We start from the raw sequence: 288,358 nt of genomic DNA, 5'->3' as shown, positions 1-288,358 counted from the left end.
TTCGCGCTCCGGCGGCTGCTTTCCGTGCGTTCTAGCGGGAGCTACTCCAACCACATCCTCTCTTCACATCACCTAGTTGCCGTATGGTTCATGTACAGGCGTGAGCGTAAGTGTGCAGACCACGAGATCGCGTGGCCAAAGCCATCGACGTGCTATCTAGGGACGAGACGCCAGCTGCGGTGCGCATCCCGTTGCATCAGTTGGTCCCTCATATCACTCTCTCCAGCGTGCTCGTATAGCCAAAACGACAACTGTCGCTGTCTTTGCTCCATCAAGTTTGTGCCATTTTTTTCTCTTTTTTTCACGTAGGGGTTGCGACGACTCCGGCTTCAGCGCCGGGCTCGCATCGTTATTTATATCGGTTTGTTATCTGATGCATTTAAACTGATTGAAGGCGATTACGTAAGAGACTGGCCCATACGTGAGCTACATACCGCGAGCTTGTGGTTCACTAATGGCAAGCTTGTCTATCGAGTTTTGTGTTGACATATGTAGGGAGCACTCACGTCTCCGGTGGGAGGGCATATGATATATATATATATATATATATATATATATATATATATATATATATATATATATATATATATATATATATATATATATATATATATTGTCGCAGTGCAACGCGAACAAAAGATGACAGCAGCTTACGGCAGCGAAAAGAGCGTATTCAGGATCAGCTGTACAGCAAGATGCCTGCTTCGTTGTCGTCCCCGAACAACCACCTGACCCACTAGCTGGAATCTATGAAACATTCCTATCACCGTTCTTTTTCATATACACACGTGTCACTTGCCCCTCCTTATAAGAGCATCGCCCCGATGCTGATTCAGACGCACAGTATCTTTTTGAACGTGCAGTCAGTCACTCACATACGGCTTCATACGCACTACATGAACAAGTTCAGGCTGGTGCTGGCGACGCCTCGGGCATTGGGGACTGTCGGAGACAACCTCGTAGGCGACGTCACTTAGCTGGCGCGATACTCGGTATGGCCCGAAATATCGCCTTAGCAGCTTCTCGGACAGTCCACGTTTTCGTACGGGTGTCCAAACCCACACTCTGTCACCGATTTTGTACGTTACAATTCTATGGCGAGCATTGTAGCGGCCTGCATCGTAGTCTTGTCGCTGGTGGATCCGTAAGCGGGCGAGCTGTCTAGCTTCTTCCGCGCGTTCAGTGAACACGTCAGCGCCTGTGTCGGTAGCGTCCCATTGATGTGGCAACATCGCATCCAGCATAGTCCGTACCTCCCGTCCGTGAACCAAGCTTAATGGAGTCAGGCGAGTCGTCTCTTGTTTAGCCGTATTGTATGCGAACGTGATATAGGGTAAAATCTCGTCCCAATTCTTATGTTGGACATCCACGTACATCGACAGCATGTCTTCAATCGTCTTGTTGAGGCGCTCCGTTAGTCCATTTGTTTGCGGGTGGTACGCAGTGGTCTTACGGTGAGTCGTTCCACTAAGCATGAGGACGTGGTCTAAAATAGCTGCCGTAAATGCTGTTCCGCGGTCCGTGATCACGATAGTCGGAGCACCGTGGCGTAGCACAATATTTTCTATGAAAAATCTCGCCACTTCCACGGCGGTGCTCTTTTGGATAGCTTTTGTTTCGGCATACCTGGTTAGGTAGTCTGTTGCGACTATAACCCAGCGATTCCCTGCAGTAGAAGTAGGAAGGGGTCCTAAAATATCCATTCCTACCTGTTCAAACGGTGTACATGGAACCTGAACTGGATGCAGCTGACCGGCGGGTATCTTTGGAGGTGACTTGCGTCGCTGGCAATCGATGCAAGTGTGAACGTGGTGCTTGACGGCTGTTGTGAGTCGTGGCCAGTAGTATCCCTGCTGTACTCTTGCCAATGTGCGAGTGTAGCCTAAATGGCCAGACGTCGGCTCATTGTGACATGCTTGGAGCACTTCAGTTCGAAGGGGTGCAGGAATAACGAGCAAATAGGGAGCTCCGATGGACGAAAAGTTTCTCTTGTAGAGGACGCCATTGCGTAAGCAAAACGACGATAATGTCCTTGCAAAGACTTTCGGTGCCCTCGAAGAACGTCCGTCCACGTAATTAATCAAACCAAGCAATTCAGGGTCACTTCGTTGTTGTTGAGCAATCGTGGACGCGTCGAGAACACCAAGGAAGGCCATATCGTCGTCGTCAGAAAGAGAAGCTGACTGTACTGGTGATCGAGACAGGCAGTCGGCGTCCGTATGGCGCTTCCCAGACTTGTGTATGACCGTCATATCAAACTCTTGTAACTTCAGACTCCACCGTGCTAATCGGCCGGTTGGATCTCTTAAATTAGTCAACCAACACAGGGAATGATGGTCACTTATAACTTTGAAAGGGCGGCCATACAAGTACGGGCGAAATTTCATAACTGCCCAGACCACGGCGAGGCATTCTTTCTCAGTTGTTGAATAATTGGCCTCAGCGCGTGTTAGCGTCCTGCTTGCGTAGGCGATCACTCGTTCCGTGTCTTCTTGCCACTGCACAAGCACAGCTCCGAGGCCTACATTGCTTGCGTCAGTGTGAAGCATTGTTGGCGCTTGTTCGTCGAAGTGAGCAAGCACTGGAGGTGTTTGAAGACGTTGGCGGAGGTCATTAAACGCTGCTTGCTGTTCGTGATTCCACTCAAAGGTGGCGTCGTCTCTAGTAAGGCGAGTTAACGGCGACGCAATCCGTGCGAAGTTGGCGATGAACCGGCGATAGTAGGCGCATAGGCCCAGAAAGCGCCTGACAGCTTTCTTATCGGACGGTACTGGGAACTGTGTCACGGCCGCAAGTTTTTCGGGATCAGGTCGAACGCCGGTACAGCTGACGACATGACCAAGAAACAGCAGTTCTTCAAAACAAAAGTGGCATTTCTCTGGTTTCAATGTGAGGCCTGCGGAGCGTATGGCTCGTAAAACAAGTTCTAGCCTCTTGAGATGCTCGTCAAATGTTGGGGAAAACACTATGACGTCGTCTAGATAAACTAAACAGGTCTTCCATTTTAACCCTGAAAGTACAGTGTCCATGAGCCTTTGAAAAGTAGCGGGCGCTGAGCACAGACCGAACGGTAGGACTTTAAATTCATATAAACCATCCGGCGTCACAAAAGCGGTTTTTTCCCGATCTCTTGGGTCTACCTCGATCTGCCAATATCCACTTCTGAGGTCCATTGAAGAAAAGTAGCGAGCGTTTCGAAGCCTATCGAGGGAGTCATCAATACGTGGAAGCGCATACACATCTTTCTTAGTCACTTGATTCAGCTTCCTGTAATCCACGCAAAAACGCAGGGTACCGTCCTTTTTCTTAACTAATACTACAGGCGATGCCCACGGGCTCTGTGATGGCTGAATCACATCATCTTCAAGCATTTTAGCGACTTGTTGCTGTATCACTTCCCGTTCCTTTGGAGCCACACGATAAGGATTCTGGTGTATAGGCCTTGCTGCGTCGTGGGTAATTATGCGATGTTTTGTTAGCGGCGTTTGACCGACCCGTGATGTCGATGAAAAGCAGTCCTTGAATTCGGCTAGCAGCTCAAGAAGTCTCGTTCGTTCGTCCCTTGACAACGTAGTACCAACGTCAAGATTAGGTAGTGATTCTTCTTGAGGTGCTTCGTCTAGGCCCGATAAACTGCCTTGGATTTCTGCAGTAGTGTCAAAGTAAGCGACGGCTGTACCCTTCGGGAGATGTCGGCGCTCAGTGCTGAAGTTAGTGAGCAGCAAGTTTGTGCGTCCAGCAGTGACAGTGACAAGACCTCGAGCAACTGAAATACCATGGCTAAATATCAGTGAGCTTATTTGGTCAGCAATGCCGTCGCCGTCAAACGGCTCATCCCCTGCCACCGAAACAAGCGTACACGATCGTGGCGGGACGACCACATCGTCATCCGTCAGACGCAAAGGCCCTGAACAAGACGTATGTCTCGGCTCTGAACAATCCACTAAAGTAGGGCTGTTGTTGTGAAATGTAATGACACTGTCAGGGATGTTGATCACGGCGCCATGTTCTCTCAAGAAATCCATTCCGATAATCATGTCTTTACAGCATGAAGCGAGAACGACGAACGTCGCCACGAAAGTAGAGCCACCGATGTCGAGCCTTGCTGTGCACATTCCGACAGGCATCAGTAATTGGCCGCCTGCCGTCCTTAAGTGAGGTCCCGTCCACGCTGTCTTTACTTTCTTGAGGCGTACGGCAAGGTCATCACTGATAACAGAGAAGTCAGCCCCGGTGTCGACTAAAGCTTTGACTTGCTGTCCATCCACAAGAATGGTAAGGCCTGGGGTCACAGTTTCGTCGGTATTACGTCTTGTCGGCTTTACAGCGTCCTGAGGTGGGAGTAATGGGGGCTTTTTTTCTTCGTCTTGACAGCCTGCAACCTTACCCCCTGAGGTCGCCGCCTTCAGTTTCCCCGGTGTGGGCTGGGTGACCTCGCTCCTCTGGTGTCGGCAAAAGTGCGGCGCTGCAACGAAGGTGACTGGGCAGGAGAAGGAGAGCGTGGTCGATGTCGGAAGACCGGCTCGTAATCAGGTATAGCCTCGTCATCATTGTTACGGCGGCCGTCGAATGGGTGTCGAGGTACCGGAGGTCCTTGAGAACCGACATCTCCACGGCGGGATACGTACTCGTTGGCATGTCGAATGTCATACCGTGGCCTGAGAGGGCGAGACGGATCGGCGCTGTGCCAGCAATAGCGGGCTATGTGGCCTACACCTCCGCAGTTGAAACAAAGTGGACGCCTGTCGGCAGTGCGCCAGGTGTCTGTTCGGCGAAGCTGTGGTTGCCGTGATGACTCCTCACGCGACGAAGACCATGGCAAGCCAGAAGACGACTGGTCGTATGGGGGCTGGATGGATGGGCGCCACGATGTCTCCCCCTGTGGTGGTGACCAAGGAACAGTTGCAGGTGGGGGGTAGTATGAAGGCGGAGCGGGTGGGGAGCTTCGAAGGGCGGCGGCGTACGTCATGGGACGTTGTTCGGGGGCAGGATCAGCTGTCGAGAATGCTTGGCGGATTTCGTCACGGACGACTTGAGCGACAGATGCCATGGGTGTGTCCCCTACCGGAGTCCCCAGCCTTTGCAATTCTTCACGAACAATCTCCCTAATCATGTCACGTAAGGAGCTATGACTGTCAAACGTCAAAGCGGCGGCCTGAGTTTGGGGACTGCTGCACAAGCGGTCATATTGTCGGCAGCGTTGGTGAAGGGCCCGCTCGATAGCCGACGCTTCTTTGATGAAGTTCTCTACAGTGGTTGGCGGGTTGCGCAGAAGTCCGGCGAACAGCTGCTCTTTCACGCCACGCATGAGGTAGCGCAACTTCCTATCTTCAGTCATCTGCGGGTCAGCCCTCCGAAATAAACGTGTCATGTCTTCGGCGAACATGGCGACCGTTTCATTGGGTTTTTGGACCCTTAGCTCTAGTAGTTGGTGGGCGCGGTCACGTCTGTCGACATTGGCAAAAGTTTCAACCATCTTCTGGTGAAAGTCGGTCCATGTGGACAGGTTGCCTTCTCTGTTCTCGTACCAAGTACGAGCGCTGTCATCGAGATAGAAGTAGGCCCGGCCGAGCTTTTCCTGAGCAGACCAGTGGTTGATCTTCGCAACACGGTCATAGTGGTCTAACCAGTCTTCTACATCTTCGTGTGCGCCACCACCAAAGCGTTTAGGCTCCAGTGATTGAAAAAACGTTACCTGGGATGGAGCGGGAGGACTGGTGCCGAGAAGTACAGGCTGGGGGCTGGTGTTAGCCATTTCTAGATGTCCGGTAGAGGTTTTCTGCGAGAGGTTGCAGTCTGGAGGAATACCTCGTAGCCGACGACTGAATCGATGGACAGGGGTTTCAGTAGGCACGTCCGGGCTGGATGAACGGCTCCCACTAGGAGTGTGAAGCATCGGGTAGTGTCACAGCCCAGCACCTCCACCAGTGTCGCAGTGCAACGCGAACAAAAGATGACAGCAGCTTACGGCAGCGAAAAGAGCGTATTCAGGATCAGCTGTACAGCAAGATGCCTGCTTCGTTGTCCCCGAACAACCACCTGACCCACTAGCTGGAATCTATGAAACATTCCTATCACCGTTCTTTTTCATATACACACGTGTCAATATATATATATATATATATATATATATATATATTCTAGGCATTTAGAATAAATATCTATAAAAGTGGATTATCTGCACCATTGAACTATGCGTCAGTTGCTACGTGTGGATTTCAAATCATGACCGAGGGTGAAATGACGCGCCTTGAGTGTCAAGGGTGGAGCTAAGATAATTAAAAATTTCCTCACCTATAGCTTTTGGAGATGTAGGTGCAGTGCGCCGTCTGCCAGGATCGCGCCGTCAGCGAAGCAATTAGAAGGGACCAAAAGGTTCGGCAATTCGACGAATGATGCCCCAGGTGAGCTCGGGAACCGATAGCTTCGGAAAAAGTCCGCAGGAGCTAGTTCCATGTGCTTATCACGGGTAGGAATGAAATTCAGAGGCACAAAAACTGCAATAACAAATGGCAGAAATTTTAGGCATATGTAAACACCGTCGCATTGAGAGTCGTATGAATTTGGCACTTACCAATAGAATTTCAAAGGTAGCAGCAATATGCCGTCTGCCAGTTTCGCCGTCAGAGAAAAAGTTCGGAGGCACCAAAAGGTTCGCCCATATGACGACTGATGCCTCAGGTGATCTCAGGAACGAATGGCTTTGAAAGAAGTCCACAGAAGCCAACTCTATGTCCTTATCTCGGGAGGCAATGAAAGCCAGAGGCAAGAAAGCTGCAATGACAAACGGCGGATAGACAAGCACACGTAATCACAACCGCTCTAGAGTTCTGCGTACATGATATTTAGCAAGAAATGGGCAAAGAGCTTATCGAAGCCTCTCGTGCTGACAGACTTTCCATCGATTGATTGAATACGCTGCCGACAGGGCAATACGGAGTAATACCCAATCGATTTTCTCGTGGTCTGTGGCTGGACAGTCTTCGATGCACAGCTCGTTCGGAAATGGGACATCTGCAGGCCTTGGTGTATCTGAATGGATTCGAAAGCCCCTTGTTCAGAAACGAAAATGAAAAGAAAAACTTCGCAACTCACCCTCTCTGGAGTAGTGTACTGCGATCCTTACATGGATGCGTGGACTATCAATGAGACTTGAAGAAAAGAGGCCTGCAGTGAAGTAGATCTCGAAAGAACACAGTAAGCGTGACACCGTGAAGGAAAGATATCATGAACACAGCAACCAGGAATAGCAACAATGAAAGCAATGAAATCACGCTGTACATGGATAACAAGTTTCCTTGTACGAATACATCAAACGCTGACTATAGGCAATGCCGTTTGGCGTTTGTTTCGCGCAACCATATTTCGCTCGAGTACACTATCACACGTGGGCTACTCGATACAAAATTGTGGTCGCGTCACAAGGTCATTCCGAACATGTTCAATCTCCGTGATGAAATCGCAAGAAGACACCTGTCATACACCGAAGATGCATGCGGCGCGCCTCCCACCACGTCCTCTTCGATTCTGTCACAGACAAGGCCCGGTGTAGCCGCAACAGTCAGCCACCAAAACTGGGGGCCATGATTAGACACAACTGCAACCCCGATCGCCAGCCAGGAGTACCACTGTCATCCCACTCGCAATCCACGACGACACATTAACGTGATGGTGCTCGGATGATTGCCGTAGTCCGACGTCGACTTATGGCAGCCCGCACCGACAAGCCATCTGAAACATCGAAGAAGCACTGTTTAGAAACACGAAAGTTAGGGAAAGTGGTGTACTCACCGTGACGAGGTTCGCGCGCCTGCGCGGACCGTGTTCCGAGAAGTCGACCAAAGCGGACGCCGCGTCAAACGAAGCGAGGCGCGCACCACGGCAATGTGCAAATAAACTAGCCACACACGCTTATCAAGTGCAAAAACAAAAAGGTTGACCAGCACTCACATTGGCTGCAGACGGAAGCGCTGATCTGCATCCTGAAGTTCCGCCGCATTGAAAAAGCTATCGAGCTAACGAGGTTATTCCAAATGCCGTTTGCTTCCTCGAAACCACATTTCGCATAAGAAAAGACAATACGCGTCACTACTACTGGTACCGCGAGCGAATTGCACCTTATTACAAAATAGTGGTCGAGGTCGCAACGTCATTCGGAGCGGGCAAATGTCCCTGACGAAATTCAAAGAGGACGGCTATCAAACTACCCTACAGTGTCACCCGTCCAACGGCGAGCAGAAGCTATATGCGTCACGACATCAGCGACACCTGTCCTCTCAAATTTCGTCACGGCGAACACCCGTTACGTGGCCGCAGCCTGCCCAGAAATGTCTCGGGCTTAATTTTACGATGCAGCTAACCTCACGTAACTTTTTTGCGCCCGTAACCAAGATGCCTGCAGCGTACCAATTCGACATATTCAACTGACACGATCAAAGCTGCGTGCCACCCTCGCGAGCTCGAAGACTCCCTATCTTACTTGTTGACCGATGGCCAAGCACTCCGTGAAGAAGGGTGGCCCCACTGGTCCTCGGATAGACGTCCGCCATGAATTGACAGTTCTTTGGACAGGCGACGCCGACCGTTGGTAAACACGCACAACGAAAAATGAGTCCACGGCCGGCATGACTTGCGTCTTGTAACTTCGCTTACTAACGTTAGGCCTACGGCAACTTCGTGGATGAGACCATGGTACGGCGTATTCTCCGAGCGTAGCATACATTTCAGAAGCTTGTGTGGAGGGCGAGAATTGTCGTGCGGGAGTAATTTGAAGGTCGAGATAAACTTTACACATGGTAGAGCAGCGAGCAGTCTTTGGTAGCAACCGGAGCACATCTGCAGCATTGTCCGAAGGCTTGCCAGGCATGAAGTTTTTCCAAACATTGCTCACCCTTTCAATGTCTCGGAGGTTAAAACAAGTTCTTGTATATTCCGTATCGAAGACGCAAAGTAACACAGGCAGCGCATCGTCAAGTACAGCCACTGTCAGTGCGTGAATGACGACAGCGACGCGACTCAGAGATCAGCAGTGCAGCCACAGCTATACCACCATCGTCGAAAGATTAAAGCAAAATGGTGGTCTAGACCTCGGAAGGACGCTCCCCAATCACAATCCCATGATGCTTGCTCCATGCGTCGATATGCCTGGAAAATGTTTGTTATTCGCGCATTGGTTAATCTTGTCTTTACGTCACAGTCGCATGCCGACACGGCGCCGTTGTTATCACAGCGATCAGCGCGACTGGCGATGTACAAAAGAAAATATCAAGAAAAGAAGCTACGTCCGCATGCTGCGGCCGAGCATGGAATGCTATAGAAGCTTTTATCTTGTTATTCGACAGCAACTGTGTTAGACTGTTGCCTTCGTTTTATCAATATAGGACGCAGAAATCCGCGAAAGTGCTACATTAGCTGGTTATTTTGAAAGTGCAAACTGGACGTGTCATTCGTTTACAGTACTTGCGCGCGGAAAGCCTTTTTCTGGTTTTAGGGAAAACGAACATATTGTCGAACGTGTCACTGGAAAATCACCTTCTGAGTCGCAAAGGCTCACTGATCCCGAGCGTCACCATATGTTAGAAGGTAATTGAATTATGGCCTATTTTACGTGCCACAATTTACTTACGAGGCACGCAGAATATGGCAGCGCTAGGATGAATTTTGTGGGCGTAAATTGAAGTACAGTGATTGATTGACATGTGGGGGTTAACGTCCCAAAACCACCATATGATTATGAGAGACGCCGTGGTGGAGGGCTCCGGAAATTTCGATCACCGGGGTATCTTTAACGAGCACCCAAATCTGAGCACACGGGGCTACTACACTTCCGCCTCCTTCGGAAATGCAACCGCCGCAGCCGCGATTCGATCCCGCGACCTGCGGGTCAGCAGCCGAGTACCTTAGCCGCTATACCACCGCGGCGGTGCAAATCGAAGTACAGTCGACCAAATCTTTAAAACGTGCGCGAGGGCCATTTTTTTCAAGGGCGAAGCTCTTAAAGCCGTGGGTCTGTCCCTCTTAGCTCGTACGTGACCACCTAGTTCGAGGACTCACTCAGCAGGTGCGGACAGACACCTGCTGAGTGGCAGACACCTGCTGAGGATGGTGGCGGTGGTGGTCCTTGGATCATTGGCACCTACCCACTCTGGGGGATCGGCCATGAGTCGGGCTGATCATACATACTGGATTTATGATTAATATTTAGTAAGATCTTAAATAATTTTGAAAAAATTTTCATTGTAACGTTATTTATAATTAATTGAAATTTTAAGTTGCAATAATTTATGTGATATCCCAAAAACTGAAGATCTTTTTACTAGGAAGGCTGAATAAAAAATTGTTAGTAGTTGATGAACCTACCAAACCTATTCGAGTCGCATATAAACTTTTGGACAGCTTTGAAAATATTCCTGTCCGAGTGTCCCAGCGCAAATGCCCCAAACTATAACAAAATGGCCGACGTAACCAATGGGACCACATTGCCGCATAATAATTTCGATACTACGTTTTCTGTGTAAAGAAAAACGTCGGCATCTGCACAAGAAGTGTTCGATAGTTTTGAGTTCGTTGGTGCTGTGTTGGGGCTGCAGCTGGTCCCGACGGAGACGAACGCGGCCGGCGTGGACGCCGACCAGCCCGAACACGCGGGTTGGCGCGAAGCGCCGAAGAGAAGAACAACCGCACTCCACGGTTACCCAACGCACACTCCTTTTATTTTACAGTCGTCTTGAAATCTTGGATTAAGGTCCCTAGATGAAGCAAGTTTCCAAGGTAGCGACACCTTTCCCTTTCCTCTTCGCCTATGTTCCTGAAGCGCCCCCTAGAAGGTTTAAAACTTTTATCCAAAAGCGAATGTCTGGGTTCTATTGCTACGGTGAATAGATGTAAATGAAACAAAATGGAACGAAATAAGACGTAGAATAAACAGTTACCTTTATGAACATAAACGGCACAGCACAAGAGCAAGCGGGATGTGCGTTACTCAACCGGCAACGTTGTGCAGTTCTATACTTTACACCACTAGCCATGGCGTCTCGCGTAGTACATTTTAGTTCCACGGCCGCGGTATTTCGTCCAGTTCTAACTAGTCCACTTCTCCGATTGTGTTTTGTTCACGAACCATAGGAGGCTATGGTTCGTGCAGTGACACAGTGAACGTGCTTCTTCCTGTAAGTGGCCACAGGGTGTGACGTTGTGATGATTGATTACAACCGGCTTGTGAACACGCATGAAAAAAAAAAAAGCTACGACCAGACTGGTACGAACACTCGTCCAGCAGCACTGCAAGAACGTTTTTTTTTTAATGTGCCCATTTGGACAATCGTGATGCCAAGTGATTCAGATGCGGTGCTGGGAACTTCCTGAAAAGTGAGAGTTCTACTGCTGAGGCGTCTCGAAGCAGCGCGTTTCGGCTCAAGCGGGAACTGGTCAAGAGTGAAATGTTTCTGAAGGTGCGTTGATTACAACCTACAGCTGCTCTGTATACGTGCATACCCACATGTATTTGTACCAACTGGCATGCACTAGACACGCATTAGACGCGCGCCTGGCGTTTCAATAAAAACCGACAAGTGAACTCGCTTCGCAGATCCGCGTCGACATACGTTGACGGAGTTGCACGAAAGCATTCGCATGAAATGGTTCATAGTTGCACTTCATGGTGCGCTTCATCTCGGAAAGCAAGAGGTAAGTTGAAGAGAGCGAAACCATTTTCTGTTGTTTACGGCAACGCAGCATTGCTAAAAAAACGCAGATGTTGCATTGAACGAGCATGGCGAAACAATTTTGGTCGACTTAGGGCACACCGAAAGCTCCTGCTCTTCAGTTTATGTTCTGGCTACGATTTTGTCTTTGGTCACGGCGAGAATCCGGCTGGAGCCATATGCGCATGCGTACTCGTTTTGAACGTTTTGCATAATAATAAATAACACCGCCAGCCATTTGCAAGATCACGTGCAAGTAATGCACCAATTACAGACGCGGATGGCAGAGAAAAAGAGGAGTAATCGAGAGAGTGAGGAGGACGGCTCGAGAACAATGAGTGACGCTACCTTGTTTCATCTGATGCTGATGCTGATGACCTCAGATGAATGGGCCTTACCCACTAAGGGGGATGGGCCAAGAACCGGGCGGCAGGATACTTAAATGAAACTAAAATGAAAATGAAGCCAATCTGAGAAAGTAGCTTAAAATAATACTACCAAAAAACAAAAATGTTTGCTGAGCAAGCGGTCAAACCATCTTTTGTTTTTGAAAGACATAACTACGAAGTATAAACTAAAGATCTGAAAAGGTAGGGGTTCACTAGCATGGTAATCTTTTAGTTGCGTTGATGTAATCAAACACAGCGGAGCATACATCCCTGTGGCAGTAACCAAATGAAGTTCCGCCAATTGATAGAATTACTGGTAGATTTACTTGTATTCCTAGCTTTTGTAGTGGGGCTACTAAAGATCTTTTTCTCTGGTAAGAATAACGATGACAGAATAAAAAGAAATGTTCAATTGTTTCAATTTCGTTGCACCAAATGCATAGCGGTGACGCCTTGAGCCGAGCTTTGTTAAGGTAATAATTTAGTTGTGGAACTGCACAGCGCAATCTGGTATAAGTGACCTCTAACTGGCGAGATACATCTAGGGACCTTATCCTAGATGCCGGAGCGGCTCCCCCTGGCATCCTCACATGTCATTCCGAAACAGAAACCGACAACCCAGAACACAACAGTTGGAATAGGGAAAAAAATGAAATAATGATAATCATCGTCATAATTATCAGAGACGTCACGCGTCTCACTATATCATCGTCACGTGCCGCGAAGCCACGAGATCCCGTTGCCGGCGGTCGCTTCGCTGCCAGCCTGGCTCGCTCGAACATTTCGCCCTGTTCCACTCCTGCAGAATTGACATGGGAACAAGAAGCAGCAGAGAACCCCGTCGCATGTCCATCTCTGGTGAGCCCAGTCGCGAAGCTGAATGAGTCGCGAGACAGAATGCGTTGTTGTGTACAAAGATCGAATCCGCCATCTTGCCCGCTCAAACTGAATCAGAGGGCTGTCATGGCATTCTTTTTAGGCTGAAATCACCGCCGTTAGAATATTTATCATAATGGAATTGGATGATGCCCAGCAACCTGAAACCACGTTAAGAGATTGATTGATTGATTTGATTGATATGTGGGGTTTAACGTCCTAAAACCACCATATGGTTATGAGAGACGCCGTAGTGGAGGGCTCCGGAAATTTCGACCACCTGGGGCTCTTTAACGTGCACCCAAATCTGAGCACACGGGCCTACAACATTTCCGCCTCCATCGGAAATGCAGCCGCCGCAGCCGGGATTTGAACCCGCGACCTGCGGGTCAGCAGCCGAGTACCTTAGCCACTAGACCATTGCGGCGGGGCACCACGTTAAGAGAGACAGTATATAGATAAAACTGACTTTGTTTTTCGTATTAGTAAATAATCTCTCACAGTAATAAAGTAACTAACCGCAAGAAGACGCGCAAAAATAAAGTCGGCTGTGGGGGGGTTCACTTCACGTTGAACTTTCGTCACCAATCGCCATGACGTTGTAGATCTTAACGACGTCTTTAAGGGCCTACGTTGTTCTTCATCGGTAAAAATAAAGTAGGGTGCATGTCCTTGTCAGGGGGCCAGAGATTTGAACAACAGCCTCTTAAAAAAAAGCGTGTTTTTTTTCGGCATTCCCCGTTCTCGCAGCACAATCAGTGACGTCAGCAGTTTGTTCACATGACGTCAAGATGAAACAAGGTCTCGACGCGTCAATATGGGAGAGATATATTTTGTGAATTGTTTCGTACTCTGCTTTACCACGCAGTCGCGTACACGTTCCGCCCTGTGTTGCATGACTATCATGAACGATAAACTGATTTCACTTCGTATTCTGCGTTTGAGACTGCGCATGGGGCGATAGCAGCGGTCAGCCGAAAAGCGCGAAATCAAAAGTGGCTCAAAGCTTATAGTGCTGACATTACACGCGCTTGAAACAAGGGGCGAGGAAGAGAGAGCGCTTGTAAAAAGCGTAGTGGAGGTGAGAAAAAACCGCTGTCTTGCCTTTGAACGCAGGCTGGTTAAGCGGCCTATAAACACGCTTATTTTCAAGAGACTTTGTTGGTCTGATGTCACCCAAGTGCGAACAATGCGCAATAAAATCAACGACGTCTCGTGCAGATATTTCGGCGCGAAATTGAAAGGTGCGTTTTCAAAATTCGATATTTTTGTCCTATTGAAACCACGATGGCGAAAATTAAAGTCGGAACTCGACTAGCTGCGCAAGCTGAAAAAGAACTAAAAGGGAGACAGGATAGAGCACAGTTGCGCTCTTTCCCGTCTCCCTTCTCGTTTTCCTTCATCTTGCGCAGCGAGTCGAGTTTTCAAGTATGAACCGACTAGTCTGCAAAGAAGTATTGCTTCGTGAAATTAACGACGTTAGCTTTCAGAGTAACATTTTCCAGTCTAAACCAGTTCAGTGTTTCACTTTCGTGTGCCTTAATGAAATCTTTTTCTGATATTTCCAGAGATCTGGCGCGTCTATTTCTATCGTATATGTGCAACCCGATTTCGAAGATTTACTTGCTGTAAATTCGGCTTCATCCCTCCTGCTGACGCTTGTTTATCGTCATGCTAAAGGATTGGGGGGCCCTTAAGCTTCACCTTTAATAGTTGAACGCGATAGCAAAATCCAGCCCCTCGTGCGTCTTTCGCTAAGTGCATACTTATTATTATGTTTTGTTAAACACACACACACGCACACGCACACACACACACATACGCACACACACACACACGCACACACACGCGCACACGCACACACGCACACACACACACACACACACACACACACACACATACACAGCAGATCGTACCAGCACGTGTGCGCGAATGGTACATACATGTTTTCGATCTAAAGCAATGCTCGCATGGCCTCCAAGATACACGCCGCGCGCTAGCCATCTCGGAGGCCATAGATAGTCTCGCAATGCCTGGCAGATAGCAGCACATTATCTAGCGTTTGCTGTTTGCTTGATCAATGCCTCTGGAAAGGCATGATATGTTTTCCGCTAGATGGACATAGTTGTCCATTTTTAGAGGCGTTTGAAAGTACTTGTGGGTTTTTAGCGGCGATGGCTGCACTATCCCGGCCTTTTTCGACGTAGTTTGAGGCTTGCCAAATGCGCCTAGAAATCGCTGAATGGGCTCGTTTTCATCATGACACCTGTCGAGTAAAACGCGTCAAAAGGTCCCTGAAACACATTTCCAAGTAACCATGGAATGAATTTATTAAAAGAGCTTATTGCCTCACGAATTCAACGCCGCAAAAATTTTAATAATCTGTCCAGTGCGAGTGGAGTTACAAAGTTTTGTCGCATGCTGCAATTGCACCATCTCTTCTCTCGTCCCAACAAAAACGCTGGAAGCTAAGCCGACACCACCTTCTAGGTGGTGTTGGCTAAGCAGGGGGGTGTGGCAGGGGCAAAGAAACTACCGTGCCTCGTGACCTTGAGCACTTTTTTTCTTCGAATGCGCGGCTTTCTCAGTGTGATCGGGTGCGCACGCTTGAACAAGTAGCGGCCTCCCGCGGCGATCTCTGTAACTTGCTTTTTTCGCTCACAACCAACGGGGTCGACGGCTGGATTTCTACGACACGAGCTCTCTTACGCTATCACGTTAAAAGCACTAATTAACACATTTTATTGGTCCTTCCTAGGCACTTTTATTAAGCGTCAAGGGTGATTTCAACGATAATACCTCTTTACTGCGACACGGTGAGCAGGTGCGTAGCCAGAATTGTTTTTCGGGGGGAGGGGGACGTGTTCGGTGTGCCACCCCCTGGCTACGCCCCTGAAGATGAGCCTTTTGTCAATGCAACTAGGATTGTTCTGATGATGATAATTCGAGGCGCAGCCACAGTGTCAGATAAAAATAGACTGTTGAGCGTACTTACGCCCACCAAAGTAGCACTCAAAATGCAATGACCGCGGCGAACATCGGATCTTTCAGCGAAAAAACCTCGCGCCTTCAACCCCGGACGGAGGGGGGGGGAGGGGGTAGCACTTTTATGCAGGCGAAGTGCTATAGAGACAGAGACCCGTGTTCTTGGACTCAAATGCACGTTGAAGAACTCCAAGAGGTCGAAATTTCAGATCTCTCCACTAGAGCGCGCCTTATAATCATGTCGTGATCTTATTGCTGGCGGAAGTTACAGGTATATGCTATTAGGTTCAGGCATAGACATCGACAGTATTTCGGCTTGAATTATGCAAACTCGTCATGCACTGCGGCTGTAGGAGGAGGAGCGCTAGTGTAGCCTTAGGGGACCAGCACCCCTTTTGCGCCCCCTTGCCAACGCCCATGAGTGCAGGAGCCATAGACTCGTCCCCTTCCCGGATACTATTGTCAGTGGCTCTAACGAATCATCTTTAGCGTAAGAACCTCCCCTACCTGAAAACGGGACGTTTGCCTAATAAAATGTCGTCATGTGCCACCATTGTATCTGTAGATCTGGCAAAGCGATGGAGCTCGGGCAAGGCAGAAAAGAAGCAGCGCAAAACATTGGGCCTGCTCAACTACCTGATGCCGTTCTACCTGTGTCCTGTGCTCTACCCTGGCACTAAGGTTCGTAACAAAGTTCGTGGTATTCGAAGCTGCTATTTAAGTGGGATGACCGAAAGCGATAACTATATATTCCACCGAAACCTCAATACAACGAACCCGGATGTAACGAAATATTGGTTAAACTGAAGTAAAGAAGAATAATATTGCAATAGTGTAAGGAATATACCTTGATAAATAAATTTCTTACATAACGAACTTATTTTCGTGTAAGATGCAACCTTGTTATAAAGAGGTTTTAGTGTACTGCATGCACTTTGCGCAGTGTATACTAGTTTAAAGCGGGTCATTCTTACAGCGAAGCTGTCTTTACAGACCTGTCCGCTGCAATTCGCTAAAATAGGTCGCCTGACCGGTGCAATGTAAGAGGAGACTAAGTGCAACTGAAAGGGAGTGAATAAATATTATAAGTAACACAAAATAAGTTTCCTTGCCGAGGCAGACTTTAGAAGTCAGGCCTACACAGAAACTTGGACCATCTCTCGCTAAAAGGAACCATAGATGAGAAGCAGCGGGCGCTAACGCTTACACTGGCGGCGACATTGAAGCTGGTGCTCGTCAAACGAAAGTCAAGTAAAGACACCTTTGACTGCATTCCAAAAGCACGATCCAGTGTTTACACATCCGGGGTGGCCAGAGAACGGTTGTGCAGCGCGAGCAGTCGGTTTTTTACAAGCAGATGCTGCCTGCGTTGGCCTTGCGAGGCCAGAGGGAGGGAGGGGAGTGACAGTTTTGTGGGTGTCTTCCTGGGCCAGCACGAGACGCCAGCATGCGCAGTGGGAGTGCACGGAGGGACAGCGTTACACAAGCTAGTCAAAGATCTGCTTCACATCTAAAACGCCTGGGCTGTGGAGGAAGGAGTGTGGTGTGTGTGAATGGCGAAAGGTGGAGCCTCGAGAAATGGAAAGGGAGTAGGGTCACGTGATCGACTGCGTTACACAGGCTAGTCAAAGATCTGCTTCACATCTGAAACGCCTGGGCTGTGGAGGAAGGAGTATGGTGTGTGTGAATGGCGAAAGGTGGAGCCTCGAGAAATGGAAAAGGGAGTAGGGTCACGTGATCGACTGCGGAGAGGGGATGTAACTAAAGGGGCTATGACAGATGTGACTGACCGCGATGTAAAGGCCTGACCACGCGTACCCGCTGCAGCGCGTCAGCGCAGGGCTTTCTGACGCGGCACCGCATCAAAGTTCCACGCGCTGACGCTCAGCAACGCGTACGTGTGTTCAGGCCTTAACGCTACAGAGCTGTTTCGTGTCTGTAAACAGTGGTAGGTGTCGTCGACATACTGAGGCGCTTGTAGCGACGTCACGGCGTGTAAGCTAAACCACGGCCACTGTATGAAAAACATTTTTCATGCAGTGGCCGTGGCTACGCTCAGCCCAAAGCTTGCCACCGCCCTCCATGATCACGAGACGACTTGTGCAACAGCTGCAAAGCTGCCTCCGAGCACAGCGCGTCGGGGACAAGCGGGAAACTTCCCGACGCGTGTTTACGCGACGATCTTCTCCCCCTCCCCTCTCCCCCTGATGGAGTCTGAAAGACAACAGGCTTCGCAGGTGAAGCAAAAGTCAAAATGAGTGGTGACAGGCTGCCCACAGCGATAAGCGTGTTGTCCCTGGTTTTCCGGTAGTGAAGGTGGGAATAGTTCTTAGAATGCAACATAAGGAATCCATTATTGCCAAAAGCCTGCGTCCGACTGAGGTCCGACTGAGTAAAAATATGACGCGGACTTTGTGCCCCTTTAATTGATTAAAAGGGTAGGAAGGGGCGTCGACCCTCTGCCTCCTCCTTCTCTTCTCGCACGCCAATGGTGATGTATGATGATAGTTATAGCGCGAGAACAACTAGCCCAAGCTGCCACACTTCTATGTATGATGGAATTGTGTGAATATTTTAACAACGCAGGAAAGCAAGTGCTTCTACTGTGTCTTGCTGATGATGTCCTGGTGGCAACTACACGCCATGCCAAAGCCAGTCCTGGCCTTTCTGCCAGCCATCGCGTTGCCCCTTTTCGGCATCATGAGTCATGAACAAGTGGTCGCCAACTATTTGTCGGTGGGTCAATTGAGAGCTTGTGTGCTTCACTTGTTAAACGTCTGCTAATGAAAACGTTGCAAAAATTGCATTGCTTCGGCGTGTAGCAATTTGAGGTAACACAACACAAATGCTATCGCACGTCTTACTTGCTTAGAAAGAAGAACACAAACACGTGTTTCTGGAGAAGTAGCAGGAGCACATGCTGGAAACGTCATCAGATTAAAAAAAATAACAAGGGCCAAAGTTTGCGGCTTATATTTCTTCCTTTAACATTCCGAGTTCCTCTCTGCGTGCAGGGACGCAGCGTTACGCCGGCAGTGCCATTATCGGCCAATACACGTCTCGCGTCGATCCGCATGCAACGTATGCGTAAACATAGGCGGACTGTGCGTACTGCAACGTGCTCGAGCCTCTAACACGATTGTATGCCCACGACGGCCTACAGATGGCAGCAATTTTGCATAAGGCCTCGTGGAGTGAGAAATCATGGGTTCGACTCCCGTTGACGAAAGTTTTTGTCTTCTGACCCTGCGTATTTTTTTGCGACGTCATTTCCGCAACGGAAATGACGTCGAAAAATTAGCCACCAGACCCCTTAGCCACTAGACCCCACTGCGGTGGTCTAGTGGCTAAGGTACTCGGCTCCTGACCCGCAGGTCGCGGGATCGAATCCCGGCTTCGGCGGCTGCATTTCCGATGGAGGCGGAAATGTTGTAGGCCCGTGTGCTCAGATTTGGGTGCACGTGAAAGTACCCCAGGTGGTCGAAATTTCCGGAGCCCTCCACTACGGCGTCTCTCATAATCATATGATGGTTTTGGGACGTTAAACCCCACATATCAATCAATCAATCAAAAATGCGCGCCTGAAGTCTAGGTGGACCCCGGCAAAAAACACTTTCACAAACGTGTTAAAGCGTCGTAAAAGAGAAATTGTCATAAGCGCCGAAGCAGCGCAACCAATGGCAAGTCACAGTTACGAAAGCAAATCCCATGGATTTAGAGCCCGCATGGTTGAATCCACAAACTGCTTTGTTCGGAACCGGCACTTCTCATGTGATGTTCGCTTTCGATTGGCCTATGTCCACCTTTTAGCACCGGCTGAAATTTAATCGCAGGAATTTGAGCGACAAAACGCTTAGTGAACACTGGTCCTGGTGTGAAGGCTTGGATGCGTCGTTCCGTAGATTGAATGGATCAGAAATACCGTGGCACCGCGAATATCGAAGGTCATGCTCGTTCTCACACGCTTCTGCTCCATCTGCTCCATCGTCCATCTGCTCGTTCTTCTCGCAGATGGACGTTCTGACGGCCCTGCTCCTGCTCTGGCTGGTGGTAGTGAGCGACGAGATGCCGACCGTCGGCCGGCTCAGCTACGCGCTCGTGAGTCGCTTCGGCAGCCGCGCACGACCGGTGCTCGTGCTGCTGACGGCCCTGACGTTCGTGGTGTCGCTGGTGTTGCCGCAGAGCCTGGTGGCCGTGTTCGTCATGTGCCTCGTGGAACGGCTCTGCAACTTCGTGCGCCAGGAAGGCCTACAGGACGCACAGCGCTGCTTGGACCGCGCCGTCGCCGACGACACCGTGGGACGCCCGTGCGATGTACGTGCATGTTTGGTTACCCTGTAGTGAAGACACCGTCACGTCGTCGCCAATTGTGTCGTCACGTAATCAGCGATGACACGAGCCTTGTGACTCCATCATAACGTCACATAACGTACTGTCACATGACGTAGTTACTTGACATCGTCTATTCGTCAAAGGCGTAATATAAGTAAGGTAAGTAGGTGCACAAATGTCGTTCACTTGTGTTTTCGTGTGTTTCTTTTTTATTTTGCATTGATCGTGCCGAGTTTGTTTCGACTAGCCCGATTCGCTACTTTACTTCGATTCGCATGCCAGTGAAAGGCGAATCGAAAAAAAGAAAGGTTGACAACGGCACGCCGGAAGGCGTCTGAGGTCTACCTGAAGTACCTGTTAATCGCACTAAGAAAAGCGCAGCGTCATTGCCATCACGCTACGACGTCATCGCTGTTCCAGGCGTCTAGCTACTGTCAAAGAGCAACGTGCTGGTCAGTGCGACAACATGACGAAAACGAACGCAGCCTTTATGCTGTCATTGCAACAACAGATAGCCAAAACCGAGCTACAGAAACCAGCATTGCCAACAATCGGCCCGCATGGGTCATTACTATGCAGGATTTTTTCATTAATTAGCCAACGCTGGTAAAAAAATGGTATGATACCTAATGATTGGTAGAGGCTGAGGGAAGACAGCGAGGTATTTAGTCTCCTTAACCTAAGGCTGCCGCGACAATATCTATCTATCTATCTATCTATCTATCTATCTATCTATCTATCTATCTATCTATCTTTCTATCTGTCTGTCTGTCTGTCTGTCTGTCTGTCTGTCTGTCTGTCTGTCTGTCTGTCTATCTATCTATCTATCTATCTATCTATCTATCTATCTATCTATCTATCTATCTATCTATCTATCTATCTATCTATCTATCTATCTGTCTGTCTGTCTGTCTGTTTGTCTGTCTGTCTGTCTGTCTGTCTGTCTGTCTGTCTGTCTGTCTGTCTGTCTATCTATCTATCTATCTATCTATCTATCTATCTATCTATCTATCTATCTATCTATCTATCTATCTATCTATCTATCTATCTATCTGTCTGTCTGTCTGTCTGTCTGTCTGTCTGTCTGTCTGTCTGTCTATCTATCTATCTATCTACCTATCTATCTATCTATCTATCTATCTATCTATCTATCTATCTATCTATCTATCTATCTATCTATCTATCTATCTATCTATCTATCTATCTATCTATCTATCTATCTGGCTTGTTTATAAATTCTCTGGCCTGTTGAAAACTTCAGACACTGCACGTTGCTTTTATGCCCATTCTTTTAATCGCTTTACATATTGATGGAGATGTTTCTTTATCTTTTTGCTTGTATTTCCTTATTTATTGACGTATTTGTTTTGCCTTCTTATCGTGTATTTTGATCATGCAACATCACATATAATAGCACAATACTGAAAGGACAGTGGAAGACTCCAACAAGTGGTTGGAAGACACACACCGATATAGTGAAGCCAGGGGAGTGTATAGCGGACGCTACTCCTTTAACTGGGTCGTGGTAATCATGATATAAACGTAAATAAACTAAAGCGTATAAAAAGACAACTTGCCTCCTGCAGGACCAAACCTGCCGATTCCACATAATGCACCCGATGCTCTGCTGATTGAGTTACGGCGGCAGTCCTCATCGCGTCCACTTTGTCGGGTATTTCTGTGCATGCCAACCTGGGAAAGTTAGTTAGTCGGCGCCACTCGCAGTCGTCAGCTAACCTGCTTACTGGTTATTGTAATTATTGTCGAACAAAGTGTTACCCAGTTTATATATGGAGTCTGGTGTTATCGGTGCAAGCACCATGAGGTGGCACTTTTACAGATTTTACAATCGGTGAAAAAATGTGCTGCTGGCCTCGTTGGTCAGTCAGCATTTGTACTGAGCCTTGTGGTCACGTGATATTTTGGCCAACATTACAAAAACTGTCCCCTTAATTCCTTTCTATCGTTCCCGAGATCGCATAGTGATATTCTTGACCAGCGCAGGTGGACACCCTGATGCTGTACGAGGAGCTGGCCGTCGCCCTATGGAAACGTCACAAGGCGGGCCTCGACGACCATGACTCTGTCGAGTGCTGGAACATCGACAGACGCGGCAACGGAAGCCCCGCGCCGAAGGTATACTTACGAAGCATCCGTAAACTCATGAGATGAAGCACGTGGGCCGTTGGAATAGTGTACTTCGGGATATCGCATTGTTGTTGGCGCTCGACATCTCCACAGGCACGCAGCGTGACAAATAAGTTGGACGAAAGCCCGCGAAACGATCACGAAATCGAACATTTTTCATACGACTCGTTTGCAGCCCGAAGCTCCGATTAAGGTCCGCAGGAATTTCTTGGGATCAAAAGTTTTCCGATTTACAAAAAAATATTGTAGCGCTATGAGGATTAGAACCCGGGACCGAGGCCTTCGCGACGCGGCTCCCGCAGCTACAAAGCATGGTTTGCTCAAACGGCAGAACGGCCGTCCCTAAAAAGACACGAAATTCTGAACCATACACGTATGGACAAACGTACCCGCTAGGAAGATATGAAAGCTCTCGAAACTCGGGGGGTCTCAGGAGCAAACCTTTAGCAAGAGGTATTGTCCCCTTGGAGGCTGTAACTTGGAATAGAAGACAAGACCGTTTGTCAAAACGTTGGCAACCAAGGGAGCAATATAAACTTTAAAACGAACGACTCTATGCTACCATAGCATGCATTATAGTCAATATTGCTGTATCATTCTGATAAAGGTGCAGAGAACTGGGGGGCTGAAGCAGCGCAAGATCTCCATCCTCAAGTCTTCCAAGTCAGCAGCCACCCCGGAAGGTGCTGAAGCATGCGCGCCCAGGTATGATACACTGCATTCATTTGCATGTAGCGTAGCCTCTGCCATTAATATAGAGCGCAGTCTGACTTCTTGAATATCTTTCACTTTACATACAGGCAGCCCACAGCAGCATGTTTCCGGTATACTCCATCCCACTTCGCACAATCTACCGAACAATATAAGCTGTATTGTGTGTACTTTTCACGCTATCATAACAATATTTTGGAAACTGTACAGAAAAATGTACCCTGCTGCACCACCTAGCTTTTTTTTATGATATGTGCAACTTACGTAAAAAAAAAGTCACTCGGGATTTCTGCGCATGTACTTGAATACAAGGTGGCAGGCAGTGTTTTATTTAACGAAGAAGGGGGTGAGCGGTTCGGCCAAATTTTGTCCGCGCGTGCATTCGATCGAGTGACAGACGACAAGAGCTTGAAACTATGGCCCAAGGACCGTGCCCGTCAACTAATATTTAAGGGGCCACCCCACTGACTCACACAAGCTTCCTGTATAAATAGTCGAGAAGAACCCCCCATATACCCCTCCTCTTTTTGATCAAAAGAAGTTTTCAAAAGGAACATGTTGTTCTCTCCCGGTGTTCCCCGTCGTGTCGCACCATGCCAAGAGAATCTCTGGATATCCCATGCTGTTCACTTACCGTAGTAGAGTAATGTCTCACTGTAGTGGAGTAACATTAATCGCGGGATTTAGAACCACACCAGGGCCTGAACATTTTTAAATAACCCGCTATTGTTATTTTTCGGTCTTCGTGAAGCGGGACCCGGTTCGCCGATGTGCCGCCGAACAAGGTATCGGCGCCTGCGGACGAGGCGAAGCCGTCGGACGGCAAGCTCATCCGTGCCAAGCGCAGGCGGCAGTCGTTCGCCGATAAGGCGCGCGTGTTCGAGTACAATGACGACCGTCGCGTGACGCAAGACATGCCACCGCGAGTGGCCTCGCTGCAGGAGGAGCCCAACTCGAGCCGCACGTCTAATGCCAGGTACGTCGGCGTCAGCCCCATATATACACTTTCGGAGTGCTATTAATCCGGGCTGACGTTCTGATCATTGGCTAACTCCGCCATTGCTGTGCAATCCAGCCATTGGTCAATTTTTATTGGCCCCAAGGGCTGATACTGCCTTTCTTACTGGTTCAAAATTCCACCATTACGAAATATTCCAGCACGGTGAAATCCTGCAGTGTCCAGAACAGTACATCTGGAGACTGCCTAATTCCGCAACACTCTCAAGTTTCGTAAGGGGGGCATCTTAAGCCAATGAGGAAGGCCGTAGCAGACCTGTGGGTCAATCAGAGTTGATCAATAATTGCGGCATTTGACAATGTCCAGAATGCCATCGCTTTAATTTAGATGTCTTTGACATACTTCACGGCGGCGATCTGAGAAACTTGCGTGTAAAAAGAGTTGACCCGATAGACTGCGCCTTACTATATATAGATATCCAACATCGTGTTTGCTCATGCAACCAGATACCATGGTAATTAATGTAATTAGTACGCGATCATTGTGGTGGTAAAGACGCGCTCATAAACCAGTAACCAGTTACCGTTTTTTTTTCTTTTTCAGCCCACGGTTCACGCCATCGCAACAGTCGGCCGGCTCCCATCGCGCCTCGTTCGCGAGAACTCCGTCCCTGACCACGGCCGAAGCCTCCGGCGGAGCCGTACCGGGATCCAAGTGCTTCGGCTGCAGGCCCACGGTGTCGCTGGCTAGCACACCGAACATCAGCGGTGTCGCCTTTGCCAAAACCACCTCAACGCCCGAATCGGTGACGCAGGTGCGCAAGAAAGCATCTCGAGTGGCGTAAATATTGTCCCTCGTCTCGGAAAAAAACCTTCCCAGCTGGAATGCTTTATTTTCAAGGAATTTTAGTGCTGTTTTTCCATGTGTAGCCCATGTCATAGGCGTGCGTACGCGTGGGGGTGTGGGCAGAGGTGGGGGGGGGGCGCATATCCAGCCACATGCATCGACATGATAGGGAGGAGGATGCTGCGGCAAACCTTCACCCCCCCCCCTCTCTCTCTGAAGAGGAACCTTGTGCCCGCTTATAGCCCATGTGCTACACACGGTTTTATGTCACGATGTGTGGCATGCATGGATAGATGGATGGATGCTATAAGTGCCCCCTTTTTAACGGGACAATGGTCTGTGTGCCACCAAGCTAGATTTTTAATGGACCAAATGCATTGTCTGCTTCCTTTAAATCGTTTTTTTCATAGAAAAAAAAAGAAAGCTTAAATTCACAGCTTATGTTTTCACCACTCGTACCAGGATAACTGTAGTTTTCCCACCATCTGTTTTTGTCCTTTGTGTACCCTATTTTCTCGCCACCAATCCTCCTTCTCGCATATGTGTCTACCGCGGACCTGTTTAGCTTAGTATTTCTGTCCCTAAAACTCCTCTCATCAACATCCCTCCATTTATTGGGTTTCCACTGATATAATTTGTCAAGTTACATCTCTATAAAAAAAGAATCGCGAGTCCAATTAAGCAACAGTAATACCTAATTAAGCAGTCGCAGACCAGGACCAATTTTTGCCGAACCAAGAAGCTGCCTTCCTGAGAAATCCGCGTGTATTTCCTTGCGTTCCTTCATGATATTCAAACGTGTGAATAAAAAAAGTTCACCGGTGATTATGATACTACATAATGTGAATTCTGAGCGCATCTTTGTCTTGGATTAAGGCCTAATGCATTGTCTACTTATATCGTTATATTGTTGTTTTCATGGAATATCAAAACGTAAGTTCACATTTATCCGTATGTATTTCCTTTGCGTATACCTTCATACTGTACATGCAAGATATGTATACATGCAAAGTATAAGCGAGGTACCTGCTACACAACTGTACAGTATTATGTAGTATTATACTTCTTTCTGCGGATGTGTGAGGTATACCAGCCACACATCTGTAAGGTATGCGCACCTTGTTGATGCGAGTGGCCGATGATGAAGAATTATGCCTGAGCACTTTGAAGGTTGTGCTACGTATTAAACCATATGTGCGCAATCGTTGCAAAATTAACATTGTGTGCATTGTGCGATGACCGCTTGTTATTTCACACTTCTGTCACGCTATATCAACGTGGTTTCTTGCCTGACATTAGGCTTCTATAGAGTCTTTTTTTTTTTTTTTGCAAATGGGTTTCGAGCACCTGTGTTGCTGTGTGGTCGAATACTCGAGTGACACGCAGATGTGCCGGGTTCGAGTCCTATTCAATCCTGCTTTTTTTTTTCTTATTCCATAATTTCGTGTTTATCGGTTTTGACGGCGACGGCGACGCCAGTCAACAAAAGAAAAAGAACCTAACAGCAGCACTCTCAAATTGTTCCCGTATCATTGACATTCTCTTGCCGATTATTGCGCTGCCTTCTTCGTGCAGGGATTCCGGCCGGCCACGCCGACGCAGCGACGCGTCTCCATGGCGGCCGCAGTGGGACCGCGCCGCGAAGAGTCAGCCTTTCCGGGTGCCGGCGGCCGTTTGCAGGCGCGCCGCCGCATCTCCATCCGCTACCCGCACCAGGCGTTGCTCGCGGGTCACAGGAGCTTCATGAGGTTCCGCTCGGACGACCGATCCACCGCCTCCAACGCGAGTGAGCGCGCGTTCCATTCGCTGACCCAATTATAAGAAAGGCTGCAATAGAGAGTTTTAGTACTGCGTACGCTGCGTACGTGACGGCGTTGCGTACGTAAGGACGCCACGTTCTGCGTAGTGCGCATGCGCAGACCGCAACGCGCACGTATCGCGTTACGTACGCAGCCGCTACGTGCGCACGCATGAGATGTGTGCGTGCATACGTATGAGCTGATCGCGCCGCTCTCGAAAAAAGTCTCGTGAAAGCGCGACACTTCGTTTTGCAAAATGGCGGCATCGAGGGCAAGCACCGACCGGCTCTGTGGCTTAAAATATGGCCATAATCTGGCTATTACACTTAGATTGGCTCACATTAGCTGTCAACAACACGTGCTTCTATTCTGATCTACCAGATGACGCAACACGCTTCACGCTCGTTACGTACGCGGGTACTACGGCGTACTAAAAGCCGATTAGTGGCAAACGATGCCACGTAACGCAAGGCGCTTGCGTGATGCGTACGTAGCACCATTCCGCAGTACTAAAACTCTCTAATACCTCTTTGCAGACTAGTTGGCTCATGCTGAAAACTCGACTTGCTGCGCAAGCAGAAGGGAAGAAGGAAGAAAGACTGCCGAGTTGGTAGTCTGCTTCTTGTTTTCTTTCATCTTTATACTTATGCTTGAGCAGAAAGTCCAGTTTCCAAGGAAGGCTATTTGCTGCCTAACAGCAGAGCTGTTCAGATCGAGTTTCACCGTGTGTCGTGGACAGAAAGTTATCGCCACCGTAGAGTGGCACGTGCTCCATGACCGCACAAGCGTCTTACAGAGATGGTAAAAAAAGAAAAGCTGGAACGTGGTGGAATTTCCACAATTTCTGTGGCACATTGTGCTATAAATTTTAGGTACCGCATGGCTGTTACGGTCGCGGTTTGCCGTGTGTCGTAGATAGAAAATTGTCAACAACTGGCCCGCGTTTAATAACCTGATGACCTGATGACCACCTGTTATTAGGTTATTAATATTATTATGACCACCTCATATTATTATGACCACCTGTTATTAGGTTATTAATAACCTAATAACCTGATGACCACCTGTTGACGGCCTTTACAGGCAGCCAACAAGAGAAGTTGAAACGTGCCCATCTCCTCTGATATGTTATAGAGTGCAACCTGGGCTATTTTCTTTTTTATCATCATCGGCAGCCCGACTAAGCCCACTGCAGGACAACGGCATCTTCCATGTTCCGCCAGTCAACTCGGCCCTGTGCTTGCTGCTGCCACTTTATACCCGAAAACTTCCTAATCTCATCTGCCCGACTAACTTTCTGCCCACCTAGACACTGTTCAAAAAGTTCTGCGACATTTTTTTTTAGGCGAAGCTTTTATGAGTTATAAGAAAGAAAGAAAGAAAGAAAGAAAGAAAGAAAGAAAGAAAGAAAGAAAGAAAGAAAGAAAGAAAGAAAGAAAGAAAGAAAGAAAGAAAGAAAGAAAGAAAGAAAGAAAGAAAGATGCATTCTCGCTATGTCTGGAACATAGTCTCCAAATAAATGTGTACCAGCCAGTAGTAGTTGGTATTGCAACCTTAACGGTCACCTGTTACCAGCTATAGATCAAAAGCATTATGCACTGATAAAGCATAAATTCTCATTTGTAGTAGACCCAACATCCCATAAACTTTTTTTACTGTTCGGTGTATTGTGCCGAGTCGGTACCACGTGTGCCTGATTCGCAGAGCATTTCCGGTTTTGACTTTTTTTTTTTTTGAGTGCTCCAAATGTTTGAGAAAGTTGGTAGTTAACATTTATTTTTTGTTTCTCTATTTCAGTGTCGTCACTTAACGGCCCAGATAAAGAAGAGGAGGAGGATCCCGATGAGCAACGGTAATTCAGACGTTTAAACGGCTTCCTACTCGAAGGCCACCACATTGATTGATTGATTGATTGATTGATTGATTGATTGATTTTTGGGGTTTAACGTCCCAAAACCACCATATGATTATGAGAGACGCCGTAGTGGAGGGCTCCGGAAATTTCGACCACCTGGGGTTCTTTAACGTGCACCCAAATCTGAGTACACGGGCCTACAACATTTCCGCCTCCATCGGAAATGCAGCCGCCGCAGCCGGGATTTGATCCCGCGACCTGCGGGTCAGCAGCCGAGTACCTTAGCCACTAGACCACCGCGGCGGGGCTCAAAGGCCACCACAACTCCGGGTGTTTTTATAATCGATGCAGTCACATACGACATTCAAAATGCGATCCATGGCTAATCAACATTTAAGGAAAGCTTCGCGTAGCTTACCGAAAAGTTGAAAAAACCTTGTCTATCAGCCTCGAATACCTCCTGGCCACATATATATCAAACTGCACCTCTCACTGCTAAGTGGACACTGTGATGTCGTTTTGACTGCAGGCTCCGGCGCAACCAAGAGGTGCTGGCAGCCCTGTGCGTGTGCGGAAGCATGACAAGCGTGGCCGCAAGCATCGCCAGCTACTGGTTCACGCCAGCCGCCGAAGCTATCGCTGCCAACTTGGACAGGTAAAAACAAAAACAAAAAATACTGCGCTCTTTGAATCGCGCATATACTACAATACGTCGTACGTGAACTACTGCCTAAGTAAAACATCGTTCATACATTCCCAAATAATACTATTTCCCGCTACCAACGCACTCAAACTGGAACCTAATACAGTTGAATGACCTAATACAGTTGATTTTCTTTATTTTTATTACGTTCCCAGAAAAAAAAAATTCGAATATTCGAACGTCTTCCAGTTGCTAGATTTCACGCGCTAAAGAAGACGTGAAGCCCACTCGATTGAGAGCAGTGGCCGCCTGCCACGGCAGCTTTCCCGCAGTAGTCACCCACCCGTGTCACGAGGAGATCATAACATACTCTCTTCCACCACTGAAAGATCACCGCGCTGGCAGTTACACACATAACATTCACCACTGGCTACAATTAGATAGCAATATTTTGACAACGCGCGTTTAGTATAGTGCGGTTGGAAGCGTACTGTACACTCATTGACAATAATTGAAACGTACCAGCGTTTTTTTCACTTTAAGTGAATATGACTGTACTGTGCATAGCCTAAAGAAATGAAAACAACCCACATACATTGGTTATGGGGCCAGTCAGCCCTTGGGACTCCGAAAATTAGGAGTAGGACAGGAGGGGTTAGGCGCCATTTTAGTGAATTTATATTGTACGTTTTCCCGGATGGTTATCCCCCAATCCCCATTTTTAATAACACACATATTGAAGCATAGCGCGTACGACTACACCTAAGTGATGCTTCGCATGCGACACTTAACCTGATTCCGCCGCCATATTTTTTTAAGTGTGAATACACTTTATAAGTGACCCCAAACCATCCACCGCCGTCGGCGGCATCCGCAGTCTTCTCTCTATCTTTAAAAGAAAGAGGACTTGGCGGGCCGCAGCGCTACGCTCTACCGAATAAGCCACGGACGCAACGCTGATATCGGTGTCAGTAACGCGCCTTATACCCCCTCCCCCTTCGCTCGCTCCTCCGCTCTCTGCGCTCGCTGCAGCTGCGCGCGCACCCCTCTCTCTCGCGCGCCCGCCTTCTCTCTCAGTCTCCCGTCGAGAGCGGGTCGTGAGGGGGAGTAAAGTTAAAATCCGTTGGCATTCGCCAGTGAGTTAACGTAAACTCCCCCGTGTGATCAAATTGCGATTCCCAGGAACCATGACACCATAAAGGCACCATAGTGTGATTAATAAATATAATAGTGCGAATTAATAAATACCCCTCATAGCATCACCCCGTGTATTCGCACTTAACCATGTTCACCCTCGGGGAAATGCTTGGGAGTTTTTTTTTTCCTTCATATATCTCAGCCTTGAATCATTGCACTAGCTCAGGTTGCACGTAAACGTATACGTTTATGTCACCGAGTGACAAAGCAGCTCTATTCCTCGCAGCTCCTCGCTGTCGTTCTGGAGTTGGACTCTGATCACGCTTCCGGTGTCAGTGGCAGCGTCGGTTTTGTCGTCCGTTTGCGTCTACTACGGCACCCTGCACGCGCAGTGAGTCGAGTCGAGCGACGCGCGAAACTGCCTAGGTTGTCGAACAACAGCAGCAACTACCAAGGGAAGCATGCCACTGCGTTGCCCCACGCGCAGAAAGTGACACGTTTCCCACATTTATGCCCTAGGGAGGTGCGCGGGGGGGGGGGGGTTGAATCCCTTTTCTTTGGCTACGCTAGTGATCTAGTGATCCGGCGCAGGGATTTCACCCCCCCCCCCTCCTGATGTACACGCACAAATACGAACGGAAGTACAAGCATATATAAAGCATGTCTAACGACCCAACCTCGAAAAAAATATTTCCGGCTGCAGAGCTGGTTGTGATCATAAAGGCTTCATACGATCATTTGCTCTTTTGTAGGTTGCAAGAAATTATAAACTACTATTGAGACCAGCTGCATCCTTTCTCTCTATCCTTCAGTGAGAACCAGCTCAGTGAAGATGCGGAAGACCTTATCCGCTGCTACGCCAAGCTGAAACTTTGCAGACTGGAAAGATGCGCGTACGTACAACCCTTGCATTTGTTTCAGAGAAAATATACAGCCCGAAATCTTTATGGATATCAGCGAGTACTCTTCAATTTGTCAATTGACAGCGCATCCAAGTATCATCGATGACTTTTTTTTTACGTACGCAGATTCTTCGAGCGTCTAATTATGATGCTTTGGATTGGATACTCTGGAATTACGGTCTGGTTTCGAATCATACGCAGACAGTAAGTTGAACGTTTTGCATTTTTCTGCTTGTATTGCAAGTTTGCTTTTTTGCAACGTGATAAAGCTTGTTGTAAAGCACGCTTTACAAAAAAAAAAAAAAAAAACGCGGGGCAACTTTGGGGTTGGGAAAATAACGGTTATGATTAGAAGACAGCTGGCGCGGAGTGATAGCGTTAGGGTGCTTTTATTGTATTACGAAAGATTAGGTTCAGTTGCATGCTTAACAAGCTCTTGTGCAAAAGCAGAACGGTCACCTTTAACATGGCTGGTGTATGGAGTATTGACAGTGTATTCACTCTGGCAGACCATCAAACGCTCTTATGACGGGTTACTGCGTGTCTTCTGGAAAATTCGTTGTGTAGGTCACTTCGATACCAAATTTGGCGCGAAATAATACTGTCAATATAGCCTGGCTATAAAGAAACCCTTCATTACACATCAGATCATGTTGTTGTAAGGGCCCTCGAGTATTGTGGATGCGTTCGACTATACCCTTGTTCGTGCGAACCCGAAGGGTCGATCACCATTGCGGTTTTTGTAGGACTTCAACTACTGAGGCTAGGCAGGAGGAGGGTTAGTTGGTTTTTGTTATAGATATGTAACAAGATGCAGGCGAACGATCAGTGTTAGTCATTCCCATATATTGGGCGGCCTGATGTTTTATAACTCACGTAACATGACAGTGGCGAACAGGACACGGACGAGTACAGACACACCACCAAGAACCTGGCGTTATATTGTCTCTCTGCCGTGCAGTGTCAGTGACTTACGACTTACGGCGCCGTCTCGCAGAGACCTAAACGCGAGCATTTTGGGCGTCATCGTGCTGCTGGCATCGACGGCGCTCAGTTGGCGGCCCAGCACTCGTCCGAGCAGGGTGAGCCCGAGAGAGTTCCAGACCAACGTCGACGTGGACGGCGACGACACGCCTGACTTCCGAGGCTCCGGTTCAGACCGCGGCCTCAACACGCTGACCAGTCGCCTGCCGTGGGGCGTTATCGTCATCTACGGAGCTGCGTCAGTCATCACGCGAGTCGCACAGGTCCGATTCATCAGAAAAAATCGCTATATTTTGTTGAAAAAAAAAAAAAGCGAGCTTCACCCTCTGCCATCGTTGTCAATCACGCGTAAAGTTTGGATGAATGTTTCGTCCAATAACACCTACTTATTTTTGTGTCGTCAAGCAGCTCATGAGCGTTCCCGGTCCGAGTAAACCCCACAACAAGGGAGACGACGGACGGGGAGAAAATGAGCATGCCCCACCACTTTCTAGCCCGCCGTGCGCGAAACGTCTCGCGAGACTCGGACGTGGCGCCACCGTCGAGATACGGCTCCGGGTAATCTGAATGACGTAGGCTAACGTCAACCCCTCTCGCGTAGCACCGTAGGATCTCGGAGGAGGGGAGAGACATGATTAGACATGTGGGCGGCAGAAATAAGCGAAAAACCCGCGCAATGGCAACGACAAGCCTCAGTCCCACGTAGTAACAAGTATAATTACATCAAAGACTACTCACTCTTGGTAGAGACGCATTGCCAAAGTTGCGCGCTCAAGATACTGCACAATTAACTTGTTACACAGCTGCAATTTGGACCTTGTCTGAATATAACAGCCTAAAATGAAGTCTGCGTTAACTTGACCTGCGAAGACCAACCAGATTTTTACTGCATTACATCTCTGTTTCGTTTTAGCGGCATATACGTCACAAAAATTGTGATAGCAACAAGTTGTAAGGCAATACGAAAGCTACTAGCTCTCTTGGATCCGATCTCGCGTAACTTTACAAAACGTTGCTATAAGGGAATACGGCCGTCCCCACAATATAAGCGTTTTTCGTGCAGACTGTCTTCTCAACGCAGAACACGTAGAAAGGTTTACGAGCCGTCTGCTGATATCTGACGAGGCTCGGGTCCATGCCCTTATGCTCAAAATTCGTAGTTGTTGCTCGAGCGACGCAGCCCCTCCCCTGGCGTCTGTCTACGCCTTTGAGCCCGACAAAAGATGGGCGGGGCCTCTTATCCCTGCTTGAGAACCAATCAACGGCAGGCCTAGCATTCGGACGATGTTATCGCATGCGCCCTCTGTGCGACGGAGATCGCCGGCTCTTTTTTTTCTCTCCTTGAGCCGCGTTCGTCAGAGCTCGAGCGCTTTCCCGAGTGGGAAAGAACATACGATTCGCGAGGCGATGTTATCAATTTGGACATTATATAGAACATGACGGCGACGGCAAAGCCCGTCAAGTGTCCGTATCATTGCTATCGCAATAAGAGAAATGAACAAACTCTATTAATACATTATTGTGACTACACAGACGGCGGACGTGGCCAAGGTGGCGTTCGACACCAGCTTCTGGAGCCAGCAGTCAGACCTGGTCAAGCAGGTGGTGCTTACCATAGCGTCGTCACTCATGGCCGAGTTCATGAACGCGACCGCGCTTTGCGACACCGTCCTACCCATGGTTGTCAGCCTGGTGAGTGCCCTGAACAGCCGTCAACTCCTATAGCATCTGTTCCCGACAGTAATGTAGGCTGCTTTAGACACTACACACTTGACGCTCATTGGTTGAAGGCACCGCTTTGAGTTGCCCAGTTAGCACTGTAGGGACGATTTTGACGTGCGAGTGTGATATGCGAGTTCAATGTGACAAGCTTCAAATATGCACGTGGTCACATATAAAGCTAATTTCACACTCAAAAGTGGACAGCGCAAGTCCTTTGGCCACATGGGGACAAGTTACAGGATTATGTATACGTAGCCTCATCCGTGATTCGTCGGTTGCGCTAGTCCCGTCATTGTTCAGAATAACGGGGTTAGGTATCTAGTCCCGTTATTTTAAACAAGCACCGACTTTTCAACTGCTAGTTTATTGGTAGGCTTGTGCAATGCAGAAATGATGTTCAAGATAAATATTTACAGATGCATGCATCCTCAATTCAAGAAATTCAATTAACTGTGGGAAACAGTCAGTGATCAGTCACTGAATAAATTTTTGCCATATGTATTAAGTGCGAGTGCACTTCATAAGCGACCCTGAATCCGCCGTCCGCGGTGCCCCTCCTCCTCTCTCCTAGCAACGGCGCGAGGAGCGGAGAGGAGCGTTTGTAGCAACGGCGCAGCGACGTCACACACCACGTGATTGCGCGCGCTCCGCCCTTCGCTCCGTGGCTGCGCGCGCCCGCTCAGCCACGACTTGCACGAGATCGGCAAGTCGTCATAGGTATAGATCCATCGCAGGCATCAACCTCGACTGCGATACCTCCAACAACGAGTACAACGCAATCGAATGCGAGCACTGCACGCGTCGTTCAAGATGTCGCGCCGTTTGAAGACAAGGCAGCGCGGCGAAGGGCCCGTGATGCCGAGCGCAAGCGGGCCGCGGACATAAACATCATTATAGTGCGAATTTACTCTCACATATACGCGTAAACTCGCCAAGATTTCCCGAGAGGGTCTAATGGTTCCTGGGAATCGCAATGTGATCACACGGGGGAGTTTACGTTAACTCACTGGCGAATGCCAACGGATTTTAACTTTACTCCCCCTCATGGTATCACCCCGTGCATTCGCACTGAACCATGTTCAGCCTCGGGGAAATGCTTGAGAGTTTTATTTTATGTAAGCTTTCACGTTAATTTTTCTAAATTGCAGCTCTCAATTGTTATATGCATAGGCGTGCGTAAATTGAGAGGGGGGCTGGGGGCGGCAGCGTCTCTTAGTAACCTAAGGGGGAGGGGGGCAGAAAGTCTGCCCTTACACTCACATAAAAGGGAGAGGGGGCACTGCAAAGAACTTTCATACCCCCTTCCCCTCCTTTGAAGGGGAAGCCTGTTCACTGTTATGGTCATATGGGAGTCAGCACATGCATTTCATCATTCAGCCTCTGTTTCTTCTCGCATTGTTCACGCTCAATGTGAAAAACCAAGCAAAAATCCTTCAACCAAGAGATGAAAAATCCTTCAACACAGGGGCGTCAAGGACACTCCCTGATAAACAGACTTGTGCTATATACTAGGTGTTTGGCTGAGCTACCTCATACTAAAGTTTCATAAGTGAACTCGCGCTGAAAACGCATAAGGATGACAGGCGATATACTACATGCAATCGTTCGCAGTCGACGGACACTCAGCATGACGCCCTGTACTTCGGCTTGCCAGTGGCAGTGGGTGCCTCAATGAACACGATCATGCCGGTCTCGCTGCCACTGGTCATGCTCCACGACATGGCTCCGGTGACACGGAAGCAGCTGGTAAGCCAATCCACACGTTTGGCAAGTTGCATTTAATCTCAAAACCACTTTTTTAAAATGTGGTTGTGAGTTGGCTCCGAATACTATTTTTTATGCTACGTTTCGAACATTGAGAGTCACGCAAACAAAATACAGTAAAAGCTCATTAATCCGAACTGAAGTCTTCGAGGTGGCACAGCCCTCTGTTTCTATGGAAAAAAACTTCCGATAATGTGAATGCGTCTGTATCCACAACGGTTATTTCGAACGGGGAGCCCGTGAGTTTCATCGCTGCTTGCAGAAGCAGCCCTCTGTTTCTATGGAAAAAAACTTCCGATAATATGAATGCGTCTGTATCCACAACGGTTATTTCGAACGGGGAGCCCGTGAGTTTCATCGCTGCTTGCAGAAGTCAGCCTTGAGAGATCACAATATCTTGCAAAACCAAACCAAACCAAATTTGCTAGAGATGCAAAACAACGAAACGGCAGCATTTCAGCACATGAGAATTCGAACGCTGTGCTGGAGCTCCTTTGGCAAGCTACAATTGATGCTCATGAGGTCGTGACAGAACCGCAAGCAAATAAGAATTATATCGATTACGTACTTCTCAATTTGATTGTATTGCCTTTGACACTTAAATAAACGTGTTTCAGAGCATAAATAGTGCCACGTGCATTTATTGTAATACACTTCAACATTGAAGTTCCTCTGCTCACATGAGTGCATGTCGCTGCTCTTTTCTGGCGTATCAACATAGGCGTGGGGCGGGAGGGGGCAGTGGGGCACAAAATCAGCTCTACACATTGACATACTTATAGAGAGGGGCGGCACTATGACTAGGGGGTTCTGCAATGAACCTTCACCCCCCCCCCCCCCCCCTTGAAGGGGGACTCTGCACGAGCCTAAGCGTATCACTGATTGATCGATCAATTTGTGTTTGCTTTTAGAGGTCCATGAGTGTAATTTATGAAATTACCTACCACAAAGTCACGATAATGAGTCACGAGGTGGTTAAATTTGGTACTGCCTGTGCAGTGTGACACAGTGTCCATTCATTCTAGTGCCTGCCTGCCAATTCAAACTCCGCTTCATTTGGTAAATTTTATAATCCCCCTTGGAGTTCGAACTAATGAGCATTTACTGTATTGCTTTCTTACAACCAGTATTGCGCTGGCTCTAGCAATTTCGGCTTTGTTATGAACAGAGTACTTGCATATAATTCGTATTTTGCTATAGCCAATAATTCGCTATGTTAGTGTTCATTACAACGAGGTTCAACTGTATTTGCACTAACGTGAGACAATGTCATTGCAGATCCTGACCGGAGCCTTTGTGAAGACTGTGGTGGTGGCCAGCATTCTCGTCTCAATGAACACCACAGGCGAATACGTTTTAAACAGCAGCAGGCAGATGAACAACACCGAGAGTCTATAGACTCTCACATTGCGCTAAACCAATAGAGAAAATACCGCGCATGAGCTGCAACATATTATTGTGGCAACAAAGTGCGGACAGACTTTGCGGAATAAAGCACGTTATAGACAGCTATATTATATGCTAAAAGATGAACCAATGTGCTTGTGGCTGGGGATGTACAGATATACTGTGGGAAAGCAGTTTCACTCAAGCTATCAGTATATAATCGAGGTTTTGTCAGCAAAAAGCTACGTTTCATTTTCATATTGCGATTCATTCGTAATAACACGCTGGCTTAAAAAAAAAAAATTTGATGCATAATTTTTGCTGCACATCATTGCTGCGGTTTTAAATGTAATGTCAAACTATAGTGCTAGTGCATTTGCACCACATTGTCTACATTATCAGGATTGATAATTAAAAACTTTGTTGATATATCAAAAGAAGGTTGAACGCAGCCCCTGTAGTAATGTGAAAAACGGTCTATCATTCGTGTCCTGTCGTTAAAATTTTTCCAAATAAAAAAAGTTTGCGATATCTGACTTATATGTCACTGGGTACTTACTGTAATGGCTTGCTATTGTGTTAGATGCTATTTCTATTGTGTTTAATGCACATGGGTTACCAAATATTGCGAGGTTGAGAGGTCCAAATGTTGGACGAAATAATTCACTGCTATATTGTTTCAAGTTCATTTTATTTGTTCAAGGTTTATTACACACATCAATGCCCAAAGTTTTATGCAGCTTGTGCGCACTGTTAGGGACTTTATACAATGACTTTTCTGCCACATACCCAGCTTTAATTTCTCACAACAGCAATCGTTGCAGCTGCTGGCCAGTACAATGTCCATTGTTTAAAAACATGGAAGAGAGCACAAAAAAGAAACAGCAGGAAAGAGCGCCTTGATAAAATACACAAGGAAAAATATTAGTGGGAGTGCCCAATCGCATTGACTCTGGGTTAGTCTTATGCTAGTACTACATCTACTGCATCAGTAGAAAGTTACGATGCATGCCTAGTCGTATACACTCCAATGATATTGTCAATGCAACACCAAGTACCTGTTCAGGCAGTAAGGCCTTTTATGTGGTTAAGAAAAAGCTGTAATAGTACATAAACCTTTCACAAACCAAGACACACGCTGCGCGCTTTCCCAGAATACAATGAAAGTGAAGCCTTTCAACTAGCAAGTGAAATCTCACAAATTTATGGGCAGCCCCCTAATTTTTTTTTTCCTTTTCAATCACGCTTTCCCTAGACATTATACTGTACAGGCTTGATGGTTTCTGGTAGAAAATCAATGAGCACACAAAAGACTACCTTTTTCTGCCCACATTGATTGTTCACACATAACACAGCAATTAAAGCCATGCCAACAGTCTCCATGATTAAACTTCTCATATAGCTCAACTGTTTACAAGTCTACAGGCATCTCTGTCACTGCCCTAGATATTCTACTGAAAAAGTACATGCAGTGGCTGCAGAAAGAAAACTTAGACAAATATACAAAACAGTCAAACTGCATTCAGAGCAACATAGCTTCCAAATAATGTAGTTTTCAAATAATAGTTTTCAAATAAATGTCAAGAAAGTGTGTAAAAGACATTTTATTGGAGAAAAAAATATGAATGTGAGAATTTTTAAAACATTTAGATCTTACTAATTGCTTGCTTTAGGTTTGCTATAATTATACATGCTATATCATGTTTTAAAGTAGATACTTGCACCCTTCAAATGTTAAGATATATCTGGGCAAGACTTCAGTCTGATCTGGCTATCAGAATCACCAAAAACATGAAGTTTAAACTCAAAAAGTTGCTCAAAAATGGATCTTGAGGGAAATGCATTTTAAACATACAAATCAAAGGTCATCTATACTGTCAATATACATTTGTTTTTATAATTTATTCCATCATAAGAGCTTAGTGATCATTGTTATTTTAAGCTTGTGGCTTTAGTGCACTCTTCATGCAAAATGTAGTGGCAAGCAGCCAGGTTACAACTTTCAGGGGACTTTCTTTACACAATGAGCTCTTTTTAGTTTTTATTAGCTACCTTGTACTCTAAAAGCGACCTTAACCTACTTCACGTTTATTGTTCTCAGTTTTCTTTTTTTGTCATGACAGTAGAGAAACAAAATGTGTGAAAACAAATAAAAACAAAAAACATGCAATTTCAAAAATAAACTTGATTTTTTTTTCGACTCTCATCTCCCCTGAAAAGCACTCTGAAGGGGCCTCCACTGGACCCTGCCCTGAATGAGTGCATATCACAAGTGCACTCTGTGTTTCATACGTATGCTGCAAACATAGGAACACCAGCAGCTTTATTGCTATCACAAAGCTTTACTTATAGAGCACTGAGCTGGCAACAGAAGTAACATTCAGCAAACATAGCAATAGCCCCTGCAGCCCAATGTCCACGTAGTGCCCCAGTATTGCCTCGCAACGGTGGTAAAACATTTTCACGTTGAAACTGCGGGTGAACATACCTTTACTGATATATGTATACACATTGCTCTGTGGACATTAGGTCATGTAAAGGGAAGCAAATTGTCGCAACAATGATTTCTTCACATTAAGGTGCGTTACAGCTAGGTCTAACTGCACCTTTAACACTAAAAGCAATACAACTTTTTTTTTTAATGAACAAGATTAGCCAGCAACAAAGGGTTAACAACTTCCCAAAATCACAGCATGGTGCACTTGCACAAGTTGATTTTTAACACGATAAAAAACAAATACGCAGTAAAAGAGCTTGAACAAAGTGCTTGATTGGGCTGGTTGGTGCTGCATGGTAGACAAAGAAAGTGCTTAACAGTGCAAACTACAGGAGGGGATAGAAGAGACGAGAACAGCGCTCTGTTCTCGTCTCTTCTATCCCCTCCTGTCATTTGCGCTGTTAAGCACTTTCTTCGTAAAAGAGTTAATCTTGCATAAATATAGTTCAATGTCGCACATGCACTGTACAACTAGTTTTTTTGGAAGGAAGAGTGAAAAACTGCTGCGTTGAGCACCTCGTGTGTTTACATGGAAGAGCTAGGTGTCAACACTGAGTCGCACATCTCGTAGACCCTGGAGTCTGTGTCCAAAACCTGAGCAAAAGACTCAATCTATAGCCCCTTCACTGAGGCTAAATATTCATTAAAATACATCACATTGGCGTTTCACTTATCTGTAGCTGCCTCGATGCCAGGCCTCAACGCCTGAACGAGCATCTTAAAGCATAACATATTGTAATATTGTGCGTATCGGCTTATTGATGAGCTCGAAACATAAAGCGCACTGTAAACCGGCAGTGCATTAATATGACACATTTGCATTGCATCACAGCCGAGGATGTTATGCTGAGTTCAACACTCCACTGGTGCTTTTTTTTAGGGCTGCACCATTTTGCCTCCTCAACTGTTTGTATCTGCATATTCATTCTTCTACCTTGTGTTATCTGCAATTGTTAGATAGCACTTCGAAAATATTGCATCTTTCACATCTGTTTGAAAAAGCTGGAAGGGAAAAGGAACACATCAAGTAACCAGAGAAAAATGACAAGTCAACGTCTATGAGTCACATCTTTCATGCACTTTGCTCTCTCGCTGTCCCTAAAACTTTTTTTTCCTCTCGTGAACACTGTTTTAAAGATATTTGGAGGCCTGAGAGCAGGCGCGTAGCCAGAAATTTTTTTCGTGGGTGGGTGGGGGGGGGGGGGGGGGCACGACCTTGATTTTGGGAGGGGCACTTCCAGAAAATGGCCATTTTTCTCTCTCTATGCTATGGGAAAAAAATTTCGGGGAGGGGGGCACAAGCCCAGTGTGCCACCCCCTGGCTACACCCCTGCCTGAGAGCTCTGCACAAGAAGTTTCTTGGCATGCGTGCGGCAGTGTCTTCGCAATGGTTGCTTCCATTCTGACTCGACGCAACAAGCGGGGCTCCACAGCGAGCCCAATAAAGGCTCGACGCTGTATTTCATTACCTTTATCTACAATGCACATGAAACGATTGAAAAGAAAAGACATCACATCTGCTCTCCGAAATGCGGAGCATTGCTAGCATTCCAGGAAACGGAAAACTGAATGCATGCAGTGGACTGCTTTTTTTGGCTGACGGCCGGGACAAGGAGGAACATGTCGGTAACGTTCAGCAACAATACGGCTTGTGCAAGCGAAACAACGAAACTAGCAACGTTTGAGCCACATCGGCAAGAGGAGGGGCGTGTGAAACACTCATATGACGTCCCTCTTGGATGTGATGAAGTGCAGGGAGCTCGAGACGACCTCAGAAGTGCCGTCGGTGTCCTCCTGCTTGCTGGCGAGGTCTTTCTGTGAACGTTGAAACAGGCAGACCACGTGTAATGTGAATTCGATTTAACCTCATTCACTGTGTTTCTCAATGCAGTACGAATTAGACTGGGCTACAGAATGATTGAAGCACTTTCTTATGTGCGTCTGGCAAGGACAAATCAAGATGCACAGAACTTGTGCAAGACAATAGTACAAGCTATGAGACTTACCTACACCATTCCGACTGTTAGTGCAGTTAGACCTGCTTATAAGAGACGTGAACTGAAGATCACTTCTTGACCTTATGAGGTTTGTCTTATAAGCAGGGTACCTTGTTCTGATTTTCCGACCGACCACTATTTTTATGCAGGCACACTGCTGACTTTTATATCCGTTTGTCTCTTACATCGATGTCTCTTATAAAGGGCTTCTGCTCCCTCTGACGACCTCCCAGAACAAGCCACTAACTGGAAAACATATTCTTCCCTTTGCTTATTATTTTTTTTTCTATGACTTCCACTACAATACTCAGCTTTGCCAGTAAGCTGATAATTAGGCTGGAAACACATTTCTCGGACAGGAAAGAGATTTACCAGGAAATGAGGATCCCATGCATTCAGAGGTGGTCAAAGAAGAACTGTCAAAGGCTCCAGCGAATGTTTTGACAATGGGACTTGTTTTTGTCAAGGCAACAGTGGTGTCACTCTCATTGCCCTCAGAAACAAATGAAACCCAAACAAAAACAACGCTTAAAGGGGGGACACGGGTCTTAAAATGTCTCTGTATAGTGTCCCCAATTAAGCCATGGACATCCTATTGTTGTCCGGACTACATAAAGAGTTAAATATATTCTATTTCTTTTTAAACCATACGAAGCTATGGAAGGCATAGTAGTATTTGTTTACTTCAAATGAAATTTATGAATAACAAAGAAAGGATAAATAAACATGCGGAAACAAAAGACAAAATGCTGCTACTTATAGCTGAGCTTGAATCTGCCCTATTTCAGGAGCGATGCCCTACTAGTATTTCCCTACAATGGCAGGCATCATTGCATGCACTTTTTCTGGTACAGACGGCATCACGTTCTTGGTTCCTGCATATGCTTCCAGTGCCATTAATTCACAAAAGCACACTTCCAGTGGTGGAAGCTACATTTTGCTTTTTGGAGCAGACTTTGGAGCAGGAAAAATGGTGCTTGGGAGCAGGCTTAAGAGTCTTCGGAGCAGAAAAAAAAATTCTATAGTTTAGGGTTGCTATTGGCGTTTTCAGAGCGCATGCATGTTCCCAACGACTCCTGCAATCCCCCTGAAATTTAGCTTGAGCAGGTGACATAATTGAGCTAACAGTTAAGTATAGCACAATCAATATTTTAAAAGGCTCCTTATCTGTTGCAGCATACCTGTGTTAAATGCCCTTGAGCTGTGTGAACTATGGAAATCGCAAAAAGGTAAAAAAAAAGAGAGACTGGATAAAACAATTCAATCGCTTGAGCTCAGACCCTGTGCTTGTTTTTTACAATTTTATTGAAAGCATTAATTCTCTATAAATAAAAATAAAACTCATAATAAAAATATGAATTGGCCACCATGGCCTGGTATGTGTCCCCCCTTGCAATTTTTCAGGATTTATGCCACTGAGTTGCATACTACGATGATAGTGTCTATACAGCTTGGTTTTGGTTTCACTTAGGCTTACGGGATGGTCCCATGGTCTAACTTCATTCTTTTTAGTTTGCAAACACTGTTTTGGAGCAGGTTTGGAGCAGTTACTAGCAAATATTGCACTTTGTACAGCATGGAGCAGCATTTCTCTTTTGGAGCAGTTTGGAACAATTGGAGCAGCTCTTCCATCACTGCAGTGCATATATTGACAAAAGCACGACATTTGGAGATTGGCTTCCATTGTCCCGACAAAGCCATCACTGGGGAGTTGCTATGTGGACAACATCTATTTGCGTATACATTACTAACACAAGAAGTATATTATCCAGGCCAACTGTACCAGTGCTCAAAATGTACACATAGAAGGGGCTAAATCTGTAAAAGGGGCCCTGTGATACCTTTGCAAGTGACCATCAAATGGCTTCATTGAAAGAGTTTACTGACTCTCAAATTGACCGCCACAAGAATGTTTAGAGCCCATCAAGTACGAGCTGAACTGGAGATAGGCCGCACGCTTGTTTTGCCTTCTATCTTCCGTTGTCCCGACAAATGCGCTGGAAGCTAAGCCGGAGGGATGGCATAGGGGAAAGAAGATATGTCACACGCGAGTCATAACCTTTAGCACTTTTGCTTTTTTTTTATTCTTCAAGCGCGTTGCTTACATTTAATGGGATCATGAGCATGTGCGCGCGCGGACAAGTGGTGGGTTTTCGCAGTGACCACAATAACTATGCAGACGATGATGCTCAAACCAGCCAATCATCGTGGCTTCAAATATATGATGCAATCATTCGGGTACATGGCATCATTGTCAAAATAAGGGGCAACGATTTCTAGCCGACTTTGAAAAACAATTGTAAATTCGAGACCACACGCTGTGCGAGAATGTTTGGCTCGACTACTAATTGGTAGCGTTCGCTGTCCCTACTCATAAGGTGTTGCAGCACCCTTTTAAGCTTACATATCTTCACTTGTTCTTTTGAATTAAACAGAGATTTCAGGGTTTTAAATGCAATACCTGGATTTGATAGCACCATAGGTGAATAATCCAGATTAATTTCTATCACATGGTGTTCTCTACCGTGCTCCTACATTTGAGTATAATAGGCTTTTTTGCATTCACCCCCCCCCCCCTAATTTAAAATGTGGCTGTCACAGCGAAAAGTCGCACCCACGTCACTGGGCATAAAAGCGAAACATCCGAGTCCCCAAGCTCTTCCAGAGGTCTTATCTGATGCAACTATAGATCTTTCTTCATCACTACAAAGGCCTCCTACAAAGGCTTTGGCAAGCTCACCTGGATGCCGCCAAAGAGGATCAGCTCCCCACGTCCCAGCACCAGAGAGTACAGAATCACTTCTTCGACCGCGGAAGAAGAGCTGGTTGCAGCTGCCTGCGGCAGCAGTGGCAACCATGATGCCTTGCCTGCCTGGGCCACCTGACTGACATCTAGTACGTAGAGCCGCATGGGGCACACGGGCAAGGACGGCCGCCTCCGCACGGGTGCAGACGATGCCCTGTGCAAATGCAACCTAGTCCTGTTGAATTTGCAAAGGGGTGTACCCTGCTTTAGAAGCATATATTTCTTTATTTTTAACAGGTTATTGTAAAACATTAACAGCTTATGAATGCACATGTGCTGATATTCAATATGCATTTTTTTTTTGTCATAAAGCATGCAGTTTTAAAATACCAATAATTTCATGAGCCTCAATAAAAGAGAGACTTTCCAGAACTATAAGAGTTACAAAGCAAGTCAGCATATTACGGTAATCAGGATTGAAAACTGGATGCAGTAAAACAAGAACGGATACCCAAAACCAACTTGAACAAAAGTTACAGTATGTTGAGTTCTGATGAGTTAAATTCCAGCTTGACATCAGACTTACTTCCATAATGTACAACATACAACTTTTGTTCAAATGCACTCATGGCGTCCATCCTTGTTTCACTGCATACGGTTATCATTCCAAGTTATTGTGACAAGTTGATTTGCTTTTAAACTCTCACAGCTAAGAAAGAGTCTTGCTCCAAACAATACAAAATGCACTTGATATCTTCAAACTGCATGTTGTATTAAAAGAACGATCACATACTTTGAGTCAAAACATAAAAGTACACAAGTTAAGAAAGTTTCATGCGAATCTGCACAAAAACAAAAGACCGTGTTCTTAAAGCAGGGTACCCTTTTAAAATGATCACAGAGGTACAAAAGGAAGACGGCCAGTCAGTTAGTGCCATTAAGAAGGCCCATCTGTCGGATTTAGAAGGGAAAAAGCATGCAGAAATATGGGTAATCACTGAAACAGAGTCATTAAAAGCATTTACAACAGAAAAGGGAAGAACAAGTGATGCAGAGAAAATGAGGTAAAAAAAATAGAGCAGATTTAAAGAAATAAAAGTTAAAATGCTGGAGAAAGCGGGAGTGAGACATCTGTCGGTGTCACATCTGTCTGCATGGCAATTAATGTTAAGTACATGGTTCACAAACTTGCACAACATTAGTCTGCAACAGAGTAAAAGTTTTATACAATGATCAAAGAGAAAATAAAAAGGTTAAGATCTGTATAGCAGTTGGAAGTTCGAGGATCACTAACCTAGTTGCTGCTCAATGAAGCTAATTGGCAGCAAGAAGACTAAGAACTTCAATGTTACTCTTTTGCCTACACCTTGGTTAACAGTATTTTTGTTGTAAACGAGGACACTACTTACTTTATTTACACGTGTATTGATTGCCCTTTCTTTTATCAGAAAACTGACTGAGATTTGGTGTGTGTGTGATCCTTATGCAGAAAACATTTTCATACGAGTCAATTTGTACGCTGAAATACTTAAGGTAACTGCCATGAGCATAATTAAAGAATCACGCTTAAGAATGCCTCCCTTAGTTTTGAAGGCACATGCTCTCTTTAATTTGCCCCAGTTTTTGCAGCACAATTCTCATTACAGCAATCTTTTCCAACTTGAAATGTGCAGATATGCCTTCGTTTGTACTGATCAGAACAGTGACACTGCCTTCAGTTGACGTACGAAGAGTATGATCAGACGCTCATGAGTGACAGCATGGCCATTGTCATCTGTCAGCCTAACGGCCGACATGTTGTAGAAGTACAAAGAGCATCTCGTCACTTTCATGATTAGCTTTGGCAACATATTGCAGGAGCTAATCACGGAGGCCGTAAGTGCCTGGATATGCGAGGCAGTCAAAAGGAATGCCAGCCGTCAAGTACTCACGGGGCATGTAGCTTTCAACATGAAAAATTTACCGCCATCTGGTGTAAGGTATCTTAACCTAGACCCTGTTGTTTTGGAGTTGATGGCGGAAAGCGCGAAGAGGGTGCAATAGCTCTCACTTCTTCGTTTTTTTCCCCCTTGGTGACCTAAGTTCTATCTTCAATAATTTTGTTTATTTAGTGTGTATGATCTCAAGAGGTGGCAAACAACATGTTACATAATTCTGAAGTGTGTTTTTGTTGCAATGTCCCCCGCTTCTGTTGCATACGGAAAATTCACAACTTCCTCAAAAGTATGCATTAAAGTTGCATTTTAGATAATTTAACAGCGGCATCATTTAAAGGTTGCTATTTAAAGCTGTAAAATAAAAATTTATATTTTGCTCGGAAGTTTCATAATTCAGGCATTAAAAGGTTAATCAACAGTTTATGACAAAGGCTATCGGCATCACTATTGTTTCACAGCAATGCTGGTGGACACCTTTGTGCAGTATTGGAGGCTTTTAAGATAGAAAAATGCAGCTCATAAAATAGCCAAGTGCTTTTGGGACGAACCACTGCAGCAGCAAACGCTATAAATAGCGAGATTTCTGTTACACCAAAAAAAAATTGGGCCCTTTGATCTTTTGTTACATTGTCATAAATGTAAATGCACACTAAAATTGAATGAATCCACAGTTTTATACCAGCGTAAGAATGCACAAAAATGAAATGTGTCTAATAGTTAATACTTGACATAGCAATATTATTGGTAATGCATGCATACCTTAATTACTCTAATCTAATGTGCACCTTTTTTCTGGTTAAGTGAGTTCATAAATTGCACGCGCGTTTGAATCGAGTACGAAAAAAAAAACTGAATACGGTCATTCTATTGCCATTGGCATATCCAAAGTGGCCGCCCCCTACGTGCGTCGGCATGGCACGTCGGCCATTTCTGCCTATATGTTTCCCATGTGCGGCACTTCGCACATGTGCTGAGGAGTTCTTCATCTTGTAGTGCATTAGCGTCGATAGCATGGAAGGACCTACTCCAAAAACTCGACTGCACCTTGATGCCGCTTTTAAGAGAAAAGTCATCGCGTGTGTAGAAACGGACGGAAATGGGCCGCATCGCGGTCTTTGGAGTTTACGAAACGTGTGTGCGGGACTGGCGGAAACAAAAGCAGAAGATTGTCGACAGCAAAGCTTCACGCAAAGGCTTCAGTGGACCACAGTAGGGTCGGTTTCCGCAAATTGAAGAGCTGCTCAGCGAGTATGTGCTTGAGCAGCGAGCGGCACAGCGGCCCGTGACGACAGAACTGCTCCAAGTGTGGGCTATGCAGTTAGCCTTAGAATAGAAAAAGTGCTAATGCGGAGCCAGTTTAAAACGAGCAGGTGCTGGCTAACTAACTTTATGAAGAGGAAAAGCTTTTCCCTCGAAAGGCGAACGGGCCTATGCGAAAAGTTTCGAGAGGAGTACGATGAAAAGCTTCACAGTTTTCAGAGGTTCGTCCTAAACTTGTGGCACAACAACGGCTATCTGCTTGGGAAAATCGGGAATGCCGATCAGATGCCTCTTTACTTGGACATGCCTAGCACCACAATCGTCGAGAAGAAGGGGGCGAAGCAAGTTCGCGTGCTGACATCGGTCCACGGTAAAACTGCAGTGACGGCAATGCTCTGTTACACGTCAGGTGCGCACAAGCTTCCCCCATACCTCATATTTAAATGGAAGACGCTCCCGAAAGGAGTCGTTTTTACGAGTGGTGTGATCGTGCTGGCCAACGAGAAAAATGAGTACGCGTTGCAATCGTTGTCTTACTTTTTTTTTTCGCCGTCGAAACCGGGTGCGCATTACAATCGAGGGCGCGGTAGAATCGAGTAAATACGGTACGTGAGCGTTTGATCACCTTGCATAATGAACGAATATAAAATACTTATATCAAGGCTCGACGCGCCGCTAAATGTTAACCTGCACTGAGCGCTAAGTGAACTCACCCTCCAGCTCTGAGGGCCTTGAGCCTCTGCTCCATTCGGTCAAGTGACTCCAGCTGCCTCTGTCGATTGTGCCGTGCGTTGGGGCGTACTGATGGGCGAGCGCTGCCAACTGTGGACATGGCCGTCTTCTTTGAGGACATCTTCCGCACCACGTCATCACTCGTTTCGTCTTCTTCATCGCAGCTTGAACTGCTGGCTGTAGATGAGCCTAGGTGAATAATAGTCACAAGTGCCTTTACATTCACAAATGGGACATGTACACAGTGGAACTTCGATTATACGTCCCCCGGTTTCACGACGACCCACATTTTACGACGAATTGGTTAGGTCCTGGCAAAATCCCCATAGGAATAATTTATTAAAAACCTCGGTTATACGTCGCAGTTTTACACCGACCCCGCATCTTACGACGACATTCACATTTCGTCCAAAAGAAAAAAAAAAACGCCTTTACTCGAATCAAGCGTAGAACAAATATTCACGAGTGCAAAATATAAACTTGCGCTCCCCTAGGTTGACGATTAGAAAAGTAGAGAGCGAGACAGATGTCTTCTTAGAATGGAAAATTTATTCTACTACAAGTTCATGCGCTTCTACACACGCCGCAATCGCGTGTGCACGTATATGGGGTTGTTACATAGCCAAGCTCTATCCACACAAAGTAGCTCTAGCCGGCCGAAAAGCTGATATTTTTATCTTTTCAGTGCATGGAAACATTTTCTGGTCGACATACAGCCGATCTCCTGCCTTTGTCGCACTCGCAGTCACAGGCTTGCGGACGCATAAGGGCGCGACACAGCTGTTTTCACTGTGAAAGATTACTTTCACTTGACGTCGACGTTGATACTAACAGCAGGACATCACTAGTTGCGATACACAAGGCCACAAATTACAACGTGCATAGCTCAGTCGCACAAGATGGCATTCTACGCACACTCGTGGTCGGTCGCCTTTATGTGATAGCAATGACACTGTGTCTGACTCTTCTGACGGGAGGCTATTGGCGACATAGTTTTGTTTTCACACGCAGAAAATTTTCGGTCTCTATTTATCTGTAGAAAGATGCGCGTTAGATTCACTTCTTTTTAAACTTGAAAATAGAGATTCGCTCGCACCTCTTTCAACTGAGCTACGCTGCCATTAGCTGTCGCTAGCAAGAATATCATAATCTACCTTTCCGGCAGAGGCACAAGGTCGAGCAGTCAGCTTATTCTGGTGGTCTATACCCATTTTTTGGGGCAAGGCTGAGTGTCATTGCTGTATTTTTAGTTTTCCGATTATACGACAGTTTTGTGCAATCCCCTGAAAGATGTATAAGTAGGGTTCCAGTGTATTTATGTTGCGAAACCTATTAAGGAAGTGAAATAAATCAATGATTTAGAAAAACAAACAACATAATGACTGTTTCAAGAGCTTTAGACTTCAGTTGCAACTAATACAATGTATTTTGCTTGAAGTGTCTAGAGATAGTAGCTGGTAGCATTGCTTGTTAGCAGGCACCTTACGAGAAGGTCTTTGAATCTACACACAGACACGCTCAGTACTGCTGCACACAAAGAACTGTGCCCTAACTTCAGAGTCTAACATATTCTTCCACTATCTTAAAGGAACACTAAAGGCAAATAACAATTTATGTCAGAGTAAAAGCTCAATGTATGACATCTGAAACAACAATATTATCAACAGCACTGCCCTACTTACTGAGAAATTAAGGTAAATGCACGAGAGCACTTACACCAAGTAGGACATTCACAAAATGATCCCGATGAAGTCAGAGTTACAGCCTGTGATAATCACTAATAATTGAACTAGCTGCAATAAAAAAAGAACGTTCAACGCATCAAGAAACATAATGAAATGCTCCTTGTCCATTTGTTCAATTTATAGAAAGAAGAACTGGTGAATGTTACTATGGGAAATGGCGTGAGTGGTTCAACCGTTCAATTTGTGATTGGTTAAACTGGGCTCAGTTAAACCAAGCACATCTGCCATCTCGAAGGCCATGGCGGAAATTGTTATATGGCTATTGTTGCTGCTGTGGCTCCCACTACTTTCGTTCTGCTGCTACTAGTGTTGGCAGCCGTGCAGTAAAGTTTAGCAACGTTTTGCATGGCAACAGTGACGTGAAACATTCTGCTTGAGGCGGGTAATTTGAAGTGCGCTAACCCGATGCAGACCACTAAAACGCGAGTTTATTTGAAAATAAGCACTTCCTTGGCACAAAAGTACCGCTACGAGGTTTCTGGACCGCTATTTCAACAATCAACGTTGATTTAATAGTTGCCTTTAGTGTCCCTTGAAGTCACCACTAACAATGGTAATGTGCAGCTAAAATCTTGAAAAGCTAGTTGCCGTCAGCAACACGGTAACATCACTACAAAAGACAAAAACAAATCGCAAACACAAGGAATGAACATGACAGATGTCAGGCAATTACAGTCTTTCTGGAACATCTTCTGGAAATAAAAAAAATTAATGCCTAATACAATGCCAACACACTAGCAACACACTACTGTTGCTAAAATCTACACAATTTGATTACAGGCATTACAAAGTAATGTGACTAAACGTAGCAAGGAGAGATGAAACACAACGTGAAATGCTCAGGACGGGTGCTGAACATCAAAAACTGCAACCACATTTCATCGTAAAATAGGTCAGGAAATACCAGCTCTTGCTCATGATAGACACCAGCTCAAAAAATCATACGTTCACAGATACACATACTGCTTCCAATCACAACTTCATCTCTCGAGCGTATAAGATAGTCAAGCACCATATTGAAATTGCCTTTCACATTTTCGCTAGTGCGTCATAGAGTGGAGCCCCTTCATAAGGGACATGCACTGGAGAGAAATTTGTCTTTTCTATGAAGTGTCTTTTAAAACCAGGGTACTACGGCTGCATTTTCTTCTCAACCCCTGTTTCAGTGTAGGCACATTGGCACAATGGTGCCTTTCCCATTTGTTTCAGTGTCTCTTGAAAAGGGGTTCAAATGCACAGAAATTCAACCCATCCGCTATCGTTTTTAGCTGTCTAAATAGTTTGGTAGGTGAGCCCATTGACAGGAAACATTGAACAGGCACCGACCAGGAAGAGCAAAATCTGGCGGGCTCTGCTGCGATGTGGAGGGTTGGCCAAGTGTAGTTGAGGTAGACGTGGAGGAAGATGTTGAAGGCGGCGACTCGAGAGGCCTCTTCAAAACGCCTCTGGTTCCGTTGACACATGCATCCCGCTGATTATCACATGGTGGAGGCCTGGAAGCATAAAAAGACATACGAGATATGTTATTTTCTTTCAACTTGCACACCGGTCCGACGAGCACACGAAATGCCGTTTACATACGTGATCTTTTACAAAATTTAATGAACATTTAATTAAGGGACATTGTTTCGCATACACATGGCACTGTCTACCTCGTTTTAGCATTTTGACCAAAGAAGCCGCCGAAAAGTATGACGCCAGCTTTTGATACACAACCAGTCAAAATAAAATTATTTGTATCGATATATCAAATTCAAGTGCCTCTCACCAACCACTGTAGCCGGTGCCTTTTGCATGCAACCAAGGCTGTTTAGTCGCCAGTACTGGGTATGTATGTCACGATTAGGGGTGTGCGATTATTCAAAATTTCGAATATTTTTCAAATAGTGCTCACTATTCGATTCGATTTGCACTGGAATTTGACTAATCAATTATTCGAATTTCTCGAAGACAAATACAGTCATTACTCAATTCACAATGGCCCCTTTGGAATTTTAATATGCTTTACCCAACCACATTCTTGCTTTGCGGCAAAGCTGCCTTTCAGTCTCTGCCACGATTACAAATTTATTGACTCGACGGAATGCAGAAGTTAACGAAGTTGGGCCTGCTGGTACTGCATAACGAAACAAAAAAAAACAGCTGAGGTGAAGAACGATGTCTGTCATTCTTGTCCTTGTCTCTTAAAGAGACCCAGCAACGGTTTTGACGATTTTGTACAACCACACTGGGCCAGTATACCAAGTCCTTAGGGTCATTTACAGACCAATTTCAGCTCTCTTGCTTTAAAGCTGCAAATCGCTGCTGATAGCTACAACTCAACCAAATGTGTTTTCAACTGCACATTCACAGAATGACAAGCTCTGGTAAAGCGATGTTGCCCTGGCTGCTGATCTGATTGGCCCGGGAATGCGAAAGTAAGATGGGATGGTAGGGTGGCGGCACCTGTCGGGACAGGTATCAACTACTCCGCAATCTTCATCTCTGTTACCAGGCAGCATGCGTGCTACCGGCCGCACTATGTAATGACCTCCGAGATTGCGAGCAACCTGTCGGCTTGCAATCTCACCGGTCAAAACTGGCTGAAGCTCGAATCGTCTAGTGCGCTCATGAGAGCTCTGTGATTTCCAGAGATGGCAGCATATCATAAGTTGAGGAGGTAAGCCGGAGGTGAGATGGAGGGCATCATACAATCGTCTTTAAGGCCTTGGTACACAGAGTCGCTAAATTTGTGGTGTGAATAATTTGATAACGCTATAGCCTAAACGCCAACAAAACTTCATAAGGTTGTTTCAGAGTCCCTTTAAGCGCTCAATTTTTTTTCCTTTCGTTAGAAAAGCACAAATTCCAACATAAAATGGCTTTTTCAAATTTTCAATATGCTTCACTCAATCATTCTCTAGTATTGGGGCAAAGCTACCTTTCAAGCTCTGCTACGGTCGCAAATGGATTGACTCGAGAAAACGCTAGTTCCAAATATAAATGATATATGTGGCAGAAGTGGGGACTCAATTAATGCTGTCTCGGTCCTGAAATTCGGACAGGAAGTGAAAAAAATAGGACTTTAAAGATTTTTAGCATCTAGAACTTCAGATCGTATATACTGAAGCCTATGAGGCAGATTTGGAACAGCAGACTCGAAGGGAGCACATCTTTGTAAGCCACATCAGTTCAGCTTCCACAGAAGTTGAAAGAGGAGGAGACGCTGAGGAAATAGAGTCCACACCTTCTAAGTTGTCGTGTGTTATGGACAAGTGTTGTCGGCAACAATATGGTTGCACCAAATCGTGTACATAAATACTAAGCTTGTGCCAATATTCAAATGCTTCCAACAATGGAATGAATATGACAGTATTTGAATTCAGTTCGAATCGAATTTAAATTATTGAGAGTTTTTTTACTGACTTGAAACGAACGAATAAATTCATATTAGTCCACATGTGACACCCTGTAAAAGTGGTTTCACTGCAGTAAAGTAGTGCTAAGTCGTGAGAGCACTTGTTCAAGCGTATTATATTCGCATGTAACCTTCCAATAAAAGTAGTTCCATTGCAGTGAAGTAGTGCTAAGCCATGAAAGCACATATCCATAAAAAGCCGTACTGCAGCGAAACCCCATTTCAAGGTTAAAAGAGGATATTCCCTTCACATCAATTCGTTTTTGAGTTTAAAAACTAGTTTTACCCCCGTACATGCTCTAAGTATAGCAAATTTTGATTTATTGATTGATATGTGAAGTTTAACATCCCAAAACCACCACATGATTATGAAAGACACTGCAGTAGAGGGCTCCGAAAATTTCAACCATTTGAGGTTCTTTAACGTGCACCCAAATCTGAGCACACGGGCCTACAGCATTTCCGCCTTCATCAAAAATGCAGCCGCCGCAGCCGGAATTCGATCGCAGGCGCTGCGGGTCAGCAGCCGAGTAAAGTATAGAAAATTTGAAAAAGTAACATATTTTACAGGCTGTCACTTGCATTCTACCGAAAGTCAAATCCGGCTACTATTCAAAGTTGTTTCTGCTTTCTTCGATACAAAAAAATGGCACTTTCACAGGCCTTGTTTCGATTTTTTAAAAATGAATATGCAGATTAGTTTAGGTCCTGACAAATATACCCACTTTTCTTTATGATATGTGATATATATATACATATACTATTTGAATTAGGTTCAAAATTACTCAACGAAAATCACTATTTGTTGTGAACCTTAAATTCACACAAGCCTAATAAATATAAATCAGCCACTGCATTGCCCAATTCTTCATAAAACAACTACGAAACAAAACTACCAACACTTCATGAAGTTAGCCACAAGAAGCATATTCACGTTGCTATCTTATAAGAATATGCTTAGGAATCCTCTGAAGCTTTTTTTTTTCTCCTGCAGTTTGACTTGGAAGTACTTGAAAAATTTTCGAATATTTTAATCCACTTCACACCCAAAATTTTGCTATTCGTGCAGCTCTAGTTTATACCACTAACCCAGGTGTGCTGTGTACTGCATTCAACACCGTGCCATCAACATAATGTACTTTTAACTTGGACAGGCACAGTGCCTTACTACTGCATGAAAACTGCATTCTTAAAATTCATATTTTAACAAAATTAAGTACATAGCAATTGTTCTTTTATTCTCTTTCATTGTTGTAATTCAGTAACTCCATGATAAGCATAGCAGTGCAAACTATCGTTACACTGGCAGAAAAAGAAACTTCTCTGCAAGCATATAATAATAATAATAATAATAATAATAATAATAATAATAATAATAATAATATAGATAAAATCAGCTATCAGGTTACACCACCTGTTTGGTTGTTCAATCGGAGGCACCCACACCCGCTGAGTTTGGCGTACTCTCATCAATCCAGCTGGATGCAACCCAGACGGTGAGGCATATGCTCGCTGCGATTTGCTCAGCACAACTACCCGGTCACCGACCTGCAAAGAAGGAAGTCACAATTGGCAAGAGCAATACTTAAACGAGTCTTAGACCATCCTTTAACATTGTAAACAAACCTGAATAAAAGGTGAGACATACTGATATGTTCTTCAGTCACGCTTACTCTACTCACACCTCAATATAACAAACACAGATTTAACAAAATATTGGTTGTAACGAAGTGAATGAAACGAAGTGGATGAAAAATAGTCTTGCAATAGATACAGTGTTAGGAATAACCTTAATAGCAAATTTTTGGATATATAATGAACTTAATTTCTTGTAAAATGCAACTTAGATACAATGAGGTTTGAGTGTATACTTAGTTACAGCCTAAGAAAAAAGTGTCAGCTCTACCACCAGCTATCACTGTCCCTTCCACAGAGAATTTGCATGAATGCTACATCCAATAAAGCTTACCTACTCCTTTTCATGACTTCGAGCACTTCTCGAGAGATTTAGCTTATTTCCCTATAATGATGCACGTTGGTGTCGCTGGTTTGAGGCCGGAAACGTGAACATGTTGGTAAATTTTGTTGGAGATTCTGACATCGTTGCATAGCCAAATGTATTGCTTCAGGTAGTAACAATGAATCTACGTATTGTTTACATTAGCTGAGAAAAAGTACTAGCGGTTCAAGAGGGAACCAGCTAGACCACTGCCTTCAAACTGGTTTGCTGTCAGGTTTTTCCAGCCATGATGCACCCCTACTGTCTGCCGGCTTGGTTTCAAGAATATCAGAGAAAGTTTGAAACGAAGAGAAATGACATGTTATGAAGTGAAGATAACAGATAGGGATGGAAAGTAGACGCATTTATACTGTTGGAGAGGCAAACGTGAGCACCCATGAGCCCCTGGTGAGCCCCTCCCGCCTCTCAAAAAAAAAAAAAGAAGAAACCCGCAAGATTGCGGTAGACGGCAGAATGACCCCCGTACCCGTAATCACATGTACACTGCACGGTCACTCTGTTCGCGATAGTAGCTATCATATCCCTCAGCAAAGAAGAACGGGTGTGGTTGCTTCGTACTCTTCGATAGACCTACCAACCCAATGAAGAGCAGAAATAAGTGCTTCGAGATAAATTCAAGTGATGGCGCGACCAGTGGAATCACGCAAAACATGCCAGTTCTGCGCTCAAGTGCACATTCTTAGACACATAACAGAGAACATATTGGTGTGCCAGTGATACTGCGAAGGGGAAATGCGAGAAATTGCCTATGAGAGAGTGACTGTGAAAGGATTTGAATCGCGAGCGGACCATGGTTCACTGGGCGGAGTCCACATTTTTTCTTAGGTTGCAACCGTAAAGTACTAAACAGAATGAGACATAAAGGGCAAATACAGACACCAAAAACACGGGAAATAACCAGGCGTAGGTGCGAAATTGTAATAATGAGACACAAATTTCAGAAATGCATCTTTGCTTTGTGTAGCAGAAAAATACTATATAGAAAGAAATTTAACGAGATAAGAAGTCCTAAACACATAGACAAGAAAGGTGCTCACTCAAAAATTCATTAAAACACATTTCCAACCTTGCCCCCCTTTGTGACTAACCCCCTTCTCAAAATATGAATAAATTCATCCAACAAGAAAATATTTAAAGCTATCTATATACTGCTTAATTCTGCACTGGTAACATCATAACTAAATATTTAGCAAGAAACAAGCTTTGCATAAAATGATTACAATTCTTTCAAGTAAGCATTTCTTGGTTAGTGCATCTTGTTGCATATTGTTTGTTTTCACATCAATAACAGAAGCCAATAATTCATAAATAAACAATCACTTCTAACGGCAATGCCTTCAATTACTCTCACTAGCTTCTGAACCCGACATTCTTCTTACATTCACAGTACAAAAGACAACACACTGAAAGAAAAAATTGAGCATTTGGGGAGTATTTCTCAATATTTTCTTAGAGTGAAACATCCATCAAGAGATCACCCCCTCTATACTTTAGCTTTCTGAAATCCCTGCCGCATCTGTCCGCGTAAGTACATTCCACTAAATTCAGTGGTCGCTGGATAATCTTCATCTGACATCAAGCAATGCCAAGCAAAGCAAGAAACAATGCGATAAGGTATCTTGAATTATCACACATTCTCTGACCTTGCAAGCAGGATGAAATGAAAGCTGTGGCGCTGCATGTTCCTTGTTTGTCACCGTGACTTCCTTCCAGCTCCATGGCTTTTCGGGGTCGTCGAAAATTTCCAACAGCCACACATCGTTTAAAAGCTGCAAGTGAAGATGCAAAACAAATAGGAAAAGAAAAATGAATGTTCCTGATTTACAGAAATTTCTGTACAACCACAAAAAATGTGCAAAAAATACAATAAGTTTAACTACAGTATGCATGCACAGTACTCACGGATTGAAATCCAACATCCTTTTTAGAATAATGAGAGCATTTTACAACTGCTAATAATAAGTACACTACTAACGTGGTCACTGAAGGTAAATGATTCATTTAGGTATCCTTATTAAATACAGACCAGATAACTTTGCAGCGGTTCGTTACAGAAACATGGCTTGACAAAACGTCTCCGAGAAATAATGATGCTGCAAGTTAGCCTTCTTCATAAAACTACGTGATCTACTAAAATAAATGGCGATGCAAGCAGGCAATAAATGGCAATTCCCCAAGCTGATGCTGATAACCATAAGCACAGCACTGTGTACATACCATGTTAGGACCCCCGCAGCCTCCAACCACTAGAATGTGATTTTTCTCCAAGGTAATCTGAAACAACGAATTCCAAAGACAAATTAAAGTTACCAGTACAAGTTCCTCTGCTTCGATGTTATCTATAACAACCAGTGATAGCCAAGCTTCAAATAGAAGACCCTTCTTTTTCTTTTAACAGGCCAATCATTGTGCAACAAGGGTACCTAAAATTTTGCAGAAAAAGACCTCTCATAGGAAAGTATAGAAAATCAGAGATTCGCTCTACAAGCACAAACTTTCAACCCTCGTTTCACTACTCTATTTTTTGCTATAAATGATCTATTTCTTGCTTTAAGTGAAACTAGCAAAACTTCACGGCCTGGCAAGACAGTGCCACAAAGGCTTCCTTGCATACCGAGATATCAGTGAGGATATTCAAGAGCCCCACCTTCACTGCTTTATCACCAGCACAGCAGCTTTGCAGACTCTCACGGCTAACAAAAAAGTTTGGAACTCCTTAACATTACGTCTACAGATGTCAGCCCTGTAACCCTCCAAGCATCTGAGGCAATGCAAGAAACAAAAAGAAAAGAATGACACTAACTTGTGAATGGCCATAACGAGGCCATGGCTTTGGTGTAGTTGTGCTCTGCTTACTCCACACGTAACTCTGAAGGTCCAGGACCCATATGTCGTTCGAACTGAAAGCCCATCCACAAAACAGGTCACAGCACTTAAGCACTGTCAATCGGCAACCTGCTCTCCCAAGGAGGAAAGGAAAATGTGAGACAAATTTACAAAGAACATAATTTTTCTATACTCATCACATCAGTGTTCCAAATATATATATATATATATATATATATATATATATATATATAAGGCAGCTTGAGTGCATTTGATCTGAGCCATTCGGAATAATGATACTGCAATTTACGATTGTGGGAGGACAAACAGGCCAAGGCCAACTGCCGGAAAGCAGAACGTCACTCAAACAAAAGCCATAATTAAGTGCTGCAGCAAATACAATACGTATGTGTATTAATAATAGCAACTGCTTGCCTGACAATCACAAGAACGACAATGACGAGGCAAAACAATGATGGTGCAACAACAATGCCAACATTGGCACCATGATGGCTCGCATGTCACGGAGGCTGCAGAGACAAGAGTTTACTTTCCCGGCAACTACAACTGCCAATAAAACACGGACACAGTCAACGTGATAGCTGCGAGAGTGCCACTAAAGTTGGGTGAAGTGCCCTTGACACCTGTTGTCATGAGACTGACATTGGAGCAAGCTATGAATTCAAGCCAGTTATCTTTACAGTCCACACTAAAGATGCCTTACATAAGCAGGAGGGTAGCAGCAGAGAATGGTGTCAGTATAAGTGCAAACTAAATGGATCGGCAGGACCGGTGCGAACAATGGATGTCGAGGACATTCTGTCAGGTTCTTTGAAGACCACAGCAATAAGCAAGAGCATTTTTTTGCACCTCAACAATGTGACATTGAGATAGAAAAAGTTTAGTCCAGCAACATGAATAATATATGTATATGATAAAATATGTTCACAACATAACAAACTTGGAGCAGCTTATATTACAGCCCTCATTGAACAGCCATTCACTGTCCCAATTAATCATCATTTTAACACCAGTTACACTTCAAGGGTGTTAAAAAAAAAGGCCACACCTCAATTTAGACCTAATCAAGTGCAAACCTTGCCAATTCCCTGGATACTTGCAGTTACCAGAGGAATATGCTCAGACCATGCAACTCATTAAAATAATGCATCAAAATAAAACTGCTTAAAGGAAAAAAAAAATGAAGTGTTACTTCATGCTAAAATGACCATTGCGTTTCTCAGAAAGCTTTCAGTACCAAGAACTCTAACAATGTACTGGTGGACACTACACACCTAGGCTGGCCCAGCAACAGTCACAATCTAGTGTAAAATCGATTTTATATAGCAATTATGCAGACACTGTTGGAGGTTGGGGTGAGCATGATCTTTGTCATTGGGGTTGCTTTATCATTCTGTATATGTAAAGGTACAATTATAGTTCAGAAAAATTGTTCAGAAGAAAATTTTCACAAAGATTGCAACCAGGCATTTCAACCTATGACCTCTTGATCTTCAGCACAATGCACTAAACTCCAGCACGCAGCATACATTCTCCAGCACACTAACAACAAGCTACTTATGTACACTATTCACTGCTGGAGCTGCACAGAGGTCTAAAGTGTTTCAGCGTGGCAAAAGCTTGTTAACTATCGCCTATGAGATGGTGCAAAGGGCACGCTTTAAAGGTCATCACACCGCGCATTTTTCACTGGGGTCGGGATGTGTGCTTACATCCGCTATACTTTAATTTACAGGGTGCAGTTGCTCATGCATGTGCACTTATATTTTGAGAGGGGCAGTTTGTACATGTCGTGCTTTGAATGCGAAGTTTGCATTGAAGCTATAGACAGTACAAAGGTCACTTCACTCGCTCTGTTAGCCGCATTCATGAAAGGAGCGAGTTGCCAGCTGGAAGAACCAAAGTTGGTCATGCATAGATGACATTTTCAGCGCTCTGCTCAAACACAAAGTGGGATGTGCAAAAAGAACAAACAGGAGTACGTAGAATGAGCACGAACTAACAAATGTTCACTGGCTGTCACCCCGGTATCTCTTCGCGAACATACCTGGAGAAAGGCCCAACAGGGTTGGCACAGTGCAGACCACCAAAGACCACCATGAGGTGGCCTTGCATGGTGGCTGAGTGACCTGCCATGGATGGGCAGCCCCCAACCGTGCTCACCTGGGTCCACCGGTTGGCACTGCAGTTGTACACGTGCAGGTGGCGGAAGATGCGCCACGCCTACACAATGATGCAAAGGCTCAGCGTTTCCATACGCCACACGCACATGTGCACATGTTGCAAGCCAAATATGTGAATGTGCGAGTTGCTAACAGTGATAGACGTGACTTTCTACTTTTCGGAGCCTTTCGGAGGAGAAAAATTACCGCTTTGGTGCAGATAATAATGTTTTTTGCAGCAGATTGCAAAATATGCCCCATAATATATATGCCCGGGCATACCTTTCCCATAGATACCAAAGTGTCTCAGTAGATGGCTCAAGCTCCACCCCCACTTCAGTTCAATCCGGTATACCACAAGGCTCCATCCTTGGCCCGCTTCTGTTTTTAGTATTTATTAATGATATAGTCTGTGACATACCCGTTAAAATAAGGCTTTTTGCAGACGACTGCATCCTGTACCACGTCATCAATGACCCCAACGACCAGATCACCCTAAACAAATCCCTGGATAAGATACACTCTTGGTGTTCGACTTGGCAGATGAGCATTAACCCAAAAAAGACCGTCGCTATGAGAGTTACCCACAAAAAAAGTCCCTTTCTTTTCACCTATTGCATCGACAATAACTATATATCTTTAGTTAGCAGCTACAAATACTTAGGGGTTATAATTACCTCCGACCTAAAGTGGAACGAGCACATAGAGTACACACATAAAAAGGCAATGAAGGCACTTGGGTACTTACGCAGAACCATTGGAAAATCTACCAAAAGAAATTAGAATGTTGGCGTACAAAATTTACATGAGACCCATACTGGAATACGCGTCTCCTGTGTGGGAACCTCATACATCGGCAAACATTAAAAACTGCAACGTGTACAAAGAAAATCCATAAGGTTCATTTACAACGCTTATAGAAGAAACACATCCCCCTCGACCCTCCTTGAAAGTTCGGACTTGGAACCCTTAGAACGCAGGCGCTCCCGTGAAAGACCGAAACTGTTTTATCAGTCTATCACAGTAACCTTGGAATCAATAAAACTAAATATATTCTACCGTCGAAATCACGTATAACCCGGTCACACCACAGCAAGAAAGTCCAGGAATTTTCATGCAGAACCACTGCTTTCCAAAAATCATTTTTTCCCTGAGCAGCACGTAGTTGGAATGCCCTGCCCGATGAAGCTGTTTCATCCACAACTGTCGCTTCATTCATGAATGCGATAGCAAATCTGTCAGCTATCCTTTGAACTTTTTTTTCTTTTTCTTTTTTTTTTATTTCATTGTCACCGCATTTAATATCTCCCGTGTGTGTCTGAGTTGTATTACTTTCCTATGTTCAGCGCTAGCTCAATTGTATCACGCTTCGTCGATTGTGTCGGTATGTGTTTTTCTCGCCTTTTTTTTTTTGTCAACAAAACTTGCTCATTCTGAAGCGCTGCATTGACTTCAATGTTTGTAAATCCCTGTTTTTCTTCTATATTTCCCTCCCGACATTTTTTTTCTGTTTTAAGCTTCTGTTGTTTTCTTGCCCTGGAAAACGTCCAATCAAGTGTATCTGTCACCCACTCCTGCCTACGACTTCGCATAGAAGTCGGCAGTATTCACTAAATAAAAAAAAAAATAATAACTCCTGGAGCTTGAAGCATCACTGAAGTGTCTCATAAATATCAATAATATTCACCGTGAAAGATACCACAATCAACAAAATTCGCAGGAAACAAACCATTTAAAAAGTGGTTGGTTATCAAATGAACTGCAATATGAGCTATGTACTTAAAACACAAACTCGGTTATTTTGACATTTCACCAATATAGTCCGCAAGCAAAATTCAAAAAAGAAAAGCTTTATGGCTGAATATACAATATGCCAGTTTTGTTGCATATATATCAAAGCCGATAAATGTGCATACTAGCCTGCTATGAAGACAGTATACATATTGTTTTTGACTATTTTAGGGCCTGCCAGTTGGTCACAAGGTTAAAAATTCTCACCTACAGTTTCTGATCTCAATGCCATTTCACAACAGTTACTTCCAAAAATCACAGATCTGAACCACATTTCGTAGCATTTCTGTTTTGATGCAGTTTAGAGCAGCACTTCCATCACTGTATTAAGGGAAAAATGTACCTGATGTAATGGGTATGGGGATGTGTGTGTCCAACCCCCGAAAAGTAGCAGGTTGTCCTTGTATGGTACGAGAGACGCACATGCTTTGGGCGGAGGGTAGGTACCTGAAGAGGAATAAACACCAGCTCTTAATGCGTTGCAGAGCCAAGCACAGTCACTAAGCACGTAGAATTACTCATCTTAACACACTGAAAGATTATTGCAACATTTTTTTTTTTTGCTTACATCAAGGAAATGCAGTCCCTCAAGCCCAAAACCAGACAGCCGGATAACTAAGAAAATGAAATTTATACCACAAATGCTGTATGCACAGCCTACAACAGTAGGATCCCTGCCACGTCAAAAAGATGATCTTGAACGAGGGTCTCAAGAGACGTGCCCAAGTTTCCTGACAACGGGGTTTGATCGGACACACGAATTAGGATGGGACATGAGGCAGACAGAATAACGACATGTACAACTTCAATTGTTCTACCTTCTTAAGAACCGTATCCCTTCCCTTCCTTTACCTGACATTGGCTACCAGGAGCTACAATCAGATGTAGTAGTACTAGTAAGAGACCAAACTTTCGTGTAGTGTGATGAACACCAAGCAAAAAGCCGTTTAAGGATGCTGGTTAAAGTTTTTTTTTTTTTAAGAGGTGCTGTAATCTATACATCTTTTTTTTTTTTTTCTGAAAGGGGCATCCACCAAAGAACTACACATCCAAGACGTACAGAAAGGATGACCGGAGACCTAATCATATTTTGTTCCCTATCGGCACTTTCTTGAATAATCGTAGGCTGAAGTCAATTTCTTGCTTCATAACTGTACTCTTGCACTTTATTCATGACATACAGGAATGTTAAACGTTCCCAGGTCACGCTTCCATAGGATTACGCGGGATAGCGGCCTGAAAAACCTTTGAACAACCGTGTACGTCGCACGTGAAAGCACAGGTAATTTCTTACCCATTGTCAGAGGCCGAATCCACCTCCGGGTAGACAGGTCAAGGCGCCAAAGGTCGTTGAAAGTTGTATTCGCTGTCGTACAACCACCGAAAACGTACATCGAGTCCCCAAGCACACATGCGCTGTGCGAGTAGCGCTTCGAAATGGTAGGCCCCGACTCTGTTGGCTTTTGGCACCAGACAACATTTTGGAGCGACACCGAATTCAGGAAGTCCCGTCGTAGCTTGCGTTCTGCCGCTGAAATGAAAAGACGAAAAGACGGGCGTTGAGTGTTAATGAAGGAGAACCTGTGAAACAGCGCCACTAATGCATGAGAAATCATACACCATACCTGGCTGCAAGTGGCTTTGTAAACAAACGTCTTGCGATTCCTAAGTTACATTTCATGTTTCTTTTCTAGTGCCACCGCGTAGCGAGATTTGTCGGCGAGAAAATAAACGTTCTTGCGTAAATGAGCGCCTTTCTGGGAAACACCAGCACAATCGCACATGTAACCACGAGGCAATTGGTTCTGTTCGGTTTGGCGTTGCATAAGTCGGTTCGTGCACGAAACCACGAAACAAAACCGCCTCGCAAATATGACCCTTCCGAATTACATACATACTTTGAAAAGTATCGGCCACTATTAAATGAAAGCCATTAGGGGGTATTTGCCGATTCCGTTTCGTACCAGAAAGCGAGGATCAAAATGCTGCGATTAATAGAAGCGATGTTTTCCTGTCAAGCAGATGCGAACAGTTGCTGTTTGCGGAAGATGTTGAAGACCACGTCGCAGTCAGGTGTGCACATACAGTTGACGAGGAATCATCGCGCAGGGATAACTCGTGCGACCAGTGAGAAGGTGATAATCGCGACGGTAAACACCTATAATCTCCCGACGAAATGGAAACCGAAAACGTATAGGACCTACCTCTGGCGTGAGCGTACCAAGCTTTGTTGACTAGTCTACACGACTTGAAGTCTCTGTACGGCGAAAGGTAGCAGAATATGTACTCCAGCACAACTTCCGGAAGGTCGTCAATGCATGCCGCACTCATCTTGTCGCTTAGAAGCCACGAATTTTAATTATCCGATCGTGCACCATCGCCAAAGCTGCCAACACACTCTTCGCTTCGAACGGCTGGAGGAGGGTGGAGACTGGAGAGCGACGGGAAGGGAAGTACACGCATGGAGGTTAACCGGAAGCTGAAGGTATGCCCGCAAATAGAGAAAAGTCACAGGTAGGTGGCCAGAAGCGAGTAGCGTGGTAGTACCAACCTCCTTGGGTAGTACGGTAGTTCTACAAGTTCATTTGGGTTCGGCATTTAGATTGTTTCATTCACCGGTATCGCGTAATTGGAATGGAAACCAAAGCTTCAGCAATGTGACGGGTTATTTTGTCATCTGACGCAAGCTGTTCGTTCTGGCTATGGGGTAGAGATAAGCCGCCATTAAATGAAAATGCCAAGACTCAGGAAACAGAGCAGCTGGTGCTCTTTTCTTTCTCCTTAATTTATCTCCTCCTTAATCTCACTTTCTTCTTTTACCAGTTGTTATGTTGTTCCACCTGACATCACTGCTTTCTCTGAGCCCCATTTCTACCCGCCTCTTAACCTGTCCTCCCCAACGCGACAGGAGGCAGAAACCGACGTCCTTTTTATTTCTTCCTCTTTCGTTAACCTCTCTCAACCTCAAATCACTCTCTCCCTTTCCCTTAATTCCACTGATATGCAATACAGTACGATTATTCTATGCTTTAACCTCTCCCCTTATCTACACACTCTCTTCCATTTACCGCCTCTCGCTGTTTTACGTGACACGCACCTTTACAAACCAACCTGTCTTTCGTGTCCTTCTTGTCTCTGTGTCGTCGTTTTGTTCTCGCGCTATAACTATCGTCATGCCATACCAACTAGCCCAAGCTGCCACACTTCTAAGTTATCCTTACCGCTCGGTTTACTTTTCCTTGTTCCCTTAATTTGCTTAATAAACAAATAGAACGGCAACATTCACAAACCAGTCTCAGGTATCTTTTGCCCTGCTTACTGATATGCACTATGATAAACATGGATCAAGGGCTAGTACGATAGAGGAAATGAAAATGAGAGATTAAAATAGGGTTGGTTTCCACTCCTTCTCACTCTCACTTCCCTTTCCCACCATCTTGCTACTATATGCATGGCTGTGCTGTGCTAGAACTGCTAGGCACATACCCACTTTCTCTGGGACCTACCTGCTTTCTGACCCCTCCGCCTTTCTTCCTCCTCACATAACTTCTCCCCAACTTCGCTTCCCTTCCCCACCTCCAATTGCTATACTATACTATGCTAGGGACCTGCCACGGTGGTCATGGAGCTCGACTGCCCACCGGCAGGTCGCGGGATCGAATCCAGGCCGTATTTTCGATGCTAGAGGCCCGTGTGCTTAGATTTAGGTGCACATCAAGAAATCCCAAGTGGTCGAAATTTCCGGAGCCTCCATTACGGCATCACTCATAATCATATGGTGGTTTCGGCTTGTTAAACCCCAGCAATAATTGTACTTATAATTGTACTATGCTAAGGGCTGCTGTTCCTCAGTGGCACATACCCACTGGGTTCGAATCCCAATAGGATTCAGACCCAAGTTTCCTGTGTGTCAGTCCAGCATTCTACCTCTGAGGCACGCCAGTGTTTGAAACTCGTTTGCAAACTGGCCTTAGGCAGGCTTGATATCCGGAACAGAATCGCATTAATATAAGTAATAAAGTGTTTTAGAAGAGCAAATTTGGAACAACTAGGTGTCAGACAATGCAATTTGCATAACGAGTGGGTCGTCCAATGCTTCTACCCATTACAAAAGCTTGTTCTTTAATAGGCTAGAGCATGCTATCGCTCAGGCCGACTTCTCTGCCTCTTCTTAACCGAGTGTGCGAAAGAATTGAAGTACAAAAGGAAGACACCTGGACTTTGTACTTCAATTTCTTTGCGCACTCAGTTAAGATGAATTACCACCAACTCACCCAGCAGTCCACGTTTCCCCCTGCCTCTCTGTAAATAAACCTTTCTCTTTTTCTTGATCACCTATTAACTGTGGCACATACCCACTTCAGGCACGATTCTTTGTCGTCAGTCACTGCATAAAAAATTTGCACAAAATTCCTTGCAAGTGCATAGCAGATGCCACGCTTCTCCGAAGAATTACAAAGAATAGCATAGTGAAAGCAGGCCTACTAAACAAAAATTATGAGTATTTATGGTGTAGAGGGTATCCAGCAAGTATGCTTGTAGCAGTTACCCAAAGAGTGTTAGAAAAGGTTCTGAAAGGTCACTCTTCCAGCTTTCGCTGTGACTGTGCTGCGTGTTCCACGCGGCCCTGGTGGTTAGTTCTTTGCATTAGCAGCAAGCTGAACAGTTTGATTAGCATGCTCTAGTCCCACATATTCCTGCGAAACAGCCTTCCAGATTGCCAGCCAACTTTGCACGTTACACACTCGAGTAAACTTGCCAGTCGGGTCACAGCAGTGACACAAAAGCAGCCTGTGCAGGAACCCCCCTTTCCTTTTAATCCTGCAGATGCGCCCGCTGCAAAGAGTTCTACAGATGCCCTTGCATATGTTAATGCCAGCAGACTGGAGTCTTGTAGGTGTTGAGATTCTCAATTGTTGAGCAAGGAATGCCCAACGGAGTTTACATTTCGACCATAGCACTTGTCATTAGAGCACGACCTCAGTGCAACTGACAGCAGTCACCATGACAAAGACAAGTCCTCCTCTAGGAAAGGTCGGCTCTGGTGGCATTCCCTACTCAACCTCGCAAAAGAGTTAGTTGGTTTTTCACGATCTTACAGAAAAAAAAAAGCGGGAACAATGTATGAACACGTACGTCTGTGTTCATCTGTTGCTATTTTTTTGTTCAAGCATTTCTCCATGCTCAAAGCCTCCATGTCTTACCCTTAACATCTGAAATGCAGCGATCTTGTCAGCAGCATACAAGCTTAAAAAACATGCCAATAGTCTTGCTGAATGTCACCAGCTTGTCTGTACTCTAGTAATCCACCAGAAAAGACTGGTGCAAAGTATTTTGATTGGGGCATTATTCGTGTCAATTTGTGTCGGTTGCAGGGAATGTATGCACAAAGCCTACGTGGGTTTCCACTGCCTGTCAAAATGTAGAGACTTGCTAGTGAAAATCACACCAGCTCTTGCCATGCATGAATTATTCAATATCTTCATTACACCAGGTCTTGATCTGCGTAGTATTGTCATGTATGTATTACTAAATTTTTTCAGTGCTTAATGCTTTTTCAGTGCTTCATTAATGCTTAAGGTGTAGCACGAGATTACAATGTTCAGTATCAGTTAAATGGCAGCCAGAAGTGCTTAGAAATGCAGAGAGAATGATGCCACGACATACAGCACGTATAGATTCGTTGCCCGAAACTCTTCAATGCCTGCAAAACAGCAGTGAAGTGTCATTTTGTCCTACTAATACTTTAAGCCTGGTCTTGAGGTTTTCAGCCTGTAACAAGGGATATTTGTTGAACTTCAAGCCAATTATTAATCTGTTTTGAAATCACTTGAAACAGAAGCATGTGTACAAACGACAACGGGAAGAAAACTCGCCGCAATGGAAGCGTGGGCTTTATTCAAACAATGTACCAGACCAAATTTAAAATATATTTCTCCCTAAAAAACATTTTGTACACGATAGCAAATATAAAATTCCAAAAATTTAATATTGCAATGTCAGCATGAAAGACCAAAAACACAACAGGTAGGTTTTCTTAAAGCCATTCAGGTCATCAAAGAAAAAAAAAAGGTACAAAAATACATCTCTAAAAAATGCCTCACTTCTAGGAGCCAAAAACACATTTGGCAACAACAATTACATGCGTCGCCAGACGCATGCAGCGCACCACCAACATTTGTATCTCGGTACATGCATGAGACAGTTAAATCCGAGACAAATTTCAGGATGCCACCGTGATAACGGCGAGTTAACTGCACTTGGGCATATTTATGAAGGTACGTATAAAAATAGAAACACACTGCTTAACCGCACAAAGGCCAGATGATTATTACACGAAAAGAGACTTGTCCGGACATGCAACAAGCATGGCAAGAGGGCCACTTACGGCGAGCCGGTGTAGTTTTTCGTTACGCCGCCAATAAAAGGGAAACTAAAGGCAAATGTTAAGGAAGGCTTTACATGCCAAAGCAACAATGATTACAAACTGCTAACACATCATTTGGATGTATAACTTCCCGTTAACCTTGATGGGTAAACACCAGTAACACAACTGTATGCAAACGTGTCAAGTCATTGGGTTACCACTGAATTGTCCCAAAGAATGTCTGAAATTGTGTGCAAAGACTATTTCTGAACTCCATGTTTATTACTGCCTTATAGTACTACTCTACTTAATATTTGCCTTTAATGCCCCTACAAGCTGTAGAGCTATTATATGAACACATGAAGACGAAGTACACATTCTTAGCAAACTTATGTAGTCCTCCATTTTGAATATTGGGCACAATTTAGCACTGTTCTAAACAACCCCTCACACAGCAGCGATGAGAGACACTGCAGTGAAGGGCTCCAAATTAATTTGCGTACCTGAACAGCTGCTTTAAAACTCATTGCATAGAGCTTGGTGGTAAAGCTACTCCTGAAGTATAGGAAGACGGAGCACATGCACCATTTTCCTAGCATGTCTGTGCAGTTCCCAGTATCTATCATGTATTACTGTAGATTAATCGGAACTAGTGGTGGACAACTTATCTAAAGCTACTCTATGAATGTGCCAAGACAGACATGCATGTCTGCACAGCTATTGCCTTATCTCCATGTGCAAGTTTTATCTTTGCATAGATATCTTTGTAATATCTGCTTTTAACCAAATCACCCATGAAAGTGTCCTGCAAAGAAAAAATTGCCCGCTAAAATACAACGGGTCTGTTGAAATGTAGCACTTGAGACTCCCTTAAGTTTATGTTGATGTATTGGGTGCTACTTGTATGTGGGTAAAGCCAAAAGAAAGAACCTCATTTCATTTACATCGTTTGAGGAGTGGTTTTTATACCAAAGCAGTAATCGTCAATTGGCTTGCCAGCGTTACTCTAATAGAAAACTCTGTGCTTGCTGCTTTCTCATTAAGAATGCCATGCTACGCCGAAGTTTTGCGCACCGTTCATGACGAGAAAGTGCCGAGCACATAGATTAATGCAAGCGAAGGCACGCAATACTGTTGTGGGACAAAAAGCTGCGAATGTTCCTAAGAGTTTGAAAGTTGGCGGATGAACCTATTAAGTAACCTTGTATGACATTCGGATACCAAAAGTGTCGTTTATTTTGTACTCCACCAAATTACCATCATCGTCAACTCTCATCGGCAAGGGTGGAAGCCATTCCACTTGTAAAATTGGACGATACAAAATTTCAATAATGAAGGAAAAAGTTCCTGGCTTCGGACTGTATAAGCCGCAGTGGGTGCTCCAGAGAGCGAGCAAAGCGCCTGTTCACAAGAGTCGCTGTGGATTCAGCACACGGCAGCACCACTGCATAAACGCCTAATTTGCCTAGAAGAGTCCACCGGCAACGCTGCGCTTTTCCTCATCACATTACTCTTGAAACTTGAGCTGCAGTAGAATAAATACAAAATACAATGGAGGAATGCACGCACTGGCCAAAAGAAGCCACACGTAACACTCCTGCACCCCTTGCTTCACAGATGGTGTCCCAAAACAAATGCATGCACCGTTCTTCTCAACGTGTAATGCACTCTTAGGTCGCGCAACTGTACAGAGCCAATTGGTAAGATGTACATCCAAGAAGAACAGTGAAAACTAATAAACAATAGAAAGCAGGAGCGGCACTTTGTTAATAAAACTTTGTTAACAGACAAAAAAACACCGAGACAACAATGGGTGCACATCTCTGAGAGCACCGCAGTTTCACGTCACATCCAACCTTCAAGGTCGCAATCTCATTAGAGAGAGAAAAAAGAGAGAACAAACACTATAGAAGGCACGACACCCACAACCTTGAATTATTTGCCGAAGTTACATGCTCAATTTCCTGTGAAGCACCTTCATTACTGGTAAGCGGCAGTTCAATACTTGAGCATGCAGCTGCAGCTACAGTTTTTAACACGTTAGCTGATATGTTCCGATAAAATTAGCGCGAGAAAGGCATTCAGGCTACCTGCATAGCCACAAATAGAACAGTGCCCCTTGCAAGGGTCCAGTAGAGGTCTTCAGCAGAGCATTTGAAATAGCAACGCCTGGGGAGTGGCGCCATATGATACGATCCTATAATAGGCCTAACAAGGCAGATTGAGAGCATGCACTGGAAAGTGGCACTTTCATCTTACCAAACTGCATCAGACTCTGAAATTGCATTTTATGGTCACAAATTTGCGAGCATGAATGCAGTCAGACGTTTTCCACCAATGGGTGCTGCACATTTTCCACTAGCAACAGTAGTTAAAAGAAAATTTGAGAAAATATTGTGCGCACACAAAATTTGTGTTCACTGCACTTTTACCAGTTTGCACACTGTCAGTCTGCTATGTGGTGTACACTGTGCTGGCATAGTACAAAAGACTTCCATGAAACGTTTAATGCTTTGTTCGTCAACATCATCAGAGTATGGCAAATGTATCTTGTCTCACAATATGAAACAAGCAATAACAAACTTTTTTAGAAAAGATCCGAGCAACACACAAAATTTTACGATGATGCATTCCCAAGTCATACCAACGAGTTATGTCCCATACTGAACAGCTTAAAATGCATATTCTCAAACAACTCTATGCGTCAATAAGACTAAAAAAGTTACTGCATTGCTGCACAGCAGGCACTTGGGAGTTGCATGCACATAATGCAAAAATCATTGTCAAATACGGACTTTGCTATCAAAGTTTAGTGGGTAACATGACACAGACATCTGAAATATGTCAAACGTGTACTGCACATGGAGCGATGCATGCCGTATTTATTTTTACACTGCAGTGTAGTCACGTGTCGTTACATAAACACAAGCAATGCATTCTGTACAAATGCAATGGCTTACACTCAAAGCTAGTAGTAGAAATTGACTGATGCTACTTCGACGTGTGAATGGGTAAATATTTCGTTCTTTAAAAAAAAACACACAGGCAGGTTAAAAAATACAAAGCATAAAATTCTACTTAATGTCATAGGGCTCAAAGCACAAAAAGCATGCCAGAGCATTGTCCAAAACCTTACATAAAAATCGCACACATGCACAAAATGAAAACTTCTGCCATATGTGCACATGTCACAATAATGAACAGTCCTGCAAAATTATTCCTGCAGTGAAATGCAGAATGGTCAAATAAACACTGTCGGTTAGCGTATCCACATGGTCTCATTAATGGCTAAAAGTAATGGAATGCTTAGAGCAATACTAAAACCACCATAAAGCATTGTTTCAATGCTCAGAGAAACTAGTACCCAGTAGTTACACTTGCAGCTTTGATTCAAGTGGTATTAGCGTGTTCCAAAAGAGAACCAGGCTGTGTAAATACAACTTTCTTTGAACATCATGGCATTAAGCTATATAATACAAGTGAAGGATGCAATGAAAGTTCGATTACGGTCATTTCCGTGTTCTCAGATGAGACCACTATATTACGTAACTGCCACAGAACGTGCTCCAGAGCTGCATTCTTTGTTTATCACTTTCAGTGAGACTTTCACTTTTCAAGCACACTGATTAACGAGAATGTACTATGCACTCAGTGATATAAATGATGTCACAATCTAAAAATGACAGTGACAGCCAGTGCATGTGCCTACCAACTTCTTTAGTCCTGTCCAATCCCACAAAGCAGTTTCGTGCATGACAAAAGTAACAGACATGAAAGTGATAAAACAAAGATGCAGTGAAGGGGTCCGCAACAAATGCACAACAACAGAGCTCTTCAACAAGAACAAGGTAAGGAGAACACTGCGCAAAAGCAGACAGAAGCAACACAGAAACAGCAGGTTGGTCGGGACGAGAAGCAAGGATGGAAGAAGCACAAACACCGCACCGCACGAAGACAATGGGACACGACCAGCGTGAGACCGGCAATGTGCGTGTGAAACTGGGGTGGGCTCGTGTGCGTAGGTGCCGCCACTGCTGCCAGAGCTGCGGCTTGTCGGACAGTGCGGTGCACCGCCCTCACTGACCAATGCCACTAAGCCACCGAACGCAGAGAAGTGGGCTCGGGGAGAGACTGCGGCCCCAGTCACCGGAGGAACAAGCAAGAGCGCGCGTCATCATCACCGCCACTACAGCGTCCCAGGACAACAGTCCTCCGGCGGCAGCGAGGAAGGGGCCTCGTAACAACGAGCAGGGCACGGCAGCGGTGGGTGGTGGCATGCCCCGCTCCGCCCGGTAATGACTTGCTAGGGTGGCTGCCGGGCAGCATCAACTCCAGACGTCAGCCGAGTAGCGCCGCTGCGACTCCATGCGCTTGAGGTAGGACACTGCCTCGTCTTCAGACATGTTGCCATTCTCGCGGAAGATCTCTAGTAGGATCTCATGCACGTCTCTTGCCATGTTACGTGCATCACTGCAAGCAGGGAGGCAAAGGATGCAGACAGTCAGAGGGATGCACACATCTTTATTGTTCTCTACCCCGAACTTTCGACCTCCCCCCTTCCTTATCCCTTCCCCAGCGCAGGGTAAAAGATAACCCGACATTAATGCACTAAAAGTGCTCAATATTGCTGTTAATGCAGTAATCAACAACTTGACAGATCTATTATAAGTGCCAACCTTCATTCTATTGTTGCATTCATTCACGCCTCTTGTACACTGTCATCTTGCCATTGTCAACAGATACTCGCCACACTGCAGGCCAGTGTGGTTCCTTGAAAAAGCCAGATATTCCTCATTCTTTCAATGCATTCTACACAGGCACCAGAGATGGATAAAGCTGGGGTACAACAGCCAAAGAAATGTTCTCACAAATAAAAAGCTTTTTCACTCACCCACAAATGTAGAAGTGGCCATTCTTCTTGCCAATGAGGTCCCAGACCTCATCCTTGTTCTGGCGCAGGAGATGTGTCACATACACTTTGTGTGGCTGGTCTCGCGAGAAGGCGAGGTACAACTTGGTCAGTGTACCATTTGCCAGGTACTCCTCCAGCTCCTCCTGGTACAGGTAGTCTTCAGCCTTCTTGCGGCAGCCAAAGTAGAGTACCGCTTCACCCACGGGCTTGCCTGCATTGTCCACGTAGAAACAAATAGGGCATGTTTAACCAGGACAAATACATCCAGTGTGAAGTTTAGGATGCATGGCCAAGTGGAACTGTGCCAACTGCTGCCAACCACTGCATCGCAACTCTTACTGTAGTGCTGAATTATATGTGCCTGGTTTCTGCATTATTTTTGCCAGTCTACCAAATCATGACGGGGCAAAGTATTTTTAATGTAGTAATAATCATAACAATAAATAATGTGGTTTCACATTCCAAAACCACGATATGATTACCAGGGACGCCGTTGTGGAGGGCTCTGGAAATTTTGATTTTCTGGAGTATGCGAGCCTTGAGCTTTTTTTGCCTCCACGAAAATGCGGCTGCAGCAGCTGAGATTCGATCCCACGACCTTCGGGTTAGCAGTCGAGCACCGTAACTACTACACCACCATGGCGGGCTGTACTTTTGGTCTAATACCTTTCTCCGCTACCATGTAACATGACTACCTTAATAGTCATAAATAGTTGATAAACATGAACCTTGTTGATGCCCTACAGTTAACACAAAAAGACGTTTCAATATTAAGAGAAATGAGTGCGTCTTTTGGCATTCATGGCTGTCCGTAACTGTGCAAATGAACAGCACTTTTTGAGGCACTTTTTGAGACAAGCCAGATAAATCTGCACTTAGAAAAAGAAATGCAGACCCCGAGTGGCCACAACTTGCCTTCTCTGCGAAGGAAATCCCTTTCTTGGATGAAGCCGCGGAATGGCGCCAAGCCCGTGCCGGGCCCCACCATCACGATGGGAATCTGCGGCCGTGAGGGCAGCTTGAACTGCGACCGCCGCACATACACAGGCAGCGTAGGCTGAGTGCCGTTGTCGGGTCGCTTGTGTGCAAGCCAGCCTGTGGCCACACCGTGGTTTACGCGCTTGGTTGGAGTCTCGTACTCCACTTTTACAGCCGTCATGTGGATGCTGTCTGGATGCACCTGTGGTACATGAAGACACTTTCATGCACATGCTTGTAAGTTGCAAGATTGTGAGGAAAGACAGTGGTGCAATGTGCTTACTTGGTCGGACTATCATCCTGCAATAATATGCGGGTAAACGGTTAGCGTTTCAGAAGAAGTCTTCAACAAGCCCACTAAGACATACAGCTTACTTCAGTGCTAAGATACATGAAAACAAAACCATGATAATTGCACAAACTGAAAGAAGCCTGACCATGGCCACAGAGGCTTCAGTGTCCATGCATTATCTAAAGCTGCTAGTATCGACAGCGTTCATTTGGATTGTTAATGTTCTGAAGCACCACTGCTACGTGTTGTCATAAGACTGCTGCTCTTGTATATTGTATATTGATGAACTTTCACTTGGCGCTCAGTACCCAAGCTTATGTTTTCTTTTCTTTGTCGTATGTTTGTGCTGTCAATTCCTTCTTTGAGACACATAATAACTAGCCCCCGCTTGTTCAGCATATTACGACACTTGAGTGGAAATAAAGCAATTACTTTGCACTAGCATCTCACTTCAATACTAATGACGTAACCTACCTTTGGCGACGATGATATAGAGTAGTATCGAGCCTGCAGCCTGGGCATAAGCTCCAGCAAATGGTCCAAAGGAGGACGTGCCGATGGCAGGTCCTCCAGAATGTGCACGACACTGCGGCAGTCATTCAGTACCCACTGCTTGTACAGGCTCTGCAAACAAACATGCCCAGGAAGCTCTAGTCAAAAATTTAGCTGAGGGGACCAGCACTGTAATAGGACCAAAATTTGAACAAGGTGGTAGTCATGGGCGTTCGAGTGGCAATGTATCCACACACCGAGAGGTAGGAGGACAAAACGCGCCGATGAAGGTCGAAGCTGCATAATCGAAAGATTATCACAGAGTTTTGAGGTCTCTCTCTATCTTGCGTGGATGCACTGCCACGTGAACATGCTCTACAGCACTTCCAATAATGACAAGGAGGTTACAAAAGCCAAACCCTACATTCTCTTGAGCGCGAGGTACACTGACACACATTGCATGTTTCAACCAGACTGTATGAAACTAACAATAACAAACGTAGGCTGCAAAGTAGCTTTGATTTGCTTTCCATCTTTTCTGCTTTCAAACTTTCTCTCGGTAGAGTCATGAAAAAATTGCATGGAATGATGCAAATTCAATGCACTTGTGCATCTATTTTGGTCTAGGAGACAAAGCGCCTCCTAGATAAATTTTCAGTTGCAGTTGACATATAAAATGCCTTGGGTAAAAATTATTTGGCATTTCTAGAAGCTCAAGCTCTTCATTGTATAGTTACTTAACATGTAATATTATTAGGCTTGTGCGAATATTCGAATAGTTCAAATATTCGAACAAATATTAGTGTTTTAATTCGCTTCAATTCTAATTTCAACAATTGAAAATTTCGAAGTATTCGCAATGAACGAATAAATGTATATCATACTGCATGTAACTGCCTGTAAAGGTCGTTTCACTGCAGTGTAAGAACACTAAGCCATGAAAGCACCTTCACAGAAGAAATCCGCCTTGCCAGGAAGCCCCCTTCAAATTTAAATGGACTCCCTGCAACACTTTTTGAGCATAGTCAAAAAACGCTGCCGTTCAGCAGTCGAGGCTACCGAGAAAACGCGAGCCGAATGTTACAGCGCAGCACGCGGCCTTCAATTCACAATAAGTGTCAAAGTTGGCTAAAAATTTCTCTCTTCCCTCAACAAATGACGCCACAAGTTCAAAAATCGGTGGTCACAGCCATTGCATCAGCCATGGGCATGGCACACTCCGTCAATCCTGGGACCGCCACTTGTCCACGCGTACGTGCGCATTCGCACTGAAAAGCCCCAAGAACGAGAGAAGAAGTACCGGAGGTCATGAGGCCAACGTGGTCTTTCCCCCCAGCACTTTCGTCGGGACGAGAAGAGAGAGCAGCGTGCAACAAATCTTTGGAACTACGCTCGTACTAGATGGATTCCAAGAATGTTTGCGTTGGTTAATTTGCGAGGAAGTAAGCTTCTTTAGTGAATCCATTCCATGATTACTTGAAGAAGTGTTGCAGGGCCCCTTTAAATGAACCTATTGCCCTCAAATCAATTCCTCATTTTATTAAGCTAGCTTAAAAAAGCTTGTTATGATGGCTTATATGCTATATGTATCATAAATTTTAAAATGTGTAATTCACAGGTTATCACTCGCTTTCCGCATTACCGAAAGTAAAATCATGCTACTACTCAAAATTATTTAGACTTCTTTTGGATGAAAAAAAAGGTCGTTTGCATACGGACTCCATTTCAATTGAAAAAAAAAATATATTGTGCAGGTTAGTTAGGTCATGATAAATATGCCAATTTTTCTTCAGATGTCCTATATACTATTTGAATTCGATATGAAGTTATTTGACCAAAATTAGTATTCACTTCAAGTTTGCTTCGAACCAAACATTCACTATTCGCAGAAGCCTAAACATTATGTATTGTTTTCATTAAATTTGCCACAATTGTGCATGCAGAAGAGCTCAGCTGCAACTGTTCCTGCAAGGTACCATGATTGTACAAATGGTAGCCAGCCTCTGATGCCGCATTATAGATCCTTACGCGAAACCAAATTTTCATTGCTCAAGGCTTACCTTTCCTTCATCTGAAGAAGAGCTCATCAACTTCAGCATTTTCTTCTCCTCCTCGTTGGTGGCATACTCGGAAATTTCCTTCAAGACGTGTGTCCTAGGGGGAGTGGTGATGTCGACGTAGTACAGCAGTGCGGTTCTGTAACTACATGGGCAGGGAAATGGATGCTTCTTGGAGCTGTCCTCTGAAAAGCAAAGTGCGGCACAGATGACCGAGCAATCCTTCATTTGTCCTTCTCTGGTCCCAGTTTTGCACGCTGCTCTTGTTTTTAACGCAGTTGCCAGCATACCCAAATCACCACACTCCTTACTAATGTAACGTATTTACTCAAGTGTAACATTACTACAATTGTAATGAGAGGAGTGACTTTTCAATGCGTGCTGGAAGAAAAAATAAATAAAACAAAAAAGTTTGTGCATCACTGCACTTTTAGACAACTTAAATTTCGGTATTCCATTGTAATGCGAGGGTGAACTTTAGGTAGCAGAAATCTAGCAGCGCAACGGCGCATTGCCAGAGCCACTCTCGTAGGCTACGGCTAGATGATGCGATGTATTGATGTCTTAAATGTGTTAAATACCGTAATTACTCGAATCTAACGCGCACCTTTTTCCCGGTTAAGCGAGTTCATAAATCGCATGCGCGTTAGAATCGAGTACGAACAAAAAAATTACGGTCAATCTATTGCCATCGGCAAATCCAAAATGGCCGCCCCCTACGTGCGTCGGCATGGCGCGTCGGCCATTTCTGCCTATGTGTTTCCCATTTGCGGCACTTCGTACGTGTGCTGAGGAGTTCGTCATCTAGTAGTGCATTAGCATCGACGGCGTGGAAGGGCCGACTCCAAAAACTCGCGTGCACCATGATAACGCTTTTAAAAGAAAAGTCATCGCGTGTGCAGAAACGGACGGAAATCGGGCCCCATCCCGGTCGTTCGGAGTTCCCGAAACGTGCGTGCGGGACCGGCGGAAACAAAAGCAGAAGACTGTCGACAGCAAAGCTTCACGCAAAGGCTTCAGTGGACCACAGGAGGGTCGGTTTCCGCAAATTAAAGTGCTGCTCGGCGAGTATGTGCTTGAGCAGCGAGCGGCACAGCGGCCCGTGACGACAGAACTGCTCCAAGTGCGGGCTATGCAATTAGTCTTAGAAAAAGGTCTAATGCGGAGCCAGTTTAAAGCGAGCAGGTGCTGGCTAACTAACTTTATGAAGAGGAAAGGCTTTTCCCTCCGAAAGGGAACATGCATATGCGAAAAGTTTTGCGGAGGAGTACGATGAAAAGCTTCACAGTTTTCAGAGGTTCGTCCTAAACTTGCGGCGCAACAACGGCTACCTGCTTGGGCAAATCGGGAATGCCAGTCAGACGCCTCTTTACTTCGACATGCCTGGCACCACAACCGTCGAGAAGAAGGGGGCGAAGCAAGTTCGCGTGCTGACATCGGTCCACGGTAAAACTACAGTGACGGCAATGCTCTGTTACACGTCAGATGGGCACAAGCTTTGCCCGTACCTCATATTTAAATGGAAGACGCTCCCGAAAGGAGTCGTTTTTTCGAGTGGTGTGATCGTGCGGGCCAGCGAAAAAAAATGGGTGCGCGTTGCAATCGATGTCTTACGTTTTTTTTTTTTTTCGCGGTGGAAATTGGGTGCGCGTTACAATCGAGGGTGCGGTAGAATCGAGTAAATACGGTAGAGCACCCCCCCCCCCACTTCCCGAAAACATCAGTTTCACAGCGAAGCAATAAATGCGATAGCAGCAAATTGTAATGTTATATGAATACAAAGTAAGGCTGGCAGCTAACTCTTTTGGATCCAGTATTGCATAACTCTACGAAAAGCTCGTAGAAAGGGATACGGCCACTCCAGAGAAAAATGCCCTTTTCCCACCGTTTCATAGCATTGATAGCGCAGCATGTATAAGGGTATAAGAGCTGTGCGCTGATGCTTGCCGAGATAGCATGCTCACTAGCGATCGCAACTGCGCCATTGCAATCAAAGCTCACAAATGCCACTCAAGCGACCCCCTTCCCCCTCAACGTCGTTTCATAGTGGTTAAGGACGAGAGGGGCGTTTCACCTCTGCTTGAGCATTGAACAGCAAGTCTAACACGTGTTCAGTATCATCGTGTGCACCCTCAGAGCGATGGAGATGGGCTAGCACATTTGATCTCCGCTTCTGCAGCGCTCGCTCATTATTCCCAATCGTGCACATTTTTCCATGGGTATAACTCACGATGTGCAGGGGATGTTAATTTAGTCTTCATACGAAACAGGATGACAAAAACTTGTTGAGAGTGTCCATATAACTGCTATCGCAATAATAACACTTCTCTGTACACTAAATAAATGTTTTGGGCGAGCTATGCCATCAGTTCCACTTTTATTCGATTTGTTTTTCTTTCGAATTTTTTAGCTGAAACTGCATATCATGAAAACCTGTTTATAACAAATTTTTGGGGGGAGTTTGTCAATTTTGTTATACCCAGGTTTAACTGAACTCTGAACTGGCATCCTGCACAACTGGATGCAACCAAAAAAAAAAAGGAAATGATGCCACAGAGAAACTCTTTATTTGGCCCAATACTTTCCCCACAAGGAAGCTACGCCACGGCAAAACAACTGCTGGAAAAGCTTCATAACAATTACTGAATCCACACAAATGCTGAAATGAAAATGAATTTCAAGCCGACTCAGGCCATCGTATTACTATGCAGGACTCCTCTGTATTGTGCACACATTTTGCATACTTCTGCATGCAAGCAATTCTAACGAACAATGAGAGTAAAGTGCTTGAAAATTTCACTTTTCAAAGCAGCATTCATAAGCTAAGACTGGGCATAAGCTAGCTGTTCACGTAGCAGTTATCTCAGCTTACGTACCATCAAGGTTTTTCAGTGTGATGACTGTGTCCAAGTCCACCTTGAGCATTTGTCCTAGGTTCTCCACTATGGCGATGTCATTCATCGGATAGACGGCCACGTGGTCACCAGCATCATACCTTGAAAAGAAGAAAAGTTCATCACAAGCGTTAAAAAGCCAGAATTGTGCATCACTCCAGTTTGACAGCTGCTTACACGTTAAACATCACTTTTAACTTTAAAGTCTTATCGTAGCATCCCCTCAACGCTGACATCATATCAGTGTTGTTAGTGTGAATTAAAGAAGCTGAAATGCCCGGTTAAAGCATTTTTGCATATATGCATGTAGACTACACCAAATACTGGCCTAAGCACTTGTGGAGCACCATTCAATCCATGAAAAGCAATGAAAAGAAAACATTAGAAACTCTGGAGTACAGATCGGCAGAATAGGTCTAGACAGGCAGTCGTGTTAACTTTCCAATAACTTCACTGCAGGCAATTGTGCTAACACATTTGCTTAATAACATTTCTACTACAGTCACTTCCATTTAAACTTAGTAGCAGGCACATTCAAGCTCATATTTGTATTCCCTGCCATTTACTGGCACTCACTCATCAAGATTTTAATGCCAACTTACAGTCATTTACAGACACTCTTTCATAATTACACCCATTAAAGCTCTTGAGCACTCGCGGTGTTCATGCCTACACACACTCTTTTGACAACCAATGAAACTGTACGTCACATCAAGAGGAAAATGCAAACAGGAGGCAGTGTGTCAAATCTACTGTTGCGGGAGTGCACAGATTACCGTAAAAACTCGCGTAAAGGTCGGACACGCACTTAGTCCAAGGTGCACTTCAGGCACAGCAAATAAGGGAAAAAAAAGTTCTCACCCGAATGAAAACTGAGAAAAACAGAAGGATACATCTATTTATACTCAATTACTCATCGTCATCTGACGAGCTCTTAAGCAAAGCTCCCTTGTCGGATATGTCCTCCCACAGCGCCTTGTCTTCAGTGCCATCGAGGGCGTTTGAGATAGAGCACTCCATTAAGGAACGTCAAATGACCTCCTCAGGAATGCAGGCCCAAGCCTCGGTGACCCACGAGCACAGCATCGCTGGTGAGGCTTGCGTCAGTCGTTTGGCAGGGGCTACTTCCGGCTCTCTAGACCTAATTCACTCCATATACAGGCACTTGATGTGGTCCTTATTGAGACACACATCAAGCAACTGCAGCTGAGACATTATCCCTTCGGGGTGATGACGAGCTCAGTGCAGGAGTCGTGCAGCAACCGCTCCACGGAGTCTGTCAGATGACACCGAAATGCGTCGGCCACAAGCATAGATGGGAACCCTAGCCTGTCGACACCACACGGCCTTGATCCAGTCAAGTACGAGCGATTCATGCATTCACCCCTAGTCCTGGCAGTGGACGGCAACATTTTTTGGGCACTTCTCCCCCTTCGGCAGTGTCTTCCATTTGAACATGACGTAAGTTGAACATGCGCCCATGTGCCGTGCAGGCCAGCATTTAAGTCGCCAGCATTTTTTCATTCCCAGTTCGCACGGTCACTTGCCTGGAGCCTTTTTCGTGGACTGTCGAAGCCGAGGGCATATCGAGGTACACAGGCATCTGATCAGCATTTCTAATCTGGCCCAGCTGAAAAGAGACTGCCTTTCGCAAGAAAATCGCAAACTTTTGAAAGCCCACAAGAAGCTCGTAGTTTTTTTTGGCAGCTTCTGTGATATTGATGTATGCCGCCGTAGGAAAAATCCAGCGTGGCGCATGTAGCGGGACACTCAATGCTTGCTCGCCTTGAAGACCACCTGCCTAATTCCTTGATCTCGTGCGATCTCCCTTGCCTTTGCTTGCAGCAGCTCGATATAGACAACGAGCAGTGCAGCCGGTTACTGCAAAAGGGGGCTTCTTTCTGCTTTCTTCAGCAGCGAATAGACCGCTCGTCCATGCCTAACTGTCACCCTGCAGTGCAATTACCGATGGTTTTAGCAGTTAAGATAGCCTTTCTTTTGAAGGCAGCCGAATACTGCCTCTACAGAGCTGGCATGTCATAAAGTTACAGAGGTAAAATCGTAGTCGTCGTTACGTGTGCCAAGTCGTTGCGATGGCCACTGTTGCATGCCTGTAGCACCTGTAGGACTAATGCCACTGATGCTACAACACTACCTACTGCAGAAGTGTGCAGACACCTGATGATGATCATAGCACTGCATATTGCCAAAACCAAAACAATGAATTCTGGGCGAAAATCCTTGGGATCTGCATATAGTGCAGGGCAGAAATTTTGCATAGCAATACGGTATTTATATAAAAAAAAACGGACTATACAGGAGTTTTTACAGTAAGACCGCTTAGAAGTACATTAAAAGACAATGTCAAATGCGACAGCTGATATATAGCAACAGAGACTGCAAGAAAGGCCTCACCTCATTTTGGAGCCGGCAATGCTAATCTCAATGTGCATGCATGAGCGAGAGCCTTTGTATAATTCCTTGTGCACTCGAACAGGAGCCAGGAATGGGTTCTTTGCATCAAAGGGCCTGTAGAACGATGAGAAGTAAACAAAATGTTACTTAGTTAAGCTAAACATCAAGCAACATAGTCCCATGGTAGCAAACAGTGCGAAAAACAAGACAGACCCAGGGTAAGGAAAGACAAGATCAAGGGCTTGTTCTTGTCTTTTCATCCTCTGGGTCCGTTCAGTTTTTTGTGCTGTTTGCTACCATGGATACATACCAACTGGCTCGGCTATCTACACTTTTGAAAATAGTCCCACTCGATAGCGCTAACAAAAAACCTAATTCAATTACCATGAGGTGTTCTGGAAAACAGATTAGTGAACTTTTGAGCAAGAGTACTTCATAAAACTTTTTTTGCAATGTGCGTCATCACATGTCTAAGCCAACACCTACACATAAGCGAATTCTATACGTCACACCGCTTTCCTCGTCCTTAGACTCGCTATTCCAACGGTACCAGTTGTCACCGATATTTACAGCAAAATAACACCACCTCAGCTAAGCGTAATGCCAGCTCCTATGCAACTTGCTCACGAAAGTGTGACACAATTATAAAGATATATTTTTTGACAAAGTGGGGCTTCAAGGGACACTAAAGTCGAGTAGCAATTTATGTCAGAGTAAATGCTCAATTTATGACATTTGAAACAACAATATTATCAACAGCAGTGCCCTACGTACTGATACATTAGGGTAAATGCATGAGAACACATGTGCCACCAGTAGGACTTACCGCCTACAATTAATCACTAGTTATCGACCTAGCTGCACTAAATTGAGAATCTTTCGTGCATCAAGAGATTTAATAACATGCTGCTTGTTCGTTTCTGTTTGATTCATAGAAAAAAGAACGGCCAGACGTTTACTATGGGGAATGGCGTGAGTGGTTGAAAAGTTCAATTTTACCCTGGTTAAACTGAACGGGTAGTGCCACCTAGCGTTGCCCAGTTGAACCAAGCACACCTACTACTCGCAGGCCATGACTAAAAAATGCTCAATGGCCACTGTTGCTGCTGTGGCTCCCACTACTTTCGCTCTGCTGTGAGTAGTGTCGGCAGCCGCGCAGTAATGCTGGGCAACGTTGAGCACGGCAACAGTGACGTGAGACGGCCACTTTCCAGCAGCGGATTAGAAGTGCGCTAACGTGATGCAGACCACTAAACGCAATTTTATTTAAATATAAGCACTTCCTTGGCCCAAAAGTAGCACTACCAGGTTTGTGGACCTCTATTACAGCAATCAACATAGACTTAAAGGGACACTGAAGTCAAATGAAAATTTACGTAAGAGTGAAAGCTCAATGTATGACAACATATAAAACGACAATATTATCAACAGCAGTGCCCTATTTACCGAGAAATTAAGATAAATGTACAAGAATACATGCGCTGCAGTAGGACATTCTCGAAATTATCCCAATGACATCAGATGAACCTCCTACAATTAATCACTAGTAATTGATCTGGCTGCACTAAATGAAGAACCTTCCATGCATCTAGAGACAAAATAAAATGCTGCTTGTTCGTTTCTGTTTGATTAATGGGAAAAAAAACCAGACGTTATAGGGAATGAAGAGAGTGGTTCAAAAATTCCATTTTCGCATGTTTAAACTGGGCAGGTCATGCCGTCTAGCGGGGCGCAGTTGAACCAAAACACATCTGCCATCTCGGAGCCGATGGCAGGAAATTAATCAATCGCCGTTGTTGCTGCTGTGGCTCCCACTGCTTTCGTTCGGCTGATACTAAAGTCGGCAGCCTTGCAGTGAAGCCGGGCAATGTTGTGTATGACAACAGTGACGTGAGATGGTGTGCTTATTGAGGCGGGTAATTTGAAGTGCGCTAATCGGATGCAGCCACTAAAACGTTATATTATTTCAAAATAAGCCCTTCCTTGGCGCAAAAGTAACACTATGAGGTTTCTGGACCACTATTTCAAAACAATCAACGTCAACATAATATTTGCTTTAATGTCCCTTTAAAGTGAATTCCTTAGCTATCACAGTCATACCAGTGGCCTATTTGCAGAAATGCACATTGCATTTCACAATACAATGACGGCCAAAAACAGAAAAGTGTGATGCATCACATTCTTGAGTCGGCTTATATAAATTAGCTTATTTTGACTTTTTCTTTTTCTGTAATCAGCACAGCAAGTTTCTGAATTCATCAATGAGTAAGTGCAAACAGCAGGTTTTAGAATACAGCTAAATTATAAAAAAAATCTGCATTTACATTGTGGTTAATATGTATTTATGCCATTGACCTTAGTTCTACTGGTCAATAACAATTTACAAATGACAAATGGAATGTACAGTAAAACCTCATTAATTGGAAGTTACTGGGGCCACGAGAAAGTTTCAAATTAAGCGGGTTTTCGAAATAACAAAACATACAAGAAGTGGGATGCAAGGAACTTAGAACTAATCAAAGTAATCAGTGCTCTTCCTTTGCTGTGCCGGCCAGCTTGCGGCTCCAAAGGTAATGTTTTCCAGCAATACCTGGTCTTCATTTTGCCGAGCACATGGAAGAACTGTGGGCTTCGCTGCTGCCACCGAAAAAAAAAAAAAATGCGGTCGTGATTAACGAAAATGTGCGCTTGCTGAAAACAAGACATCTTCACTACAACACAGTAGTGACATGCGGGCAGCATGTAGCCTGCTTCTCGCTCTGTCAGCACGTCATGATGCGACTATTCGCACATTCTTTCCATTATAATTAATTTATGAATGGCCAGTATGACAAAGCTCTTGGTGTATTTTGGCTGGAAAAAATGATCTTTGAATCTTTAGAACTTAGTTTTCGAAGTAGGTGTTGCTGGCAAGAACTCCGCCAGCAGTGCGAAGACGCGAATTGCTGGAGCGACCGGCAATCGGAGCTTCGCATACATCGCGATTTCCGCTAAACTGTCCTTTATTAATTTCTTTACGATCCCAGAGAGAATGGGTAAACCATGACCCGCTGACGTTGCGAGAAACGTGCGATAAGCTGCCCGCGTGTCACCACTGTGTTGCAGTGAAGCACAGCTCGTTTAGCGCAGGCGCACGTTTCGGTTGCCCACGAGACGGTTTTCTTTTTCTTTTTTCTTTTTGCGCTGGAAGTAGCAAGGCTGGGGTGCTTCAGCAGCCACTCATTAGTATCGATACGTTGTATTGCCTTGTGGCTATTAATAGCCGTCGTTCCACGGATTCGCGGCGAAATCGGGATCTGGAACTGGCACATGGCACCCAAAGTTTTCTAATTAACCGAACTGGTGCTTGCTACCGCTTCAAACTGTCCACTCAAACTTACATTGCGAAACATGGGACCGCGGAAATCCTTTGAAGTAAGCGGGATTTCAAAATAACAGTTCATATTGACAAGGTTTTACTTTATTACGTCACTTGAAAGATAGCAATGCATTTTCTAGTGGTCTGAATTCATTCCTACGTTTGTGTCACTTTCCAGCACACAAAACGCTCAATGCCATACAAATGTGTTTGAATGCCAAATTGACCATTCACTAGTCAAGTTCATCCACTAGAGCAGGCACAACTGCATGTAAAATCATTATGAGCACACAGAGTTAACGTGGAAAAGGCAAGACTAACTTTCCATGGCTAGCCGACATAAAAAAACGTCACATCATCAAACAAGCAAACACTACTTGCATTTTCTGGGTGGTGTACGAGTTGAGGCGCGAGATCTCTCCATGAAAGACCTTTTCAGATGGAAGATCAGTGTGCACAATGAGCTGGTACTGGCGGAGGTTGATATCCTCGCCAGAGATCTCCAGGTGGAAGTTTTCACAAACGGCATTCCAGAAGCGCTCCTTCCAGGTCACGAAGTCTTCCTCAATGCTGCAGTAATAAGTCCGTAGTCAGCATGTACGAGAATCTGGCTACCAGTTGCAATGGGCCTCTTCAATTCTTACAGGTAGGCACATTGCTCACTTTCTCCAATGCATTTCAAAAATGTCCACAAGCCATAATAGCAACAATATACTATGGAGCCCATATGTGACTAAAGCTTCTCCAGAAAACCCCCGACTCAGGCAAACTTGAACAAGCTAGTTCAGTCAGAGATTCGAGTCTTCTGTTTTTGTTCTTTTTTAAATCCTCACCGGAGTCCATCCAAAACAAAAGCTATCATTTTATGCTCAATGGTAAATTTCACAAATAATGTGTGGCCACTATGAAACAAACCCTTGACCTCCCTCCCTCATCTTCATTGATGCAGCAAAGCGTCTCCACTTACGTTATTCCATAAGATAATTCACAATGAGCAACCAGAAAACATACATTTGTCACATGAAATTGTTTCACGACTCATTTCTCCTCAAACAACAAAAGGCTAAAACCGGATGCCTATCTGCAGTGCCACAATCCATAAGCATAGCACACTTAAACCAACTACTGACGACTGGTTCTTTTCTCTTCAAACCATATTTGATTACTTTATTTCATGCTTCTCATTGTTTCCTGAATTGTATTATTGCATGCCACCTTCTGCGATTCCCTCAAGTTCTGAAGGTGTAGAAATTAACAAAACCAATACAAAGGTATGTAAATAAACACATGAAAACTCACTTAGCATCATCATCTCCGAGGCCCAGCTCAAAAACACGAGTGGCTCCCAGTTCCTCCATGCGCTTGTCGACGTACTTGCCCATCGCATTGAAGTGCTCGTACGTCTTGTTTCCCAACGCAAACACCTGTTGACAGCAAAGCGTCGGTCACGTTGCGATAACACGCCACATTTTGTTTGAGTGTTTAGAGCAAATGAACAAATGCAGACAAATGAAATCACAGCTGGTAATTAATCGGTGTGAGGTAGCAGCCCAATGAAAAGAATGAAACTAGCTGATATTACTAAATATCTTTTTAAATTGTTCTCGCACAACCTAACAAGTTCAGGAGAAAAAAAAGAATTGTGTTTTTATGGATGAGTGGGACATGGGCATATAGTAAGGGCCACAACTATTGCGGTTTTGGTAATCACGTTTTGATAGTTACGTACGAAACAAAGTGAAGTGAAGCATTATCTACCAAGTGCTCATATATTTTTGAAGGTCCTCGATATTAAGCAATATGCAAATGCACATGAACCCGCAAATATCAAACCCACATATAACCAATTATTGTGTACAGAGAACAGTTGTCAATCCCCTTGATATAAAGACTCATGTGGAAAAAGTCAATCCCTTGAACAACGCTATAAAGGCTGAATTAGCATCTCTCAGGGCATCTGTAAACTTTACAAGTGAGAGTTTCGATGAACTGAAAACAGAAATAAAATCGCTGCGCAAAGACCTCAATGATGCAAAAAACCGTAACCTCGAGTTACAGAAAAAGAACGCGCAAATTAAGAAAGAGCTTTGCGACACAAGAAAACAGCTGATTGACCTGCAGCAATATTCGAGGCGCAACAATATTGAATTGAAAGGTATTCCTTTTGCCGAGAACGAAGACCTAGAAAAAGTTGTGGAAAAGATTGCTGACTGTTTGCGCGTTGAGCTGACCAGTCAATATTTGGACGTAGTGCACAGAGTACCAACAAAGACAAACAATGTACCAAATGTCGTAGTAAAGTTTGTGTCGCGGTCTAAGCGTGATAAGGTCCTAAAATCGGCAAGAAAGAACAGGCTGAACACAGCGATGCTTGGTTTCAAGACAAATGTACCCGTGTTCGTGAACGAACACTTGTGTCTCGAGAATAAAGTTTTGCTAAGTAAGACCATACAGAGGAAAAAAAGACAAAAACTGGAGATTCGTCTGGGATTCTGAAGGAAAGGTATTGGCAAGGAAATCGGAGAACTCGAAGGTCATTCACATCTCCTGTGAAGATGACCTCGCGAAACTAGTATAGGCACTTCTGCGCATAGACCACCGGTAGCGCCTTTTGTTATAAAATGGCAGTCACGATACCTCAAGTAGATCAACTACTCAGCGATAGGTGCACTAATATCTTTCACTGCAATATCCGCAGTATAAGAAAAAACGTGAACTTGCTTCTCGCTTTTCTATCAAAACATGTCCACACTTTTGATGTACTAGTAATCACGGAAACGTGGTTAAAGAAAGGTGAGACAGTGCATGTTCCTGGATATGTAACCCTATCGCATCAGCGTGACTCTTGTTCGCGTGGCGGCGGCGTCGCATTTTTAATGAAAAGTGGCTACGCTTTTACGGAGCTATAATCACTGAATTGCAGCTCAGCTGATATTGAAGCTCTTTTTGTTAGACTACACTCTTTTGGTATAATCGGCGTCGTTTATCGACCCCCGAATTCAAACATTGATCGATTTTTAGACAAGATGGAAGAAACTTTTTTTAATCTGTCGGCGAATTATAGCAACCCGGTTGTAATCGTTGGAGACATGAATATTGACACCCATAATTCTAAGTATACCAGTTACGCACAATTACTGAGCTCATTCAGTTTTCGTAACCTAATAAACATACCTACGAGGGTAACTAGTACATCAGCAAAAACAATTGACCATGTTTTGACGAACATAACATCTGGAATGAATGCTGGCGTTTATGATGAAGCGATATCAGATCACCTTCCCGTTTTTGTTTCCATAAAACACACACGAAAAAGCAGCACACCACGTATCACAACAGAGGGCAAAATAGATTACAATTTACTACGAAGCATCATTCTCGCCATTGACCCTGACAGTCTATATAACGATGACGTCGATGTTGAACTTCAGAACTTAATAAAATTCCTTATCAGAGCCATTGGAAATAGCCGCTCAAACGTATCTGCGCGCTCATATAAGACCCCGCTATGTCCTTGGATGACAGCAGAAATCCTTGACCTGCTGAAGACGAAAGATTTTTGGTACCATAAATGGAAGAAACATAAAAATAATAACCTAATAAGTAATAAATTACCTTGGCCAGTTCAAAATTTTCAGGAATAAATCCGTGCTCCTTACGAGGCAGCGAAAGAAGGAATATTACTCTCGCCTAATAGAACAAGCTCAGGGCAACTCTAAAAAAACTTGGGAGATCGTAAACAAAGTTGTTGGCAATCAACCACGACAACGCGTGCTACCTGATTCTATTGATGCACAAACTCTAGATAACTTTAATCATTATTTCACTAAAATTGGTCCGACGTTAGCAATGCAGTTTTCTTCCTCCACTCCTCAATGTTTTTCGCCGTCTTTGCCGAATACGTTTGCGGTACACAACATTAGTCTCGACGAAATTTAAAACACTACTGCTAATTTAGCCACCAATAAAGCCAGCGAGATAGATGGGATCACAGCGCGGATAGTAAAAGACAATATTGACGTCTTAGGCCCTATCCTATGCCATATATATAACCACTCCTTGCGTACGTCAACATACCCATCCTGTCTGAAAACTGCTAAAGTAGTACCGGTGTACAAGGAGGGTGATCGCTCCGATCCCTCAAGTTATAGGCCTATATCTGTTTTAAGCATAATAAATAACATATTTGAAAGAATTCTAGCAAAACGGATGCGCATCTTCCTAGAAAAATATTGTGTAATATGCGCCGAGCAACATGGATTTCGGGCGCACCATTCCACCGCCACTGCTGTATTATCTGTATCACAAAAGATTAATGAAGCATTAAATAATAACCTCCTTGTAGCAGTAGTTTTTCTTGATATAAAGAAAGCATTTGATACAGTTGACCATGATATATTACTAATGAAATTAAGACACTACGGTTTACGTGGCAAAATTTTTGACTTATTTGCTAGTTACATCAGCGAACGTCAACAAATGGTGATTATGCATAATCTCACTTCCTCCCTGTTAAATATACACACAGGGGTACCACAAGGCTCCGTTCTTGGACCCTTACTGTTTTCACTGTACGTAAACGACCTAGCAAACATATTGACATCGGCGGAGATGCTAATGTACGCTGATGATACAGCCGTTATTGTTACTGCAGACAATATAAGGGATCTCGAGCATAAAAGTAATGCAAAACTAAAAAATGTTTGTCAGTGGGTTATAGCGAACAAACTAACACTGAATGCAAAGAAAACTAAATACACTATTTTCCACTCCCGTTATCGAGATATAAGTAATGAGTCCATTTGCATTACAATAAATAACTGCGTGCTTGAGAAGACGAAAGAATTCAAATATCTGGGTGTAATTCTCGATAGCCAGCTAAACTGGCAAAGCCACATTAACTCAGTATGTGCTAAACTGGGATCTGGATGCAGTACATTATTAACCGCTAGAAATTATTTTAAAAGTAGTATTCTCCGAATTCTCTATTTCACATTTTTTCATTGTCACCTAACATATTGCATAGATTCATGGGGATGGACTTTTAAAACATATCTAGAACCCTTACGTATACTACAAAAGCGAGCACTTCGAATAATAAACAATGCTAGATATGATCAACACAGCGCGCCATTGTTTCGTAATATGGAAATCATACCATTCGATAATTTACGACAGCAAAAAATTGCACTTACCGTCCATAATGTCATTTCTTATAACCTGCCCTTTCATATATCAGTATTTTCATCCTCTTGCCGCCTTACCAGACGTGCCACATTACATAATTTCAATCTTCCGCCTACTAACAATGTTTATGGCAAACGATTGCTACAATTTGCTGGAGTAAAGGTCTGGAATCATATACCATGCCAAATAAAAGTAAGCAAAAGTTTTGCCTGTGCTCTTAAAAAATACTTTCTGCAGAAAAATGAACAGGTACACTAACACACACTTCGTTGTAATCTCCTCTTCGTTATATATAGATTATATGTCTAACAAAATCATACTTGACATGGTATACGTACTTTTATGTATTTGATGTATTGTATACATACAATCCGTTGTTTGCATGGAACAATGCTGCAAGATACTGCAAATGACTTATCACAAATATGTTTCCTTCTTATATTTTGTTTCGATTTTTTTTTTCTTTTTTCTTGTATGATTGAAGTGTACTTATAAAATATCTGCTTTGTTAACACAATCTGTTCCTTTAAATGCATATTTATTTAGACCCCCTACTAGCCAGTGGCTATGGGTCTAACCAGTGTTGTGTATTTTCATGTAATAAGAGAACTTGAAATAAAATAAAATGAAAAATGAAACGAATGAATGTATTTATGTCATAAAATATCTTATATACCAAATTATCTATATAGAGAAATTCTCTCTGATTCACTTCAAATTTGATATACTACTATACGGGCTCAAACAAATTTTAGCAAGTTCAATTCAAATTGGCTGTCAAAATGAGCAAGAATTTTTTTGCTTTACATTACTTCAATGGGAATGAATAGAAATTAGAAATTATTGGCATTCACGTTGCAGTATGCAAAGACAGTTTGAAGCTTTATAAGCTTAATTTATTGCTTGCCCAAAGGTACACAATTCTGTTCACAGCAACTGCCTGCCTGTTGATAGCCCACACAACCAAATTGTTACAGTGATGATAATATGTGGGGTTTAACGTCCCAAAACCACCATATGGTTATGAGAGATGCCGTAGTGGAGGGCTCCGGAAATTTTGTCCACCTGGGGTTCTTTAACGTGCACCCAAATCTGAGCACACGCGCCTACAGCACTATCACCTCCATCGAAAATGCAGCCGCCGCAGCCGGGATTCGATCCCGCAACTTGCGGGTCAGCAGCCGAGTGCCTTAGCCACTAGACCACCGCGGCGGGTCAAAAACAGTTTCAGTCAGTACAGTATGCACATATGTAGTCTGTAAGTACGAGCAGTTAATAAAAAATGAGAATCGTGCAAGAGCATTCATCCTGCCACCACTGCTTTTACAACAAACCAGAACTACCCTGTCAGTGGCCCAAGTTGTGGTTTCGTGCCAATTTGACAATTCATTTGATCTATGTAGCAGGTTGTGGCACTACATCCAGATCTATGAATCCCCACGCATGTCTGTAAAATCGCTTGCCACAAGTATTTGTCGTCTTATACTTCTATTTTGTACAATTCGAAACCTCTTCTTGACTGAAAATGCATCTCCCTACTCCAGTAGAGTTCAAATTAGCAAGGTTTTACTGCAGTGGTTTCTTTTGTAGCTTCTTTTACTAATCACTATTTTTGCGAGGATGTGGAATAAAATGCTTCTAGCAAAAATAAAAAAAATAAAAAAAATAAATGGATGTGTCTGCACCATCTATTCTACATGTATTATGTTCCCTTTAAGGGGGCAGACTGGTCTTAGACGTTTTTTGTTTATTTCTTCAGTGTTCTTGATCAAACTGCACAGGGTTATGCAGTTTTTCCTGCTGATTTCAAATATTTAATTAGTTTTCCTATAACTAATCTTGTTCCTGAGATAACTTAAGTTCACACCCTATTGTTTAAGGCCACCATAAAAAAAGTGCTTAATTAGAACTGATATTTAAAATATGCCAACATAGACTAATAACTATAGATTGAAACTATGGAAGAGTTTTCTGTTTTAAGGCCTTTCTTGGTTATTTTACAGCAAAATAAATTATCCATTTTCAAAAGCAGTTGGAATTGTATTACAATTTTGATGAGTAATTAATTAATAGGACTTGCACTCTGAATTTTGCTCCCATACTTGCATGCTACACACATACAGGTTTCCATTGAAAAAAAAATTATTGTTGTACCTGCCCTAGCTACAGAGTTATTGAGGCCTCAAAATTGAACAGTTGTAAATTTACTTTTTTGAGAAAAATAGAAAAAACTTAAAGAACACAGCTTCTTCAAAAAGCAACAGTCATGGTGCACATGTTTTGCAATCCTTATAAAGGTGCTCATAAATTCGTAGCAGAGCTTCTAACACAGGTGCCGGCCAATTACAAGGAAGCCTAAAGGTCGGTTCCCCATTATTTTGCAGGTTCTGCATGTTAACAGCACCAAGAATCTGGACAGTTATAATGACATTACAAAAAAATTACTACTCACCCGGTGTGTGAAGATTTGCAGAGAGATAGAAAAATACTTGCAGATACCAAATATTTCAATTTTAAAAAATGAATTTTTTTGTCAATTTGGTCCCAAAGACCAGTCTGCCCCCTTAAGAACGACAATTCCTATGTCATTGGTATACAGGAGCTTTTTTCAGTTTCGCATTTAAACCCGAACTTCCCGTAAAGCCAGCAGATGTTTTCTTAAAACTTGCATAAACAAAGAAATGCAGTTTCACCCACAAGTCAAAGCCCTAATTACAATAGCAAAGTGTTACTGCAGTCACAAAAATTATTCTTAGTCTTATTAACAGCCATACACATTGCATTAAACATTTGCTTGCCAATTGAACTTGAGCATGGTGCAATACAGGCACAGGCAAACATAAGCAAGTATCAATCTAAAAACAAGGACACAAACTGTTGCAATGTTGGTGGGATGGACAGTAGAAATACAGCCGAGTAAAACCAAACAGTTATGAACTTCAATTTTTCAACACATCTCCAAAACACTGATAAAAATTCTGGGTGCACGGGAAAACAGCGCAAATGAATCCACCAGCCCTCTTGGCTCCCCCCAAAACTTGCCTCAAATGCAGGTCACTGACAAGCAATGCCATATAAGTCGCCTATGCACTCGGCTGCGCAGAAAGCTAGCCACCCCAGCTTGACTAGCTAGAGGAGAAGACGTGCACTCACATGAAATTTCGCATAATACAACAGGCTCTCAATAAATAGGACCTACAGGTACCAAGGAAATACGTTCCATAACAGGAGTTCCATTCGTTCAGACAGACAGACAGGGGTCGAGAATTCAGATATAAAACCAATTGTATCTGGTGCAGTTGTTCCATTTCTATTCTATTTTGCTCTTTATTAGGTCCCTTAAGAGCCGTTTTAGTACAACAAAACGTGCCAATACGAAAGATCCCAGCAAAAAACATTTTTCAATGCTTCCCAGAGCTTCCTTTTTCATATATACTTAACCATCGGCTTCATTCAAACTTACGGCTACTGCAGACCGACCGGCAGCAACCGGTGGCATGACAGCACACGGAAACCAACAGCGCAATACTCACTGCATAATTGACTCCAGGCAGGTCAACGCTGCCATCCTGAAGCCACTGGTAAAAGTCTTGCGCATTGTCTGTGGGGTCACCTTCACCGTACGTTGCCATACAAAAGATGGCCATCGAATTGCTGATCTCTGGCAGCTTGGTCAGGTCCTCCTGCATACAGATGTACACATTGCAAGAGTGTTCCTCGTAATGTGTGCCGCGTTGCTTCAATGCTTCACCGTTAAACACAAGTATGAAATCTTTACGTTTGCACATCCATGCGATAAGAAAAGCATAGGCTTGTATTTGTTCCTCTGGCTGACAGCGAGAAAGCCAAGGTGAGATGCTAAATTTTCAGAACCTATTCATAGTGTTGCACACAACCAAGAAACAGACGATCATCTATGCTCGTTAACTAAAATATCAGCGTTTGAACTTCTGAAAGTGTACAGCAGGCAAAGATGTAAGCAGATCTACAGCTTCAGTCACCTTTAGGTGTGAATGACAATAAAATTTCTGCCGAAGCATCTAAATTACCAAGCATGGTTCTAGGGCACCCAGCATTACATTCCAAACCAATGCTATGCTTTATGCGAGTTTCAAGAGAAGTAATATTGATTGATGGCCTCAGTTTCTCGAGAGCGCGACACTCTACCTTACAGACGTGATGGATCCAATTCTTCTACCAATATGACCCTCTGGCTATTACTGCGCTCTCCTGTTAGTGATAGTCCTGTTTGCAGTAACATCCCTATACTTAACACGACAGCGCTGCCACCAGCCTTGGGCAATGACCTCAGTGCTGTGTGACGTCTGCGGCAATCACCCTGACCCAGTGACACAAAGAGCCATGCAGGCGACAAGACCACTTGAGCCAGTTAACCCCATCGAGGTCAATCAAGGCAGGGGAAAAAATAAAAATAAAACAGCCACCATTGCCCCTAACACAAACAGCCGCTGCTGCCAAGTATTATGGAGCCGGACGTGGCGTCAGCAACAAGTGTTGTCACAAGGAAAGAGTCAGAGATTTGCAACTGGAATTTTCCAGACGTCACTCTCTGACGTCACATGAAAGACACACAAATGTCTGATGCCACTCTCAAGAGGAGACGTGGCAATTAAAACTTTTTTTTGTTACTTATCGAGAAAGAAAGTTACGAACTTTGGCACGCAGATGTAATTTTCCATGCTGATATCATAGCGACAATCAGTTCTGAACTATCCATTGCAGTTTTTGATTTACAACACTTGATGGGATATGTCATCTCCAAACTAATATATAAATTATACATGTGTCCAGATTTTTGCATAAGCACATCCACATGGGCAAGTTCTGTGCCGTAAAGCTATTGGTATATTTATTAATATTCAAGTAAACAAAAAGATTTCAAAATGTTCTCTGCATGTTGCCTCACCAAGAACATTTACAGAAAGCTAATTATAAAAATCCATATGATTTGCACACAAACGTTGACAACTTTATTGTACTAATTAATGTTCCAAGATCTAAGTGCTAGAGACAGAATTGTTTCATCTTTATTTGTAGTGAAGTGGCATAGCAATGATTGACAGCAACAGCACAAGAAATGAAAGCTGACAATACAGAGCTCAAAGAAAATGAAGAGCTTAAAGCTAAGTAAACAGAAGTCATAAGAGAGCTGGTTATATTGTTCCTTGAAGAAATTCAGCTGCTTGGCTACCTTGAGCTCTGATATCTCCTCTTTATGATAATTCCTTTTATGTAAGCTAGTGCCTCGACTGTTGTACAGTTGTTTGCTTATTGAAGAAGTCCAAGAGTTAGTTTACGGCTCATGTTCCTTCTAGCTTGCAAGCACTCTGGCAAGAATACATAGGGTGTGCATAATTATTTGACTTGTTCAGGAATATTGGCAGCTATACTCAGACTCACCATTTCACACTCCTCAGGGTCAGCAACCATTGCTTTTAGACCAAATCTGTTGGCTTCTTTTGCAAGACGAGCAGCAAACTCTTCCGCTGTGCCCGTCTGTGATCCGTAAAATATGACAATATTCCTACCCTGCACGGAAAACAAAGAAAGGCGTGAAGTCCATTAAGATACTCGGAAATCCAAACAGAGTATGTCTTCTAGCATGTCTCGACAATTTTTACAAACATACAGCAACAGGGAATGCAGAAGTAGCTTTTATTCTGTTAATTCATGGCACCAAACTTGATTATGTTTGATGAGGCACCACAGATTTCAAGCCTGAGACTAGGCATGTAGGGAAAGGCATTTTCGCTCCACTAACGTCATTAGGAAAATGCATTGGAATGCCGCTTACCCTAAGGTGGTGCTTCTTGCCCACATTCCCGGTTTAGGTTCCCCACGGCACGTAGAGAAGAGCGTTTCTGCTCCGCTAACGCTGTCTCCCATTTGCTTGGCTAACTGCTGCTTTCTTCATTTTTAGTGAACCAGTAGCCAAGTGGTGAGATTTACCCGTTGTGGCGAACACCCATTTCTATGATGAACCGTCACTACATGACACAGCGACGATCGGAGATGACGACAAGCCTACCCCTTATGGTGTCTCGCAACTAACAGACCATTATGTTTACAACTCTGAACCTGTACAATACAAAACCATATCACACTTCTGCAAGTTGCACATGAGACAGCAGTATAGTGGAGAAAACTATGCCTTACTTGCTTCTCTAAAATATATCAGTCCTTTGTGGGCGGGACTTTTCCAAAATCCGCGGGAGCAACATAATTACACATACTACGCTGTTCAAACTTGTAGATCAACTTGATAATCACTTGGGATAACTCACAGATGCTGCTTCTGCTAGCGTGATATTTATTTTTACTGTAGCTGCCAACATTTACACTTTGTGCTTAGCTATTTCTATACTTTCAGATTTTCAGCAATATGCAAAGTTTAACATCAAAGGGAAGTCCAATTAACCCATGTTCTACCATTTAAATGACGTCAATGCTTGCAAAGGTGTCATGGAATTATCAGCTGAAAAGGTCAGAAGCTAATTAAGAGTGGATTGATTTCACGTCTTATTTTCCAGGTTAAGGGTAGGCGGCAAAATAAGGCACCATAAGAAGATGCTAAAACAAGACTGAAAATTACTGCAAATAGATTAAGAAAAACTAAACTACATGATATAGTCAACAAAGTGAACCAACCGGCACAAATGAGCACTTTAGTACATGACATGATTTATTTTCAGTAAATGCAACTTACCGTTGATTTCATTTTTCCAATAAAGCTGGTGTTGTCAGCCTTCTGTATGCTTGTTCTGTAAGAGAGAGAAGTGAATGTACACGAATAAGAACAATGCACAAAAACAGAAAACTTCAATGAGCATAGAGTACTGGATACCTTCCAGCACTTTAAAGAAATTGTATCATAGGAAATGGACATTTTAAACTTTAATAATCCTTCATGCATTTTTCGCTAATGAGAATATAACATTAATACTCACAAAAACATTTTGAACTGATGAACTTTTACAATGCATACATGCGTAGTACATGAATAAGAAAACATAAGTAAGGTTACTTCCGTATAATTCTTCAAACATCACAGTGTACTTAATGAAAATGTGAAGCACATATCAAACAAACATGAGCCCACTGTAACTACAACTGCCTTTTTTTTGGACTTAGGCAATTCCAACTGAAGCTGACACTCAGCTGCTATGACTTGCTATGAGAAACATTTAGGAGAATTAAAAAAGTGCAGGCGCTCCCATCTCAAAATGCAAGCACCTAGACAAACTTAATCAGCACAGATAAAGGAGTGACATGGTAACACAATGCCGCGTGACCAAAGAAAAGTGCGAGACAGCAAACTAATGCAGACACATGGTGGAAATTGGAACAGTCCTTCTACACTGGGAATGTTCATTGTTATAACGTAAAGCTAACTCGACCTAATTGACAAGCATTTATGCGAAATGGTCTTTCTTATTATGTTAAACATCAAATGGTGGGGAAATGCTATAGTCTGTGCAAAAAAAAAAAAAGAAAACAGTGAACATAAATCATTGATCAAGTTTCAATAAATATTGATTAAACAATTTTTAAGTCTGCCCTAAGCAACACGTGCCTGAGTCTTCCAACCTTCTATGCAAGATGCATGGACATTTAGAGATTTTATTCTTAATTGCATGACAAGAAAAAGAAGCATGCAAGTGGAAACCAAAAGTGGATGATATGACTACACATTGCAACATCCACACTTTTCCCGAGCAAGACTTTAAAAAGCGCCTCTTTGCCAAAAGTTTATTCTCTTGACACTAGAGGCGAGGGGGGGCTTTTATATCCTGTGCGCTGTTTCCTCATAAATGTCATAAAAATTCATCATTGAGCGACCTCGCAAAGAAAGAAAGGAAGTAGTCCCACTAAGGCCAGTTTTCTACCTGCATTAAACATTTAAGGGGCTCTTGTGCTGCTTGCATTTAGACCCGCTTCATTCGCTAACACAAACTTTCCATTCTGCTGATACAACCAAGGTTCACCTGACATGTGTGACGAAATTATCACAAGGCAAACGTCCAAGCAAGGTAAACAAGGTCAGATGTGTCACTGTAAACATGCCACTTTCGGTTTCCTCAATGGACACACCTCTTGAGCACAAGATTACTTCCACAGACTGCCGCAGGTCAGATTGTTTAACTTGAGCATATTCTTCAAACAACACTGTGTTTAATGGAAATGTGAAAAACACAACAGTACACACGAGCCTTCTCAAACTACACTTGCTTTTCAGATGTACACATTTTCAAATCAAGAACAAGAACATACAGCCTCCTTAACTGAACTTGTTGCTCTAAAACTGAGGCTGTAGTCCTGGCTATCAACAATAATACTTAATGCAACAATGAAAGAACTCAATGTGACAGTGGCTACTTTATGTGAATCGTTTGTCCCCCCCCCCCCTCCCCAACATATGGATATATTTTGTGTAAAATGTATAGTAAAACATGTTGACTACTTGTAGTAAGATCTTATAACAGCCATACTAATCATTAAGATAAGTAGAACCCACCAGCATATCCTTGCAGATTTGATTAGATTTTCAGGTGTAAAGTAAAAATAATATAAGCATTCACAGGATGCATTCATTTACATTTGCTGCATAATTATTAATTGCACTCTAACCCTAAATAATGTTATGACCAGTATTTGCCTAAATATTGCTCTTTTGCTGTATCACACCTTGAGAAAAATGTCCTCAGTTTCAGAAACATTGTATAAGCAGCATTTGCAAATTGAAAAACAAGTAAAGGCACAGCCACAGAGTTAATAACTGTATCTTCGTTATCAGATATTTTTAGAAGACCACCCGCGCAGACGGAACTTGGGTCTGGCAGTTAACAGGGGCAATTCTAATCCCAGCATGTTTCCACAATAACATTTTTCAGCGTGTCACGGTTCATACCAAAAGTCATGTCGAAAAACTACACATTTTATGCACTGTGTCACTTCCACCAAGCTGAATTTTTTCTTCCCAGTTTTAGTATTCTAAATAACTATTCTTGCTAGCTCACTATTATCTATCCACTCCCATTTAGAATTCCTCATTTTCAGGGATGGTACCAGAGGGCACATAGGGGCCACAGCTCCCCTAGAATTTTCTGCCTCCTTCCCCTCCACCCACCCTAAGAGCAAGGATTGTTCAAACAATGTACAAGTACCCTCCCTTCCCCACTCCCAATAAACTTGCTTCAGAAAGGTGCCCCTCCAATAATAAAAAAAAAAAAAAATCCTGGCGCCACCCTTCTAATTTTAAGATGCTATATATCTATGCTATCTGAAATTCAGCTATTTGTACGATCCAAAAAATTTGTCACAGCTTAGCTTTTTGCATGCACTCACTCAATGGAAAACGTTTTGATGGCGGCCGGATCGAAGGTGGGGGCCTTCTTGCGCCTCAGGAAGAGCCAGTAGAAGGCAAAGCCCAGCAATGCCAGAAGGATGAGCACGTCCAACACGCCAAACAGGGGGGCCTCCTCATTCTGACTTCCCAGCGGGCTGCTGTCGACACTCAGCGGAACATCTTGGCTCGTCCCTTCCATGGCTGCACACACACAGAAAAAAGGTAATAATTCTATGACTTTACCTGTGCAAACTGCAACCCAATCATCAGGCATGCTGCGACAGTAAATTAATTTTGACCACCAAAAGTTATGAAAGAGAACCGACAACCATACGTTCACAGCACGAAGCCACAAGAGAATCCATAAGAATTTATTGGAATAAAAAGTGCAGTTGAAAAATTTGTTTTAGCCTGAAGATCGTCCTGGTCCAAAGATTGACCAGCTTCGGGAACCAGGATGATTTGTTGTGGTATCGTGCGACACATGGGTGGTCGGCAGTTGTTCCTTTCATAACCCTTCTGCCACCCTGCGGGATTACACAGAACTCACTTCTAGCCACTACCCAGGGTTCTTCAAGAAACACCTAAATAGATGTTGACAGGTGTTCCTGTATTTAACAACCATCCACATGCATATGCCATGGACTAGAACCGAAATTGTGACTTCACATTCAACAGTGTAGAGCCATAGCCACTGAGCTCGCACAGCAGGTAGCAAAAGAGCATAAAATATGACACAACTATCGCTGTGCACATAGCAATGTGCTCCTATGGAACTTGCAACGGTTATGATGGTTACACTGCTCACAATGAAAAGCCTAGTTTTATCAAAAATAATATGTACCAAAAATGACTGTTTATATAAACCTGTTTCTTTTTCTTTTTAAAGAAGAATGGCTTACAAAGACTACAAATGCATATCAAGATTGTCTCTGGTATATAAGGATTATTAATGAATATAACAATATGGTTTAATATGAACCTGAATCTAAGCCCGAAAGCACTTCTGTATTTTGCCTGCATAAAAAATAAGATGCATCGGTCAAGATGAAACTTGCAACTTTGAGCCCAATATCGCAATGCCATGCAACGTAAGCTACCACGGTAAGTTTAGATTTAAAAAAAATACATAAACACCAGTAAATAATGTACAAGAAACATGGTTAACAGACGGATAATGCTGCCTTTTGTGCGAAAACGGCACGTTCCCGCAAACATGCTTCATGCTTTCACACCGTTTATCCCCAAGCTGACTACGACGCTCCTTTCACCAGACACGGCATTCAAAACTACTAGCATAACCAGATCACACACTAACAAAGAAATTGGTGCAATTATACACAACACAGCCTTTCTCTGCAACTTATCCCCTAAAGAGAAAAACAACTTGCTTTTTTGAGTGAAAACGAGCATGAAAACATGATCAAGTGTTCCCAAGCACGCTTTAGGGCCTCAATTATGACCGAGACCTTGACTGCTGCCGAGAGTTTACCCAGACTGGCTGTAACAACTTGCAACATGGCTTCCAAGTTTCATCACAATGCAAACAAGGCATGACGTCCGCAAAAAGCCGCATTCGAACAATACAAGGAAACCTGCCAGAATCAAGGAAAAGCAGGCACGAGTGGAGGCACATTGGGCCAGTACTTCTTGAAGACCTCCGATATAACTTCTTGCAGAAGGTCTCAAATGGAGTAACGTAATATATTTTTTAGAGTGGAAAGAAACACACACACACAAAAAAAACTGAGAATTGTTTAACAGAAGAACAAGAAAAAAAGATTCCAGACCCTGTCAAAGCTTTCCTCGAGACTTGCAAACAGGTCAGCAAAAGGAAGTGAAATGCACAGAACAAGGATCGACTAAGAATATGCACTGTGCTGTACCACAGTTTCCTTCTGGATGTAAACAACTCTAAGCATTTGAAGCTCGAGCAATCCAGGCCTGTCACTTTATTTGCCAAGTGGTATGACTCCGCACTGCTACACTGTACAAAATTTGCGCTGTGCTGATGTGCATGATATCAAAGCACTGCACTTGTTGATGGTTGAGAATTAACCGAGTGATGCCCTGAATCAAACAGAGGGCCGACCATAACAAATAATTTGAGTAGCAAGGCGGCACTAGCAGCAAGATGCTAGGAATGAGAGCGGGAACTACGCAACTAACATTTAGGCCTTCAAGATTACTTGGTCATTTTTAATGTTGCAAGTATGTGCAGTCCAGCAGGCTTAATTTGAAATTTCTTTAGAAAAGCTGCGGACTGGAAGCACGTAGTGGAAGCACACAGTGGTGGACGTGAAAAAATAAGAAGGCTACTAGGTCTAGGTCTCGCATGACAAATTGCAGGGCATCAGACGAGATCACAAAAACAGGGCACAGCATGCACTGCTTCTGTGCTCCTCTGTTTCATCCAATGCACTACGAGTTGCACATTACAGAAATTGGGGGATAACTAGCCATATCTCTTTGAGGCACTGTAGGCTCTCCAATTACATTCAACAAAAAAATTATAAAGCAGATTTTTGTCTGAAACCAACTAAGCTTTTAAAAGAAGTCGTTACAAAGACAGCACCTAAACATCGACCCTACAGCTGCTTAAGCTGTAAAGAAAAAGCTACCAATACCAGCACCATTGATGGAGGGCATGGTTTCTTTAGCCGCTGATTGTTCACATCTGATTATAAAAATTGCTCTTGTGACAGCACCTGCACTGACTAAGACCTGCACGAAATGTACTTCCAGCGATTTTGTACACGGCGCACTCCTTTTAAGACGGCGCACTCCTTTTAAAACATATCTGTCAAGACAAACTTATGAGATGGGCTGAGTACTTCATGCACTTAATTTTAGTTTTTCCAATCCAATCAGCGCACTACTGCTATTCTAAGCGACAAACAAAAAAAGGCGTCCAAAATCCCCTTGCACTTGTCTTGAGGAGCTCAGGAGAGCCCATGCGAATCACACTTTACCAAAGGGTTTCCTTTTTCTCCTGCAACATGCGACTGAAGCAATCAAAAAGTGCTGACGCCGCTGGCACACTCAAAAATAAAAGCAGAAGGCATTGAAAATCCTGAACAAAAAACATTCACCTACATGAGCTTTAACTGGCAAGAAATAAGTGTTCTCCAACTACGCTGGTACACGAAGCCTGACATTAAAAAAAGTGCATATTTAAGTGCAGCACAGACTTGGTCAAATTATCAGTGACACGTTACTAAATCTTCTCTAGACCCCAATTTAAGAAATAAATGAGTGGTTGGATATTTCTATTCTAAGAGTCAATGAACAAACGAATAAAAGTTCTAGTATGATGCAATTAGCTCATATGCCAATGTCATTCAGGGGTGCAGCAGTGGCTCTCGCTTCCACTGGAACTGATCGTGCTGTTACATTGTGACAGAAATGTGTACAGTTTGTCTACCACCGATGAAAACAACAACGAGCCAAATGACATAAACACACATGATAGCTTGCCGGCCAACCTTGATCAATTTTTCACCCAAGTAACCAAATGTGCTAAGTAACCTTAGCAGCCCACCTAAAGCACCATAACATGCTATGCAACACAAAGCAGCTAAGGTTTGAATAAACCAACGGCCTACAAAATGAAAGTATTTAATCAAGCATGAAATTATTTTTAAAAGCAGCATCCAATGGCACAAAACAGTAAAAGAGCCTACACAACACAGACTGCACTACTGAACACAGCTCTTGCATGCACTATAGAAAACTGGGCCTTGTATCTACACAACGGTAAGCCACAGCCTTGCAGCTTCGAAGACTACTTGTGTGTCAGTTATCTGGGCTAGGTTTTTCCTTATCAGCACGTCAAGACCAATGTCCACAATCTGGGTAACACATGCAATGATAAACACGTGATAAGCGAAACAATAATGCATTGGGAGCAGAGTGTGGAGGACATGTTATCCAGGTATATTAGGCCTCAAACAGCAGAGAGTTGCATAGAATACCGTGCACAACACACGCTGGTTAAGTGGAACAGAAGGAATCTATGAGTTTTAGTCATTCAACCACCATAAGAACGGTGGGTGGCTTGTGAATTTGCCTGAGACTTGGCACGCCTTTGTACAGCTCACTGTTCGAGCTTCACTTCCCTTTTTGTTCAGAGTAGTTCAAATGATGTTGCCTGCCAGTCATGCCGCACTTATTTAGTGCAAGAAAATGCACCTTCACTGTGACTGTTTCATTCTATGCAATTTCAACTGTACAAGTAAGTCTCGGCACTTTTGGGTACGAATATCATTAACTTTGTACAAGTGTACTGCAGTGACACCACCCAATGGGCTACTGCTTATAATGTTTAGAAATTTTTTGTAGCAGTCAGCAAACAATTCCATACCATAAAAGTAATACCATAAATTAATACCATAAAAGTAAGTCTCAGCACTTTTGGGTACGTATATCATTAACTTTGTAGTACTGCAGCAACACCACCCAATGGGCTACTGCTTATATACGTTTGGAAACTTTTTGTAGCAGTCAGCAAACAATCGCACCATCAAAATTAATACCATGAGTGAGCTTAACCCGAGCCAAATGACAAATACGAGATGATGACATTAGATAAAAGCAAGTAATAAGAGTCTATGAAACCAAAGAGATAAACTTCAACAAAGTCATGTACTACCCTTTAAATAAATGCTACATTAACTCTTCGCACTCCATTGTCGGGCAGCGCCTGACAAGACAACACAGCGGTAGCGGTCCGCTGTCGGGCTGCGCCCTACAAGGTGTTCATGGTTTAAATTTCGAGGTTTACTCACTGCAGGTCATGCGCAGTTTTTAAACACACAAAGCACCATTTCTTGAAGAATAACTGAGCTTTGTTTTTTTGAGGTTAACTTTTTTTTTAACCCTAGGGTGCAGCCCAATGTTCATCATGCAGCCTAGAGCGTACCCACTCGCGAGTGGTCCGCTGAGAAGCATGGCCATGTTTTGACCGCGTGCGTTTGACGCTGGTGCTAGCAGAAAGAACGAGGATGACATTAGTAAGGAATAGAATTATGTGCCTCCACCACACAAGGATGACCATTATTCGACAGAAGTGAGTGACGAAGACTACGATGATGACATGAAGACACGTCTGTTTTTCTGCAATACCTGCAGTATGAACCCTGGCCTGCATCCAGGAGGATGCTTTGAGTAGTATCACACGCTGCCTAAATATCGCTAAAGGAGTTGCCTGCAGACTTCAGAAGTAAAAATAAATATCCTGCAAGTTTTTCTTCCTCACTTTGTGTTTTTCTTTGCGGCACCAGAAACTGTCAAAATAGCTTCGGACCAGTACAGGCGGAAAATGGGTAAAAGTTTCGGACCGCAAAGGGTTAAGCAGGTCAATAAAGCCCTCTTCTGGGCTAGTTGAAACAAGGTTGATCTATAGTTGATAGTTTACAGCCACCTGCTCTGTATTTTTTTTTTTTGTGCCTCCATTAGTGTTTTCCTGTCAATTAAGCACTGTACTGGTGACACCCATACACGCTAGTACCAAACTGCTCTCGAATCAAATACAGTAACTTAATGCAGAGTACAAAATACCTTAACGATTCCTATCGAGTGCCAGAAAAGTTTTAAGACATACAAAAGAGGAGTCGCATCACAGAAAATATTTGCTCATTATCTACACAGGCAGGCAAGTGGTTGTGGTATGGGCCACCCCGTTTATAATTAAGCAGTACAGAGCCGAGCGTAGTAAAACACATTAGGCTATGAAAACTTGGCAGTGCAATTAGCGAGTAGCTATGTCCACGTATGCCATTCATTCACACCATAGATGTTGGCAAGCTTGCCATGAATGTTCTCCGATGATTTTCATGCTTATTTCAAATAAACTTGCATTTAGACCGCTGTTTCGAAGAGTGAAATCATTGTAGTCGTCTGCTTGTTGCATTCATCGGTCCCATGGTTTCAGTTTCACCGCAGAATTTCATTATTTCGTAGTTATTACTACGAAAGTTACCAAAGGGCACTGTGTACCGGAAATCTCAAAGTAATAGTTGAGCATATCAGATAAATAGCACACGAAACAAAAATCTGTGTAAGGTGAATGTCACAAAGATTGCAGCATAAGGACAGGCCATACGTGAAGTCAGTTAATTAAAGAAGTTTCCCTTAACAAAGAACTACACCGCGTTCTGCAGGCAGTTCTATTAACTACACAAGAGCAACGGACCTCTTTGTTCTTTTTTTAATCCTCTTGCACTTTTAAAGCATGTGGCGGAAATGAGAACAGCGCAGCGCAGACACACCTGGGCCACATCCGTTAGAAATAACTTTTCTGGTTCGAGCCGACAGTTAGTCTGCTCTCGCTCACCTTCCTGCAATTTTCCACAATGTTCTACAAACACAGCTAACAAATAAAAATCTACTCAGGCAGATATAATACCTAGTGCTCACAAAACTTTTAGTCAGGAACTTTTGTTACTGTTTTACCTGAACACTATGTATTTGAGCAGAATATCCCAGCGATCACCGTTAGGGCAAAGCACATTAAAGCGAATGGAGTTTCTTTCATATTCTACATCACATTACATTCAAAATTAAAAGCAATACCCAGCAATGCAGTCTTCTCGGCAAGAGTACTCAACGACCTCACAAAGCAGACACAGGACAAGCCACAGGTATAAAACATGAACGCAGTGAGGCAGATGATCAGGCAAACTGTATGTGTCACAAAAAAAGCTAAAGAAAGCAACCAATGAACCCGTCAAAAAACGGCAAGGGAGACACACACGACACGTACCTGTCACAGGGGCTATGCAATTGTGAATGGGTGAACGTCCAACCACCAGTAATTGTGCAGCTTATGACGCAGGCGAATGGGCAAGTTCCCTTAGCGTGGCATTAACGGAACCAGAATGTGGCACTGATGGGAAGCCATGTCCGGCCCCACAAGCAGCACAAAATCCAGCGAAACGGCCCCGCTTCCGCTTGTCAAGACGTTTGACACAAAACTGAAGAAATGTCTCGGAACACGAGGACCTAAAGCCTGGAATCGTCGACCAGCCGTACTTTCCCGATAACAGCCAGACACCTCCTGGTTTTTTCCCGAAGACTGCGACAACTTAAGGCACTTCACCAGACCTTATGGCCCCACAACACTGCACGATTAATGATGTGCCGCAGGCACTGCGGTTGCGAGGAAGAGTCTGAGACAAGGCTGCAGGAGAGGCACCAAGGCATGCATAGCTCCTCTCCCACCTGTCACTCGAATTCAACCTTCACATCGCAGGCCAAAATGAGACAAGGCGCGATTGTGGCAAAACCAAACAAGAAATGTGACCATGTGTAGGTGCGACAACGCATGCTCTCCGTTTTCCTCGTGTCGAAATGCAAGAGAAACAATGACATGGGGGGAGACGCAAATTTCTTCTCCCACTTTACATAAGATGTAGCTGCTAACGAAGAGCTTTTATGGCAAGATTAAAAAAAAAACATATGAGGCAGCATACTTTACAAGCTTGAGAAAAAAAAAAAACGCTGGCATACACAGCCATAAAGAAGGAAATGACAGGGTACAACGTCCTGCCTTACCAGACGTCTTTGCAAATCGTGGTAGGCACCCCACTACCCTCAATCCTGCGGCGGCCGGCACTGACGTAGGCGAGATAAAAAGCAAGCAGGAAACAAAGGAAACTATCAGACACGGCACGACCTTTTCGCGGTATAAAAAAAAAAAAAGCACACACACGCGCGCGTACAAGAGTGTGCGCACACCGGCTGGTGTTTGCGGAGCTCACTGATTGCCTTGAGATACCCAAGTGCCCGCCGCACTACCTTGCGAAACATCCAGGGGCAAATTACCTTTTGTTCTTGCTTTCGCGTGTGACGTCAGGGTCGCACGTGCACAGAGTTGAGGAAAGAAGGACCGAAACCTACGCGAGACGTGCGTGCATAAGCCGGCGTCATGGCAACGTAGTAGTGGTACGAGCTCGTCACTTTCCTCCTCGCCCGATAGTTACGAAGTCCGGTGATAGTTTTACGCGAAGCCAGCTCGACTCCTCACTTCCTACGCACACGCCAAAACGATACAGATTCGTTCGATACAGAACGGTGCGATTAACTGCGGCACGGTTAATCGGGCTCTAAATGAGCGACGAACGGATTAACCGGGATATCGGAATAACCGCACTCCGGCTGTTGACACCACTCGAAGAAACAATAAGGAACGACGGGAATTCGAACATAAAGAAATAAAAATCGCTGTTGTACGAATGAGTAATGCGTCTACAAGGAAAAGAAAAAAAAAAGGTTGCCCGTCAACGGCTCGAGGTACGCAGTCATTTTTGCGCTTCTTTTTATTCGTTTAATGACCTCGCACTGGCGCCGCTGACGGACAAGTTCTGGGCGCTTGAGCCTGCTTGAGCTATCAGAGCTTTCTTTATCATTTTTCTCCCCTATAAAGGCGCCGACATGCGACGGACTTTGGTTGCCGATAGCCCGAACCGAACGCACAAGGCCGCGGAGAACGTATTTCCTTCGTTTTGAAGCAAACCCGAAGCCACGGATTAACGAGGCACAGGTTACAGCCGGCACATCGCAATGTCGCAGTTTTCGGGCAGCTCGTGCGACAGTTATTTTCGCTTTCGCACGACTTTACGGTGTGCGTACGCATGCACGCACGCAATCCGTAGTGGTGCTAGCACGTCACGCTTACCTGTGGCGAAAAAAAATTAGAGATGAGAGAGGAGGCGCCAGCAAAAGAGCAATAATGAAAGCGGGCCAAAAGATTGCAAGTGTTGGACGACGTGCCATTTCCGTCGACGGCGTCAAAGCGACGTTCTCGTAAAAAATAACTGCTGCGAGTCTGGCCTGGCGGTGATGCACGAGCGAAAGCGCTCGAAAAAAAAAATCGAGGACAAACAGCGAAAAAAAAAAAAAAAACGCACGGCCTTTCCCTAGAGGTAAAAAACGGTGGAATTGCAACATATTGACCTTGAAATATATTCCACGCACCCTCAATTCGCGATCATAATGGGGGCTCGCCGCGAATTCTTCAGATACGACGGGAAACGACCTGCGAGCAGCGTTCCCCGCGTAAAGGCGAGCCAGAATAATAATTCCGAGCAGTCTGGACGACACCGTCGAATACCGAAGTCCCCCCCCACAACCACTAGAGCATCCCCCCTCACCCTCCAAGCACCACCGAGGCAAAAATATGCGGGTTAGGCCTACGAAACCGCGAATAAATGAGCGATCTCGGCCCGTGGGGACTCACTGGCACTTACCTCGCGTGCTGGCACAGTTGATTAGTCCTGTAGAAAGCCCAGCGTTTAACTTTCATTAATGATGGCCCTTTCCGCACCGCCACGGCTCCGTCAGCTGTACGGCTGCAACATCACGGATATGATGAAGTAAACGAAAAAAATCTGCGGAGTCGACGCGAGCGCCACCATGTGCTTCTGCCTCCTCTGCGACTGATTGTTTGCGAACTTTTTTTCCTTGCTTTATACCCCAAAGTTCTCAAAAAAGTGCGAACAATTGCAATAAAAAGAACAAAAGAATGTTGAGAAAACATTATTTGTCAAACAATGGTGAATCTTGTGAAAAAAGGTGGCGCTAGCTGTTACACTATTTCGACACGCAACAGGTAGGATTTGTAGTTTGCGAGAAAGACAAAATGTTTGTTTGAACAAACTGCCGTAAAACATTTTCTAGCTCTTTGAGAATCAGAATTGAAACTCGCGTTCTCTTCACACACATAAAAATCAATTTTCTGCCAAACTTTTTTTTTTTACGGCGCCGCTGAGGTTGCATTCCGTTTTGATGTCACGCATGAATGAAATTAAAATGGACGCAATAAACTGTATCGACAACATTGCTGCATTAAAGCGGGCAAGAATGTTAGCATGTCTGGAAGTAAGTGCCCATTCTGCTTAACTTCACGCAGCATCAAGTTGTGCGTGGCCTCTAAGAGCTCAATTTACTGCTGTTGCAACAGTTGTGCGTCTCGAAGGCCACGCTTTTTCAGAATACTGCGTGCTCATAAAAAGTGCAACGACGTACTCTCTTCTGAACTTCTTTTGTAAACGTACTGCCCTACCCCTCCCCCCCCCCCCCTCCAGTGACGTATATTTGCACGCTTTATAAAACAAACTTTGGTTAAGGATTCTTCTTTTGCGTTGTTTTTTTTTTTTTCTGGTCACGTGCCGATGCGTCTGCTCCGGCGGCCGCCCGCGGATCCGTCGTCACGAAGGAAGAAAAGTGTCCGTCGTGTTCACCCTTGCAGAGCTCAGACTACAAGCGTGTATCACACAGACTTCAGTGTTGTTTTAGTCAGAACATATCTGTCTTCCCTTCGGCTAGTGTTCGTGGGGAATGGTTAGTTTCAGAAAGGGCAAAAGGCTGCCCTTTGGACTTCCGGGAGCGCCTTTCTCAGATGTGCGAGCGCGATTGCCACCGCTGTGAAAGCGCGCCAGCATAAGATAACACAGCGTCGCAGAAAGATTTCACATCGCGGCCTCCACCTCCTCGCCTTCACGCGGCGTGTGCATTCATTTCTCCAATCAGATCGCTTAATCGCGTGAACTAGGATGCGGTATGCTCTCTTCAGAGACTCGACAGCTTCTGGAAGCGTATACATATGCATACGCGCTAGTCCTCTCTGTTGTCATAACGACAGACAGTTTTATCCCCGTCTCGAATATAAAAACCTGTTACCCGAGCTCTTCTTCTTTCCTGCAACTTACTTCTTATCACAGAAAAAAAAAAAAGAAAACAAGCTAGCCAGTTAAACCTGTGCACGCGCTGGCTTCGTATATGCACAGGGAGCTGTGAAATGCGCTTGCTTGAAGTGCGGGACAAGCTCATTCATTTATACGGCATTTCATATACATGCTTACCCGAGTCGTGCGATCGAATCCCGGCTGCGGCGGCTGCATTTCCGATGGAGGCGGGAATGTTGTAGGCCCGTGTTTCCAAAGCCCTCCACTACGGTGTCTCTCATAATCATATGGTGGTTTTGGGACGTTAAACCCCACATATCTATCAATCAAGCATTTCATATACAGACCTTCTCACAGACGGCTCCCTGGGTGCTGCCATAATCCTTTTTCGTCTACGTTAAAGAGATATGCGACCACCAAAAAATGCACTGCCGAGGTGGCGGTCACTTTTTGTACTCCCGTACAAAACCAGCATGGTGGCGCGTTTTTTTTTTATATTCCAATTCTTTATAGGACAATATTTCATCAACTTTGCAATTCTACTGGCAGCAACATGGTTCGACATAGCGCGCGCCGTCAATATAGCTACACATTTTTGTTAGTTCATGCCGAATCGCTTAATGACTGCATTGCGATATCACGCTTTCTCATGCACAGTCGCATTCAATATAAGTAGCGACATGGTGACCGTGGTCAAAAGGGACCCAAACTGTGGCGAACGTTAAATTGGTTCAGAGAATACCAGTAACTGAAACATGTAAAACGTCCGTATTTTTTTTTTTTTTTTACTATGTCAGCGTCGCTTTGCAGTGTCGGCGCTTCGTGCATTTGAGCACGTGTATACATATTGCAACATATATTTGGCGTGGTTCGATTCACCTTCATACGACATATGAGCGCGTACGTTGTCCGTTAATCAAACCGGCGCCACGTGCCAAAAAGCGAAGGCTGAATGAGAAGACGATGCCCGATTGTACACTATCGCGTTCTGATCTCGCAGGTGATGTTCAAATGCCCAGCAAGGTTTTCTTCGATTTGGTATTTTCGAATCATTTCAAGATTGCATCACCAACCGAGATAACTCTGACTACAGGGGTCCCGCACACAGGCATGCTTCATCGTTTTTTTTTTTTTTTTTTTTTACTGTTGAAACCGAACTTCATAAAGGAAAACAAAAAAGGACAAAGAACACGCTAATCTTGACTGATTGATTTGTGGGGTTCAACGTCCCAAAACTACGATATATTTGTGAGAGACAACGCGTAGTGGAGGGCTCTGAAAATTTCGACCACCTGGGGTTCTTTAACGTGCACCCAAATCTGAGCACACGGGCCTACAACAACATTATCCGCCTCCATCGGAAATGCAGCCGGGATTCGATCCCGCGACCTGCGGGGCACGCTAATCTTGTAAGTATAATTGTGCTAAGGTAAGACACGTGCCTTCGTGTGCATCGATGGCGAAATTAAGAGGAACGTATTAATTTCCGCCGGATTTTCCAAGGACACCACAATTTTGGTTCTCTTCAATAAAATATTACAACGTATCTTCGCACTCGGGCACTGACGTAGCGGGGAAGAGGGAAACTCAAGCACATCTTCTGTCACACAATAAAAACACATAGTTTAATTGAACCCCCCCCCCCCCCAACACACACAAGATGAATCTAAACGACTAGTTCCCATTTGGGTGCTCAATGCCCATTTGGGTGCCCATTTGGGTACCACTGCTCAACTGAAATGACTGAATCTCCGCCTGCCTCAGTATAGTCGTAAACTGACTAGAGTTCCTGAATCTTGAAACCGGAAGTCCTTCAAGCTGGAGAATTCCCGTTTGACTAAGTAAGGTAAAAACGTTTTTTTTTCTTTGTTGTTCTGAGTTCAGGTGGTCTTCTAGACCTATCCTCTGTTTGTAAATATCATTAGGCACCATCGACTTACTGAGGCATGTATAGCGGCATCGCAGCGCGTGTGCTCCGCCCAGCCCAAAGCTCGCCGCCGTTCTCTCTTTCCCGACGCGCTGGGCTCGGAGGCAGCATTGCGGCTGCTGCGTCAGTTGTCACGCTGTCATAGAGGGTGTGTGGCACATAACAAGCTTTCGGCAAGCGGAGAAACGATGGCTGCCACTGTTTACAAACATGCAGTAGATAAATAGGCCACTCTCTTTTCGAAATCCTGATATGTGCGCCGTACAGGTTTATCAGTGCTCGCATTCTTACTCTTGGCGAGAAAAAATGAAGAAAAGAACGCGTACACAAGGAAACGAGGACATAGTTGCTGCATGCACGGAAGCAGCAGGCGCGGTATGGCGTCATCACCGCCTTGTCCCCGTTCTCAATCACACTGCGCTGTTTTTCTCGTTTGTACGTGTTATCACCGCACCCGGTTGCATCACAGCACACGGAAGTAGGCAAGCTGCCTCGGCGAACACGTGTAACTGACAAGTGTACGAGTTGGTATGGCATATGTAGGATTCGTCATTCACTGCGCAGCACTCTAGACAAAGACGCTATTTCCGCTCGTGTATTTCGGTCTTGCGTCCTTGACGTGTGAACGATCAACACGCGTATCTTGTAATGAAACTTTATGCAGCATGCAACACGTACGCAAATAGGTATGAAGCTCAGGGTACCTATAAGCTTTATATATATATATATATATATATATATATATATATATATATATATATATATATATATATATATATATATATATATATATATATATATATATATATATATATATACGAAACTAAAAAGCACGACTGACGAGGAAACACTTTCTTTTATTAATCACATACGTTTCGGCTGGTGGGCCAGCCGAAACGTATGTGATTAATAAAAGTGTTTCCTCGTTAGTCGTGCTCTTTCGCTTCCGTTTATACTACGGAGCCAGTGCGCTTCCTTCCTCGCAACGTATATATATATATATATATATATATATATATATATATATATATATATATATATATATATATATATATATATATATATATATATATATTGACACACCTCGATGGGCGCATGAAGAGGAAGAGGTAGAAGCGGTCTGGCTCACGAGCAGCTCGGTCGCCGGTTTCTGGCTCTGAGCGGTACCGATCTCAACCATTTTCCTGTAAATAAACGCGTTCCTTCGTCACAGTTGTGGTGGAAGGTGCTGGGTAAGCCAGCTACTGTCAAGCGAGACCGGAGAGCAGCCGTCTACTAACGACGGAACCGCAAGAGCACGAGCTTCGCCGCAGCCGTCGACTAGCGGGCTTGCCACCACTACCTCAAGATATGAACTTGGACGGAGACATCCAGCAGCCGGTCGCAAGGGCGCCGTCTTTCCACTACCGAGAGCCACGCACATTTACAGGGAAACCTGGCGATGACGTTGAAGAATGGCTCAGCCACTATCAACGGGTGAGCCGAGCCAATGGCTGGAATGCGGCCAGCCAGTTGTCCCACGTGGGTCTATTTCTCGATGGCAGTGCTTTAGTGTGGTTCGAGAATCACGAAGACACCTTGACAACATGGGACCAGTTTATGGAGGAGATCAAGAAGTGCTTTGGCGACCCTGCGACGAAGAAGAAACGTGCAGAGCAAATGTTGTCGCAGAGAGCTCAAGCTTGTGGTGAGACATGCAGAACCTACATTGAGGAGGTACTGAAACTGTGCAAATGTGTGGACACCAACATGACGGAAGAGGACAAGGTGGGCCACATTCTCAAAGGAATTGCGGAAGACGTCTACCACTTCCTTATCGGCAAGGAGAGTCTTGAGTCTGTGGCCGATGTGATTGGGCACTGCCGAACGTTTGAGGCCCTGAAGACTCGCCGCATCACTACGAAGTTCGGACGCCTTGCCAATGTTACGACCGTCGCCACTGTCGATGTGTGCCAAGACTCCGTGCCTACCGACCTTTCGTCAACGATTCGCCTCATTGTACGTGAGGAACTTCGTCGTCACCTTTACGCGCCCTTGAACGCCCGAGAACCACCGTGCGATACACCGTCCACAAGTATCAATGCTACGAGTTTCGAGGAGCGCAGCTATTCCAACCGCGGCCCTCAGCTAAGGGCTCCACCACCGGCGTCTTCTTATGTAGAGCCGCCTCATGCTCCCCACAGTCGTTACGGCTACAACAGCCATCCACCTCCTTTTGCGTCTCAGTGGGAACAGAGCGCCGCGTACCCTCAACATCCAGCGACGTTCCCTATGCCCCGTGAACGGCCCGTCTGCTACCAGTGCGGTGTTCGTGGACATATCGCCCGATTTTGCCCAATGCGACGTAATCCACGTTCGACATTCCCTCAGAGATCCGCGACGTTTGCACAACGAAGCCAACGGCCTGACTACACCTACTGGCCCCCCAACCCAACTGACGAGCGGCACGCCTACCAGCCGATCAACCGGAGTGATTCGCCCGGATCTGTGCGCAGCTTAACGCCGCCCACCACCCGTCCACCTCGGTCACCATCTCCACGGCGCCGGTCACGAATGTCGTCTCCGCCACCGGGAAACTAGCCAGCGCGGCCGACGGAGGTGAGGTCGCTGGACGTACCGATTTTCTTCAAAGAATGCCTCCACCAGTTTCTATGCTTCAGAATAAGGTTCAGGTACTTGTTGACGACGTTCCCACGATGGCATTGATAGACACTGGCGCAAGTGTTTCCGTGATGAGTTTAGTTTTTAAGCAACGACTGGGCCGTAAGGTTATGTTTCACTGGGACAAACCTGCCACATTTCGGGCAGTGAGCGGCGCATTCTTGCGTCCTGTCGGCGTCTGCACTGCGTCTGTTAGTGTTGCCGGTAAAACGTTCAAGGCGGAATTCACAGTACTGGCTCAATCAACGCATGACGTTATACTTGGCATAGACTTTTTGCGAGAGTGTCGTGCGACCGTGGATTGTGGAGCAGGTGAGGTTCTGTTGTCTACTCTCGCCCAGCAGCCTGATTGTGAGAAAGGTAACCTCACTGTAGCTAAGGATGTACTTCTGCCAGCGTGGTCCACGGCCAGCGTACAAGTGACCACTTCGGAAACCAACTCGAGTTTGAATTCACGTGACATAGTGATTGAGCCATTGCCTGTAGCTTGTCTCAAGAAAAACATCTTTGTACCACGGTGCATTGTATCTCTCGCAGACGAGACGGCTCAATTATGGGTGATAAACAGCTCACCCGAGTCGGTTGTACTACCGGCTGGTATGCGCCTTGCCCTGTTCGAAAAGCAGAGCAGCACCTGCATTGGAGCTTTAAGCGATCTTGAAAGGGCGGGTCCGGAAACTTCTGGTATGGAAGCTGAATTTTCAAAAATGGTTAGCAAGTCCATTTCCTCACAGAAGCGCAAAGACCTGGTTGCACTGCTGGCGAGACATGCTAAAGTATTTGATTTTGCACGGACGGTGCCTAGGGCTCAGATACCGACCACGCGCGCTCGTCACAAGATCGATACTGGCTCTGCTCATCCTCTCCGACAAAAGCCCTATCGCGTGTCCGTGTCCGAACGCAAAGTTATTGCTGAACAAGTTGGCGAGATGCTAGCCACTGGTGTAATTCAAGAATCGTCAAGTCCGTGGGCTGCACCTGTTATTTTGGTAAAGAAAAAAGACGGGTCCTGGAGGTTCTGTGTTGATTATCGGCGTCTCAATTCTATAACCAAGAAGGACGTGTACCCCCTTCCCCGCATTGATGACGTAATTGACTGCCTTCATTCAGCTTCCTACTTTTCTTCGGTAGACTTGCGATCCGGGTATTGGCAGATTCCCATGGATCCAGTTGATAAAGAGAAGACGGCTTTTGTAACGCCAGACGGTCTATTTGAATTTAATGTTATGCCGTTCGGCTTGTGTAATGCTCCGGCAACATTTGAACGCTATATGGATACCGTCTTGAGAGGCCTTAAATGGGAAATTTGTTTATGTTACCTGGACGATGTGGTTATTTTTGGACGAACTTTTGAAGAACATAATCATCGCCTTGACGTTGTTCTAACATGTTTGGAGAAAGCCGCCTTGACACTGAACTCAAAAAAATGTCGTTTCGGTGAACGGCAAACACTGGTTTTAGGACACCTTGTGGACAAAGCTGGTGTTAGGCCGGACCCGCAGAAAGTGGACGCCGTCAGCAAGTTTAAGCAGCCACAGTCTATCCGCGAGCTACGAAGCTTTCTGGGCCTATGCTCTTATTTTCGCCGCTTTGTACCTAATTTTGCTGAAAAGGCCCAGCCACTGACTGACTTGCTGCGCAAGGACGTCCCTTTCCACTGGACACCAAATTGTGAGTCAGCGTTTAAGCAACTAAAGTTCGCTCTCACTTCCGGGCCAATACTATGCCACTTCGATCCCTCTGCTTCCACGGAAATCCACACCGATGCCAGTGGAGTTGGTCTCGGCGCGGTGCTTATTCAACGACACAACAATGCTGAACACGTCGTCGCCTATGCAAGCCGGTCCCTGAGCAAGGCAGAGCGTAATTATACGGTTACCGAATTGGAGTGCCTCGCCGTCGTTTTCGCCGTACACAAGTTTCGCCCCTACATCTACGGTCGTCGTTTCTCAGTCATCACCGATCATCACTCTCTTTGCTGGTTGGTGAGCCTACGTGATCCATCTGGTCGACTTGCGCGATGGGCCATACGGTTACAAGAATTTGACTTCACGGTCCGCTACAAGAGCGGTAATCGCCACGCAGACGCTGACTGCCTGTCACGGCTTCCTCTACCAACGACCGAGTGTGAAGCTGATAATTTTGACGATTTTATCACAGCTATTGACTCTCATTTTCCTGACATCGCGGCTTTCCGGACAGCACAGCACGAGGATCATTGCTTAGATCACCTGTTTGCCTCCGCGAATGACCCGGCCAGTTCAAGCTCTTTTGTAGTCCATGACGCCGTCCTTTACAAGAAGAATTATTCTGGCCAAGGCGCCCGTCTGCTTCTGGTAGTTCCACGCGCTCTACGTCCCCAAATTTTTCGGTTCTGCCATGACAACGCAACCAGTGGGCACATGGGCTTCGCCAGAACGTTTCATCGCATCCAGCAAAGGTTTTACTGGCCCAAGATGCGACGCGACACAGAAAAATACGTAGCGGGTTGCGAACAATGTCAACGTCACAAGCGTCCCACGACTACATCACCCGGACCTCTCCATCCCGTACCACCTCCTAGCTCTCCCTTCGAGATTGTTGGTGTCGACCTTCTAGGTCCGTTTCCGCGGTCAGCCAGTGCCAATCGATGGGTCATCGTGTGCGTCGACCACCTGACGCGCTACGCAGAAACTGCGGCTATACCTACTGCAACAGCCTTTCACGTGTCGCAGTTTATGCTTCGGCATATCATTCTCCGTCATGGCCCTCCACGAGTCGTCATTAGCGACCGGGGACGTCAGTTCGTCGCTGACGTCGTTGAAGAGATCCTACGCCTGTCTGCCAGCCAATTCCGCCACGCAACCCCGTATCACCCCCAGACGAATGGCCTCGTAGAGCGGACCAACAGGACGCTAACGAACATGTTGTCAATTTATGTTGATGCCAAGCACAAAAACTGGGACGAAGTACTGCCCTATATCACATACGCCTACAACACCGCGAAACACGAGACAACAGGGTACGCGCCCTTTTTCCTGCTCTACGCCCGCTCCCCTCGCAGTTGCCTCGACACCATTCTGCCTTTTACGTTAGATGTGGAAACATCGGTTGCCGAGTCACTATGCCGCGCTGAAGAAGCCCGTCGCGTCGCACGCCTTCGAACCATTGCATCTCAACAGCGCTCCAAGACCCGGTACGACGCCCACCATCACTCCGTTGCCTACACAAAGGGTGACCTGGTGTGGTTGTGGACACCTGTCCGCAAACGTGGTTTATGCCAAAAGTTTCTGGCCCACTACTCTGGACCATTTGTAGTCATTGACCGTCTCAGTGACGTCACATACGTCATCTCCGGCGTCACCAGCAATGGTCGGCGCTCTAGCAAGACACAGCTGACACACGTCGCGCGCCTCAAGCCATATCACCACCAACCTTCCTATTGACTCGCCCAGTGGGCATCGTCTGCGAACGGGGGAAATGACACACCTCGATGGGCGCATGAAGAGGAAGAGGTAGAAGCGGTCTGGCTCACGAGCAGCTCGGTCGCCGGTTTCTGGCTCTGAGCGGTACCGATCTCAACCATTTTCCTGTAAATAAACGCGTTCCTTCGTCACAATATATATATATATATATATATATATATATATATATATATATATATATATATGCCTAAATATGGAAAAAAAAGGGGGCATCACCACTTAATTTTTTTATGTCCTTCCACTCTGATCTGATTGCATGGGTAGGAACTCAGGAAGTCGTCAAGGAAGATGAGGGGGGGGGGCAGAAAAAATAGTTTTCCGGTAACTTAATTAGCACCCTAGCTCCACCAACCTCCCTAATGAAGAAGTACGCGTATGCATATTACCTATTGTTTCATAAAATATGTTAGGTCACGCTCACTCCTTTTGCTCCTTTGTCTCACCGGTTTTTACGTGCCAATGTCGCGATATATTTTTATAAAACATGCCGATTTTTTTGTTTTTCGGGCAAACATAAAGACGCAAGTGAGATAGTGACGTGGTTATCGTTAGCCCGAAAGGAAAAAAAAATTGCCCCGTATCTGCATGTTTCACTACAAATGTCGTCTAAAGACGATAGTCTTGCGTCTGGAGAGATTGAACAAAACGTTTATTTGATGATAGTTATAGCGCGAGAACAAAACGACGACACAGAGACAAGAAGGACACGGAAGACACGAGCACTCGTGTCTTTCGTGTCCTTCTTGTCTCTGTGTCGTCGTTTTGTTCTCGCGCTATAACTATCGTCATGCCATACCAACTAGCCCAAGCTGCCACACTTCTAAGTTTATTTGATGTTGTGCGCGAGAAAACCAGTGAATTGTTTTCTGGAGGCACTGCATTAGAGTGTCTGAATTCCGTGCAGCGAAGGTGAACGAGCATCGAGGCACGTTAGACACAAGCGCAATCTGGCAGTTATCTTCGAAAACGAAGGAAGGCGTGCGCGCCTGTCTCGGAGGCGATAAGGTGTAGAAAGCAAAGCGACGGGCAGGTGCCACCACCCTGTCGTCTGGAGAGACGCGCTTGGACGCCGGAGCGAGCGGACGCGCGTCGCATGCGCTCCGCCGAACGTGTGCTCTCGTTGACCGGATTACTTCGATATCGTCGCCGGCACTGTGTCGGATCATCAAGTTTCAACTGTCCTGGGAACCGCACACCCTTCCCAAGGCTGTAGAGCATCTCCATTTTGCTCTATCGCCTTCAGAAGAACCCATGTGAGCGCTGGGCCGCTGGGCCTAAGCGTCGACCCAGCTCGCCTGTGCGAGTACGGGTGACTAGGCCTAACGGCGGGACCCCTTCCACAACAATATGGACGCTAGCACTGCGCCAACTGCTGACGTGACTACTACCGGATGCGTTCAACCTGCATTCAGCCCCAACGACACCCATGTTAACACGGAATCTCTCGACCTCGACGAGCTCACCTCGGCAAGCGAAGATGAAGTTGCCGTGCACCATCCTACATCGTCTGCATCGCTGGGACCGGCGAGCGACACCGACGCCAACGGGAAACTGGCGATTTCCCGTCGCCAGCGTCAACGCCAGAAAAAATTCGACAAAGCTCGAGCGGAATTGATGCAGCCGGCCGGTCCTGCAAGCACTCCGCCCAGCTACGTCAACGCCGGGGCAGCTGCGGGTGCGAGCGCTCCTGCTGCGCAGGCAGACGCGGCCGGCGTCGCACCGGCGCGAACACCACCACCCGTAACGAAGCCGCGCCAGCTACGACGGAAGCTGCCGCCGCTTCCACGCACGGACATAAAGATCATTATGCGCCCGAAAAAGGGCCTGGCCATTCGGAACTTCACTACGCATCAAATCTCCCGAGCCGTAGCACTGGCGGGCAATTCACGACAACATTGTACTGGTGATCATTTCATTATACGTACTCGCCCCGGGTCGAACATCATCATTGCCAGCACGCCACATGTTGAGACGGCCGAAATTCTTCGTCGGATCACCACCCTCACGCTTGAGAGGAAGACCCACGAATTCAATACCTATGTGGCGGCCCCTGAGGGCACCTTGCGGGGAGTTATTCATGGGATAGACCCTGGCACAACTCCGGAAGAACTCACCGCCAACCTCCGCGTGCGCACGCAGGGAGTGACAGTGCACAGTGCACGAATGCTTGGTGCTACCAAATCTGCCGTGATCACTTTTGAAGGCCCCCTTCTGCCCCGATATGTACTGTATTACGGTGGGGAGGTGGCCTGCCATCCGTACAAACCGACGCGACAAGCCTGCCAAGTCTGCTTACAACCGGGGCACCGCTCAGACGTATGCCCCACGCCAAACACTCCCGTCTGTCGGCAGTGTGGTATCCTCAACCCCGTTGACGGTCACCCCTGTGCTCCCAAATGTCCCTTGTGTGGAGATGCCCACTTAACGGGCGCGAAAGAGTGCTCTCAGAGACTGAAGGCCCCGCGCCCACGGCCACCTCCTCAACCAGCAGCACCAGCCAGGGGTCGCAACCCTCATCGTAACCCACCCACTCCCAAACGTAGGTGGTTCAGCAAGGAAAACGAGACCTCATGCAGCCACTCCCGCTCACGCTCGAGGTCACAGTCCTTCCCGCCCCTCCCTTCTGTGGAACCTGGCCAACAGCAGCAACCACAGCAGCGACAACATCCGAAGAACCAGATGACCAAGGGGCAGCAGCAGCAGCAGCAACCCACCTGTCAACAGTCCCAGCACGCCTCCAGCAAGCATAATGAGAAGCCCAATCCCACTCCATCAGCCGGTGCCGACAATAAGGTGAGCTGGTCAGCAAATGTAGATCCTCCCATCGCTCCACTCAATACCCTGTCCACCGCATACGAACACCTTCTCGCGGAAAACATAAAACTCAAACAGGAGCTGGCGGCCGTCAGGGCACGTCAAGCAAAGGACAGTTCTCAACTTCATGCCCTAGTGGCACGTCTTGGATCGCCGCCCGACTCCCCCGAAAAAAACCCCCCAACCTCCCCCAAGAGACAGAAGACCCCTAAAACGGCGCTATCAATTCCTGCTGCGTCGGGCACCACAGTCACACGCGAAGAGTTACGCGAAATGCTCTCAACGCTCGCGCAGCAGCTATCGCAACAATTCAGTGCCGTATTCACGCAGTTCGGAGAACGCCTCGACTCTCTCGAGACACGTACGCTTCGAGGCGCAAATTGCTGAAACAGGCGAAAACATACGCAGGAAGAGGGCCACTCGTAGCTCGCACGCCACGACAGATCAAGGTTACCATAGACTAGGATTGGAATCACATGCATCCGAAATCCTCGCTACCCCCGCATTGACACCCAGCGCCCTCACCCTCACTCCTACATCGGCGTCGCAAGCCGAGATTCCGATACCCACGCCTTTCCACTCAACGAATTAACCATGGGCAGCACAGCCCCACTCATTGGCGAACATTTAGAAGTCTGGCAATGGAACTGCCGCGGCTTCCGCAGAAAGCGGAGCCTCCTCCAACAGTACATTAACACACACCTTGCTCGGCCAGATGTCATAGCGCTTCAGGAGCCCGGAACGCCACCCATATTTTCAGGTTATGAGTCCTATAATAGTCAAACAAAGGGCAAAGCGGCCATCCTGATTGACAAAGCGCTAACCGCAGTTGGCTTAGACAATATCCCAAACACCAACATAGAACATGTGATTGTGGAGCTAGTTCTCAGGCAAAAAAAGAAAGGAGAAAAGCGAAGTATCATCATTGCCAACGTATATAGCGCCCCAAAGCAAAAAAACACTGATTTCCATGCCCTCGTCCAAGGTGATTGGCCCAGGGAAAAGAACTCTTACTGCTCGGCGACTTCAACGCTCTCGACGGACGCTGGGGTTACAACCGTTCGGATGTCAAAGGCAAACAGCTTGCGGCTGCCACTGAAAAATTTCAGCTTGAACTGCTTACGGATCCCGCGTTCCCTACCCGGATCGGCAACAGTGTGTGCAGGGACACTTGCCCCGATCTCACCTTCGCCCGTGGCCGTGCAAACTATAACTGGGACAACCTGCAGGAATCCTTGGGCAGCGACCACTTCATTCTCCGCACAAAAGTTACAGAGAGCGCAGCGCGTCGGTCTATTGGAGAAGCACGCATCACAAACTGGGACGGCTTTCGTCGTGAGAGCTAATATTCACTCGACAGCCTCACAAGCCTCACCGACTGGTGCACCCAACTTAAAGAAATTCGAGAGCGTTGGACCACCACCATTAACAGAACACCTGCACTGCCGGAAGTGGACGGCCATCTGCTACATCTGTGGGAAGCCCGAAGGAGCCTCATCCGCAGATGGAGGACGCAAAAACATAACCGACGCCTCAAGCTAAGGATTGCCACACTCACCACTCAGGCAGAGCAGTACGCTACAGAACTGGCGCGACTCAATTGGGCCCAGTTTAGCGACTCTCTTCGAGGCTCATTGGGCACGGCCCGCACGTGGCACATTTTGCGCGCTTTGATGGACCCCACTCGCACAAAAAATGAAACGAATAAGTCAGTCATGCGCCTCATACACGCCTTTGAGAGTACTGACGATGAGCTGCTGGATCAAGTCCGGCGAAAATGCTTTGGCGATTTCTACCCACCCGCATCTCAAGCTGCGTATCGTGGACGTGCCAATGACACTCTCGACCGACCAATAACGGTGGACGAAGTTTACGCAGCCATTCGCAGCAGCAATCGCAACACAGCTGCTGAGGCAGACGGAATCACGTACTCCCTTATCAGGAACCTCAACGACAGCGCCGTACAAGAAATCACGGCGTTTTTCAATGATCATTGGCAACGTGGCACGCTTCCTCCTGAATGGAAGCACGCGGAGGTCATAATGATACCGAAGCCGGGCAAAAAACTTCCGATCGAAAACCTCCGACCAATATCCCTCACTTCCTGCCTTGGTAAACTCTTCGAGCGCGTCATCACTAATCGCGTGCAAGATTACCTCGAAGACAATGACCTTTTCCCGCACTCAATGTACGGGTTCCGGGCACATCTTTCAACGCAAGATGTACTGCTACAATTAAAAGAAGTCATTGATAACGCCCCCCAGCGAGGAGAAAACATTATCTTGACTTTAGACATTAAGGGCGCATTTGATAACGTTAGCCACCAGGCCATACTTGAGGGCCTCGAGGCCCTTCATTGTGGGCAGCGCGTCTACAGTTATGTTCACGCCTTCTTGTCGGACTGCACTGCCACAGTCCAGTCGGTCTCGGCTCCATCCGATCAGATGTTATCAAGGTTCCGAACAAGGGCACCCCGCAGGGCTCAGTGATTTCCCCGCTACTCTTTAATGTAGCTATGGTTGGCCTGGCACATGAACTCTACCGCATCGATGGCATCCATCACGCAATGTATGCGGACGATATCACCGTCTGGGCCACGCGGGGGTCCCTTGGAGAAAAAGAATATAACCTGCAGCAGGCAGCCACATGCGTCGAACAATACGCGCAGGCACGAGGCCTGGCCTGTGCAACAGAAAAATCTGAGCTTCTACGAATTTATCGACGCAAGCTCCCACCATCGACGCAGAACAACCAAGGCTCCCGCCTCCAGGTTGTCCTTGCTGGCAAACAAATCCCAGAGAAATCCACCATTCGAATATTAGGCATGTGGGTACAGTCGAACCGCCATGTGAATCACACACTTTCCCTTCTCCGCACCACTACACTGCAAGTGGCCCGAATGATATCTCGGGTAGCCACTCGTCGTCATGGCATGCGCGAGGAGGACACCCTGAAACTCATACGTAGCCTCGTGGTCAGTAGGGTGACATACAGTTTGCCCTACCAACGCCTCACCAAGAGCGAACAGGGCCAAGTAGACGCAATGCTCCGCAAGGCCTACAAAGCGACACTCAAGCTACCACCGGGTACTCCTTCTAGCAAGCTCCTCGCATTGGGCCCACACAACACCTCTGAAGAACTTTGTGAAGCGCAACTCGCCACACAACTGCAACGGCTCAAGCAAACACCTACAGGCCGTGACCTGTTCCTACGCCTCGGCTACATCAGCCAGTTTCACGACGCAGCTCGTCGCAAGCCCATTCCGGACCAACTTCGTGCCACTTATAAGGTCGCTCCCATCCCCCGCAATATGGATCCCCGACTACATCAGGGCCGGAGGGAAGCCAGAGTGGAAGCCCTCGAGCGAACTTATGCACACAAAAACACTACGTACTATGTTGACGCCGCCAACTACGACCATGCAGACAATAAGGCTGTAGCCACAGTCGTGGACCACACACTCACAGAACGTACCAGCGCTTCCGTGCGGTGCCGCAACATCACCGATGCTGAAGAAACTGCCATCGCGCTCGCTCTCGCCCTCGGCTACAGACAACGAAGGTCGCTGACAGTTCTCACGGACTCTCAAGCAGCTTGCCGCAACTGCCTACAGGGGCGCATCAGCCAACCCGCTCTCAGCGTCATCATGAGCGTTACAGACACTGGCGAGCATTCCATTACACATCCACTCAGAATTTGGCATCGGATTATATGGACTCCGGGCCACATGGGACTGGAGGGGAATCAGGCAGCGGATAGGGTAGCTCGAGGGTATGCGAGCCGAGCACCTTCCAACTCCGCCCCTGAGGAACACGTTCCGGTCCCTTGCGACTATTCGGCCATCCTAAACCATTACAGAGGACTTAGGAAAGCTTATTCGCTACCACACCGAACACTAAATAAAGAGGAATCGGTCAGCTGGAGGCAAATTCAAACCGGCACGTTTCCAAATTTGCACATCCTGAGTAAAATGCACCCTTCGGCATACTCTCCTCTCTGCCCATGGTGTTCAGCTAAAGCCACTCTGTACCACGTCACGTGGGAGTGTCAGGCCATTACAGCCTTACAACCAGTACAAAATCCAACAGCGGAGCGATGGGAGGAGCTGCTGGCCAGCGAGAACCTGGAAGATCAATTGAGTCTGATCAACCGGGCCCGCAGAGCGGCTGCTGCAAGCGGAGCCCTGGACTAAGGGCCCCCCACCGCAAGCCAAGCATGTCCGACTACTCGGAGCTTCTCCGCAGAAAATTTCATGTAATTAAATAAATAAATATGTTTCCACCACCACCCTGCCGTCTTAGCTAAAAAAAAAATACCCTCATCTGCTCTTTCCCTCGCCGCCTCCTCTCCAGTGCGTTGGTTTTTTTTTTCTTTCGCTTGCCACAGTGGCGCCCCTGTAACGCGCCATGAGCTTGCCCCGGCGGGGAGAGGAGGAAGCGGTGCAGATCAAAAGAACGCTGCACTTAGTTCATTTTATATTACTCTATGGGTGTAGTAGTCTTAGCAAAGTGTTGGAAACACTTGCCTCTTTGAGCATAGCGCTGCATTGTCAGCGCAGCGTGCTAAATGCTACGGTCCTTAGAATTACTTATTCCTTCCCCAGTATAAAGACACACATACAGAATATTGACGTGTTCTTATGGTGCCTTAGTTATGCGCAATAATTGCTTTTAAATCCGAAGCATTTCTTAGCGAACTTCGGAGACTTTCAGCGTATCTATCTATCTATCTATCTATCTATCTATCTATCTATCTATCTATCTATCTATCTATCTATCTATCTATCTATCTATCTATCTATCTATCTATCTATCTATCTATCTATCTATCTATCTATCTATCTATCTATCTATCTATCTATCTATCTATCTATCTATCTATCTATCTATCTATCTATCTATATAGCCGCCTACGACTTTTAGTTTTCCTAGCCGTTTCGATAATGGTATCAATACCACACTTCGTATGCCATAACATGGCTGTATGAAGAACATATTTGACTAGTCATAACATAAAAATCATGACATGTATGTCATGATTTATATTTTTTGGTCCTGCAGCTCTTGCGGTGGTTTCGTTCACATGGCATGTTGCAAAACTGGTATGGTATGACTGCATGGCGAACACAAGCGACAGACCCTAACATGAAAATTATGACATGCGTGTCATGCAACAACATGACTACATGCCACGCTCATGATGCGCTCGCGGCCGTTTCGATAGCGTCACACATACCAAACTTGGTATTACAGTACGTGAATGAATGTCGAAGGTTTTTGACTGGTGCAAACATGATATACATGAGATGCGTGTCATGTAACAACAAGACTACATGCTACGCTCATGATGCGCTCGAGGCTGTTTCGCTAGCTTCACATGTACCAAACTCGGTATTTAGTGACGCGAACGGACAACATATGACACATCCAAACATGATAATCACGACATGCGTGTCATATAACAACATGACTATATTTGATGCACTCGCGGCCGTTTCGCTGGCTTCACATATGCCAAATTTGGTATTACGTGACGCCAATGGATGACCAAGGTATGTGAATGGTGCAAACATGATAATCATAAGATGCGTGTCATGTGAGAACATGACTACTTGCCACAGTTGATCAAGGCGCCAATACATTTCGACGTAACGCGGTGCGCGTGCTTGCCGGCGTTCATTTCGTCGCGTTACGCCGGCGTTGCCACGCCAGGCGCCGGTCCTGCCATATACTCGCAGGCGCGCGCCGCGCTGCGTTTTATTGACGCATGCGCGTTTGAGCGCGTCCGGCGTCCCTCCGTCACGAACAGAGGGAGACGCAGTGTTGTCTGGGTAACGCATCGGCGCAAAATGTAGCGTGTCGAATTTCGCGCCAGTTTCCGTCGCGTTGCACCGACGGACGCTGGTCGCGCCTGGCGTCAGACTATAGAGTGCTTGCGTTTTGCTGACGTAGCATCACTGTGCCTGCGCGCGCATCAACGCTACATTGGAGTATACTGGGCCCTTCATGATGCGCTCGCGGCCGTTTTGCTAGCTCCACACATACCAAATTTGGTGTTAATTACTTGACGTCAATGAATGACGAGATATATGACTGGTGTAAACATGATAATCCTGACACGCGTGTCATGTAAGAACATGAAAACATACCACGCGCATAGCGTGCTCGCGGCCATTTCGCTAGCTCCACATTTACTAAATTTGGTATCACGTGACGTGAGTAGATGACGAGAGTAACATCCAAACATAATAATCATGATACGGAAGTCATGTACCGCATCATTTACCTCCACCTCGTAACGTTGTGCTGATTTGAAAGTGACGTATCAACATTTTTTTCATTCGTGCTTCTCATATAATCGATTCCCACTGTACGTGGGATCTGCCAATTTTTAAAATTGACAATCATACAGGTATGAACGCTTAAACTTAGCAATATTGGAGAGTGCTGTGGATGAGGTTGGCCCTTTGGGGTATTGTTTGGGGCCGTTTGGAGTATTGTTACGGCGGGCGAACAGACGAATGTACACACAGAGAGACCAAAATTTATCCGTCGAAGTACCCCAAAGAAGACTATATCGTCTTAAAAAAGAAATGCCGGCGCTGCATGGAATTCTGCCTGCGGTCTCGGTGTCACATTCGGCGGCCGCTTGTTTCGTCGAAGTTTTCTTTTTCTTTTTTTATCGGTGACATCCTACAATCACTTAACGTCCATCATATTGTCACCAACAGCCTGTTCAAGCGACATTCATGTATGAGCAGTCTTTAAAAATCTCTTAAACTTATTTTGAGGGTAATAAAAACACAGCGCGTTATAAGCGGCAATGACGTGATGCTTTTGAATTTCACGCACTTCAAACAGAGGCTGGTAAAGAATAAAGCACTGCAGCTTTCTTAATGCGCATTGAAAATTTTATTATCTCTGGTTAGGCGCTAGAAGTTTTCTATTGAAGATTCTTCTCTAGAGTCACTATTTAAAAAGTTCACTTATCAAGTTTTGCTAATTGCCTAGCGTGGCGGACCGAAAGAAATATAATCTGACGTGCTCTAAGTGGCTCACAACAATGCTGCGCTAATCGAAGATGCATATAGCACTCATGTGTAATTTTTTTTATTACTTGGTGCTTTTTAGCTGTAACACCCTTGTATAACGGAACAACACCCCGGATACAAGTTCTGGATACTTGTTGTAAATCGCAACGAAAGTGTTCGTAAAAACGGCCGCCCGCAAAAAGAAGTGTTCAAGTGCATTGTCATGGTTACAGCCATAGGCGCGGTTTCCTCTTGAGGGGGGGAGGCGGAGTTTGATTGATTTGTGGGGTTTAACGTCCCAAAACCACGATATGATTATGAGAGACGCCGTAGTGGAGGGCTCCGGAAATTTTGACCACCTGGGGTTCTTTAACGTGCACCCAAATCTGAGCACACGGGCCTACAACATTTCCGCCTCCATCGGAAATGCAGCCGCCGCAGCCGGGATTCGAACCCGCGCCCTGCGGGTCAGCAGCCGAGTACCTTAGCCACTAGACCACCGCGGCGGGGCAGGCGGAGTTTATATATATATATATATATATATATATATATATATATATATATATATATATATATATATATATATATATATATATATATATATATATATATATATTGTTACGTGGAAAATAACAGTAGTCAGTCAGCAGCCTCATGCAGCTCACCGCCAATGTCCACTTCTTCACTCTCAGTCTGAGGCACCTTTCTTGGGTATGTCCCACTATGCCCTGTTTCAGTCAGCCGAAATCACTTAACACGACCCCCGGCGGCAAAAGCGCCGACCCAGCGAGTTTACGGGGCCACAGCAGGAGCAGTATGGTAACGCTTGAGCCTTGATACGTGGACGATGTCCCTTGACAGCAGAGCAGAAGAGGTTGATGGATTATCAGGGACAATTTCATATGTAGTGTCGGTCACTCGTCCAAGCACGCGGTATGGGCCCGTGAAACGAGAGAGAAGTTTTTCTGAAAGGCCTGCATGTCGCGTAGGGGACCAAATAAGAACGAGGGAACCTGTTGAAAGTGTTCGTCGCGATGCCACTCGTCGTAACAATGCTTCTGTGAGTCTTGGGACGCCATTAATCTGCTGCGGGCAAGCTGACGAGCATGGCCAGCTCGAATAATAGCGTCGCGTGCATATTCAGAAGTAGACTGCGCAGCGGCTGGCAGGAAGGTATCCAACGGCAATGTTGGTTCGCGTCCAAACAGAAGGTAAAATGGCGAGCACCCAGCAGTGTCATGCCGGGAGGAATTGTATGCGAACGTCACGTAGGGTAGTGCAAGGTCCCAATCACGATGGTCGGCCAAGAAGTATTTCGATAGCATGTCTGTCAGGGTGCGGTTTAAACGTTCTGTAAGCCCGTTTGTCTGGGGATGGTACGATGTCGTGAGCTTATGTTGGGTAGAGCAGGAACGCAGGATATCGTGCACTTTCGAAAGGAACGTACGGCCTTGGTCTGTCAGCAGTTGACGAGGGGCTCCATGCACTAAAATGAGATCGCGTAGTAGAAAATTAGAAGACGTCTGTAGCGCAGCTTGTTGGCATGGCTCGCGTAACTGCGTAACGGGTCGCGTAATCCGTAGCCACCGCGACCCACTTGTTTCCGGAGGCGGATGTTGGGAAGGGACCGAGAATGTCCAAACCAACACGGAAGAATGGCTCCGATGGGATGTCGATGGGCTGAAGATATCCGGAAGGGAGTTCCGACGGCTTTTTGCGACGCTGGCAAATTTCACAAGCGTTCACATAACGACGTACAGAGAGTGAAAGGCCAGGCCAGTAGAAGCGGCTGCGCACACGGTCATATGTGCGAGAGACACCAAGGTGACCCGCGGTGCGCGTCATGGAGCTCGCGTAGGACTGTGGAGCGCAGGTGCTTTGGTATGACCAGAAGTAGGTCGTGACCATTGGGCGATAAATTTCGCCGATATAAGGTGTGGTCTTTTAAGGTAAGCATGCGAACAGAAGCGTCTTGCGGTGAATATTCGAGCTGTTGTATTAGGCGGCTGATATCCGGATCGCGACGCTGCTCGTCCCCGAGATGAAGCAGCTGGGAGATGGAAAGGACGCAACCCACATAATCAGTGCTCGTAGGATCGCAGTCGGCCACAGGGTAGCGTGACAGACAATCCACATCTTTGTGCAGTTTTCCTGATTTATACACTACGGTGTAAGAATACTCCTGGAGGCGGAGTGCCCAGCGGGCGAGACGACCTGTGGGATCTTTGAGGGAGGCAAGCCAGCAAAGAGTGTGGTGGTCGGTGAGAACTATAAATGGTCGGCCGTATAAGTAAGGGCGAAATTTCGCGACTGCCCACACCAGCGCTAGACATTCGCGCTCTGTGATGGAATAATTACGCTTCGAGGGGGACAGCAGCCTGCTGGCATAAGCTATCACGCGATGCTGCCCACGTTGTCGCTGAGCCAACACAGCGCCTATTCCGTAACCGCTGGCATCGGGCGGACTTCGGTCGGTGCCGTAGGGTCGAAGTGAGCCAGTACAGGAGAAGAAGTGAGCAAAGTGGTCAGGTCGGAGAATGCTGATGCTTGCGAGGGACCCCAGGTAAACGTCTCATCTGGTTTGAGTAAATCTGTTAGGAGCCGAGCGATTTCCGCGAAGTTCTTGATGAACCGCCGAAAATTGGAGCAGAGCCCCACAAAGCTGCGGACATCTTTGGCAGTTTTTGGCGCAGGGAAGTCCTTCACAGCTCAAACTTTTTCTGGGTCAGGATGTACGCCGTAAGCGTCAACAATATGTCCAAGTATTGTAATGCGACGGCGACCAAACCGGCACTTGGATCAATTCAGCTGAAGGCCGGCGAGACGGAATACATCAAGAATTCTCGACAGTCTCTCAAGGTGCCTTTCAAAAGTGGGAGCAAACACGATCACGTCATCCAGATAACAAAGACACGTAGACCACTTGAATCCATGGAGCAGAGAGTCCATCATTCGTTCAAAGGTGGCGGGGGCATTACATAGGCCGAAAGGCATGACTTTGAATTGGTAGAGGCCATCGGGTGTTACAAAAGCCGTCTTCTCTCGGTCCATGGGGTCCAAGGCAATCTGCCAATAACCAGAACGAAGATCGATAATAGTAAAGTAGGCGGCACCATGGAGGCAATCAAGGGCGTCGTCAATGCGGGGCAGAGGGTATGCGTCTTTCTTGGTGATGTTGTTAAGGTGGTGATAGTCTACACAAAATTGCCACGATCCGTCCTTCTTTTTAACTAATACCACTGGGGATGCCCAGGGACTGGAGGATGGTTCAATAATGTTCACAAGCATCTTGTTCACCGCCTTCTGAATTATGCTCCGCTCAAAAGCAGACACTCTGTAGGGACGGCGGTGAACAGGGTTGGCATCACCTGTGTATGCAATGCTGGACAAAGGACGTCTGCCCTAGAGGTCGGTCGCCAAAATCGAAAGTATCCTGGTAGGCCTCGAGAAGATGTTGCAGGGCTTCAACTTGCGGAGGCGGAAGATCAGTGGCGATCATGTCTACAATTTGACGTCTGCCCTAATGTGTTGCGAGTGATGTGCGCTGCGGTGAAACAAGGATGTCTAAGGCAAGCACTTCAATTTGTGAATCGAGCAACAGACACAGGTGGGCCACGGAAATGCCTTGTGGAAGCACATGATTCATGTAGCCGAAATTTACAAGTGGTAGACAAGTTTTGTTGTCTGTGATGCTAAGTACCGTATAGGGCACTGCAACATTGTGCGCAAGGAGTACGTCGGTGAGAGGCGTAGCGTAATGGTCACCGTCGGGCACAGCTGGTGAGCACAGAAAATCGACGTACGTCACAGTTTTGGAGGGCAGGTGAACAAAGTCGCTGCATTGTAATCGACATGTAGGTTGGTACGGGGCGTCACTGATTTGTGGCAGTTCTAGGCGGAGCACACCAGTGGAGCAATCAATCAGAGCAGAATTGGCGGCAAGAAAATCGAGGCCTAGTATGAGGTCGTGGGGACATGTTGCAAGCATGGTAAAAAGGACGACCACTTGATGACCGGCTACGGTAAGTTGAGCTGTGCACATACCGACGAGAGGGACTGTTGCATCATCTGCAACTTGGACGACACTGGTCAAGGGGGGCGTGAGGACCTTCTTCATGTGACGACGAAAACGCGAACTCATAATACAGACGTGAGCGCCCGTATCTATAAAAGCTTAGACAGGTGTGCCATCAACATATATTTCTAGGGTGTTCCGGTTCAAACGTAAGGGCAACAGAGGATTTTTGGGTAAGGTCGACAGGGCAGCTTCACCTCCAGAAGCTGCGCAGCCTAGTTTTCCAGGGACATGCGGCGGTTGAACGATGGTGAGGAAGAGCGGCGACGCGTATTTGAACGAGAAGGGCGGCTTTGAGGCGGTGGCGACGACCGGACAGGGTAGTCCTCAGGGGCAGTAAATGCTGTAGACTCAGTGCGGGTCGGATAACGGTGGTTTGGTGGACGGAATGAGTTACTGTAAGCGGGGTACGAGCCAGAAGACATAGATGGCCATTGGCTGCGGCAGTAACGAGCGATGTGTCCTGCGCGACCACAGCGGAAGCAGATTGGCTTATCATCTCTGTTCGCCATTCAGACGGGTTCCTGGTTCGAATAGAGTACGGACGGCGATGTCTCATGTCCACAGAAGCTATCGAGGGATCAGTATTATCCAGGGTAGGTGCAGTGGACAGGATACCAAGGTTAGCGAATTCCTGGCGGACAACAGCCTGGATCAAGGCGACAGCTGGCGTTGAGGCATTGGGCAACGTCGGTTTGTTGGTAGCCGGGTAAGCGGCCTCGAGTTCACGTCGGACGATGCGCGTCACGTCTTCGGTCGTAGATGGATGACAAGGAGTGGCTTCGCAAGACGACGTTGCCGCGGTGTTCGGTAGGCGCTGGAACTGCTGCAAAATGCGTCGACTCTTCGCCTGCTCGAGACGGCGGCACTGTTTGATCACGGCGTCGATGGTCGTTACGTTGGCAAATACAAGCAGGCTGAACGCATCGTCGGCGATTCCTTTTAACACTTGCGAAATTTTGTCGGCCTCGGTCATGTTGGGATCGGCTCTTTGACACAACGCTAAGACGTCTTGAATATAAGTCAAGTAGGGTACAGTGGACGTCTGTGTACGTACGGCCAATTGCTTTCGGGCATCAAGCTGTTGACCAAACGGGTTGCCAAAGAGGTCGCGGAGCTGTTGTTTAAATATTTCCCAGCTTGTGATTTCGTGCTCGTGGGTCTCAAACCAGACGCGAGGGGTCTTGTCAAGATAGAAAATGACATTCGCAAGCATAACGGTTGGGTCCCAGCCATATTGCTTGCTGACGCGCTCGTACATACTAAGCCACTTGTCCACATTCGCGTTTTCCTCCCCAGTAAAAGTACCGGGATCACGGGGTTGCGTTAGGGCGACGTACCGGGTTGCTGTCGTTGCTGGGGTAGGTGGCGAAGCCGTATCCTCACCCGGAGCCATGGTAGCAGACTTAAGGAGGCGTCCACTGCGTAGCTCTGTTGTCAGAAGAGCACCCAGCACTTCCACCAAAATGTTACGTGGAAAATAAGAGTTGTCAGTCCGCAGCCTCAATGCAGCTCACCGCCAACGTCCACTTCTTCACTCTCAGTCTGAGGCACCTTTCTTGGGTATGTCCCACTATGCCCTGTTTCAGTCAGCCGAAATCTCGTAACAATATATATTCGCATGCACAGTTCGTGATTTTCGTTCACAAGTACAGTTTGATCTGAACAGCAATATCACTGCGTGGGCGACTCAGCCGAAGAAAGACAGGGGAAAAGGTCGTAACGTAAAACAACTCCGTGGGTCGTAGCGTTCGCACAACCGTTGAAGTGACTAAGTATATATCTAAATTACGAAATTCACCGTGACACTGTGAGATTTGCTGTATGTAACGCTGAGTTATATGTAAAAATGTTGGTCTCTGATGTTTTTCACATTGATCAATGTATACGACTTCGTCGCATAATATACTGTACCGAAATTGCGATAACTGTGTTTCTCCTGTCGCGAAACTGACCTACGTATTCATTGTTCACTCTTTTATGGGCCTGTTTGGGCTCACGGTATCCAACAACTAAAAAAAAAAAATATGAATGAAAACTCCCAGAGGAAACAGAAGCGAGCGGACTTCAACGTTTCCGCTGGCAGAACGCATGCCAAACGTACGCAAGCACGCGTTGACTGATTGATTGATTTGTGGGGTTTAACGTCCTAAAACAACCATATGATTATGAGAGACGCCGTAGTGGAGGGCTCTGAAAATTTCGACCACCCGGGGTTCTTTAACGTGCGCCCAAATCTGAGCACACGGGCCTACAACATTTCCGCCTTCATCGGAAATGCTGCCGCCGCAGCCAGGATTCGAACCCGTGACCCGGCGCGAGCACGCGTGCCGCAGCTGGACCACGCGGAAAACAGCGTTTGACCGGTTTGACATGAGCTGCTCGTTCTTCACTCACGATTTTCGCTCCAGGATCGTCACCATTGCTATAGTGAACTATGCCCCGACTGACGGCATGCACGGAACGCCGCGCGCGGTCATTGCGCACACACACAGCCCCGCCTAATTATCTGGGGGGAGGGGCGGGGGCACCAAAAGCGGAGATCAGTGTTATGCATGCCCCATACGTTCCAAAGGTTAAGGTCATGCTGGAATGGCGGCTGGGGACCCCCGATTCATTCCAAGTTTCATTTTAAGCACGCCACCGCTTTCAAGGGCTCGCGGGAGTTTTAGAATAGCGCACCACGAGCCCTTGCGGTGTGGTTACTGCAACTGCGCATTTGGGTTTGCGGTCGGGGCGAAAGTCCCTATACTTTTCCCTAGGGGGAGCAAACGCTTTTCTAAAACTCATATGGCGCCCGCTATAGGCACCGTTCCGTCGAGTTTTCCAATCTGACTGCAGCGCCAGATTACACAGCCTAGCGGATAAAAGAAGATACCTTGAGACGGCATCGGTGAAAATGGAACGCGACGCGAGCGTCTCGCGCCCTGCATCTGTCGGCGGATTGTGCCCGGGATACACTGGGGACGCGAGCACGTGTCTCTTTTCTGCGTGCCCCTAACGGCGAATGTCCGAAACTTTGAGACGGGGAGCAACGCAGCTGCCTCTGGTCAATGTTCGGTGCCTATGCCCGCAGCCCCTGCAATTGTTATTCTAAAACTCCCTAAAAATGCTAAAACTTCCTATTACCGTGTACGATAGGTCGAGGAAAGCTTCCTTCTGTCATACGTTAAATATACCTAATGGTTTATATGCATTGCGAAATGAAGCCACGCACGCGATCAATGTTCTACGTTGTCGGCAATGAAAACATGACTGTTAATTGTTTCGATGTGCATGTACTGGCAGTAACAGACGCGCAGTGTCGTGACCGAACTTTTGCGGCATGCAAAAAAAGCAACCACGAAAGATGACACTAAAAATACTGATAAAGTTAGAGTCATATGTCCTCCGTATGTGCCACTGGATGCACTGGAGCATCACCCGCTCACTTAGCTGCGAATCAGCTTGCTTAATTAGCTTTAACCTCTGCAAACCAAGTAAATTTTTTTTTCGATTCTCGCGTCGTCCTCGCACTCCCATTTATGAGCATATCTCCTTTACAGGAGTATAAGGTCTGCTGTGCAATAGGGACTCAGCGTGAGAGGTGCCGAATTTCACGAACAATGTGATACCGTGGGCACGTGACGAGCTCGCACAATTAGTGCATACGTAAATGCACACTCGAATCACTCTACGGAGTGTAACACACACACGCGGCACACGTGAAAGGGAACCGCACATCTTCGAATGTGACAAACGTAAATTGTACTTCATGTCAGTTCGATTCAATGCGTGGCTCGAATGAATACCACCCTAATGAAGCGACAAAAATAGAACAAACCAGCAAAGCGATGTCAAAGTTTGATGAATATGCACAGACGTTCATTCCAGCACGACCATGCAGACTTCCCGATGCGTGAATTGCAGGCGGCGAACATTTGACAATGTGTGGAGTTCATTGGAACCAACCAAAAACGCAACATCACACAATGACAGCTACGTCTCACAGACACAAGGAATCTAAACTCAAAGCTGTTTCAACACAACCGTACTGGACTTTCACAGTGCAAGGAGACAGTGAGCAATCCCCTTGCATATCTTGAAGGGCGCATTTTAAATAATTGTGCCTACCATATTTTTCTTTGCTCGTTCTTCTTAGGAAAGCGAAGCATCCGTTGGCCTTTCGCATGTGAAATGGTACAAGTGGTACAGAGCAGCCTGTTAGAACTGTTCTCATTCACTTCAAAACAACCTGTTTGCAGCACCGTTCCCACACCAGCCACTGCTGCCTTTGTCAGATAGGAAGGAGACGCGGCGCCTGGAAGCACTTTGTCCCAGAGTCTCACGTAACTCATCAACCTATCATCATCTGTACGTCTGCCCCGGCACTTCTTCCCTCCTAGGGTCTGGCGAAAAGAAAGATTTGTTCTCCGCCTGAAACTTTTGAACCAAAATTATGGGTCAAGCGGTGTCTCCAGCAGAGACGCGCGCATCGATGGCGCTAGTGCCGCACCTTCTGCCGGCAGTATGCGCATATGCATGCTGGCACGATGACGGTGCAGCGTCCTCAAAGCTATGCTGCTGGCTGAAATGTCGGAATTTGCTTGCTTTTGTTTCCTTATTTTATAGTTCTGGTGCAAACACCACGACCTTTTCTCTCGTCTATCTTTGCTTCGTTGTTTAGACCAAGATGTATGACCGAAAATTGCGAACAGTGCTGCATTTAACGAAAATCTTGACTTGAAATTATACCCCAGTAAGAGAAACACATTTGGAAATGTAAATAAGGGCTAGTGGAATGCACAACAATCTTTGAACTCATGAAGGCACACTACGTGTTAAGGAAAGCGTAAGTTTTATGAGCTCATTTTTTAATTTTTAGAGAAAATTTAATAAGAACTAATAAACAATGACGCCAGGGAAAGTATAAGGATTGGTATTACGAGTAATTGTAATGTAAATGGGAAGAAAGAAAAGGGAATGAAAAGATAACTTGATTGCCACCGGCAGGATTCGAACCTCTATTCACAGAAGCCTACAGCAAGCCACCGTATCAGGCCTCAACTTGTCAATTCTGTATTAGTGCATCTGATCATGCATGAATGCAAGCCCACATTATATTTATGGATATATATATATATATATAACAGCTTGTAGCATGACATAATGCTGACATATCACAATGTCTATTTCCTTACATACGAAGTTTAATTGGCACAAACCTATATATACATTCAATACATGCTTTGACCAACACTAATCATGTAGAGATGGCTTATTACGAAGACCAATACATAGTTTCCACACATTGGTGGATACTTTTGAGCAGGGTGTACAGATTTTCTGACGCTAGCAATTCTTAACCTTTTCATTCAATCGTTTAAACTTGCTGTAGATGTCAAACAGAGCTAGTGTGTATGCTACATGCACGACCTGTGGCTGCATGTCACCGTTGCTGTATGCAGCCAGATTGAGTTACAGAAGTCAAACATCATTCTGCCCCCTTTGTTCTGGCCTTCCCTGGGAAGTGTGAGATAATGAAGAGTGCGAAGTCATAATAAAAATTATGTGCTTTATTGCAGAAAGTGAAAATACACAGAGGAGTCAAAAGTAAAACAGCAAATGTTTTAAAGCATGTAAAAATGGCATTTTCATTGCAGTAAGGATGCTTTATTAAAAAAAAGGCTGCTGTGACATTTTTTTAAAGCAGTTGATATGCACTAGCATTCAGGCAGTGTGTTAGAGTTCAATATTCAAGAAAAAAACAAAACAAAATGAGACATAACATTGCTGTCGTGATCGTACACACCACAAAAAATAGAGACGGGAAAAAAAAAGCACGAGAATATTGTTGAGAAGTGCAGCACACATTTCCACAACCCTTCTAAAGAACATGTCGCATTTTATTGAAGGCATTTATGATTGTGTAAAATTGGGCACATAGCGCAACCTAAGCTGCACACAAAGAAAGGAATGTTAAGCTACGAAATTTTGAGAAAGAAGCAATTTTGGCACCACAGTAATACGAGAAAAGGGTTGTGCAAAGGTGTGCTCGTAGCCTCTCAGCACCTATGACTTGCACGTTGCAAAAAGTCACCGGTAACTTTGCCACAATATACAAACAAAAAATAGCTGCCAAAGGATGGGGACCAGTCCCGGCTCCTTTTATGTGTCTTTGTTCATATATTGTGTGGCCCAGTCACCACAAGAGCTTTCAACAGGACACAAGAAAGTGTTGCAAGTGAAAGCTGCCGGTTGTGGAGTCCGTGTAGAAGCGAGAATAATTAAACGAGAAGTTGGCAGACAAGGAGAAACGTTACAAAAGGGGAAGAAAAAAAAAAAGGCAGAAAACACAGGGTCCTTTATCACAGCAAAATAGCATTTTACTCTATGATGCTTCTTCGCTTTGTTCACCGTTTTTTGTTTGTATGTGCATGTTTGACACAAGACGGAAGTGAAAAAAAAAAAAAATGCGCACAGGAAAAGTATGACCGGAGTCTTTCCAAGGAACAGTAACTAGTCGTCGTCTGTTGTTAATATACTCAAATAGTATTTAAATAAAACACGCAAGTACGATTTACACACACACAGTAAAAAAATAAGGTGGGGTAAACACATAATGGCAATTATAACGAACAGACGACGGGCTGCGTCAAATGTGGCTTGAGTCCCCCTGGCAGAACAACCTGCCGACGTGACACAGTGACAATGTGGTAAGAAGCAAAATTCCTCGATTTCAGTCGAAAAGTTTACAAGCAATGGCAAAAGCCCATAATGTTGTGCACATTATTTATAACCACTGAGCAAAGAAGATTGCAGTGCACATGGCTATGTCGTAGCCGTCGATGCTGCGGCGAAAGTAATGCGACAATGATTCTGTGGGTATCTCGGAAGATTCCAGTGTCTGCAAAGTGCGACTCCGAAAACTTTATTGACAGGCCTGCAATACGTGCGCTCGGTGCATGACTTGTCACGCATTAAACCACACGCAAGAAAAAAAAAAAAAAAAAAGAAAGGCCTAGAGATCGACTGCATGTCGCAGCCATTGATTGGCCGTGCAGTGAAATCCATTACAAGGTCATTTAAATGCTTGGAGCTCGGTGCGCTTGTGACTGCTTACGAGGAAATGGTGTTACGCTGGCATGGTTTTTGACGTGATGAAGGGGAGACAAGCCACATTCGAAAAGCCAGCACCACAAGAGAAGCACGCAACACGTGAAAGTGTCACCCTGTCCCCAGAATACACTCGAAACAAGGAAGCACCATCTCCGTTATTTTCTTCCAACCAGAATGACACAGGATTTCCGGAGTAACTCAGCTTCACAAACTCACGCTCGCATCCTATCGGACAACACGGAAAAGGAGAGACCAGAATGTCCGTCACTTACGGTAGCTCCAAGTGACTCTTGCCGCATCGGTTACATCAAAGAACATACCTTGGGAAGAAAAAACTACAGGAGACTAAATGGTTCAGTCAGTCCGAGGACAACTTAGCATGCTTCAGATTGTCGTCAAGAGGACCAAAAGACTCGTGAACCAGTCGTGGACGCAAAGTTAAAAAAAAATGCATATTGTTTCTACAAGATGTCCAGCACCTCATAATTGCTATCTGTAAATGCAAAGGGCCCGTTTAAGCTGCCTGCATGCCCTCTGACCATAAGGACAAAAACAATTATTGTAGTAGCAAGGATGTTTGGCACATCAGTGAACCCGATGCAGATGAGGCTACACCGCCGCAGGCATGCACCGCATCTGCAAAACATAAGATGCACACACGCGAATCCCATGCACACACTCTCATCCTGTGAAACTGAGTTACTCGGAAAGTTACACTGGCAGGCGCCGCACGCGGTCTCATTTATAGGCGGGCGAGACACCGGTGTCGTCGCCACTGCCACTTACAATCATCATCAGCACACAACATACAAGAAACTCTAGAGTCCATCCCTGCACACGCGCAGGTTGTCGCTGCTGCTCTGGGTAGCTGCCATGAGTCGACGAAAGCACAGGGATTGTCCAGGCTTGGCTGTGTCATAGGTTAATGCATCGTGACCAATTCCACAGCTGTACCTGCCTTGGCCAAGTGCAGCTGGCACCCACTTGTCGTAGGAGAGGAGGAAGGAGGGTTTCTGCTCTGCTGTGATAAGTCCCGCCTTAAAAAAGAAAACACAAACAAGATGCCACGTGCAACACCTCGTCAAACTGCAGTCCGGCTGCCACAGAGCTAAAAACGCTTGCAGGAATGAGCTCTTGGCGATGCCGACGAGGGGCCACGGCGAACTGGCGGTGACTGGCAGTGTGCGCACAGCAGCAGCAATGCCCAACGATGCCAAACGTGTAGTACGTGCTGCTCTTGCTACAGCAGGAAAGGGGTGGGTGGGGGTAGCAGGTAGGCGCTGTGGCAAGTCACGATGTAAAAATGGGGGTGGGCTGGTGTTGGATGGGGTTCATGAAAAAATGACTTGGCCTGGTTGGAAGGGGGTAGTTGGGGGGGGGGGGGGTCCTCAGTTTGCTTGCTTCTCTTCCGCAGGTGGGTCTTCCTTCTCGAGTAGAGATGGGAGCCCCCGAGACGGGCCTACCTCAAGCTGGGTGGCACCGACGACTGGTAGTAGTCGGGCGAGGGCTCCGCCACAGGCTCTGGCGTCGTGTACAGCGGGTTAGGAAAGTCTGGCGGGTGTGGCAGCGGACCCTCCGCCTTGGCTCGCCGCCGGTACGCCATGAGCCAGCAGGAAATGGCCACTGCCACGGCGACCAGCGCGAGCAGCGTGGTGATCACTAGGGAGATGATCAGACCGAGCTTGGGCAGGCAGACGCTGTCGATCTCCTCAATTTCAGGACCAGCTACAGAAAGAGAAAGGTAGCAAGCAACATGGTTATGAGAGAAATCCCAGTAAGTTTAAGTGTGAGTCTTATTTTTTTAGGGTATTTGTAGCTCTTCATCTACGTTCAGGAAATACTACAAGCACGTTTTTGGACCAGGTGCCGCTTATAGTGTAACGTTCCTTTTTCTGCTAAATGTCTGAAGCCTAAACGTTGAATACCAAAAAATGTGAAATAAAAAAATAGTTCAAAAGCCAACCCGCCTTTTAATTTTTGCTGCCAGCATTGATGTGGCCTGGCATAGGCACAGTGCAAAACAATTAATCAACAAACCAGTTGTACCCCAATATGCCTCTTCTTCCTTTAACCTGCCACATTTCACCCCCAGCTTGAGACGATGCAAGCATTTGGTCATAGCATCATATTAGCCCTCCATTGTGGTTTATCAATAAAACATCATCAATTACAATCAATAATTATAGCATTGCTGACATTTATGTAGTCTGCAAGTTCCTCACCTTCAGCAGTGGGTGCCACCTGGTTCTCCTTCTTCTCAAAGGTCAGGATGGCGTTCGACTGCACCATGATTTCCTCTCGAAGCTGCCCTTCTTGGAAGGAGGTGCCCACTTGCAGGTCTGTGCCTGGCGCCTGTCGACGTCTTCTTCGGCCAAAGGCGTCAACACCGTCGCAGTGTACCTGATAAATATAGCAAACGCAAGTTGACGTCATCCCACTGATTGCAGAAAGTAGTGATTTCTTTTTATGGCAGTCAGTAATGTTTCTTAGTCCATAAGTGTATAAAAAAAATGAACACAAGAAGTGGGGTCGATTCAATAAAGAAGAACAGTGACCAAGACTACGACAGTGGCAGGCCAACATTGCTATCTTTTGAACTGCTGCAGCGTGTGAGGCCACAAGCCAGTGGAACAAACCATAATAAATCTATGTATGTTCAGCTTTATAACTCATGGGACAAACTATCAACTTCTTTTAAAGCTTTAACCAAGTTCAAGAACATCTTGGCAATGCCACAACATAAGTAGGATTCGTGACGTTTCTTAACAGGATACTAAACTGACAAGACTTGGATGCATGAATAAGGAGTTTCAGCGAAGACTAAAGGACTGAAACATGCACTTCTGGGAAACATACAAGGCACTTCACTTGCTCTGAAACATGTCAATGTAGGAAACACCACACAAACAATCGTTTGAGTGTGGCGATTTCCAACACTTACGGGTGGACACGATCCGAAGCAGACTCGAATGTTGCACTGGAATCGCAGGTTGTTGCTGCTGGGAAACTTGAAGGCATTAAAGCGCGCCATCAACACCTTGTTCTCCGGATCATATTCCCAGTTGTCGAATATTGACCGGTCGGTGGCACAGCCGTTAGCGTCGGTCACCTCGTACTGCGTTTCTTCCTCGTTGTCCATGGTCTTGGCAATGCAGCCACGTGCAAAGCCACCGTAGATCTCTGCAAAAGACCGCATTTCAAGCAATCAGCTGTGTTGCCAACCACAACAGGACATGCTTTCTCGGGGAGCTAGTTAATCAAAAAGGTAAATTGTGCCATAGTATGAAGCTTATTGCAGTGCAGTACACAGCACGAAAATGCCTCACTATATTCATTATGAATTACAAATGTATCTAGTAAATCCGTGGAATAAAATTTGCTATAGGTTAGAAAGCTGTGTTCTGGTAATTTCAGTCAAACACAAAAACCGTGCACCATTGCACTTTGCGTCATGTTTGATATGCAGCCATTCGATTTCAGTAATCATATCAGATCATTGTGTTGCCTTATTATCTACAGGTGAGAAGTTGGACAAGTTTATATAGTATATACGTAAATAATAAAACAGCATATATGAAAGACAAAATAAAAGTGTGAATTCTATTCTCAAGATGTCTTTTGTGCTTTTTCAATACCAACATTCTCTTCCTTGGGACTGATGTTGCCTTGAATGTTATGATCCTGGTTTTATTGCAGCAGTAGAGTACTCATTGAAATAAAGCTTGGACAGATAGATAGCAGCAGAGTACTGAACGAATTAAAACTTGGGCAGCTAGATCTTATATATATTATTCGTTAATCTTGACAGCACTCATCAAGGTTCGAGCTTGAAGGTCATAGACCTCACTCTACACCTGTACGATATGTTAAGCTACCTTGGTATGTTTGCTTAACACTAAATTAATGGCAAGCTCAAATGAATAGTTTTGCAAGGTCGTACCATGTGGCTGTACTGTGACCTTGAGCAGCAGGTCGTCTCCAATCTCGGCACTGCTGACCTCTTTGCCGTCCACCGTGCAGATTTGCATTTGACAAGTTGGTGGTGGACCAGTGTTGGCGATTGTTCCAGATGTGGTAATCATGCTGTAAGAACAAGATTAAAATGTATACATATGTTTCTGTGGCTTCAATATCAAAAGGAATTATAACCTGATGACAGAGAAGCAGATGATCCTATTACTGCAGGTGATTCAACCGACGCTCGCAATTTTTAAAGAAAAATGGCCTTAATGTGCATGAAATAGTAGCACTAAAGGGTCTAGCTGTTGAAGAAAAAGCAGTTAAATGGGGGAAGCTAAGCAAGTACTGCAACACTTTTTAGGCAATGTCTTCTTTTTCTGTATTCTTAGCAATACGAATCGAATACTCTGATCGGTGAAATTTGTTTTTCAATGTTTGGTTCATTATATTGCTTCTAATTAAGCAAGCCTTTTATTTGGGGGAATTGTGCACAAATTAATTTAAGAACAGATTTTTTTTAAGAACAGATTTTTCCCATGAATACAGAACCCAGAACTTTTTGTGCTTTTTAAGTTGACAAAAAGGAGAAGCAACACGTACCTGACATTGAATCCCAGCGTCACTGTCTTTTCACCGGTGTTGTAGACACACTTGATGTGGTACGCCCGGGCGCGGTACGTCACAAGCTTGGGGTGTTTCTGGATGACCAGCACAAAGGAGGCCTCCCCGTTGATGTGCACCAGGCCGCACGTGTTGAAGAGCACCTTGAAGTCGACCGTCTCACGCTCGCTGCTGGTCACGAGGCGGCGGCACTGGGCGTCCTGGCTGTGGCCCTTGACGTAGATCACTCCGTTGAAGCTGTCCAGCTGAACCAGCACTTGAACTCCATCGGCCAGACACATAACTGCAGAGCAAGGCATGCATGGTCAGTGTCACGAGAAGAACGCACAAATGAAACTTGGGTGAAAAAAAGTTTCATTTTCAGCAAAATTATTGAACCCTACCAGCTGGAAATCTTCCCAGCGAAAATTTTCCAGCTCCACATTTCCAGCTGGAAAAAAATGATTACTGGTTCAATAATGCAGCAGTATAACGCTATAATTCCACCCGCAGTTGATGAATATCCAGCTGGAGTAAGGTCCAACTCCATCCAGGAACTGACAAGGTTTGAGCTGGTTATTCATCAGCTATGAGCTGAATTATAGAACTAAAATCCTTCCAAATAGAATTATTCGTGGGTCAATAAACCAGCTGGAAATGGAACTTTTTCTTCTGCAAGCCAGCCACCGGCTTCTACGGTGTCCTTTTTCCTTCAAATGCACCCGCAGAACATCCTTCTACAAAGAAGTAGTCATTAACACACTGATGAGTAATTTGAAGTCTATTAATGTGAAAGTTATTGCTACTTCAAAAAGCTAATTTTCTTGTTTCTAAGACTGGCAGGTGTGCAAGTTCATGAAAACAGCCAAGTTAAAGCAAAAGCTAGCATAAAAAAAACGTCCGTATTTAAACGACAGTGGACAGCGACTGCATGAGAAAGTAGCAGTGGCCAGAAACCATAAATACTAGGCCTGGAAAGGTCGACAGTTTGGCTGCTCCTGAGAGACATCATTGTAAGACCCAAGTGAAAGAGGCAAGGAATGGGAATCTGGGTGTCATACCATCAAGGCCACCTGGAGGAATATCAGGACCGGGAGGTTCTGTCCGTGGTGGGGGAGGAACTCCTGAGGGTAAAAAAAGGAGAGGTGTGTTCACCCTGTCCACAACAGCACACCTGAGAGCCAGACTGCTATTGGTAAGCTTGTGCACACAGCCTATTTATTGGTAGCGCTCAGTGCGCTGTTTATGATGTAACCATGAGTCTGTAAGCTTTGGGCAATGAACTCTGTTACCTAGTTAATATCTTTGAATACTGATTCCCTCGCCAAGGTACTACACTGGTGACTGGGGACCAGTCAAAAATGGGATTTGAAAACACGCAAGCGATGCTGAGATGTTTCACATTGAAGTGCTTGATCAGTAATATTCACATTAAATTTCTTTAGGAATCAAGTTATGGCCAAACATAGGAGGTTTTGGTGGTTCCTCAGATCTCCTGCCTTCAGCAAAGGTTTATACATGTGGCCTTCAGCTTCTTCGTTACCAGAAAAAAATCAGTTAATCTTTCTGTAGACCAATTTTACAAATTATTTAGTTTCATGAGCCTACAGCTATTAAAAAGTGCAGTGAAGATAACTGATTAATCTGTTTTTATAAATTCTGCTGTAGTCCTTTTTCTTTTCATTTATATGAAAGAATGTGTTTTAACATCCAGCTCAATATTCAAAGTTGCATTTCTCTAATTTTGTATTTGACCTTAAACATAAAAACATAAACATAAAAATTTTATTTTAAGCACTGCTAATGTATATTTTTTCAGTGAGAGTCAAATTAAAGCTATTCTGGCAACAGGTTTTTGGAAGTGGGCTTCGAAGCCAAAACCTCTTGACTGCGCATTTACCAAAAGCTTAGCACAGACCACATAATTTTCAGTCACCAGAATGAGGCACAGCACATTGTCGGGAAATTTTGCCCATGACATAGGACCTACAGAGAGTCTCTGTTTGACATGCTGCCGATTTGACAGTCGGATATTGTACACACCTCTGTAGCAGCCGTGGATCTTGTCGTATGGGTCACCAACGAGGTCGGGAGGGCAGACGCATATGGCGACGTGGTTTGTGACTGTGCACTCTGCACTCGGGCCACAAACGTGGCAAGGTGCTGTAATAAAAAGCAAAGAAACACAAATTGATAAGTTGAGCTGGCCTATACTCCTTACCTAGAAGCGAGCGAGTGAAACAACTTTATCGACAATCTGGCATAAAGGGGGAAGGGTTAGGGAAATTAAAGCGAGACACTGGCATGATCGGACGTCCCGGAGCAGCAACCTACTCACATCAAACCCATGGGGGTGCCGCTTTCGGCCTAGCAAAAATTTTCAGTGAACTTTTATGCCCTTTCCTAAACTCCTGTCGGCATAAGCAAAGCTCACTGCTAGCGACTGCAGCAATACCACTTCACCTTTCTTTTTATGCAGTAATAACCAAAATTATCATACCAAATAGACCAAGTAGTTCAGTAAAACACATTGCTTTGTTAATGCATACAATAAGTCATAAAGGAGCGTGGTGTCATGCAGCGACAGATTTCAATGTGCTCTGAACCAGTGTGAAACTGACTCGAGCGACACCTGGAGATGAGATAAAGAAATCAAGGTTTCATCTTGTTACTAGAAAGAACGTGGTGATACTTACGTATGCATTGATGAGTGTTGACGTTACACTCCTTGTCCAATGGACAATCATCGTTAGTTTGGCATTCCTCTGTGATCCGTTTACCTAGAAAGAAATTAACAAGGTTATGATCAAGCATAGTCAATCAGCTGAGTACAGTGTTCCCTCAGCAACATTCGCACAGAAATGGTCACCATATTCAATTGGAAAAGAGTGGCTTTGTTAAAGCGCCACCTATGTAATGTATGCCATTGAGCGAATGCCATAGCTCTGATTACTTACATCCACCGATAAATGGATCGCCAACGGTGCCAGGAGGGCAGACACAGTCGTAGCTTCCTGGCAAGTTGACGCACTTCGCTCCAGGCGCACATGGATTGTGAATGGTGACACATTCATTGATGTCTGAAAAATGAGAAAACCGGGCAAGGAAAAATGCCTTGCATTAACGTGAGCAATGGAAAATGCTGATGTGTAGCTTCATGATTTTTTTTTTGGTCTTAGAAATTCCTCACTATGCACCATAGCAGAAGAAAGCAAGAACCTTAATACATATTACAGTACAGTTATTGCATTCAACAAGGCTGTGACAATTTTGAGCTTGTTGATACAAGGGGTAGATGTGGCTGAAGAGTAACATACAAGTTAAACTAGGATTTCACAATTACTAATACCAGCACGCCATAATGCCCCAAAACTCTGCCCTTATTTTTACTAAATAGTCTTTAGCTGCCTTTACAGCTTCTCCAGCTGATGCATAGCTTGGTGTTAACCCCACATATTGTGTCTTTGTCATTCAATCAAACAATGTTGCATTTCACATGTGCTTATTCCATCTAACCAAAAGTGCATTTACGACAAAAACTTAGAATAATGATCTTAAATGTAATGAATTATCAAATGCAGAGAAGTAAATTTAGCATTTATCTGATTTCAGCATGTAAAGAACATGTACTTATAAAGAAGTTATTTGTGAATCCAATGACACTTTCTTCCAATAAGGTCCAACACTCATTATCATATGCCATGCTGCCATCATTTGATGCACGGAGACATCTGTGGTGGTCTCCATGCATCTTTAAGTCTGGACGATTAACATTTTTCTGCATAGGCACCAATATATACACATTCTTCTTATGAATAGCTCTTTTCTTTTTTTCTTGTAAATGAATTAACTACATGCACTGGTGGATGCGCAGTGCCTTGGGAGGTTCGCAGGAGGCTGTCTCGCTCACTCACCTCGGCAAACTCCGTTAGGCTGGAGCTCGTATCCACGTGGGCACACACAAAAGCCCTCTTGTGGGCTGACATAGATGCAGTCTTCGTTCTGTGAGCACGGGTTGGTGGTCGTGCAGTTCCTGCTCGTCACTGCGGGTTGTACGAAGATACAGATAATGAAATGAGGTCGGAGAACGCGATTAAAGATGTTTCATTTTCCACTTAGATGTACAAAAACGTGCCCACACTTGACCAAAGAAGTGTTAGAAAAACAGGACGCCTTGCTTAAGGCAATTTGGGTGACAAGAAAATATGACAGATCTCATGCACAGAGTGACACAGTAGGAATGGAGCTTTTAACAAACTTTCGTGCTTGTAAAATTTCTGACCACAGATCAAGGTATTCAATACTGGCTTGTTTACACTTCAGAACATGCAGATAACACCTTGAATAAAGGCGAGACTGCACGCGTCACAATTTGGTATCAGCGAGTTTCAGTGCACTTGAGTCTATTGCAGGTTCTCTTAGGCTCATTTAGGTTATATTAATAAGATGCTAACAGAATCAAGACACAAATAGCAATCTAACTGAAACCAGTTGCATATGCACAGAAAGAAATGATACATTTTAAATGTGGTCAGGCTTGCTACTCAATCTGACTGACCATAGTGCGTTATATGCAGAAATGGTGCAGAAAGCATAGAAAAGATCAAATAAATTGAGTAATTGTGCTGATAATATGATGCACTCATCAGTAGAAAGATGAAAAAAAAGTAGTAATGAAATTGATTGATAATTACATAACATAAAACAGTGCAAAACAAACAGCACACACACGAAGATACAGATGCAGTGCTGATTGATCAGATAAAATACGTACATATACAGTACTCTCCAACACGGTCATAGTTTGGAGGACATCCACAGGTGCTGCTTGAGAGACAGACGAGGTTGCCGGGGCAGTTGTAGTCCACTCCACAAACCTCCACTGTGGCAGAAAGAATTAATGATAGTCACATTTAGTATACGTAAAAGGTCCTGTACAAGTAATTAATTAATGTCGATTCACTTAAATCCAAACTTCTAGAGGCAACAAAGTTTTGCTTCAACTATTAAAATTTTGAGGCATTCAGTGGTGAACAAAGAGTAACCCTAAACAGAATCATGGGTAATTACACACACAAATACATAAACCTGGTTGCATTTGAAGACGAAATTGTATCAGAATTGGAACACAAAGCCAATGCGCATATGACTTGATTACTGCATAAAGTGATGAGTTTTCACAATTTTACAGTAGCACCATTCGCAAAACACAACTAGTTTAACATCACACGTGGAGGAGTTTCAAATCAAGAATGGCCCCATCGGCTTTTTTTTTTTCGCAGCCTCCAGCCTTGTCACGTATTTTCTCAAGCTGAGAAATTACAATAACCCTGAAGAAGTGCGAGTGATTGTGTTCAATATGCCCGAAAAAAATATATAATTGGCTAGCCGAAAACTTCCACCTTTGTTCGAATCCACTAAATTATTGCTAGCAGAATGAGGTGTTTATTGCGAGTACAGAAGTAGTGAATTGTACCCAAGAATACGCATAAGTAATATGTCAATTACCTCGCACGCAGCGCACAAGTGGGTTGCCAGTGTAGCCCGGAGGGCACAAGCATACAGTCTTGTGATTCTCAACTCGGCAGACAGCTTCGAACCCGCAGGGATCTTGAACACATGGATCTGTGAATAAAAACAAGGAGGGCAAAAAAAGTAAGTGCTATTGCATGTTAGTCTCTTGTAATTCCACAGTTACAAATTCATTGACAGACTAATTGAGTACCTACTACGTGCAAACCTCAAAATAGCAAAACCGAGTATTACGAAATGTATGTTATAACGAAGTAAATGAAAAATATTTTGCAATTGATACAGTGTTGATATTTTGCAATTGATACAGTGTTGGAAATAAAACTTTATAACGAATGTTTTGATATAACAAACATATTTTCATGTAAAACGCAACTTTGTTATAATGAGGTTTGAGTGTATATGATACCCTTATAACATCGTGAAACTGGAAAAAAATGTATGCACTAGAATGGTGATGTCTGAGTGCAATGTATCTGTCCCAAGAATATTTATCCAGCCAAAAATTAATGAACACAGGAAACAGTGAAGGAGATGGAAAAGCAGCTCCTGCACTGTTTCCTATGTTTGTTATTTTGGGCTAGATAAATTTCCTTGATGCAATGCACCAACTAGCTCAGCGACAAGTGTTTAGAACAATGTATCTGTGCATACACAATAAATTATTTATTACTCCCAAATGGGAAAACAACCTCATCTGACCCGAGCACGTCATTTACAACTCGCATTGCTGACAACGCATAATCTCCACAAACTTGCACATTGATATTTGAACAGTCTTCCTGTGCATATACGTTGACTGGTACAGTTCTTTCTGTTTGTTGTTTATGCAGTAATAATAAGTGAATGATTCTACTTCAGTATTAAAGATGACAGTCTATTTTACTACATATATAGTCAGCCACCAGTGGTTCAACAAAGAAAGTACCAAAAAGAAGGAAAGAAAAAGAGCAGGCATTTCGAAATACAGCTCTCCTTGCTAACACCCAGTCAACAAAGGTATCTGTCCTTCACGTTTGACAGACAGGCCACAGCAACCCCCTTTTTAATTTTTCAGGCTGATGACTGTTAGCAACGTCGTGTTGGCCCCCAGTCTAAGTGAAAAGCCCTACCATAGCAATCTTGCTTTCCAAGGTCACAGGCCTCGTGCAAGGGGCAGTCCTCGTCCGTGGTGCAAATCGGCTTGAATGGCTCCTTGAGCAAGCAGTCTCCCCTGTACGGGTCGCCATGGGTTGGCTCGGGGCACTGGCACTCAAACGTTCCTGGCAAGTTGATGCAGCTTGCAGTCTTGGAGCAGGGTGGCGGTGTCAGCTCCGTGCACTCATAAATGTCTTGATTCATAAAGGTGAGCAAAATAGACGAAGCGGTCAAGAAAAGAAAAACAAAGCCCTATCATATTTGAAAATGATTTCGTTGCACGATAATGCCTGCTAAAACCAGATGTTATTGAGGTATCCTGCAGTAGGGAAGCACGAAATTAATTTTGACCATCTGGGGTTTTTTGACGCGCACCTAAGTGTGAGTTGTATGTACATTTCTGCCTTTTGCCACCATTGAAATTTGCCCCCTTCAAAATGCGGCTGCCACAGCAGCAAATTGAAACTGCAACCCCATGCTTGGAATGAAACAGTATAGCCACTGAGTTGCACTAATGGGTACAGGACAAGTCAAAGGAAGCTGCTCGTGACTGGCTAACAGAACAAGGACAAATCACTCCTCTAATACATAGAAGATACTGCTATTGCTGAAAGGCACACTGCAACAACATTTTACAGTGCGTAAAGAGCCAGCTTTAGCTAATGTTGATATGGAGGCAATGACACGGTTGTTAGCGGTAACACACACTAAAATGTGCCGCTGGATGTTGGGCACATCAGTACTCGAGCTTGGAAAATATGTTGCAGTGCCAGCAGACAAGGACAGCTCAAGAAAGGCGCTGACAAGATGACGCACTTTGTACCGTCGATGCCGACCCTCATTCTGCTCTTGCTTGTTAGTGCTGAGATAATATTCAAAAACACGAAATGTAGGAAGTGACTAAAGTGGTTGCAAAAAGTGCATTTACTAGCTACCCCCCAATGGTGCAATTGCTTAATTGCACTGACCTCTGCAGACGCCGTTGGGCAACAGCCTGTAGCCACGAGGACACACGCAGAATCCCGTCTGCCTTCCAGTGTAGACGCACTCTTCGTGTTGTGGGCATGGGTTTGTTGTTGAACAGTTCCGGCTGGTAGCTGCGAAATCCACAAAATTTAAATAGTAAGTGTTTTCAGTAGGCTTTCGCGGGTTTGTGCATCAGTGGAGAGAAAACAGCTAATGATTCCATCTTGAGTGCAGTTTCGTAATTTTAATTCTAAAGCTAGATCCCTGATTAAGGAAGCTGACCATTCAGGCATGTAGTTTTGCAGTGCCACAGCTCGAATAACACTGAGATAGCGATTACAACGAATGAGTGATAAAAGAATTCCTTGGGCTATGGAAGCTGAATCAAGTGCACACCAATTCCATAAGGTTTAAGTGCACTGGTGTAATGAAACACCTTAGAATATTTGGAAATATTATTTGGACTGACTGGATGCACATAAGGAAATACAGCAATAGAGTGATCAATTAACCAACAGTTGTCAATTTTGTGATTAAGCGCAGTGACAAAATTAACGTCAACGAAACGAAATGAACTACTACCACATGCACATAAGCGAGCGCAGCCCTGCTTACAGTTTATGCAATAGAAATTCTAAATTTGAAATTAGGTGCACACGACAATATCACCAGGTCTGAGCCAACCGCGATATTGACAGTTTTACAGTTTTCATAGGATGTGCACAGAACGTTAATTGATTTCATAGTGTGACCATAATGCAGGCCAAGCTTACCTATGCAGAAGTCGTATTTCCTCTGGAAATTTGGTGGGCAGCCACAGTAGCCGCTGTCCATGCAAAGCAGGTTTCCAGGGCAGTGGAACTCGTGGGGGCATCCAACCACTGGGGAAATGTAAAGTGGCATACAGTTGTTGAATGCAACTGCAGTTGGTCACTACTTTGTTAACTGTTGTTTATTTATGCTAATCTGAAACTGCTATCCACGAGCACACCTTCACATACAATTGCATTATTTGGTGATGCTAAAACCTGGGAATAGAAAACGCAGTTCTCCTTCATGTTAGAGTAGTTATGATGAATGTGAGCACACGAGTTGTTTCCAAGGTAACAACACTACCATACAGCCGCTGTAAATGCTTTCATATAAAGAATACATACAGAGAGCAAGAAGTTTTCATAAACAACTGCTTTGTTATGCAAAGAAAACTAATATCGTAGCACTGATTGCACTAGCACAGTTTGATGTCTGCACAATTGTGCAATTCAATCATTTGTAGGCTGGAGGGCACAGCACAGATCTCACCTGAATACTACATAAAAAGTGGTGATGGAATTACAAAATAACTAAAGATGGCAGTGCCGTGTTTAGGGTTGCATTAATTAAATGTGAATGATTACATTAATTCATTGTTCATGTAACAAGTTTTCAGACGGAATAATTTTCAATGAGGTAATGCGTCAGTAATTTTATATTCAGCGAGGAGTACTGTCTAACTACGCTTTACATTGTTTTTGTTGCTTTTAAGAGCTTCACTTTTAGACAGATTCAATGCTGTTTTGGCACAGGTGAAGATGATAAGAGTGGTCATCACAACAAACTGATAAAAGTGTGACATAAATAAACTCGCTACATTACAAAAGACACAAAAAGCCTGGGAAGACTCTCACATTTGAAGCAATAGTCCCGTGGGTTTCCAGTGTATCCCGCAGGACATTCACAGGTGGCTTTGTGGTTAACTGCTCGGCAACGTGCGTGCTGTCCACAGGCTCCAGGCACCAGGCATGGATCTGGTGACAACATTTCACATTTGTTGAAAGACTGGCATCTCAAGGAAAAACGTAAGCGACATTAGAAACATGGTGGTCTTTTAAAGGGCTTTGGATTAAGCTGGCAACCTAGGGTGTCTCATTGTGTAAACAGCTTTCAACACCGCAATAGCATTCTTGTGTTTCCTTCCGATCAGCATGAAGCCGAGGTGATTAAGAACTGAACACATGACCTTGTTCTCAACGGTGAGCCACCACCATCACAAATTCATCATTTAAAGTCAAAAACAAGCTTTCTAGCACGCTTTCACACATACTCTGTCATGTAATGTTGCATTACCATACGACGAATATATGCGAGGTTGAAACAAAATCACCAATGATGTATCTACCCTGTGCACTCTTTTGAAGTATGCATTAGAATAGTGCTGAATAAGCTGTAGCAAGCTAAACAAATGAAAATTGTCCTCAGTTATCTAAAATTAAATCATTACTTGTCACTTTAATAAAAACAACACAAGAGACGGCCTTTGGTCTTGCAAGAGTGTACTCACCGTAACATTTCAGCATGTGAATGTCGCAGGCCTTGTTACTGGGACAGTCATTGTCATGTGTGCATTCTCCTTTTGGTGGTTCACCTGAAAACGCAAAAAGAACCAGTCAATAAAAAAAAAAAAACCTCTTATCATCATGCACATGCAAGTCGTACCAATGTTACTTCTCTCTAAGTGTCAATATTATAAGAGAAAAAAACATTCAAATTTACTGAGAATTAAGGTGTTCGGGTTAGTTTTGCACATCAAAGCTAATTAATGAACTGATTGCATTCTTTCTCCTGAAGCTGTGTTGTGATCCTGAGAGCAACATGGCTGTAGAGGGCTCCTAAATCGGGCTGCCAATTTCAAGAATTTCAAAGCGCATTTTTACAGTGAATTACAGAAACTGTAGCTGGCAGGTTGAACATATCACTACATTCTTCTCACCAGCAAAATATCCTCGATAGTAAGTACGGCTGCTACAGATTTCCACTGGTTAAATGAGAACACAAAGAGAAGTTGTTTACCTATATTAGTTGGACTAAACCACAGTTACAATAGATGAATATGCATTCCTGTTTTTTTTTTTTTAGAGATCAACTGCTGCTCATTACAGCGTTCATGCCAGTTTCTCTGACACAAGCTCACACTTACATCCAGCATGGAAGGGCTCTCCTGTAGTTCCTGTCGGGCAGGTGCAGTGGTAGCTGCCTACATTGTTGTAACACTGGGCACCGTGTGCACATGGGAACGGATGCTGTTCACACTCGTTAATGTCTGTGGAAGAAAATAATAGATTGATTAATTGATTTATTTGTACAAGTGCAGTGAGAAACTTCAGCACTGCTGTTAAGGGCTATGAGTGATACCAAAGTGGTCATACAGTGGTTTTTTGATGAGCATTTTCCCTAACTTAATGTGTATTTTTTAGTGCTTTCCTCTGTGAAATGCAGCTGTTACTGCTGAAAGTAAAGAATTTGTGGCCGTCTTCAGCAGCATTAGTACGTCGGTACCAGTAAGCCACAAGAAGAAAGTGTAAAGTGTAACTTTACATTTCCTCCTTGGAGGAAATGTAAATGGAGTAAAACTTTCGCTCAAGCAAGCTTTTTGCCTTCAATTTGAAATTGAATCGGGGGCACACTTTCACAAATGAGTGCACAATTGACAAAAGTGGAACTGCAAATGTACCGCACTCGAAATGCCACAGTTGTAACCATGTAATTCTTAGCATAGAGTTTGCAAGCACAATTGCCTCACCTCTGCACACTCCATTAGGCAGGAGAGAAAATCCCTTGGGACAAACACAGAAGCCCGTGTAACTGCCTTCATACACGCACTCTTGGTGTTCAGGGCACGGATTGGTCGTGGAGCAGTTGACACTTGTCACTGCAAGAGCAGGAAAAAACAGAATGCAAGCAATGAACTTTATTGCCTTTCCTTGTAAACAGTGGCTGGAGATCAACAATGCCAGCTCGTGCAAACTTTGTGAGAGACTAGCAAAGAAATCCACAGCTGAAAAGTGGCAAAGGGTAAATACTAAATATTGAACCATGAAAAACATACAGGGGACAGTAATAGGTTGAGGCACTAATACAGATTGAAGGCTAAATTTTTTTAACAAGCCACACAATGCGCAGTACCGTAAACATAAACACGTTTGTGAATAGATACTTTTTGGTGATGGCATGCCCTTGGCTTTAAGTAGTACAGCCCTGTAACATAACTGCACAATAACTGCACTTACTGTTTTAACCTATTCAACTAATGTATGTTGGAATAGCTATTTGAGAAGTATGCTGGTAGCTATTAGAAATGCACTTTACGAATTAGTTTGCCCGAGGCACGAAAGAATTGTTTGTCTCTGTGAATCCTATAAATACTGATGCACATACTCTGCAGTGGTATTTCTTGATATACTCAGACTGAGGTACCTTGCAAGCTGTAGAGAATTCCAATTTTTATTCTTAATGTCTGCAAATATCGTTATTTTTAAAAACCTCTGCGTGTTCGTAACACCCACAATTTAGTAACACTGTAGGCTCCTCATAGGTGAAGCAACGTTCTCTTCAATTATGTAAGCGCCAACAATTTCATTGCTTGATTATGCTTCACTCTATCCTGTTCTCATTAGTGCAAGCACATCTGGCAATAAGACTTCTTGAGTTGTGAATATATATTCAATTTTATTTTCCCATTTCGCAATTAGGATGGTGGGGTGGTAGAAAAAAAAACGCTCCTGGACAACTTTTTATGCTGCCTTACTTATCAATGTTTGCTTCAATGTAGTAACTGAGACACTAATTGAACCAACCCAGCCCTTAATAAAACAAAGCATAGCCATGATTCTGTCTATAGCAATAAAAAACCAAACCGGGTCTTGCGCCTACATGATATACGACTACCGGTAGCACCAAGCAGTATCCAGCCGGTGACTTACAGATGCAGAAGTGGTTCTTCTGCCAGAACGGTCGCGGACAGCCACAGCGATCGCCGAGGCACTGCAGGTTTCCGGAGCATTCTTGGTAATGGGTGCAAGGCCGGGCTGCACAGTAACGAGAGGTGGGAAATGAGGACCGCAGAATCGTGTGCGTTATAAACATTTTAAAATTTCAGTACAAGCTCTTTAATTCGAACTCAAAGGGGACTAAGACTGTTTGAATTGGAGTTCGAATTAGTGGGCAGGTGCTAGAATGAACAGATGTCACACCCCACTGCGGGAACAGAGCTCAAAGAAGCCACCCCTGACTTCGTTATCGCGAACTAGGTACTACCACCCCTTTGTGGCAGGTTATTTTGTCAAATTCATGGAGCTCTCACAGCGAGCGGAATTGATTGATCAGTCAATACACCAAGAACAAGCACTGACATGCATTCATGTGAGCAGTAAGCATTAATCTGAAATATATGATGCTATTTATGCTCCAAAACAAGCTTACTTTCAAGACAGAGTTAATGTAATCAAATTTAAAAGTAATTGGTAATTTGCATTAGCTTATGTCTCTTCTGACGCGACTCCATGAACGTCGTTCACAGCTCGCCCAAGAGCTCCAGCGCAACCTCTGAATTGTCATCTTCTGAAGAATGCTGCTGTTTCGTTGTTATTTCATCTCTATTGAATTCAGTTTGGCTTGTTATTGCAACACATTGTGATCCTTGAGGGCCAACATCAGCGAGGAGTGATAAAAACCAGGGACTCCCAGCTCAATGAACCGTAGTGGATACCAACATTATTCGAATGCTCCCCCATAGAAATATAGAGGGCTGTGCTCGGACCAGGGTGTCAGTTCGAATGAACTGTAAGATTGAATTGACCAAGTTTGAACTAAAGAGCTTTTACTGCATTGGGTTTCACACGCCAAGACTACGTATGAATATAAGGTATGTCACAGTGATGAATTTGAACAGTAATTTGTGTTGACTTTGGGTTTCTTAACGTGCACCTCAATCCAAGTACACAGGTGTTCTTTCATTTGAGTTTTATAAAAAGGCAGCTGTAAAGACTGGGAGTCGAACCTGTGACCTGTTGCTTAGCAGGTGCATTATTAGTACCACCAATGTTGCAGTGCTATGTCATAACATTAGCATGACTATGATGCATATTTGCACTGTACATAAGGGCATTGGGAAGGAATCTAAGACTCAGTATTGCCGAGATTGCACAACTCACAAATAGTGCACTCGACGTAGGGGTTTCCTCGAAGCCCGCTCGGGCAGAAGCACTCAGGCCGGTGGTTGACGCCCCGGCAGTCGGCTGACCGACCACACACACCTGGCTTGAGACAAGCATCTGCATTGCAAGGCAAGAAATGGCAGCAAGTACGTCAACATCTATGCCATGTTTAGAAATAAAGCTTCAAGAGCAGGATATGTCACCTGCCAGAACACATATACTTCATTGAGCTAGCCTTCAAAGTGAAGGTCACGCTGTCTGATCCATAAAGACCGAATTGTTGTTTAGTTGATTGATTCCATAATTTCAAAGCAACACACATATTATAAAAGATGTCACAGTGGCGGGCTCTACATCAATAACAAATGCCCAAAGTTCCTTAAAAAAATCTTGAACCGACTGAACCCAGAGCTGAAGAATGTACAAAGTTCATTGCACAAGTATTTTTGTGTTTCATGATCATTGCATTACGGCCACATTGGCTAGAGATTGAACTCATGACAGCGACACTGGATCAATGAAATCTTGTGACCTGCCGAGGCATAAACTGATGAGAATTTCTAAGCACTGCACGATGACGGTTCAAGTGATGATGACACTTATCTTTTCCATGTCTTTACTGACCCCTGTGAGCTTCCCCCATCAATTTATAGTTTCAGAAAAGCTGTCGTAACACAACTGTTATAATTATTACTGCTCAAGTAACAAAACCCTCTACCTGTATGTCAGAGGCACTCACAATCTCTTTTACAATGTGCTAATCTGATTTTGCACACAAATAACTCAAACAGTGGCCAAGCGAAAGCTACAGGACGTACCGTAACACTGCTCTGTCAGAGTGTTGCATGCTTCACTGTCCTTGCAGTCGGTGTCACGTGTGCAGCCTTGGATACGCTGTCGGCAGCGTCCGTGGTAGGGGTCGCCCACCAGGTTGTTGGGACAGCTGCACTTGTAGCTGCCAGGCAAGTTTGTACACGTAGCTCCATGCGCGCACGGGCCACGGCCATGCAGACACTCGTTGATATCTAGAAAAAAATAAAAAGAAAGCCGTTAGAGAACACTAGAGGCAAGTACTGTGTTAATAAGAGTTGACTTCCTAAAGAAAAAGATGGGGACTACATAAGAGCTGCACTTTCCGGCACTGCAAAGCCCCATGATTGGTGACTATTTCCAAGTATACGACAACGGAGCTACGGGGGATGCCATCTCTGACGACTCTAGATCAATTTTGACCACCTCAAGTTTTTAATGCTGTGCAATGAAGCATTCCTGCTTTTAACCCTTTGTGCAAGGAGGCAGGGTTGGCAGCAACCTCTTCAATGCAATGGATCACGATCATTATTAGGACACAATGGGAGATCTAATCGTACGAAACCAAGTGAATATTGCAAATATGTCATGTAATACAAAAATACAACTGCTCTAGCAGTGCTCTGTAGGAGTTGCCACAGGCTCTTAGTTATAGTCTTCAAAGGTAAAATGTTGCAACAACTGTAGTTTACTACAGTGGAATGCAAGCAAACTAGCTAGGAGACGTCGGTTTTACAGGAGGTCCAATCACAAACAAATCTTCGAAGTGTTGTATGCTTTGGTAACACCCCTTCAGTTCCTTGGTGCAATTACAGTCCAAATTAACATAGCAAGTTATTAGATTCACTTACCTTTGCATTTAGAGTTCACACACACGTATCCAGTTCCACAGTGATGGTCTTCGGTGCATTCAGGAAGGGGAACTGCCAGGAAAACACACAAGTGCAAAGACATTTTACAACTGCACAGTGCACATTAGTGTAAATGACAAATTCACGCATACATTGTACTGTAATGCTTATAGTATATCTGACTGAGTGCCACGATCAAGATATGTCGTCTTACAAAATAAACTGTCAAAATAGACCAGTTAAATCCGGAACAGAGAAACGGTGTTACATGTACCGCGAAAGGCAGGACGTGATAACGTATCTTGCCCACATAAGGGAATAGATAGATATCTTACTATTAAAACTGGCTACATGTAAGAACTTGCACAATCAAGGTTATTTACACGTGCAGTTTTTTTCTTCAAGGCATGACCAATAATAAGACACAATAACAGCACTTCAAGCAATGTTGATTAGCAAAAAGAAAGTTACACTACAAGGGCTGCCTGTAATAATAATAAAAAAAGGTATGTGCAAACGTACCTAACCCAGAGACCACGTTAAGCATAACATAAAGCTGAACAGAACTCTTCAACAGGAAGCCCAACAAAATCCAGTCAGCAAAGAGCAGCGCATATCTCTACATTACTGTTCAGTAAGCACGCATACTTACTCAAGCTGCAGCGTTCCTTGGAGTTTCCAGTATAACCTGGCAAGCATTCGCACGATGCTTCATGGTGAAGAGCTCGGCACTGGGTGTTGATGCCACAAATGCCTCCAAGGCTGCACGGGTCCTGGCAATGTCCGTTGATACACACCTTGTCGAACGGGCAGTTGTTGTCATTGCGGCAACCCTCTGGAAATTGCGAGAAAATGAAGCACAAGCAACGAGTGAAAAACATTGCGCATCATGTATAATCATGACGCCTGACTGACGGAACTATAGTAGATAAAAGCTTCAGAATGCTCAGTCACTGATACGGAGGCAAATTGTTTATCGGTGCTACAGATATGTTTGTTAATAAACTTTAGCCAACTACGAGAGAACAGCTATGACTCTGAATTCTGCCGGAACCCTACTTCGTCACACTGATATTCATCTTGCGTTTTTCCTCGCATGTGACTTGCACTCTTTTTTTATTGCAATATCAAAAGCACTACTTGCTCGCATAATTGCATTAGTTGTAAGTGTTATTGTACATAAGTGTCGTTCGCTTACCAACGCATTTGTAGGATACACAGATTTGTCCGAATCCACAATCTTCATCTCTTCTGCACGAGTCATCAGGAACTGAAAAACATATTAAAAGTGAATCATGCATGTAAGTTGGTATGACTGCTAAATGGCTGGTCAATGCCATAGTCTGCCTTGCAAAATTTTTCAGCCATAAGACATCAATTTTCTTTTTTAAAGAGATATAAAGCAGCAGCAGATGTAATTAGGACTTTTAACATTTATTTAACAAAATCGGCTCAAATTAAATGGTGAAGAGAAACCACATTACAGAAACCCAAGCTCACGTATATAATGATTATTCGTTATTGCAGTAGTAGTATTGTAAATCAGGCTTGCTTGTATGTTCTTTGCCGTACTCAAACAGCAGAACCACATCGCTAACCTCACTTGCAAAAAAATCTGTTGATGAAACCCTGCCAATATGCTTCTTTCAGAGAGACTGAAGTGAGAAAATATAAAAGATGTAAGGAGGAAGGCCTTTCTATGTTGATTGAATGAGGAGAAATTATGAAGAATAGTAAAGAAGATTGTGAATATATACGGTAGTTATTAGTTGAGTAAACTACTGTGGCAGTGGCAAGCTTTAACTGATCTGAGGTCATGATCAGTTTAAGCCTACCGCAATTATAACATAGTCATAATGTGCAACATACTTTGTTTTCAGCTGATAGTCTTGAAGTAATCAGCATTAAGTGCTCACAACATTTCTGTTTTAGTTACTTCATAAGGAGTAGCTAACAGATGGCATAGAGGTCAAGGTGTGCATAAATAATGCAGGCAGGAGGCCGTCAGGTAAGTTTACATCGTAACTCTAGATGCACACTAAAGTAGTGCTATAAATGTATCACAACGGGAAATACAGACAGCCATGAGTAGTTGTGGTTGTCTATTACACATTTTTGCTTATCTTTCAAGCTGCCTAAAACCATGAAATCAGGTAGTAGCAAGTCAAAAGAAACTGAGACCAGTGACACCAATAACATAAAGAGCTTATTGAAGGGGTAGCATTAGCTCATAACAAGCGTCCCCCATTTTTCTAGTCAGCTCACAACACAAGAAAACCCATCTGGCTCTCCATAATGAAGGAACCGCCACGAAATTAGCAGTTTCCATTGTTATTGCATAGCTCGTTAGTACAAGTGTTTACATAACAAAGTCAGATCATATAACAATTACTAAAATGAAGCATAACAAGGTGTTCACTGGTGTTTGGCATCACCTTTTTCACAAGCCACGACGGGGTTGCCTGTGTAGCCATGTTCACAGGAGCAAAGTTCTCTGTGGTTGATCGCAGAGCAGCGAGCGTCTCGGCCGCACACGCCACTGCGCTGGCAAGGGTTCTGGCACTGTCCATCAATGCAGGAGAGGTCCGGTGGGCAGTTGGTGTCAGCTCGGCAGCCCACTGAAGGGTCAAGCAACCACCAAAACTTCAATAACCAGCTTTGAAGACAAGGCACACATTAAAGCTGGCAGAACTAAAACAGAATATGAGGTCTGCAGTTTTACATCTCGTGTTGATGAGGGCCTACAAGCAAACTAGCCTTGTGCACATGTGATCGTCAAATTTATTTTAAAATTACAGAAAAAATGTCACCACTAATCAGGTTAGGTATTTGAATTTGACAAGTCGATCTTCACAAACGAGTCAGCCAAATTGTAGATTAATCAGTCAGCTAGATAGGGCTAGACTGGAACAGTTATATAATGCGCTGCTTTTGATCTACGACTTTCACTTGGACCAACAGAAGAAACGGAATATCTTTGGAGGCAGAAGTAGTATTGCAGTTATGATATATTGTGTGTGAAAAAAAAGAAAGAAAAACAGCTCCTAAACAAACAATGTTTCTACGCACATTTTCAACCCTATCTAGCCAAACAGTGTTGGCATGGAAGAGCATAGAAAGACCACTAAGTGTGATGCAGTGTTTTTGCAGCTAGCATTTCGCGTACTTTAATTCTTCAGTCCGATTTAGATCTTGTTTAGAACACTGAAATTTGTCCAGACTGCGAACTTTGTTCCGCCGCATTCATGCGGTTACTGCATAAGAAAAACAAGAAAATTTCTACAGAACCTCTTATTCTCATTGTTCGCAGGCCGAAAAGTCTTCGCACTTACCTCTGCAATGGGAAAGCTCACAGATGCGGCCAGAATAGCAGTCGTCGTCTCTTGTGCACTCTGGCGGAGGTAACACTGTAGCAAAAGCACAAGATAAAAACTGTATTAGTACAGGCTGCCCCAGGAGAGAATTTGCTTGACATTCAGAAAAAAATCGCACCTTGAAGTACTGATAACATTTGTGACAAGCATTTTCATATTAATGAGAACATTTAAGGGGCTAGTTGGCTTGTTTGAATAACTTCTTAACAGATGCTCAAAATGGGAAACAGTATGTAACACTAGGAGAGGCACACTGTCTACGTGAAGAAGTTTGTGCATGCAAATGTAGACATAAACTATTATATTTACGTTAGCTCTTTACACATGCCAGATGAAACGAAGTTCCACTCTCAGCTGTATTATTGAGCTTTTCCAGCTGTAAATATTTTTATTTTGGTAACTATATAGCATTATAAATGAGCGCAATGTCGATGAATATCCAGGTGGCATTTGGTCGAATTTCAGCCGGGAACTGACGAAATTTTAGCTGGATATTCACCCACTTCGAAAAGAATTATTGAACCCTATGTCTTTCAAGCTAGAAAGATATCCACTTCACTAATTCAGCTAGAAATGAAGCTTTTTCATTTTTGATATTTCTGATCCCCAAGTATGTATCGATTGGCAGTATCTGATGAACTCCGACATGAAGTTAGTATGTCACACACCGTACGAATTTTTCCAAAGGTAGGCGAGGGCCACATGGGATGCTAACCTTTAACACAGTGGTGTTTTGGGTCTCCAGTGTGGTCGGGAAGACAGGCACAGACTCGGTCGTGGTTGATGGCCTTGCAAACGGCGTTGATGCCGCAGGCCCCATAAACGCGGCAAGGATCCTGGCAAACACTCCGGATGCACACTTCCAGGAACGGGCAGTTTTCGTTGTTACGACAGCCGGCTGAAAAGTGTGGAGGAAGAAATGACAAGGTTGGCAAACGTGCAGAAGGCACATTCAGCATCAATATCCTGCTAAGGCGAAAAAAAAAAAAAAAAAACTGTAAATGCTGAACCTTAGTTATCGGTTGTTTGACAGTTTCTGATGATTAACAAAAGATAGGTTTAAACAGCAGAATGGATTGTATTACCTTCTAGAAAGCAATAGTAAAGGTGTATTGAGCTTACGTTTTTTTTTTTTTTTTTAAAGTATGCTCCCACAGTTTCTTCACAGAACCTGTTAAAATCTAATGTACACTCTTGTAAGAGATGAAAAAATTTCCGTTAGCAAATTCTTATCACTGTTTCCCGAGAGTATTGCACTTCAGCAAGCTAGTAGTGTTTGATAATAGCTTACAGACAAATTAAACTTTTGGCACTTAAGGCAATTAAAAATTAAATGTACCAACTGTATCAGTGCCGTGAACTATAGCTGATGCCAGCCTTACTTTTTCCTGGTATTACTTGACAATTGGTCGACAATAACTAAGATCAAAAGGTGGAACCAAGTTAAATTCAGGGGAGATATAATTACACATGCAATATGCTTTACGCTTCCTGTACAAACTTGCAATGAGCAACAGCATACAACCTAATTACAGCTTTGACCTAGAAGAACGCTGCCTATCTGCACGATTAACAAAGTAAACCAGTTAAGCACTTACGAATGCAGTTGCCAAAGCTGCAAATGCTTCCAACAGCACAGTCATTGTCCTGAAAGCAGGGGCCTGGCTCTCGAACTGAAAAGCAAGAAAAAAAATATTTCAATGAGACAAAACATGAGAAAGGCCAACAAACACAAGCTCCAGTTACATAAAAAGTTCTGGCTATTGTGTTAGCAAGTTTTTCATTGGCATTAAAGCAAAACTGGAAGTAATTGTGTTACAACTATACCAGAGCAGTACCTTAGACCAAATAAGCAATGTTCCAAGCAACATTTTACATAGCTGCATAATTTGAACACAGTTACGTTGATTTGTTAGGCATCACAATGTAACTAAAGATGTACAAGTGTTGAAAAATAGCTATGTGCAGCTGAAGAACAGGAGTATAGAAATTAACTATACAGAAATACTAAATGAAGTGGGCAGGGAAGCATCTTTCGTCACAGCTCAATAGGTACAGCATCCTACACATAACTCAAAGGTTGGAAATTTTGGATCCCACAGACAAAAAGGATGTTTTTCGTCCACCTTAATTCATTTCTCTGTCTTATTTATTTAACTAACCCCTGGAGAAGCCAGACCACTCAATTTTACAGCAAATAATTTGTGACAGTTCCCTTGAACGTAATGGTTAAATAAAGCAAAGAATAAGAAGGTTATGACAACGAAATGAAACCCAACTCACTCTCTTTGCACTCTATCTGTGGATCGCCTTGGAAGCGTGACGGACACGAGCAGAACGCGCGATGATTGCGTGGCTGGCAGTCCGCGTTAACACCGCAGATGTTTGGCAGGCTGCACACGTAGTGGCACTGGCCATTGACGCAGGCTTTCTCGTCAGGGCAGTTGTTGTCATGACGACAGCCCTCTGCAAGCAGAACAAGGCAGCAGCGTCACACAGTGGAACAGGTCGCTCAGTTGCACAGAGTGCTCGCCTAGCCGTGTGTGTATGTGCACGTGTATGTGTGCCCATGCGTGCAACATGACAACAGGCAACCGACTTGAGTTCGGGTAAGCTGCTCAGCAGCGCTACCACAGATAGTTCCCGGACATTCATTTGACATTCTGTGTCCCTGCATTTCTACTGGTTGACCAATTTGGTGTCATCCTACAAAATGATAGCCTCCTAGTTAGGTCTGATGGTACTGCAACTGACCCGAAAAAATGTTCGTGCAAGGCTTAATCCCCAGTGCACGACAAAACTTTTCTTAAATGTTTGCAACACATACTAGGATTCTGCAAAAACTTTGGGTTACTGTTTGGTGAATCACAATAATATGCCCTTTCACACACTGAAATGTCTTCAGACTTATCTCCACTATCCCCATTAACTATTCTCTGTCACATGCCCTCCAATCGAGTTCTTTATAAATCTGCATATGCACAGAAATTTCTTTCCTTGTTATACAAGCGTGACAGTGCTCTCGCGAGTGTTTGGTTTTAACTCAATGCTTTAATTTTCCTTGAACATAAACATAATTTTCAGCACTTCCCATTTCATTAAACTCAGCCATAAAGAAAAAAAAAGGCTGTGCACTAACTACAACAACAATAAGAAGGTACTTGCCTATGCAGCGATTGTTGTCACAGATGAATCCATGTAAACATTCATTGTCTCTTGTACATTCAGGCTTTGGTTCATCTGGAGACAAACAAATAAGGTACAGATATAAATCGCATGGAAGAAAACACTGTGATGTAATTTATTTATTTTATAGTCCGCTTGTACCAGTGATACTGATCAATCAGTTATATCATATTTCAGTCTACAGATGGTTGCAAAGGTGCATGCTATAACTGCAGTATGTCGCGACAAGACCAATGCGACAATTCTTGCTACCTGGACAAGAGTTTGGTGAGCTCGATTCCTTTTCTTGCTCGCATTTCTGTTTTTGCACCATTACTCAGGTCACATGACACATGCAAACTATATCCGCAATAAAGTACAGTCCATCAACAGGCAAACATTAACACAACCCAAACGCATCTAGTACAATATTATGGAGGCATAAAATTAAAGGATGTTTCAAAATGTTCAAAATTAGCTGTCCTATGATGACAAATCAGTGAGACTGAGACTTACCTCTGAAGCAGACCACATTAGGATTGCCACGATGACCTGGCAGGCACGAGCAATCGGCGTGATGGTTGATGGGGCGGCAGAGGGCATTACGACCGCACGCTCCATAAACACCGCACGGGTTCTGACAGATGCCATTAATGCAGGCTTCATCGGCCGTACACCTTTCATCGGACCTGCAACCGTCTGTGTACCACACAACACACACTGATGTCAATACATTATATCAGCACACAGAGATCAAGGCGTAAAGACAAGAACTGGTCATAATTGTGTGGCTTTAGCGTCTACATGCAGCACACGCCGGAGAGCCAGCAAGCAAGATCGAATTGTCGACGAGAAAACGTAAAACAGTAGCTTATTTTCCTTCTCACTCACTTCTCAATACATTAAGCGTAAACATAAAGATACTGATAATAAACAGCAGCTGCCCTGACAAAGGCAAGAGCTCCGCTCATAAAAGCGTTGGTTGCTGTGGCATTCCTGGTTCGACTTCTATAAACTGCATTACAAAGAAACGCACAGCTATAACTATCAATTCACAACAAATTTTTGCTGGTTGTTTTGAAACTTTTAACTTGTCAAGTTTATATTCGGGTAGTTCGCCTAAAAAAAAAAAAAAAGAGAGCAGAACTGATGGTAATGAACAGAACATGTACTTACAGATACACTTGTGGCCCTCACACACGTGTCGAAGGGCACAGTCGTTGTCCGCGTGACATTCTTTCAAGGGCTCCACTGGAACTGTAAACAGAAAAGTTTTTTCATTAATTAATGACAGAAGTGCTATGAAGACAATAATATGAAGCTTTCAGCAACTCTAGAAGTCTGATTTGAAGATTTTGCAGTAGCAGACAGTTGCGTGTTTAGATGTCACCGCCAGAGAGATTTAAAAATGATATTTTTATCGCTTTCATTGTCATACGCTATCATAAAATATGATGCAATTGAACATAGACACAAAGCAAAGTTTGAGAGTAGGACTGAGAGAAGTGTTAAGCAAAGCGCTGAGCTAAGTGATATTCCGTAGACATAGGTGGCAAGAGCTGCATCGGTTTCCACCAGTGTTCTAGGCCGTTGTGTATTTTTATCTACTTTACAAAGTGCTACATTGTGGCACATAGTACTGTGCCTAGGAACTCCACACTCTGGGTGCATTCAAAGGAAATCTCTAAAAGGCCATTTGGAAAGAGCGACACAGTATAAGCATAAAGGCTGAGACGCACGTACCCTGCCTGCATTCAATCTTTGGATCACCGATGAATCCTCTCTCGCAGGAACAGACTGGCCGATGAGCCGCAATGACACAGAGTGCATTGATGCCGCAGGTTCCGGGAATGTGGCAGAGGTTCTCGCACTTGCTGTGGTGGCACGACTGAGTGGGTAAGCACTGGTCGTCCGTGCGGCAACCATCTGTAAACGCAAAGATATGACATTGTACCGTTTCGTGCTCTGGGAAAAGACTTAGGTGGGCTAGGTCAACAAGTTCAAAGGATCATCAAAATATCTAGCCCACATTACAAGAGAGTGTGATTGAGAAAGCAGTGTGATTTGATATAAAGTGCACAAATAAAAATGAAGATGACTAGAGATCTCACGATGTCAAGTTGTCACCATAGCGACAGCTTAATTTTAGAAAGGGCCATATCCGTGGTTGAACGCGATAAAATTGACTAGAGCATAAATTTAGCATATTAGTACTAGAAAAGCAGCCTATTAGATGTATGAAATAAAGCTAATGCTTATGCTAGTGTTCGAGAGTACAGTGATGCAAGACGATGCACAAACTCACCAATGCAGCAGCCCTCCTCGCAGATCTCACCAAAGGTGCACTCACTGTCACGCTTGCAGCCTTCTTCCCTCACTGAAAGAGAGAGCAAACTGACCTAAGAAAAAATGAACTCAAGTAATGATGAACATGCTATTGAAACATTATAAAGAGGAAGTGAAATAACCTTCTGGTAGCATAAAAATAACATCAATATAAGCACAATACCTGGTCGCTTACACTTATCGATTCTCACTCCTCATTTACAACAAATACTGAACATTCAACAACAGTGTGCAAACATTGGTTTTTGCTTATGATGCTACTTTAATAGCAATTCCAGGAAAACACATGGTGCTAACTGTGCCACTGATATATGCTTGTCAGTACACACAAACTCCAAAGGGCATCAATGACATTCTATTGCTATTGCAGGTAAGACTTCTCAAACGTGTCCCGCTTGTGAGTTGTCGTTGCTGCGATGAGCCCAATTAGGCTTCTTCAGTCAGTACCAGGCACGTATGGTGCAATTTTCATTCCTTTTTATCAGAACGCAGAAAAGCTTACGGTTGTTCAACTGCTTGTTTATTATTGTTTGCACCATGTTAGTCAGAAAACATCAAGTACAGCTTTGGCTAAATCATATTATCTTAACCTTCACTAAGACTAAGTATCACTTAAGAAGCTAGCCCTTGTTACTTGAAACGGTGAATCTCCTGAGCACTTTATATTAGTGACTACAATTTTTGAGCTTTCATACCTGCCTAATCTGTAGCACGACAATGAACAAACAATAAAATAGATCAGCAAGAAAACAAAGAGGGAGCAACATGCGATCTGAGCAACATGCTCAGATCGCACTAAATACTACAAAAGCTCACCAATAATGAGAAGCAATACATGGGTCACGAGAAAAAAAAAAAAAAACAATTTATGTCTGATAACGCAATTATCTCACTGATATCATCCAAGTTACTGGGAATGTCGGTACCCAGATATAATGGCACAAGCTAATTTGAAACAAGGACATTGCAGGCAAGTTTTCAGAATGATGTAATTCAGTGGACAACTTGCCTTCGGCACAATGAATCTTGGGATCTCCGGTCAGGCCTGGCAGGCAGAAGCAGATAGGGCGATGGTTTGCTGCACGACAGTCGGCGTTAATGCCGCAGACACCAGCAAAACTGCAGGGATTCTGACAGCGGTTGCGAATACACGCTTTGTCGTAGGCGCAGGCATCGTCAGTGCGACAGGCATCGACACAGGCTCCCTTCTCGCAGATTCGGCCAATGGGGCAGTCACTATCGTGGAAGCAGAATTCCTGCCGAGCTGAAATCGGGCAAAACACGGAGTGATTTACTGCGATTTGGTGACACGGTTCAAAGAGGCACACCTCGCAGAAACGTAAAAAGCAGCAGAACATATACTAATTCAAACACCAGTAAAAGTATAAATTACTGCCACAGTGTTATGCGTCTTCACGTAAACCTATGCATCACTACTGTCTAACCTTTCAAACAAAATAGGCACACTAAGCATTGCAAGAAACAGTACCCCCTCTGAAAAGAAGGATATCGGAATGACAGTAGCGATCATTCACTGCAACTAGCAATATGTATCGAGGGTTCAGTTACAGAATGCGAAAAGAAGGATCAATGGATTGAGAAATGGTGCAATAAAATGCATTTAAGTGTATGAGGGTTCATCAGATCCAAGTGATGACGAAGGTCAAGCAGGCTAAGCAGAGCCATACAAAGGAACTTTTTCGGGGGCTGTTTACATGTAGAACGGCTAACTTCGACAACTAGCGGTCGATGTGAAGGCATGTAAACGCTTTAGTATCACCCGAAATTAAAAATATGAAATAATTTTTGCTTTGAACTTTGAGGCTCAGAACCAAGAACTATTTTTGCCTCCCGTGCTGGAACAAGCCTAGCCTGGGTAAACTGCATGACATCAATTACCAACGGGCCTCACTTGAAGCTTTGTTGCTGAATGGAGAGAGAAAAAAAAAAAAGATGCACTTACACACAGTGCATTCAATGTTGGGATCGCCACTGAGTCCCGACGGACACGCGCAGATTGGCTTGTGACTGACTGGGAGGCACCTGGCGTTCTTGCCACAGATGCCCGGAGTGCACGGGTCACGGCACTGCCGCCCGATGCAGGCTTGGTCGAAGGGACAGTTAGCATCGCTGCGGCATCCCTCTGTTTAAACACACGTGAGAAAGAAAAGCAATGCAAGGATTAGCTTGCAGCACGGCTATTGACATCAGACTCTGTGAGATGTGCCAAGCTTTACACGCTGCCCACACTGCAAGAAACGGCACACCAATTAACTGAAGCACACAGGCCTGTAAATCGAATTCGACGGCTTCCCCTTAACAAGACAATGTATACAAAAATTAATTTTAAAACTCCCAATGCAAGTAATATACTCTAGAATAATGCTGTGTTTGTTTCTGAACAAATTTAAACCACCTGGGGTTATTTAGCATGCTCCTATATTTAAATGAGCAAGAGCAATTTTGCAGGCTTTTGTGAATAGTGAATTTTAGGTTCAAGGGGAACTTGAAGTGAATAGTAATTTTGGTTAAATAATTTCTAATCGAGTTCGAATAGTATATATATCGCATATTATAAGAAAAAAATGGGCATATTTGTCATGAACTAATCAACTTGAACAATATTAAAAAAAAATTGAAACAAGGCCCATGCAAATGCCGAAAATGAATCGAGATCTCCATTTAACTTTAAAGTGAAGTTTCGCGGCAGAGCAGATATGCCCTGAATATGGGTTTTCATGGCTTACCACAACTTTACTACAGTGAAACCACATTCACAGGAAGGTTACATGAGAACTAATATACATTTGAATAGGTGCTCTCACGACTTCCCACCGCTCCACTGCAGCGAAACCATTTTTTCAGCAAGATTATCATGCAGATTAATATAAATCTATTTATTCGTTCAGAATAATTTGAATTTTTCAATAAATTAAATTCAATTCGAAGCAAATTCGAACACAGCATTATTCGTCTGAATATTCAAAGCATTTGAATATTCGCACGATCCTACATTTTTTGTACTGAAGCTGCTATCACTGGGATTCAAACCAATGACCTCATGTCCGGATGCAGAATGTCACAGCCACTGAGCGAACACGAGCCAATCTGAGAAAGGGCAACACCTCAACACTTGTCTACCAAAGGAAGCAACTATGACACTGTGTTCTCTCTCTTTTTTTGGATGGTACATAGGTTCGTGAACAGAGCATTAGCGGGACATTTGATAAGACTAACTGCACTTGGTGTGGCCTTGTTTTAGTTTGCGATACATGTTAGAGCCTCCACTTACCGACGCAGTTGTGTGTCTCACAAATCTTGCCGACATAGCAGTCACGGTCATGTAGGCATTCTGGTGGTGGCCTGTATTCAACTGCACAGAAAGAACACATTGAAGAGGAATGAGACTGATTTGCTCAGGGGAGACAAAACGAGGCATGTATTCACGCTGCAATGTGTTCTACAAGATGTCTGGCTTTCTTTAAGCACTTACTCTTGTTGCAGAAGTCATATGGGTTGCCCTCGTAACCAGGCTTGCAAGTACAATGTGGTCGGTGAACGACCGGGCGACAGTTGGTGTGCCGGCCGCAGGAGTTTTGAATGATGCAAGGGTTGACACACTGAGTATTTACGCAGGCCTTGTCAAAGGTGCAGTCGGAGTCGCTGCGGCAACCAACTGAAAAAAAAAAAAAAATATTGCATCACATGTTTCGTTTACATGCACAACACTTTGACTGCAGCTTCTATAAATACACGCTCGTGCATCTGATGAGATGCATAGGGTTTGAGAAGAGGCTTACCGACACATTTTCTCCGTTCACAAATCTCTCCAGGATTGCAAGCTGAATCGGTGGAGCAGCCGTCAACTGGAAAGTGAAGTCCGTCGACAGAAGGAATTAGGTATGATAGACAGCACATAAGACCACTTATCAAGGCGCTGCTTAATCGAAACATGATGTTTGGCTTTTTATTATGTGAAAAGGTTAGCAGAACACCGAATAGAATGGTTGATTTTTAGCTGCCCATGGCAAAAGTTAAGAACTCTGTAGAGGTGTAAATGCGAAGAATAAACGACAAACAGTGGCTTTCAGACCTGTCACACAGCAAGCTCAGGTCTTAAATTCTATATTTAATGTAAATCTTATTTTGTGAACAGTGACTCAAATCAAATCAAAAATAGCCCGAGACACAGGTGAGACAGTACAGATGCTATATGGTCTTTGTTTATGTCTACCACGTCTTAACTAACTTAGGCAACAGTCGAGCTTTCAAGAAAACTTCTCAAATTTTGCGAAATTGTCAAAACATCCCAAAAGTATAACTATTTTTAGGTTGCTTTCTTGCTGATATAGTGTGCAAATTTTATACAGTCGCCGACCGATTTTCCGGACTACAAAAATTCGGACTTGTTGGATATTCAGGACTCTATAAATGCACCGTCAGGGATCCCATAGAGCTAATGCATTGTTTCGACCGATTTTTCGGGCGAATTTGCCCCTGAAAGTTCGATTTTTCGGACTAAATCGCTCGTTTTGTGCCACGCCTCAAGCCACTGTGAACGCCGCCATGTTGGATTTTCCGTCGGCTTGGCTAAGCTTGGTCTTCAGATGCCTTTCCTGCCTCCAAGATTGGGATGCGCACGCCATATTTTAAGTTTCGGAGGCCGTGTTTGCTTTTTAAAAGACGCGGTGACGGATGCCGTTTTTTCGTCTTCGGTCAGCACTATCGTCATCACATCGCACGGGGAGGAGGCGAAAGGATTCTCTACCTGCCACAATGACATTTAAAGACTTCACTCGTGCGGACGATAACATTCTTTCGTGCGCGGAGGCCACTGACGACGAAATTCTTCGCCAGGTTGTCCCGGAGCGGGAGAGCGGCTCGGATGACGACAACGACGGCCGCCCGCAGCCGTCGGCGGCGGAGATCGCCAACGCGGTGACAATTTTGTCGAGCGTTTACGGCGGCGATTTCACCTTGGCGCAAATACGGGCAAACCAAATTGCCTCCAAGCGCAGTTTGAGGCAAGGCAGTATCAAGGACTTTTTTAAACCTGCCTGAGGCAATAAACTTCAGATTTTTGGCGAAAACGAATTTTTCGGACTGTTCGATTTTTCGTACTTTTTTTTCGGTCCCCGCCAGGTCCGAAAAATCGGTCGGCGACTGTAGTTGAGTTCTTCCACTGCTACGTGTATTTGCATCCTGACTGATTAGTTCACCCATTCGTCACTGTTTGTAATTGCAAAGCAACATTTATGCTATGAGGGATTCTTTTGCTAATTGCTCTGCATTAACTTTAACCACCTGAAGTTATTTGCAGCCTGCTTTTAAATCTAGATATAAGAATTAATGCCGTTCACTTCCGCTGAATTGCAGCCACAATAGCTCAAACCGAGCTTGCAAGCTCTAGCTTTGCAATGGAATATCATAGCCTGCAAAACAGCGCGGTGGGTTAGACTCGTGCATTCCTTGAAAGTGAAATAAAGAGGCAATGTTGAAGTTTTGCTCATGCGACACTTACGAATGCAGATGCTGTTGCGGCAGATGTATCCCTCTGCGCAGGGCTCGTCGGTGCTGCATTCAACACGCACCACGGATGTTGTTGGTGGCGGCACTGTGCAGTGGACTCTGGGGTCGCCCTCTTTGTCCCTCGGGCAAGTGCACGTAGCTCGGTGGTTTTGTGGTCGGCACAGGGCATTGATACCGCAGCTGCCACGCTGGTAGCATGGGTTGCGGCAGGCACCCTCCACGCAGGCCTTGTCGTACGGACAGTGCTCGTCTATGCGACAGCCAACTAAGAAAAAATAAGTAGTAAAATTCTGAGCTGCAAAATGCGAACAGCTTTTTTTTTTTTCTTAAGTGCTTATGCGGAATATTCAGTTGTTTCAAGATTCACATCTAGGCCTGCGCTCAAAAGGGTTCTGTTGCCGAAGTGCAACTTCAGAACTGGTAACGCTGCAGTGATCATCATGCTAGTCCCTAAGTGAGCAATGTGATGATGAGATGATCACTGCAGCATCTACATGGCAGGTAACCTTGTGCCAGAAAACAAGGAAGTGGTTATGAGTAGAACAGTCTTTACATATAGTACCAGAATCTTAGGCATCCTTAAGCAAAAGTTTTAGGGGTAAAAAAGCCACTTCTGAGACATCTACTAGACCATGATAAAAGTACACATTACGAATACACACTGTAATAAAGGTGCCGTCTTACCGATGCAGCGGTTGCTGATGCAAATCTTCTCTAGTCCACAGTCTTTGTCTGTGTGGCACTCGACTGACACTGCACGTAGAAGGAAGAACAGAAAAAAAGTTTTCGAGTCATTTCAGTCATATGTTCCTTCACAAACAGTAATTCATGATTAGTCATGGCAAGAATATAGATGCAATGTTGATGAAACATGTAATGGTAAGCATCAACTAATAGCAACCACAATATTTTATCAATAGGAAACAACAAGTAAATAAGTAAGGACACTGACCTTCCCTGCAATGAACCTTGGCATCGCCTTCAAAGTTTGGCGGGCAACGGCACTCGGCAGAGTGACTGATGGGTTGGCAGTGTGCATTGACACCGCAGACGCCTGGCTTGCAAGGATCCTGGCACAACTTGTCTCGGCATTCCAGGAAGAAATCGCAGTCGCTGTGCGTACGGCACCCGGCTAGAAATAAAAACACAGAACAACGCTCATACGTCAGCTAGGTAGCTCATTAACACTTCTTACACGATAAATAAAAAGTTAGCCAACTGTCTTGCTAGTAACTTTGTCAAAGCTATTAGTGTTAGAAAGACATTAAAAGGTGCAATGCTCAATCCATAAAAAGAACTGCATTTGAAAGAGTGCCCCAAAACCTGAACGTTTAATCTGCTACCTCTTCCAGTAACTAGCAGTTTTTTTTACTCTGAATTAGCTGCAAGCATATATAACATAAAAATGTGTCTACGTTAAGCTTTGCACATGCCGCTCATTAACCAGATACGTATATGAGCTCCTTAAATCATCAAAGCACTGTGATACCTGTGGCCATGCTACATGCACAGATATCATTTACATAAGAAATGCTAAAAAGAAACACTATGTAGATTCACTTAGTAATAGTGGTTGGCGATTCTTACCAACGCATCTAGTGTTGTCACAGATCTCTCCTCTATTGCAGTCATTGTCAGATGCACAGAAGTCTGAGGCTGTAAAAAGACAGATGTAATGCTGTAAGAGGGTGTCACTCAACCGAAAAGCCTCCACAGTGGCTTAGATCTAAGGTGCACAACTTCACGGCAAGGCTGTGCATTTAATTTTCGTAAGGTTAAACTTCAAACTCACGCGAGCACTGGCCACGAAGGCAGATCAAACCAGGCAAACAGTCTTCGTTCACACGGCATCCTTGACCTGCAAAATAAGGTAAAAATAAAGAAGTTAGAACAACTACTAGCGCACACTACTGGCAAAAGTATTTCAATTTTGCTGACTGAATACACTCTTCCTATGTACAGCGCCCTATCTGCTAACACATAATCCATCTCTGCACACACTGAACACCAGACCATGTCATTGTCATGTTATTCCTTCCATTAAACTCCTGCTGACAGGGACGTTGCCATGATTACGTCGACATCGCTAGGCATTTCGATCTAGAACTCGCGCTGGGAGAAGACGCAATAGATGCTCAAAATTCATTTCACAGAGCAGGCCTGTACAGGTTTACTTGATCTATTGATGATGCGCAGCAGCCCGTTCTTCAGAGATTTCTAGTTAATTTCACATCTGTTATCAGGCACAAGAATAGCTATGCAGTGCGTAAATATACACCGTGAGAAGAGACACACATGAGAACCTATGAAAACAAGAACTTCATACGATTAATTAAAGATGAACTGGCAGCGACACAATTTGCACTGCCATGAGTGGAATACAAGAATGAAATTTTTCTGCTTACTCTTCTTGCATTCAAACTGAGGATTGCCGTTGAAACCGGCTGGGCAGAAACAACGTGGACGATGATGTTCGGGAACGCAGTCAGCGTGAATACCACAGGCTCCACGAACGCTGCATGGATTCTGGCATTGGCCCTGATAGCACCCCTGGTTGATAGGGCAGTTGTGATCGCCACGGCAACCATCTGAAGGTGGCACAGGAGATAACAGATTTAATTACAACAAAAAGAGCGTGGTATTACATTGACTGACAATGCCCAACCACAACTAAAATGCAATATATAGAGAACTAAAAATAAAATAAATTGCAGCGATTGTGAATGAAGTTTTTATTCACTATAACCTGCACGATGAATAAACTAGACATTCAGAAAAAAAAATAAAAGGTCAGTCTGTCAAGAGTTCCATTGTTCAGTTGCTGTTCTGATGAAAAATATGCCTTTAATAAATGTGGAATTTGAGAAAATTTATAATGTGACATATGAAATAATCTTTTTTAACTGACTGCTGATGCATATGATTTAACTAAAGGCGATTCAGCAGCATCTTGCTAGGTTTATATTTACGCAGTACAGAAAGTGGACGTCGTTTGAAGAAGCAAACTGTCCCTTACCGAAGCACCGATGCGATTCGCAGACTTTTCCAAGGGCACATTCTTCATCAGTGGTGCACTCGACTTTGGCTAAATGAGAGGAAAGAAGAAAATCATGATTGGCATGCATGTGTACATACAGAAAAAAAAGGTGGTGGATAGCCCTTCATAAGCAGTTGCTCACGAGCTCATTTTGGAGCGCAAAATGCCCACGAAAGCAGAGTTATTGCAAGAAGTTCGATCACAACATGAGCAACTAATGCTGTTCACTCACTTATGCATCTTCCATTATCGCAAGTCCTCTCCGGACCACAGTCATGTTCCCGGCTGCAAATGTCAGGGTCTGAAACAAAAGGAAATTAAAGTATTAATTGCACAGTTATATTAATAAGGCAGGTTATGTCATGATAATCAGCTGGGTTTTGCTACATCTCCAAGTTTTAAAATGACCGTATCCATAGTTTCAACAGTGGGATTATTTTTTTTGGTGCTTAACAAATATTTTCTTTTGTGGACTGCTACACGCAATGAGAGTCTAGCATGACTGCTGTTAGTCATACATTTTAGTGCTGGTCTGTGCACTAACCTGTCAAGCACTCGGTGTACGGGTCACCCAGAGTCTGCGGCGGGCACGTGCACGTAAGACGGTGGTTGACCGTCTTGCACAGAGCGTTCAAGCCGCACGCTCCAACAAACTGGCACGGGTTCTGACACTGGCGACTGATACATGTCTTGTCGTCTGGGCAGCTCGCGTCCGACCGGCAGCCCTCTGGAAGAGGAGGAATGTGATGAAACACATTAGGCTGATGCGAAAGTAGATTATCTTGATGTATGCCTTTTGTACATGCTGGACTACGTATTGTTTAAAGTTTGTCATGCCAGTGATGTCTTGCAGATGTCAAATTATTTGCGTCACTGTAGGTTAGTCCCAGTAGTTGGCAGAACAATCTGAAAGCTTTTGTGCTAAAGGCCACAAACAATAACAATAAAGAGTTATTGAAGAGGTGGCAAAAGGTTTCGAGTTTTTGTAAATAAATGATTTATATGTGCCTATTTTTTCACACAAAGAGCAAGTGATAAGCGCTGACTTACCAGATCATCATGTTCTAAAGCATTTCATACAAACTAGTCTGATCAAGATAGAAGTTTAGGAAAAGATCAAGGCCTGAAGTGACTAGACATCATTGGACGAAAATTTTGATAGAATCAACATTTCAATAAGTCCCCATGCCAAACATTGGCTCCAGTCATTTCCTTTTGCAACTAAGTATACCTCTTGTCACTTCATGCAAGGTAAGAGCTCTGAAAGTAAGCTTATGCTAACTATGGTATTACCAGTCTATCATACTTTTTTTATATAGCTTAGGGTGTATAATTATTTGAAAGTTCCATAACCTTGCGAGACACGAGACAACGAGTACTACACACAACAAACACACTTACCAAGGCACCTGTAGTTCTGGCAGATCATTCCGACACCACAGTCGGCATCAATCACACACTCCACCTTGGAGCATTCCACTTGGGGATCGCCAGTGTAGCCCGAGCGACAAGTGCAGTACGCACGGTGGTTCACAGGTTGGCATTGAGCGTTGGGTCCACATGCCGTAGGGCTTGCGCAAGGGTCTGCATTCAGGGAGAACGCATACACACGTCACTAAAAAGTCGCGGTGACACTTAGAGCCATCATAGACAATCAGTACCTGGAAATGTACTTCATTTAGGTGCTATAGAAAGCAGAGGCAAATGGCATTTAATGAAATTTTCTTTATTTATTACTGGGTTGAAAATCAGCAGAGAAAAGAGTAATGCTTGTTCAACATGCAGGTCACTTAGCAGTGGAGATAAGAATGTAGACAGACAGGCAGCAGGCACGCACGTCACTATAAAGTTGCGGTGAAGCCGAGCCCTATCAAAAACGATTAGTACCTAAAAACATACCATATTTTCTCGCATATTACCCCCCTCTGTAAACCGTAGCACCCCTTTTTAAGCACATTTTTTTCGTTTTTCTTTGGTACAGGTTGAATGCGAGAAAATATGGTACGTCATTTAGATGACTAAGATGGAAAGAAGAGGAAAATGGCATTTGCTCAGGCCTATCTTATTTGATACTGAACAGAGAAGCAGCGAAAAAAATCTAAAGCTTGTTTAGCACACGAACCCCTTGGCAGTGGAGACAAGAACATGAAGACATGCTCCGCTAAAGGCAAAATTGCTTAGCTCGCACTTACACATCATGTTCAACCATCTCGAACTCATGATATGAGTAATAAGCATGGAAATGTGGTACATTTCGCCCATGCAGGAAACAGGAACTCACTCATGCATTGACGATTGATGCAGGTCTCTGTGGCCGGACAATCGGCATCCGACCGGCACCCAGCTGTTGAGTTAAAAAACAAAGAAAAACAATTTAGCCACCAATCGCCTATTGGGAATTCAAAGCACAGGATTCGACGAGGCACCACGTCCACACATGATACTCACGAAGGCACAATCCCCTTTCGCAAATGTGGTTCCGCGGGCACAACGTATCAGTTGTACAAATCACTAAAACAAAGAGGGAACGGCACAATGAAACGAAGATCAGTAAGGATATCGGTGCTAAAGATTAAACAACGTACAGTTGCTGAGAGCATTCGTTGACATGTGAAAATCTAGTACTCACAGCTGCACCTCTCTTCAACGCAGCGTTCGTTGTTGAAGCACTCATTGTCGCTGCTGCATGCAACTGGATGACAACGAGAAAACAAGAGAGCGAAAAATCGGCACTTTATCTAAACTGCAAGTACTAAAGCGTTGACGTGAATGCTTCCATGTTGCTGACGCCTTACCTCTACAAATAGTGGCCTCACAATAACCTCCGAGGCCACACTCATCATTTGCATGGCATTCCTTTGATTCTGAAAGACAAGTCAAGCGCAGCATTGCAGTTGAGTGCTAGTAGTATTTCCCATCAATGCATGCACGTTTCTCTGTGCTAACAGTTGCGCTATACAATGCAATGAAACAACATTATGGCTGTGACATATTTATAAGTTCACGGTAGAGTAAAGGTGTTTCTTTTGAGAACTCGAATTATATACTGCAGTGCTCTGTGATAACCAGCCCACAAGTGCACTTTCGATGTAAACTGAAAGCAATGGAAGTGAGCCTTGCTAGCTGAATCTTGTGAAATCAGAGAAGGAGGTTGATAAGCCCACTGGATTTGGGGGTACTTCAGTTTTAATGATCATTGGAAATGCAATGTGAGACCACAGCATATCAGGTGCAAATGAAACCAATTGTACACCTGCACATTTCCTAATCTTGTTACTGCTGCACAGCCCTAAACTCAACATTTTTTTTTCAGTGACACTTCCTCTGTGTAATAACAGACCACCATCACCTCATCTACATAGTACCACACGACCCACAAATCTCTCCTCCAGCTTTTACTCATGGCTATCACGCATCCACAAACATCAAATCCTCTAATCCACACTTCCATATTTTGATCTCTTAAATAAATCAACCTAAATTTTAGTCTCCCAGGCTTTAATTGTCCCTCTTCATAAGAAGAATGTCATTTAGACATTGCAGGTTAGGTTAATTTATCATTTTATGAAACACTTGAACTGTGAAACTATTTTTTTACCACAACAGAAAAAAAATATTTCTCGCTTTTCTGAAACATCCCATGAAGGAACAAGAGAATCCAAAACTGCAAACCTCTGACACATTCCAGATGTGCATCTCCAACGAGGCCAGGTGGGCAGCTGCAGATCTCCTGGTGGGTTCGAACTGAACACAAGGCATTCGTTCCACATGCTGTGGGTGCCTCACAGGGATCTGGAATAGCGTCCGTGACTTTACAACCATGTCAAGACAAACTTAGCTTGTACTAGCAGTAATGTGTCACGGTGTACAAAACATTGAAAACCGCGCATCTGAACAGGGAGTTTTCATACTACAACATGACTTCATTTGTCTGCCATGGCAACTTCTAGAGAGACACTTACTGATGCAATGGTTCTTGATGCAAGACTGGTCGGCGGGGCAATCAGTATCGGCACGGCAACCAACTGAAAGTTTGTGAGAGTGATAGTGGCAGAACAAAGAAAGCGAATCAGTCATTTTTCGTAATCAATTTCTATGTACTACACTAAACACTCAATAAAAAGAAATGCAATGTGTCTGGCAAAACCAATAACCACTGGCTCAGTCGGTGTACCCACCTTTGCAGAAGTTGTGCTCGCAGATCTCCCAGTCAAAGCACTCACGGTCTCGATGGCACTGAACATGGCACCGGTTTTCCACGCACCTTTCATTCAAGGCACAGTCCTGGTTGCTGCTGCACGACACTGTAATGAATGCACGAGATGCAGACTTATTCTCAACTGTCAAGCACACAACACGCGCTAAAGATCAGTAAGTGCACAAGTTGGCATTCCACTTGCACCAATGTGTTTATTTCGAAAGTTCATATAAGCTTATTGTCAATACTCAAGTTAATGAAAGTATCAATAACCTAATTGTGTTTTGAGCATATTACCTATATAAGAAAGACCCTTTGATTTTATTAATATTCATGTGTGGGATGTCGCTCAAGCGAATGTTTTGACAAAGGGTCTTTTCTTTAAGGCTCCATCTTTAACAGAAGACAAGATCGCGAGTTGAAACATTGGCATCAGCGACTTTTATTAATGTTAAAGAATTTTTGATCTTTTCTAACTTCCATATTTTCACGAACATCTGCCTCATCGAGGGTGATTGAATTTCATCAACAAAACGATACGGGCAAATCGTGGAAAGAATTAGGTCTATGTAATTATGTGCAAACTTATATTATCACAACTGTAGTTACACTGTTGCCTGTTAGAGACCTTTGCCACTGCCATGACTTTTGGATCCTAAATTATATACTCCGTATGTTTTGGTGCCAGTACTCTTGTGTTCACGTTACGGCACTCACCTCTACAGTACCCTAAGTAGCAGATGTGTCCTGGGGTGCACTCCTGATTGTGCGTACAACGCACTGGCTTTCGCACACAAGCTACGTTGGCATGAGGACGGCCAATGAAATCGGCCGGGCAGCTGCACACGACACGGTGGTTCACCACTTTGCACTCTGCATTGGGGCCACAGGTGGCACTGCCTTCACATGGATCTGCGAAATTCGAGTTCGAGAGATAAAAAAAAAGATCAGAAAGAAAATGTAACAATACAGGAAAATTAAAACATATACCAGAGCTTAAATAGATGGTGTGTAAACAAAAAGGGAATTCTGTAGTGTGAAAGCTGTAACACATATGATAAAACAAGTGCCGAGTACTAGCAAGCACTCGTACTAAGTTACAGATGTGCCACTTTGGCCATACTACTGTCAAAGTGAATAAATTTTTCACGGCAAGCCACATGATTATTAATCATTGCAAGCTGTTCAGCATAATTAACTTCCACAGAGAAATGTGTGCATTGACCAACACCAGGATTTACACAACATTTTTATTCAGTATTACTGAAATAGTTTCTCTTAAATCAGAAATATTTGAAGCCTGTATTTCCAGAATTTATTTCCATTCAAGTGAACCTGATAATTTATTATCCAAACATCTTCTACTAAGATAAATGTTAATTTAACACTAAGCTTACCTCTGCACTGGTTACTGACGCAGGCAAGATGGTCCAAGCACTGCTCGTTAGTGCGGCATCCAACTAAAGTGAAAAAAAAAAAAAGAGAAGCAATACAGATTGGAGTTACACACAGATGAATAAATACAAAAAAAGCACTGGGATACACAATAAAGATCGAACTGAAATCAGTATAAGGCACATGAAAATCAGTCTTTAAAATGGAGATAATGTCAAGCAAAGCTTACTCTGACATCTGTTTGAGATGCACACCTCTCCCTCCTGGCACTCATTGTCCGATCGGCAGAGGGCTAGAAGAATAGAAGAAACATAAGGAGTTACTTCGACAATCGCTACTTTTATCCGCAGCTTTGCTGCAGAGGCAGTCTCGTGGTTTTAATAATCAAAGTGACTAGGTAGTAAATGCTACAATCAATTTATGAAAGCGCAAAAAAAATTTTTTTTTCGCCCAAACTTTGCTTAGGCGGTGCTGAAGTGACAAAACTGCACGAAGTAATCTTCTTACCATAGCAGTTCTCATTGAAGCAGCGTTCTCCGTACGCACAGTCGCCGTCGGACGAGCACTCCACTGAAAAGTTAGAGAAAGAATGTTGCCAGAGTTGGACTTCACCAAATTAAAGTGAACCGTATCGCAGGTCCATGCACTAGTGGCCGTACAGCTCACCTCTACACCTTGTTTCAACGCAGGCATAGTTGTATCCGCCACAGTCGCTCGTAGTTCGACATGAGGACGACACTGGGAGACCAAACGTAAAAGATCAGAGTTTATCCGGTGCATAGTCTATTTTATATGTTAACTGATTTATATGTTAACTATTAAAGAAAAAGGAAATCATGCGTATTACCAAAGTAAATGCATAATCTTATCGGTGTGACTGGGATTGATGTGATCAATGTTGTCAGCTCTTCAAGCAAAATAAATTGGTAAGTCACTAAGGGATAGGCGTCACCAATAAAAACATGATAAATAATACCCAGAATTTCAGAGTTCATCTGGTGCCTAGAGCTGACAATGAGCAATTAGCCATTTGTTGTCATTTGCAATGAAAAAGATCAGTTTGGTTTTTAAACGAGTACACTTAAAAAAGTTATATTTGATGAAGTAAGAGCTCTAATTTACTGAACCCAGCCAGAGAGTCACTTGGAAAATGTGCAGCTTCCAATCTTAAAATTGTGTGAATAGGTACCACATCATAAAATTCTTTTACACTCTTGCAGCAATAATGACTCTGTAAGCAAGATTACTGGTACCACGAAAATGTCAAATATGCATGCATTGGTGTTTACGACTATACTGCCATACTCAGAATTTTGATGTTACGTGCTAACATAACTAGAAACAACATACTTCTTAGTTGTAATCTGGCAGGCTGAAAAAATGGCCAGGTGCCCATTTAATGGTGTAAACGAACACTTACCGCGTTGGCATGAGATGTGGGGGTTTCCTGTGAATCTGTTTGGGCAGTGGCATTCTGTACGGTGGTTGATCACTTGGCACTCGGCATTAGTACCGCAGGCCGTTGGACTGTCGCAGGGGTCTGTGGGCCAGAATCGAACATGCTTACGGGCATGCAAACATTGCAACGAGAATAATGAACAAGCTGTTCGAACGTAGATGTTTCAAGCAAGCTCGTAGATGATCACTCTCTCTTTTCAGACAGGAAGCAGTGGAGAGAGACTACCTATGAAATATCGCCTCACGCGCTGTTTAAAATGCCAGATTAGTTCCACTGACATAATTTACTTACTTTTATAAATAGTGGAGCTGGAAAAACAACAATATCTTACAGTAAGAAAAGCAAATCATGTATAGAGATAGACAGCTTCTGCACTGATACGAAAAAATGATCTCATACGCTGTCAGATATGCAATGCTTATTTATGAACATCCTAAAAAGGTATCTTTTTGCATTGTCATTGTCTGCATGAAGGACTACCGAACTTAATTAACTTTTAATAAATATCTAAAAAAGTGCAGTAATAAGCTATGTCACCGAGACAAAAATGTACAACGAGATAATATTCTTACTCTTGCAGCTGTTCAGAACGCAAGCTTCATTGTAACGGCAGTCTTCATCCTTTCGGCAACCGACTGAAAGACGTAAAAAAGTTTTTTTTACACTTGATGATCTTGGCTCTTCACTAAATCTTTTTTGTTTTTGTTTTTATAATTGATTTGCAAAGAAAGACAGAAAGCTTCTTATAATGCACAAATCGCTTACCAATGCAATTTCGGTCCAAACAAATTTCTTTGTCAAGGCAGTCCTTGTCTTGCAAACAGCCTTGGATGCAGTGGCCATCGACACAAAGCTCACGGGCTGCACATTCGTCCCTCTTTGAGCAGGGAGCTGGAAAGATGCAAGAAAACAAAAAAATAGACGCAGATAAAGATATAGTGGAACTTTTGCAGGCACCGAAAAAAAAGGACCCTGTCATAGTTACGCACCATCAATCATGCTATTGAAACTAGGCCAATGCTATGACAATACCGCTGCATAAGCTTTGCAAAATGCAAGATGCAATGAAAGCTTCTTTCTCTATCTATGTACACGAAGAATGCAATTGGATTGTTTTATAACAACCATGACATTTCCAGGTCCTACATGTGGTATTTGTGACTGAACCAACTTGCACAATGAAATAACTGAAGCCATGCTTTAATTACACACTGCTATTGACAAAACTAATGTTCATCTTCTTAAAAATGTTTTTTTTATAATGAGGGTATCAAAAAGCCACAAGACAAAGAACAGTGAGAGACATGGAAACAGAGTGCCTCTATTATGCGAGCAGAGAAATAGTACTGTAGTATTTATTACTGAAGAAATGGTAAGAGGAAGCTTCTGTGTCATGTTTAAACTGTGACACGCTTAAATGAACCTGTGAACTCTTTGAATTTTCAGACTTTGACCCACGTGCACAAACTCATTCTCAAGGTCTTGAGAAAAAGTGCCAACATAAAATTATAAACTCACGTCTGCACCGGCGTTTCTCGCAAACCATGGGTGCTGGGCATGCCCTGTCGTCGTCACAGAATGGAGGAACTGGAGAATATGAACATCATGTAAGTGATATGGGGTGATGGAAAACGAATATTTAGAACTGAAAGTGGAAAGTCATGGTAACATGAGCACAACAGAGAAGAAGGGACACACTTAGTGCCTGAGGTGTTCTTTTTTTTGTGACGTCTTTCATGCTGCCCTTGTTATGCCAAGCTGTTGCCAAATGGGAAGGCCCGATTTGCACAGCCATTGAACACTCCATCACAACACCGTTGCTTCACCGGCACCCATTATGACTTTCGGAGAGTGAATATCCCGCCGATTTTTCCTAAAGATGATGTACTGGTGACAATGGCCAGTGCTTTAACACTGGCAGTGGCTCATTTTCGAAGAGGAAGCAGCAAGAAAAATGCCATTTCATGACAGACTCCAGTACTATGATGGTGACGTGAAAAATTGTCATCTTAATAGCACTGTTTTCGAATTAGGATGATTTTGAATAAGCACAGAGAGTGTCAGGGTAGCTTAAGAAAGCACTCACTTCGAACACATCCCTGAAGGTTGTTGTAGGGCTGCCCAGTGAAACCATGAGGACAGAAGCAGTTGGGTCTGTGGTTCTCCACCCGACAGATGGCGTCGGGACCACAGGTGTTGGGAAGGCCACAAGGACCTGCATGCAGTGACATGAAAGGTCCACTGTGACGTGCTTACAGACTACACAAATAATTAGCTTAACATACTGGAGGTGGGCAATGAGAGTCATTAAAGCGCGGTGTCAAAGCTCCAACTTGGATACCACATAGATTCATAAACAACTGAGTTGACTGCAAAGTGGTTGGATTAGGAGAGTGTAATTCTGCCTTAACATTGAAGTATAAAGAGCTGCCTAATTCATAAGTAAACTAAATCTGTAGAATATGTAGAAATAGAAGAGATGCACATAACACTTGATTCTCTACTCGATAGAGATATGCGGGGTTTAACATCCCAAAACCACCATATGATTATGAGAGACGCCGTAGTGGAGGGCTCCGGAAATTTCGACCTCCTGGGGTTCTTTAACGTGCACCCAAATCTGAGCACACGGGCCTACAGCATTTTCGCCTTCATCGAAAATGCAGCTGCCGCAGCCGGGATTCAATCCTGCGACCTGCGGGTCAGCAGCCGAGTACCTTAGCCACTGGAGCACCGTGGCGGGGCGATTTTATACTCGAAGCAAAAATAACTGGTGCTGCTTTAATGTACATTTCCAGCATTCTTTTATGTTTACACCAAGACAAATTTCAAGATTGGCAAACAAGAAAACCCTGTCGCCAGAAAATGGTCAGTTCAAAGCACCTGTGCACATCTGAATTGTACTGAAAACACACAAGACAAACCTTGAGAGGTGCAGAGCTATCCTATTCCTTCAAAGCCTTACAAATTACTGGGTATAAGAAGAAGAAACGTCCCTTTGCTGGTTCAATAAATTACGGGGGTCGTTTGTGCAAAACATTGCCCTGAATGAGCACTCACTCTTGCACATGGGTGGTCCACCTCCATCAGAGAGACAAGCTGCAGTTGGCGGGCAGTCTGAATCTCCGTTGGGACACTCATTCGGGTGCCGGCCTTTTAGCAGGAAAGAAATGAGAAAGAAAATCAATCAACACCCAGCACTATTATTACAAAACACACTAATTTCTTTTTCAGAACTAAAAGGCTCCTACTACTAAAGGCGAGAAAAGTGCTTATTTGAAGCATCCACACTTGTACAACATATCTCAGGGAAAACTCACATCCTGGTGCTTTGTTGGGGTTCCCGATGTGCCTTTCCGGCGGACACTCGCACGTGGCTCCACCGAATTTGTTCTTGCAAATCGCCGTCGGGTGGCAAGGGTTCTGCTTCAGACAGTAGTCAATCAGCTGGCAGCCAGACACGGGATCGCCTTCATAGCCGTCCCGACAGCGGCAGATGGCAGCATGGTTTCTCGCTTCACAGACGGCGTTGGATCCACAGCCACGCCTCATTATGCATGGATCTTGGGAGAAGAAAATATTGTCTCGAGTTGAGGAATCGTTGGACTCTTATACTGCTATAGTAGACATCTAATTTGGCAAATGTTGTTGAAAGTTTGACCTATTCTATTCATGATTTACTTTCATGATTTACACTCTCCTTAATTTGCCACTTTTGTTATGTTAGGGACAGTCTCCGTGTGGTACTTTGCTGCAGGTGCTGAAGTTCCTTGGTGTTTTCACATGAGATTGAGTTATGAGCCTACTAGCACATAATTGCAACAAAATATCGCAATGAAAATAGACCACACTATCATGCTATTAGCTCCAGGAAGTATGTGAGCATTTAGCTGTGTGCACATAATTAACTGCTGCAGTGCTATTTAGCTATTCCTAGTGTATTATATATTAGAGGCGTGTGAATGGCTCTTCCTGCACTGTGTGACTGAACTTGACTTTTTTACAAGCAAGAACACCACAAGATTCATTTACTGTAGCAAAACTTGGGTTAGGTAGTCTAGAATGGCCTTGCCTAGTTTAATACAAAAACATTAAATGTTCTCTGATACACTTGTGCCTTTTTTCATGAAATCCTCGTCATTACAGTTCAAAATTAGTAATTCTCAAGAGATTTACACACTTACCAACACACTTGTGCTCGTCACAAATCCTGCTCGTTGGACAATCCTCGTGTTTGAAGCAGTCGGCTGTAAATAGACAGAAACATGCGAGTCACGCACGTGATGAAGTTGCACATAAGAAAATCGCGTTTAATTGCAATTATTATGCAGTTGAAGCCGTCAACTTCAGTCCTAGTGTCAGTGCACTTACATGCTACAACCTAGGAGAGAACAGAATAAGGAAATACTTCGCACCTTTGATGCAGCCCTGCCTTTGATCGAGAGGATCGCCAACATATCCTTCCAGACACTGGCAAACGGCACTGTGCTTGTTCGAGATGCAGATGGCATTTCTACCGCAGAGGATGTTCTCACAAGGATCTGAAATGGGCCCCAAACATGGTTGAATGAATGCTCATAGTTTAGCAATTTGCCAGTCAGCAATGGCATCACATTATTTAAAAATGTAATGTTCAAACGTTAACTCCAGAAGAAAAACTTGGCACCTGACAGCTCAAAATTCAACTATTTATGATCAAGAAGCAATGTGAAAGACTTCATTTACAAGTAAAATTATTTTCTCCACTAACGTGTTGTGAAGTAAAATGCAACTTATATAAAAGCCGTGCATCAGGAGAGAGGATAGGGCAATATAGCTTAAGTGGCCTAAAATGTGATGCGAGAAAGATAAGAGTGAAAACTTCTTTTGGATTAGAAGAAGTACTTTTCATTTTTACTGCACCATAAGCTTTAGTTATGGGCGCCAGCTTTTTTGTATTTTTCACTCACCTCCACAAGTGTCGTAACCTCTTTCGCTTGATCTGCAAATTTGGTTTTCACTACATTCGGTGTTGGTGAAGCATCTGTCAACTGAAAAAAAGAAATGAAAAAAATGCATTGGCTCGATATTCCATCCTCAGCAATTTAATATGAACAGAACGATCTGTGAAAATGATTCTTGAACCAACCTGGTTCACAGTTTCCAGTAACGCATCGGAACTGGTCAGGACAGTCGCTGTTGGATCGGCAAATTTCTGAAAAAATGATGGCGGCCACGACTGAGAATGTTTCCATTGATATTTTCTGACGATTACTGATTCCTCAAGAACAAAATTCACTGTTTTTATTTTTTTTAAACAACACCATCCAAAATGCCAAGTGCTTACCTCGGCATCTACCGTCTTCACAGATTTCGTTGCTGCCACACTCTCTGTCTGACTGGCAATAAACTGGAAGAAAGGTTGTGGTTTCAGTAAAGAAAAGCTGGGCCACACGTGCTCACAAGTAAAGGAACCTAGTATGTTACTCAGCCCTTTGCTAAATAAGGTCGGCACAAATAAAACAAGAAGTCATAGTCATTAATTAGGGCGACAGCTGCTTAAAGTCTTCAAGTATCTAAAATGTGATACCTCTTCTTCACATGGGCACAGGGAGAAAACAGATAAATAAAAGCACCCTGCTGAGTTAACTGAATCGTTATGAAACTACTTCGCAGCGCTATATTCTGATAATGTCTACAAACATACCTCTGCAGAGCCCCTTGTAACAGAACTCTCCGATCGGGCATCCATCATCACTCGAGCAGGGAATATTTTCTGTAATAAAAAGGAGCAAATAGCAAAACTCTGAGAAGTTGTAATCACTCGAACAGCAAAAGGGCGATAAAATAATATTGCGATATTAAAAAGGTGAGTTCAGGGGCTAGATATAGTGTTAGGAATACACCTTTATAATGAATTTTCGGATATAAGGAACTTATCTTCATGTAAGATGCAACTTTGTCATAATGAAGTTTGAGTGCATATACATGTGACCATTTACTCAAGTATCAACCCTTATTAGTGGACGGCCGCACTCACTTATGCATCCTGTGCTGGGGTTGCCACGGAAACCGTCCCGGCACCTACAGATTGCCTGGTGGTCTTGAGAGATGCAGATGGTATTCACGCCACATTTTGCATTGCTCTGGCAGGAATCTATAAAAGAAGCGTGAAAAGTGATTCACAGAGAGCATGTGGGTTCTCAAACGAGTTGCGGACACCCAGTCGAGAAGGGCATGCAATACACATCTCAACTCTGAACGTTCGGGTGAAAACACGAATGTGAGCAGTATTATGTTGGCGATGCCACATAGCACGCAAAACTTACCAACACATTTGTTTCGAATGCAGATATCAGTGCTGCGGCACTCTTCATCCCGCGTGCATTCCACTGCAAGGTTACCATGAGAAGAGAGAGGGAGAGAAATGGCGATTTAAAATAAACATGACATTGAAAAAAGTATGCAAACCACTTGCTTCTTTCTTAGTGTAATTAGTGTTCAGTAGTGTGTTCTCAGGATTTCTATCATATGAAATAAATGAAGCACTGGTTTTGATCATACTGTGAGAGGACGTCACAGGTCGATTAATACTGAAACATATTTGTGTTTATTGTCAGTAAGTTAAGCAACAAACACTCACCCAGTTCACAGCGGTGCTTTGCATTGCCTGTATAGCCAGGACGACACGTGCACACAGCTCTGTGGTTAACAGTGCTACAGTTGGCATTGATGCCACACGTCGTTGGGTCTTCACACAAGTCTAAAATTTGTGAGATAGAAAAGAGGCATTGAGAAAGGAAAAGTAGCACAGAAAAACAATGATGACAAATTTACTGTATTAAGTCGTGCTAACGTTATCAGTATAAGAGTCAAAACACAAGGTAAAGTCTTTCTCCCTCTTCTTGAAACACTATTACAAACCTCTGCAATAGGGTGTCCCATTGATGTCAATACATGCAGATGTTGGAGGGCAATCAGCATTTCCATTGTAGCAAATGTTTGGATCATGACCTGCAAAAAAAAATTGATATAAATGTTTAGTCCGGTTAGGTTAATTATAGCTCTGTGAGCAGCTTTCGTAAAACCACAAAGATGCTTAAAAATGACCTAAAGCAAACAGTGTCAAACTCACATCCAACGCTTCCCTGCTTCCCGTAGGCATCGCCTATCAAATTGCTGGGGCATCGACAGATGTAGCTTCCTGGACTGTTTTCACATATGGCAGTGTAGTGGCATGGGTGCTGTTTACATTCATCAGTATCTAAACAAAATGAGAGCAAGAAAGTGTTTTGAATGTATAAATGCCTGCAGACACTCGGTTTAACAGTTCATTACAAGCATATCACTACAGCATTATATATCCATGGCCACATGTACCTGCAAGGCACCCTTTTAGTTAACTTCCCCCCTCCCCCCAAAGAAGAAATGTAGTTCTGACACAAGTGACCAGTTACAAACCCTAGGCTTCAGACCAAATACTTTCGGCATACATAATATGACAGGAAACTCAGTTATATTAGGTATGTCTGTAGACAATATATGACATGCATATGTATCATGTATATATCTCCAGAATATTCAATCCCATCATACAGTTTTCTCATCGCTCCACTCTACTTTCACAGAACTCTTTCCAATGCATCAATATTTGTATCACGATCCCAAGATGCTGGCCTTCCTATAATGCTTGGTTGCCAAGTCACTAAGCTATGGTGCACTGGAGGGTGAATATAGAAATAAAATACCTCGCAAGCCAGTCATATCTCTCTTCTGACAACATAGTAGCGCAAAAGGCCATGCTTAGCAAAGTGATAGTACAAAAAAGTATCGCGTTATATTCTTGCAAACGGGGCAGTGTAGGAGGCTGCATCGTAACAACATGCAGAAGTACAGCTTATGCAACTTGTGATATTTATGATGGGTGGCCTTACCAACGCAAACGAGTCGTCCATTGTTCTCGTATCCTAACTTGCATTCACAGAAAGCCTGGCGGTCCTTGACAGTACAGGTGCCGTGGGGTCCGCACTGTACCCTGTCACAAGGGCCTGCAAAGAAACATGTGTTCGTTATGAGCAACACTACAGCCGTATCGATATTGAAAGCAGCGCCAAGGCACGACGCACCATTACATAGCGCAGTCTTCGTTCCACTTACTTTCGCAAACGAAATGAACACATTCCTGGTTCACTGGGCAGTCGGTGTCATGCAGGCAGTCCACTGTAAAAACGGGGAATAAAATGAAGAAAACGGTATTTATTTGCTAAGCATTAGGCACCTCATTAATGATATACTGCACATGTTCTCAGTGGTTAACTTGCAATTAAAGTGGCCATGTTGTTGGTCTATAGGCTGAGGTATAAAAATTATAGAACAATGACGAAATAGTATCACCATTATATACTATTATTGATAATTCTGCACAGCTCATAAAATAACATCTTAACGAAATCGATAGGATGTATTGAAGATTTCTTCTGTTTGAAAAAGCAAGAAGATTTTACATAACAAATAAAACTAGGAGCAATCTTTGGTTGATGTCCATTGAATAAGATAATCTGTATAAGTTGAACTATATGTGCTATAAGCCATAGATATAAATAAATTTGGCTTACAATGACCAGACACCAGTAAGACTAGCAAATCTTGTTCATACTACAGTTATTTAACATCAACATTAAAGGCAGAGCTTTAAGAAGTTATCGGCATCCATTAGAACCTCTAGACAAATCAGCATGAAGACGAAGGTTAATTTGACCAGATCGACAGAAGCCAACAGCCGACGAATATTGCCAGACGGAAAAGGCCTTCCAGTTGAATGCACTGTACCTTGAACACAGCCTCTGTTCTTGTCATAAGGATCACCCGTGTACAGGGCACTTCGAGGACAAACACACTGCCTCTTGTGATTCACCACTGTGCAGGCCGCATTTGGTCCACAAGGCTCTTCTTCGCAAGGATCTGGGAATACAGAAAACACTTTGTCAACCTAAGTCTGTGAAGGGCAAGCAAAAAAGAAACTGCAACTTAGCATTCACACCAACAGCAGTTAGCTCTTTAGTGATCACTAAGAGCTAAAAAGTTGCACAATTTAGAGGAAACCACTACGCTGCTGAGAGAGTCACTCATCATAAGACCAGATCGTGATAGCCCATAAGGTGAAATGACAGCTCATTAGAAGTGAGTTTTTACAGACGGCTTGCTTTCTATTACAACACACAATTCAGTGAACATGTCCGTGTAATTAAATTGCTTGTTATGACCTTTGATCTAGGATAAATGTATAGCCCCACATGCTTTAATGTGGCAATTACAACGCAATGAACGAGCAACATACTGATGCACTTGGTCACGCCATTCTGGTCACAGGCAGCATTCAGCGGACAATCCGAATCGCCTCGTGGACATTCACCAGGGTTCGTGCAACCCGAGAAACCATCTCCGATGAATCCTTCAGGACAGCGGCAAACGAAGCTGCCAATGGTGTTCTCGCAGATGCCGGTGGAATGGCACGGGTTGTTCAGGCACTCATCAATGTCTGAACAGAAGGAAGAGGACAAACAAGACGACATGTGCTTACTGTTATGTCCTAGGAAATTATTTGACTAGCATTAGAAGCCAGTAAATGCTTCTATGAAGCTGTGGTTGCTAATTACTTTACATAAACAAGAATAACCGTGTCCTAAAATAACAGGGTTTATAACGACTCCAGCACTGGCTTTTGGAGGCATCATTAGAAATGTAGCTCCTCATGGAAAAAGGCGCCAATAACTCGCAACATGACAAGAGTTAAACAAATTAACATTTTCATACAGAAGCGATTCAGTGGTTGGCTGTCCCAGTCGTGGTACTGTTTCCCTAAGCGGACCTATATTATGTGCACAAATATCAAGTACCACTGCAAGCAAAGCCAATGTAGGACCAACATATGGCAGTGTGGGGCCTCTGTGACACAGTATTGAGCCACCATTGGCCATGCTTACCGTGTTGTTCGGATCGGATAGGAAAGAACAATTAAGTTACCTTCGCAGCCATGTTCTACTGTGTGGAAGCCTGGTTTGCAGGAACAGTGATTAAGTGAGCAGAGTTGGTACACCTGGCAGTCACTGTCCGATCGACAGCCGACCTGGCAGTAGCCGTGAATGCAGAGTTCTCCAGCTGGGCAGTCACTGTCGCCAGAACATGCGGCTGCGAATGAAGAGAGGGATGGATTTAAACATTTTTTCTTATTGTTCACATACATACAATGTAAAGCATAAAAAAAAAAGGTGCCGAGTGTTTTTATACACACAGCTTGCTCTTGAAATAACTTGAATTATATGGCCTTTGTAAACAGTACCCTGAGCTTGGCATTGTCCCTTTATAAATTCATTATTATAACTTGTCATTAGAAATAATACAGAACGGCTATATGAAGGCACACTGTACTTGACACTACACTAACTTTGATGGACTTGGCACAATTTTCCAATTGTAGTTTTGATACCCTCATTGAACGTTAAACTCTCATAAATGGCTTCTCTGTCCCAAACTTCATGCTTGGGGGCAGCTGTAATTTCCTACATTGCAAGTACTACTATTTGGGATACTACTGCGTGTAATATAGAGCATTGTAGAATGTGCTATGGTCAAGTCTCAGTTTTATTTTGGGAAAACTAAGCTAGGGGCCCAGGAAACGCTAAGAAAGCAATGCTGTCTATACTCAATGCAAGAAACAGAAATTTCATGAATGCGTTCATCATCCAAGTAAACGGCTGAGTACTACCACGCTGAAGACAGTCACAAGTTATGAAACAGCCAGGAATTCAATAAACTTACCCATGCAGAAGTCATTGACGCAGGCTTCTCCAATGATGCAACCACTGCAGACGGCTCGACACCTGTTCTCTATGCACGACAGGCCCTTAGGACAGGATCCCGTGCATGTAACTACCGGCCTCTTGCAGCCAATGATGGGCGTCGGATTTCCAGTAAGGCCATCTGGACAGTAGCAGTTGGCTTCATGGTTGCTGACCTTGCAGATGGCATTGGGGCCACACAAGCCCTTAATCTCACACGGATTCTGGCAGCGGTTCTGCGAGCAGGTTTCATCGTGCTGGCAGTCGCTGTTCTTCCGGCAACCAACTTGGCAGTAACCAGCACTGAGGCAGGCTTCTTTTGGGGGGCAATCAATGTGAGAGAAACATGGTTGCACACATCGACTGTTGATGCATTTCTCACCAGCAGCACAGTCACTTTCACGAGTGCAGACGAGACGGCACTGCTCATCGACGCAAGCATAGCCCGACGCACAGTCATGGTCACTCAGGCATACAACAGACTCACGACTGCATCCAACAGCCGGATCTCCCCGGAAGTGTGTTTGGCATTCGCAAGTAGCAGCATGGCCTTCGGCCCGACAGACAGTGTTCAAGCCACACTTGAAATGGTCGCAGGGGTTTTGGCACATCGGTTGACCAAGACGGTCGGGGTAGCAAGCAAGATGACTAGGACAGTCCCCGTTCCCGTGAGGACAAGAGTTGGGGTGGCGACAGCCCTGGCGGTATGGATCTCCAATGAAGCCGTTCGTGCAGACGCACTCGTAGCCACTGGGCACGTCGATGCACTTTGCCGAAGAGTGGCAAGGGTTGGAATCACAGTAGTGGATCTCTTCACACCGAACCAAGGCATCACCCGTGTAACCAGGGCGGCAGTGACAAATACGCTGGTGATTCTGAGCCACGCAGCCAGCGTTGACTCCGCAGCCATCCACACAAGGGTCTTCGCAGTAAAAGTTTGGAAAGCAGGCTTTGGTTATGTGGCAGTCTTCGTCTTTGAGGCACTCCACCTGTTTGCACCCTTCACGCTGGTCGTAAGGGTCACCAATGTAGAGGCCATTTGGACATGTACACTTGGGCAAATGGTTGTCGACAACGCACACAGCCCGAGGTGCGCACTTGAGGAACTTACAGCCATCCTGGCATCTGCGTTCACCATAAGCTTCGTCAAATTGGCACACCTCGTTGGGGTGGGGGCAGTCAGCATGGTTAATGCACTCTGGCTCGGGAATTTTCTGACAGCCTCCTCTGCTGTTGGGATCTCCAGTGTAGCCCTCTCGGCACGTGCAACGACCTCTGTGGTTGAACGCAATGCAGTCTGCATCGGGTGTGCAGCTGAAACTGATGCAAACTTCAGCACATTTCATCACGCCAATGGTGTTTGGAATGCAGGCGGCCGTAGTCGGGCAACCAGTGTGGTTGCGACATTCGTCGTGTTCTCGTTCAACACAGCCCAGCACGTTCTCCTGGTCTCTGACGAAGCCGTGTTGACACTGGCATTCGTAAGAGTGCTGTCTTGGAACGCAGAGACTGTTTGGCCCGCACTTGTTGAACTGGCAAGCGTCGAAACACCTCTTGCTGCCCGTGTTGTCGGTCCGACAAACGTCTGTCAGCCTTTTGCAGTCTTCGTCAATCTGGCACTCGTCCTTTGGCCGACATCCATTTATTGGGTTGTCAGGATCGCCCTTGTAGTCTTGCAGACAGTGGCAAGATGGCCTGTGGTTGTGCACCCGGCAGACTGCATTGGGACCACACTGTTTCTTTTCGCAAGCGTCGGTGCACTTACCGTGAAGGCACACTTCATGAGAGGCGCATTCGTCGTCAGAGGTGCAGCCTTCAGTGACAGGCTGCGTTGGCAAGCAAGCTATGCGGGGATTGTAAGGATCTCCCTGAGTACCAGGGGGGCAGATGCATTGAGCCTTGTGACGCACACCTGTACAGTAAGCGTTTGGCGCACACTTCTCATAGATGCACACAGACACACATTTCCTGAGGTTTGTTGTATCTGGTCGACAAATGAGATCTTCCCTGCAGTCCTCGTCAACCTGGCATTCATCCGGAATGTGGCAGCCACCCAACAGGGGATCACCAACGAGGCCTGGCTTGCAAATACAAGTTGGTCTGTGATTCACCGCCTGGCAAACAGCACCCTGAGCACAACTATGGCCTTCACAGGCATCGTAACAATCGTTCTTGCCATCGAATACTCTCTTGCAGACAGCAATGGAAGGGCAATCGTTGTCTCTGTAGCATCGCTCAGGTTGGGCGTAGCATCCGGTCTCCCGGTTGTATGGGTCTCCAACAAAGTTCTCGCGACACTGGCAGATGGTTATGTGATTCTCGGTTCTGCAAACACTGTTTTGTCCGCACAAGGTAGTGGTACAGCCTTGAAGGCAACTCTTGATGCCGTTGCGGTCAACGGCACAAACCTCGTCGTCCCGGCAGTCACTGCTCGTTCGACACTTTGGAATGGGCGTGCAGCCCTCTCGAAGGTCATCGGCAAGACCTTCGAAGCCAGGCCTGCATTCACAAGTGGCCTTGTGGTGTACCGTGATGCAATCGGCATTCGGCCCACAGCGTCTGTCCCAGCACGGATCGGTGCAGTTCCTGACGCCACCACGCGTCAACAAGCACACGTTCGAGTCGGGACAGTCGTTGTCGTGCTCACACAAGTGTCGCATGCATCCCCTCCGCAGGTCGTGGGGATTTCCAGCAAATCCTGGGAGACATTCGCAAGCTGCCAGGTGATCCATGGCAATGCAGTTTGCATTCGGCCCACATTCATAATCGAGACAAAGTTCGATGCAGTCCTTGATTCCAACAGGAGTGATTTTGCAAACCTCATACCCCTTGCAGTCGAGGTTGCTGTGGCAACGGTCACGAGGTATGGGCGTGCAGCCTTGTGAGAGATCACCTGGATTGCCGTTGTAACCTTCTCGACACTCGCAGACAGGCCTGTGAAGCCTGCCAATGCAGTGCGCATTGGGGCCGCAGCGAGTCTTGATGCAAGTTCGGGTGCAGTTCTTGATGCCTCTCGAATCGGGAAGGCAGCGGTCGCTCTCTGCACAATCGGCATCCTGGAAACAGACATCGAGCAGCGGCTGACAGCCTCTGACACGGTCGTTCGGATTTCCCAAGAAGGACTCTCGGCAGATGCATGTTGGAACGTGCTTCTGTCCCACACACCTAGCGTTTGGACCGCAAGCGTGCCGTAAGCAGACGTCGACGCATTTGTTTCCTCCGGACTGATGGCGACAGGCCTCGTGTTCGAGGCAGTCCTGGTCAATGGCGCAATCGTCAGGCACCTGGCAGCCCGTGCCGTCATAAATGTATCCCGGAAGACATTCGCAGATGGCTTTGTGGTGCTCTCCCAAGCAAACTGCATTCTTGCCGCAGGTCTTGTCTTCGCAGACGTCTCTGCACTGTTTGACTCCCTTGGTGCCGAGCTTGCACTCGTAACGCTCCCCGCAGTCTTTGTTTTCCAAGCATTCGTGTTGCGGTTTAGCTGCAAGAAAGCAGGAATAATTGGTTAACATGGAGCGTTCTGTCCACTCTGTCGGTAATTCCGTGGCTCTAGAGAGCATAGCCACTTTACATCTCAAAGAGATGACACCGTGCACAAAAAGTCCATTAGTTTGCACGTGTTTCAAGACAACTTACTTGTGCAGCCACGAATAAGATCGTTGGGATCGCCGTAGTAGGAATCCTTGCAAATACAGTTTGCTCGGTGGCTAATGGCGTGGCATACAGCATTCGGGCCACACTGAGTGTTGATGCAAACATCTGTAAAGAAATAAAGAAAATGGAAGACCGTGTTATAAAATAAAACACATAGGCAGTAATGAATAACAATAAGACTGTAAAGGTGTCGAACAGACAATCCATGTTTAGTTTCAATCATATTAAGTGTGGCACACGTACAGTGCTTGAATGAGCTATAGCTAGCAAAAATGCTGAAAGTGGCAAAAGGCATTTTATCACTATGGTTTGAAGTGTACAGCGTAATTAAGTGAGAAAAACATAATCAAAATTAACCTTGAGTTAAGGCTGATATAAACTTACAGAATCTCCACAACGAATCAGTGACAAAACACACACATGTTGTTTTGCTTTGCATATATAGCACTCTTTAAGGCTTTGTTGGAAAATGTTCTGGCATGCTGATGCTTTCAGCCACTAGTTTTAGGTGTATAGCTACCTTGTAACTAGTGCTACCAGAGGCATTCCTGCCAACTGTGCACACTTAGAGCACAAACCTGCTTTGATTATGGTTGAAACGAACCAGGTAAACAACAACCAAGAATTCAAATGTATGCATCAATCTCAATTTAAATGTTAATTAGCAGGAGTTATATTAATGAGTAGGCTTGTTCGAATAGTGGATTTTAAATTTTAAGTGAATAGTGATTTGGCTGAATGATTTCAAATTGAATTAGGATAGTACATATTGCATATTATAAAGAAACATGGGCATATTAGTCATGCCTTAACTAACCTGCACAATATATTTTATTAATTGAAACAAGGCCTGTGCAAATGCCAATCTTTTTGGTTCAAAGGAAGCGGAAGCAACTTTGAATAGTCGCAGCATTCGACTTTCGGCAGAATGCAAGTGATAACCTGTAAAACATGTTATGTTTTAAAATTTACTATACTTGGAGCATATAGGCCGGTATAACAAGCTTTTAAACTTCAAAAATGATGAATCGATACCAATGTAGCTGCTTAGCTGTCTCTGCTTCTTCGTATCTCAAACCTGTGGCTAGAGATAAAGAATCAGGCGGGTGCAGCGAGAACCATACCTTGGCATTTGCGGGTGTTGTCTTGGCTGACCACGCAGGCTGAGTTAAGATTGCAACCGTCATCAGTTTCACATTCGGTTCCAGCTGTTTGACAAAAGAGAGTGGAACACATTGTTATAACTTGGAAACGTTTGCTTGGACTGAACTTATACCGAGAAACCTAACCCTGCTAAATGCGCCCAACTCACAAGTAAACATGCTGCATTTTTATAAACTCGCAGGAATTAGCTGAAAGTTCTTGCTATGTGCAAAACTCATCTGGAGCGAATGCATGAGGCTCAATCTCCCATCAAACTGGTACACTGTGCACAAGTTCACCTGTGAGGACATCCATTCATGATGGAGAAATATGTAATGCCCTCAGGGCAAGGCGAGGACAGATTCATAGTACACATGTGAGTGTGCTGTTGGTGTAAGTGGTTGCTGAGGTTTAGGCCTGATAAACCTGACTACTGAGGGTTTGCTTGGGATTAACTGTAAGCCCTGCACCCTTGATGCAATCGGGGACCTCACAGACATGTTGCCAATGTCTTAGGTCTAAAACCCTGACACACCGAACATTACAAGTGGCACAGAGAACACATCAAATTTCACGGAGTCATGGTTGTCAAGTCAAGGCTTGTGCCATAGACAATTTGTGAACAGCAGGCTGGCCTCAATTGAGAAAACAATGAGTCTGCTGTCAGTCCCCTCACTATTGATACAATGTTCATGGCGGCATTTGTTCCAGACATAAACTTGCCTCTTGGTGGTGTGCAGCCAATTTCCAAGTCACCAGGGTCACCTTGGAATCCCTGTACGCACTGGCAGACGCCGACCCTATCTTCCACTGTACAGGCCGCGTTGGGTCCGCACACCCTGTCTTCGCAGGGACCTAAGAACCAAAAATTCACCAGTGGTTCAAAAACAAAAGCCACAGAATAATACCTTCCTAAAATACAAAGTAACCAAGTCTGCACTCTATAAGTGATTTGGAAGCATAACTTTTTTTGTGTCCTTTCCAGTCAGTGAATGATTTATAAACATCTGTAGTTAAGTAAATAATATAATAGATGCAATTTATGTTACAGAGGTTGTGAGAGGCTGCTCAAGTCTATTGGAGAAAAGGGTGGCAGCGGTTTAAAAATGTACTAGTATAAAACAAACTAATAGGTAAACAGCACATTTCAAGATTGCAAGTTAGTGCTTTCTAGATAGTGCCAGGGCAAAAATTATGAAAAGCATACTCAAATAAAGCAGCTGCTAGCTAAGCTGTTTACACACACAGTTTTTCTGTAATTTACGTGGATGTCACAAGGTCACAAGGATGTCACTAAAGAATTCCCTATTCTGTGTATTTCGTCGTATGATTGATAAATTTCTGCATTAATGAATTACGAGGAATATGAATTTAAATGCTTATACCTTAGCATACATTATTTTCAGCTACTTAATATCCTGACAACACTGTAACATACTTAGAAACATAGCCATCAGCTCAATCACTTCTAGGAGTAAATTACTAAAGCCTCACTGAGCTACTCACTGAGCTACTGGAGTTGCTCACTGAGCTACTGGAGTTGCGTTAAGAGGCGAATAATCACTCTGCGAGTCATGCATGCAGCAGAAAGAAGAGGCAGATTATGCAACGAAGAAAAAGGAGGAGAGGTTTGCCTCGAGTGTGCCTTTGCTATGCTACGGCTCACTGGAGTGCAGGGAAGTGGGAGAGAGAGATGCAGGTGACTATGCTATGCCACAATGAGTTACTGCACACACAATTTTCTCCAGAGCATTGCCAACTCACGGATGCAGTGTCGGCGGTTGTCGATTCCAGGCACGCAAACACTGAGAGGCCCGCAGTCGTGATCCGTTTTGCACCCAAACGGTGGGATGGGAGGAGTGAAAGTCGTGACAATGGGCGGCTTTCCATCGGGGAGCACTGGAGGTGGACGCACGTCACCACCACCTCCACCGGGTATCACAACGTCCGCTCCCCGAGGAGCTGCATCGATTAACAGCGAGACGCGGAATTAATCACTCGTGTTCTCGTCTGTGCTGGTGGAATGCCGCAGCTTTTCAAGATGTACGTACCCTACAAACATCTTGAATCATGCACGACAGTAGCATGAAAGAACAGTGTTCCATGTTGTGAATGAGACAAGTTGACATGACCTCATTTTTTTAACTTTATTTCAACTTCCCAGCGGCACATCATGTATCACAAACTCAACAAGGCATTTATTGTGCTGAAACTGAGTTTATGCTGGAACTTGCTAGCAACTGAATTAAATATGCAGCTCAAAAGCTGAACCCACTTTAGGCAACAAATGTTTAAAAAAAACTGTGCTTTTGGCATGTTTCAAGCATTGATTGAGGGCCATCAAACAATTATTGCCGAACTGAAAATATTTACTGTAATTTTTCCATGACTAAGTGAAAACTTCACCAGATTACTTCCTGTCATACTCCAAGTAATTATGACTCAAACGTGAAAGAAACAAACAAATAAGCAAACAAGCACACAGACTTACTGCAAGCAAATAGTGGATTTCCAATCATTCCATCTGGACAGACGCATTTGAAGCTGCCAAAGGTGTTGACGCAGCTGGCGTCGGTGCCACAGACACTTCCGGCACCAAGGCATTCATTGATGTCTGAAAGAGTTACAAGTGGACTATTGTAGTTTTGAAATGCCACTATTTCCCGCTGTCATGGCCTATAATTCATGAGAAGAACCTGCACGTACCACCAAAAAAGATGTGGCACAGTGCGGATGATGCTTCAATTGTTATATTTACGAATCAGCGCCTCAAATCGCATAAAAGTAAATTGGCCACTTATATTTAACCAACAAGAAGATATAAAAAACACTGAGACACAGCCAACAGTTGTATTGCATTTGTGACTTTCTCAAAAACATTTTAACTCATGAGTGAGCTTGACTGAAGCCAGCTCCTAAGTAGGAACCGCTTGGGAGTTTGACTAACTTCAGAGAATATACTCCACTAATACTTAAGCCCCACATAATGATTGTTACTCGTTGACTTCCAGAAAGACAACTCTGTACTAATAATAAGCCAGCTTGGTCCTAAAGTTGATAAGCCTAACAGTCAGCCTCTCGATGACTTAAGCATGCGATACCACTTTTTTACAAGCTGAGCAAATCTGGAGCAATGGTAGTGAACTTGCACATTATTGCATCAAACACTATTCTACATTTATGCTATATCTAATAAACCTGATATCTATAGGCATGCGCGTAAAGGGGGCAGGGGGCTGGCCGCCTCCACTAGTAACTTACGGGGGGGGGGGGGGGGAGGCATGTAATGTCTGCCCCATACTTCTTAATAAGGGGAGGCAGCGCTGTGATGAATTTTTGATCTTCTTGAAGAGGAACCTTGTGCATGCTACTGTGCTGATATCAGTCTAAGAGCGAACCCACAGCCTGTAGATAATAAGGACACTAACCTCCTTCTGCTTAGCCATGCAAGCCGAGGAATGTGTTGGATCAGAGGCAATACAAGTACCGTACTATTTATGCATTATTGCAGAAATTACAGGAATTGCAGAGTGCTTACCATTACATCGCGTGAAGGGATTTCCTTGCAGTCCTGCCGGGCAGCGACATTCCACCTTGTCGGCGGTTTCGTGACAGTGGGCATTGCTGCCGCAAGTGGTGGCAGTGCAGCGTGGCTTCTCTTGCGCTGAAAAACACATTTGATGTTGACAGCAGGACGAGTTATGCATGGTGCGAATACGTGCACAGATCGGAATGAAGTGCATCTTGAAGGTATACAGCTACTTCAAGCTGGTTCAATAACTTCCTGAGCTGCTCAATTCAAAGTGCACCTTAATTCAATTATACACAAGCGTTCTTGCGTTTTCCCATGTCTGCCACAACCATGGATCGAAACTGTGATGTGGTGCTCGAAAACAGAAAGCCATAGCCAGTGAGCCGATTTGGTAAGCTTATTCACATATTTTTCTCTGAACATGCGTCAACATGGTTTGGCTGCATTTCAGTCATGTGAAATTTGCTCTTGATGGGTGGAAATTACTTGAGACAAACAGGTACACTTTGCAGGACACTAAAGTGCTACAAGTTAATCTGAACTGAAATACTTCAACTACGAGCGCTGCAACTCCCTATGAGCATGCCGTCTTGAACACTTTAGATCTGGTCCACAGCAACACTTACTGCAGCCTGTGTATGGATTTCCATAGAGCCCGGGGTTGCAGACGCACTTGTTGGGTATGGCATACATGCAGTGTGCACCAACTCCACATCCCGGAGTGCACGTAGGTGGCAGCACAGCTGTGGGAGAGCAAACAATCACAGTAAACGTTTTGCTAACCTTCTCCAGTCTAATAAGTTCCTCGTCTGAACTCTCTACAATAAGCAACTTTGTAAAAAGCTTGCTTACGTGGAACACACATGGTCTCCGAGTTGCCCAAAAAGTATGGCAGGCAGACGCAGCTGCCGGTCTGTTCGTCACAGCGTGCTCCGATGCCGCACTGAACGTTCTCGCATCGATCTGAGAGAGAAAAAAAAAAATTTGCCGGATACAATTTTTACCAACTGATTATTCGATTGAGAGAGAGAGAAAAACGTTAATGTTTGAGAGTTAACAAACCTATGCAATAGCCGCCAGCACACTCCTGGCCTTTGGGGCAGGGTCTTGAGTCTGAACAGTGCGAATCTGCACATAAAAAAAGATACCTTAACTAATTGCACACATAATTAAGTGATTTTTACGACTGCCAATGCCCCAGACAAGCAGAAGGATGTTAACCATCCTTCTTCAGGAAACAATCAGGAAATCCCATCAAATCAGTTCGCAACAGTAGCCTCTACACACTGTTATGATGGTGCAAAAGAAAAGGATAACATTGCAAGCACGAGAAAGACATTACACGTTAAACTGGACTAAAAGCAATTTCGCTCCGAAGTTCAGCATGAAGTTAATTAAAAAGAAGAAAATAGTATTAATAATTAAAATTAAAAAGAAGAAATACACAATTAAAAAGAAGAAAATAGTATTAATAATAAACGTCCCAAAACAGCCACATTATTATGAGAGGCGCAGGAGTGCAGCAACTAACTGGGGTTCTTTAAGATGCAGCTAAATCTAAGCACCCGGGCCCCAAGCATTTTCGCTTCCACGAGAAATGGGGCAGTTGTGGCCAAGAAAATATTAAAGCTTTGGGTTTGAATAGCCAGAGGCCATTATGCAGGCTTCTTTTTTATTCTTTGATGTGATGCAAGGGAAAATAATGAAAGAGCAATCATCAAGTATTAAGTGGTTCTCAGTGGCTACCTTCTTCACTTACACTCTGTATTGTCTACAGTTTCCATTACAAGTTTATGGGCCGCAGAACTGTACAGAAAGCCTATTATTGCTGTAGATTTGGCACATGGCCAATAATTTTTACTTATCTCCTCTACTAGTATATGTCAACGGCACAAAGCTTTACAGCCTTCCTGGCTGCGGCTGCAAAGTGCTTGGAAACTGTACTTCTGAGAAACCTAAGCTCTGTAAACTTTTGTATGCGAACTGAACACTTAGTGGTTTAATAAAAGAAACTGATCGGAATGACTGACGAAAAATGATGACTTGCATACCAGGTGAGCATTCTCCTCCTTCCCACGGATTTCCACGGAAGCCTTCGAAGCATTTGCACACGCCTTCATTTCTGGAGTTAACGATGCAGTGAGCGTTGGTGCCACACCAGACCTTGGAGCACGCTGAGGGGAACAGAAGCGAGAAGGTATGTTGGGCGATTATTCTTGAAGGCACAATGAATTTCAACTCTGATTTTGCTCCACAGACGATGTTAAATGTCCACAGTACACCAATTTGAAAAATGCAAGTGCAAGATGGGTAAAAAGTCATAACCGAGTAGTTATGCACATGTCTTGCTGTGTAAACACAGAATTGGAGTTGGCATTCTACTATTATAGAAATGTAGCAGAAATTTTACAAGAACATCAGTTCTCACTCAAATATCTATGTACTTAATGTTGCATTAGTTATGATAGAGAACAGATACATGACTTATAACATGAACGTGCATGAATACGCAGCCATGCTTGAGCAAATTTCTACAACCAGAGAAGTTTTAGGAAGTGACATACTGTGTTTACTTCCCCAGCTGTATTCGCGATGGCCGAGGTAAAGGCATTATTCTGCAGAGGTGCCCACCAACATGCATTGCGACTTGGGTATACAACATGAGGATGTCTAGTTTGATGCGCCTTATGATTGTTCCAATAAGACGGAATTTTTAAGACAGCCAAATCTGAGACATATGCAAGCAGAGCACTACACGCAGCTCTCTATCAAATAACAAACTACTGAAGGCTGAAACTTTTTAGTCTTCAGTACACTGTAGTCTTCGCTTTACCACACACAATAATACTATACAGAAAGAGGCAAGCAAACCGAAAATGAATTATAGTGTAGTGCTAGGACTCACGTGATTGGCAGCCCTGCTCAAGGTCGTAGGGATCGCCTTCGTAGCCGGGCCGGCACCAGCACGTTGGTTTGTGATCTTTTGGCTCGCAATAAGCGTTTGGACCACACTCTGATGTAACACAAGGATCTAAAGAGTGAAGGACGACAACAGAGAGCCAACATCTTTCAGGATAACCTGGTTTCTGAGTGGTGAGCACATTAAAGCTAGTGTTGGGGCTAGGTGGAACATCTTAATGAAACAAGCAGCGCTGCAAATTTTACAAGAGAATGGAAAACAAGAACATCACATGCAAAGCGCAACGACCCGGAGTTTCGCATTGAAGCAACCTGTTTGTCTTAGTACGGACATATTTACTGTTAAAATTATAAATATTGCACTCACAGCCACAATAAGGCATTTACTAAAGTGAGGAAGCAATATGCATTAAAATGAACCGCAACATAAAAATAGATGGAATAACTTGCCAAAGCAAGTGGCTCCTTTTGCTTCACAGACAGCGTTGCGAGGGCACTGGTCGTCTGACCTGCAAGCAGCAGATCCTTGGCCTGCCAAAACAAAAAAGAAAAATTCCATCGTTTAAGCATGACGGTCAAAACTACACGGCAAGACAGTAAGAAATGCTCGCCACATTGTCAGGCGGTTGTGAGCTTGTCACACCACTGTCAATGGTGTGAATCGGTTAAAACACGAACATAGAACTATGATCACAACATTGTCATGTGGTTGTGAGCACGTCACACCGCTGTCAGTGGTGTGACAGGATCACAACACAGACACAAAGCAACGTCACAACACTGCCATGCAGTTATGACATGGCCATAGCGAGCAGCAGCAAACCAATTTGACGTACATCCAACTCCGAATGGGTCGCCCGTGGTTCCTGGCGGGCACTCGCAATGGAAACCACCAATGACATTGATGCAAATGGCTCCGACTCCACAAGGGCCGTTCGGGTCGATTGGAAGGTTCGACGTACATTCGTTCACGTCTGCGAAAAGAAAAAACAAAGCCGAGAGAAGAATAATGTGCTTGGGTTCTCGTGAAGGAAAATTAAGCAGGAAAGAAATCGTATGCAGAAGTTAAAAAACTTAAAAGAGCACTTTTCCGTCTCTAGTGACTCCAGTTGACACATCTGGTTAAATTTTGGAATCCAGTGACGGGCTCGAAAAAAATAAACCGAGTGATAGTGAGTTTTGTTGGTACCTAATTAGCTAATCCATGTGCCACACTCTCAATAAATAAATATATCACAAATTACTTGCCAATAACTCTTTTTTTGCAACATGAATAAACCATAAATATGTATGGTTTATTTTTTTGCTTTTATTTCCTGTTTTCGGCACCAGAATGCCACATGAGGAAAGTGTTCATCACAGGTCAGTACTACTTTCAAGTAAACTCCACTGAAGGCAAATATCATGTCATTGACACCGAGCTTACCCCAACATCCGGTCTGTGGGTTACCGGTGCAACCAGGGTTACACTGGCACTGCGGCCCTGATGGCGTGATGGCACACGTTGCATACTGGCCACACTGAATCCAAGCACAAGGATCTGCAAGGCAAGAGAGATTTCTAATGGAAGCTCGGTGCAACATGGCACCCAATAAAGACATGCTGTCTTTTGTGTGGTTTTTGTTCTGCCTAACTCAGAGTTTTATGCATCAACACTTTTAGTGCCACTCCGTAATACAGACTTTTGAACAAAAACGGCCAAGCTCTTTTTCATCATTTCAACGAGAAATTTGCGCATGAGCACTGCCCATTCATGGTACCAATGGGGTCATCATCTTCAGTGATTACATGTTGGCAAGTCCTTTGTATCATTACATAGGTTATGTTTTTGATAACTTAGAAAACAAACTGTTTCAGGAAAAATAAAATAAAAAGATGGGTACAGAGACAACGCTTACCTTTGCAAGTGTCACCTTCCAGAATGTATGGAGGTAGACACTGACACTGCCCGCGAACACACTTTTCGTTCGATGGACAGTCTGGGTCGTTCCTGCAGCGAATGCCTGACCACAAAGACAGAATTGTGAGGATGCTGTTGAAGGACTAGGCAAACGTACCGCTAGTATACGTTTTATGGCCAGAAAAAAATTGCAATAGATGTGCTCACAATCTGCAAATGCTGCACACAGAATTAAGCAAGGAGAAAGGCGAAATTGTGTACCACAGTCAAGCTGATGGGGCTGACACACTTGAATCAACTGAAGGGAAACTTCCACAGACAACAGTTGACTGACAAGGCGTTTTGATAAGCCAAAAGCTTCACTATGCAAGGCAAAAAAGATAATTGTGGGGCATACAAACGAAAATTACGGAATCTCTATGTCTACGGTTGTGTGAGTGGTGCAGTGATGTCAGTCTAGTAAGCTGCTCACTGACGAGTGCTTATTCATACTTCACGACTATCATCTAGAGTGCTCTCTGGCGTGGCTTTGGAGCACACAGAACGCATACCGAGCCTGCCAAGATTTTCAAAAATAGCTGCATGTGTCTTCTAATAACTGCATCGATGACAGCATTCAAGATTATTTTCACAAGAATTGATATAATAAAAGGACGAGAAAAGCTTACGAATGGGAGAGCAGCCTTGTCGAGGATTTCCAGTATATCCTGGTGCGCAGAGACATTGGTATGTTCCCAATGCATCGCGGCACTGAGCATTAGCCCCGCATGGGGAATACTCGCTGATTTCTTCACATTCATTGATATCTGGAAGCACAACACGAAACTGTCAGCTGCACAGTACCTTCTAGTGAAGACGTGATAGGGATAGCGTCGTTCATGCAATTGTGACTCACTTCGACAGACCCCAGTGACCTCGAGAGTGTATCCCTTGGGGCAGATGCAAAAGCCGTGACTCGGTCCGGTGAAAACGCATTCCTGGTTCTCGGGGCACGGGTTTGTGGTCGAGCAGTTTCGACTGACCACTGTGAGTGAAAAAAGAAATAATAAATACTTTTGTTCGTTCATCTTTGGCATAGCAACAGTGACAAGTTGAGCGAAATCCTTGTCAGAATGAAGAACATCGCATGTGCACTACGTTCGAATTGACGCTATCTGAGCACTCCATTTTTACGACGGCACCACAATAGTTCAGAGTAGCCACAGTCATAGAAAAAAATAAAGAAGCTCTGCACACGTGTGTGAATTGTAAAGGAACATACTTATTAACGATGGACATCAATTTCGTGTACATTTGTACATGACTTCTTCAAGCTAATGCTCTGATTTTACAGTAGAATAAAATATTGAAGCCCACTAATGGTAAAGTAAAGTATGCGCAGAAGCTCTGCTGAGCAGAGGAAAGGATATTACTTATTACTAATATAGGGACAAAATTTAATAATACTTGAACATAATAACGAGCCAATTAACAAATTAAGAATAAGGTGGTCGAAATTTCCAAAGCCCTCCACTACGGCGTCTCTCATAATCATATAGTGGTTTTGGGACGTTAAACCCCACATAACAACAAATTAAGAATAGAAAGAGAAAATGAATTAGGATGGCCACTTGTAAGAGATTAATATTGAATGCGAAGCATGAATGGGTCACAAATATGAACGTTTCCTTGATTTTAGTGTAACTCAAGGCAAGGCGATCTGGGATATGTTTTGTTTCAAGGGTTAAAGGAATTACTATGTAAAGGAATCTAAGCACTGTAACTAAGCGTGGAGCACCGAATTTAAAAGGACTGCGTGCTTACTGATGCAGTACTCTCCCTCCCGAACGAAGGGGTGCTTGCAGCCGCACACTCCCTTCTGGTAGCGGTCCTTGACGCAGACGGTGTTTCCGGGGCACTGACTGTCCTTTTGGCAATCGATCTCCTCCGGGTAGCAGGATGTGTACGGGTCACCAACGTGGCCGCGCGGGCACTGGCACAAGTAGCTGCCCTCCAGGTTCATGCAGAAGGCACTCGTGCCACAAGGCGAGCTGGACTTGAACTCGGAACACTCGTTGATATCTGCAATGAAATGTTTCAAAACAGCATTCATTAAAACAAAAAGCTAAGCTCTAGTCAGATTGTCTGATTTGACATATTAAATGGACTAAACATATTTGGCACCCGACCTGTTTTCTTCATGTGGTCTGTCTGCTTCACGCCCCCATTAGTACTTCAAATCTTCCACAATTCACTTGATTTAAAAATCAAATGACAATACTCCAAGGAGGATAAGTGCTTGGAAATAGCATCAAAAGAGAACAAGGTTTCTCGCAATTGTAGGGTCAAGTTCAAGCTGACCAATCTTTTTATGTGACAGTACTTACATGTTGCAAGAAATGCTATGCTGAACGTGACTATGACAGTTTTTTTTTTACTTGAAATGAAGAGGCACTCTACACAATTGTCTCCACGGCCACTGGGGGCAAGAAAAAGTTAATACTGACTTAAGCCAAGGTGATTCAGTGTTCATCACATTGTCAGCAAAGCATAAAACGCTTGTTGACCGAGTCTAGTATTGTCAATTGTGTCTTGTAAACAAGGAAAAGAGGGTGATATATATGAAGTCAGTCTCTATACAGTGACTGACCTTCTAGATCTTGCTGCAGTTTCACCGACAATAAGTGATAAATGATGTATATAATTCTAGCTTCAGCATTCTCTCCCTCCTAGTTGTTCATTGTGAACTTTAAAGGATTGTGACATTTGCACATACTCAGTATCAATATCACTTACCCCTGCATCTAGCAATCGACGTGTCGTATGTAAAGCCTCGCCGGCACACACACTGGCTACGTCCGTCGACCGATATGCATTCCTCGTGTGGAGGGCACGGACGTGCCGTTGAGCAGCCGTGGATGATTTGTTGTTCTGCAGAAATACGAGTGCCACCAGTAAACCTCGATTACAATTTCAAGATATTTGTCAACATAAAAGAATTTCATGCAAAGCCATGTCTTCCAATAAACACGTGAGAGACAATTATGGCGAGCAGGAAACTACAGTTGGAATTGCAATAACCATTAAATCGCCGCACCTTTTGCCAAGCATCCCCTGAAGGGGTCACCTTCATATCCATGTGGGCACACACACTCGAACCTTCCGGGCAAGTTGCGGCAGAGGGCACCTTGGCCACAGGGCTGGGTTCCAGCACATTCATCAATGTCTGCACCAAGAAAATTTGTGACCTGGTTAATGGCAGCTCATTGAAACAAAAGACAACCTACCAGCCAAGCTTTCCAAAGCCCTACATGCTCCATTTTTACGTTGACTCAAAGGAGTCATTCGATGGGTTCAGTGACTATGAGTAGGTATTAGAGTACCTCATCATTTACAGTATCAAAATAAACATGGTTTCTTTGATTCTGTAGCCACCCTAGTGCTGCCTCGCAGCTTTTCTTTGGCCACCATCTTGGTTTTTGCTGCTACGGAATGACAAGAACCTATATCTAAATTAAATAAATTGTCAGCAAAAGTGGGGTGAGTGCTTCTGTGATACTTCCCAGTAAATCAGCATGAACTAGCTTTAGTACCAATACTAAGAAGCTGGGATGTCATCAAAGAAATAGATTATTTTTTCCCTATCATTATGTGACGAGTTCTAACATCACAATGCAACACGTGGGGCATTAAAGATGCAGGGTGGGAATTAATACAAATATAAGCCTGAATCCAAAAGGCCGTGTTATGATAAATCGCCATTACCGCGTGACCAACATCGGTGGGAACCAAACTCCTGACTTCACACTCAGCAGGGCAACACTACAACCACCAAGACGTTAAGGCAGGCCAGCTAGGTGCTTTAATAGCATCTGCAACAAAGGAAGCAACACCTGCTTACCAACACAACCAGGAAGACTGTTGCTTTGGCCGGTGAAACCGTGAGCGCAAACGCAGATAGGCTGGCCTGCATGGTCAAGCTGGCATTTCGCGTGCGCGCCGCAGAAGATGTCTTCACAGGGATCTGCGTGAATGAGAGCAAAGGAGAGAACCTGAGTACGAAAACAGTATGCCGAAGTGTTTCAAAGTATTAGGGAGAAGGAACTTTTACTGCAACGTACGTCGGCACTCGTTTCCAATGTTGGGCGATGGACAGTAGCACTGGTGGTCCCTGCAGACAGCGTGGCCGGGGCAGGCATCGTCTTTATCGCATTGGACAACTTGGACACCTGAAAGAAGGAAAAAAAAAAAATGGAACACTCGAGTACTGCTTTCTTAGACAAGTTTGACCCGGTACCCTAATCCAATGCATTTCTTTCTTTCAAGTATACTGACGTATACCACGTGCACAAAGTTAATGCCCATGACAAAGTAGTTTTTTAATGTAAGAACTACGAAAACAAAGAACTGAGAACAAATTGGGATAATGAGTCAAGATACCAGATGGGGGCATAGCCAGGAGTTTATTTTGTCGGGTGGGTTCTGATACTCCTATATATGCAGTCGCCCAATTCTTTAAAACCCGAACGCACCAGTGTCGTCCAGCCAGTCGATAAGCGGCGTTGAAAACACGGTGTTGAAATGAACGAGATTATTTGCACGCGCGCGATGAACAGTCCTGTGCAGTTCTCTTCTGCCATGATGTTCCGGCAACGGGCTGCTAGGAAGCCCGGAACAGGCACTTTCAGTCTCGGTGGTCGATGCTCGTGCATTCACGCTAAAAAAAATTGGCGGCTGCACATATGCGTGTATACATAAGATGCCTTGTAATATTTTGACAGGTGGGGAGAGGAGGCAGGAAGAGTTGGACAGACCGCCCTAACCTTACAAGCAGAGAATGAGCAACCTTTTCGTGGTTACAAAAACAGTGTTACCACAGAGAAATATGACAAGAAGGTCGTAGGGGATGAGGAAACCAAAGCAATTTGATACAGTGAATGACCATGCGAACGATCTCGCTCTCACTTGCTAGCCATTGCTCTGTTCACAAACTAATGTGCACAACTGTTTTAAATGTCACGCTTATACCTTGATAAAACCTATCCTGAGCAAAAATACACGCTTTGCGATGGCTGACAGCACACAGTAGCTTACAATGGACAGTCGGGTCTCCCGATGTTCCCGGCGGGCACCTGCAATGGTAACTCCCGGGTGTGTTTGTGCAGACCGCAGATATGCCACATTTGCCGTTCGGTCCAAACGTCTGGGCGCACTCGTTGATATCTGCACATTACGCGTTCAAAGGATGACTATAGAGCAACAGTTCGCGAAATCGCACTAAAACGCTTGTATTCCTCGCTGGGAAAGAAATGCATATTTTGTTTATCAACCACAGCAAACGAAAACCCACTATATTAAACCAGCCCCTTTTATGACTCCTCTGTGCTATGCCGAGCATCGCTATAGACAAATCACTCATAAAATTGAGTGCTGGCGCAACAACTAACATAACAGGATCCACAACGCAACACGATCTGATACAAGGCCGACATTCTTACGTACAGTGGCGTTGTACCACGAATGAGCCCGCCAAAAGCAGACAACCGAAACTGAAGGAGCAGGACACGAATGCTACGATTCGTAACTGTAATCCCAATTTCTTACAAGAACAGTCATTGGTCCGAATAACACAGCACCGCACACATGGCCACTAGAAGCGACCATTGCTCGTTTTACACTGCCAAACGAACACAAATGCCACTCAAGCGCCGGGACGAAAAAACCACGGACGAAAAAACCGACTGTGCGCCGCCATGTTAACTACGTGCTGCGGAAGGCACACTGCAGTCGATTTTACGTATTTCTCAATCAACAAAGCGCGAGATAAACGCATTACTATATTTACAAAGGAAAACATAATACGCCAATTTAGAAAGCGTGATACAGCAAGAAATAGGTTAGAAACACATTAAATGAACAAAAGTAATGTTAAACATAAAAAATAACAAAACAATTTTTGCAAGTAAACTTCACCACACAGCACATTGGCTGTGTGGAGAAGCTCGCTTGCAAAACTCGTTGGCAAATTACGGGATCAGATTGTACGGGGACTTCCCGTTAGCAAGAACGGCGTTTTCACATCATTGCTTAGACATTATGCACCAATTGTCATTTGGCCATTAGCAAATATACAGTGATGAGTTCACATCCTCCTTTCTGCATTCAATGCCAGCCCCAGTGCGTGAAGAATGCTCCTGAAGATAACCCAAGTACTCGCGGTACGATTAGATGTCAGCCCTCGAGTGCTGTTATTGCGAAAACGCCGTAAGCCCCTTCGCTTTCACTGGCGCCAAGTTTAAGCGTTCAAAAAACGCCCATTACTTTTGGCAATTTTTTTAGAGCTTTCTCGCAATGCAGACTAAAAGAAAAACAAGAGAGAGAAATATGAAGAAAACGTCGGACGAGCCAAGATTGGTCTACATTATAGCCACTACAACATAACGAGAACAATAAGCGCTTTAGATTTTTGAATCGCGGAGCTGCATGCTTAGTGCGGCCTACAAATATACATATCTTAATCATGATGGACTGTCTGTTAATGTGTCTAATTCTAGGAACATAATTCCAAGGCACTCGATATCGTGTTTTTTAAGAAACAACTGAAGTGGTGTGCTGCTTTTGCGAGTTTCGGTGATTAATCATGATTAGCGTGAGGTTAAGTATTTAAGTGTCCATCGTTCAGACGCTTTATTTTTGCACTAAAGGAATGAAATTGTTGACCCAATATGTATGCGTAATTTTTTTTTGGTTGTATTCACTTTGAACATAGAAAAATTATTTTTTTTGGCATTGAACCTGAAATGCAGTACGTCGAATAAAAGTTGAATTTCATAGTGCCTACTTCGAGGGAATCGACTATATTTGTGGCACATTGAGGTTTGGTCACGATGTGTTGACTACAAAGAAGGTTCAATTTCATTTCGTGGTCACTATAGTACAAAGATCTGAAAGCAGCAAGTATACCAGCGACGAATGTGGACATTGCGTCGCAAGGAGATCAAACGCGCATGCGCACTGACCGTGACAGCGCACGCGTCCGTTGCCAGAGTAACCCGGAGGGCAGGAGCAGGTGAAGCTTCCCAGCGTGTTGGCGCACAGCGCGCCCTGTCCGCAGAGACCGCTGGGTCCCAGAAGCCTGTCGCACTCGTTGACGTCCTCGCAGAATCGGAACGGGTCGCCGGTGAAACCGGGCGGGCAAGAGCACCGGTAGCTGCCCGGGGTGTTGCTGCACAGCGCCCCTTGGCCGCACAGACCAGAAGGGCCCTGGTGAACGCTGCACTCGTCCACGTCTGCAGAAGGATAGGGACACTCAGTGGAGTGCGACTGTCTGTACAGTTTGTGGTGTCCCCTTATCACACACAGTTAAGCAGCGTAGATGGTAGAACAGTGACGATAACGGCACCACGTCGTGTCAATCTCTCCATCTTCTTAGCTTATACAACGCAGTCACAGCGCCACAGAATATGGAGCAGCGCAATGCAATATGGTGCAGATACAACAAATACATAGCTGTTAGAGTGACTGACGTAAAAGCTAACCGTAGTCCTGCGTCCCAGATCATGAGAGAACCCTCCCACCAGAAAGCACCTCCTTTCGGAAGTGTTCACCACGAAAAACTGAACGATTATTGTCGATGAAGTGTTTTTCCAGTGGGAACCCGCGCAGGTTAGTAGGAGTTCAAATGACAATTCGCGATACTCTTTGAATACTCTGGAGATAAACAGATCGATGTAAAGTGCAGATTTTCACTGTCCTGGCTTCACAAGAATACGGCCACTTCGATAACGCCGGCCGGACTGTTGTTTCTGACGAACTACTAGCCCGAACATTTCAGATCCCGTATGCACCATGCTCATTGAATAGATGTACCGTCATGGTTCGTCAGGATAGTTCGCAGCCCCCATGAAATTTTCTATACTTAGGTCTTCGAGAGCTGCACGAAAGGCGCGTGTATCTCGCGCGTGTCGATGTTGCAAGCGCACGCTAATTTTCATCCATGTACACTCACCTATGCATCCAGCGCGGATGTTAGAGGGGTTGAAGGTGAAGCCGACGTCGCAGACGCAGGCCGCCTCCTTGCCGTTGGCCTGGCAGGTGGCGTGGCGGCCGCACTCGACCATCTCGCAGGGCGCTAGGAATAGTCCAAGGAAAGAGTAAATGAGATAAAAGGAGGGTGTAAGTTCGACACGAAGAGGAGCAAATGAAACGGAGAGAGTATAGACGAGGTACAATGTGGGAGTAGAGTGGATACAAGGAGGGAGTAAGGAAAATGGAGGGAGTAAATAGTGGATACAAGGAAGTAGTAAATGGAATATAAACCTCGATTCAGTTCACTAGCAATACGATCGCACGAGACGACAACGTGAAAACTCATCTCGTTCACTTTCCGCGCACAAGTCGCAATGCAACGTTCCGTAGGAGCGATCCCCGTGACATACTGCACGCAAATAGCAGAACGTGCACACTCACAGACACACGCCTCCTTGGGGTTCCCGATGAGGTGTTCGGGGCAGTAGCAGCGGTAGCTGCCGTCCGTGTTGGCGCACTTGGCGTTCTTGCCACAGGGATTGGTCAGGCACTCGTTGACATCTGCGCGCATGCCCGAGACAAATCTGTCAGCGTGCCGTGTCGCCGCTTCGAAGTATCAGTGTGACAATGAAATTCACCGGTATGTAGGGGTTTATCTGCTCTGTAAGATACGCACCTCGACAACGGCTCTGCGGAGACGCGTGTATCTTCTCGAATCCGGGCTTGCACTGACACAGGAACCCGCCCTCGGTGTTGACGCAGGCCGCGTTGCGGCCACAAGTGCCACGAGACAGGCACTCATTTCGATCTGAAAAAAAATGATAAAGGTAGAGAGCTTGGCGCCGCAATTAGAAAGAGGTTACTATTACCTCTACCAACGATGCGAATGTTTGTGACGTCAGCGTGGGTGTGCTGGCAGAATGTGCATTCGCAGATTCCGGCAGCACACGTACGCAGAGTAAATATTTTAAAATCTGCCCTCCGCCCCACAATAAAAAAGAAAGCAACATCAAGGCTTGTAACTGATTAATACTTTTGCAATGTCCTAACCGTCAAGACCATGTGTTTGGAATAGTTCTCACTGCCGACAACCCGTTCCACTGTTGTAAGCTTCGCCGCAGCGTTAGTAACATTGCAGTGAAACCAGCTTGCCGTAATCTACAGCAAGGGTTGATTCAGAAAAGTAGTAAGCTACCGAAAAAAATAAACGTCGAATGTCGTCAATACAACCTATTGACATATATTTAGTCATAGCGCAAAAGATAACTTTATTGTTTACTGTGCAATATTTAGGTGAAACGCTAAAATAATTTCGGTCACCATTGCAATTTCCCGACGCACCCTTGAAACAGGAGTTGTTACTTGGTAATGACCGCATATACAGTATACAGCAAGAATAGGATAGTAAGAGGCCACACAACGCAGCTGTTTTACAGTAAAAATTCTTGAAACAGGAGTAGAACATTTTCACTCCACTTGTTCGCGCTCTAAAAATTCCATAAACAGATTCGCGTCCTTGTAGTTGGGCTTTCTCTGTTGTATTTACGTCAAACGGTGAAGAGACATTCGACGAGCGGTAAGTATACACACGAAAAGGCCGTTATTTCGACATTTACGCAGCAGAGCGACACGTTGCGCGCTGTACCGCGAGTCAATACGCTTTCGTGCAGGCCGGCGCGACTTCGCAAGGTCACCTGGAATATGTTAGTCGACACGGTACCAGGTAGCGGCATTACGAAATACTCAGCAGGGCTTTGTGAACCGCAGTGTGACATTAGTCTTACGCATGCTTGTTTTGGAGTTTCGTGAATTATCTCCACCCAAAATCGCAGACTACACGATAAAATGTCATTCCCTTATAATTTCCCTTTTTTTGAACGGCAATAACTAGTGCGGGTAAAACAAACAACTTGGCGACCTCACTGACGCGTCTGGGCCGGGTATCGTTTCGTGAGTTACACGGGAAGGAAATTTTAGCTAATGCCTCAAGCCACATTGACTACTTGGTCATTACTTCCCAAGAACGTTTTGAAAACATGGCCAACTTTACTTTTTTTTTTGAAAACTCACACCAGTAGCTGCATCGATAGCTTCTTTCCTTCCTCTTTTTTTGTTTCCCCTGTGATGAATAGGACGGTCTCACTGGCGCATCGGCATATCGTAACAGTCTACGGCTTGCCTAATCAAACACGAACTTTCGATAGCCGAACAATGACAAAAAAAAAATGTAAGCAAACATAAACTCGTAGCGGGACATTTGCTCACCAATGCACTCCTTCTGGTTGGGCGACACCTGGTATCCTTTCTTGCACTGGCAGAAGTTGTTGACGCACTCGGCATTGTCCGTGCAGTCGTGGAACGTCGTGCATTCCACGCCCACAATGTCTGCGGATCGCATGCACGAAAGCATGAGAAAAAAACAACAACAACGCGAGAAATGAAAAGAACGCGAGTGCAGCCATTTACGGTCATAAAGGTGGCTGTATAGTAATAGAGAGAACCGACTATCGCCATCCTGACGTTCCCTTTCTTCCTGCTGTACACAACTATTCTAGCACAGGGCTGGTACTTGACTCAATGGCTGTGAAGGCGCGCTTAAAAGGTACGATCGAGTGAGATAACACGTTAATCAGTAAGGGAGCAATTAAAAAAAAGGATACAAACATCAAATATGAAAAGAGACATTACGTTTTTTTAATGGCCTGTCAGGAGTACGGACACTTTAACTGGACACAGAGCTCACGAAATAGACATAAACCACACGTCACGAAAGGCATCGTGACGTGGGAGAAACGCGAACCACGTGGCCAACTCGCCGGTTCGACGGCTAAACGTCGGAAATGCGGGACTTGACCTCAGTACCAATCTAGACGGCTAAGTATTCTTTATCTAACAAAAGCAGCGTACGACAGTCGAGTGGATCTCAACCGATATTCCACTTAACGCGACATAACGCCAGACTAAACACAACAAAGCCTCGAAAATGCGTCTCACTGGGGAATTGCGATGCCGTTCGAAGAGGTTGCACGAGACATCCGATTCTAGTCTATCTAGAATGCTCTCACGAGATGCAGGCCGGGTATATAGAAATGGTTAGACACAGAAAGCTGGAAATACGTCTATATATACACTCTCACTCACCCCTCTCGCACGACTGGTAGGCGTTTCCGGTGTAACCCTTGGGACACTCGCAGCGGTAGCTTCCGGGACTGTTGTAGCACAGGCTTCCGATGGCGCAGGGATTCTGGGCGCACTCGTCCACGTCTGAATTATATGGTCGAGGAAGATAGAGAGAGGGGGAAAAAGGAGGCACAGACACGTCAGCACAATCTGAAAGAAGCACCGATGCACCGCAGCGGATGAACACGAGTATCGTAAGGCAGGTTTGCGGTCAAACGCACTGACAATGAGACGGGATCAAAGACGACGCATGTGTGTGTCCTCGTCGGTGCGTTTGCATGGAAACCCTCCCCGGGACGAGCATGCAGCTCAGGCAAGCAACGTTCTCAAGAACGGGAGCGTACGCACCGAGGCACTGAATCCTTGGGTCTCCGGAGTAGCCCTCTTTGCAGGCGCAGTGGTACGAACCCACGTCGTTCAGGCAGACCGCGTTCAGGCCGCAAGCGGTTGGCCTCGAACATTCGTCCAAGTCTGCGGACCGCAAAGTAGGAGAGAGCGAAAGTTCAGGTGGTGCAGCTTGTACAGTTCATTTTTCGCATCTTCGAGAGAAGGACATTATACGACGGCGTTTGTTGGCGAACGTGCCGATAATATACGCACGCCAGTTCTCATAGTGGCGCAGAAAAAAAAAAAAGTAGGTGGTTTTGATTTAGGGCAAGCTGGGGTTGAAATCACACAATGTTTTTAATTTTTTTTGTTGTTGGACGGTTGCCTCTGCTACTCACACGTTATGTGCACGGATCGGCGAAAATTGTATCTTGCAAATAATTCTAGCGTAATATACTTTCGTGTATGTGGAAGCTGGTCAGGTGGCCGCAGAAAACATTTTTACTACAACCGATGACAAAATCGTATACGCTAGTCAATCACAACATTGGACAAAGTGAACATCCTCGAGAAGTATTTTTCGTGAGGTAAGAACAGCGAGATATCTCCACACTTATCTCTATTTTACGCACGTGCCCACACCTGTGCGCCTATACGTATAGAGCTCACCGTGACAACCGGCCGACAGCTGTGCCTCGCCGATGTATCCCAGCTTGCAGCGACAGAAGTAGCTGCCCTCCGTGTTGGTGCAGTCCGTGTTGGCGCCGCAGGCATGCGGGCACTCGTTGATGTCTGCATTGCAGTAATGGCAACACCCAGTCAGCATGCATACCAGCCCAGCAGTGAAGGCAGCGAAAGGAGCGCAACTTGCCCTCAAAGACGGTGAGAACATAACGCACAAGTTCTTCCTTACTTGCCTCCCTTCCCCTTTTTATGTTTCTTAAAGGAACTCGCATCTCAAATGTCGTGGGTGCTTTTTTCAACAAAGAAAAATCCCATGGCTCCACCTCTCCACATCCCGAGGATTGGTTCAGCCTATAGTTGGCGCGTCTCGACTGTCATAACCGCGTGAGCCGATCCCAGAGTAAATGTCATCATCATCATCCTAATCAACATCATCACCAGCCTGACTACGGCCACTGCAGGATAAAGGCCTCTCCCATGTTCTGCCAGTCAGCTCGGTCCTGCGCTTGCTGCTGCCACTTTACACCTGCAAACTTCTCTATAACCTCATCTGGTCACCCAACTTTCTGTCTCTCCCTCACTCGCTTGCCTTTTCTGGGAATCCAGTCAGCCACCCTGTAGCTGTAAGCATAATAGTCAAGATTCTCATGAAGGCTTCGCCCCTGCCAACGCACATGACCGCTACGGTGCAAAAAGTTTATAAGCATTCACGCTACGTAATATACACGCAGTTCACAGTCGGAAATCGGCACGTGACTTTTTGTGAGCCCTGTGCACGCGGTATTTCGTGTAGCCAAAATGGAGGATGATGGGTCAAACATCCCCCCCCCCCATGACACTAAAAAAATGTATTTCAGATTTTGCGTGTATCTATATCTACACGCATACATACGAACACACGTGCGAACATACACAAAGGCTAGTAGCACCTCCTCCTATTCTTACACCTACCCCACCACCCCACTCGGAAAATAAATAAACAAACTCCGCTTACGCCACTACGCGGTGTCAGCCAATGACACCGCGTAGAAATGACTATACGAACGAAAGGCGAGAAAACGGTGCAAACCGACGCGGCACCGAAGCGACCGACGCGGCACGGCTCGCGTCAAATCCTTGGCAGACTGCGCGCGACAATACAATGGCAGCAACTTCACACGCGATTTCGCTTTCAGCCGCGCTACTCGGGTGTCGCGGCTGGCCTCGCGCGGGTCGGCGGCGGCTCCAATTAACGCGAGAAGGATTCGCCTTACGCGGCTTTCTTTGTGTTTCCGACTTTCCCAATTGTCACGGGGTTCGTTATGCGCGCGCCTCCCATTGTTAGGGGCAACGACGCCTCCTTCACGACACGCAACAAGTGTGTACGACAGCCTTGAGCGTATACAAGGCACCGGGCACGTCTGCCACGATGTACACACAGACGCACACGACAGCGTCGTCTGCTACCGAGCGTGAAGAAGGCGCCGAATGCTTTAGCGGTAGACAATTGCGTCCGCGTGCCTTCTTGAACGTGTTGAATGAAGCAGAGGGGCTATTGAAAGTCGAGTCGAGCAAGGCAGCGGTTCAAAATTTCTTCCTGAATACGAGTCGCACAGGGGTAAAGCCACGAGTCTAAGGTCACGTTAGAAGTGTGGCAGCTTGGGCTAGTTGGTATAGCATGACGATAGTTATAGCGCGAGAACAAAACGACGACACAGAGTCTTTCGTGTTCTTCTTGTCTCTGTGTCGTCGTTTTGTTCTCGCGCTATAACTAAGGTCACCTCGCGTACGGGTATGTTGGTCTGTTCTAGAACAAACCAAAATATACCCCCGTATTCACAAACGCTCCTCGACTCGACTTCCACCCTACACTTGACAGAGTTGAGCACGGCGCCACCGCTCGGCTGAAAATGACACTGCGCTACTCAAGAATTGCAACAGATTATCGTTGATATGCAGTGACTTGCCGTTCCTAGAGACGGCGCTCCCATCGGCTTTCTCAAGTGAAGGCGAAGCGTTGAGTGGAGGGACGTTTTAAAATACGGGGGTTAGTTTTCGAAACTGCCGAGGATATCGGGATTCCGTGTTTCCGGCTGCACGCTGTTATCTCCACTTACGCAGTCGGAAACGAAAAATTAAAAAAAATCGTAGTGAAATCACCTGGTTACGCATTATAGATATGGGTAAAGAAAGACAGAAAAGGCGTGTGACTGCTTGGCAAAACGCATTTACGAGACAATTCACAATCGACATCCGTTGAATACGGACAATTCGCGAGCTTACTTCCTCGTTGTGTCACGTGAGCCTACTACTGACGTCACTGATTCTATCGAAAAGACAGTAAATGCCAAAAAAATAATAGTGCGTGCGTTGTTCGTAGTTCCAGAAGTTGTTAAGGGCGTTTCAGAGACAGTTCGTTAAATCTATGAGGCGCAATAGTGTTCGGAAATTCGGACTGCACGCATACCCTGGCAGGCGATCTTCGGGTTTCCGGTGAATCCGGGCGGACATTGGCAGTAGAAACTTCCGGGGGCGTTGACGCACGTTGCGCGCGTTCCGCAGGGGAATTGCGGGTCCAGGCACTCGTCCACGTCCACGCATCCGTGGTGGGCGCGGCCCGGAAGGGGCTTGTAGCCCGGCCGGCACTCGCACTCAAAGCCGCCGGGAAGGTTGTGGCACACGGAGTTGGCGCCGCACGGGTCGTTTCGGCACTCGTCGACATCTGCGCATCGTCATCGCCATCAATCAATCAGTGAATCCATCCATCCATCCATCCATCCATCCATCCATCCATCCATCCATCCATCCATCCATCCATCCATCCATCCATCCATCCATCCATCCATCCATCCATCCATCAATCAATCAATCAATCAATCAATGTTAATGCAGTGATACCTACCGTGACATTCGATCGTGGGGTCTCCGGTGAATCCGTCGGGGCAGATGCACTTGTAGCTGCCCGGTACGTTGTGACAGAGGGCGTTCAGGCCGCAGGCGTTCGGGTCTTGGCACTCGTCAATGTCTGCGAGAGAGGGTGAACAAGGACAAGAAAATTGAAAGTTAAAGCTACGTTTTGTCAGCGATGGGTGAAGTATGCCGTCTTGTTGTGTACGAACACGCCATTAAAGAGCTGATTCGCGACAAGTATACCGGCCACTCGACAACCGTATGTAGATGCATGACAGTAGTATTAATAATTGCTGGGTTTTTACGCGCCTAAACGACGATATGATTATGAGAGACTCCGTAGTGGAGGGCTCCGGAAATTGCGACCTCCTGGAGTTCTTTAACGTGCGCCTAAATCTAAGTATACGCAGGTCTCTTGCATTTTATCCTCCATCGAAGTACGGCCGCCACGGCCGGGATTCGATACCGTGACCTTGGAGTCAGCACTCAAACGCCATAACCACTAGGACAACGCGTCGGCAGGTGCACAAGTACACAAAGGCCTAAAAAAAAAAAAAAAAACGTCATCCTCGGACAAGTACACGCGATGGGGGCAGCGTGCACGCGCGCGGGATTTGCGAGGGCAAGAGCTTGAACCGACAGCGTATAAAATCGTCCCATCTCTGGGCGTCGCGCCGTGAAATCCGCGTTCAGAGGAAGAAAAGAGACGTGCCCTGAAAGCACAAGTGCGCATCTCTCCATGTGCTTTCTTTCTCTTCTTCAGAGAGTCACTCAAACAATTGAATAACAATAATAAAAGCGTCACGTCTGTGTGAGAGTTTGCCACAGAGGCCTTCGCTTTGGCGGATGGCTCTCGGTTACGTTGCACAAGGAGCACAATTTGTTTGTCTTTGTGGGCAATGTTTGTGTTTGTGTGAGTTTGAAAGGAAGGTTTTCTGTGTAACGTGCCACCACGGAATAGATAAAACAAACAAACAAAACGAAGCGCATTGTGTTCTCACCCCTCCAACATTTTTTCTCGTCTCTTTTTCTTTCATTCGTTTCCGTACGAGCACTCGGGAACTACTCGGGTCAGCGCCATCTCTCGGTCTGCCGCGTCATCGCAACGCCGCAAAGCGCGCGTCGCGGTGGGCATTCGCTACGCGTTTGGAGGTGAGTGATCCGACGCTGCTGTCCGCGGCGTGCGGTGTAAGCGAAGCATACACACGTGAAGCATGCATACGTGAATCGTACACAAGTGAAACTATACACACGTAGTAAAACACATACGCAAAATGCGTACCCGCGCATTTCGAGTGTGTACGCTTCGCGCATGCGTATACAGCGAGACAGACAGTTGTGTTGGTGCGTTTGTGCGCGAGAGAAAGGACCGAAAGTGTGACGAATCCGATGATGCATACGAACGTACCATAGCGCGCCCTTTCGGCGTCGGGGGAGGTCTCACTTTCCCAAGCTTTCTGGCCATCGCGGGCGGTGATGTTGCTTCGCGGAAAATCGATTTCGCCTATAAGCTGTTTCGAACGCGATCGAAACGCGCTCGAAATATGAAACGCCTCGCTTCGAGAAAGGCACAAAAAGTGAGCGCGATTCCCCGGCAGGGGGAGTTAGCTGTCAGAATAGGCGTGAGAATGAAATAACGTGTCTGGACAGTTTGGAAAGAGGATAAGATCGGTTGCCCTTTCTTCTTGGGCGCATAGGCGTAGTTTCTTAAGTTACTTCGTTTTTTTTTTAAAAAGGAAACTCGGTAGTAACGTCCACCTCGTCTCGTAGTACGGCGGAGAAGCACGCATTCCTGCTTCAAAATCGAGAACGTTTTCTTCTTTTCTTTTCCACGACCTTGGCAAAAAGACGGAGAAAGGAAAACTGCAATCCTCGTGCTTCGTAAAGTATATGGCGGTCTAAATGACGACAAAAAGAAACGCTCGATGCAGACGACGCCGCAAGTATACAAGCGGACGGTCAGAAACGTGAGACAGACGCTACGTATAGTCTGCGTATCCTTCGAAGCATACGCAAGGTCACCGATGCAACGGTTTACTTATAGCCTCACCTATTGTACGTATGTGTGTGTACTTTCGGTAATGGCTTAAAGCCGACACCGAGAGAAGGAACAAAGTAACGATCGTATGGTCGGAAACGTACACGCCTCAATTATGGGAAGCTATGCGGTTACGCAGTTTCTGCGCGGTTTCGGGTATAAGACATAAAAAAAAATGAAGCAGACGCGAGGGGCAGGGGTGGTAGACAACGGTTCGGTTTCTTCTCCGGCGTTCTTTGTTCGCGCGGCGTGAATTCCGAGAAGCCGTTTCCGAAGGGAATCACGTAAAACGAAGAAGAAACGCAAGAAGAAGAAGAAGATGGTGCCTGTGTGCGGAGACGACAGAATGATATAGACGAGGTTGTTGGTTGGTTGGTTGCACAGGTGCGCTACTCTTCACGTAACCGACAACGAAACGGATGTGCACGCTGTCACTTTCACTTTACTCGGCCATATTTATGGCGCCATTCTTCGAAGGGAAACGAAACGACGCTTCGGTCGGTGGGCGGCGCAGGTTACGGGACCCACGAGAAACAAAGGAAGGGATAGAATAAAACGACAGATAGAAAGTAGACAAGAGGGGAGTTTCAAGGATGCGCATCTTGCCGTCTGGTGTTTCACTCGTTCGTGTAGCAGACGACGGGTTTCGTTGTTTGCCTCGTATATAACCGTTCCACGTCTTGTTCCATCTTCTCCGTACGACCGCTGATCGACAACCGACCCGTAAAAGTCGGCCGGGATTGGTATGATGACAACGCGAAGGGGAACACGGCAAACTGCGTCACGATGGCTCAAACTATCGAGTTCTGAACGAAAATTACTGAAGACGAAGTCTTCGTTGGCTTATTTATTTCATCGCCTTCCTGGAACTGCGTATGATGACTACAGTTTCTCGCTAAATTTTCCCTGTATATGAACGATGGAGGTTGCTGCAGCGTTCCCTCCGGAGATTTTGGTCGGAAACTCCACGCCTCGAACGTTGGGGAATCACTGCATGCGGGATTGAAATCTTGTGTCAGGTAAAACAGCTGCTGCTTCTGCTGGGAAAACACGATTATGTCGATGACAAGTGCTATGCAGGTGCGCTCGCGAAATGTGGACGAAACACCCCGGACTGTTATCGCTGCTAACGAAATAAACGACAGCGACGAAAAAGAAAAATGTCCGACAGAACACGGAGGGAAACGAACCTGCATATGTCGTACAGATTTATATTGCGATTTGAGAGAGAGCGAGAGACGGCAGGAAACATATCGCCGCATATCTTCGCTCACCGGCATGCCTTTATGCGGCGGCTCAAGGCGTTGCGGGAGGCGCATCGTAATCCTCGCCACCTCCGCAGCTTCGACACTCTCAGGTGCCGAATTCTTCGGCATGCAGGGTGTGCAGTATCCGTGTTTGTATGCATGTCGCAGCGAGCCGAGTGTATTAAGCGCGTGCCTCGATCGCCGTCAAGCCCTGCTGATAGATGGGCGGGAGGGATGACTCGCGCGCAGATAGTCGCACGTGCGAGCCCGTGGACGCGCGTCGGGTGCATCCATCACTGTCTACGGCTCGGCGCCGGAGAGCTTCCTACAAGGTTCGCGCTGCCTGTCCGTGCGACCGTGCAAGTCTTCGTCGACACGGCCGAAGTGCCCTTGAACGAAGAAGCTAGTGGACTGGGAGTGGTGTGAGACGCCTACCCCCCCACCCCCGGTGCACTGACGACGTTATTAGGACGTCGCACTCTACTGAGGTCCAAGTAGAGGAGCATGCCGGCACCTCGCGAACTTATACACTGCGATGAGCTCTTCAGAAGGGCGGTACGCTGGTTGAGTTGGTACTGCATCTCCAAGTAAACAACACGAAATAACAAAAGTAGAGGAGAGAGAGGGAGAGGGAGTTCTTTAATGGAGGACAGAAAATTCTTCCGGAGTATATAAAGACATGCCACTCTAAAGACCCCGCACTTCGTCTGAGTGGTTTGTTTTCTTCGTACTTGTTATTTTCCGCAACCTGCCCCGAGATTGCCTCTTCAAGGCAAGAGAAGACAAGTAGGCGACTCCTGACCACGCGCGGAGTGCGAGAAAAATTGCACCGGGGTGAGCAACACCTCAAGGCTCGCTCTGCATAGCCGTGCACTTCGGCGCCGTCAGTGTTCGCGAGAAGACTGTGACCAGCTGTGGCCGCTGTCGCACGACACCTCAATGCAAGTGTCACATGTCCCCTGATTGTTCAACAGACGCGCAAGAACTGTCCGATATATGACGACCTACGCGGTAAACATGCACGACATCTACCACTTACGCCGTAAGAGTGTAGTGATACATGTATGTTAAACCCACCCTGGTGACAACGCCACTAAGTTGCCGGGCTGACAAGCTGGGGGTGTGCAGGCTCTATTTCCTGCTTCAGCGCTTGAATTTCGATACCGCCGAAACTAATTCGTAGTCTCTGACAATGTCATGCCTCCTCATCTTGCTGTACAGAGACATTTTGGCACTTATAAAAATATATAAGGCATATGTCAGTCTCGATAAACATACCACCACTGGACAATGTTGCGTTCGAACGATAAAATCAATCACCGTTTTCTTTTTGGCGTACTATATATACTGTGCATCTTCTTTATTTGTATTGTTAATTTGCGCGTCAGGTCCCTGGCAACTTTCCGAGTCTGGCTGAGCAGACGCGTCCAGAATGTCGAAACCTCGCCTTCCTCGTTCAGCTCTTGCTCGACAAAGTTATTCGTAAGATCCGACTTAAACCAATACTGACGTTGGGCATAGCATTAGTGGATGTGTCATAGTGGCTATACATTACCGTTTGTGCATCATTGCATACAGGGTCGAAATAAGGAGTACGGCTTTCGGACCAGATTCGCACGCGTATTCGTCTATGCAAAACACGCTTTCGCGTAACGCACACCGCGCGCGAATCGCACGTGTGAACACTCACCGTTGCAGGCCACGGTGGCGTTGCCGGTGAAGCCTCGCTGACACTTGCAGACGTAGTGTCCCGGCAGGTTGCAGCACTCGGCGTTCTCCACGCACAACGCTGCCAGCGCGGGTATCTCACACTCGTTGATGTCTGCAGAAAAAGAGCAGCAGTCGTATGAAGCGTTTGATTGTTTAATAGCCGCACTCATATGCATACATATATCTTATATACCACCAGCCTAGATAGGCCTATACGGTAGAGGGAGTTCAATCCCCCGGTCTATCCAGAGTTTGTCATTTTTCATTTATGCATGTAGTATACACACGCATAGAAACACACGCACGAACACATACAAAGGTTAGTTGAACCACTCTCGAAAAAGACTCATGGGTTGATCATGCAATCCGCTAAGACAACTGCAAGGCAAAAAGCCCTCTTCTTTTTCTTTTTGCCAGTCGACGTACACTGATCCTTCAATCACCCCTCAAAAAGCTTTCTTCACTTAACTCAATTTTGCACGGCTTCCAAGATCGGAGTCATTGAAATGCTTTTTGCACTTGGCTTTGTTTTGCACTGCCTCTGTGATCGGCCACCACCTTTGATCAAGCGACGGCGTTTTCGTGCGACGACGTCACCATATGAAGCGTCATAGCACCGCCACAAATTTTGACTATCATAGGGTGCCGTAATCACGCGATGTTTATTTTTTCCCCATCGCTCGCGTTGACGATGACGGTAAATTTTCGCGTTTGTTGAGACGTCTAAGGCGTTCGCCGTAAAATCTTCTGACTACGCCTTTGTCATGTAAGGTATGAAACCGGAAAACTATATGAGTCAAACCACACAAGAGGACACAGTTGGCCCACGCGGAAAGATTCACAACGGTGAGAACGAATGGTGCCAGGTAAGCTGTCACAAAGATCAACAATGCGTGCGTGGAAGATGTATAGAGAGCTACACTTTAATGGGTTTAACACGTGCACTCTCTCGGATGCTCTGAGATGAAGGTATACCGTTAAGGCTGAGTCAAGGACAGCGTTACTACACAGGAGCGCCTTGTTCCAACTATATATGTCTTCGCCGTACGACCGTGGGCTCGAAGCATAACTCTCAAAGAAAAGCCATAGGAAAAAGAAAAAAAAAAGACCAAGAGAAGACAGTCGAGCACGTCCCGTGCTGTAAAAACAGGTACACTCGTTTTCCGCACGGTTCCTCCCATCCGGCTCAAGGTCACTCTCTCACCGGAGCGCCCCCCCTCCCGGCGCCATGAAAACTAAAGAAACAAAAGAGGGCCCCAGACACGTACGCAGCAGGAATCATCATCATCATCCCGATAACGGAAGGAAAACGTTATCTTGCGCGTGCCACGCCGAGCAAGACACGACCCACTATACACTGTTCTCCCTCTAGCGTATGCATGGAGGAAGAAATTACCCGGTGGGGAGAACATTACGTCACGCAGCCGACCTTGTAGAGAGAAGCACTCTGTGAAATATTTCTGCCCTCGAAAGTATCGACTCAAACTCGTGACCTCTGAGAGAGCCAATCGGTCGAGAGCGTTTAATTGTTCGATTGCGCTGTTGTATGTCTGCACTCATGTGCGTCACTTACGTGGTGGACGCGTGTTGGGCTATCCTTTCGTTCTTTTTTTTCCTTCCTACGTAAATGTATAAACGTATCTCTCTCGGTAGGCCACAACTGGAGTGTAAGCTCTCTCTCCTTCTCTCTCACTCACTCACTCACTCACACACACACACACACACACACACACACACACACACACACACACACACACACACACACACACACACACACACACACACACACGCATCACGCTTTGCAAAGGAAAAGCAGCACGATCGAAGCGCCACCTCGTCAGATAACGGCGGCCATGCCCACGTGCGCTAAGAGAAGCGGCTATGTAACAACGCACATACCCTGCCTCACCGAACGTGAAGACCGCGAGATCTCTCCGATGAACGAGAGAGAGCGAGAGAAAATCTTCAGTACAGATACGCCACTGACGTTATAGCTGTCTTACCTCCCCCTCCCGTAGACACCTCTCTATACACTTCGGGTCGCCAGTTTAGCGCCGGAGATATAAGCGATCCCCAGGTGGGCCGTATCGTATAAACAGTCCACTGCGGGGTTCTGCTTCTTCCGGGTCCGTGTGTGTGTGTCGGGACGGCCGCCGACCGTGAAACGATTTTCGGACGGCACATGTATATATATACGAAGAGAGATAAGTACTGTTATAAGCGCATACCGTGGCGTGGGGCTTGCATGAAGTTCAGCGCGTGCCTCCGAAGAAGAGGTTCACGTGTATGGGCTATTACGCCTGTGGACGTTCGCAAACACCCTGAGCCGTTGCGAGGAAGCGAGCGGGCGCTCTCGAATCGCCCGTTTTTTGGCGATTTGTGAGCTTTTCGCTTCCCGGAGCTTTATTTTCCTGCAGGTCTTTCTTTCTTTCTTTCTTTCTTTCTTTCTTTCTTTCTTTCTTTCTTTCTTTCTTTCTTTCTTTCTTTCTTTCTTTCTTTCTTTCTTTCTTTCTTTCTTTCTTTCTTTCTTTCTTTCTTTCTTTCTTTCTTACAATATATATAGCAGACGGTCTTCCCACGTGCAACTCTCCAAAGGGACCTCTCTCCATCGAGGAAGCTTCACCTTCGCTGCCGTGCGCGCGGGGGCCATCTTTGTTTCTTTTTTCCCGCGGAAAATTCGCGAAGGACCAGGTTAGATTCGCACGTCGTTTCCCTTCCTCACACCGTCCTGTAGAGGTGAGATTAGGACGGATTCGCGGCCCGGAAGTCCCGGATGGAACCGGTTGTCCGTTTAGGTTAGTCCTCCGCGCGATCAGGTCTGCTCGATTACACCGCCGACTCGACGACACCGCACGCGACGCAACCATTTCCAGATGAAGGCCCGATCGGACCATTATTCACGACGCTCGCCGTGTGACCCTTCACGGTCACAAATCAACGCGCGCACGCACATGCGTGTGCTCACGCGTGCCTGCGTTGGCGTTGCGTGCTCGTAGATGCGTCTGGTTTTTCTATTTGTTGTGCGCTTTCACGAACATCATCGGCCTGACTACGTCCACTGCAGGACAAAGGCCTCTCCCATGTTCCGCCGGTTAACCCGGTCCTGTGCTTGCTGCTGCCAATTTATACCCGCAAACTTCTTAATCTCATCTGCCCACCTAATCTTCTGTCTCCCCCTAACCCGCTTGCCGTCTCTGGGAATCCAGTCAGTTACCCTTAACGACCAGCGGTTATCCTGTCTACGCGCTACATGCCCGGCCCATGTCCATTCCTTCTTCTTGATTTCAGCTACGATATCCTTAATCCCCGTTTGTTCCCTAATCCACTCTGATCTCTTCTTGTCTCTTAAGGTTACACCTGTCATTTTTCTTTCCATCGCTCGCTGCGTCGTCCTCAATTTAAGTTGAACCCTCTTTGTAAGTCTCCGAGTTTCTGCTCCGTAGCTAAGTACCGGCAAGATACAGCTGTTATATACCTTCCTCTTGAGGGATAGTGGCAATCTACCAGTCATAATTTGAGAATGTTTTCACGAACAGTGGCGAGCAAAGGAACGATAGTTATAGCGAGAGAACAGAACGACGACACAGAGACAAGAAGGATACGAAGGACTCTGTGTCGTCGTTCTGTTATCGCGCTATAACTATCGTCATGTCATACCCAACTAGCCCAAGCTGCCACACTTCTGAGCAAAGGAAGTTAGGAAGAGCAGCAAACGGCAAGACAGAGGGGCTGGCAATTTCTTCAAACCGGTTAGTTACCCTAACTTGGGAAAATTGGGTAAAGAGAATAAAAGGTGATAAAAAACAAGCTACCAAATTAAAATATAAAACAAAACAAGTAGAAAGGAAAACAATACAATAAAATTGTGGCCACGACACAGGCCAGATAATAATGATTATTATTACGGGAGATGCCGTAGTGGAGGGCTCCGAAAATTTCGATCACCTAGTGTTTTTTTTTAATGAGCGCCTAAATGTAAGCACACGGGCGTCAATAATTTTCGCCTCCAACGAAAATGCGGCCGGGATTCGATGCCGCGACCAGCGGGGTAGCGACACGAGCGAGATTTAAAAAGAGAAAAACTTGTACAGCTCCGCAGCGTAGGATTGCGTCAGCACAATGCATCGGCCAAGCATGCTAACTATAAGGTGGTACAACTCGATTTCACCCAGACCCCCGCGGCTAAATAGATAGAATAAATATATTTGCGGCACCAACTGGTCCCAGCGATGCTGCTCACGAGTGTATGATGAGGATGATGTAGTTTTCAGGCAAATCTAGCATTGCGAGATTTGCATGCAGGCATTAGCCTCGCCCGTCACAATACGTTTGCTTCTTTCCATGCGCGCCTGTCAGTGGCTGTGTTTGTACTTATGCGTGTTCATATGGTTGTGTTGTTTTTCACGCACATGTGCATGCTTGCGTGTCCGTGTTCGGTAGCATGTTTTGTGTCGTTATGTCTGCGTTACTCTGGGTGACTTGCGCATAACCGCACACTAAGGCACGCTAGCGGTAAATGATAACAATAAAAAAAATCTATGGTCTGCAACGGATTACCATTCTTTTAATTCATTCGGTCAAATATCGGTAGAAAATGACTGCCAACGCTATAGCAGATTATACTGTGGCGCCGGAGATCTATAGCGTCGCATTTGTTCATATGTATGTTTTACCAAGTGACTAATCGACCACGGTAAAACCATGTGACATGTATACGCTGAACTTTTTCTGTTACTTCAAACTACTCTTGTTTTCGCTCACTGTTACGTGAGCGCTTCATCATCGGAAACAATGTATGCATAAAACACCGAAGAAAGAGATCGCGGAAACAAACAAACAAAAAACATAAGCGCCTCATACAGCAACAAACGTTTGTAAGAAAATGACGACTTAAGTAACAGCAGAAGGCTTTGAGGCGACCATGCCATAACTAAACAGGTGTTAGAACGGCTTATTAGGCAAACTACTAACGTGTACGAATAACAGGCGTGCTTCCAAGGATAACCAAAGACGTGTACGCTGATGATAACGAGTCGCCACCTTACAGAACATGCGTAAAGAGAAAAAGCTGGAACGGCGAACCGTATAGGGCTGCCGCCAACTCTTCATACAGATGCCATTAGCCAGAGAGAGACAGATGAGAAAAAGAGTGTAATAAGGAAAACAGGCGGCATTTCTTTAGACTGGACTGAAAAATGTTTCCATTGTTCTGCCCGGTGCAGCTGGCTGGTTGTTCCATGAGCGTCATTGTACAAGCAAGTCCTCGAAGAATGAACAAGCCGATAATGGCCGTGCCTCGTTAAGCGTCCGAGAAGCTAATGATCAAGGAGCTTGGATATAGCCCGTGGAGATAGGTGTGACAGTTGCGGTTTTCGTGGGCCGGGTATACGCTTGTACTTTCCTCCTGGGCAAAGCGCCACACCATGGAAGAGGAAGAGATGGAGAGGAAACAACGAGGAGGAATCCACATGCGTGATTATGCATTTACATCTACTGCAGCAACACTCATGCACGCACCACCGTTAGTTACCATTCAACACTGGTTTGAATCATTGACCGAGCAGTGGAAATATATATAACCCGCAGAAGCCCTGCCTCTTTCGGCAAGCACAAATACGTTGCTATTCGCTCAAATCAACAGTTTATAGGGCCCATCCATAAGTGTTGCAACTCACCTTTCAGACTACATATTGTAGATTTTAGAGTATACAGTGTTCAAGTATGCCGGTGCAGTAACGCTTTACCAAATCCAATCAGCTACGTTTAACTACTCCTGTAAGAAAACATTGTCCATTTCCCAACAGCCGGGGCTTTAGTCGTCACGGCGCACAATATCGCTTCTAATAGCTCATACATCCTCTTTCGAAGCTGTCTGGGGTATACTATACGTATTTACCAATATGGAAACCTACACGTTCTCATGCATGTAGGTAGCTGCTTGTACGTATAGGACGGGGGTCATAGAGAACGTAACAAGATCGCCTGTGCAAGCGCCAGGTCGTATAGGAATTAGATCGTGCTTACATGCAAGCACGGGATACGTAGCTTCGGGACATCAGCGCGACCTAGTAGATCACGCGAAGACCATAAGGGACCGCAGTTTGGGGTATTCAATAACACATCCGCAGCTGCTAGGCTTATATCTTATTATTTACACATAGTACGGGCCGGTCAACCCGTTCAACAGTTTAACGACGCGCGCGCGATAATATTAAGCTTGCCAGGGCTGTTGCTGTCCGGTGCGCACGTTCACAAGACAATTACACACTGCACGCAAATAATATTAGCGCTACGTATGCATACACGAACACGCTGAGTTAATTTACGTCGACCCGTGCTTATTCCTCGTTACTTGATTAGGGACAAGAACAAGAGAGCCACGACTCAGGTGCACGCACACGTCTTAGGCAGTGCACGCTAAAACATTCGCCTCGTCACGCCCGCTCGCGTGAGTTCGCTGACTCATTTCACTCGCTTATAACATAGCGGGTTCCTTCCTCCCAGGAGGATGAGACGTCCCCACGAGGCCGGTTAAAATAGCGGGTGGAGGAGGAGACGCCGAAATAGCGAGGGAGCACAAAATAGGAAGCGCGCGTGGGAAACGCCATCACTGCAGAGGGCGAGCAACTGCTCTCGATACGACCACGACCAGATGCATGCACGGCGACCTGCTACATCACCGTACAGGCTTGCATGTCCCCCTGGTGGGAGTCGTCATGCGCACGTTACGTATACCTAACAGTATATTTGTTTTTTTATATACGCGTCGTTCCACAACGGTCATCACGCAACGGAAAACGAACTCTCCAGGCGGGAACGAAGGAAAGAGAGAAAGGTCATCTCTGATCGTGGCGTGCCCTTGATGCGTTGTCCTACGAGGGCCGCATACGGCGCGGATGTCGTTTGCGGTGGGCATTGTTCGGGACACTTATATCCTTATAGGCCCTCTTCCTCTGTTACGTACCCCACAGCCACTCCGTGGCTAACGGACCGTGCGTAGCGACGGCTATACCGTGACACGTGCCCGCGTCTACATATACGTCTGGCTTAGAGATGTAGCTTACTGTATCCGGCTTTTGAAAGGGACGTCCATCAGAGGCACGCAATGGAGTACAGAGGCGCTGCACTCGTTGGCGACGGGAAGGAGATGAAGAAAGGAAGAGATGCCAGAGCCGTGATTAGACGTCGGCCTGCTGTTTGAACGTAGCGTGTTTGTATGCGCACGTGGTTGTAAGCGTACAAACAACCGCACACTGCAGTGAAGTGGTGTACAGGACGGACTCACGACGCAGCGTAATCTGTACAATATACTTAGTTCTTCTCCCGAACATCGACGCAGGGCGAGGAAAGCCTGTAGGGTTGCGTGTCGGCCAATCACAACAACCTATACCGGAAGGAAGAGGTTCCTCCGTTGTGTACAAGGTCTTCGTGCGAGTCATCACGTGAGAATCGAGGTGACGCAGCACAACGGGCCCCCTCTCCTTGCCTTGCGCGGAACACAATAGCTATGGCCGGCTTTCGGTGCTGATTGCTGGACGCAATTCCCTCAACCTTTTGCTGCAGTGCACCATACCATGGTTGGACAGACCTCGTTTATATAGCCAAGCTGAGTTCTGTAGGTTCGCACATAGCATAGCCTCGCTATAGCTTTCGATAGCCTAGCTGAGTACCGGAGCCTTTCAGTGCAGTGCACCGAACTGAACGGACGGAGAAGGGAGAGATGGCGTGTCTTTCGACGAGCTTCTTCTTTCCGACTACGCCTGCGTGAGACTTGAAAAAAACAGACAGACAGGGCAGTTGCGTGCGTAGAGTTTTGAAGGGCGAGGCCATCGCTGAATATGGAGGTCTTCACCGTTACCTGTCCGTACGAGCGGAATCGTTGCAGCGCGAGATATACAGAGGTGCGCGAGCAGCAGATGTGTATGCCCGGTTCACGGGAGAGACACACTTCGTGTATACGGGGCCACGGTCGCGGGGACGACGTGAACGGGGTCAACGAACGCCGCTCGAGAGAGAGAGAGAGAGAGAGAGAGAGAGAGAGAGAGAGAGAGAGAGAGAGAGACCGCCCGGCACACAACTCGATAGCCGGAAGGCTTCCTTCCTTATCCTTCTTCCTGCTCCACTCGTCAACGCCTCTCGTACACTTTCTTCTTTCCTCGCCCTTTCCGCCTTTCCGCGGAGGTTCAAGATAGATGCGTCGGCTCACGCGTTAAGAGGCTGCGCGGTAGTTAGACGGTTTTGCACACTAACTGGGCGGGGCTAACACGCGATCTGATTTAGCGGCTACATCCTTCTTCCACTCTTTCAAATCCCGTCCCATGTTGTTACCGTAGATAAAGAACACGTAATGCAACGGTCTAACAGTGATCAATTCTTGCACCAAAAAAAAAAAAAGTCTTAGAAGACACATTTTTCAGGCTCTTCCACTATGACCCCTTCCATTCTGTTATGAGAACTTTCCTCTGTACGTTGATGGCTTTCCGTGATGGACAAGTTCCCGTTTGCTCATCAGATGCACATAAACAGGAACCATATAGACGCGCGCACAGGAAAAGCGCCCCTGTCCCTTTTCCAGATAATCAAACGAGGGCGCCAATTCAACCACACACCATTACACAGTCGGACCTGTCCCTCATTTGTCTATATGCGCAGGGTCATGCCGAGGGCCCGTGAAGTACTGTAGCTCCTGAACTAATGGAACCCTGAAGCATCCGGCGTGCCCAGCGTTCCCTTTCAAGGGAGGTGGGGCAGCTCCCCCTCTTTCTATTAAGTCAATGTATGGGGCAGATTTCGCGCCTCCTCCCTTGGCTGACTAGAAGGGGTGGTCACCCCCCCCCCCCCCCCCGTTCCTCCGTGCTCATACCTATGCCTGAAGCAATGAGGCAGTAATCAGGAGCCCCGATGTTGCATACCAAGAACGATCGGTTCTTTGGTGCCCGTCTTCACGAGAACCGTCGGTTCTCGTGAAGACGGGCACCAAAGGCAGGCTGCCTTGGGCAGCACGTAATTGCTTCATTTTAATCGTTGCATCCAATTGGAAGACGGTTTTACTTACGACTCTTGCGATGGGGGAGGAGGAAGAGGGGGTAGCTGCAGTGAAACGTTGTAGGTTAGACAAGAGAATGAATCCAGTTCCACGCCACTTCGGGCTGTGCGAAAGGTAGATTTCTGCCTCGTCGCGTACGTGGCGTGTGCCCACCTTCACCCAAAGCAGTCGGCGCGACACCGCTCCTCACGTTCACTTCGTACAAGCATGAGTAAAAAACGGCGCGAACGGAAAGCTATCGAGGCCGCTTCCCAAACACAAAGTGCGGAACGCTACGCTTGCTTTCTTTCCTTTTGTCGCGCTAGGTGTGTGACGAAAGAAAGAAAGAAAGAAAGAAAGGAAGAAAGGAAGAAAGAAAGAAAGAAAGAAAGAAAGAAAGAAAGAAAGAAAGAAAGAAAGAAAGAAAGAAAGAAAGAAAGAAAGAAAGAAAGAAAGAAAGAAAGGCCGAGCGATCATTTGACGGTAAGAACTGACTCCCTCGAGAGGACAGCCCATTCTCACGGCAAGATCGGCCCATCAGGCTAGTAAAGGCTGCAGCGACTCCACGAACATAGACGACGCGCGCAAAAGTGAAACGTACGGGAAAAGTCGCGCGTTTTGTGCTCTCGAAAGATCACGTGAAGGCACGGTCATACAGAACTTCTCGAACGAAAGGAACGTGCAAGAAACGACGAAGCCAACCCAAAAGACGTTACGTTTGAACGAAGGAAAGAAGTGTAAATTTAAGGGGTCTTTTTGTTTAGGCACAATATTAACGAGAACTAACGCTCGCGAAAGGTTCTCATTTATAGGTTCTTTTTAATATTATGTTTGAACGACCGCTTTTGAGTGCCGTTTTTTTTTTTTTTGCCTCTACGGTACTTACTGTGCATTCCGGTACATATACGAAAGACTGCAAACCATGCTCTGCGCCACATAATCTGGCAATGGATAAGAATCCGCAGACATAACCAATCTGATTAGAAACATAAATATGCGAGGCACCGCTTAAGACAAGCTACTGCTGGTCAACAGCTATAGTTTATTAGCCCGAGTCCACGGCTACCTCGAATCAGGTGACCGTTTACATTCTGGAATAAATGACTTCTTCAACAAAAGAAAGTTGATTTACGCAGTCTTTACGGAAACCACTTGGAGCTGAAATGCCCAAAGAACCATTTCACTCTCTAGAGCTTCCGCAGCATTCGATATTTCTCATTAGCCATAGAAGCTAATGTTACAAAGTTTCCATAGAAGCCGTGCACAACAGGAGCGATAGGTGACACGCTTACAGTGATAAATGTTTGTTTCGTTCAATCATTTCTAAAGCTTTCTGTGTAGTATTGCTAGTACTTTTTTGTATATTTTACTTTACCTGCGTAGATTCTATTTGGTATACGCTCCCTACAATTAAAAGAAAAAGAAAAAACCTATATAAAGAAAGTACACGATGCAAGCTAGCTAAGAGAAGTTACATAGGAAACTTCGCAAAGAAGTTATACAGAAAACTAGCATCGTAAAGGAAACCAACGTAAGTGTTCCTCTTTCCCGATTTCCCATCCTACCGGGCGCACGTGCTCACGCGATCTATTTATACAAACGACGCTAAAACCGCGCAGGTCAAGTGTACTACGCACTACATCTCCGTGTAACGGTTTTGCGTCATTCCCTTCCCTCATTCGCCACCTATAGACTACGCGGCCAGTCTCCCACTGCTACCCCCCACCAATCCCGGAAGTGACGTCACGCATGCATGCGCGATCCTTTCTTTCACTTCCTACAGGGTCCCGCGGGGCTCGCATCACACCGATGGTCGGTCAGCCAGCAGGCCGCCGGTCACTCTCGCGGCGCAAGGCAAGGCGAGCTTGCGCTGTGCCCGGCAGACCGTGGCCGCCTTCTCTTTATCTTCCCAGTCTTCTTGGTCTTCTCACGAACGCCGCGCCACGCAGCCATCCGCGTCGACCGGCCGGCATAGTAGCGGACCACGCTCGGAAATAATGCTCTCCGGTATAACAACGACGGCCCGCCGCCAGATTGCTCTCGCGTTCGCTTGACCCCCGTGGGTCCTTGCACCCGAACGAGGAGGAGCTCCTCGCTTTCCGAGGCTCTTTTTTTGTCCCGCCGCAAGGCCCGCCAGAGAAATACACGCGCGCTCGCATCCGAGCCACGTCTTCCTCCATTTTTCTTTCTCTCTCTCTCGTCTGAAAGGTCACCGGGCCCCTAAATAACGCCGAACTTGCTCCAGAAACCCGGTGCATTTCATTGAGGGCCGGAAGGATCTGCACCTTAGACGACGAAAGGCAAGCGCTGCGTATAAAGCGCGCTGAACGAGAACGGTATATTACCCAGTTCTTGCTCTTGTTGCCGTTGGCCAGCGGGGCATTCTACCTCGTACCGACCTCTCTTCTTCCGATGAACATACACACACTCTCTCTGGACCAAAGTGGTCGAGGGCAGGCGGCAACTAAAGCAGCGTGGTGCGGCTCCACGGCAGCGTTGTGGCTTTGAGCTAGTTGAGAGATGATGAGATGACGCCAACGTGCTCTGACATATGGGCTACGACACTCGCACTAAGTCGCATTCATAAGTGTTGTTATCATACGCACGCTTGTGACACACTCGAGTGCGGAGACGAGTCGACTTCGACGCATAGGTGTGAGTGCACGGGGGGGGGGGGGGGGGCAAAATCTGCTTTACACTGACTTAGTAAAGCGGGGAGGGGGGTGCTGCCAAGAATCTTCAAGGCTATGCTTCGAGACATTTGTACGGACGCCAATATTTCCTACCCCCTCCCGCCCCCCACACACACAACCCACTTTCTATAACGATAGTTAATCATGCATAAAACAGAAATAAGATCACCAGCGAATAGGGCCCTCTGACTTGATCGAAACAAACTGTGCAGAATCGCCCACTTACTCATCTAGATGAATTAACGTGCAGAAAAAGCCATTATGACAGCACAAAAAACAAACATACGTGAACGTCAGCGCAAGCTCGTTAATTTGGCTGTGAATGTGTAAGTGTCTGTGCATGCATGTGTGTGTGTGTGTGTGTGTGCTCAATTCGAATAACAAAAAATCAGCTATTCATTTTTCGGTTCATAAAGAGTTTGTCCCATCCGTGAATATGCAAGGACAAACACAGAACATACACGCACGTACCGAGGCGAGTTGCACGTAAAAACGCGCACGAACTTGCCAGAAAACTAGGAAGAGTATACGCTCGTCGCAGCGCGAGTGCTCTATATAGTATATGTGCATTTAGATACGTCGGCATCAGCTCCATACGCCCGAACTGCACGCACGGATGAGTCGCTTTGGCGGGTGTCTGTGTATATACGCTACATACGGCGAGCTTGGCCTTGGAGGTCGGCTGTATAGCGTAATCTGCCCGAACCGTTATGTGAGCGCGCGCATGACTGCACTTCCGGTCGATTTGTCTCCACTTCCTGTTTGGGCTGCGCATTCTTTCCAAGTTTTTTTTTCCTTCATTCTTTCTCGTTTTCGAGATACCACACACAACGCAGCTGCGCATTGCCTTTTGGCTCTGATAGTCTGCACGGTAAAATATAAACAAACTAATAAAGTTAACAAAAGTACAAAGTGGCATCCGTTGGGGGTCGGTGCGTGTGGTGCTGCAGTATTACGGCTTGTTGGCGTTAGCCACCGCCCGATCTAAAGAGTACAGCCATATCAATCAATCCATGGAGATGACCTGGCGAGTGGGCTTAACACGGTGGCGCCGCCTATAGCGGCGTATTTAATAACTGCGAGGAAGCGTGATACAGACGATGCCATGTGAGACAGATTGTACGGCACTGGACTTGCGTGTATAAGCTTCAAATGAAAGCCCTATAGCTCGCTTTCCCGTTGGGTGAAAATATGCATTTTTTATTGTATCAGTTTGCCGCATGAATACATATTTCACACAATTATTGCCATATACTACGAAATAACCTCATCAATTATATTGCTTTATCTGCGAAAGCCGAGTGACGTGCGCTGCCGTACATTTTACGTTAACCCAATCGATAGGCCCAATTGACAGTCCTACTGATAGGCCTAAGTGATAGGACACACGCAATGGGACACCCACGGTAGAGATACGATATCGGCCGGTGAAGGTTAAAGACGTGAGTATTCCCATTACATTGCAACTGCGATTGATAGGAAGAACGCAAACACAATAAATGCCACACAAAGATTTCGGACGTGCGAAGTATAATATAAGCGCCTTCGAGGACTGCGGAGGCATGGTTGACGCGACGAACTTGCGAAATTTAAAGGCATAAGAGGAACGTCACTTTGACGAAACGAATGGAATCTAAATTCTGAATAGGGCGCTTTCTTCCTGCAGTGTATATACTGACGATGATTATGACAACCCATCACTCTATTATGCAGTTTTGCCGTACGTACGCCTTCATTAAAAATTCTGGGCGCTATGATGTTTTTAATAAACTAATTAACTGCGTGTTGCCGAGATTAGGAAAACCCCGCACAAGAGTCGACACGTGCCGTATAAGCGCTCAGAGTGGCTGAAGCACTTTCACATTTCGAGTGCTTGAAAAACATACAAATTTCACAGTCACCGAAAAAAAAAAAAAGATGCAGCGACGCTTCAGGAAGAGCGTGAAATAATAATTATCTTTCATCCATCACGGGTTATAGCTGTGCCATCCCTCATCGGTGCCTTTGCGACACGAGGGAGGGACAATTACGAAGCAAAACGATTCTATATACTATACGTGCCTTCTTCGAGCGGAACGAGCGAAACAATTCCGGCAGGAGTCATTAAGTGAGAGCAACGGCATGCCAAGAGGTCGTCTTGCGAACACTCTCTCTCTCTCATGCGTTCCCTCCATCACTTAAGTATAGCGCGACACCGTGCGGAGCCCTCCAGAACTTGCCCTTAACCTCAACAACTTTTTCCTTTGCCACACGTATGCCGCCTCGATGCATTACTCTACACGCATCATTACACACTTCGCGCGAATTAGTTTCTCAATACAAGCCCTCGCGAGTGCGTTAAGCGGTAAACATGTATTTAAAAAAAAATCAAGAAACAGAAAAGGCGGCCGCAGCCTTATCTTAATCGCGACAAGCGCGCTTCTCCTGCCGTCGCTACACATTCCTATGGTAATTCAATACAAACACACCCCGCGTGTCTTTATCGCCAAAAACCACCATTAAGAAAGTATCGAAAACCAGAATGTGGGGCGTAACTCTGCAGAACCGCGGAAAAACTGTCTCTTCTTCGACACATCGCCCCTGTAGTAGTTTGTTTTTCACCTTCTACCATTTTCCCCGTTTTTTTTTTTTTTTTTCATAGAGGGCGGGCTTGCTTACAGGGTGATACGCCGAGTAAAACGTGAGCGCGAAGCGCAGGCCAAGGTCGAAAGAAAACGCAACACGTCTCACTTCTTCTTCTTCGGTGCAGGACCAAATAAATCATAACACGTCTCGTTATAAGCTGGTTGAAAGTATACCCTTCGAGTTCGAGGTACGAAGTTTGGAAAGAGAGCCGCCGCGCCTATAATACCTGCGCTTCTTCGTGTGATAGGGTGCACGTTAAAGAACCCCAGGTGGACAAAATTTCCGGAGCCCTCCACTACGGCGTCTCTCATAATCATATGGTGGTTTTGGGACGTTAAACCCCACAAATCAATCAATCAGTCAATCTTCGTGTAATACCATACGCCCGGCGTACACACATAGACACGATGGTGTCGTGTAGACATCAGGCGAGATGAAAAAATCGAGGAACGGGCGGGTTGTCATGCCGCTTTTGACGCCGATACATCACGTTTATTTATTTTTCGCGCATTATGTGAACGCCCTGATATCTGATATACTGCCTTGTTTTTGATACCGAATTTAGCGGCGAACTTCCACGAAGGCCTAACCGTTCGATAGGCTTTAGCGTTCGCGTTTCCTCTCAGGTCTACACACGGTGTCACGCCTAGAAGCAACGCCACGGCCTATAGTTCTGCGTTACATAGTGAAACGGCAAGAATTACTTCAGATAAACGTTTAAGCGAGTACATTGCATGTAGACGACGAATCTCTACGGCCTCGGCACGCGATGAGTGTCCTCAGCTTGCATCGCTAAGAGCAACAAAATACATTTCTAATTCATTCGGCGAAATGAGAGCGTGGGAACACACAGCGGACAGAGAATTAAGAACCACTCGCTAACAACTGGCTTATTTTTCGCGTTCACTCGCCGCGCTGGTCTAGTGGCTAAGGCACTCGGCTGCTGAGCCGCAGGTCGCGGGAGCGAATCCCGGCTGCGGCAGTCGCATTTTCAACGGAGGCGAAAATGCTGTAGGTCCGTGTGCTCAGATTAGGGCGCACGTTGAAGAATCTCAGGTGGTCGACGTTTCCGGAGCCCTCCACTACGGCGTCTGTCATAATCATATGGTGGCTTTGGGACCTTAAACACGATCGATTACTTTATTATTCACGTTCGAAATAAACCAATTTACAAAGGTGCGCATGCCAACACACAGGCAGCATGCGAAGTCACCTATCTTTCCTGTTGCATTTCCCAGCAATATCGCAGGCATTTATTTGGGTGCACGTCAAAGAACCCCCAGGTGGTCGAAATTTCCGGAGCCCTCCACTACGGCGTCACTCATAATTATATGGTGGTTTTGGGACGTTAAACCCCACATATCAATCAATCAATAAATAAATAAATCAATTAGGGCAGGCATTTCACAAGATAACTCGACAGTGCCATTTGACTTCAGACCGTAATATTACTATGACCTTCGAGATGGCGCGTGATCCGAGCTCTTTCGAGTAAGCGAAAGTTTTTTTTTTTTTTCGTCTTCTGCATAGCTGTCATAACCTATACGACTGAAGAGGCACTACGTTGGGGTTGCGGTTGTAACACGCGGCGAGCTCGCCGTTTGCCTTCTTCACCGTTCCTCGCAATGCCGAGTAAGCCCCGAAAGACAAACTTCTCGAAACCGACCCACTCGTTGGCCGCGTAGGCGACGAGTGTGGGTATACGCTACGCACACATTCCCGATTCACGTTTACGGTCTCTGTGCTATATAGGTGCGTTTACGCGGAGGCGTTGAAGGCCGAAAGTGACGCGCACAGTGACACGCTCACGCACGAATTTCTCCCATGGCTAAGTCTACGGCGCGAGCACGATAACGCTGCGTCGAGTAGCAGTAGTAGTCGAAAACTTTATTATGTACATAATCCAGACAGGCCAGAACTCCAGCGCACCGAGGAATATACAGGGTGAAGAGCGAAGTCTGTCCGGCAGGGTGGTGCCCCTATTCCAGGCCCCCCACTGGCGCGAGCCATCCGTTCAGCTCCGTGGATCAGTCGCAGCTGATACACCAGGGCTGGGCTAGACAGCAGCGCCTCCCATTCCTCCCGTGTGCCAGTGGTGTCGTGTTCTTCGTCGTGCTCTGCACACTCCCACGTGATGTGAAAGAGTGTTGAGGTGGCTCCACACCACGGGCCGAGCTGAGTTTTTTTTTCCAGCCACGGATCGGAGAGCAAAAGGAAAGCTAGCACACTCTCGACGAACGCGGGAGGCATGGCACGAACTATTTTCGCGACCGAAGCTTCCGAAGGTGCGACGCATCATTGGGCAATGAAGGGGGCGTCGCGCACAAGCGTGATGGTGATGGAGAGCGAGCTTCAGCTAGCCCTCTCGTAACGACTGGCCTTGCCATTGAGATGAAAGTGATGTCAGCTTCTAAATCGGGCACGCTCGCATCCCACCGACGCAACCAGGAATGTGGCCACCGCGGCGTTGACGGAGAGCAGGGCGACCGCGCGAGGCAGGCCTTCCTTTTAAGTTGGTTGCGCAAGCTATTGCGCGTGCGTAGGTACAAAGTCTCGTTGCGTTCAAGCAGGATGCAATCGGCGATGCTAACAGGCATGCACGCGAAACCAAAGGCGCTAGCTGTGTAGGTGGTACTAACGGCGTGACGGGATAAGATGGAGAGACCAGGCATATGTTTAAACCTTATATCAGCGTTAATCGTATTCGGTGCCGTTTAGCGACTTAAGCCGACCATTTAGTCTGTTACATAGGGCCAACAATCTGCATGCGCTACCGTCTACAATAAGCTAGCTACGTCTTATGTTCCAGTTACCCATAAAATAAGTTGTATCCTGCGTGGATTGCAGGCGCGCTGTGTGGCGCAGTATAGCTGACCCCCGGAACGTCTTAACGCTACTGAGGGCCACCGTCGAACATCATCCTGGTCGTTCCTCTGATAATTCTAATAAAGTTGTTTACTTCTACTAATCTGAGAGTCCCTAGGTATTCGACTAAGCTCTGTGCCATAGATGGACGGCTGCTTACAGGAGATTGTTGAGGTGGCCTCGCGGCAAAGAACGTTTCCGCTCACTAATGAGACGCACGGGAATGGCCAACGTGGGAATGGTTGCACGGACTCGGAGCATATACACGCAGGCGTGACATAGTCGTGAGCTCGACAATGATCACGTCATCTTCGTGAGCAATAAAGAAATTGTCATCGGCAGCGGGAGGGACGGATAAAGAGAGAGAGCAGAGGATAGGCAGGGTGGAATCTGTGAGGGAAGTCCACGATGCGGAAATTTCTGTCTGTCGAGCCGGCATGCAAATACCAGGATAACGAGAGGCCCACCGGAAAGTAACAAAATAAAAAAAAGGCAAACGGACAGAGAAGCAGCGGGAGGCAAATAAGTGACGTCACAAAGAGAGGACGCAAAGTATTTTCGCAACGCAAACAAGGAAAACAACCGGCGGCTGCGTCTGGCTGTGCTTACTCGATGGACCGCGTAGCACTGAGACGTGCACGCTGTGTGGGAAAGTGAACGCATGTGCTGTGCTAACCGCCGGGGACGAGCAGACGACGCTAGGCGCGGAGTGGGAAAACAGACGAAAAAAGTGACATTACGGACGAAGAATGCAACAGCATACAAGAAAAGAACGCGACGATAATAAAAATTCTTCATTAGCGGCGAGTGAGGAGATGCATTCGGCGGTAAGCGTAACTTGATGTAACTCTTACGTCCCCGGTTAGAAGGTTAACGAAAATGACTGCGACAGACTGACAGAGGGACAGAAGTCGCTCCCACCTTTTTTTTTTTTTTTTGTAAGAAATAGACGTGGCGCATGTGGAGCGGCACTGCTGTTTGCAGAGAAGCTGGGATTCGTGGCAACAACGTTGTGCCAGATCCTGCCCTTGATGGCGACTCGGCAATGCGTTTAAACCGAGCGTGGCATCGTAAACGTCGCTAACGCACCGCGGTAAACGACATCAAGCTGCAGATTTATATACACCAGCCGCAGAGGACGGGGCGTCGCTGATGTCTGGCGAAGGTGGATGGCAAAGGGCTTCACTAACAACACGTCACAAAAAAAAAAGAGCAAGAAGAAAAACGCAGCTATTGACGGGGAAAGGTTGGCATACCACGCAGATGGCCAGTGCGTGCATTACCTTCACAATGCACAATCGTTAAGCATGTGCTGCGTCATTATGTGTCAGAGGGGCCACCGACAGTTTAATGACGTACCAGACGCGCATCGCTGTCTGAGTCCAAGGTCGCTTGTGACACATGTGCAAGGGTTGTGTACGATGCCATAGTCAGACGTCCCTAAACTCGGCTGTCCGAATAAGGAGTTCGCATACAGAAACGGCCTCATGATTTCCTAATAGATAAGCTTTAGATTTGATTAGATCGATCGATCGATCTATCGATAGATATATAGATAGATAGATAGATAGATAGATAGATAGATAGATAGATAGATAGATAGATAGATAGATAGATAGATAGATAGCGTCTTACACCTCAAGGCCACGGTGCGATTACGCATAACGCCACATGGTGAACTCCGGAAATTTCGAATTACCTGAGATTCCTTAACGTGCACCCCAAATCTAAGTTAATACATGGGCCTCTAGAATTTCGCCTCCATGGAAACACGACCTACATATAGATGAAAAGCAAGTAATAGACAGATAGATAGATACCCGCCCACCGTTCATCAATCTCAAATGTTAATACAATTCACGCCAACGCAGCGAATGTAACTTCAGTTTATGAAAGCACGTACACGCGGCGCGTGCACCCTGATTGATTGATTGATTGATTGATTGATATGTGGGGTTTAACGTCCCAAATCCACCACATGATTATGAGAGACGCCGTAGTGGAGGGCTCCGGAGATTTCGACCACCTGGGGTTATTTAACGTGCACCCAAATCTGAGTACACGGGCCTACAGCATTTTCGCCTCCATCGAAAATGCAGCAGCCAGTGCCGGGATTCGATCCCACGACCTGCGGGTCAGCAGCCGAGTACCTTAGCCACTAGACCACCGTGGCGGGGCGCACGCACCCACAGAAGCTCGTCAATACGCACACTATTCCCTCACCCGAAACACCTTCACCTTGTAGAGCTTCGCGCGTGGCCTTACATTCCTAGCGAGAACGAAAACACCATTCCTGTTTTTTTTTTTTTCTCTCGATAAAACCAAGCACGCATTGTTCAGTCCTTTCGATACGATTTCGAAATATTCAACGAAATCCCGTCCCTGCTCACAGGGCGACCCGACCGCGCGACAGTTGCCGAACTTTGCGACGAAAACGAAACAGGTGTGGTTGTGACGTCACGTCGGTCCAGTCGGCGCGCACCCCTTGCTCCTTTCAGCCAACGTATGAAAAACGTTAAGCGAGCCAGGAGGATGTGCACATCTAATAGAAACGATACGCTCCACGAAGCTTTTTATTTTTTTTTTCTCCCACCACGTTGACAGCGAGCCCTTTCACTTTCATACCGGAGAGATGGAATATAAATGCAACAAAGAAGAAAGGAAACAAAAAAACATCATCACGGTGTAGCAGCAGCAGCAGCAGCTCGTGCGGATGATTATCTCACTCTCACTACGCAAATTTTTTTTACGTGCATATCTTTTTTCCTACTCTAGCCGGCACATATCCGTTTCTGTGTTAGACGGCGCCGGGAGCCGAGTGGTTTTGCTACGTCGGTCGACCTTGGACGTTTGCGTTAGAGGTCGCGGTCAATTCGCCGTGGATCGCCACGCATTTCTCTCTTTCTTCTTTAAAAGCGTGCAGCAGGCGTCCAAGCTGTCGGATGAGCGTCAGCCGTCACAAAGAACGGCGCGGCAGCAAGGCTCAACGCGCCTCCCGCCTTTCAAATCCTTCATCAAAGTGAAACGCGCCAGATGGCTACACGAATCGAGCGTCAAAGATATCTCCCGCCGATGGTGTTTTATTCATTCAAAGGCTGCGCCTGTGCGTGATAGATGTTTAATTGTCTAGTGTATATATATGGAGATTTCAGTGCGGGGATGTAGCACGCATCGATTAAGCTGTCCGTGAACGTGACACTTTATATAGACTATTTTACATGAAAGAGTTTGATCGCTGCTGCCTTGAGCTGTCCTAGACTGCGTTGCTGTTCTTTCGTGTCCTTTCTTTACCCTGTACTAAGCGACCGTAGTTACAACGCAAAACCAACTAATCCAGCAGTCAGCTTTGACTGAGCTGTTGATGCTTCCTCTCTTCCTAACTGCATCGACCGAATGCGTGGTGTTACAATCAAATAGTATGCACGAAAATGGCTGAGGCGATTCGTTTCATGCTTGATACGTTTACCCGAGACACATAGCAAAATGCGCCCAATAGTATGAGAAATAAACTGCCCAAGATGGCGGCCAACAATAACTGAGAGTTATATCACCTGGACAATGCCGTAAGTTGATGGGTAACAGAGGCGAGAAGAACGACGGATGTGACCCCCCTTCCTACCCCCCCCCCCCCCGGTGTGGGAAACCCAACCTCCCCCCCCCCCCTTCCCGCCCACCACCCATTTACCTCTCGTGGAGCAAACATAGTCGAAATAGAACGCATATGTTCCCCGCCTCCCTTCCTTGTCGGGTTGGTTCCCCCCCCCCCCCCCCCTCCGATAAGATTCTGTGTAGTGCCGAATAGTCAACTTTTCACCTAACAACGAGTAAAGAGCGCTGAATATAAAAAAAAACGGTTATATATCTTGTTGTGACATATTTTGAAGCCTACACTGCTCGTCGTATTGCCTGCGCAAGCAATGGTGAAAGGCAATTTCTTTTTCATTTTTTTTTTCATTTAGATGTCGGCTATATTGTTCAGTATCGACATCCAACAGTTACGAAACGATAAGAAAAAAAAATTAAACGCCGTCTATTGCTACTAAAGTCTGGCTTGTTTCTTAAACCTTGTCGAGTCTACCTGAAAAGGCTTTTCTGCATGTAGGCTTTGATAAAAGCCATGGAAAAGAACATGTGACGGGAAAGCATCGAGGACAAACGCGTACGGGGCGGAGGAATGTACTACGAGAAAAAAAAAAAAGGAGAGAGAGAAAGAGAGAGAGAGAGCAGCGCGCTGAGCCAGCGCCTCATACCAGTTCGATGTTTTTCGTTGGTTAGCGCACCTTAATGCAAAACACGTCCTGCTGCTAACTTATTTTATGACTAGAGCCCACGGAAAGTGACGCTTCACCGTCGCTCAAAACAAGCTTGCAATTTTGTTCAAGAGTATATCGTCTGTCACTGTTGACCAATAAGAGTAACGTTTTATAATTTTTATAGAAGGAAACGGTTCACTATAAAAGACGGTACACGCGTGCAAACACGGGTACGAGATTGCATTCACCACGCCTTGTTACAAGCGGCGTCCTCTTGTGTCCCCTGTTTGCATGCCTGCCGTCTTTAGTTCGTGACACCCAACTAACACCGCTTTGAAGACGACAGAGTCAAAGAGCTCGTTTCCCAGAAATTCCGGCGTCGTTGGTTGAGCGAGAAATCATAATCTTACGCGTGACCGTAAAATCGAGAACGATGCAAATTAAATAAGTAATAAAAAGATCCTGAGTCACAGTCGGGACCCAACATGGTTTCGTTCGGGTCGTAGTGGGGATCGAGAACCCGGGTCGTTATCGCAGCAAGTGGATGTTCTACCACACGGCCATGCGTCCGCTTTTGGACACGGTGAACATAACTTACTCTGCTTGGAAATTCAGGGAAAAATAAGTTTCATACTTTACAGACACACGCGTATCGCACACGTGCTTCACACTATACAACAGGAAATATTGCAGCGATAACTCGTGGTACAAGTGCACATCGCGTTCGGGCGCCAGAAGATGTGATTATCATGTCGGCTTCGTGTATACGTTTAAACCCGGTCACCCACCACAGAAGGCAGGCACACACGCTGCTGCACCTATTCCCTTAAGGCCACGTAGTGGGAAAATGGCAAGTTCGAAAAGTTTTCATGCACCAAGAGCTTGAAGTATACGCACTAGGAACAGGACATCACTATTGCGTCCAACTCTTACAAGGCGAACCTTTAGGGTCCCCTGATTTTTTTGTTATCGTTTTATACCATTTAACCGTGACACGGAATAACTGACACGTGAACTCCGCAAGTCCAAGCAATGCGAAAAGAAGAAGAAAAAAGAGTGAAACATGACCATTTTTCTCTCGATCGGCCAATCCCCTCCATCGGGTACGAGCCATGTAGAGAGGAAAACAACAACAACGACATATCACCATTATCTCGGGCTAACCGCCTGCAGGCCGAACACTCGCAACGCTAGTTACTGATTTTAAAGGATCACAAAGAAGACAAAGTTCCTCGAAAACGTGGCTCCACGCGTTGTTTAGAATGCAATGCTAACTATTACCTTAAATGTTCTCTTCTATGCTTTCCTCAAAGACGCCACAGTGAGTCACCCCACCGCGGTGGTCTAGTGGCTAAAGTACTCGGCTGCTGACCCTCAGGTCGCGGAATCGAATCCCGGCTGCGGTGGCTGTATTTCCGATGGAGGCGGAAATGTTGTAGGCCCCTGTGCTCAGATTTGGGTGCACGTTAAAGAACCCCTGGTGGTCTAAATTTCCGGAGCCCTCCACTACGGCGTCTCTCATAATCATATGGTGGTTTTGGGACGTTAAACCCCACATATCAATCAATCACTACAGTGAGTCGAGAACGAAGACAACGTTTCTAGCTCCGCAAAAAGGTATATGGAAGATGGCGTATTGCACCAGGAAAAAAAAAATATGGCTGCGACAAACGGAGAGACAGGCTAAACTTCCCTGAAGGGCGTGTCCACAACGGTGGCCATTAGCGCGAACAGGAATGAATTCACTGAGGATGACAGCCGAATGCTATCGCATGATGTGACGTCATTCAATGAACTCTTCTTGTGAGGAAAAGACCATATACGCCAGAACCCGTGCAATAAACGATAAATAAAACTCCATCGCTGGGATTCAGGATAAATGATTTGACACTGCTGGTGTTAGACAGACAGACAGACAGACAGACAGACAGACAGACAGACAGACAGACAGACAGACAGACAGACAGACAGACAGACAGACAGACAGACAGACAAGAAATAAGCCTAAAAGTGGCACCCTTGCAAAAGCTACTATGGTCAGACATTAGAAAATAGCATCGTCAAGTGGTTTTGAAAGGTTAGTTACGACTGACCAGTCCTTCGTCACGTACGGGGGGCGCAAACGGAAGCTGCACGAAAAAAAAAAAAGTTAGTCGAGAAAGCGGACTTTAGTGCGCAGGCAACCGCAGGTGCACGCGCTTTAGTATACGGCCGCATCAAGTTAGGACCCGTCATCGCGTTCACTACCTAATCTCCCCGATGATGGAGCGTGACCGGCGCGCTAAACCATAACTACTCGCATCCTAACCGCTGATGTGTACTACTATGCAGAGCGCACGTTTATATACGCGGCGGAGCACGAAAAGAAAGGGCGTGATAGAAGGGCCTCCCGAAGACGCTTCGGCACCCGTCTTAAATATAATAGCAAATGAAAGCTAGGGAATGATGCTTTCGTTCACTTTAATCGCTTCCAGCACGCACATACCTTCAGTATGGAAGCGAAATGCGTGCTTGGTCAGAGCACGTAACTTAAAGCGCCTGTTCCGCAGCAAAGTCGTGGCATTGTGCATGCACTACGCTGTGGGGCGAATGAACTGTACAATGTGCAATCAGAACCATGAATAGAAAAAACGAAAAAAAATAAAGAAAGAAAGAAAGAAAGAAAGGCAGAAAGAAAGAAAGAAAGAAAGAAAGAGAGAAAGAAAGAAAGGAACAAAAAAAGAAAGGAACAAAGAAAGAAAGGAACAAAGAAAGAAAGAAAGAGAGAAAGAGAGAAAGAAAGAAAGAAAGAAAGAAAGATAAAAAGAAAGAAAGGTGGCGAACCGGGGCTCCATTGTGGCGGAAGCTTCGGAAAGGGCGAGGGGGGAGAAGGGGAAAAGTAAGTTCTCTTTTTGCGCCTCTGTAAAAGCCCATGGCATTAGGATAAGTACAGTCGGCCAAAGCTTTAGCTATTCTGCATGAGTGGCAGTTTTTTCTGTGTATCTTCGCCATACCACTGAACCGAGTGGCCGCCGCTGCGCAGAACAGCTAAAAGTTTAGGCCGACTGTACAGTATACAGATGGTTCAACTTGGCCCAGCTATCGCACGAACATCGTGGTGCCAGTGTATACGCCTGTGTACACGACAGCTTCTTCGCTGAGGATGACACGCACCCCGACGGCCTTGCCTGCCTCCGCCGTTCCGCCAAACACAGTGCAGTACGGGTAGAGTGTAGTATACGGGTCAGAGTTTACGCCAACGGCGCATTTGATCACGTATACAGCCACGGCACCCAAATTGGCGCTGCGTGCCGCTCAGCCCGGTCGCCGATGCGGTGGCGGAGCCACATGATTAAGTGGCCCTTTCTCCTCCTGTTTTTCTTCCACTGTTGTATACGAGAGAGAGGGATAAAGTAAGTCGATGCCATCTCGCACTCTATCCTGTCTGCCGTCGACGCCGGGGTTCGCCCTGCTTGCTTGCCGAAGTCGTGCTGCCTATATACTCTTGCTTCCCCGTATGTATGCCAACCTCTACTTCGCGGTACTCTGCTGCACTTCTGTCGAGTGCGCACCTCAAGTACTCGTCGTACTGCACCGTACTGACGTCCACAAGATGAGGGCCTTCGAAGTGAGAGATGTGAATCGGCGGTGAGCGAGTAGTATGTGGTGGGTGTGGGTGCCTGCAATGTAAGCACAATGCAGTGGGACCAATTAGGCTCGGTGCTCTGGGAGTATGTCGAGGATGTGGCGGCCTACGGTACAGTGGACTGCATACAGCTTTACCGAAACATGCGCGCGGGCACGCGGTGTCGTCACTGGACAGCAAGCCTACGGTATACGTACGAAGTACTGCGCAACAGAACGCAACGGCAAGGCTTCAAGATACTGTGCATCCCGTAACATACGCTTCCAATTTGAAAGCAGTACGGTGCACTGCGACGTGTCATACAGTGCGCAAAGATAACACAACGGACCACGATGCATAGCTGTGAGTTCTCGGTGCACCGTGTTCTCACGTAACGAAGGAGAGGCCTCTTGCGTTCGACAATTAGGTGCACCGCACACTCTATAGCGTATGCATAATACCACAGCGAGCGCTCCACGTGCAGAGTTATGTACAAGCGCAAGTCTCACGCGCAGGCGAACGTTATACTGCCGAGCTCTCGGTGTTGTTTGGGTGTTTTTTATTCGGCAATAGCGTGCGCCCGTTGCATCGGAGGAGGGACGCGGGACCGTAAGATCGTCGGCGCGTAACGGCAACGCGAGCGTGATGCCGAGCTCAATTATTCCTCTCCTCCACTTCTTCGTTTTCGTTGTCGACGTTTTTACACTGGCGGCATCGCGTGACTCAGTGATCCCCGCGGCAGCCATCCGAGGATGTTGTTAACGTTTCCGGAAGCGGCGATTAGGGAATTTTTTACGTGCTCCGAAAGCACGCGCGGAGGGGGGGTTCCCCGAGTACGGAAGCGATAGAGCGAGACCGAGGCACGTTCCTGCATGGTCGACGTATGCGTGATGCATCGAAAAGATCGGAGGCGAACGAGGCTCCAACGCCGAGCCGCCGGGGGCCCGAAACGAGCCTTTAATAGAGCGGGTCTCGCTTTGGCTTACGAGCCGTCTCAGCTGCGGTGCCCAGCATCTTCTTCGATGAACGATGGAAGAAGAAAAAGAAAAACGCCGAGGCATGCTGCTGCTTGGAAGAAGAAGAAGAAGAGGAGGAGGAGGAGGAGGAGGAAGAAGAAGAAGAAGAAGAAGAAGAAGAAGAAGAAGAAGAAGAAGAAGAAGAAGAAGAAGAAGAAGAAGAAGAAGAAGAAGAAGAAGAAGAAGAAGAAGAAGAAGAAGAAGAAGAAGAAGAAGAAGAATACACGCGTCACTTTGGAGGAGTGCCATTATGTGCCGCGTTACGAAAGAGTTTCGCGATTGATCATAACAGCTATAGATGTTGCCTGCCAGTACAAACTATACGCGTTGCATGGGCGCAAGACAACGGCTTCACTTGCGATTTCGGGTGCGATTTTTATCGCTTGAGGGATCTCATCCTCGCGAATCGAGACACCGCGTGGTCGCACATTACGGATCGGGTTGCAAGCCCTCCGTCCGCAACCATTCGCACGGTCGGCAATTACCGCAAAAGAGCGGTCACGTTCGAAAAGCGATCGCCACCGCGTTTAGAGAACCGCAAAGAGGCACGAAACGAGAAGTGAAACGTGTGTGTGATACGAAACAACGATAGACGAACGTTTTTGCACACAGATGAGTTGTGCGCGTACATATCGTTAACAACATACGTGTGTGCTTTGAATGGACAAGCCGTAGATCGACACAACGAAACGCCTATAGGGCGCACGGTCGAGCCTTTTGATCGGCCTTACCGACGTGTCCAATCTCGCGTCGTTAAAACGGCTATAACGATCGATATTCGATCACTTCGACAGCTATTGTGTAAAAGTCCCGAAGCTGAATCACTCCCGCCCAGTACGTGCGTTTGGGAGAACAGCCGGCGTGTGGTGAGCCACACGTACGTATTCACATAAGCGCCACCTGTTCTGTTGCGAAACACCCGAGCAACACTCAAACGCAATCGGTTCGAGTTCGTACTAAACCCCCCAGTAAAAACAATTTCCTTATGAGTATATCACGTATTATGAGGGGCCCCTTTTATGACGATAAAGTTCCACGAATGCCGAGTTACGTAGTCAGTTCAGAGCAAGGCCCCTACAGTGCCATTGCAAAACCTTCGACAACGTAGAAGTGTGGCAGCTTGGGCTAGTTGGTATGGCATGACGATAGTTATAGCGCGAGAACAAAACGACGACACAGTGTCTTTCGTGTCCTTCTTGTCTCTGTGTCGTCGTTTTGTTCTCGCGCTATAACTATCGCCATCTTCGACAACGTTCACACAGCGCCGAAAATTAGCGGGCGAATCGAAACGGGGCGCGCCACTGACGTCTCTCCTGTTCGTCTCTCGTCTTTATTTTGCGCAAAGTCTACCGGTAAGAGGTACACGTCGTAGGTACAGTAACTTTACGACAGTGCCACCCAGTCGAGAGTGCATGTCGTCAACAGTGCACCGCGGTTTTAGTGGCGCTCTGCATCCACTGCGGTCAGTCGGTCCTTCATTCCGCCCAGAAGCCTTCCCTGGACCAGCGCAGTCCCACTCACCGCTGCCTCTGAGAGTACGCCCTTTTTCGTCGCCACGGCATACGGGCTATCTGAGGCCCCCTCGGGACAAAAAAAAAATAAAGAAATCAAACGCCGCCGAGCTATGGCCGCCCCCGGAAGTGCGGAAGGCTCGAGAAGTCTCGAGGTGCAGCACGCATAAAGGACCGAATAACGAACGGAGGAAGGCGCGCCGCCGCCATCACCTCCGGACAACACACACTGCAAGCAGCTCTTTTATTTGCTCGCCTCTTCCTATACGACCGTCGGTCGACGCGGTTCAGCCGTTTGTTCTCTCTCGACCAGGGGCGCGGTTGGGGTGAACAAAGAGAAAGGAGGAAAGAAAGAGCGAAAGAAAGAAAGGAAAAAGAAAGAAAGAAAGAAAGAAAGAAAGTGAGAAAGAAAGGAAGTCTCATCCCGTTTACGACTGTACACTGCGTGCCAGCGCCTTATACGAAAGGGTGCTTGCATGCCGCCGCAGTGGAAGGCACGGCTGCATAAAATGGCGGCGCCTTTGTGAGGTTCAGCGTAAAGGAGCGCTGTTGGGAAGGGTTCGGCCATTTCTATATCCCCTTCTCTCTCTCCCCAATTACGGCCGCGCATTAAATCGAAGATTTAACGGCATCGAGATCGGCAGATCTCGCGGTCTCCGATATTTATGTGCGCAGCGCGTCTTCCTGTATATACGCGTATCGACAGTTTCTATCTCGCCCAAGGCTTGGATGAAAGGTGCACCGGAATCAGTAAATTAAGGTATCACATATATATAATGTCATTACAAGTTGGTGCTAAAGATCTAGACGGAATTTTAGATGCAAAAAAGAAAACAGAATATGTCGACTTTTCTCAGTTACGTTTAGCCAGAAATGTTGCCACCAGGGGACAAAGAACACATGAAGCGGTCAGTGGTGTCTTCGGACAGCGTGGTTACATATCCGTAATGAAATACGATGCCAGGAAAATATGTAGCCACATGCGTTTTCGTAAGCTGCTACACAGACTATAGCCGAGACAGCTTTCACGCTTCACACTCCCGTACTGCGCTACGCAAAACAGGCAAGAGTGTTCCATACTCGCCGTAGTGGCAACAGGTGGCGCTGACTGGCACTCTCACGTTTAAATGCACGTCTACAGCCAATAAACTGGACGGGGGGGGGGGGGGGGGGATGACCGCTACCGTATACTATAGCTCTGTGGTAGAGCATCGAGAGCATCGGGCGCGTTATTCGAAGGTCGCAGGTTCGAATCCTACCCACGGCAAGTTATCTCTTCGTCCATTTTCCTTTCTTCACATTTACATTACAATTACTTTTAATAACCTCCCCTGGACTTTCCCAGGCACTATTGTCTGTAAGTTCTCATTATTGCTGCCTCAATGTCATCTATATATATATATCCTACTGGCGTTAACCATAAGCTGGCGGAGCACCACGGCCATGGTCGATTCACCCACAAGCGTGCGAACGTCTTCTCACTGCAGTCAGGTATGAGATAACAAAGAACTTAGGGAAGACGATTATGGGCACCAAGTAGCTTTATTACGTGCTCACGTCAGCTCGGACATTTCACCTTGCCTCCATGACGCCATACATCTACGCAAGTAACGTTCAAATTTCAAATGTGTCTGCGGACGAAGCCGCTTCTTCATATGCCGCCGTATCCTGTTTAGTAGTAACAGAGTCGCCACAGATGTGCGTACGCCCCATCCGAGGCGGTGTCGCCGCATTTCGTTTCATTTCCTTTGCAGACGCGTCGGTCAAAGGCACACCACGCTGTGATGCGGTACACGTGGCAGGAAAAGGCGTTCTCCTCATCCTCAATAAAGATGTGTGTGTGTGTGAGAGAGAGAGAGAAATACGAGTGGGTGGGCTTTTCCTGTCTGTGATGCGTCTCCTAAGTTGCAATATGCGACGGTCGTTTAGTGAAGAAACCCCTTTCTTTCGCATTCTATAGACACTTCTTCGCCTTGTGTAGCCGGTATAGCGTACACAAGAAAATGTATGTTTTAGTGGAAAACTTGGGATGTCGCCTGTATGCAGCCGAGAGTTGTCAAGGTTATGCCACTCCATTCTTGCGTCACACATGGCTTTGTTGCAGTAGCCGAGTGAAAACGAGCTAGAATGTCATGCTGCTTACGCAGAGGTTTCGCTTTTTCATTGGTTGTATACCGTTCGTTTCTATAACGTCTGTGCAAAAAAGCTACGTATAATGCGGCTCTCGAGACAAGCTAAAGGAGCATGCAAAGTAAAAAAAAAAAAAGAAAGCGTTTGCAGGTGTTTAACCTTACCTGGGTCAGTCGTATCTTGTGAGCGCTAAATTTTGGTTGCGACTATGTCCCGATTCGCTAAGCTTCGGTTTCTGTTGCTTGAAACCGTGATAACCAGATGATGACATTAAGAATTTTTTTTAATAATGTTGACGGTGCTTAAAATGAACTCGAGAAGACTCTTCTAGAGCCCAACGTAGCTGTTTTGAAGAACATAATGAGCTAACCATGCGCGGTGGTCTACTAGTCATGGTGCTCGACGGTTTACTCGAAGGTCGTGGGACCGAATCCCAGCCACGACGGCCGTATTCAGATGGAGGCGAAACGGTGGAGGTATGCACGTTCTCATGACATCGAAATTTCCGGAGCCCTCCACTGCGGCGTCCCCCATATTCGCGTCATAGTTTTGGAAACTAAAACCTCGACAGTTATTACAAAACAACGCGGCCGAGTTCGTAGACACTATCGCGAGGAATAGCGCGAAAGTTGAGCAGGTTAGTTATCAGCACAGGGTCGCCTCAACCACGTTGTTTACCAACCTGCCCGAGCGGCCACTCCGCTGATATATAGACGCACTAGCGTCCGCCCGAAGCAGCAACCACTCATGATTTCACAACGTGCGCCTATCCGTAAAGCTTGGGTACTCGCAGTTCGAGAACGACTGAGCGGCTTCGTTTTTTTTTTTTCCACTGGCGAGAACTGATGCATCTTGCAACGTGTCGCAACCGGACCCCCCCCCCCCCCCCCCCCCCGAGAGGGTGCAATTACGGGCTTACGATTTCCTATTTTTATATCTTCTTATTTCGCTAGATGGAAAGAACGTTACATTTTTTCCCGTATAAGTGAGCCTGATCCATTTCAGCTGCGTAGGAGTGCAGTGATTAGTTTTGAGCCGAAAGAAAAGACTTAGAGCTGCAATAGAACAGAGGTAGAACGATGAAAAAGAAAGAAAGAAAGAAAGAAGGAAAGAAAGAAAGAAAGAAAGAAAGAAAGAAAGAAAGAAAGTAGAGCGAGTATACTTAGAACAAGAACAGCCGCCTACAAATGAAATATCTTGGCGCTCCCGCCACCACTGAACGGAACGACGCTGTTATTTGACAGATGATACGTGTTCAGTGTCTGCCGATATGAAAATCGATCATTCTAGTCTGCCGCCGTTTGTCTTCGCCGCAATACAGAACTGCACGTAGGTGCTGCTTACTTCACGCACTGCGCGTGGTGATTAAGGGGTACGCAGTAGAGTGACTTGTTGGCTGAGTTGCTTCGTTCTTACGGTTGACTTAGCGGAGACTAAATTTAACGAGATACGGACAAGCGGAACCGTATCTCGTTTTTATCTCGTGCTATATCTACCGTAAGAGGTACGCGTCATAGGTGCGGTAACTTCGCGACAGCGGACAACATGAACAGATAAAATGGTATAACTGTCAGTTCAAGCGCACGAATAAGCATATCCAACTAGCCCAACGTTCGATTCTGTTGAACAGAAGTACGGTGGAATGAAAAAACAAGCGGGTGCGTACGCATCAACGAAAACTTAAACGCCGGCTAAGACAAGGGGAAAAGGAATGACGCCACAGCCGATGTCGTTCCCTTACTTGTCCGCTTCGGCGGCCAAAGTTCCGATGACGCCCATGGCATCGATTCGCGAACCCTGCATACCACGCGAGCGACATCGTCAGTTCCCGTTAAATAACGAGAACAGCTTTTTTTAGACAGAACCACCTCAGGTTGTCGTTGCGGACCTGTGCACGGACATCATTGCGTCGAGGATAAAGATGTTGTTACTTTTAGACAGCGTACACGAATTCGCCAGAGTATAAAGCCAGCGCTAGCATTTGTTTAGCCATGCTTACGCAACATCAACCTATAAAAGTCACGATTAAGTCAGCACTAGCCGACACTAGCCTGTTCCGGTAGTATGCCAAGAGGTATGCTAGTAATCGCCAGTAAGTATACACACGCCTCTCGCAAGTATAAAGTGGCGGGTGGGAGAGGAGGGGGTACGTTAAAGTATGCTTTTACATATGACTTAATCCGTAGGTGCAACGCGTCGATATTTCATCGGGAATATGAAGTTACCCCAAGTTCTGTAAGCGGTTGGTTAAAACCACGTCAGCCGGGGCCGGCTGGTCTTCTTTCTTACGCGATTCGCTCCGACAGCCACGCGAGAAGGCGAAACACACACCTTCGTCGTAGAGTGATCGCTATTACACCGACGGCGTCTCAACAATACCCGCGGCTGGCATTCGCTAATGCTTCCCGTCACGCTTTCGCTACACAGACACGAATGCGCAGAGTGGGCACGAACCATCCGCGGCCTTGGAGACGGCGGCGCGCAAGAACACCTTTTCTCGCTTGGGCAACACTCGGCGGGAAAAAATAAATAAAACAAGGGATGAGCTATACGTATACGAAGACAGCGACGCGCTGACGCGAGCCTGCCGAGAGGGGGGAAACGAGGCCTCCTAGTTGTATACTTTGCATCCGTTCCGACGGGACACTTAGCAGGAATACACAAGACGAGAAAAAGTGCAGTGCGCGAGTTTGGGATCACGTTTGCCGTATTTGCGCGCGTAATACCCGCACCACTGGCGACGGGTTCTATCGCGTTGGTTGGCACTAGCTATTGAGCTATTGCATGGCTAGTTGGTTAATTAACTGCAATGCTGGCTTTTGTTGGCTAATATCGGCGGTATACGCAACCGTCAATGGAGTTTCGTTGCGGCCGCGGCGTCAGAACATACAGCCTAGTTTAGTAGAATAAAAAAATATATATATTGGGTCCTGTCGTGCATTTTAGGGTTCGCGGCGTCTTTACGATATCCAAAAGGGAATCACAGCAGTGCTCAGAGAGCCTTAGTTGGGAGCGTGCATAGAACGGAGACACATAAGAACGTTGATCTGTTCCGCGAACGTCTAATTTTTTTTTTTTTGGTATGCTTCTTGCAGCAGATGGCGGCGGTACTGACGCCGCAAAGAGCCACGTCGGGCCCCTATGGTCAGTGACGGGTGACCATAGCATCTACCATTAGCTGCCAAGGTAAGCGACGGTAAATATCATCATCATCACATCATCATCACCATCACCACCATCATCATCATCAGCCTGACTACGTCCACTGCAGGACAAAGGCCTCTCCCATGTTCCGCCAGTTAACCCGGTCCTGTGCTTGCTGCTGCCAATTTATACCCGCAAACTTCTTAATCTCATCTGCCCACCTAACCTTCTGTCTCCCCCTAACCCGCTTGCCTTCTCTGGAAATCCAGTTAGTTACCCTTAATGACCAGCGGTTATCCTGTCTACGCGCTACATGCCCGGCCCATGTCCATTTCCTCTTCTTGATTTCAACTATGATGTCCTCAACCTCGGTTTGTTCTCTGATACAACCTGTTCTCTTCTTCTCTCTTAAGGTTACACCTACCATTTTTCTTTCCATTGCTCGCTGCGTCGTCCTCAATTTAAGCGGAACCCTCTTTGTTCCAGGTTTCTGCTCCGTAGCTAAGTACCGGCAAGATGCAGCTGTTACATACCTTCCTCTTGAGGTGTAGTGGCAATCTACCTGTCATGATAAACGGTAAACAAGGTAATACTAAAGCACTTTTCTCGCGTGTATCGCGAAAACCATCGGGAACGCAAACCCGCACAAGAGGACTACGTGCGCGTTCTCAGCGAAGACAGCACAGCTCCTCGCCAGTATACTCCCGTTCAACCGTCGAGACTTGGCAATGTCTTGTACTAGGCTGTCTGAGTGGATCACAGGTCGGCATGCCGGGAGGAGCGGAAAGTCGTGCTCACGGGCAGCATGGCGAGGTCGGCGTTTCGAAACTTCGTATTATAGCGCACGAGCACGACGGTCGGCTGGCATGCCGTCGCTCAACGCACGCTCCGCGAAGGGAAGCCTATGAGTCAAAAAATAAACTTCTGGCGAGGCGTTAGGAACGTAACGTACGAGGCGTGCTCAAGATGCGTTTTCAGCCGTTCCGTGTGATGGAGTGGATAGCGATCGCTTACGTTCGACAAAGCGGCCAAGCCGAGAGGCGCACGGGCGGGCTTACTCGATAACAGAGCACCGATACGCTAAGGCGTGAACGCTTTTCTTGAAGCCCACTCATTCGTACATTTATCCGTCCGTCCGTCCGTCCGTCCGTCCGTCCATCCGTCCATCCATCCATCCATCCATCCATCCATCCATCCACCTCACTCACTCACTCACTCACTCACTCACTCACTCACTCACTCCAGCTATATTGAAAGGTGCCGTAAGATTCACGACGCGTTCATGACGAAATAGAGTTTATCGCGCTCAACTATATATACGTGGCAGCCTGACCGCCATGCCTCAGTGAAAAGTTCAGTGTTTCACTTCGCTGAAGTCATGTTGGTAAGAAAAGTTTCCGGCCTCTGTGACTGACTCACTGACTGACTGTGCATCTTTGTGTGTGCAGTGCTCTCCTTTTCTCCTCTATTTTTAATCCCCATCGCCCCATCCCCAGTGCAGGGTAGCAAACCGGACACTCATCTGGTTGACCTCCCCGCCTTTCCGCTTCTCTCTCTCTCTCTCTCTCTCTCTCTCTCTCAGTGTTTCAGTTCAATAAGGCTGCTTCTCCCTCCTTCTCTACGTGAAAACAGTGATGCTTTACCGTGGTTTCATAAACGCTGCAGAAAAGCCCTGTAGCGACCTTCCAATAACCTCATAAGTAAAAACCAGAAATGTAAAAGAAACCAAAGCTAGCTAAAGCCATATTTGCTGCTAGTTAGCAGACGAGGTTACCATTTAGAAAACAATTTATTAGTTGCACAGCCGAACTGCCCTGGGGTCACCAAGACAGCGAACAATTACAAACCCATAGAACGCAACCACGTGAAATTATAATTACACCATCAAGAAATAACCGCACTCGGCAAAACCGCCCACTAGCCACATATTTGCTGCATGGAAGCCATTTCGTCATTCGTCGTTGCCGAGTGGCAAGGCTTGGCGAGAAAAGGTTCACGATTGGGTCACCTTGACACGGCCGGCTAAAGACAGACATTAACCAGCACGTTAATACACCGCCTCCGCGAAGTCCTTCATTTTGCGTGGCCGTAACAAACGCTTAGCTGTGAAGCTGGGCGAGGCTATAGAGCACGCGCGCGTGCAGTCGATCATTACACGCGTGCACACAAAAGAGAAGGACAAGAAAGAAATGAAAATGAGCTCCCTGTTGAAACGGTCAGCCTTAGTTGTCCGCCTCGTGACAAGACGCAATGTAGTCAGTGCCCAGTCGACCGCAACCTCTATCCTAAGTTGGTTCTTAATGCCCGCCTATGCGATGGCTTCACAGTAGTACACCTAAGGCGTTTGCGTAAGGATTGATAGAGAAATTGTCTATGATCGCAGACCGAGGAAGGTTATCGACAGCCGGGATTTAAAGAGGTACTATCAGCGTCAAATGAAATCCGAACAGCGGCGAGCCTTCCCGATAGTCTTAGAATGGTCTTAGAACTACGAACAGGTACGCATATGTGCACAAAGCTGCCGAACAGGATGCGCGCGCCTGTCGATGGTGATAACTCGACGGCACGCACTACACTATCGCCAAAGGCTTGCCACTGTCCGGTTTTCATGTGACTGATTGATTGATTTGTGGGGTTTAACGTCCCAAAACCACCATATGATTATGAGAGACGCCGTAGTGGAGGGCTCCGGAAATTTCGACCACCTGGGGTTCTTTAACGTGCACCCAAATCTGAACACACGGGTCTACAACATTTCCGCCTCCATCGGAAATGCAGCCGCCGCAGCCGGGATTTGATCCCGCGACCTGCGGGTCAGCAGCCGAGTACCTTAGCTACTAGGCCACCGCGGCGGGGCAGTTTTCATGTGACGCAGATAGTACATGTATATAGAAGCAAATTATATAAAATGGAAGTAACTAAATCATTCTATCAGGAATCAAAGTGTAAAGCGGAAGTGAGTCAACTATAGCCCTTAGTTCTTAATACGTGGCGCTTAAAGGACATGAAGGGGAAGCCAAAGAGACCGAGAGAATAAACATATTCGCAGGGTAGCCAAGGAGAGGCGCCTAGTGCCGCGAGCTGGGACAGCGTCCTGGGCCCTCGCGACCAACCTATACGGCGAAGTTAAGATCGGCAGCAAGAATCGGAAGTGCAATCAAGACCTGAGCTGAACATTCGAAAGTGAATTGACAGGCGAGAAGTGCTATAACGATATTGTTTGGTACGGCTCAGAAACTGCGTGAAGGAAATGCATGGTGATTGTTTGAAGTAACGTAACGGCAGGCAAAGAAGTGACCACGGAGTGCTTGCGTTATTTCGCATATACCGCTAAATCACCACTGGATTTTCTTTGTCAAGAACGTTTACTAGATGCGAAGCATTTATAAGCGCTTTTCAGCCACTTCGACCATTTTTATCCATCTAAACGCCTACGAGTTTGTGATATCGTGGCCGTTTCGTTAACCTGATAATACCTAATATCGGATGTCATGTTGAACGTAAGTGACATATCGTAGCATGACAATCATGAATCGCAGATAATGTATGTCATGGCATAAATGGCACGCTGTTGTTGCTCTCACAGACTCATTAGACTGATACATACCAAAATCGGTACGGCATAACATCATTGTAGGACGAGCACAAACGACAAGGTCGTGACGTGAAAAAACGTGACACACATTTCATGTACGTCTTGATTCACATGATACGCTATCTGTACTCTAGCGGCTGTTTGTGAACCTATATAGTATATACCTAAATTCGTATGGCATGGCAAGAACGTATGACAGGGAGCGTTTGTTTCTGCGACATCGCCACTCAAACAAATATCGGTTGTTGTACTGAGCTCCTAACAGCTTACGCTGTACAAAACAAAACTGAAGTTAAAACAAAATTAAACGTTCTCTGTAGAACGACACGTAAACGCTTAACGAAAAAGGGGGCGCGCCATTTTGAGCGCGCGATGACAGTGCTCGGGCAGCTTGCGAGAGGGCGATGTCCCGGACAGGAACAAGTTCAAGGCTCTGTCCTCCCTCCTGACTCGAGCGACGCCCAGCGACGACACAGCTGCTTGCAGGTGCGGCTTGTAATCTCGACATTCCACGCAACTCCCGCTCTCATCGCCTGTCATGAACACGAGCGTCGTCTCGCTAATTGCCTGACACTGTTGCGAACAAGGTCAGCTCGACCAGGCTGTACAGTTGTCGTCCAGTTCTATAGCGCGGTAACGGACGACGATAGTTATAGCGCGAGAACAAAACGACGACACAGAGACAAGAAGGACACGTCGTTTTGTTCTCGCGCTATAACTATCGTCATGCCTTACCAACTAGCCCAAGCTGCCACACTTCTAAGTAACGGACGAGGCTGGTGGGCAAACGGCCTTAGAACTGTCGCTTCGTGGTTTTTTAATTAGCGGACGCATTCGAGATTTATCGTGTTATCGAGAGGTTTAACTTCGCGCAATACATCTTTTTTTTTTCATTCGAGAAGGGGGGGGGGGGGGCGTCTCAATTTGTTACATCATTGTTAGTAAAAAATGACAAACCACCACACCGGTAAATTAACATCATTTTGAAATCATCAAAGCGTGTCCTAAAAAGTTAGGGGGACATATTCGGAGGACAAGTAAACGCGAACCACATACCGGTCCTGTCTTCTCACACGACTAGCTCATTATCTGTTACAGTTGTGACAGCCACACGGTTTAGACGGCCGGTTGCAGCCCATTCTGACGACTACATCGTAGTCAGAACGTATTAGAATATTTTTAAGGCAATGAGGACGGTCATGTAAATTTTTACAGTGGCAGTGGTTATATAATGCACTCAGACTGTCATGATGCGAGACATTGTTTTTTAAAATAAACTTTGACGTATATCGAACGCTGCAATGTTGCTTAACGTAACACGAATGTTTCATATCTTCAGTACGTCTTTTTTATATTTTTGTAAGAAAGGTCTTGTTGACCTTCCTGTTTTTTCCTCTATTGCTCCTCACTTGAACATTTGACAGATGTGCTACAGTTTCAAATGGAGCGTACTGTATTGGCAACCGCAGGGTTTCCCTTTGAAGAAGAGGGGCGAAGAATCATCACAGAGCCCTTCCCGTCCGATTAAGTCCAAACATGGGGCAGACTTTGCATCCCCCTCTCCCCAACCATGTCTCAGATAACTGGGGGCAGGAGGCCTATAGTGCGCACTCCTAGTGTTCTGCCCGCAAACGATCAGTGGCGGCAGTTTGTTGTCCAAGGTGTGAGAGCCTATAGAGAAGCTGAAACAGAGCGATACTTGCGAAAGCATGCTCGCAGTACTCACCGTGGCAGTCGAACCCGTCTCCTTCGTATCCTGGAAAACAGGAGCAGTAGAAGCTGCCCATGGTGTTGGTGCAGTGGGCGAACACGTCGCACGGCCTGTACTTGCACTCGTTCTCGTCTGCGCACACAAAAGCGAAAAGTGAGCATGCGTCGGAAAACAACGTTTAGTACGGGTAGGGATAATTGAAATAACGTAGGCTTGGGTATTTTTCAGCATCTAGCGCCAGCCACAACGCGATGTCGACGTGTAATGTATATATACGACAGACAGCGTCTGCGTTGCGTTGTAAATAGCATGCCATCCTTGCATCGTGTCATTCGCTGCGCGAAATGCGCAGGTGAGATAAATATTAGGAGATGAAAGAATATACTCTTCTTAATCTAGAAAGATACAAAAAATTATTAATTACTGAACACTTAAACTAGGGCCAGTAATATACTTGGGCCAACCAAGTTGTCGTATTTAATAGGTCTAATTCTCGAACTTTATCAAGACTATAGTTTTTTTAAAATAATAAGCGAGATTGCATCGTCTCAGTGACAAAAAATACGTCTGTTGTTTAGCATTAAAGTTTGTTTGACAAATCACATAAATACTGAATTAAACTGGCATACTCAAAACATTTTCTTTCAAGCAAAAGAAGGCGTCTGCTATTCGCAAGTTCAACTGGTGTTATCAAAGAGCGTGAACACATAAGCATGTAACAGAAGTATACCCCCCCCCCCCCTCCGCCTAAAAAGAGTTCGTTTTGTTCTTGTCGGACGGCCTTCTTGCCAAAGTGAAAGACAACATGTGGCAGATACCATGACGAAAGCCCGATTGATGGATGCCTCTAATAATGAGGAAACAATAGCATGATTGCTTCAGGAAAAGGTCTCTCATTAACATACAGGAGAGAGAAAAAACATTATCAAAAAGACAGTCAATTACTTCAGACATGGTCTGTCGCCCCTATATCTGTCAGCCAGAATCTGGCTTCTAATTTGGCAAGCGTTTCAGGATTCTTACGGTTCACCTGAATCCCACAGTCCAAGGACACGGATACTGTCGACCGCGGGGATTTAGAAAAATCGCACCGCTTCGTTATCGCTGGCTGAAAGTCTAATTTACACGTGCCTGACTCAACAAAGTGCTGCCGACTTGCTTACCTGGCATTTCGCAGCCTTTGCCTCCGTAGCCGTCGTTACAGTAGCACAGGTTGTCCAAGCAGGCCCCGTTCGTACACCGGGGCACCTTGGGATGGCAATGATCTGCGAAGAAGGGAATTGAATGAGACGGCGATCACTTAGCGTCGCGAGCCAGAATGGCGACGAATATCGGGAATATGTTAACCACTTTAACCAGCTGCAACAAAAATATTGCAGTTGATTTGCTTGCCCTGCAGCGAAATAGGGGTGGAAAACGATGGACGAACAAAAACAAAAGCATACGAAATACTCTTTGAAGCCCCATTTAGAGCAGCTGTCCTAACAAGGAGCCGACACTTTGTGCCTTGAGACGGTGTACTCCATGAAGCTGCAACGCTGTTGTGACACTCTGGTACGCATTTAGCAAATCACACTTGTGCCTCTGAGAGTACGACACTCTATTTTGCGTCTCTTATTTATTTTTATTGCTTCCATTAGTTGTGCTAAACGAACTGATATACAGTATCCCACAGGCTTCAGACGATCTGACGTTGAACCGCTGCAGACCTGAGGACTCTACTCGCTTCAACGAAACTTCGTGAACAACTATTTTATGTAAATGTGTACGCGTGACTTTACATGATATTTGTTTGTAAAGGTGGTCACTATTATGCTATGGTCAACGCAAGACACCTAGAAAAGCAAGTCAGGTGATGAACCAGGCTAACATCTTCGGCGTAATCGTTAAAAAATTGTTATCGATTTGCGTGAAGCCTTGCCATCTGGCAAGTTATATCTCGCGCTTCTTTCGCAGGTGAACGAGGCAAACATGACACACAAACAAAACCTTAAGATAAGATGTTAGCGAGCCGGTGCAAACACAAAGTATGGCCATTTGTTTCCCGAAGTAAAAGCAAGTCAACGTGTGCTCACAGATACACGGAATCACATAACACGTACTCATAGGTGTGGTCGCACGGTTTACGCGGTCGCTTTCCAGAGCTCACAAACTGCACTCCTCAAGCTTTACATAAAATGCGTTCGCAATATATGAGCGAACGATTCGTCCGAGTCATACTATAGTATATTGAACGGCGAAATCGGCGGAAACACGTCACACACCGTACTACGACGATTAATGCGCCGACGTCAAGAATCTAAAGCGTCACTTCTATATAGGTACCGACTCTTCGGAGCGCAAAGCGGAACGCGCATTCACAGAAATCAATGTTCAGACGCCCTCCCGCCAACCTTTAGCCCCGGGTAATGATTTACTAACCGTGGTATAGAAATCAATATCGCGGGGGACTGCCCGAGTGCCACGGCTGGAGAATTAAGTACAGTGGTCCGAGAAATAGAAAGCAGGTGCGCGTTCAGATAAGTGCTTTCACGGCCGCATCTCGGCCCACGCGGTGGCGTTCGCCGCGTTCACCCCTTCCACGGCGACGTGCGCTGTTATTAAAGGAAAAGGGGCGCAAAGGAGAAGACAGAGATCCATTAGTAGGGAACCCCTTTTCCTATAGCCTCTTATATATGCGAGTACTCTCTCTTTCTCACTCTCCACTTCGGCACCTCCGATCAGCCAGCGCACCTGAGAGATCCTATGTAAACACTCTTCCCGTAATAAGCACCTTCATCTTGAGACGGACGCCAGGGGCGGGTGTTTCTGCCGTGCAATCGTTTGCCCATCGCTATACACACATGCGCACCGCTTGACCAACTCTTTCGTGCCGCACGCACGTCGCGGAGTCCGCCAAGCTTAAGAAGGGCAGCGTAAAGTGGACGCGGTATCGTGGTGCATGCGTGGGGTTGTATAAGAATGTCCTCTCCAGATGCGCTTGGTGTGGTAGAACACTTCGGGGAACCAAATTATCCGGGGCGCGCATGAACAGGCAGGAGGAAGGTCCAAGTTTCCCGCACCTCAGCTCTGTTAACACCCGACGCGAAAAGGTCTTTCGCTATCTCTTTAGCACCCCGCCTTGATCTCCCTGCGGATCGTGCCTCTGGTGTTGTTCGTGCGTAGAGCGGTAGCTAAAGGCGAGCGCAGCAGGGTTTCTTGAAGGTCCAGTTGGTACGTGAGTACTGAGGGGAACATGATACTGGTACATGATGCTGAGTTGGTACATGACGCTGAGTTGGTACATGACACTGTGTGTGTGTGTGTGTGTGTGTGTGTGTGTGTGTGTGTGTGTGTGTGTGTGTGTGTGTGTGTGTGTGTGTTCACTCTTTCTCCGACCCGTCTTTCGCACTGTTCTCAGCGTGCGCAGGGTTCTCCAACAGCGGGGTAGGGGGGGGGGGGAGGCGACAAATTTTAACCTCAGCGCCCCTTTCCCTCTTCGGTGATCGAGTCCAAAGGAAAATTACGGATGAAAAAGTTAAGACCGAGTGCAGACGGGCTTCTCGTCTCGATGCGGCCCGCCTTTGGTTCTCGTGTTTTGGGAGGAGAATGTTGGAAATAAACAGTCCTTGGAATAAAACTTTGTAGGCTCTCGGCCGCCATTAAACAAAGAACCAGTGTCACTAGAGCTTTGTACATTGAACAATGACAAAATAGGTTCGACTGAGTGAAAGTATGGGGTGGACTTGGCGCTTTCTGTCCAGATTACCTGAAGAGGGGAGGGAAGAGATTGCGTCACCGCCTGACCCCCACCTCCCACCCCTTCCTTAGTATTATTATTTTTTCCTTGCGGCGGTAGTGACAGTCTCGAAAATCAGAGCACGGAGAATCCAACCACCTCGGTGATCCGCTTTCATGCTGCATAGATAAGTTGATACATATGACCTTGGTCATTTCACATGGCGTTTGCGCAACTCGATCAAGTACTACTGCGCACAGGAGCGGTAAAATAGGCGCACCAGCAGAGGCTGTGACCTTACGGTGGGCGGCTAAATTAAATGCGCCTCATGGCCGGTTTACCCGGGAGCGTCGCATACAATGATAGGTGAGCGGACGACGTGGTTGCGACATTGTTACTTCGATGAATCTTGGCGCTGCCTTACAATTTCCGGCATCACTTCAATTCACTCGACTTCTTCGTTCGCGCCCCGCCGTGGTGGTCTAGTGGCTAAGGTACTCGGCTGCTGACCCGCAGGTCGCGGGTTCAAATCCCGGCTGCGGCGGCTGCATTTCCGGTGGAGGCGGAAATGTTGTAGGCCCGTGTGCTCAGATTTGGGCGCACGTTAAAGAACCCCAGGTGGTCTAAATTTCCGGAGCCCTCCACTACGGCGTCTCTCATAATCATATGGTGGTTTTGGGACGTTAAACCCCACATATCAATCAATCAACTTCTTCGTTCGCTTAAGCAACCACCCTCCGACTCCATCAACGTATGGATTCCTTGTTCGTTTTTTTCATGCACAGTTTTTCTACCTTCTCTCTTTTTTTCTGGAGTCTTTTGTTCTATGAGCTGACAGCCGTCGACGTCGTGTACCGGAAAATATTTCTGCTCTTCCGGCAGCTATTATGTGCTAGGAAGTTAACAGCTGCAGAAAAAAAGAAAGGAAAAAAAAAGGACAGAAACAAAGAAGAAAGGATCGAAAGAAGGAAGGAAAAAGGACCAGCAACGAGGCCCGAACTTTGAACCTGGTCGTATGTACTGACTCAGCCTCTCATACACGAACTCAGAACTTTAGACTCTTCCTCCGAAACGGCGTCACGTTTCGACAAACGATAGCCCCGCGCTTAATCGAACCGAGGGCGGCGGCAGAGGTTTGTACACCTTGAACGGCGATTTCGCACAGATGCTTACAAAGACACAGCACGGTGTTTATGGGAAATTCAGCGTTAGTGGGCCGCTTTCCTTCAGTGTAAGGTGCACTATTTCGTTTCGCTTTTCTTTCACACACGCACACACACACACACACACGCACACACACACACACACACACACACACACACACACACACACACACACACACACACACATACACACACACACACGCGCACACGCGCACACACACACACGCACACACACACACACACACGCACACACACACGCACACACACACACACACACACACACACACACACACACACACACACACACACACACACACACACACACGTGTTAGTGATGGAAGTTCTAAACTTCCCGTACTATTCCTCAAGGGCATGAAAATCGCATGAAACCTATCAGCAACCCATTGGGAGTATGTTATTTTGACCACGAAGATACGTCACAGAAAGAGAAAGAAAGAAAGAAAAAAAGAAAGAAAGAAAGAAAGAAAGAAAGAAGGAAAGAAAGGAACGTTAGAGGGGCTAGTTTTTTTTTTGTTAAAGAACCCTAATGATACCAACACGCAATTAAGTCAGGGATGTTTTTGTTCGTTGGTATCATTTAGTTGTATCTAACAGAAAGTATACGAATACACGAAGCGACTAGTAAAGGTAATGCAGGCATAAGAAGTGAGGACAACAAAATCTGGTACGAACGGATAAATAGAATTAACGACCTGACGCGTCACGACGGCATAATGATAAGCTTCGGAACCGCGGAGTCATTACTCTCATTACGCATGAACGAGCTGCGGTTGAGGCGCCTGGGTGGCCCATAGGCGGCGCTGCCGTTCCACGGTATCTTGAAACTCCCGCTTCCACGTATCAGCAAACGAGTGATCTAGATTATTTAGACCAGGAAAATGGGCCATTTGGTCGTCACGGCTCCTGGTCACCCCGGGTCGAGCGAGTATCTACACGCGCCAATAAATGATAACTCTGTAACCCATTACAGAAAAGGCTCGCAAGAGCAATTGGCCGGCAGCAATTTGACGAAAAGAAATTCCAGGCAGGCCGCGATATTGCCAGTGCAGATACATGCACTGTCGAGCAGCATGCGCGGGTGAGGGCGTGACACGTCTGGAAAATAGTAAGATTTTCGTATAAAGTGTACTCTAAGAAAGGAATGGCAAAATCAACCAAATGAAGAGCAGCAAACGAGGCTAAGAGGCAAGCTAAAAATGCGATAGCAGGTAAGATTAGATTAGATAGATAGATAGATAGATAGATAGATAGATAGATAGATAGATAGATAGATAGATAGATAGATAGATAGATAGATAGATAGATAGATAGATAGATAGATAGACAGATAGATGACAACTACGCGCAGCAATGAGTACTGGTAAACACATTATTGAAAAAGCCAGGGTTACCGAGTACTTCGACATCTCTCTCCCCATCTCTAACCTTCCTCTCTCTTTCTTTCTGGCATCACAGTCATTCCTCCCTTACGTCACACTCCTCTGTAGATGACTGTGACTCCACTCTGAGGTCACAATAATCATTTGCACGTGTGACCCGATCGAAAGAAGCTCGTCCATGAGCGGAATGTGGTGGTGTTTCCCCCATCGGATATACATCCACGCATCTTTGTGAAACATGGGATGAATGTTGTTCCGGTCGGGGCGAGAATCACATGTGTTGCCGGCTCTTGGAGGCTATAGAAATGAAGGTTGCATATGATAAGTAGCACTCTAACTTTTGTGGCTATGTTCCCTACCCCCGTGTAGGGTCGCCCAAAAGGCCTGGCCACACGTATATCTGTTGCAGCGCGTCAGCGCGGGGCTTATTGACGCAGCGTACGTCACCCCCTCTCCTTGTGGAGAGAGAAGGCGCGTAACTACACAGAGCTGCGCGCCACCTCTGTCCGTAGGGGGAGTGTGCGAGGCCGCGTCGAAAACTCGCGGGCTGACGCGCTGGAACGCGTACGTGTGGTCAGGCCTTAACCAACGCCGACTAAATTTCAAGGCCGGAAGGCTGCCGCAGTGACGTCGGAGGGTGGGGGCCCAGTTACGCCGCGAACGCGGCGGAAAGCCGTTGTTTCGTTAACGTTTCAGGAGAACCAACGCTCCCGCTCGCGGCTTGATTGGCCGAATAAAAGATGTGGAAAAAAAAAAGTCTTACTGAGCATGCTCAGTTGGGCAACTGGGCCCCCAACCTCTGGCTTCACTGCGGCAGCCTTTCGGCCTTGAAATTTAGTCGGCGTTGCCTTAACAGGCTAAGCTCATAATGAGGAGGTTTGAGAAAGAGGGACGTTGGGTACAAATGGAACAAATTGAGCGCGCTTGAGCAAAGGAACAAATTGAGCAAACGAACAAATTGAGCGCGCTTGCTTCGTGTTTCCTTCGGACGGGGCACGCGTCTAAATGTAATGCGCTCAACGCATCAGGTACGACCATGCGCATGCAAGTCGACGGTGAAAGTATCGGTATAGGTTTCGTTGTTATCTTTTATTTTTATTTTTTTTTTGCTTAAACTACGCTGTGGTGGAGCAACGCGACACGCGAAATACTTTACACGGCCGAAAGCAGTGGTTGCCCTTAAGTTCCCTACACGTGGAGCACGCTCGTGGTTTAATACCTCTTTTTTTCAATTTCTTTTTTTTTTTCAACTTGAAACTTGCAAACTTTTAACGTATAGCCCTCGGAGACTCCAAAAGGTCATCCTGGACCAGCCTAACCGGCTTGGTCTTCCAAGCTTGATCTGACGCCAGCGCGCGTCCGGCTATCTAACATGCATCTCTTTTTCTTCGCTGGCTTGTTTTCATCCCGTCAGTTTGTAGAGCACTAACCGGTGATTAATCTTGAGGTAAGTAAACCGATGGGTTGTTGGGAGCGTATAGAGAGTGGTGCACATAATTGGGCAATTTAAAACCTGTTCACGCCGGAACCTAGTACATCAAATACTTTCGGTACTTGGACGACGATGTTTTTCTTTCTTGTTTTTTTCTGGTCTTGTAGCCTCTAACATGTTTATTTTCGTTTGGTGCTGTATAGGCTACCGTATGGTACGTCTTATCACCCAATTACCTAAATACCACCACAATCAGTTTACTAGGGCTAATTTCCTGGATCTTCGACGTGTTCGCACTCATCGCTTATACCATGACGTTTACTCTGGTAGCCACAGCGACTTATAATTCCGGCTAGCATGCGGCCGGTATTCGTGTATGCGCGAAGCAGCTATTGAGAACATCGTTGGCGAAATTACAGCGCTCAATAGCGTAATTGGCGGTTACGTTAGCGAATTCCGGGCAAGAAAATTGGTCTATAACACTGTTCGTATACTCACACACGTGCGGACCGCCTCAGAAATGTCCCGCCTAGAAAACACTAAAAACTGAAATTCGCAGTCGCCTCTTTGGCATGTTATCGACGAAAGGGTTTTTCCACGAACGCGTGGCACTTGCATACAATGCTGTGCAAGGCTGTACTCTGTGGTAGAGTTCGACAAAAATTAAGGCTTTGGTTATACGTCTTTAAAAAGCGTCCAACGCAGGAGTTGATTCGACCATTAATCAATCATTTTTGCTCGTCGTGAGTGCACAAAGAAAGCTTGCAGTTGCAAAAATGTAAGGGCATCTGCTACGAGTAATAGACGACCACGCAATTAAGAAATTACTATGGTAACGTAGCAATGACGTGCTTCAATCGAGCCCGTTGATAATGTAACAAATAATCAAAATGCTCACTCCATGCGAAGTATACCAGTATACCAGTATGTATGTTGGAAACATGGCTCACTGAGTGCGCCAGTCTTTAGAGGCACGTAGATTGTCCTAACAAGGACAGGAAATGTCTTTAGCGATATTTCCCGACACGCCATAAATTACAATATCAGATTTTTTCATATATTTGCGATGTATATACTGTAAACTCCACAAGCACGTGATCTTGTTCGAACGGTCCCAAACAGCTTGCGGTCATCTACATAAATTAACCTCGTGATCAACTGTGCTGTATCTGACAATCATTTATCAACTCTGTCAGCAGTCGAGTGTTAAACCTCGTGCTCGCTTGTATAGAAGCTTCGGCGAAAAGTTTATCGGCTTTTATCTCTCACTTTTGCGCAACACTAAAGGTGTTTACCTTGCCACGTGTAATCTCCGCTCAGGTCAGCGCGCCACTCTCGGTTCTTGTTTTTTTTTTGTTTTTTTTTTAAGAGAGTCAGCGAATGACAGTTCACTTGGCGGCGTGAAAAACGATCTTCTCTGTAAGACCGGCACTCCTAGGGCTTCTCACACACGGAGGGCCATACCTGAGGAGAGCGGAGAAAAATGACCTTTCAGGGACCGAAAAGTACGCATTCTTACCGACGCATCCGCGGCTCCACCTGAGGTGTGTAAAAGGCTAATGTTGAAATACACAGGGTCAGTCGCATTCAGTCGCATCCCTCGTTTCGGAAAAAAAGAAAGAAAAAAAAGTTAACAAAGTGAAACAACCAAGGGACAGAAAATCAAGACTGTATAACCCTGCGGGGGTCTTCCTAATAAAATAAAATGATCGTTGGGAAAGGTAGGCGGCTCGCTTTACGGTTGCAAATACGTGTGCACGGTTCGTGCACGTTGACCCAGCGACTCGAACGTTCCTCTGTTGGTGAAGGTCTGAGTCGTGCGAACGAGTGAGCATGCAATGCTTTAATATAGTCACTATATTAAAGCATTGCTATATTAAAGCTAGTAGCTGACCACTTAATTCTGCAGGCAATATCACGCGTCAATATTAAAACGTCGTATGTAAATGTCTTTTAAGTAAAGCAAGCGCATGAAAGAGCCACTGCGCAAGGGATTGGAATGCAATTAATTGAGATATATATGTGTAGCTGGCCCCCTGAAGAGGTAGCAGAGATGAGGCAATCGGCATCGATGTTCGCTTCTAGGAAGGATTTACATTTAGGTGGCGCACTCTTAAATGAAATGACACTAAAAGAATTGAAGTCACCTAGCGAGCAATAGCAGCTAAGCAATGTCGGCGACATTCCTTCGATACAATACGAGTAAGCATACCGGGTCACCCGTGCGGGCACTCTCTCTCTCTCTCTCTCTCTCTCTCTCTCTCTCTCTCTCTCTCTCTCTCTCTCTCTCTCTCTCACTCACTCACTTTAGTTCTCTCTCCCATGCAAGCTGTTCTTTCTTTTCTTTTTTTCCATGCTTACTGAACTACTGTAGGTACCCATTAAGTGCACCACGACTCGGACAAAACAGGTATAGGGTATAAACCATAACCGGCACACCATGTATGTGTATAGTGAGGCCTGCCTCCCGCACTGAACGTTTCTACAGAGCATTTTATTTTCTTTTTACTCGCAATTATTTCGTTCCTAAACGAACACGGTGCACCGCAAGGTCGGCATCCGACCCATAACAACCGCTACGGCGCTCTCTCCTCTGCCTCTCCGATCCCTTCATCTTCCTTTCTGTCGTTCACCTCCTATTCTGTAACGTCGATCGAAAAGGGGTTCAGGGGCCACGGCGTGTGATAAATGAAGCGACGAACGTGTGCGGCTCGGCCTGGCGACCATAAATCGCGCGCACGATGCCCCCTGGGCTCGTGTATCCTTCTTCCGCGAATCGCCGCGCGGCCGGCGCACGCTTTGTTATGGACGACGGTTGTTCGTGTATGAAGATGGACGAACTATTTGCTCTACGCCCCGCCGAGTTCGCTCGGAGATCGATATCGCGCGGCCCCGCCACGACGAACATGATATCGTCGGTGACCACTCCCTCTCTCTTGGCTCCGCCCTTGTCTGCAGGTTCCTAATGGCTCATCCAGGGTGTCCTGGCGAATCCGAATCACGGCTTCTCGGTATAAAGACGCCATTCTTTGGAAAAGAGCGCCTATCGGAAGAAAAAGAAGAGCCGGAGGAGGAGCAAGCCGATCCGCCAGCCTGAGTGTAAGCCATACACAAAATCTATCATCGTTATCATTATCATCGTCCTCATCATCGTCTGTGAGCGACGTACTAACGCGCTTAGCAGGAACCAGCGAAGCGGTTGGCCACAGTGTGTGTCCGTTACCGGGGTTCGTCACTGCGTCGCACTGCCAGGGCAACCGAATCGGCCAGTCGAGTCAAGGACGTTGACACGTCAAAACGTTGCCTTATACGACGTGTGCAGACTAACAAAGCCAGCCTCATCAAACAGTTTATTATTACGCTGCGAGTCTTCAAGTGTCCTGCCCCAGCCTCACACACACATCATCATCATCAATATAAGAAGAAAAAGAAGAAGTCGCAATAGCCGAGCTGTGTCGCGTCATCTAGAGGGATTGCGTCACGTGACTACAAACAAAGAAACGTAATCATGGTGCTAATAATCGCCGAACATCTGGCGGGGGAGGTAGCAGGCCTTCGACCACAGATGACCGTAGAGTTTCTCACAAAAAGTGGTGAAGAAGTCTACGGCGCAGAGATCGTACAGTTCTAGCATGGCAACAATGTTGGTAACTATGTGTAGTGTGTGGGTTTGTTTAATCTTCATGCTTGCGATTTCAGACGTCCTCGCGTTCGCTTTTATTACGCTTTTTGTCCTTCTATGTAATGTTCCAGGAGTGCAAGAGCCTTTTAAGCGCGTTTTATAAACAGGCATTTCATACGAAGCGGTACAAATATTAGCTATATTCCGGAGACTGTAGGCTCGCTGGTGGCTTCTTTTTATACTCCAGGTGTGCGTAATCATCGCGAGTTAATGCACTCTTAACACAATGTCTGATTTCGTAGAAAATTATCGATTTGGAAAGTATCAAAGATAACTGAGACTTGCTGCACCTACTGCCCATCTCTAGATCGTTAGCTGAGCTTTCGTCCACGCAGTTTCCGAAGTCATTAGCCGGCTAAGGCTAGATGACATTGAGGCTTGACCACGTGACGCCTGACCAAATAACCAAACATGGTGGCGCTAATAAAAACGCGGTTAAAGGTATTCATATAGAGCTATAGAAGATAGCATTCTTGGCAATAAGTACAAATTGAAAGCCTGCATTAGAAACTCCACACCTGATAAGGTGCCGGTGACTGACACGGTATACATACACAATCAATGCCGGATAATGTGGTGTGTGTGCGCTACAATGATAATTCAAGCAACGCCGTTCGTTTCTTCGTCATTATTTTTAGGTGCAATCGGTCATTTAGGATTGTTTACTCTGCAGTACACCGCGAAGTGAAGGCAGATGCAACCCGAGTCTGCAGGAGACAATCTTTACTTTTATTTCTTCCCATAAAACGAAGTACTTCCATCTCCTGCCCACGAACTTAATATTGAAAGAGAGCGTGATAAGGACGTTACCAAAACGACTTAGTTTCAGGTCGTAAAGCCAGCTGGCAGTGGCCGTTTATTGCTTAAATGGCGCGAACCATAAATAAAGTATAAGGAGACGACGAGACGAACGTCAAACTCGAGGTTGAGCGTTGACTCTTAAAAGTGGTCAAGTGCCAACTGATTTAGGGAGCGCAAGATAGCTGCTTGACGCTCAAGAACGATCTTGGCCGCAAGCTATACGCGCTATCCGTACGGAAACAGGTGGTATACTGCTGTATGCTTCGAGTGTGACGCTCTTACGGAAACGACGAGACGAAGCATTTTCCCGATACGTTGATCGGCGAACTGCTCTCACAGCAACACGGCGTTTGCTGCATCAATGTTGCGTGCATAGGGCAGTTCGAACTGTATGCCGGAACATTGACTGACAGCACATTAACGCTGACCAACTGACGAGTGTGAGTCTTCGTGAGCCAGGCTGTGTAAAGTCCTGGTGAGCCTGTCTAAGTGAGCGGCTTGCCATGTGTAGAAAGCTTGGGTCTGTCTGCAGCTCTCATATGTTTGCTGAATGGTTTGCTAAACACAGCTGCTACGATCACGTGTTACACAGTTGAAGAATGACTGTGCCGTGATCAAACCAAAATTATTTCTTTAATTACAAACGACTCGAACTGTTTTCACCCTTTCTCTTGTACTCAGTGTGCATGCTGTCTGTCTGGCGTATATTCCCCTTTCTGTGGCTTCAACTGACGTCACTGAAACCGACACGTTGGTGCCCCACGTGACACAGGACACGAGGTTTATGACGTCGCATTAATGGTATCATTACGTCACTTTATGATTCTTTTTTTTATCGACACACAAAGGCTGATAACTCTGTGGCTGCATCGTTACTGTATTCGAGCAGGCTAACCGCAATGTGATTATGCTGCCTTTACGTCATCGAAGCCGCCATGTTGGGGAACCTACGTTATAAAGCTGCATCCAATGACGTCACATGCACGCTGTCGCACTTAGTAGCACTTACTCCACCTTTGTTCTATTAGCCTTTGTACGAATCTTTTAAAGCAGTAATAGGCTACGACCGAGCAAAATGGCGGCGTCGTTCACAATTGATACGGTTGGGAACGAGGGGCTGTCCTGTCCAATCATATTCCTCCACTGTGTTCTGTTACTGCGCGCTGAATCACGCGTTAAGTCGCCCTTCGGAAGCACGGCAGGGCGTTTCGTGGCCCTGTGCGTGCAAAAAATGCGCATGCAGACCTAGTTTCCGTTCTGTACACGTGATACATACTCTTGTCTGTGCACTTGAGGTCCCTGGCCAGTTCGTCCGATCCTTGGAAACACTGGGGCACGCCATCGCATAGCTGCGACAGCTCGAATAACTGTAGCACTTCCGTGGACTCGTTCACTTGGCATCCGAAGAAGCCGTCCTCCAGATTCAGCACAAATATCTCCTTCTGCAGGTACGGGCTCGGGAACTTGGGCCGGTACTGGCCACTCGCCTAGAAGAAGAACGGAGAGATGTGACGTTAGAATAATGTACTCTTATAGTTCAAAAGGAACGGGTGCTTACAATAACGTATCTTGCTATTTTTACGGTAATAGCGCACGTGCTCTCAATTCAGTGTTCAAACGAAGTTTAGAACTTGTATATAAAGCCATTAAAAAAGCGTAAAAGAAGTGTTTCGTATAATGCCGACATTACTTTCAGAATATCGTAAGGAAGACACAGACATACATCGCCTACGACTCGGAACTGCTCACACAAAGCACTTCCCGCCGCGGTTGTCTATAGTGGGTATACGGTATACCCGGCTGCTGACCCGCAGGTCGCGGGATCGAATTTTGGCTGTGGCGGCTACATTTTCGATGGAGGCGAAAATGCTGTAGGCCCGTGTGCTCAGATTTGGGTGCATGTGAAAGAACCCTAGGTGGTCGAAACGTCCGGAGCCCTCCACTACGGCGTCTCTTATACTCATGTGGTGGCATCGAGATGTTATACTCCACATATCAATCAATCCACCATCATCAATCCTGTTCCGAATTGAGCGTGCGCCACCGTGCGGCCACAACGACGAGGATGCATAACATCTGTTCCTAGATTGTCCCAAGGACAAGACACATGGACAGCGACTCGAGAAGGAACTTCACTCGTTGAACCCAGAGCCAACGTTCTCGTTGGCAAAAATATTTGACCAATGGTCATCGCGGATAAATCACAATGCAGTAAAAGTGCTTCAAGTGTTTTTTTTTTGTTTGAAGACACTAATATTTATGACAAGTATTGAGCAAATGAGACTGAAAGTGCTCACTGTGATGTGTGCTCTGCCAATACGAAAACCTTTGAACTTAGCAAATGCAGGACGGTGTATAGTTTGTGTATATCTGACTTTTCCTTTCTCAAGTTTTATTTTTATCCTAAGAACCAAGAGGAAAACGTCCAAGATACGACATCGTGAAGAAATGTTGACACAAACTCCTTCATTTATTTGATATTTAAAGAATAATTAGAAAAACAGCATATTCACGAAGTGAATAATTACGAATGCGTGAAGCTCCGGGGGATCAATAACCTGCGTACACTACCCACTAGATTATGCAAAGACGTTACAACACGTGTGTACAGTATATACAAAGTTCTTTATTAATCCCAATGCGCATGTGGCGTGGATATGTCCATATGGATATTCATATGGATATTCACCATATGGATATGGATATCCATAGCGTGTCACGCCGACGGATGGGGAACATGGCTCGACTCTGAGAAGCTTCACGCCTACATAAAAAAGAAGCGACGATATCTCATCGCGAATGCAGAACGAGTCACAAGGAGGATAGACGAATATGATCAACGAAAATGCTTGCTTTCTTTTCGTTCGTACGGCCGCACTTGTTCTGCTTTTGTGAACACACACAATTTCGTTTCAGCTCGGCTGTATGTCGGCAGCAATCGGCGTTGCAATACGGAGGAGGACCTTTGAAATGTCACTGTAGGTCCTGACGACAGAAGTATCCGGAAGAAAGAACCACGTACATGCAATTACCTCCTGTAGCGATGAAATAAATAAATATAAAAACTGGGTCCGGAATCTAAAATAACGATGTAGGAAGCGAAACACCTTCTGTTCATCTCGCTGTTATCTCAAAAATCACGTCGGAAGGAGTATCACTTAACGAAAAGATCCAGCAAAGGGGTGCCCATGTCTTCCAGTAGCACACAGACATGCAGGGACAGCAGGGGCGCGAGCCTTTTCGACATGCTCCGGTATGTCTTACACACCCGAATAACAATGATAATCATACGCCGGAGACAGGAAATAATGAAAGCCGTCGCAGCAACGTTCGAGAGGAGTGGATATCGGGGCGGGATTAGCTTCAATCAGATGTGCTCGTCACGACGGAAAAAAGGTCTTCGGTGGTCCCGTCAGGGGGCACCGCGCACCGCCTTGTAATCTCTGGTCGGCTGCCGCAGCGCGGCGCCATACATCAGGCGTGCCACGAACGGTGCCACCTTCCCGAAAGGCACTGACCCCGCACGCTATATAACCGAATGCGGGTGCCGCAGAAGATGGAGACGACGTACGGCGAGCGGAGACGTCGTGACGCGAACGCCGACAACTGATCCCTTGCTCCGTTTCTCGTGGATTCCGACGGGGTCCACGTATACGGGATGCCCACGTCGTCGCAGTACAAGACTCATGCGTACTTTGCACATATCTCGAATCGTGACCACCGTCGACATGAAGAGAGTTCCTTGGGTTGTAACAAAAGGGATCCAGGCCGCGCAACACTCGAGCGACTTGTCATATTTGGTCGTTCACGCGATTCGATTATCTTTGAAGAGAACCAGTTTGTTGAAGACATTATGATGATGGTGAAGATGATGATGACTTTTCTCGACGCCCCTCTAACGGGGCTATACAACCAGCAGCCACCTATAGCCAGTTTCACTTAACCATATGTACATGTCGCCGAAATTAGCCTATACTTGTAACTTGCCTAATCATACGGAAAGACATACTGAAAGTGCTGCGCACGCCTCCTTTCGAATGTCGACCCCATTCTAACAATACTATTCGGGAATAACAGCTTCTTTGCTGACATAGGCAATCATTCGTACACGGTGATATGTGTATATACATGCAAATAAGCTAGTTCATTCTAAGGCAAGGTTCCTCTTGACACAATATGCCGCATGTTTGCAATAAATGAATTCAGCCAGGGATACATACAAGGTCGGGCGTACAAATGCACCCACCCCTCTGGCAACGCGTTCCGTTTCATACTAAGCCGGCGCCACCGAATACGAATGGAGTACAGACATTGACCACGCTTATCATAACACCATGCGTTATCATAACGACCCCGATAGTATCAGAAGACACGCCTACACAGGAGCCACGTTAAAAAATTCCGAAGATCGCCCTTTAATCCTGCTAACCCAGTACTATTGGTAAATAGAAAAAGCCCGGCCGATGAAAAAGTCTGCTCTAATACCGATCTTAGTGAGCGCAGTTTCATGCCCAAAAGGGGGCCTATCTGTCTTCTTTTCCAAGGTGTAAGTTCACCACGCCTTTCGAAATGGTACACGCGAACATTGAACGAATATAAGGAGAGACCAAGATGTAAGGAGGTGGCGCCGAGGCGAGCTTTCTGACACCGGATGTTTTTGTTATCTCCCGTGAAAGGCTCCACTGAAATGAAAAAACGGATACGGTTCTTCGTTTTTTTTTTCTTTTTGTTAATCGCAGCGACGGCACGCGTGTTTCGTGACGATGTATGACCGGGCCATAATAGCCCGGCGTGCCGCGGTCACACCGGAGGGATTACATCCATTACCGTGACATAAAAGGCGATGCTTTTCCTTATCGACTTCTGGGCCTGACATGCATACTATATGGTTATATATAGGTAGAGGAGCGGCACGGTTAAAAGTGAAAGCGGCTTCGATAAAAAACGCCGAACCACGTTTCGCCTTGCAATACATCGCACTCGTGTTGTATTGATGGCGCCGTTCATCAACGCACGTAAATCGCCCGCATATTCGCACTTCTCTATAGCTTCTTGACCGCACGGTTGTACGCAACTAGGACTAACCCCCGCACCGGGGGGTTTCTTTCGAAAACTCGGATGTCAATAGCACTCGCTTTCTCTCCCTTTCTCCGTGCAGGCTAAATCTCCTCCGTCCAACTGCCTTTAATTTATGCCCTCTGGGGCTCACGTTGTCTGAAAAAGCCTGACGCTGCATACGGCGAAGGAACCCTTACTGTCTTCTTAGAAGGGTAAATCTGTTGGTCTCTACAAACCGTGAACCGTGAAGATGGGCGAATGATTTCGCGTGCTTTTGTCAGCGAGACGGTTCGGTTTAGAAGGTGTGCAACCATCATTTCGTGCATAAATATCCTTTCTGGGGCGAAAAGCGAACAGGCTGATGCTGAGTGAATCCGATTTTTCTCTTTTACGCATACGAAGCGTGCTGCACGTCTCGTAGGGATGTTCTGTAGACGTCGTGCAGACGTTCACGCCGAGAGATGCCCGCGCGAAGACGTATGAAGATGGTACGAATTCTCGCGGTCGAAGCGGCTAAAGAGAACGTACTTATAGGTCGGTCCACAAAGTAAACAAGAAGTCTGGGTCCTGTCAAAAACAAAGATATATGGACCATATTATTCTTTGTGGACGTACTGTAGACCATTCTGCCTTTTCTCGTATCTCTCCTTTGGCTGTATCACGTCTGCAAACTGTCTAGTAAAAAAAGGGCGTTCGCGAGTCTATAAATTCTCGTCTATTACGGTTCATATAGACATCCAAATGCACATGGGTTTACGGAAATGTTCAAGGATGTTTGTCGAATAAAAGAAGGCGTAAATAGTGTGCGCAGTGGGAGAGTGCGCTGGGGGAAGGCGAGGTACTCGGTATCGTTATGGAGACTGGATGATCGGCCTTTGTCGGAACAAAGGATTATGGGTCATTGGCCGAGCCCATCTTCAGCCCAGAAGGCTTTGAAAGCTTTGCTGCGCTTTTTGCGGACAAATGGCCTCAGAGACAGACTTTAGTGTCTTATATATACTCTTTGATATTGCCTTTCTTCTGTCACTATTTTTTTGTAATTCCTCTCTCTCTCTCTCTTCGCAACATTTCTTTTTATCATCTTTTATTCTCCTCACCCCTTTCCCCAGCACAGGGTATCCAGCCGGTCTAAGAATTGGCTAACCTCCCTGTCCTTCCGCTTAAACTTTCTTCCTCCTCCTGCTGCTCCTAGTCATACGAGTTTGGCTTGCGGGGCCAAGTTGTACCGCCGTTAAGCAGTGACAGGACAGAAACAGAGTCCCAGGCAACTTCCAGGAGCTTAAGACAAGACAGGAATAGGCAACGTGGTCAAATTGTGTGCCATTTTAGTGTGTTCTTCATTATACACTTCTGCTTGCCACCTCCACTCTGAATAGGAATAGAAACAAAAATGTGTGCTGTTCGTACAAACATCATCCTGCGTGAGCATGCTAGCTAAACACGACAGCTCATTTTTTTTTAAATCAAGCGGCTTCCTCCTTCCGCTACTCACTCACTAACTCACTCACTCACTCATCGTCTTTCCCGCACGCTAAACGAACCTTCAAAAATTACCTGGTACCCCTCTCCCCCCCCTTGACTAAACGTTCTTTTTTCCTATCGTTTCCAAGTGGAAGCAAATAGGCGAACCCTTGGCATCGTGGTAATCACACCAAGGATCAGCGCGAAACCCCGCTGCGAAACCACCCGCGCGTCGGTGGCCAGTACGAACACCCACACAAATACCCCCCCCCCCCCCCTCCTTATAGGCCCCCGCACGTATCACCTCGCCTGCAGCCCCTCAGTGGGGGAGACAGTGGAGGGCAGACGGACGCGCTGCTTATCTCGCTTCGACTCGAACCGACGCAACAGCTTACACGTGTACATCGCATCTTTGAGGTTCGGAGTGGACGTGTGGCGACTTCATGTCATTTATTTACAACGAGGCGTCGGTCCCCCGACAAGGGCTTCATCGATACGAGTGTTCCCCTCGACGACGCCTGTTCGGCTTCGCGTCTCCTCCACTTTGCCTGTTTGCTTAGCGCCATTTTTACGTCCTCCCGCCTGCTTCAGTCTTCCCTCCTTTTCTAACCTCTGCCTGTTCACTATCTACTCCGCTCTCTTTATCAGCCTCCCCCTCCGCTCGTAGTAGAGTAGTTGTCGTGTTTTGTTGTACCCCAGCAGTGGTCTTGGCACTTTTCCTTGTTTGTTTTTGAGCAATAGTAGATGCATTTTGTTTCCGACACCTTGCGTTTACTGTCACCGTTCGTTCGCGTGCCACACACGCGACGTTGCGGTAACCGTCGACTTGTTCCCGTCCCTCCATCCGCACCCTCGCACTCTGAGTTCCTATCTTTCGTACATCATCCAACGGCTCCTAACAGCTCTTGTAGTTTGTTGCCTCCTAGTCTTTTTTTTTTCCTTCTTTTCTTTGCGTTCCCTAAGTGCGAGTGGAGCATTTGTTTTCTTTTTTTATATATATAGTTTATTTTTTTCTAACCAGTGTAAGGACGTGCGCGAGCTCACGTAAGCACGCGCTAATCGCTGTTAACGCAAGATAAACCGCCTGTATTTTTTTACCATTTCGAGTGACTTCTTCGGGGACGAACGTGACCAAACATCACGTATCCCCAAGCTCCCATTTTTCTCTGTTGTCTCCGAACTACGCTGCGCAGGCGGGGCATTCGTTTTCTCTGCTAATGCAAACGATTCGGCACAGTGACACGATTTCGATTTAGTCGTGGAGGATTGATGTCCATGATTGTTAAGCACCTACACGCGGTAACAAAGCAACATTCATTATTCGAGCTCATTTATGCGAAAGACGCGATGCAGGAGGTATGTTCATGTAAGGAAGAAAAAAAAAGTTTAATTCCCTCACTATAGATAAGATCAAGTTTCAAAGGAAACTGTCTCATCAAATAATGAGCCATCAGAGCTAACAAAAAAATCGCATTGTTTCGAGTATCGAAGTCGGCACCACCGTTTTTTTTTTTTTCGGGTTTATTTTGCCTTCGAGAGTGCAGGCATCTGACTGCTTTGTGCAGGCGGACACTCTACATTGTGTTTGCTCAACCTACTGCAACACTGCACCGTTTTACGTGGCAACACCCGCAGCGGGACAGATTGAACGGCAGCGTTAAAGGCGCTGTCAACGTCTCTCACTACTGGCATCTTTTCTTCGGCTACAGCGACAGTTCTGTGCTGCCAACTACGAAGGAAGAGAGGGCGCGTCGCGAGCGTCGTCGACCGAGGTTAAACGACGCGCGCTGGCGCTGCGGCGGTCGCCACTGAGCCATATCCGGCGGATGGCTTTCCCTCTCTCTTCCCCTCACTCTCAGTGTAGCGTTCTACAACCTCCCCCACGCCCAACGTGGCGGAACACCCCCTCCTGTGCGACTTCGTCTTGGCCTGTTCTTCATCCATGGGCGCGTCCGTTGGGTCGCTTTCTTCGCGTTTTGCGCTGGCACAAGAGAAAAAACACTTCTTGGCTGGCAGCAATATGAAGCGTTGCCGAGAGGAAAACAAAGTATTGTAGAAACAGAAAGGGCGTGGTGCCCGCTTCGTGAACGTATCTGTACGCATTTGTATGCGTTCACGCTGACGTCATTCTTCTGACACCTTCCCTGTAGTGATCTATCCCTCTCCCACCTCGTATAAGTTTTCTTTCGAGTTCTTTGACTCTTCTGCACTGTGTACACATGCAGCTTGCACCTGGTAATATGACGTACGGCTCTGTGTCTCCAATGGACGGTGAGAGAGTTGTGTGTCCCTGTCGACTGAAGACGGAATTTTTCTCGCGGATGCATCAAAGAGAATGTACTATGGCAGGTGCCTAGAGAACATTCGATCGCTTTCTTCGGGGGGGGGGGGGGGGGGAAATGACAAGAGTGTCGCAGTTGTGCGGCACGCAATGCGTGATCATCTGAAATTCTCCGAACGTGAATTTCGCTACATCGTAACATCGTATGTAGAAACATAGTCACAGCTAGTTTTGTATTGCGTTCACAACGTTTACCGGGTGATTTATTTACTTTGTGAAGAAGAAGATGTGCCTGCAGCGAGCAGCATCTCCAACGCCCGGCTCTCTCGGCTCGTGCTTCGGTTCGTTGCTGTGCCGATCACTGGACGGTTCTTCACGCTGTCTCGTCGCTGTCTTTAACGGCTAATAAACCTCCTCACAACTTATTTATTTTTTCGTTCTCCCGTGCTGTTCTCTGCCGTTTCGG

General features: G+C 45.6%; 5 protein-coding genes and 1 long non-coding RNA gene across 8 annotated transcripts; 3 read left to right on the top strand and 3 right to left on the bottom strand.

Annotated features, from left to right (window-relative positions):
- Positions 1 to 18,490: 18,490 nt before the first annotated feature.
- Positions 18,491 to 20,293, top strand: LOC142802764 (uncharacterized). The gene is made up of 2 exons (XM_075887794.1): positions 18,491 to 18,688; positions 19,964 to 20,293. Exons 1-2 carry the CDS (start codon positions 18,569 to 18,571, stop codon positions 20,291 to 20,293), a joined length of 450 nt encoding a protein of 149 aa, XP_075743909.1. The 5' UTR covers positions 18,491 to 18,568.
- A 2,906-nt stretch (positions 20,294 to 23,199) lies between these two features.
- LOC142803643 (uncharacterized) lies at positions 23,200 to 27,013 on the top strand. The gene is made up of 3 exons (XM_075889105.1): positions 23,200 to 24,119; positions 24,705 to 24,915; positions 26,523 to 27,013. Exons 1-3 carry the CDS (start codon positions 24,058 to 24,060, stop codon positions 26,766 to 26,768), a joined length of 519 nt encoding a protein of 172 aa, XP_075745220.1. The 5' UTR covers positions 23,200 to 24,057; the 3' UTR covers positions 26,769 to 27,013.
- Positions 27,014 to 41,084: 14,071 nt separating this feature from the next.
- Fbxo42 (F-box protein 42) lies at positions 41,085 to 64,731 on the bottom strand. Its single transcript, XM_037431413.2, has 12 exons — positions 64,475 to 64,731; positions 63,565 to 63,801; positions 62,614 to 62,717; positions 60,365 to 60,540; positions 58,274 to 58,370; positions 57,688 to 57,744; positions 57,114 to 57,239; positions 54,865 to 54,998; positions 51,380 to 51,546; positions 48,290 to 48,497; positions 44,374 to 44,593; positions 41,085 to 41,451 (listed from the first exon to the last, which is right to left on the bottom strand). Exons 1-12 carry the CDS (start codon positions 64,599 to 64,601, stop codon positions 41,356 to 41,358), a joined length of 1,749 nt encoding a protein of 582 aa, XP_037287310.2. The 5' UTR covers positions 64,602 to 64,731; the 3' UTR covers positions 41,085 to 41,355.
- Positions 64,732 to 72,454: 7,723 nt separating this feature from the next.
- Positions 72,455 to 110,000, bottom strand: Cpr (Cytochrome P450 reductase). 3 transcript variants are annotated; one of them, XM_037431431.2, is made up of 14 exons: positions 109,838 to 110,000; positions 100,589 to 100,790; positions 97,950 to 98,004; positions 96,644 to 96,772; positions 94,756 to 94,905; positions 87,335 to 87,459; positions 86,417 to 86,605; positions 82,678 to 82,791; positions 80,245 to 80,363; positions 77,372 to 77,553; positions 75,294 to 75,443; positions 74,465 to 74,729; positions 73,529 to 73,760; positions 72,455 to 73,107 (listed from the first exon to the last, which is right to left on the bottom strand). In XM_037431431.2, exons 2-14 carry the CDS (start codon positions 100,786 to 100,788, stop codon positions 72,963 to 72,965), a joined length of 2,055 nt encoding a protein of 684 aa, XP_037287328.2. In that variant the 5' UTR covers positions 100,789 to 100,790; positions 109,838 to 110,000; the 3' UTR covers positions 72,455 to 72,962. The 3 variants fall into 3 exon arrangements, with proteins under 3 accessions (XP_037287328.2, XP_037287335.2, XP_037287322.2); XM_037431438.2 differs by lacking the exon at positions 109,838 to 110,000 and adding an exon at positions 108,144 to 108,166; XM_037431425.2 differs by lacking the exon at positions 109,838 to 110,000 and adding an exon at positions 107,353 to 107,718.
- A 28,779-nt stretch (positions 110,001 to 138,779) lies between these two features.
- LOC119180327 (uncharacterized) lies at positions 138,780 to 280,399 on the bottom strand. The gene is made up of 123 exons (XM_075889103.1): positions 280,369 to 280,399; positions 268,060 to 268,161; positions 266,912 to 267,028; positions 228,705 to 228,836; positions 223,722 to 223,844; positions 223,287 to 223,541; positions 220,826 to 220,948; positions 220,178 to 220,300; positions 219,791 to 219,913; positions 218,915 to 219,034; positions 217,326 to 217,457; positions 217,091 to 217,210; positions 216,630 to 216,752; positions 215,641 to 215,910; positions 213,716 to 213,844; positions 212,743 to 212,850; positions 212,523 to 212,645; positions 211,719 to 211,847; positions 211,418 to 211,552; positions 210,446 to 210,703; positions 209,538 to 209,666; positions 209,311 to 209,448; positions 208,641 to 208,745; positions 208,169 to 208,282; positions 207,579 to 207,716; positions 207,193 to 207,273; positions 206,729 to 206,854; positions 205,875 to 205,997; positions 204,886 to 204,951; positions 204,676 to 204,786; positions 204,450 to 204,566; positions 203,830 to 203,955; positions 202,783 to 202,905; positions 202,056 to 202,253; positions 201,015 to 201,146; positions 200,273 to 200,356; positions 199,131 to 199,253; positions 195,472 to 198,975; positions 194,677 to 194,841; positions 193,991 to 194,191; positions 193,483 to 193,614; positions 192,811 to 192,873; positions 192,588 to 192,701; positions 191,789 to 191,917; positions 191,578 to 191,667; positions 191,297 to 191,416; positions 190,983 to 191,045; positions 190,694 to 190,810; positions 190,361 to 190,429; positions 190,001 to 190,063; positions 189,803 to 189,868; positions 189,624 to 189,704; positions 189,090 to 189,215; positions 188,859 to 188,921; positions 187,995 to 188,237; positions 187,735 to 187,827; positions 186,761 to 186,889; positions 186,193 to 186,261; positions 185,440 to 185,565; positions 185,247 to 185,309; positions 184,636 to 184,755; positions 183,882 to 183,953; positions 183,723 to 183,785; positions 183,445 to 183,507; positions 183,218 to 183,280; positions 182,538 to 182,732; positions 181,801 to 181,926; positions 181,585 to 181,647; positions 181,295 to 181,414; positions 180,418 to 180,486; positions 180,252 to 180,314; positions 180,071 to 180,133; positions 179,904 to 179,966; positions 179,024 to 179,206; positions 178,167 to 178,349; positions 177,855 to 177,923; positions 177,602 to 177,670; positions 176,991 to 177,173; positions 176,378 to 176,443; positions 176,173 to 176,241; positions 175,538 to 175,717; positions 175,270 to 175,338; positions 174,578 to 174,850; positions 172,857 to 172,922; positions 172,550 to 172,732; positions 172,349 to 172,429; positions 171,020 to 171,199; positions 170,066 to 170,320; positions 169,016 to 169,087; positions 168,454 to 168,636; positions 167,887 to 167,967; positions 167,227 to 167,409; positions 166,711 to 166,785; positions 165,829 to 166,011; positions 165,144 to 165,218; positions 164,261 to 164,443; positions 163,504 to 163,578; positions 162,607 to 162,789; positions 161,370 to 161,441; positions 160,824 to 161,006; positions 160,172 to 160,243; positions 159,329 to 159,535; positions 158,508 to 158,627; positions 157,278 to 157,382; positions 156,098 to 156,226; positions 155,495 to 155,617; positions 154,859 to 154,942; positions 154,206 to 154,325; positions 153,312 to 153,419; positions 152,541 to 152,669; positions 151,548 to 151,766; positions 150,412 to 150,528; positions 149,678 to 149,785; positions 148,818 to 148,946; positions 147,861 to 147,983; positions 147,600 to 147,683; positions 146,947 to 147,066; positions 145,965 to 146,027; positions 144,904 to 145,207; positions 144,284 to 144,426; positions 143,285 to 143,523; positions 142,566 to 142,743; positions 138,780 to 142,068 (listed from the first exon to the last, which is right to left on the bottom strand). The coding sequence occupies exons 2-123, from the start codon at positions 268,064 to 268,066 to the stop codon at positions 141,803 to 141,805; spliced, it is 18,663 nt and encodes a 6,220-aa protein (XP_075745218.1). The 5' UTR covers positions 268,067 to 268,161; positions 280,369 to 280,399; the 3' UTR covers positions 138,780 to 141,802.
- On the top strand, positions 203,934 to 208,175 carry LOC142803642 (uncharacterized). The gene is made up of 3 exons (XR_012894213.1): positions 203,934 to 204,214; positions 205,878 to 206,020; positions 208,075 to 208,175. It is a non-coding gene; the product is annotated as an uncharacterized LOC142803642 (long non-coding RNA).
- Positions 280,400 to 288,358: the final 7,959 nt, after the last annotated feature.

This window comes from Rhipicephalus microplus, chromosome 3 (assembly GCF_043290135.1).
Source record: "Rhipicephalus microplus isolate Deutch F79 chromosome 3, USDA_Rmic, whole genome shotgun sequence".
Lineage (NCBI taxonomy): Eukaryota > Metazoa > Arthropoda > Arachnida > Ixodida > Ixodidae > Rhipicephalus > Rhipicephalus microplus.
Note: the sequence above shows the minus strand (reverse complement) of the source record. Positions and strands in the feature narration are given on the sequence as shown.

Bases quoted from the DNA above. Each gene is read 5' to 3' on its own strand.
- LOC142802764 (XM_075887794.1), top strand. From the start codon at position 18,569: ATGATGTCCTGGTGGCAACTACACGCCATGCCAAAGCCAGTCCTGGCC. The intron at 18,689-19,963 runs GTGGGTCAATTG...TTCTTCTCGCAG, and splicing joins TGGTCGCCAACTATTTGTCG to ATGGACGTTCTGACGGCCCT.
- LOC142803643 (XM_075889105.1), top strand. From the start codon at position 24,058: ATGCCACCGCGAGTGGCCTCGCTGCAGGAGGAGCCCAACTCGAGCCGC. The intron at 24,120-24,704 runs GTACGTCGGCGT...TTTCTTTTTCAG, and splicing joins AGCCGCACGTCTAATGCCAG to CCCACGGTTCACGCCATCGC. The intron at 24,916-26,522 runs GTGCGCAAGAAA...TTCTTCGTGCAG, and splicing joins CGCCCGAATCGGTGACGCAG to GGATTCCGGCCGGCCACGCC.
- Fbxo42 (XM_037431413.2), bottom strand. From the start codon at position 64,601: ATGAGTGCGGCATGCATTGACGACCTTCCGGAAGTTGTGCTGGAGTAC. The intron at 58,371-60,364 runs GTATGTTCGCGA...ATGGGCTTTCAG, and splicing joins CCTGTTGGGCCTTTCTCCAG to TTCGAACGACATATGGGTCC. The intron at 48,498-51,379 runs GTCGGTGCCTGT...TTATTCACCTAG, and splicing joins GCCAGATTTTGCTCTTCCTG to GCTCATCTACAGCCAGCAGT.
- Cpr (XM_037431431.2), bottom strand. From the start codon at position 100,788: ATGGAAGGGACGAGCCAAGATGTTCCGCTGAGTGTCGACAGCAGCCCG. The intron at 94,906-96,643 runs GTGAGTCTGAGT...ATCTGTATGCAG, and splicing joins ACCCTGAGGAGTGTGAAATG to GAGGACCTGACCAAGCTGCC. The intron at 74,730-75,293 runs GTAGGTTACGTC...CATGTACCACAG, and splicing joins CTATATCATCGTCGCCAAAG to GTGCATCCAGACAGCATCCA.
- LOC119180327 (XM_075889103.1), bottom strand. The intron at 192,874-193,482 runs GTACAGTGCATT...CCGTTTTTACAG, and splicing joins GAACAGAGGCTGTGTTCAAG to TGGACTGCCTGCATGACACC. The intron at 177,671-177,854 runs GTGAGTGAACAG...CCTCTCATTTAG, and splicing joins CGATAATGGAAGATGCATAA to CCAAAGTCGAGTGCACCACT.